Source organism: Gorilla gorilla, chromosome 1 (genome assembly GCF_029281585.2).
Source record: "Gorilla gorilla gorilla isolate KB3781 chromosome 1, NHGRI_mGorGor1-v2.1_pri, whole genome shotgun sequence".
Classification (NCBI taxonomy): domain Eukaryota; kingdom Metazoa; phylum Chordata; class Mammalia; order Primates; family Hominidae; genus Gorilla; species Gorilla gorilla.
In genome coordinates, this window is record NC_073224.2 from 96,620,166 (window position 1) to 96,900,979 (window position 280,814).

At 47.4% G+C, this 280,814-nt stretch overlaps 9 protein-coding genes, 2 long non-coding RNA genes and 1 pseudogene across 25 annotated transcripts; 7 read left to right on the top strand and 5 right to left on the bottom strand.

The window, feature by feature from the left end:
- Positions 1–3,150: 3,150 nt before the first annotated feature.
- Positions 3,151–15,421, bottom strand: CASQ1 (calsequestrin 1). The gene is made up of 11 exons (XM_004027704.4): positions 14,010–15,421; positions 12,140–12,224; positions 11,179–11,279; positions 9,918–10,029; positions 9,507–9,580; positions 9,017–9,147; positions 7,418–7,463; positions 6,296–6,350; positions 5,974–6,074; positions 5,106–5,180; positions 3,151–3,792 (listed from the first exon to the last, which is right to left on the bottom strand). Exons 1-11 carry the CDS (start codon positions 14,286–14,288, stop codon positions 3,661–3,663), a joined length of 1,191 nt encoding a protein of 396 aa, XP_004027753.1. The 5' UTR covers positions 14,289–15,421; the 3' UTR covers positions 3,151–3,660.
- A 2,819-nt stretch (positions 15,422–18,240) lies between these two features.
- ATP1A4 (ATPase Na+/K+ transporting subunit alpha 4) lies at positions 18,241–53,372 on the bottom strand. Its single transcript, XM_019025205.4, has 22 exons — positions 52,733–53,372; positions 51,696–51,755; positions 49,667–49,870; positions 48,757–48,870; positions 45,777–45,911; positions 45,387–45,504; positions 40,490–40,758; positions 38,188–38,386; positions 37,837–37,946; positions 37,501–37,635; positions 33,477–33,666; positions 33,160–33,332; positions 31,200–31,336; positions 30,656–30,806; positions 30,169–30,337; positions 28,670–28,824; positions 28,312–28,435; positions 27,240–27,385; positions 23,107–23,237; positions 22,889–22,990; positions 18,668–18,759; positions 18,241–18,364 (listed from the first exon to the last, which is right to left on the bottom strand). The coding sequence occupies exons 1-22, from the start codon at positions 52,877–52,879 to the stop codon at positions 18,336–18,338; spliced, it is 3,090 nt and encodes a 1,029-aa protein (XP_018880750.3). The 5' UTR covers positions 52,880–53,372; the 3' UTR covers positions 18,241–18,335.
- An 8,493-nt stretch (positions 53,373–61,865) lies between these two features.
- On the bottom strand, positions 61,866–89,180 carry ATP1A2 (ATPase Na+/K+ transporting subunit alpha 2). The gene is made up of 23 exons (XM_004027077.4): positions 89,006–89,180; positions 83,902–84,006; positions 83,661–83,720; positions 81,504–81,707; positions 80,864–80,977; positions 80,493–80,627; positions 79,669–79,786; positions 77,107–77,375; positions 76,077–76,275; positions 75,839–75,948; positions 75,527–75,661; positions 74,638–74,827; positions 74,332–74,507; positions 70,328–70,464; positions 69,655–69,805; positions 69,348–69,516; positions 68,957–69,111; positions 68,580–68,703; positions 68,235–68,380; positions 67,920–68,050; positions 65,225–65,326; positions 64,982–65,073; positions 61,866–63,675 (listed from the first exon to the last, which is right to left on the bottom strand). The coding sequence occupies exons 1-23, from the start codon at positions 89,015–89,017 to the stop codon at positions 63,647–63,649; spliced, it is 3,063 nt and encodes a 1,020-aa protein (XP_004027126.1). The 5' UTR covers positions 89,018–89,180; the 3' UTR covers positions 61,866–63,646.
- Positions 89,181–105,986: 16,806 nt separating this feature from the next.
- Positions 105,987–113,536, top strand: IGSF8 (immunoglobulin superfamily member 8). 4 transcript variants are annotated; one of them, XM_055363439.2, is made up of 8 exons: positions 105,988–106,039; positions 106,366–106,474; positions 109,637–110,014; positions 110,712–111,173; positions 111,552–111,959; positions 112,189–112,602; positions 112,944–113,074; positions 113,248–113,536. In XM_055363439.2, exons 2-7 carry the CDS (start codon positions 106,411–106,413, stop codon positions 113,057–113,059), a joined length of 1,842 nt encoding a protein of 613 aa, XP_055219414.1. In that variant the 5' UTR covers positions 105,988–106,039; positions 106,366–106,410; the 3' UTR covers positions 113,060–113,074; positions 113,248–113,536. The 4 variants fall into 4 exon arrangements, 3 of the variants coding, with proteins under 3 accessions (XP_055219414.1, XP_055219405.1, XP_055219424.1); XM_055363430.2 differs by having other exon boundaries at positions 105,989–106,039; positions 113,271–113,536; XM_055363449.2 differs by lacking the exon at positions 105,988–106,039 and adding an exon at positions 106,045–106,074 and having other exon boundaries at positions 113,271–113,536.
- Positions 111,074–123,408, bottom strand: KCNJ9 (potassium inwardly rectifying channel subfamily J member 9). Of its 7 annotated transcripts, none has more exons than XM_019025160.3 (7): positions 123,202–123,408; positions 121,984–122,080; positions 121,644–121,751; positions 119,999–120,962; positions 117,166–117,395; positions 112,761–112,833; positions 111,074–111,425 (listed from the first exon to the last, which is right to left on the bottom strand). In XM_019025160.3, the coding sequence occupies exons 4-7, from the start codon at positions 120,846–120,848 to the stop codon at positions 111,349–111,351; spliced, it is 1,230 nt and encodes a 409-aa protein (XP_018880705.3). In that variant the 5' UTR covers positions 120,849–120,962; positions 121,644–121,751; positions 121,984–122,080; positions 123,202–123,408; the 3' UTR covers positions 111,074–111,348. The 7 variants fall into 7 exon arrangements, with proteins under 7 accessions (XP_018880705.3, XP_018880706.3, XP_018880707.3 ...); XM_019025161.3 differs by lacking the exon at positions 123,202–123,408 and adding an exon at positions 122,916–123,177; XM_019025162.3 differs by lacking the exon at positions 121,984–122,080 and having other exon boundaries at positions 111,173–111,425.
- Positions 123,409–134,744: 11,336 nt separating this feature from the next.
- Positions 134,745–167,449, top strand: KCNJ10 (potassium inwardly rectifying channel subfamily J member 10). The gene is made up of 2 exons (XM_004027072.5): positions 134,745–134,905; positions 162,382–167,449. Exon 2 carries the CDS (start codon positions 162,382–162,384, stop codon positions 163,519–163,521), a length of 1,140 nt encoding a protein of 379 aa, XP_004027121.1. The 5' UTR covers positions 134,745–134,905; the 3' UTR covers positions 163,522–167,449.
- Positions 167,450–172,930: 5,481 nt separating this feature from the next.
- LOC129527114 (uncharacterized) lies at positions 172,931–208,165 on the top strand. Its single transcript, XR_008672047.2, has 3 exons — positions 172,931–173,013; positions 183,877–183,991; positions 207,366–208,165. It is a non-coding gene; the product is annotated as an uncharacterized lncRNA (long non-coding RNA).
- Positions 173,008–175,525, top strand: PIGM (phosphatidylinositol glycan anchor biosynthesis class M). Its single transcript, XM_004027071.5, has one exon. The coding sequence runs from the start codon at positions 173,187–173,189 to the stop codon at positions 174,456–174,458; it is 1,272 nt and encodes a 423-aa protein (XP_004027120.1). The 5' UTR covers positions 173,008–173,186; the 3' UTR covers positions 174,459–175,525.
- A 24,324-nt stretch (positions 208,166–232,489) lies between the features above and the next one.
- LOC115936351 (Fc receptor-like protein 6) lies at positions 232,490–234,561 on the top strand (annotated as a pseudogene).
- An 18,352-nt stretch (positions 234,562–252,913) lies between these two features.
- Positions 252,914–255,724, top strand: SLAMF9 (SLAM family member 9). The gene is given in 6 exon segments (XM_063693729.1): positions 252,914–253,072; positions 253,512–253,546; positions 253,548–253,641; positions 253,644–253,856; positions 254,631–254,903; positions 255,298–255,724. Coding segments are annotated over 6 exon segments (867 nt in total). The 5' UTR covers positions 252,914–253,026; the 3' UTR covers positions 255,504–255,724.
- Positions 255,725–258,181: 2,457 nt separating this feature from the next.
- LOC129527101 (uncharacterized) lies at positions 258,182–261,425 on the bottom strand. The gene is made up of 3 exons (XR_010129280.1): positions 261,203–261,425; positions 260,682–260,979; positions 258,182–258,617 (listed from the first exon to the last, which is right to left on the bottom strand). It is a non-coding gene; the product is annotated as an uncharacterized lncRNA (long non-coding RNA).
- A 12-nt stretch (positions 261,426–261,437) lies between these two features.
- IGSF9 (immunoglobulin superfamily member 9) lies at positions 261,438–280,145 on the top strand. Of its 6 annotated transcripts, none has more exons than XM_055363360.2 (22): positions 261,438–261,561; positions 263,521–263,752; positions 263,998–264,186; positions 269,316–269,468; positions 270,247–270,401; positions 270,639–270,756; positions 272,333–272,474; positions 272,585–272,730; positions 272,823–272,965; positions 274,504–274,644; positions 274,928–275,098; positions 275,228–275,344; positions 275,553–275,703; positions 275,893–276,016; positions 276,287–276,462; positions 276,715–276,965; positions 277,180–277,264; positions 277,341–277,517; positions 277,762–277,804; positions 278,137–278,997; positions 279,273–279,400; positions 279,634–280,145. In XM_055363360.2, the coding sequence occupies exons 2-22, from the start codon at positions 263,695–263,697 to the stop codon at positions 279,813–279,815; spliced, it is 3,711 nt and encodes a 1,236-aa protein (XP_055219335.1). In that variant the 5' UTR covers positions 261,438–261,561; positions 263,521–263,694; the 3' UTR covers positions 279,816–280,145. The 6 variants fall into 6 exon arrangements, with proteins under 6 accessions (XP_055219335.1, XP_055219340.1, XP_030867212.2 ...); XM_055363365.2 differs by having other exon boundaries at positions 272,871–272,965; XM_031011352.3 differs by lacking the exon at positions 274,928–275,098 and having other exon boundaries at positions 261,439–261,561.
- The last annotated feature ends 669 nt before the right edge of the window (positions 280,146–280,814 follow it).

The following is a 280,814-nucleotide window of genomic DNA, read 5'->3' on the forward strand; positions in this document are numbered from 1 at the left end:
AAAGCCTTTGGGGGCTGGATTCTCTTAGCTGCTGGCTTTAATATTTGTAAAAACTTCTTGCCTTGCCTTAAGGGTCGGGCGCAGTGGTAAATGACTGATCAGACTTATCCACATTGGGAGTGAGGGGTTGGGGCCACATGGGGACTTGAGGAGCCCTGGATCTTCTCTTTCCAGGATGATGCCTGCAGGCCCTCTTGCGTGCCTCTCACCTTTCCCAAACATGCCCCACTCCTGCCTTCCCCCTACCATGATGTAATTTTATTTTCTGGGGAGAAAAAGAGCAGCAGTGAGCTCAGCATGCAAATATAGACAACTTGCAAAGCCACTCTTAGCTCCGTCTCCTAGCTCTGCCCCTCTGCCCAGGCCCAATGTGGCAGCTCTCACTTCCCCTCTACCCCAGGGACTTTCCTCCCCCAGATTCTCAGCCAGACTGAAAAGAGGAAAGGAAGAATTGGAGAAGCATCTGTTTTCACCCCCATCTCTATAGCCTAAGGGGTCTTGCCTCAGCTCTGGGCAGGGTTTGGCCCTGGAAAGAAGTCTGACCCTGGGTAGGTCCTTCCTGCCAGGAACTCCAGCAGGCCCAGGTTGGGGGATTCCCCTCAGTGTTTGTGCCACTTCCAGGATCACCCATCTCGCCTCAGTTCCTACCTGGCAGAGACTCCTCCAGAAACCTCAAACGAGCCACTCCTTTCTTGGGTCTTCACCATTCCTAGAAGAGGCCCAAGTTCCTGCTGCTCTGGGTTTCATAGCATTTCTCTGCTGTTTCCTCTCCCCAGCATTCCCTGTCACACACTAATCATTTGCCTTTGTATATATCATGTTTGCTCTGTGTTGTAGGGACAAAACCTATTTCGTTGACCCATCTTTGAGACTCATGTAGTTTCTAAGTGAAAGGCTCAGGTCTGGAGGCAACAAGACACAGGGGCCTTGGGCTGCGTGCTAGTTCCACCCATTCCTTGGGCAAGTTATGCCTGAAAGCCTTAGTGTCCTCACTGGTCAGATCAGGGTGCCAATGTCTATTTCTGAGGGTTCTTCTGAGATTCAGAAATAGTAAGTCTCTAGGGACTGGCACAGATGGGTGCTTAAAAAATAGGAGCTATTATTTAGACCGGGGCCTTCCACTGACCTATGCTAGACAGTAAGCTCCACAATATTATTGTAAGACTAGCTTAGTGCCCATACTACTTATTAAACATTTATTAAATAGCTACAAGTTGGAATGAATACATAGTTTCTGCTTTCTACACCCCTGCCACATTCTCTAGGAACACTTCCTGGACTTGTCTGTGGAGAGTGAAAATATATCTAATCTCAGGTTTCATCTTTCCATACTTAGAAATCCTCTAAGTCTCTCAGCAACAACTTTACACCTGATCCATGAAAAATATAATGTTGGCTTGGCGTGGTGGCTCACGCCTGTAATCCCAGCACTTTGGGAGGCTGAGGCAGGTGGATCACCTGAGGTCAGGAGTTCAAGACTAGCCTGACCAACATGGTGAAACCCCGTCTCTACTAAAACTACAAAAAAGTTAGCTGAGTGTGGTGGTGGGCACCTGCAGTCCCAGTTACCTGGGAGGCTGAGATAGGAGAATCTCTTGAACCCGGGAGTCAGAGGTTGCAGTGAACCGAGATCTCACCACTGCACTCCAACCTGGCAACAGAGTGAGACTCCATCTCAAAAAAAAAAAAATATATATATATATATACACACACATATATATGCATATGTATATATATATAATGTTTATTATTTATGAGCATCATCTCAAAAATATATATATAATGTTTATTATTTATGGGCTTGTTTAGCTATTTGTATATATTATATATATAAAATGTTTATTGTTTATGGGCATCATCTCAAAACTATATATATATATGTTTATTATTTATGGGCTTATTTAGCTATTTGGCCCTCCCATCCCCAACTCCCTAAACTCCTTTTTGCTTACCCCAGCCTGGGCCTATTCTGGAAAGACTGTGGGTCCTTCTTGCCAAGACCTCCAGCAGGCCCAGGTCTGGGAGATCCCCATTGTATACAATATCTCCTCTCCATTCCCATGACCACCACTTGGGTCCATGTTCTCCCAACATCACTCCAATTATTATAACAGTCACTGATTATGTGTTGGGCTCCTTACCTCTGGCATCTCCATCATCTCCCCTCCCCATCCTGCTTATCGCTACCAGATTAAATTTTGCCCTGCCTCCTCGGCTGGCAGGATTCAATTCAAACAGCTCTACAACCCAGCCCCATTATGCTTACCCAACTTCATGGCCACAGCTTGATTTTTCTTCTTGTCTCTCTGGTCTCTGTGCCCCCAATATGACAAACATATCCTGCCAGTACTTGATGTTTTCCACTGACTGAAATGTCTCCTCCTCAGCTCCTTTGTCTCCAACCAAATCCCATTCTTCAATTTAAGGCCTAGTAAAGGCTTACTTCCTTTGTGAAGTCATCAAGCCCACTCTGATCTCTCTTCTGAGTCCATTCTGTTCTTTCCTTTGTTCTTCCTTTAGGAAACATTTATTAGGGACAACTTTTGAGTGTCAGACCCTGTGGACACAAAGAAAAAGCTTGGGTTCCTGCCTTCAAGGGGCTCACAGTTGAGTGGGGAAGACAGACACGTAAATGAAGAACAATAATAGACTGTGCTGAGTACTGGAATGGAAGTGCAGCAGGAACTCAGAAGAGGTCATCACTGGAGGGGCCACCTCTGGGAAGGCTTCACCAAGGAAGTATAATTGGAGCTCTGTCTTGATGTTCAAATAAGAGCTGCAGAGAGGGTGCTATCGAGCAGCACATAATCACTTAATTACATATTGCTTTGTATTCTTCTTCGATTGTTTAGTATGCTTGTCTTGACTTCTCCATGAGGCTAATCAGCTCAAGATCAGGGACAGGCCTAGCACTCTCTGTTCTCCCAGAGCCTAACAGTGGCCCTGGACAAACACCATGTGTTCAGAAAAGGCTTGTTGACTTGAAGCAGATAAACAATCCAGGCTTCTCTGGGAAGGCTGCCTGGAGGAACCCCAGTCCCCACTATAAGAGTCCCCCAGCTCATCCCTAGCAAGGCACCCACATCTGAATTCCCCATCAGTGGCCACCTCCTCCTGCCATAGGGGTGAGACTTCACCAAAATACACTTGTTCATGCTGCCCCAGATGTCTTTATTGAGGCCTCTCATTTGACCCAAATACATTAACAAGTGATTACTGAGATACAGTCCCAAACACAGTATTCTCCCTTCCTTCTGGCCAAGGACAGGACAGTCAGAAAGATACAGGATTAGAGAGAGTGGGGGAAAGCTGTGCATAGATGGAGGGAACAGAACAGAGATGGGGCCCATATATATGGCTAGAGGAGAATCACAAGAAAGAGTATGGAGAGTGACGGAAGAGACACATAATAGATACAAGTAAGTTATGGGATAAGAAACAGAAGTCAGATAAGAGAGAGCTGGCCTGGTGTCTAGGGAAAAGTAGCTCATTTGCTCATCAAATGAGGGGGATCAGGGTCTCAGCACTCAGCGTATAGACCCCGGTTAGCTCTATGGCAGAGAATAACCTAGTCTCCCTGGAGGAACTCAGGGAAGGACAAGGGAAGGCAGGAGAGAGCATGAAAAGACCAGTGGGGCTGAAAGATGGTTGCCATAGCAACTAGTCATCATCATCATCGTCATCATCCTCTGTGTTGATCTCGCCTTCCAGCACATCCTCCAGCCAGTCCTCCAGCTCCTCAGCAGAAGGCAGGTCCTCCTCATCGTCCATTTCCATCCATACGCTATCCGCCTAGGAGATGGCACAGGCAGGGGACAGAAGCTAAGTCCAACCCGGGTCTTAGGATCTGTCTTCCCACTCACTGGACTCTGTACATCCTTCCCTACATTCTCAGTCCCTTCCTTTCATCTGCCAAAGGCCACGGAAACTGTCCAGGTGAAGGTATGGGTTGGAATAGTGACAGGTGAGAGTGGGAAGAAAAGTTGGATTGGCAAATAGACCTTCTCCCTTTAATCTGTCTTCTGTGCTCTTGCCACACTGAACTTCCCTATTATGCCTTTGGTGCAAAACCACTGGTAGCTCTTCATGGCTTATAAGAATAAAGTTAGCAACTCTTTGGCATTCAGGACATTTCTTTCTTTCTTTCTTCTCTAAAAGAGACATGGTCTCACTCTATTGCCCGGGCTCAAGCGCAGAGGGGCAATCATGGCTCACTGCAGCCTTGAACACCTGGCCTCAAGTGATTCTCCCACATTGGCCTCCCAAAATGCTGGGATTACAGGCCTGAGCCACTACCCCGGCCCCAGGGCTTTTCATAACCTGCTTTTCTAGTACCATTCTCAGTGATCTCTAGACTTGCAACCATAAAAATCCACCTGCCTTTTCCGGGAACCTGATATTCATTTTCCTGTTTTTAACTTTTGATCTTGCTTTTTCCTCAGTTTGGAAATGACTTCCCTGAATCATCACTTGTTGAAATCGTATACATTGTAGAATCTCCATTTTGAATATCACTTTTTCTTAAACTTTTCTCTGATTCTGTCAAGCAGAAATCAATGTGATCCTGTGTCTTATTTGTATCGTTATTATAAAGTTTATCAGATCTGGCCTTGTAGTTAATGGAATACCTGCCTCTCTAATTAGTCTGAGAATTCTATGAAAGCAGAGACTGTGGCTCATTCAGTTCAACTTAGCAGTTTTGAAGCACCTACTGTGTGTGCATAAGAAGACTTCTGCCCTGAACAAGCTCAAAAATCTACTGGAAGAGACACACATAATACATAAATAGCCATTTAAATGTCATGTTCTCAATGGCTATTGAGCCCTGGGAGTGCCAGGGAGGGAATGATTTTAAATGGGAGATCTGGAAAGGCTTCACAGAGGAGAAAGAATTTGAACTGGGCCTTGAAGGATGAGCCACTGATTCCAACATGTGGGACAGGGCCACATTCAGATCCTAAGTCTCCCCCTCCATCCAGCCACTAGACTGGGCATGTCTGCGTCCTGTGAGAAGGGCCCAACTCCTAGTTAGCAGAGAGGAGGAGAGCTAGCTATGCTAGGAAGTAGAGTCGGGGGTCAACCCGGGATGAGGACAGGAAACTCACATCAGTAACATTGACGACTCCTATTTGTGGGGCTGACAAGTCGATGTCAAACGTCTTCTCCCAGTATGGGACCAGCTGTAGAGAGATCAAAATACAGCAACTTAATAGATACTAGGGAGCAGATGAATCCAGGAGGATGAGTGTGAGGGTCAGCCCAGGGATGGAGAGGGGACAGTGCGAACTGGCAGTGGATGGGGACAGGTCCACCTGTGAGGGCATCAAGGCAAGGGTAGAACTAAACAGCAAAAGAGGAGAAATCCTAAAGGGAGAGAATCGGGAGGGTCAGCCGGGCGCACTGGTCCCTCTTTTCTGAGGAAAACTGGATAGGAAACCCTGTTCTGATCCTGGATCAGATCCTTGTGTTCAAGGTCAAGTCACTTCTCTCTGGCCCTCAGATCTTACATTTCTAAAATAAGGCAAGTATACCTGGTAAGTGCCAATGTTTCTCACGTTTCTCTTTGTTCTTTCAGTTACTCATTCAACAGCGAGTGCTAGGTGTTGGGAATGTAGCTGAGAACAAAATCATCTGCTGAAACAGGGAATCTCTGTGCTATGATTCTATGAGTGTGTATACCCATGTGCAGGGCTATTGTGCCTCACAACATTGGTTTTCTTTAGGAGTCAGCCCTAGCACCTGAGCTACGCATCCAGCCTCTGCTCTGGGAATCTGTGTGATGTCCGTCCTGTTTCCCCTTGCTCAGGATGCCCTCCATGCCAACAGTGCCCTTAAGCATGCAACACGCATACCCTCCCAGGGCCCCCCAGCTAGGAGGTGGGGATGGGACCTCTGAAACAAAGCCCTCACTAAGAAGATGTCACAGTCCAAGGCCCCACCTTAAGATAGCAGTGCCTGAGCTGTGCCTCTTACCAGGGGGAAGTCGTCAGGGTCAATCCAGATGATGCTAAGATCTGGGTTTTCAGTGTTATCCTGGGCCACAGCCTTGAGAGTCTCTAAGAACTCGAAACCATCTTGGAGGGAACACAAGTGCAAGGTATGAGGTGTGTAGAGAGGAAAGGGACCCAGATGAAACAGGAGTGCAGAGCTACCTCCCTGCTCCCCAAGCTTCACATGTCTAGCCCTAGGCTGTTTGCAAACTCCCAGGAAAGCCTCCTAGTGAGGCCCATGCTCCAATAAACACACCCACCTCCCCCTGCCTTCCCTCCAGTCCAACCCGGTATTCCTCCCTCACCAGGATCAGCTTCCTCTGCGAAGGCCACAATGTGGATTCCATCCATGTCATCCTCCTGTCAGGGGGTAAGAAGGAGAACAGGGTTTTGGAGAAGACCTTACTATACTCCCTGAAGTTGAGGAGCCCAGAACAGATCCTAGATGTTCATTGAACCTCAATTTTGTGGAAGTCCAGCTTCAGGACCAGATATATTCTTTTGTTTTTTGGGGTTTGTTTTTTTTTTGTTTTTGAGACAGAGTTTCACTCTGTCCCCCAGGATAGAGTGCAATGGCACGATCTCGGCTCACTGCAACCTCCGCCTCCCGGGTTCAAGGGATTCTCCTGCCTCAGCCTCCTGAGTAGCTGGGATTACAGCCATGCGCCACCACACCTGGCTAATTTTGTATTTTTAGTACAACATTGTTTCACCTTGTTGATCGGGCTGGTCTCAAACTCCTGACCTCAGATGATCTGCCTGCCTCGGCCTCCCAAAGTGCTGGGATTACAGGCGTGAGCCACTGCGCCTGGCCAGATATATTCTTGTGATGGTGACCTTTTTCCAAGTGACACTCCTTTCAGCTCCAAGGCCCCACACTTCCTCTGATAATCCCTTTATCCCCAGGCTTGAGGCTCTTCCCTTGTCATCTTCTATTATGTCTGTCTCCCATTTCCTCACACATTCTTCAGCGTAGAAATCCTTCAGTTGCTGCTAGTGCACTGTTTTTTCTTTTTTCTTTTTTTTTGAGACGGAGTCTCACTCTGTCCCCCAGGCTGGTGTGCAGTGGCGGATCACTGCAAGCTCCGCCTCCTGGGTTCAAGCCATTCTCCTGCCTCAGCCTCCCAAGTAGCTGGGACTACAGGCGCCTGCCACCACACCCTGCTATTTTTTTTTTTTGTATTTTTAGTAGAGATGGGGTTTCACTGTGTTAGCCAGGATGGTCTCGATCTCCTGACCTCATGATCCACCCACCTTGGCCTCCCAAAGTGCTGGGATTACAGGCATGAGCCACCACACCCAGCCGGTCAGTGCACTGTTTTTTCTAAAAGTGGGCCTGAGGAGCAGTAGGGTGGGGTTTTTCTAGGACTTGAGTCTTCTCGCACCCATGCTTCCCTGAGGGCTTGACCCTGGCCAGGGGCACTCACCCAGGTCTCATACATACTCTCCGGCTTCAGTTTCCTCAGGGTTGATCTAGAAGAGACAGACAGAGTGTCATTACTCAGTGGGTTAGAAGGATGCCCCCTCCAGAGGGTCCTGTAGCAGAGGCTGCCTCTAGGTCAGGCCCAGGGCACAGACAGCTTGTAGCCTACAACAAAGCCATCTGGCAAGGCCTCACCTCTGGGCACCAGGCCCGGCTCATTGCATGGTTAAAGCGGTGGGAGAGGGGAGGGTGGGCAAAGGGACTGGAAGACAGACTGGGGGCGAAAGGCAAGAACTGGACATCAGGATATTCATTAATTTATTCATTCATTCACTCACTCACTATGATTGAGTGCCCGATATGTTCTAAGCACTATGCTAGGTGCTGGGTACATACAGTTGAACCAGGCAAGCATGTTCCTGCCTTGATGAAGGGAGCCAGTAGTATGGGAGAGAGTAAGTACTGTATATACTGCAAGGGAGCTTGCAGTGATCCACCACTGCACACTAGCCTGGGGGACAGAGTGATTGGATATTTCCAGCTGTGGACTACTATGAAGGAAGGGAATTATGTGTGAGTGCCCGGCAGGATTATTCAACTTCAGCACTATTGCCATTTGGAGCCAGATAATTCTTTGTAGTAGGGGGCTGTCCTGTGCACTGTAGAATGTTTAGCAGTATCCCTGGGCTCTAGCCACTAAATACTAGTAGCACTCTGCACAACCAAAAATGTGTCTAGACATTGCCAAACATCCTTTGGAGGGCAAAAAGCTATGCCCACCTTGCCACGCCTTTCCACCTTGTAGAGAACCATTGGTGTACGGTATTGTATTAGAAAGAACATGGGGCCAGGTGCAGTGGCTCATGCCTGTAATCCCAGCACTTTGGGAGACCGAGGCAGGCGCATCACTTGAGGTCAGGAGTTTGAGACCAGCCTGGCCAACATGGTGAAACCCCATCTCTACTAAAAATACAAAAATTAGCCAGGTGTGGTGGCGTGCCTGTAATTCCAGCTACCTGGGAGGCTGAGGCAGGAGAATCGCTTGAACCTGGGAGGCGGAGGCTGCAGTGAGCCAAGACGGCGCCACTGCGCTCCAGCCTAGGGGATAGAGTAAGACTCGGTCTCAGAAAAAAAAAAAAAAAAAAAAGAAGAAGAAGAAGAAGAAGAAAAGAACAAACATGGGACGCATCAGGGTTAAAATCAGGGTTAAAAGCTCTGACACTTATTACCTGTAGAACCTTTCACTGAGGTTAAAAGGACTTAATATAATCATGGAGATGGAAAGTACCTTGCAGTTCCTGCCCCACCACAGGCAGTCAACACTCATTTGTTGACAGAGATTATTTAAGTGTCAGTCAACCTCACACTGAATTATACACACTTATGAAAGACCCTCTCGGTGTAGGGTTCAGGGCTAAGTAGTGGGGTATAAAATATTGTGCAAAATTGTCAGTGTATCAGAGAGCACTGGTGCCCAAAGTGTATTCATCTCCAGGCAAGATTGGCTTCCCGGTTGGCTAAGCTTTCCCCAGCCCATCTCACACAGCGTGTTCTAGCCCAAGGAGGAGCCGACCCCGCTCAGAGGGTTGCCCTTGGTCCCCACCTCCTGTGCTCCTCCACGAAGCTGACAATCTCCTCTTCGCTATTGGGCTTGTCTGGGATGGTCACAGGCTCTTCCATGAAGGCCTCATAGAAATCAATCTCATTCAGCTTCAGGGTCAGCTTCTTTGCCACCTTTGGGAGAGGGGGTAGGAGGCGAGTGGAGCAGGAGACACAGGGTCATGTCGAGAATCAGTATAATGGGGGAACAAATATTAGGAAGGGAGTCAGAAAGCCGGGATCCTTGTCACTGCCACTGTGACACTTGACAAGTGTCTTAACTTCCCTGGGGTTGGGTTTAACATGAGAGGGGTGTTAGATCATCTAAAGCCCCTCTTCAGCTCTAAATCTATGGAGTGGGAGGAGCCGGGGGGTGGGGGTAGGGAGTGCCAGCACGTAGGAAGGGACCAGGTCAGCCATCGATTCTGGGAGAGGAAACTGGAGGACGGCTTCAGGACATGAGGCAGAACCAATACAGCTGCGGGGAGGAGAACCTTGCTGTCGAAGGTGGCGAAGAAGGGGATGTAGGGATGAAACTCCTCAGCTGCATCCTCGAAGGCTTTGTAATCTGGGGGGTGGAATGCAGAGTCAGTCTCTGGGGAAACCAGGGTCTGCCCGGGAATCATCCCCCACTACCGTCCCCAGTTCTTTGCAGGCAGGGTTCATTTTGAGACCCACCCCTTCTAGTTCTTCGAGAGTGAGGGGAAGGTGGAATACTGGAGGTGCTTGTCTGGGAACCCCCAGAGTACAGGGAGGTCAGAGCTGTTGATGGTGCTGACCACGGCCGGAGGAAGAGGTGGGAAGTGCAGAGGTAGAGGCTGAGACACTGGGTGATGTGGGGAGGTGGGAGGACAGGTGAGATGGGGATCCAGAGAGGGGCACAGTGGAGTCTGAGGGTTACCCACGCTCTGAGTCTTTGCTCTTGAAGTAGCCAATGAGTTTGATCTCATCCTCAATATTCTCAAACGCCTGCAGCTCTCGTTCACCTTCAATCAATTCCACAGGGTCCTCTAGGACCTGAAAGAGGAGGACATTGCAGGAAGAGAGTTTCTACCCTCAAGTAGAACCAGAAAGGGACCTAGGGAAAAGAAGGCTGGGGAACTGGAGGAGGGGGCTAGATGTTGACAGTGTGTGGGTGTGTGTGTGTGTGGGGGTTGCATGTGCATGTGTGTGTATAGTGTGTGATGTGTGCAGTGTGTGGTGTGCATGTGTGGTGTGTGTGTGCATGTGATATATATGTATGGTGGGTGTGTGGTATGTATATGATGTGTGTGTGATGTGTGTTGATGGTATGAGTGTGGTGTGCATGTGGTGCATATGTGTAGTGTTCGGTATGTAGGTGATGTGTGGCCTATTGTGTACATGTGTGGCATGTGTGTGATGTGTGTGAATGTGTGTGGTGTGTGTACATGTGTGGAGTGTGCATGTGGTGTGTGCATGTGTGTAGTGTGTGTGCATGTGTGGTGTGCAGGTATGTATGTGCATGTGGTGTGTGTGTGCGCATGTATGGTGTGTGTGCATGTGATATATCTGGTGGGTGTGTGGCATGTATATTTTGTGTGTGTGGTGTGTATGGATGGTGTGTGTGTGGTGTGTGTTGTGTGTGTGGTGTGCATGTGGTGCATATGCATAGTGTGTGGTATCTAGGTGATATGTGGCCTATTGTGTGCATGTGTGGCATATGTGTGATGTGTGTGCATGTGTGTAGTGTGTGTGTACATGTGTGGCGTGTGTGGTGTGTGCATTTGTGTGGCATGAATGTGGTGTGTGTGCATGTGTGGTGTGTGGTGTTGCGTATGTGCATGTGGTGTGTGATGTGTGTGGAGTGTGGTGTGCATGTGGTGTGTGTGTGCATGTGATATGTGTGTGATGGGTGTGTGGTATGTATATGATGTGTGTGTGGTGTGTGTAGTGTGTGTGGTGTGCATGTGGTGCCTATGTGTAATGTGTGGTGTGTAGGTGATTTGTGACCTATTGTGTGCATGTGCATGCATATGTGTGGTGTGTATGCAGGTGGTGTGTGTGTGTGTATGTATGGTGTGTGTGCGTGTGGTGTATGTGTGTGTGTGTGGTGTGTGTGTGCAATGTCAGGTTGGGGTTGGTAGGGACTAGGGGGCAGGCAGTGGAGTTTTCAAGCAAGGCCGTCAGGTCCAGGGGAGTCCTTACATCAAGCAGAAACTCCACGATGGTGTCAGCAGAAAACTCGCCATCGTACTCAATGACTTCATCTCCCTTGAATACATACATGCTGTCCACTTCAGTTAGGCCTAGGGAGTGAGCCGGGCGCAGGGGTGGGGTGGTGAGCCATGATCCCAGGCTTCCCACAGATTCAAGGTCCAAATCCTCGGCCACAGCCCATTTGATAATCACCGGGGCCCCACATGCTCCACCTCATGGGCCCGTTGCCCCACCCACCTCCTCTGACCCAGAGGCCGACAGGCCTGAGGTCTCTGCCCCTGGATTAAGCCTAGGGGGCTAGCGTGGCCCCAGAGCTTTCTAGGGAGTAGCTGGGGGATCAGGTAGGGTGAGGGGAGGGAATAGAGAGGTGTAGATTCTAGCAGTATTTCTCCTCTTCTCTGACCGCAACGACTAGAGATGAGTATTCATGCCACCCCCTCTGAGCACTCTAGTAGCTGGTTCCCAGTCAAGCTCTTTAATTGCTATTACTGACCAGATGACTTCATTATTACTGACCACCCCTCCCCCATTCATGTCCAGAATCCCGTCTCAAGCCTGTGCTGCCGCCTAGTGGCTGGCTGCTCTAACAACCATGGCTCTGGATGGGAGGGGTTGGAAGCGCAGTTTGCAGAGGTCTGGCCAGCCCCGCCTGTATTCCCTGACTCCCCTTCCCTCCAGCACCTAGCCATGTTTTAAGGTAAGTATAAAGAAGGCCTCCCCCACCTCTTTCTGGGATTTGAGCATGGAACTTCATAAGGAATAGAGAGGCAGAGTCTCCGAGCCATAACCCTCCCAACCTCATATTTTCTCACCCCCTCTTTTAGAATAGACATAAATCTGAGAGGTTCCCAAGCCCCTCGGATCCCAAGGACTGCCTGGCAGGTCCTCCGCCCTAAGCCTCCCCTTGTCTCAATGCCACTTTCCCCTCCCCTGCCCTTCGCTCTCTTACCTAGTTTCTTGGCCACAGCTGCATCCTTCTCAGAGTCTACCAGCCCGAAGCCAACACCCTTGTCTTCTAGGACTTGGGCTGCTAACTGGAGGGAAGGATTATGATTAAAATTAGCCCCTGGAATTTTTATTATCCCCTATTCTCCCTCTCATGCTTTCAAGTTGGGTCAGTTGAGGTGCGGGAGATATGAGTTGACCTTGACCCTTTGCTAAGATCCAGAATATCCCCCAAATTCCCTACCGCCACACAGTTCTGTTTTTGGCTCAACTTAGTTCATGAATATTGATTGCTCATTTGCAATGTGCTTATTATGTTGGACTTGAAGACACTGCACTCAATACTTCCCAGTGCCTAAGAGGTGCTGAGGAGTCTGGCTTCAGAGTGACTGAGGGCCCCTTCCCTCCTTCAGGGCTGAGTCCTGCATTCCATCCTGGTCAAGTCACACCTGGAGGTCCCTGTCCCTGGTCAAGGGCCAAGCTCAGTGTGGGGTTGATCTTGGAAGTCCCTGAGATTCTTCAGAGTGACTCCCAATCGGAAGAATTTTGGAGGGTGGGAGGGTAGTGGTGGGTCTGGTCATGTTGTTGAGGAGTGGGGAAGGCCAGAGAGCTGAGATAAGAGGTCACCATTTGTTACCCCCCAGAGGGAGAGAGACTGACAGCGACTGGACAGTTCTCCCCATCAGGGCCCAACTTTCCCCTTTCGCATTCTACTTCAGCCTGTCCTTAGGCTGTGGACAGTCACACCTGGAGGTCCCTGCCCCCATAAGCCTTCCAGCTTAGCGTTCAACCCTGATTTTCTCTGCTGTGGGCACAGCTTGCAGCTCTACCCCCACTCAGCACAGACTCAGGTACTGTGATTCTCAGAGGGGTGGGGAAGGGAGGCGGTTGGCAGGTGGATGGCCAGGGATACTGAGCACTCAGGATAAAAATACTCGGCTCATTAATCAGATGGCAGGTTCTAGCACCCAGCAGGGGTGCACAAAATGAGAGCCTGTGGTTCTGGTGTCTCACCCTGAAATGCTCCAAGCTCTGGACAAGCTGAGGCCTATCTGAATGCCAAGCCAGAGAAGGGGCCACAGGAGCTTGGACAAGAAAACTCACATCCCATTTCCTAAAGGTGTGTGTGTATGAACACATTCCCAAACATAGGTTTTTTTTCTTTTCTTATGATAACTTCTTTCTCCTTTGGGCCTGAAGTCATTTTGGAGGTGAGAAGACTTTTCCCACAAAAAGAAGATTGGGGAAGACATTCTGACACCTCCTGCAACCATAAGAATTTTCCAGTGAGGGCATCCAGCTTATCCAATGGAGACAAATGGGGAATTAGGGAGGGGGAAGGAAGAGAGAGGGGACTGGGAGTCCAATGGGAGGCATGATCTCTAGGAGATATTTAAACATGGCATGCAAGTATCATAACATTTACATTTACACTCAGTTTGGATCTCTTTGGGGTGCAGCCCCTGAAGTATGTGGAGAGGACGTGTTCTGGCTAAGCAGATGGGTGGGGTAGGGGAGTGCAATATACACTGCTGTTCTCCCCTGGCCCTCCAAGTACCTCCCTTTTTCACCCTCACTGTCCTAGCCAAACCTAAGTCAAATACTACCAGCCTCCTATAGCAGGGAGGAGAGCTCTTCCTGCAGCACCCCCGCTAAAGGTTTCCTGACGCTGATAGTACTTTTGGGTTCCTGAGACTCTGTTTCTCATTTGACTAAAGCCACATGCCACTTGCATCCTGTTGGTCAAGACAGGGGTCCTACCACACTGCCCCTCACCTCCAGATCCCATCCTCAAAGAGCTACATGGGTGTAGGATAGGGGATTCCGGAGAGGGGCTAGACATGCTCTGCAGGCCTGCAGTGCCCCCAACTCACCTCCAGGATCAGCTCCTCCATCTCAAATTGTCTTTGTGAGGCCTTGTCATCCTCGGGGGGTTCATGGTAGAGGAGTGCCAGCACCTCATACTTCTTGAACACATTCTTGTAGTTCTTTGCATTGACATTGATCACACGGTCCACACCATCGTACTCAGGGAAGTCCAGCCCTTCCTCCCCCTGTACCCCTGACTTGGGTGTCCCTAGCACCAGCAGCAACAGCAGTGCCAGCCACAGACCCGGCACAGCTCTGGGCACCATCCTGTCTGTAGCACTCATGGAGGTAGTGGGATCTGGGTTGGCTCTCCTGGTCCAGAAGAGGTTAGCTGGGGTAGGGAGGGGCCCCTGGGTCCCAGATTCTGAGTTAGGGGTTCAAGTGGGAGGGGGAATTGGGGGATGGCCCAGAGCAGTGGACCGAGGGCACTGCTGGGTCCTGGAGAAACTGCCGACAGAGCCAAGGGAAAAGGGTCAGGAGGAGGAATAGGAGCAGGGGGCGGGGAGGGAACCGGAGCTGCCCCCTGAAATTGGCACCCCTCAGTCCCCACCTGGTCCTGTCTAAATATGTCTCCATGGTTGGCAGGAGAGACGGATAACCTTCTGAGGCCAGGACAGCTCCATGCGGGCCGGAATCCTCCCACCTCCTACACTTCTACCCCAGGCTCCCAGGGGCTCCTTCCCTCCCCCTCCTCCAGTGTCCAGGGCACCTCAGCCCCAGTCCCCATGCTGGCCTAAGAGCTCATCGCCATATTAAGAAAGGAAGAGGAGAGATGCCGGAGCTAAAAATAAGACCAGATGAGTCGGAGGTAAATGAAGCTGGGGCTGGGGGAGGGGAGGTATAAGGGTAATTAGGGAGGGCCGAGGGTAGGGCAAGGGTAATTAGAAGTTAAATGCAGTGGAGAGGAGGAGCTAACTGGGTCAGAGGCTAAATTGATAATATAGGACAAAAAGGGGACAAATGTGGTATTGGCTCTATGTCCTAAAGCCTGGGAATCTTCTGTAGGTGAAGTCTGATTCTGATTCTTTGATACTATGTAGGAGAGTGGGGTGATAAAAGTGCAAGCCAGGCTGCAGGAAAGAGACCCCTCCACTTTCTTTTAAAGAACCAGGACCAAGGATGAGGTCATTCTCTGAATAAAAGATGGAGCCGCGTCCAAGACTGGCAACCTGGCTCAGCTCCAGCCAGTTTCCTTTGCTTCACTCAGCACTCCTAACTTGGGAATGCAGGGAAGGACAGGGCTGGCCCAGATCCTGTCCTGTAGAGATGTGGGTTTGGGGTTTCTCTGCCCATAAAGCCCACAATGAGAAGGGGACTGTCCTTTGGTTGCCACCTGTGTGTGCACTCCCTACCCTGATCCTATGGGACTCGGTTTTCTGGGGCACAGTGGGAAGGGAGGTTTTCCCAGGCTGCATGCTTCCAAGGAGAGTGAATAGCTACTATTTATTCCCATGTCTTTGACAAGACAAAGAGGATCAGGTATTGACACCAGGGCAAAAAAAAAATTAACATTAGGTAAGCATGAAGAGGTGAACCTTGTGCCCTGAACCAAGACTGATGATTAATTCTGTGCACCTGAGATCCAAAGCAGAGATGGGCGGGTAGGGGCTTAAACTTCTGGATCCAGTTTGGGGGTGAGGACAGAGTAGTGAGTTTAACTCTGGATACGTAGGAAGGAAGGATCCTCTTCATGGCCCTCCAGGGTTCTTACTATGCACAGGTAAACTGAGGCATGAGGGAGACCATAGAGGGTCAGATCAAAGTCACATGCTGCCACCGCACCCTGAGGTATCTCTGATTCTAGAGAGACAGTAGTGTTTTTTTTTGTTTTGTTTTGTTTTGCATCCAGGGAGGGGCATGTAATTATGTTAGCAGAATAACTTTTCCACATGTCTGTGTGGTGGACCTTACACAGCTGAACACAGAAGGCCACAGAAAATCTCAAAAGCATGGCAGGAGTGAGGCCAAGAGGGACAGCTGTCACTGTAGCAGGAGAGGTTGGAGCTAGCCTAAGCACAGCACATTGGAGCTGAAGAGACCTCAGAAGCCCATATCCTGGTCTCCCTGAAGAGTGGCTAACGTGGGAAAGCCCCAAGGCCAGAGCAAAGACAGCCAGGTGAGATGGGGAGGCCTGCCCAGAAGCAGATGATCTAGGTGATGTCCAGCCCCGATTTCTCACTTCTGCATTCCAGGGGAGGTGGGAGACACTGGGACAGAGACGCTGGAGCATAAAACTTGTTCCATCTTGAATCTGACCTTTTGTACCCCCAAGAGTGTGAGATGGGACTCTGGTGGCGAGTCTGTTCCATCTCCTGGTCCTTTCCTACAGCTACCGGACATTGCCATCCATCCCGTTCCCTCTCGTTGCCCTCTCTGGCTCCAGTCCCACCCTTCCCCTTTCCAGCGCCCGCCCCCACTGCTCTCTCTTGATGCTTCACTCTGTCTACTTTCTACTCAGTCTCCTTCCCTTCAGGCCCTTGGACTTGAGAAGCCTCAGCCACTGGTATCAAATGACCGTGAGTTGGGGCCTCTGTATTTTTAACCCACCAGACACCTGAAGCTCCTGCTACTGAAACCTGAGGAGCTGGCCCCTCTGTGCTCCTGCTTCCCACCTCACTCACATATACCCTGGCCCACTGATCTTCCAGGATCTGGTTCAGCCATGTCAGCAATTGGGGAAGGACCCCAGGCTGATATAGCACTGTTCCTAGGAGACCTTGTGATGGAAGAGGGAGGAGAAGAGGGAGAGAGGCTTCTGAGGAGGGGCCTGATGTAGGGAAAATGGTGGGCGATACTCATGATGGCCTTCTCTTTGCTAGCTCATGGCCTCTCATCCTCCAGACCCACCCCGGGTCCTTCCCCATCACTAGCCTATTTTTTTTGTTTGCTTTGTTTTGTTTTTGTGTATTTTTGGCCCAGCCCTCACTGAAAGACTAGTCTGAAAGTGATTAAGGGCCCACATTCTGAAAATGGACAGACCTTGGTTTCTTCTTGGGTAACATGGAGTGGGTGGTAGGGAAACATTTATGTGACTTTCTTGATGGTGTGTATATAAAACCCTCATCCCAGTGTTAGGTGTAGTGTGCAGACACCTAGTACATGTGTTTTGTTTTGGAAATAGCTGATGCTGTTCCCCTAGCTTTCTTTAGCATTTCTCTTCCACCCTGTACACATTTGGGAACAGCCAATGCTCTACTCTGAAAGAGGCCTGAGAATGAACTGACCCACATGGCACAGTGGAGGGGCTCACAGAGCAAAAGTGAATGAGCGGGTGAAGGGGAAGGAAGAAATGCTGAGACGAAGGTGGGCAGGAGAGAAAGGCCCTCCATGAGTTTTCACTCATCTGAGAATGCACCTGGGCCCAGGCACAGAGGCCAGGCTCTTGGGAAAGTCCATCACCCCGTGCAGAGCGGGGGCGGCTGCTTCACAGTAAAGGCCACAGGGATTCAGAAAGTCTTGTTATAGCCTCTATCTCAAGCCTCTATCTCAGGCTGAGGGTCAGAATGGGGTTGAGGAGCCCTGATGACAGAGGGTAGAGGGCAGGGACCACCAGTATGCCTGGAGACTGTCCCTCCTACCTGTCCCTTTCTCAGATGAGGGACAACACTCAGCACATGGCCATTCCCAAGTCATTTAACCTCTCTGGACTTCAGGCTTTTCACTGATGCAATCTGATCTCTTCTAGCACCACAGCGCTGTGGTCTGCAAGCTGGTCTCAGGAACTGCAAGGTGGGGTCAAATGACTCCACCCCACCTACCCGCTGTGCGGATGCTGTGGACCCTCTTCCCACGTGTGACTTAGCTGCTCCTCTCTCCCCCACCTTCCATTTCTCTGATCTCAGCTGGAATTTTGAGGCAGTCATTTGCCCTGTCCTTGCTGTCCAGTGGCTCGGAGAATGACTTTAAAGGGCAAAGATGCTTGATACTGATCCTATCCCAGCCTTGACTCTGGTCCTTAAAACACTTCCCCAGCCTGGTCATCATGAAGACCTGTGGAGGGAGCTTCACAGTAATCCCCACTCCCCCAAGATCAGATTTGACACATCCAGCTGGTGAGGGCTTTTCCAGACATTTACTGTCTAGACTGGCTACGGGATTCAGCAGGACCATGCCCCTCCCTGCGGGGCTCCAGCTAGATGCAGGCTGGGCTTCCCTTCAGCCCACCTCATCCTCTGCCCATGATTCCCTCAAGCCAGCCCAGGATTGCCCATCTTTCTCATCCAAGATAATTCATCCTAGTGTCTCAGATGTTGTGTCAAACTTATAATCTCTGGCCCCATCCCAGCTCTCACAACACCCCTGTGTCACATGAAGCTCTTCATCTGCTGAGTTTAGTAGTACGTCTCCCTCTCCAACCAGCCTGTGGAAGAGAAGAGGCCAGCGTGAACTGGGAGAAGGAATTAGAGGCATCCAGGGGAGACAGGCAGAAGGGAAAGCAGGGACAAGGTTGGAGGTGGGAGGTCTGGAACACAGGGCACTGAGGGTCAGATGGAGCAGAGGGGTGCAGCCAAGGGGTAGAGAGGTCTGGGCTCCAGGCGCAGTCAAGGCTGGCAGCGAGGAGGGGAGAAAGTCAGTGGTGGGTCTGGAGGGACTAGGTGGGATGGGAGAGCTAGTCAGGGGGCTGGTGACCAGTCAGTCAGAGCGGGGCCCAGGGGAGCCTCACCATCCGGGTGCTGACGGATGAGGAGTTTTCTGATTTCATCATAGATGAAGATGAGAATACTGTAGGGAAAGGCACAGAGCCACCAGGTTATCCTGTAGAGAGCAAGAGCCAGTCAGCATGGCAGGAGAGACAGATGCCAGAGGACAGGTGCAGAGAGCAATGCACAGGAATTGCACGTTTCATTGCTTGTGTCTACTGTGTGCCTGGGACTGTGCTGGGTGCTGGAGACAGTGCAGTTGAATAAGATTTGGTTGATCCCTTTTTTTTTTTTTTTTTTTTTTTTGCGACAGAGTCTTGTTCTGTTGCCCAGGCTGGAGTGCAATCTCGGCTCACTGCAACCTCTGCCTCCCGGATTTAAGCGATTCTCATGCCTTAGCCTCCTGAGTAGCTGAGATTACAGGTGTGCACCACCACGCCCAGCTAATTTTTTGCAATTTTTTTTTTTTTTTTTTTTTTTTTTTTTTTTTGAGACGGAGTCTCACTCTGTCACCAGGCTGGAGTGCAGTGGCTTGATCTCGGCTCACTGCAAGCTCCGCCTCCCAGGTTCACGCCATTCTTCTGCCTCAGCCTCCTGAGTAGCTGGGACTACAGGCGCCTTCCACCATGCCCGGTTAATTTTTGTATTTTTAGGAGAGATGGGGTTTCGCCATGTTGCCCAGGCCGGTCTTGAACTCTTGAGCTCAGGCAGTCCGCCCGCCTCAGCCTCCCAAAGTGCTAGGATTATAGGCTTGAGCCATCGTGCCCGGCCTGAGCCCTACCTTTGAGGAGGTCAAATCCTGTGGGATTAGTGATCGGGAGTGGAGAGGAGAGGCACGAGACAGAAACATAAAGAGCCAGTGATAGCCAGGCATGATGGCTCACACTTGTAATCCCAGCACTTTGGGAGGCCGAGGCAGACGGATCACGAGGTCAGGAGTTTGAGACCAGCCTGACCAACATGGTGAAACGCCGTCTCTACTAAAAATACAAAAATTAGCGGGGCATGGTGGCATGCGCCTGTAATCCCAGCTATTCAGGAGGCTGAGGCAGGAGAATTGCTTGAACCCGGGAGGCAGAGGTTGCAGTGAGCTGAGATCGCACCACTGCACTCCAGCCTGGGCGACAGAGCGAGACCAAGACTTCGTCAGGAAAAAAAAAAAAAAGCCAATGATAATATAATATGATCAATGTCATATTAGAAGTATATGCAATGTTCACAAGGTTCTCTACCAACTTTTGTGGAGCCGCTGAGGGAGACCCCTGTGCTCTCTGCATACTCTAGGGCTTGTGCCCACAAAGGGGAGGTTGTCTGAGCAGGAGGGGTCTATCTGAGACATTTAGCGTGGGGATACTTTGTCGGCGAATATATTGATGCTTCTGTATTACAAACATGGGGACATTGTTTTGTTTCTCAACCTCTTTTTATAATTAGACCAGGAAGATGGATTCTGGGGAGGGGTTGAATCAGGACAGCAGTTGTTCCCTTGGATGACAGAAGAAATGGCCTAGACCAGCACTGTCCAATAGAAATATAATGTGAGCCACATGTAAAATTTAATACTTTCTAGTAGCCACATTAACATAAGTAAAATGAAACAGATGAAATTAATTTTAATAATATTTTTATTTAACCCAATATATCAAAAACTGATATCAATATATCAGTTAAATATGTAATCAATATAAACATTATTTATTTTAATTACATTTAATGTTTTTTTTAGAGACAGGGACTCGCTCTGTCGTCCAGGCTGGAGTACAGTGGTACAATCATAACTCACTGCAGTCTTGAACTCCTGGGCTCAAGCAATCCTACTGCCTCAGCCTCCTGAGTAGCTGGGACCGTCAGTGTGCACCTCTACACCTGGCTAAGTTTTAAATTTTTTTATTGAGACGATGTCTCACTTTGTTGTACAGGCTGGTCTTGAACTCCTGGCCTTAAGCGATCCCCCCACCTTGGCCTCCCAAAGTGCTGTGATTGGAGCCACTACACCCCCGCCTCAATATTAGCATTATCAAGGCCGGGTGCAGTGGCTCCCGCCTGTAATCCCAGCACTTTGGGAGGCAGAGGCAGGCGGATCACAAGGTCAGGAGTTCGAGACCAGCCTGACCAACGTGATGAAACCCCGTCTCTACTAAAAATACAAAAATTAGCTGGGCGTGGTGACGCGTGCCTGTAATCCCAGCTACTCAGGAGACTGAGGCAGGAGAACTGCTTGAACCAGGGGGGCGGAGTTTGCAGTGAGCCGAGATTGCGTTACTGCACTCCAGCCTGGGCAACAGAGTGACACTCCATCTCAAAAAAAAAAAAAAAAAAAGCATTATCAATAAGATATTTTACATTCTTCTTCTCAACCTAAGTCTTGGAAATTCAGTGAATATTTTTCACTGACAGAATGTTTGAACTCAGATACAAAATTATTTTCAACAGTTGAAGGGGAATGTAGTCCAACCAAAATAATGAAGTTATAATATAGAAAAACATTGCTTTAGTTTTTGACTTTGATTAAAATTAAATAAAATTACAAATTTACTTCCCCAGTCTCCCTAGTCTCATATGTCAAACGCGCAATAGTTGTATATGGATAGTGGCCACTGTATTGGACAGTACAAGCCTAGGCCATGGCTCATTCCACACACACGCAAATATAAACATTTCTACACAAACAGCCACCCCACCCCTTCATTCAACAAACAATTGTTTTATGTACTCTGTGTCTGTGTTAGGTATTGGGGAAATAAAAATGATAACACGTTGGTCTCAAGTAGCTCTCAAGGAGCTCAGGGGAATCAGAGAAAAGAGGGTGAACACACACACACACACACAGAATACAGAATCGCAATATTAGATGCTAAGTTTTATGGTTAATGTGTACACAGAGTGTTTGAAAGCATAGATAATACCAACCACATTTGTTATTATGTCTATAATGGCATTAATAACAGCAAGAATAAAGCTACTAGTAACAAGGCATCTACCATGACCTAAGCATGCTTGGTGCTTTATGCCCATTTCTACGTGTAAATCTCACAACACTCTGCAAGGTCCATCCCTGGAGTGTATTATTGAGACTTTGCAGGTGTAGCTGAGGCTCAGAATGGTTCCATACTTGTCCAAGGCCACAGAATAATACATAGTAGAGTTGAGATTTCCACCTTGGATTGTGAGTGTCTAAGGCCAGTGCCAATGTCTCCTATTAAACATTAATTGAGTGCCTACATTGTATAAAGCATCGTGTAAAACATTACAAGGGATGGAAAGGTGAGCAGAGTACAGACATGCATAGAAATGTGTTGGAAGAAGGCCGGGTGTGGTGGCTCACGCCTGTAATCCCAGCACTTTGGGAGGCAGAGGCGGGTGGATCACCAGAGGTTGGGCGTTCGAGACCATCCTGGCCAACATGGTGAAACCATGTCTCTACTAAAAATACAAAAAATTGGCCCGGCATGGTGGCGGGTGCCTGTAATCCCAGCTACTTGGAAGGCTGAAGCAGGAGAATCGCTTGAACCCGGGAGGCAGAGGTTGCAGTAAGCCGAGAATGCGCCATTTCACTCCAGCCTGGGCAATAAGAGCAAAACTCCATCTCAAAATAAAAAATAAAATAAAATAAAGAAATGTGTTGGAAGAATACATACTAAACCCTTAACTGAGGCTACCTATGCAAGTTGGGTTGGGTAATGGGGATGGGAGTGGAATGGAACATTTGCTTTTTTCTCTGTACATTTTTAAATATAAATTTTTCCACATCAAGCATATACTAATGTTAATGCAAAGCAAAACAAAGCAAACCTGGAGTTGAACAAGACAAGGCACCAGACAATAAGAATTTCAGTAGGCACGATCACATACATATACATTAAAACATATTTGCATAAGTACAACAGAATTAGCTAAGCATAGATTAGGCTATTTTTATGGTTACTTCAGCTCCAAGCAATATGTATCCTTGGACAACTACAGCACACATCATCACGAAAAAGATTTCACTCTGTTAAACGCTGGTAAGTCTGCTAAATTTGTGTGTCTAGTGGGTTGTGATCATTTGGCACAGTCTCTAATATCTCCCTAAATAAGACCCACTTATCAGAGCACAGATGACTCTCCTTGTATCACTGAGTGTACATGTAGCTCCATGTATCCAGGCAGCTCCTGGCTCATGACAATCCTAGTGAAACACACCCTTCCTCTGTATGCTCCCCCGTGCCTGCACATCCCCTGCTTGCATCCCTTCCCTTACTCACTTGAGTGGGTACATTCGCAGGGCCACGTCCATGCCTGGAGTGTAGGACAGAAATGCAGCCAAGAGTGTCTCCTCCAGGATCCCAAATATTAAGACTTTGTTTCTGGGAAGAAACATTCATGGGTGTGGCGGGGAGGGAGAAGAAAAGGCAGGGGGAAATGGCATGTCCTGGTGTGTGGGGCTTGGGAGAGTGCTGGGGCTGTTTTGTGGGATGTTCACCTCATGCCCTGCTGGAAAAGTGAGTTGCGGCGAGTCTTGGAGATGATGAGATCCGCCCACTGCACAACCACTATGGTGACAAAAAAGGCCGTTTGGCATGTGAACTCCACAACTTTTCGTTGCTCATAGGTCTAGAGACAGCAGGGAGAGAGGAGACAGTGTCAGAAGGGGATTCTGTACACCCTAAGGCTTCTTTCCTCTCCCACCTTCCAGGACCCCTGGGCTGAGTCAGGTCCTGATTCTTTTTTTTTTTTTGTTTGTTTGAGACTAAGTCTCACTCTTGTTGCCCAGGCTGGAGTGCAATGGTGTGGTCTGTGCTTACTGCAACCTCCGCCTCCGGGGTTCAAGCAATTCTCCTGCCTCAGCCTCCCGAGTAGCTGGGACTACAGGCCCTTGCCACCACACCCAGCTAATTTTTGTGTATTTTTAGTAGAGATGGGGTTTCACCATGTTGGCCAGACTGGTCTCGAACTCCTGACCTCAGGCGATCTGACCGCCTCTGCCTCCCAAAGTGCTGGGAATACAGGCGTGAGTCACTGTGCCCGGCCAGGTCCTCACTCTTTAGACCCCACAGCACTTCACAGATGTCTCTGTTTTAGCGCTTTTCATGTTGTATCATGATTTGTTTATGTTTTCCTTGCCTGACTGAGAGCTTCTCAAGAACAAGCACTTGCCTTATTTAGCTTTATGTCCTCTCCCTGTGCTTAGTTCAGTGGATGGCATGTAGCATAGCTCAATAAATATGGATTGAATTAATAAGAAGGATAGGGTAAGAGAAGAAGGTGGAGTTAGAAAGGAAGGCAGGCTGGGCGTGTGGTGGCTTATGCCTGTAATCCCAGCACTTTGGGAAGCTGAGGCAGGCGGATCACGAGGTCAGGAGATCGAGACCATCCTGGCTAACACAGTGAAACCCTGTCTCTACTAAAAATACGAAAAAATTAGCCAGGCATGGTGGCGGGTGCCTGTAGTCCCACCTGCTGGGGAGGCTGAGGCAGGAGAATGGCATGAACCCAGGAGGCAGAGCTTGCAGTGAGCTGAGATCGCGCCACTGCACTCCAGCCTGGGCGACAGAGTGAGACTCCGTCTCAAAAAAAAAAAAAAAAAAAGGGAAGAAGGCAGAGTCAGGGGATATAGGTCAGAAAGAAAGGATGGTGGGGCCAGAGGACAATGTGAATACAGCGGGGAAAGAAATACCCCAAAGAGTGGTATCAGATAGGAGACATTCATTCATTCATTTGTTCTTTCATTCACACTTTACACTTAAGGAACTTAGAGTCTAGTGGGGAAAATAATTATGCTAACCATGTCAGCGCAATAGATAGGTTATAAGAGAGAGATTGCAGAGGGCTATGGGAACACAGAAGATGTGCATCTAAATTAGACTGGAGAGAAAAGCTTCTGTTTTCAAAACTAAAACAACATGTTTATAAATAACTCGTAGATCCAATAAATTTGAAAATATGTAGGACTGCACAATAATGAAATACTACATATCAAACCCCACGGGATGCGGTAAAGTTGTACTTGGAGAGGAATATAGAGCCTTAAACGATAGAACACAAAGGCTGGAAATTGATGGGCCGAGCATGGAACTTAGAATAAGACCAATCAGTCAGCTGCCATTACCTGCGTCACTCCCTATCATTTCTTGAAGATTTTAGCTTCTGACACTGTTAATCCACGATTACTTCTGTCCTTGTTTTTGGAGATTGAAATGTCCATGTTGATGATCCTTCCAGTGCCGTGGTCTCACAGTTCCTTGATCTCCTCCAATGATGTTGTCCTGCACTCCCCACCTGGGCTGCTTGCTCCCATCCTTAAACTCTAGATATTATCCTTTCCAATACCTATTATTTCTCTGTAATTTCAAGCATTTTTCTCTCTCTGACCAGCATTTTTATAATTCCATCTCACTCTAGTATTCTAGTTCCAACACTTCTTGGACCCCCTTGGGCTTACAATATTTTGATTAAATATATTATATATTTGGTTATTATCTGTCTTCCCATCCCTAACTAGAAATAAGCTCCATGAGAGCAATAACTTGATGATTTTTGTTCACTATCATATCCACAGGCCCTAGAACAGTACCTGGTACATAGAAGATGCTCAGTAAATATTGTCTGAATGAACAAATGAGTGAGGGAATCACTGGAATTAATGAAAGATATTTAGAAAGTAAGGAGCGATCCTTGCTTCTAGCAGTGCATCATGCACTTCCTGGGTGGGTGGCTCTATACTAGATTATCTGAAAATTACAGTCATAGAAGAGACACGGACACGCCTTTATAGAGTTTGTTGCTCAGGGCAACTGTTCTCAACACATTTTTGTGACACTTCAAGATGTCTTCAATGTGCAGGGGGGAATTCTTAACTTTTTACCTCAAATTACTTTTAATTACTTTTAATTTATCGTCAGTAAATTTATGTTATGTTGCATCTTGGCAGCAGGGAGGAAGTATCAAGATGGAAAACAGGGGCTTGAGCTGGGAGTTGAGATGTTGGCAGGGTACACAGCAATGAGAACTTTGGGTGTCACTGGATCCTGCAGCAGTGTTGATAGCTGGGAATATTGACATCTGATGGCCTTACAGCCTCAGCTAATGGAAGCCAACTGTATGTGAGGGGCACCTTCCCAACAATTCAGATTTGAACACAATTTGAGAAACCTGCAATTGGCTTGGTTTGGAGACATCATGGTGAAGTGGGAAAGTGCTGGGCAGGGATCAAGAGTCCAGAATTCAAGTCCAGCTCTTTTAGGGATTCACTGTGGGACTTTGAGCAAATTACAGAATCTTCCTAGATCAGGTTCCTCATCTATAGAATGATGAAAATTTACTGTGTCCTCTATGATGCTAAATTCTAGCAATAATTGCTGTCACATGTCACATGACCCACTGTCTTAGAAATTGGGACAGGAGTATCACAGATACCAAAAAAGCATACCTACTAAAATTCTTGAACACTTATTGTTGGGGAGAGGGCTTCAGTTTGAGCCTCATTCATCTTGGTTGTTAGAAAAGACAACTATAGAGAGGTATCCTCTAGGTTAAAAAGGTTTAGAATGATTAGGAAGGGATATATAAAGAAAATAGGTTTTCAGGGTTTTGTTTTTTTTTTCTTTGAGACGGAGTCTCGCTCTGTTGCCAGGCTGGAGTGCAGTGGTGCAATCTTGGCTCACTGCAATCTCCGCCTCCTGGGATCAAGCGATTCTCCTGCCTCAGCCTCCTGAGTAGCTGGGATTACAGGCACCCACGACCATACCCAGCTTATTTTTGTATTTTTAGTAGAGATGGGGTTTCACCATGTTGGCCAGGATGGTCTCGATCTCTTGACCTTGTAATCTGCCTGCCTCAGCCTCCCAAAGTGCTGGGATTACAGGCGTGAGTCACTGTGCCCAGCTGGTTTTCAAATTTTATATTTATTTATTTATTTATTTTTTGAGACAGAGTTTTACTCTTGTTGCCCAGGCTGGAGTGCAATGGCGTGATCTTGGCTCACTGCAAACTTTGCCCCCCGGGTTCAAGTGATTCTCCTGACTCAGCCTCCCGAGTGGTTGGGATTACAGGCATGTGCCACCACGCCCGGCTAATTTTGTATTTTTAGTAGAGACGGGATATCTCCATGTTGGCCAGGATGGTCTCAACACCCAACCTCAGGTGATCCACCCACTTCGGCCTCCCAAAGTGCTGGGATTACAGGCGTGAGCCACTGCACCCTGCCTCAAATTTTAAATCATATCATTTGAACTCTCATGGAGGGAGAGTATAAGAGGAGAGGACCCAGCATTTATTTCTGGGGCAATCATGGTTGAAACCTGGGAAAAGAGAAACCGGCTCAGAAAAGTTGATATGACAAAGACTCCAAGGAGCCAAAGGACCCAGACAGGCAGGGCTAGACAACAGACAGGAGGAGCCAACCAGAATGAGCCTATGCTAAACAGAAGAGGATTTGCTGTTGTGGCTGAAGACTGAGGGCAAGTGTGAGAAGGCTCATACAGGACTGAAGAAAAGGCATCAGCTCTGTTTGTGTGGTGCTTCCCTTCTTCCCTCTTAAAAAATTTGCTACACCCACTCTCCCCTGTCACTCTCACTCTTACTGGTCTCAGCTCCTACCTTATCCCTTCTACTCACCCACTGCTGTCCGTAGCTGTCCTCCAGGTCATTCAAGTATTTATCTTCCCAGTGGAGGCGGATGCCCAGCAGATCAACAGGCCTAAAACCATTCTCAGCCAGGATTACAAAGTAGGTAAAGAATCCAGCCAGAGCCTGGATCATCCCTGTGAATGACAGAGTTGCAGGACAGGGGAGCCTGGTTCAGAGAAGGGCCCCAAAAGGTAGGCCAGGGGAGGGCTGGGGGCTGGGACTTGCTTCTGGCTGGGCTGGTGTGTGTCTGAAGAGTAATGTGGAAGAATCTTGCCGTCAGCTGCCTAAGCCTGTCATCTCTCATCTCTGTGGGACTTTCCTTCAAGCCCTGACATTTGTTTCTAAACTCTGACCCAGAGTCAGCTTTGAATCACATAATCTTAAAACTAAAAAGGACTTTAGAGGCCACTGATTCCCTCTCCCAGTTTTTTTTTTTTTTTTTTTTTTGAGACAGGATCTTACTGTGTTCATCACTCACCCTTTTTTCTGAAATACCGTTGCACCTGGAAACTCAAGAACAAAGACTTCTAACGACTCTCAAATGTCTGTCAAGGCTGACCCCAACACAAATGATATCTCTGTCTACAGTCTTATTTTTCACTACTTTATAAAGACTAAGGGCTCTACCAACCTGGTTTATTCACTCTTCCTAACTGTGCCATATGAAATTCCCCACTCCTTTGGTCTCCCACACCTGACCATACACTTACTAGTCTAAGCCCCACTCTCCCACACCAAGTTTAAGTCCTATTTCCTGCATAAGGCCTCTCTGGCTATCCTCATAAAGGTGAGCCTGCTTGCTTTGTAATCCTGTAGCATGTTCTGTCTATACTCATTACTTGGCACTTGGAGATGCTATCATTTTATGTATGTTTGTTCCTTTCGTACTGGACTCTAAGTCAAGGGCAGATCAGAGATGAGTGGTTCTTTGTGTTTTCAGGGCCTAGGACAGTTTGTTGCTGAGAAAATATCTCCCTGACTTCCAAACTGAGATGGCTCACGTTGCCAGGCAGGGGAAACCACTCCCTGCTCCCTCCACCCCTCATTCCTCTGGGCGCACCAATCTGTCCGTAGGCCATGCCAATGAGACGGTGGTTCACCAGATTATCCGTCTTTGGGTTCCTTGGAAGCCTCTTCATGATGTCGCTTTCAGCTGACTCATAAGCCAAGGAGATGGCAGGGACCTGGAGGATGGAGGGTGGGGATGACAGGGGTCACAAAGTTCAGAAGGAAACCCAGCAGTAATTCAAGCTCTACCATTCTGTCTTGACGCAGCCTCAATCCATCTTGCAGGAGGTGCGAGAGAGCTGGGTCATAAGTGGGTTGTCATGAGTTTTAGTAAGATAGCTCCAGGCAGAAAGCAGGGAGCTTAGGAGGCAGAATTCTGGGAATCTCTTGCTTACCAGCTTGGCCCTTACCACGTCAGTGCCGAGATCAATGCAGAGGATGGTTATGGTTCCCAGAGGCAGGGGTATACCGAGGAGGATGAACATCAGGAAGGGTGTGATCTCGGGGATGTTGCTGGTCAGGGTGTACATGATGGATTTCTTCAGGTTGTCAAAAATCAGGCGGCCTGGGGAGGATGGTCAACCTCCTGTGAGAAGCCCTGGGAGAACACGCCTCCCTCAAACCATCTCCAGGACAGACAGGCCACCTCAAAGAAGTGTCACAGTCCAGGAAAGGGTCTGGAGGTCCTAGACCTCCAGGGTCCCAGTATTGTTTCTAAATTGTGTGCCTTTTAATCAGAGCCATGCCGTCTGTGTACTCTTTGTTCTTAGATTCACCCTAGCTAACGTTATCTGATCTCTGAAAATTAGCAGGGTTGGGCCTGGTTAATCCTGCGATGTTTGAGAATGTCAGTATAAAAACCTTTACAAGATTAAGGCTGAAATGGAAACAGCCAGGGCTTGGGACAGGCTTGTGTTCAAATCCCATCTTCTGCCATAGCTAGCTGTGACCTTGGGCACCCTCACCTCTGTGAGCTTCATTCCTCCTGCCTTGCAAGATTGATGCATCCGTCTTTGACTGCCTTTTCAAAGATCAAATCCCTCTCTGCACTCTCTGCTTGGTCTGTCCCATGGCACTTATCTTCTTTTAACATACTATATAATTTATTTATTTTATTGTTTGTCATCCCCACTAGAAATTAAGTTACATGAGGGCAGGGATTTGTGTCTTTGTTCTCCCTACTGTTGTATCCCCAGCATCAAGCATAGTGCCTCCCACATAGTCAGTGTTCAAATGAACTTATTGAATTGAGTGGATATAAAATACCAAGCAAAGTGTCAGGATTATACAAGGTTTCAATAAAATGGTAATCATGATTATCATGTGGATTGCCATATGTTTTAGTAAGATAGCTCCAGGCAGAAAGCAGGGAACCTGGAATGCAGAATTCTGGATCTCTCCTGTTCGCAGGAGGGCATTCTCTTCACAATTCTCTGGGGAAGAGGGTGTGTAATTGGGCTCATGCAGTCAATTCACGGGTCAAGCTCCAGCTGATCCTGATGTGTCACTATTATTTAGGCAACAGGTTCCTAGGGGACCCTCCTAAAGATTGCGGCGCATGGAATAGTCCCAGGGGTGTGGCTACATCTTGGAACTGGCTGTGGGACTACTTGAATTCCAGTGAGAGGACAATGAAGATATTATGTATACCAGAGTCTCAGTCTCCCTGATAGGAAAACAAAATGAATAAAGGGGACTTTTCTCCAATCTCATCAAAAGGGGTTGCAGATAGTGATGGTCTATGTACCAGCTGATCTAATTTGCAAAATTTTGTCTTACAGTGATTTTCTTCTGAGCCCGTACAGGCTCATGGAGGTTGGATGATGGGAAAACGGAAAGAGGGGATGTACACCAACCCCCACCTGAGTCCAAGGTTGAAGTCTCCACCCTGGGCACCCTGCCTCCTCACCCTCTTCCACCCCCGTGACGATGGAGGCAAAGTTGTCGTCCAGCAGGATCATGTCGGCTGCCTGCTTAGAGACATCAGAGCCAGAGATGCCCATGGCAATGCCAATGTCAGCCTTCTTGAGCGCAGGGGAGTCGTTCACCCCGTCACCTGTCACGGCCACAACGGCTCCCTGAGGAAGTCCAGACAGAGGGAGTGAACAATTTATTGCATCAGATCCAGAACTAGTCCCAAAGATCAGTACGCTTTCTGCATCCCTTGTTTCCTGATGCAATCATGCTTCATCTAGGGCTCCCGTCCTTCTCCCACTCCTCCTGAGATATTTAAACTTTCAGGGAGCCCCCAAAATGAAGGCCACCATGGAGGTTCCAGATGGGGTACTCTCTGGAGTCTCCTCTAGCCCAGCCCACATATTCCTCTGCTTGGTTTGGAACGGGGCTAAGCCACAGGAGTTCTGCTAGTTTCCTTGGGGCTCCTTTTTGTTCCTTACCAGCCTCTGACATCCCTCGACAATGATGAGCTTCTGCTGAGGGGAGGTCCGAGCAAACACGATCTCAGGGTGGTTCTGGAGGATCTGATCAAGCTGCTTGGACTGTATGTCCTTTAGTTCTGCACCATGCACCACAATGGCTTTGGCAGCACTGAGGGAAAATAATTTCAAAAGGCTAGTTTTGAGTATTGAGAATTCACCAGGGGTCTTGGTGCCAATCTTGACTATAGCTTCATTGCTTCTTCTTTCAACCTAGTCTCCTCACTTGTCCCTAGCCCTATATTGTCCCCAAATTGACACATCCTATTCCCTCCCCACACTTTTGCCAACCACTCCTCTCTTTACCTCTTTCTTCATCTTGCTTCCTTTGAAAACCCACTGACATATTCACTTTATTTTCCTATTATGTTTAACTTTGTAGTGTAAACCCCACACATCATACCTATTGAAGGAGACTCCAAGAACTTTAGTAAAGTGGCATCTGGGTGGGGCAGGCTGGGGATGGAGGGAACATGGCAGATCTTGAGTTCTTTAGTGATCTCACCTGGCATCGACCTTGCTGATAGGGATCTTAAGCCGGGCAGCAACTTCCTCTGCCGTCTCAGTGCCTTCTGAGATGATGCCCACACCCTTGGCAATGGCCTTAGCTGTAATGGGATGATCTCCTGTTACCATGATCACCTGGGTTGGGAAGGAGAGGGAAGAGGAGCAGAATCGTCTTCAGAGCCCGGATCCTTCATTTTTCTCCTCTAAGAACTGACAGACCACTGCTTTTTTCAACAAAGGTTTTAGTCGCTCATTCCCAAGAACTTGTGGTGTAGACCAAAAACCATGCTACTGTGATTTCAACCCTTGGGAGTGGGTCAAGACCATGAGACCATAAAACAGGACAATTTGGGTGCTAGATTTACCAGGAATAAGCCAGAGATTTGACTATATTCAGAATTTCATTTAATTGCTCCAGAAGCTATTCTGCTTCCTTAAGTGCAAAGACAGAAACACCTACACATAGAACAAGTGGTAATAAAGGAATGTCTGGAATAATCCATCTGCCTAGCAAAATTTCATCTAAGGCCCAGTGCATTGAAATTCTCACTCTACCTTTCTTCTTTCTGTGGCCTCACCCTGTGCCTTGGTTTCAGCTTGGTTTTGGATACCTGGTACCTAGTCCTGTCCCATTTCTATCCAAAGATGAATACCCAGGCTGCGTGCTTTCACAGCATTCCGTTCCTGCCATATTTCAGCACTTGCCACACTTCTCTGTATGGTGATTGCCTGTTTATCTCTCTTCCCCACTGAACTGAGAGCTCTGCAAGGGTGGCTTCCTTGTAAAGTTTCCTGCCCTAGCACGATGCCTAGCACATAGTAAGCCATCAACAAATAATTACTGAATGAAGGAATGGAGGAATGATCACTACCTGGAAACCACTGCCCAGGGTTCCCAAGTCCCTCCCAGCACACATGGCCCAGACTGACCCTGGACAAACTGCCAACAGTCACAGGTCTAACATAAAGCCAGTTCCAACAGAGAACACCTAGTTCTCCTTAAATACCTCCAATCCCCCAAGTCTAGGAGCCAGAATACACAGGTAATCCAGAATGTAAGGTATGAGCAGGGAAGGTGTCTATATCTAAGCTGTAAAGATGTATATGATGAGTCTTAGAATTTGACCTGGGAAACATGGGACACAGAACACCTCAGAATTTGAAGAATTCCATTGCTGCCATCCCATGAAGTTCAAGGCCCACCCTGACCAAAGAGGATTTTCTACCTCTGGGTTTGTTCTGAAGCTGAACTTTCACTCTTGCTCTGACCGATTTTTGGTTTCCAGTTTTTACACCTGGGCATATACCTCTTAGGGCAGCTGCTCACACCCATTGAAGATCCTTCAGCTCTCAATATCTCATTCTCACTATTGCCTGGTCCAGAGCCCCAGCCCTCCTAGCCTCACCCTTTTACCACCCATCTCGGCAGCACATTTACACGACATCTTCTAGCACTTTGCTATTCCTAGTGTGGTCTGCAGACCAGCAGCAACAGCATCGCCTGGGAGCTCGTTAAAAATGCAGTCTCTCAGGTTTCCATGGACCTTCTGAAGCCAGATCTGCATTTCAGAACAATCCCTGAGGGATCTGCACGCACGTTGGTCTGAGAAGCACTGGGCTGGACGCTGGTTCTCAAACTTCTCTGCTCATTGGAATCTCCAGGAAAGTTTTTAAAAATACTGTTGCCAGGATCCTATCCTGAGAGTTTCTAATTAGATCGGTCTGGGGTGTGTCCTAGACATCCGATTTTTAAAGCCTCCCTGGTGATTCTAATGTTCAATGCAAGTAGAATTCTAACTGGAGAGGAAACTTACTATTAAGTAAAAATCATAAGCCCAAGGAAACAGAAATCCGCTCAATTAAACTAAGATTGTTAAGGGTCTACTCTGCGCAAGGCCTTCTAGTAGATGCTTCAACTCGTGACAGGTGAGGGGCTCCTGGTCTGGGCAAGTATTTACCTTAATTCCTGCGCTGCGACACTTGCTCACAGCATCAGGCACTGCAGCTCGGGGAGGGTCAATCATGGATATGAGGCCCACAAAACAAAGGTTGTCCATGGGGAAATTTATTTCATCTGTGTTAAATGGGAATCCCTTGGAGAAGCTGCTAGGCAGATTCAAGAAGCAGAAGCCTGGAGAGAGACAGAGGGAGGGACCAGTAGTCATCCAGCACTCTACATTCCTATCTGCTTACCCCAACATCCTTGATTTCTCACCCCACGGATAATAACCATTTTGATGCCATTCTTTTAAAAACTTCTCCCAAAGCTCCTCACCTAGCACACGTTCCCCCAGACCTCCCAGTTCTAAATAGGCATTTTGGAAGGCTTCCTTTATTTCATCGTTCATTGAGTACTCCTGCCCATTCAGAAGAAAGGTAGAACAAAACTCCAAGATCCTCTCCGGAGCACCCTTCATCATCAGTACGTGGGTCTGGGAGCTGTCCTCCCGAAGGTGGATGGATATCTAGGGAGAGCAGAGGGAGCACTGATGGGACAGGAGGAGAGACCAAGGATCAGGGGCAAAAAGAAGGGGAAGGTTTCAAAGGTAAAAAAATGTGTTTCATACCCCCATTTCTTTTGTTCCCTCCCCTCCCCAGTCACATCTCGCCCCAGGTTGAGCCCAGCCCCTCCTCCTTTTTCCAGAAAACTGCAGCCTGGTATTATTTGCACAGGAATCTCTATTATCTTCTCAGCCTGAAGCTCCCTGGGGGCAGAACCAGGCACTCTCACTTTTCCCCTGCATCCTTGCCAACTGGAAGGCAAGAGAGCAGAAATAGTGGGGCTGGCAAAGAAAGAAAAGAGAGTAGACAGGAAAGAAAAAGAGTCTGAAGGCCAGGCGTAGTGGCTCATGCCTGTAATCCCAGCACTTTGGGAGGCCGAGGCGGGTGGATTGCTAGAGGTCAGGAGTTCAAGACTAGCCTGGCCAGCATGGCAAAACCCCGTCTCTACTAAAAATACAAAAATTAGCTGGGCATGGTGGCATGTGCCCGTAATCCCAGCCACTGGGGAGGCTAAGGCAGGAGAATCGCTGGAACCCTGGAAGCAGAGGTTGCAGTGAGCCAAGATTGCGCTATTGCACTCTAGCCTGGGTGACAGAGCCAGACGCTGTCTCAAAAAAAAAAAAAAAAAAAGAGTCCAAAGACCTGTGTTCTGGGGCTAGCAAAAATGCATTATGACCTCAGGTCAGTCCATTTAACTTTGCAAAATCTTAGTTCCTTCGACAAAACATAAAAGCCTCTGCCTTGCCTCCTTCATGGGGTTTTTTGTTGTGTTTTGTTTTTGTTTTTGAAGATGGAGTCTCACTCTGTCGCCCAGGCTGGAGTGCAGTGGTGTGATCTCAGCTCACTGCAACCTCTGCCTCTGGGTTCAAGTGATTCTCCTGCTTCAGCCTCCCGAGTAGCTGGGATTACAGGCACCGCCACTATGCCGGGCTGATTTTTTGCATTTTTAGCAGAGACGGGGGTTTTACCATGCTGGTCAGGCTGGTCTTGAACTCCTGACCTCAGGTGATCTACCAACCTTGGCCTCGGAAACTGCTGGGATTACAGGCACTGCCACTATGCCTGGCTGATTTTTTGCATTTTTAGCAGAGATGGGGGTTTCACCATGTTGGTCAGCCTGGTCTTGAATTCCTGACCTCAGGTGATCTGCCCACCTTGGCCTCCCAAACTGCTGGGATTACAGGCATGAGCCACCACACCTGGCCCTTCATTGGGTTTTTATAAGAGATAGTGTAGAAAATACTTTGAAAACTGGGAAGTACAATCCAAAAATAAGTTAGTCATTCTAGTCCCTGGGCCTCTGTCTCCTAAAAGCGTGAGAAGTCTCCTGAGAGGGGCTAGCTAGTGTGGTTGGGCATGGGAGTCCTTGTGGCTGTGGTGGGGGAGGGAAAGGGCATATTTATGAAATGAACCCGAGGGGACAACCCGCAGCAAGGAGAGAGAAATGTGGGTTTTGCATTTCCTCTTGATCTCTGATGTATGAAAAGGAGCTCTCCATGGGGTTCCTCTTGTGATGGACAGGAAATGCCCGCTAGGTCGCCTGTTGAGAACAAAATCGATGCATTGAAAGGAACAGCGGGAGTGCAGAGGAGGCCAGACTGTACTGCCCACAGGGTAAGCAGGGTGGGAAACCAGTGCACAAAACGTGGTTACAACTGTTCTGTTCGTTTGTTCAGTTACATTCAAAATATGCTTAAGCAATTAAGAGGAAGAACCGTAACTCACTTAAGCAGAAAGCTGGAAAAGGTTTAAAGAGCTCAGTTTTCTAAGTGCTCAGTAAAATGTGTTGAATAAGTGAAGGGCCCAGGAGGTGATGGCAAGACCTACTAGTAATCTCAGAGGTCACGGAAGAAAATCACATCTTGATAGAAAATTACATATAAAAGAGACAGAGGGAGAAGTCTGGAAATGCTGGAACAGAGCATCTTCTTCGTTTCATTTTTATCTCAGAGGGAAACAGACCAGGCTCTGCAAACCGCCAGCAGTCTGAGATGTCTCTTGCAAAGACTGGAGTCTCCACCTTTAGGGCAAGCTAAGGAAGGCAGCAAACTGAGGGCCTCCCAGAACAAGTGCCTGCCAGAGCTTGGCGGCCAGTGGGACAGCCTGTCACACTCGGTGAACCACTGAGGACAAGTCTGCCATTTGAGCCGCATGTTCAGTAGCTCTGAAGAGGCACCAACATAGTCATTTGAGAGAAAGTCACTATTTGTTGGATGCCCCAACAAATGTTGTGAATATGTTTTGCTTTTATTTTGAATCACATGGACGGAGAGGTACCTAATTCTTTCCAGTTAAAGGCTATGCTGCCGTCAAAGGCCCTGCCAAGCCACAGAATTCCTGTCAGACTAGTGAGGCCACTAAACATCAGAAAAAAATGGGAATAAGTTTGCCATTTGGGCCTAAGAGACCTATTTTATTACATTGACTAACAACCAGTTGAGACAGAAAAGGATAGATCTATTTAACCCTTACTTGCTCAGTTTTCAGTGTAAAACTATGAGTAATTCAGTTAAAAAAATTTATATAGAGGCCAGGCACGTTGGCTCACGCCTGTAATCCTAGCACTTTGGGAGGCTGAGGCGGGTGGATCACCTGAGTTCAGGAGTTCGAGACCAGCATAGCCAACATGGTAAAATCCCGTCTCTACTAAAAATACAAAAAATTAGCCGGGCGTGGTGGCACATGCCTGTAATCTCAGCTATTCTGGAGGCTGAGACAGGAGAATCCCTTGAACCCAGGAGGTGGAGGTTGCAGTGAGCCAAGATTGCGCCATTGCACTCCAGCCTGGGCAACAAGAGCAAAACTCTGTCTCAAAAAAAAAAAAAAAAAAAAGATACCAGCAGACTTGGGAGTCTCATTGTCATTTTCTCTGAGACATTTTACCCACACCTGAATGTCTGGCCTTTTCAGTAATGCAAGGAGTTGAAGAATCTACTTCCCTGAGCAAATCATGATTGCCCCGTGGAACTCAGCTTGAGCCTGGCAAAGCTCCAATTCTGATAATGTCACTGTTCCTGCATCCTACCATAACCCTCTCTTCAGTCTGCCCAGATTCTACTTTGGAGAGAAAGACTCTTTCCTGTCCTTTCATGGTCCCTCACTCAGCATTTCCCCTGCTCTTGTCCACTCCTCCCCGGAGAGTGGACCAAAATGTTCCTGGGAAATGAAAACCTTCACGAACACGAACACACGTAATTAGTTAAGGTTACATAGAAGTAGGGGAGGCCCTAATCTAATATGATTTGCATCCTTATAAGAAAAGAAGTTACAAGACACACAGGGGAGAGGGTCAGGCGCCAATGGAGGCAGAGACCCCTGATCGCCTACCCGCTGGCAGCCACTAGAACTGCAAGTCAAGTGTGGGGTGAAAGGAAATACTTGATGGCTAATGAAATAAAGTGTCTGCAAATGCAACCTAATTCTGCAGTGGCAAATCTCCTGGTAGACACAGAGGGGCCTCCTAACAGCTGCATGTGACTCTAACATGACTTTCACCAACCAGCTTCTGCTGTCTACAGACATTTCAGAGAGGATTTTATGACTCACTTTTTCCCCAAGTGGCAGAGCTCAGATCTCTGCATAGGACTGACTGATGCCTCTTCCTTTATCACCTGTTTCGCCTCTCTTTACCTGTTTGTCACGTTCTCTTGATGTGAGTCTTCTGTTAATTGGGATGCAGGTTCTGCTGAGCTCCTCTGCTGCTCCGAGGTGAAGTTGAAGGCAGAGGCAAAGCTCCCCTTGTCCCAGTGATAAGCCCATCCCCCACCACCATTCTCCTACCTTTGTGGGTTCTGTACCTGGTACTTGTTGGTAGAATTAAAGGGAATCTCTGCCACCTTGGGGTTTTTCTCTCTCATCTCCGCCACAGAGCTGTAAGACTGCTCGATGAACTTGAGGAGGGCTGACTCGGAAGCATCACCTGTTGTGGCCCTCTGCCAGGATGGGGTTTGTATAGTAAGCCCCAGGGGCATGCTACCTGGGCATGAGGCATACCTGTGGCAACATGGAGAGGGGACAAATGGGGAGGGCGGGTACCTGGGGGGGAAATTACTGAGCTCCAGGAGAGGATTTTTTGGGAGAGGTCAGGTTACACCCTGGACACTGAGGTACCCTCTTCCCCTTGGGCCTGACACCTTAGCAATGGGCAGGATCTCCTGATTAGCCTTAAAGTCAGCCCGGTTGCAGAGGCCAGCGATTCGGGCCAGGATAAACCAGGTATCAGAGCTCTTGGTAAATGTTTTTCCTAGGGAGAAAGAAAAGAAGAATTGTGAGCAGGGAATGAGAATTTTAAGCAAGCGGTTATTCACATCCTCTTTGGCACCCAGATACTTCACAGGAGCAGCGTTTCTTTTCCTTCACACCTCCCTCTTCTCCACTCCACTTTCAGGCTCCCTCCTGTCTGTCTGGACTCACCATTCTCTCTCAGCTCACTCATCACATCCCCCAAATCCCTCCACTCTTGTTCCACCAATACCACTAGTCACCAGTCTGTTCTTCAGTGGTGTCGGCCTCATACACGGTCATATCAAACCACATGTGGGCGACGGTCATGCGGTTCTGGGTGAGGGTGCCCGTCTTGTCTGAGCAGATGGTGGACGTGGAGCCCAGCGTCTCCACCGCCTCCAGGTTCTTCACCAGGCAGTTCTTCCGCGCCATGTGCTTGGCTGTGAGGGTCAGGCACACCTAAAGCCAAGAAGAGAGGAGAGAATACACATGGGAGATGGAATACTCACACCATTTTGCATTGTGGATATTTGATCATTTTTAATGCTATTTTAATTTTTTGTACTTATTTCCCTTTTGTTCCCACCTACTCTTTACACATTTCATTTCTGGCTGTGGTAAAGGAAATTAGGAAAGTGACTGTGGTTTGTGCTTTATGATAAGAGTTTCAAAAAAGAGTGTATTTTAAAAAAAATGTCTTTTTCTGTTTTTGTTTTTGAGACAGAGTCTCACTCTGTGTTACCCAGACTGGAGTGCAGAGTATGATCTTGGCTAACTGCAACCTCCATCCCCCAGGTTAAAGCAATTCTCCTGCCTCAGGCTCCCGAGTAGCTCAGACTACAGGCATGCACCACCATGTTCAGCTAATTTTTGTATTTTTAGTAGAGACAGGGTTTCACCATGTTGGCCAGGCTGGTCTCGAACTCCTGGGCTCAAGTGATCTGCGCGCCTTGGCCTCCCAAAGTGCTGGAATTATAGATGTGAGCCACCGTGCCTGGCCAAAAAAGAGTGTATTTCTTTACCAGGGTATCATAGACAGGGATCCTCTTTATTCCCCCCTGGAATATTCTGCTCCCTCAGGATCTTTGCATCTTTTCTATTCATCAATCTCTTTTTCGTTCAAGTTTAGGCCACACCTCTTTAAGTCCAATCTTTCCAGGGACCACATAGATAGCTAATCTTTTATGGTGGTATAAGATGCTAGGTATGGAGGGGGTGTTGAACCAATAGTTCTTTTTTTTTCTCGAGACGGAGTCTCATTCTGTGGCGTGATCTCTGCTGACTGCAAACTCTGTGTCCCGGGTTCAAGCCATTCTCCTGCCTCATCTTCCCAAGTAGCTGGGACTAGAGGCGCCAGCCACCATGCCCGTCTAATTTTTTTTTGTATTTTTAGTAGAGACGGGGTTTCACCGTGTTAGCCAGGACGGTCTCGATCTCCTGACCTCGTGATCCGCCCACCTTGGCCTCCCAAAGTGCTGGGATTACAGGTGTGAGCCACCGCGCCCGGCAGACCAATAGTTTAAACAAAGAATGTGGAGGAAGTAACAATAATATCACAGCATTGAAAAGGACTTGAAAAATCATTTAAACCAAAAGACTTTTGTTGATTGTGAAGGCAATGTAAGTCAAGTGTGAAGCAAGATTGTTTTAAAAGCTAATGAATTCTTAGGCTGTGGTTATCTAAGTATGGGCTTCTAATAACAGGATTAGGAGTTATAATTTATTTACATAATATCACTAGTCCCTACATTTTTGTGCTAGTCCAAACACACCCCAAGTATTATTGTCATTTCTCTTTTAAGAATATTGACAAACTAGAGCATACCCTCAACAGGTGATCTTCAAGACAGGTGGCCTACAGACCATGTCATAGGAAGAATGGCTAAGGGAAGAGGGATTATTTCACCTGCTACCACCAGAGTTTGAGGGGACATAATGGCTACCATCAAAAATCTAAAGGGCTAGTCTGTAGAAGAGAAAGAATTGACTTATTTTGTGTTTCTTCAGCTGGGAAACTTAGGACAAACAGGGATTTATAGTTCTGCTTAACACAGTGAAATTTAAATAGAGCAGGCCAACAATGAAATGAATTGAGACAGAAAGGGGTGGGCTTCCCAATTAATAGAAATAATAATCATCTCCCATGGGTTTTATAGAGGATATTCAGCATTGGTTGAAAGGTTGAATTTATATGATCTTTGAAGTCCTTTCCTGTAGGATTCTATAATTCCAAATTAATCTGCCTCCATAAACTGATGAATAAATTGAGGTCTGGAGATGTTAAGTGATTTAGCCAATACTAGAACTCACTCTCAGTGACTGATAATCCAATGCATTTTCCATTGAAACTTGCTTCCTCTCTCATTGAGGAAAGAGAAGACACCGAAATATATGGGCAGAAGGAGTCAGTATAATATTGAGAGCTAAATTATTCCTGATACCTATTTACATATCAGGAAGACCCTGCACTTGAAAGGTTCAACAACAAAAGAGATGCTAGTGATCCCTTTTCCCTGGGGTGGTTTGTCTGCCCTGAGGCCATTTTCCACCCTGTCTACTCACAGTGACCGTGGCCAACAGCCCCTCAGGCACATTGGCCACAATGATGCCAATGAGAAAAATGATAGCCTCCAGCCAGCCATAGCCCAAGAGAAGTGAGAGCACAAAAAAAGTGACACCAAGGAAGACGGCCACCACAGTGATCAGATGGATGAAGTGTTCGATCTCAGCAGCGATAGGTGTCTGGCCAGCCGCCAGGCCTGACGTCAGGGAGGCAATTCTGCCCATCACTGTGGAGTCTCCCGTAGCAATCACAATACCCCGGGCCGTTCCTGTGGATGAAGCAGGAGAGGGCAATGTGACGTTGTGATATGATAAGAAGTATAGATATTGGTCTCTGCCCCCACTTCCTGACATAGAGCTTCTAAAACCCTTAAAGATAGGGGTGCTAGGAGAATCTTTTGTTCTAATATTTGGTCTTTGACCCAGTTCTGGACACAGAGCTCCTGAGACCTTTGTAATTTCTTGAGTGATAGGAATGTCTGACACAGAACTCTTAAATGCCTTGGAGTTTCCTGGGTGATAGGAGTATCTTTGTTCTAATGAGGTGACTCTTGGTGGGTTCCTGGATAGCCACAGGATGGGGCTGGTGGCCAGGGCAGATAACCACGTGATTAGAGAGTTGGAACTTGCCGTTCATGGACTGACCTCTTTGGAGGGGAGGAGGGATGAAGGTTGAGTTGATCACCAATGGCCAATAATGTAATTGATTATACCTATGTAATGAAATCTCCATTAAAAACCTCAAAGGACCGGGTTTGGAAAGTGTCTATGTGTATGACCATGTGGAGGGTTACTGGAGGGCACCCTGGACAGGAGAGGGCACGGACGCTCCTCCATGCTCCTTCCCACGTGCCTTGTCCTGTGCGTCTCTTCCATATGACTGCTCATCTGTATCCTTGTAATATCCTTTATAATAATGGGTAAACCTAAGTAAGGTGTTTCCCTGAGTTCTGTGAGCCATCCTAGCAAATTAATCAAACCTGAGGAGGGAGTCGTGGGAACCCCAATTTATAGCCAGGCCATAACCTAGGACTTGCGATTGGGGTCTAGAGTTAGGGACTGTCTTGTGGGGCTGAGCCCTAACCTGTGGGATCTGATGCTATCTCCAGGTGGATTGTGTCAGAGTTGAATTGAATTATAGGACACCCAATCATCGTCCTTTGGAGAACTGGTTGTTGGTGGGGAGAACTGTCTACACATGTTGGACACAGAAGTGTTCTGTGTTCAGTGTGAGTGTAGAGAAAAAAAAAAGCTGTTTCTTTTTTTTTTTTCCATCAGAGATGGTCACCCAAGACATGCCAAGTCTGAATTGAGGAAGCTGTTTGGTTTGGCTCCCACAAAGAGGAAGCTGTCAATGGTCAAAAACAAAGTGGAGACTCAAGGCCCTCTGAGAGGTCATTATGTTCTGCTCTCCTCATATTTAGTTTATACAAATAAAGGTCTTCTAGTCTGAAAAATCTCTGAAGAGGTCTCACAGTTCTCCTGAAATACCCAATTTTATTGCCTAATTTCCTTCACTGTCAAGAAGGCCTTTATTATACTTAATCTGAGTATCTTCTATTGCCTATATAGTTCTTATCTTGCCCTCAGCAGCTGAGGAGTTTCTAGATCCCAGGAATAGTGGTTACCCTTCTGGTAGAGCCCTATGTTCCAACATCCCCTTATCCCCTAACACAGTGGTTCTCAACTGGAGGCAATCCCTACCCACCAACCCCCTTCCCTGGGGACATTTGGCAATGCTTGGAGACATTTATGGTGGTCACAACTGGGGTGGGAGAAGGCTCCTACTGGCATGCAGTGGGTAGAGGCCAGGGATGCTGTTAAACATCCTGCCACGCACAGGACAGCTCTCCTGTCCTGCACAACAAAGAATTATCCAGCCCCAAATGTGAGTGGTTGAGAAATCCTGCTGTAACCTGCACCCCCTCCCTGCTTTGCTGGCTGGAGCCAATCTGACCTCTGCTGGGTAGCACGGGCCATAACAGCTGGGCTTCTGTGCTTATGAGGTCCCTCTTTCCTCTCCACCAGCACTGCCCCAGTCAGAAGGGCAGCTTGGACATCATGTTTGGCTTTACACACACATGATGCAGGCCACTCACCTTGAAATGAGGGGCATGACAAAATTCTTTTCTTTAAGTAATTCTTTCTGCTTTACCATAATGACTGAAATTTCTACCATTAAAATCAGAGTCAGAATCACTTAGGCAACATATCACTGAAACTGCATTTATTTTAAAAGCAGAAAGACTCAGGGCTGGAAGTTCAGCTTTCTAAATTACTAGCTCTTTTCCTTGGGGCAAGTTACTTAAACGCTGAGAGTCAGGCTTCCTCATCTTTGAAATGGAAGGAAAGCACTTACTAAACTGTGAGGACTGAATATTTTTGAGTCTAGAAGAAGGTTAAGGCACATCATAGGCACTTGAAAATTAGTTTCTTTCTTCTCATCATTTAGATGAACTTAGGGTTTCCAGTAGGACCAATATAGACTCATACTTGTGACTTAGTAGGAGCATCTCTAATCTGGGAGCTCCCATGAACATTGCTGCACGTGGTGGTCTCCGCTTTCTAAGGTTGCCTTTAGCTGTATGAGTCTGAGAGCAGGGTCCTACTCAAGGAGCAGACAGGTCAGGTCAGTGTTTATGTGGAGGAGGAATCCTGAAAAGGTTCCCAGGCCGAGGCATTCTATAGATGGGCTTCAAACTGGTTGCCAAAGGCATATATTGGGTCCTATGGAATGAAGATGCTGAAATACTTGAGAGATGCTGAGGAGTTTCCTATTTTGGGTCGGGTGGAGGAGGGTGGGTAGTGTATGGTGTCACCTACATATATCTTGTGTCATGGTTTAGTCTAGTTCTTCTATTTTATTCCTTCTGCTATGGTTTCCTCACACTTGGAGAAACGGGATTTAATAATTAATCTCAGTGTGTCTAGAGATGGGGTTGGGTTGATGTCAACCTCAGGGAACACTGAGAAGGCCAAGCATCCAGCACCCCAGGCCAGACTGGCTTCTTCATACACCTTCCATATATTGCCAGAGAAATAGCTTGGGCTCCCTTGAAGATGCATGAGAACCCAAAGAGAAGTCTGTGCCACAGCCGTGTCAAGGTCTACGGTGATGAGACATGGGAGGCAAGGGTAAAGGTTAAAGTTATGCTACTAATTTGCAAATTTGTCTAAGGCAAAGGTTAAAAGTCTAGGGTAAAGGTTAAAGGGCAAATTGATCTAGGGTAAATGCTATCGGTATGTGAATTGCTGAGAAATTCCTCAACTGAAAGTCCTTCAGCCCAGCTCCTTCTACCTAGCTCCACCTTCTTGGCCACATGTTGGGTTTTTTTAGTCTCCTACAAAACCATTTTCTATCTAAACAGACCCTTGCTTCCCAGTCGAAATGCCACCATCCACTTTCCTCCATACCCTTTATCTGAACATATACTTAGCTGATGAAAACCCTACTTTGTAAGGGTAAATTTGGGCAAATTTTTTCCTAAAATCTAATAGTAGACATCTAGTGTTTTTGGGGAAAGCTTGCTAACTTGCTTCTGTCCAATCAATTTTAAAACATTTTTAATATATGTATTTTATTTTCTAGTTGGATTCTTTCTCATAGTCTATTCTGTCTTAACATTACACCTCTTCTTTAAGGTATTTTCAAATTAAATAGCAATCTTTCAGCACAGAGCAGGGTCTGTGGAAGGAGCATGAGATATGGAGACAGACCTACATTAGAATCCCTGACCCGCCTCCTTTCTATTGAGTTGTACTCTTGGATATGGTGCTTAATTTCTTTGAACCTTAGTCTGCTACGTGTAAAATAGGGATAATATCTGGTATTGTGCGCATGTGGGAATTAGAGATAATATTTATAATATTTAACAAATACTATGCATTCAAATAAAAAATATTTCTAGGCTGGGTATGGTGGCTCACGTCTGTAATCCCAGCACTTTGGGAGGCTGAGGAGGGCAGATCACTTGAGGTCAGTAGTTCGAGACCAGCCTGGCCAACATGGTGAAAACCCATCTCTACTAAAAATACACAAAATAACTGGGCGTGGTGGTGGGCACCTGCAATCCCAGCTACTCGGGAGGCTGAGGCAGGATAATTGCTTGAACTTGGGAGGCAGAGGTTGCAGTGAGCTGAGATCAAACCACTGCATTCCAGCCTGAGCAACAGAGAGAGACTCTGTTTCAAAAAAACACAAAACAAACAAAAGAACTATTTTTAGATAACCAAACATTTGTTCTTAAGCATGAATAATAGTTTTCAAGTGTGCTCCATGGAGTCTTCAGGCCTCCTTAAGGGGAAAGGGCAAAGGAGAGATTGACAGAATGATGTTCAGTCCCTTTTTATTACCACTTTGCCAGAACTGTCTCCCAGTTCAAGGATTCCTAGATTCTAGGAGCAAAAGCAAAGTTTAAGTGGGAAAGTCTAAGTGGCACCTCTGGTAATTCAAGTTTCCAATGCCAATATCTTCTCTTGGATAGAGAACTAGTTAGAAGTTAGGGCTTACCTTAAGAGAAGAATGACTTAGCAGGGCTGAACAATTTTCCTCCCCTCTGTGCCATTTTCAGCTTAAACAGCATAGTCCATTCACAAGCTAAAATAATAGCTAATAATTGTAGGTCACTTACAATGTATTAGGTCTTGTGCTGGGCATTTTACATATATTATCTCAATTCACACGAAAATCTACAGAGTAACGACTTTTACTGTCATCATTGTGCAAATGTGGAAATGATGACCTTGACCTTTCACCAGAGGTCATACAGCTCGTGATGGAGAAGCTCGACTGTTTACTGGCTCTTACCTACCCCGCTACCTTTAGAAGACAGTTATTAAAATCTTTATGTTTTGGTGCCTGCTTTTGAATCTATGCTACTTATGGTTCGATATTCACCTTCCACACAGTTGGTGGAAAAGAAGCAGATGTTTCGGGTCTCCAGAGGGTTCTCATGGGTGAAGTCAGGGGAGAGGCTCTGGGGTTCTGACTCCCCAGTCAAGGATGAGTTGTCCACCTGGGATGGGAGAGGGGACGCGTTGTAAGGTGAGCATAGGAAAAAAGGCAGATTTATTTACAAAAATAGTATGTCTTCATCTGGTCACCAACATCATCACTGACAGACTGAGAGAAACAAATTTACACATCTGTTGTCTCTAACATCAAATCTGCACTTGTAACTTCTCAAGATTCTGAGTAATAAGCTTATACTTTCTCTAACAGCCCAGGTGTCTACCCTGCCATGAGATCACGCTTGGGTCCCTCACATAGCTTTCGGCATCCCCTCACCTTACATCCTTGTGCAGAGATAAGCCGGAGGTCAGCAGGGACTCGGTCTCCACCCTTGATTTCCACCAGGTCTCCCAACACCACCTCTTGTACATTAATTTGCATCTTCTCTCCTCCTCGAATTACCAGAGCTTGCTATGGGAGGATAGTGCAGGATCATTTCCAAAACTTTTGGCTTTCCTCATCCCGCTCTTAGCCTAAAACCTTCTGTTACTGGTCTCCCTCCTCCTTACTCCCCTTTCTTACTGTCACCCACCACATCATTCTTGAAGGTGTCTTTGGCAGATTGCAAATTCCCATGATGCTGTTTGCAGGGCCCTTTGCAATGTGACTTTGACGCTCTTCCCATTAAGAGGTGGAGTCTATCTCTCTACCCCTAAACCTGGGCTTGACCATGTGACTTGCTTTGGCCCATAGAATGAATGTGATGGAAAGAGGAGCTTAAAAAGTGCTTTCAGGCCGGGACTGGTGGCTCACACCTGTAATCCCAGCACGCTGGGAGGCCGAAGTGGGAGGATTGCTTGAACCCAGGAGTTTAAGACCAGACTGGGCAACATAGGGAGACCCTGTCTCTACAAAAATTGAAAAAACAATTAGCCAGGTGTGGTGGCATGCACCTGTAGTCCCAGCTGTTTGGGAGGCTAAAGTTGGAGGATCGCTTGAGCCCAGAAGGTTAAGGCTGCAGTGAGCCGTGATCACGTCACTACACTTCAGTCTGAGTGACAGAGTGAGACCCTGTCTCAAAAAATTTAAAAAAAAGTGCTTTCATGCTGGGGCTTGCATTCCTGTTTCTGAGAATCCTCTGCCACCCTATGAACAAGCCCAAGCTAACCTCTCTGTAAAAAGAGAGATCACGAAGAAAAAGGCCCCAGCTGTCCCAGTCGTCTCAGCTAAGGGCCCAGACGTGTGAATGAGGTCATCTAAGACCATCCAGCCCCAGCTGAGGAACAACAGCACAGCCACAGAATTATGAGAAACAGGAGCTTGCTAGTTTAAGCCACTAAGTTTTAGGGTAGTTTGTTAGGTAGCAAAAGCTAACCGACCATCCCTAAACTCCTAGTCTCCAAAACTGCCCAAACACTTTGTCCCAAAACTCTTACCCAAGGAAGGAATTAAGTGATACCAAAAAGAGAAGGAAATCCTGGGCTATACTACTGGAACATGATCATATTATTGGGAAAATGTGGAGCCTATTCCTTTGCAAGTTTCCAGTCCTGTGCCTAGGAACCTCTGTTTACCGTCGTATTCTTTCCAGGTACCTTTAAAAAACATTTAACTTGAAAATAATTTTAAACTTTCAGAAAAGTTGCAAGAATAAAAATAGTACCAAGAACACCTATATAACCTTTATCCAGATTCACCTATTAACATTTCACCCCAGTTACTTTGTCATTTGTTTTCATCCTCTCTCTCTCTCTGTGTATACTCTTTTCCTGAACTACTTGAGGGTAAGTTACCTACATCATGATCTTTTATCTTAAAAACTTCATTGTGCATTTCCCAAGAATTAAGATATTATCTCAAACAACCACAATGTAGTTATCAATTTCAGTAAGTTTCACATTGATACTTTAATCTACTGTATTAATCTGTCAGTATTCCAGTTTTGCCAATTGACCCAATACATCCTTTAACGCATTATCTTTGGTGGAGCTGGAGGACATTGTCCTAAGCAAACTAACAGGAACAGAAAATCAAATACCTTATGTTCTCACTTATAACTGGAAGCTAAACACTGAGTACATATGGACACAAAGAAGGGGAACAACAGACACCAAGGCCTACTTGAGGGTGGAGGGTGGGAGGAGCGTGAGGACAGAAAACCTGCCTATCAGGTACTGTGCTTATTACCTGGGTGATGAAATAATTTGTACACCAAATCCCTGTGACACACAGTTTACTTATATAACAAACCTGCACATGTATCCCCGAATCTAAAATAAAAGCTCAAAATAAAAAGTAAAAATAAAGCATTACTTTCTCCTCTGGCACAGAATCAGATCTAGGGTTAGATATTGCATTTAGTTGCCATGTCCCTGTCTTTTTTTGAGACAGCGTCTGTCTCTGTCACCAGGCTGGAGTGCAATGGCATGCAATGTCTGCCTTCCGTGCTCAAGCAATCCTCCTACCTCAGCCTCCTGAGTAGCTGGCACTACAGGCATGCTCAGCTAATTTTTAAATTTTTTTGTAGAGATAAGGTCTCACTATACTACTCAGGCTCGTCTTGAACTCCTGGACTCAAGTAGTGCTCTTGCCTCGGTCCCCCAAACGGTTGGGATTACAGGTGGGAGCCACCACCCTCGGAATAGTTGTCATGCCTCTTTAGCCTCTTTTTATTATTATTATTATTTTTTGAGACAGGGTCTTGCCCAGGTTGGTCACAGTTCACTGCAGACTTAAATTCCTGGGTTCAAGTAATCCTCCCGTCTCAGCTGCCTGTGTAGCTTGGACTACAGATGTAGACCAGCTATTTGATTTTATTTTATTTTTGTAGAGATAGCATCTCAAACTCCTGGGTGATCCTGTTGCCTCAGCCTCCCAGAGTGCTGGGATTACAGGCGTGAGCCACTATGCCTGGTCTGTTTAATCTGGAACATCCCCACAGCTGTTCTTTGTCTCTGAGGTCATTGATATTTGAAGAATCCAGCCACCCCCCACCGCACCCCCCCCTCCCAGCCCCACCAACACTTGTCTCCTTAAAAAAATAGAATGTTCTTATTTGGGGTTTGTATGGCGTTTCTTCTTTAGATTCAGATTCTGCCTTCTAGATCAGAGCACTTCATAGGTGACGTTATGTCTTTCTCAGGGTTTCACAGCTTTTCCAGGTACTTTTAAGGACTGATATAGTACCTTGACCCCCTCATCACCAACCTCACTCAGCTCACTTATCATAGGATATAATTTTCCACGGGACTTCATCATTGTGTATTTGGCCACATCCTGCTCCTGCTCCCACTAGATCCTCCCACTCCAATCCTACCTGAGGCACCATGTTCTTAAAAGACTCCATGATCTTGGAGCTCTTGGCCTCCTGATAATAGGAGAAGCAGCCAGTGATGATGACCACGACGGACAGTACGATGCTCAGGTAGAGCTGAGGGTGGGGAAAGAAAGCGTTTATCAGTGGGACCTTGTCTTCTTCTTCATCCTCAGAAAATCAGTCTGCAAGGGGCACAGCAGTTTCACCAGGTGTAAGAGACCATAAGACTGAGTTGAGAGCAGAGGGGTAGAGAAGAATCTGAGGTGGGACCAGTACACTTGGCTTCCTGGGGAAGGAACCCTGAGCCATGGTGAGCCATCAGCAAAATTCCTGGTCAGAGAAGGCCTGTATCTTTCTCTCCAGGAAGGCTAATCTCTGGATGGAGGGGGTGGATTGTGAGGGAGGCTGGGAGGAAGGAGATGAGGTTAAAATTGTGGAGAAGAGAAAGGGACTGCAAAGTGCTTTGGGGATCAATTGGGAAGGTCGTCAAAGAACAGCAAGTTTTTCGGGGACATTGTGCACCTCAGGGAACTGGACCAGAAGCTTTTTAGATTAAAAGGTGAGAGGAACCAAGATGGAACTTAGAAAGTGGAGTATTAGGGATTTTGGTTTATTACATTAATGTACATTTATTACATTATTATGTAATGTACATTTATTACATTAATGTACATTTAATTACATTTTACAATTAATTACATTCATTACAATGCAATTAATCAATTACATTGTAATTAATTACAATCAATTACATTTATAATTAATGTACATTTATTACATTATTACATTAATGTAATAATGTAATTAGGGATTTGGGCCAGAGGACTTCAGGAGTGCTAGGCTGCTGAGCAAAAGAGTGTCTGGGGCTAAGCAGAGATAGGGCTGGCTAGTAGTAGCTGAAGAGACTCACGTTGTCTTTGGTAGGCTCCTCATTGAAATATATCTGGATGCTGTAGGCCACAAAGCAGAGAATGGCCCCAGTCCATAGTAGGAGGGAGAAGCCTCCGAACAGTTGCTTACAGAATTTGACCCATTCTGGAGTGGTGGGGGGTGGGGTAACAGTATTGGGTCCATCTCGAGTCAGGATTTCCTTTGCCCTTTGGTGGCTATGGCCCTGTGTAGAGAAGAAATAGGGTTGGATAGAGAGCTGTGAAAAGAGGAACAGCCATAGCAAAGGGGAACCTGACATTTGGAGCCCCAGAATGGGTCTAGAGACTAAAGACGCTTTCAGAAGGTCAGCCTGGAAGTTCTTCCTGGATAAGGTGAGGTTTCAAAATTTGCATTAGAGGAGGGATGTCATTTAGCATGCTTACATAGGAAGGCTTTTGTTTATGGATTGATTCACAAACCTTTTTGAACTTGAGAACCTATCTCGGGTCCTAGGTGCTGAGGATACCAACATGAATAAGAATGGTCCCTACCCTTAAGGTGCTCCAGTGGGGAGATAAATACATACAGATAATTATAATGTGCAGGGCCAATGTCATGATGAAATATAATACTTAATGTTGATAACATATTAACACCACGCTTTGACTCTCCAACTTAGAGGGAATAAGATCTAGTGTTTGGTAGCACAATAGGGCAACTATAGTTAATAATTTATTATGGATATCAAAATAATTAGAGGAGTGGATTTGGAATGTTCCCATGCAAAGAAATGATAAATGTTTGAGGTTATGGGTATCCTAAATACCCTGATTTGATCATTACACATTGTATGCTTATATCAGAATAATACATGTATACCATAAATATGTACATCTACATATCCATTTTTTTTTTTTGAGACAGAGTCTTGCTCTGTCACCCAGGCTGGAGTGCAGTGGCATGATCTCGGCTTACTGCAACCTCCATCTCCCAGGTTCAAGTGATTCTCCTGCATTCAAGTGATTCTCCTGCCTCAGCCTCCCAAGTAGCTGAGATTGCAGATGTGTGCCACTATGCCAGGATAATTTTTGTATTTTTAATACAGATGGGGTTTCACCATGTTGGCCAGGCTGGTCTCCAACTACTGACCTCAAGTGATCTGCCTGCCTTGGATTACAGGTGTGAGCCACGGCACCTGGCCCATACATTTTTAAAAAACATAAATAGAAAAGAATACCAACAAAAAACATGAATGCATAGATTCTCATTCCACTCTTGTGCACAAGCTTATGTGCTTTTTCCTGTTAATGAAAATGATAGTAGAACCTGCCAATCCCCACCAGCCACTCCCCAACCTCCGCCTGAAACACCCGAGGGGCCCCAAAACCCTTTCAGGGGGTCCACAAGGTCAATTTTCATAGTAATACTAAATCATTGTTTGCCTTTTTTTACTCTCATTTTCTTAAGAGTATATAGTGGAATTTTCTGAAGGCCAACTGGCATAACATCACAACACATTTTATACAGAAAATATTTGAGAATCCAGCTATCTTCTATTAAAAAGCAAGACATTGAAGAGGTTTGCAAAAATGTAAGATGCTACTAATTTTTTTGTTTTGAAAAATACAGTCATTTGTCAAAACATATTATATATGAATATATGATAACTTTATTTTTGTTATTTTTAAATGAATTGAGAAATACATTTTAAAACTCTCAATTTTAATTTCTAATATGGTAAATATAGACAGACTTAAGCCACATAAGCACAAGTTCTTTGCGGTCCTAGATAAATTCTAAGAGTGTAAAGGAGACCTAAGGATAAGACATTTGACCACACTGCCCTAAAGCATTCTTATTCTCTTATCTAGTCCTACACTCTCTTTGAGGGTAGTTACCATTTTCAGCTTTTTCCAGGTAGTGTCCATGGAACGTGGCCAGGCAGAGGGTGAGGGGTGGGAACATTGGACTTGAAGTTAGGGGGCTGGATTCCTAGTTCAGCTTTTGTCCTGGCAGCCTCACAGTCAGAGTTGGAGACTCTCTGCCTCCTCAGGGAGCTTCTTACTCACCTTTGTCAGGTCCACGGAGTACTTGGTGCTCAGCTCTTCCAAGGTTAATTTGTGATCATCCTGAGGGGACAGTAGAGGCATTGAGGGACAGGGGGTGGCCCAGGTCATTTCCAGGGAGAGGGGGAGAAACAGACTGGAGAATATTAGTCCAAACTGAGACTGCTCCATTTTGTAAGCTCCCTGCAATTTTTTTTTTTGAGATGGAGTCACTCTGTTGCCCAGGCTGGAGTACAGTGGTGCGATTTCGACTCACTGCAACCTCTGCCTCCCAACAGGTGTTTCTCCTGCCTCAGCCTCCCAAGCAGCTGGGATTACAGGGGCCCATCACCAGGCCCAGCTAATTTTTGTATTTTTAGAGGCGGGGTTTCACCATGTTGGCCAGGCTTGTCTCAAACTCCTGACCTCAGGTGATCTGCCTGCCTCAGCCTCCCAAAGTGCTGGGATTACAGGTGTGAGCCACCATGCCCGGCCTAGCTCCCCACTATTTTACAGGCCTTGGTCAAAGTGAAACATTTCACGGGGGTTCGGGCCAGAGAAACAGCCTGCCTAACCACCTGACCACAGGGCAGACGAAGACCCAATTAAAGACAAAGCCCCCACTAAAGAAACATCCCTATCACATCCTGCTGGGCAAAGGTCCAAGGAATACCATGATTATATTCTGTGGAAACAAGGGCCAAAAATCACCTCATCATGAGAACATCTTATCGATATCCTGCCAGGCAGCAGGCCATACAGCCCAGACTCCTCCCACCCATCCCTATAAGTACCCAGCCTGTAAGTGGCAGTGGACTGTGGAATTAAGCTGGTCCCCCACTTCCACAGGTGTCTGCAATATACCTGTGCTTGCTGTTGAGCTGCCCTGTCTCTCTGTGTGTATCTTTTTTTTTTTTTTAACCCTCTCCTTCCCTCCAAAGCCTAACAGAGAAGAGATGTGGCTCTGGCCTGTGTGTTTCATTCTCAAGGTAAGATGTTAAAGATAGGTGGAGGAGTGTTTTCAGAGGGCAGCTGTCAGCGCCCACTTTGGGTGGCCTCACCATGACCACTTCCTTCTTCAGTTCCTCCATATTGCTCTTCTGTTTTTCCCTCTTCACCATTTTTTTCTTGATAAGCCCTTTTTTAGGTCTTCGTCTTGGACTCTGGTCATGGGGAGCCACTGTCCCTTTCTTCCCCCAAAGCCCCATAGCTATCCCCAGAAAGAGCTACCCGAGCTCAACTGTGGGAAGAAAGCTGAGAGAGTGAGGGAAGGGGAAGGGAAGAGGGCGCGCGGGCAAGGGGGCCACGAGAAGAGAGTGGTGGGGAGAGAATGAGGGAGCAGAAAGAAAGAGGCAGGGAGGGAGGTGTTGGGTGGTGAAGGTGAGAGAGAGGAAGGGAAGTGAGAGAGGAGAGACTGAGCGGTCCTCGAGCCGTCCACTGGGAAGAGGAAGAGTCAGGAGTGAGGGAAGAGGGAGGAGAGGAGCCTAGGGTGGAAGGATAAAAAGGTAGAGGTGAGGAAATGCAGTGAGGGCGGGAAACAAGAGGTGAAGCGTAACCAGGTGCCTCAGTGATGAAGATGCCACAAGGCCCACAGGCAGGTGGGAAATGCAGTGAGAGTGAGGAGGCGGAGTGAGCTTCAAGGATCTGGGAACCCCCCAGTCCCAGGCCCTGTGGTTGCTGGGGCAATGACCCAGGTCTGGCATCACAAAGGCCTCCTGAAAGTTCTAACCAAGAATCCAGAAGTCTTGCCTTGGCGATGGTCCAGGTCTGCTGTCGCAAAGGCCTCATGAAGGTTTTAACCAAGAACCTAGAAGTCTCAGTCTTTGGGTTTGAGGACGATTGGAGCAGGCCCTGCTACAGAAAGAGTTTCAGTCTGAGGGCAGAACTAGAACAAAGTTCTTGTGTGGTCCTGCAGACTTTGGAGGCTTAGAGGTATCCCAAATAGATGACTCAAAAATAAAGTGGGTATTCAGCCAGGCGCGGTGGCTCACGCCTGTAATCCCAGCACTTTGGGAGGCTGAGATCGAGACCTTCCTGGCCAATATGGTGAAACCCCATCTCTACTAAAAATACAAAATTTAGCCAGGTGTGGTGGTGGGCACCTGTAATCCCAGCTGCTCGGGAGGCTGAGGCAGGAGAAACATCTGAATCCAGAAGGCAGAGGTTGCAGTGAATTGAGATTGCATCACTGCACTCCAGCCTCGGTGACAGAGTGACTCCATCTCAGACAAACAAACAAACAAACAAACAAACAAACAAACAAACAAACAAACAAAAAACCATAGCAGGGAGCTTACAAAATGGTGCAGTTGCAGTTTGGACTAATATTGTCCTGTCTGTTTTTGAGACTCCATCTCAAAAAAAAAAAAAGCAGGTACTCTGTGTGTGTTTTTTAGCAAGGCACACTTTTCCACTAACATTGGGTTTGATCTTTTAATTTTAGGAGATCAGCTAGCAGAATAGATCAGATCTTGGGCTCTGGAACCAGTCCTGGATTTCAATCCCAACTCCTCCACTTGTCAGCTATGTGGCTTTGAGCAAGTTACCTAACCTCTGTACCTCTCTTTTCTTATTTTTAAAAGAGGATACCTTCTACCTTAAGTGAGGTGCTCTACAAAAAGCACTATGTGACATATATAGTATGCACTCAATAGGTAGCTTGAATTCAATAGTAGTTTTATTTGTAGATTAATATGCAGCTCTTCTCAGTGAGAGTAAAAATATGCTTTTCCATGTGATAGCGTTGCATTTTCTCATTTTAAAATGATGTACTTACCTCTTCCATTGACCTTCTCTGGTGTCTCAGTAAGTGCTTTGACTATATTAACTGTATATATGTTTTGCATGTCCATAGGATTCTACCTCCTTCCAAGAATAATCTGAAGCATCTATACTTTTCTGTCAACCATTATATATATTTTTCAATTATGCACGTCACATAGATTTTCCCATTCTGTTGTTTGATATCTGTTTATTTACTTTTTGAGACAGGATCTCACTTTGTTGCCCAGGCTGGAGTGTAATGGTGCGATTATGGCTTACTCCAGCCTCAACCTCCCAGGTCCAAGTGATCCTCCCACCTCAGCCTCCCAAGTAGCTGGGACCACAGGCATGTGCCACCATGCCCAGCTAATTTTTTTTTATTTTATTTTGGTAAAGACGGAGTGCCCCTGTGTTGCCCAGGCTGGTCTCAAACTCCTGGGCTCAAGCAATCCTTGGCCTTGGCCTCCTAAAATGTTGGGATTACATAAGTGATCCACCAAGCCTGGCCTGATATTTATTTAATTGCATTTTGGTTGGGCATGCTTTTTAAAAATATGACTGTATCTGGAAACATTCATCTTGGTGCTGATGCAATCCTCCCTGAATATTCAGAAATAGAAATGCTCCCTTCCCAGCTGGGATAAATGATCGTCTATTTCTTTAACAGATTGGATTTTTCTTCTCTATTAAAAATGTATAAGATAAAAATTGAAAGCCCCACCTTCCCTCCCTCCAAACTCAGATTCTCCCCACTGCTGAAGTTACTGCTGGTAACAATGTGCTGCATGTCCTTCCAGTCTTTTTTCTATGTTTATACAAATAGATATCTAAAAGGAAGTATTTTTCAACTTTTAAACAATCATTCAACTCTCTACCAACCTGTCATGTACATAAAGCTTTTTTTTTTCAGTGCTGTGAGGCTTCCATATTCTGTATTGACCATGCTCTATTCAATCATTCCCATTACTGATGGATTTATGAGATATTTTCCATTTTTTTAACCATTAATAAAATTGCTAGAGTGTCATTCTTGCACATAGATATCATTAGGCCCTTGAGCTTCTATTTCTGTAGAATCAGTTCCTGTTGCTGAATCATAGAGTACACTCATTAACAATCTTAAAAGATTCTGCCAACTGGTCTTTAAAAGTGTTTATCTATCTGCATCCCAACAGGATGTAAGAATGTCTGCCCTCCACACCTTTGATTATGCTAGATGACCTTGATTTTTACTATTATAATCAGTGAACTTTGATATCTTGTAGTTTTAATTTGCATTTTTAAATTGTCAATGTGAGCATTTTCTCTTATGTTTACTGGCTTTCTGGTTTTCTTTCTTTCTTTCTTTCTTTCTTTCTTTCTTTCTTTCTTTCTTTCTTTCTCTCTTTCCTTTCTTCCTTTCTTTCTTTCTCTCTTTCTTTCTTTCTTTCTTTCGACAGGCTGGAGTGCAGCGGTGCAATCTCAGCTCACTGCAACCTCCACCACCTGTATTCAAGCGATTCTCGTGCCTCAGCCTTCTAAGTAGCTGAGACTACAGGCACACGCCACCATACCCAGCTGATTTTTTTGTATTTTTTAGTAGAGATGGGGTTTTGCCATGTTGGCCAGGCTGATCTTGAACTGCTGACCTTGGGCGATCCGCCCGCCTGGGCATCCCAAAGTGCTGGGATTACAGGCATGAGCCACCATGCCTGGTCTTGGACTTTATTTATTTATTTTGTAAATTGTCATTCTTACAATTTGCCCAATTTTCCATTGTTTTCTTTTTTATATTGATTTGTAGGAAACCCTTGTCATATATATTACAAATGTTTTCTCCCAGTCTTTGTGTTTAATGTAGATGAACATAAAATTCTTAAGAAGAAGGTTAGAATTAAAGTTAAAATTCCTATGTTTTTCTATGCATCATCTATGTGACAATAACACTTAGCTCAGTCTTGCAGATGGGCATTGCCCAAAAGCAACTTTATGGAGATACAATCAATTGAAATTATTTTTAGAAACCTCATTTTGTTCTAGAGATCTTAGCTCAAAAGTCCACCTCTTCGGAGAGGCCTTCTCTCATAGTTAAATCCAAAACAGCCCCTCCGGCGCCAGCCCTCTCTCTATCACTTTTGATCTTCACAACACTTCTCTCCCTCTGAAATTATCCTGCCTGTTAACTGTTGACTTGTCTGATTGACTTGTCTTGTTGACTTGTCTGGTTCTCCACGACCCTAGGGACCTTCCCTGTTTTTTTCACAGCTGTATACCTGGCTCCTAGGATAGTGCTTGGCACAGGGCAGCTGGTCCACAAATAGTCCCTGAATAGATGTTGAATGACTAATGAGTTTTCAGGTTTTATCTTAATGCTACAAGGTTTTGATAATTGCCACTTTGGTCTGAATTTTTTTTTTTTTTTTTTTTTTTTTTTTTTTGAGACGAAGTCTCACTCTGTTGCCCAAACTGGAGTGCAGTGGTGCAATCTCAGCTCACTGCAACCTCCACCTACCGGGTTCAAGCGATTCTCCTGCCTCAGCCTCCTGAGTAGCTGGGACTACGGACATGCGCCACCATGTTTGGCTAATTTTTGTATTTTTAGTAAAGACAGGGTTTCACTATGTTGGCCAGGCTGGTCTTGAACTCCTGACCTCGTGATCTGCCGACCTTGGCCTCCCAAAGTGCTGGGATTACAGGCGTGAGCCACTGCGCCCGGCCAGTGGTCTGATGTGTTTTAAAATCTGTTGGGGTAAATATGTTAGCATCAGTGATCTATTCATTCGCTTCATAATTACTTAGAAAAAACCTCTGAGATTCTTGCCTGATTACTCTTGCAGCTGAATGTCACAACCAATATGTCATGTTTTATAAAAATGCAGCGAGGATTTTAATTGATATTGAATTGACTCTTTCATAGTAACTTGTTTTTATCTTTACTACGTTCTGCCTTCCCAAATGGCAGTCAAGTTTAGCTTTCCATGAATTCATGTTTTTTTATTTTTCTCATTGTACTTTTAAATTTTCTTTAATAATTACTATATGCTGCACACAGTAAACCTTGAGTGTAATTTGTTTTCATTCTATTGTAAATAGAAGCTCTTTATGCTGTATTTTCTGTCTCCCTAATATTTAGGGATACATTTGATTCTTTGAAAACTGATACCCATGTACCCTGTAACTTTGAATTTATTGCTTCTAGGATTTTTTTTTTGTTATTGATGCTGTTGCTTTGTTTTGGCTGAATTTCTTGGATTTTTAGGGAGTTATGCTCGCTAAAAACAAAGTTTTATTTATTTAGAATTTTTATTTATTTATTTTTATTTTTTGAAACAGAGTCTTGCTCTGTTACCCAGGCTGGAGTGCAGTGGTCCAACCATGGCTCATTGCAGCTTCAACCTCTCAGACTCAAGCGATCCTCCTCCCTCAGCCTCCCAAGTGACTGGGACCATAGGCGTGGGCCACCACCCCAGGCTAATTTTTTTTTTTTTTTTTTAGTACAGATGACGTCTCACTATGTTGCCCAGGCTGGTCTCAAATTCCTGGGCTCAAGCAATCCTCCTGCGTCAGCTTCCCAAAGTGCTGGGATTGTAGACGTGAACCATAGCACCTGGCTTATTTAGAACTTTTTTTTTTTTTTTTTTTTTTGAGATGGAGTCTCTGTTGCCCAGGCTGGAGTGCTGTGGCACCATCTCGGTTCATTGCAACCTCTGCCTCCTGGATTCAAGTGATTCTCGAACCTCAGCATCTCAGGTAGCTGGGATTACAGGCACCCACCACCATGCCTGGCTAATTTTTTTTTGTATTTTTAGTAGAGACGGGGTTTCACCATGTTGGCCAGGCTGGTCTCAAACTCCTGACCTCAAGAGATCCGCCCACCTCGGCTTCCCAAAGTGCTGGGATTACAGACGTGAGCCACCGCGCCCGGCCTTTGTAGAACTTTTAAACACAAACTCCTTATCGAGGATTTCAAATGTTTTATTGCAATTATTTGTTATAGTTGCTGTTATTGGTTTTCTAGACTTACTACATCCTTTCCTCTCTTCTCTGAACATGATTACATTTTCTTTTTTTTTGAGACGGAGTTTCACTCTCGTACCCCAGACTGGAGGTGCAATGGCGGGATCTCAGCTCACTGCAACCTATGCCTTCCAGGTTCAAGTGATTCTCCTTCCTCAGCCACCCGAGTAGTTGGGATTACAGGCGCGCGTGCCACCACGCGCAAATTTTTGCATTTTTAGTAGAGACAAGGTTTCACTACGTTGGCCAGGCTGGTCTCAAACTCCTGACCTCAGGTGACCCACCTACCTCGGCCTCCCAAAGTGCTAGGATTACAGGCGTGAGCCACCGCCACTGGCCCATGATTATATTTTCTGATACACTTTTTCCTCCGACATTTTTATCAGTAATAGATACTGAATTTTACTGATAGCCTCCTCAACCTTTTTTGAAATGACTATTTCATCCTTTGTCTAGTTAATGTTAGTTGTTTGTAACATTTTCCTTGTAATATGCTATCCTTGCATTCCACCATTTGGGGTAGTCAATTTATTATCTATATTAAATATAAAATTTTAACAGAATAGTACTTATCTCATAAAATAGGCTGGGCAACACAAAACACAAAATAATTTTTTATATTCCAGCACATTTTAAATAATATAAGGAAATTCTTTGAGGAATTTGCAAAAAATCCTTCATTGAATTCACTGGAGCCAAGGATATTTTTGAAAGACTCACTTTGTATTAAATGTCTTCCTTTGATATTGATCTAACCACTTTCTTCCTATTTTTTGCTGCGTTCTTAGCGTTATGAATATTTAGTGACTATCTCTGATTATCTCCGATGCAGGATCACATTTCCTATTCTGTAGATAAAAAGAAAATGCCATGGAAAGACTTTCTGCCTGGGTCAAAAGTTGGCCTTAGCTTCTCAGATTACATTCAATAGTAAGATTCTTCTTTTTGCTAAAATCCTCTAGCAGACCATCAAATCTCTTTGGATCTTTTTCTTTCTTTCTTTTGTTTTCTTTTTTTTTTTTTTTTTTTCCTGAGATGAAGTCTTGCTCTGTCACCCAGGCTGGAGTATAGTGGCACAATCTCGGCTCACTGCAGCCTCTGCCTCCTGGGTTCAAGCCATTCTTCTGCTTCAGCCTCCTGAGTAGCCGGGATTACAGGTGTATACCCGGCTAATTTTTGTATTTTTAGTGGAAGACAGGGTTTCACCATGTTGGCCAGGATGGTCTCGAACTCCTGACCTCAAGTGATCCGCCCACCTTGGCTTCTCAAAGTGCTGGGATTACAGGTGTGAGCCACTGTGCCTGGCCTGGATCTTTTTCTTAACCCCCTACCGCATCTTTGAGATCATGTCTTCTCCCTTTCTCACGGATCTGCCTTGCCCCTGCTGCTCAAATGTTAATTGTCCACAAATTCCTGGCTCCCTTGGCAGCCTCCCCAGTTCACTGAGCCATTGGGCTAGTCAGGCTCTGTCCATGCACATAGGCTTTCTGTTCTTGCAGTTGCAGAACATGGCATGGTTAAGAGGGCAGGCCCTGGAGTCAGACTGGCCTAGGTTTGAATCCTGCTTCAGTTGCTTACTACCTTTGAAACTTTGAATAATAATTTAACTTTCTGAGCACCCGTTTTCTCATCTGTAAATTGGAGATAATAATAGTCTCCATCTTACTGAATTACTGTGAGGATCCTTTCAGTCATCCAACACATATTTATTAATTGTCTAATGTGTGTCAGATGTTTTAGGTGCTAAGGATAAAGGTGTTGAACAAAAGAAATAGAGTCCCTGTCTTCATGGAACTTATACTGGAGGAGTCAGACAAACAAAAGCATAAACAACAACAAAATACATGTATATCTTTCTAAATATTACATCTAGCTGTCTTTCTATCTAAATTTAAGGTAATAAGTATTTATGAGCAAAAACGAAGAGAACAGAGAAAGAGGTTCCAGGAAGTCATTTTATTTGAGGTCCTCTGTGAGGATCTTACTGATGTTTAAGGAGTGATCTGAATGAAGTGACAAAGCCAGGCATGTGAATAACTAGGGAAAAGTGTTCCTGGCAGAGGGGCCATCAAGAATAAAGGCCCTGTGGTGGGATGAACGGAGACTATACAAATAAAATTTTGGCATAGTTATGGCACAAAATGAGCTGTGATTAATGCTCTTATAATCACTACTAACTATAACTGTCATTAATGACACTGTTAAGAGTCATAATAAAGGGGCTGCAATATGGCTTGGGCAAGAATTGACTTCTGACCGTTATTCTGAAATCCTGGCATAGGTTGTAAGAGTTGGTGTCTTTCTCTCTCCCATTCCCAGGGCCCCCCTGGAGCAATGCACACCCACCCACCCACCCCTCCATCTCCAGCACACAAGCGTCCCCCCTACTGCCCATTACATTCTGCCCATGATGGTTTCTGATGTCTACTACTCAGGTGAATTTCAAGGATTGCATCCACTTTACCCCCACCCCTTAAAGAGAGCACCCAGGACAAAGCTCTGCATGAAGTACAGATTGTGAATTGGTGTTGACTCTTGGGCCCCTCAACCCACTATCTCCTTCCCCCATTCCATCAGATAGAGAATGGCCTGATTTTGGTCTGGAACAGAAAAAGCAGAAGAGCCCCTGAGGATCTTGTTCTTAATAGACTCACAGGCCCTTCCCTGTCCTGGACAAACTCTTGTGGCTCTTAGGGTGGGATCAGCATGAGGAAGGAGGCTCCTACTATAGTTTCTTGTAGGTTATTTTGCAACCTAACTTCTTCCCCTCTTGCTTTCTCCACGGACATCATCTGCTCCCAGACCATTTCCCTCCCATCCCTGACACTTGCTATCTCTTCGTTGCTTTCCCTACAAGCCGAGTTCTGCCACAGCACATATTTCAATATCACGATTTAGGAGGGAGGCAAGTATAAAGTGTAGAAATCTGAATTATGGAAGAGATTTCTTTTTTTTCATAAAGAAATGCCACTTTATTATTTTCAAGTACATAGGTAGTACCTCAAACTAATGTCTTACAAAAGGTCACCAATAAAGATCCTGTAGATGTTTCTTTAACAAATACATAAAGATTGATGATAATTAGCCCATGCACTCACTGCTTCTAAAAGGATATTTCTAAAGTGCCTGAAAATTATTGTTTTTGGTAGACTAAACATGCCACCCCTAGCAATATTGTTTATGCTCTTAATTTACTAAACAAATGCCATTTTTATTGATTGTGCAAAGATAAACTTTTGTCCACAGTTAGTAATCTCCAATTAATTGGATCCAAATTAATATGGTCTCCCACTTAGATTCCCAGGCCCAAGGCAATGACTCCCTTACTTCCTTGCTTCTGATAAAGCAAAATTCCAGTGCAATGAAATGACAGCCTTTGGGAGGTGGTTTATGGGTCTGACCCAATGCTTGTCTTTTGTGCTTCCTTCCTGTCTGCCTTAGGTCTTCCATTTTCCTCAGATGTCTCTCTCACTTGCATGACCTATCTAGGTCTCTCTCTACAGGACATTCCCAGTGCCTTCTAAGCCAGGCTTAGAGAATGGGCAAGGCTGCCTGCAGAGCAAAAGTGTTAGATAGGGAGTAAGGGAAAGAAAGCTATCTCCTGTAGGAACCTGAAACCAACTCTCCAGCCCAGGGAAAGTAGGCACAATGATCGTCGGTTTGAAGGGCATTTGCCTGGAGGGAACAGCCCTGCCACCTAAGACGTCAAAAGCAAATCTTTTTTTTTTTTTTTTGAGATGGAGTCTCACCCTTTCGCCCAGGCTGGAGTGTAATGGCACGATCTCAGCTCGCTGCAACCTCTTCCTCACAGGTTCAAGCAATTCTCCTGCCTCAGCCTCCTGAGTAGCTGAGATTACAGGCGTGTGCCACCATGACTGGCTAATTTTTTGTATTTTTACTAGAGACAGGGTTTCACCATGTTGGCCAGGCTCGCCTCGAACTCCTGACCTCGTGATCCGCCTGCCTCGGCCTCCCAAAGTGCTGGGATTACAGGCATGAGCCACCGCACCCAGCAAAAGCAAATCTCTTAGTATTTTTCCTCTTGTCCAAAGGTTCTGACCATGTTCATGACCTAAGCTTGTCCCTGGAAGCATACATGTCCCTGGGAGACAGGAAGGTTCTGGGAACTTCTCCACCCTGATTCTAGCCAATGGCCAGCGAACTCCTTTTCCAGGGTTGGCTTGGCAGTGCCGGGGAATGATGCAGGTTCATCGGGATGGGCATGAAAAGAAAGGGAATGGAAGGGGCTGGGAAAGAACTTGTGCCCATCCCTCTCAGAACAGCATGGAGCTCTGAGGACTTAGTATTACAGAAGGTGAAGTGTTATTAAGTACATGAGTGACATCCGGACCTTGTGGACTAAGAGGACCCCTAACCAAGGGTCAGCGGGGAACTCTGTGGCACACAAGTGTGGCATTTCTGGAAGCTCTTGATTGCCTTCTGGTCCTGCCTCTGCTGCTACCCTGATGAGATCTGAGTTTGTTCTGCTGGTGGGGTATTCTAAAAGGTGGGACATAGAGCTGGAGTCCACGACATCTATCTGGAGACTCATGTCAAATGTCCTGTCATTGGCACTACCTCACTTCCTTTGTTGTTTCCTTCCTCCAGCCAGCCCTACCTCCATCTCCCACCTGTCTGCCCAGCTCTCCCTGAAGGTCCCTTACCAGCCTCGACTGGGAGACAAGTCAGCCTTTTCCAGTCTCAGGCTCTTGCACTCACCAGAAGAACCTTTTGTGATTGCAAGGTCTGAAGGGGAAGCCGGGGATAGAGTCCTGCAGGAAGCGAACGGGGGTGGAAGTGGGAAATGGAGTGAGGCTGGGGTGATCTGAGAGGGCTTCCTTCTGGTTTAGATGGGTTCCTGCTTTTGGATGCTGATCTATTACAGTAGGAAGTGGGGTTGAAGGGATGGGAGTGGGGAGGGTGGGGTAACCCTTAATTCCTCAGAAAAAATAGACAACATAGTGGAGTGGGATGGAAAAGGATCTGGTGGGGGGAACTCTAATACATAGTGTCTAATCTGATTGTTCACAGTTAGGTCTATGGGGTCATCACCCCAATTTATATACCCCGCAACTTAGCCTGCTGAGTTGCCTCATTATCTCTCCCCAAATGTTGCCGCCCAATGCCACCCGTTATTTCCATCCCTCTCCATCACCATCCCCACAACACCTCCAGAGCTCCCCATCTTTCCATGCCTGGTTCTTCTTCCAATGGGGTCAGTAGTATGTCTCCTTCTCCACCCAGCCTGTTAGAGAGATTGGGAGTGGAGATTGCAGCATGAGCTTAAAACGAGGCAAGAGATCAATTTCCTAGGGGCTTGGGTCGCTGAAGCCAGGTGGAAGGAGAAGCCTGGTGAAGGGCACTGGGGGAAGTGGCTTAGGAAGGTGAAAGGAGGCCGGGTGCAGTGGCTCACGCCTGTAATCCCAGCACACTGGGAGGCCGAGGCAGGCGGAGATCAAGACTCCTGGCTAACCCAGTGAAACCCTGTCTGTACTAAAAATACAAAAAATTAGTTGGGCATGGTGGCACGCACCTGCAATCCCAGCTACTCTGGAGGCTGAGGCAAGAGAATTGCTTGAACCCAGGAGGCAGAGGTTGCAGTGAGCCGAGATCGTGCCACTGCACTGCACTCCTGGTTGGGCGACAGAGCGAGACTCCGTCTCAAAAAAACAAACAAAAAAAAAAGAAGGTGAAAGGGAGGAGAAGGAGGGCCAGTGAGCTGGGGCCATAGGTTAAAGGAAGGGAGGGTGAACCTGCCTTTAGGGGAGACTTGTATTTAGCACAGTGGAGGCTGGGGCAGAATAGGTCGGGGGTGAAAATGCAAACGCCCACAGGGCCTCTTCAGGTAACGAACGAGAGTCTAAGGGAGCAGCTGTCCCTTCTTGCTGTGCAGAGATGTGGACATGGGATTAACAGCTTTTCTGATCTTCAGGAGAAGTCGAATTCAGATCTTATGTGAAAGACCCTAAATTTTCTATATCGGACCAATTAATCCCCCCTCCTCCCCCCCCCCCCCCCCACAAAATATGGCACAGGTCAAACCAAACAGTATTCCTGGACAGTATTTGGTTTGTAAGCCATCATATTTTAACCTCTACTAAGTGATTAAAAAACGCTTGTAGGAAAACCAATAACTTGTCGGTTGATGAGTGGGGATCAGGAGGCCTGGGTTCCAGTACCAGTCCTGCTATTCTTTGCTTTATGACCCTGAACAGATTCACCTCTGAGCCTCCTCTATCTGTAAAATATGGACGTGGGACTAGGTGACCTGGAAAGGCCCTTCTAATTCTGATGTTCTGTGGTTTCAGGTGGAAGGTGGAGGGCCTCGGAGACCAACTGTGAGTTAGGCGGGGTTTAGAATCTGATGGGAAGAGGGCAGAGACAACAGGTTCGAAAGAGTCAGGGCTCCTGGGACCCAGGACCCCAGGATCTGAGGGTATTGAGGAACAGGAGCAGGAACCAGTAGTGGGAGTGGAGTCTGCGTGTGGTCCTGGAGGGAGGAGCTGGTGGTGGGGCTTGCACTTTGCTGGGGGGAATGTGGAGGGGCTTACCACCAGGATACCGCCGCAGGATGAGCTTTCGGACCTCATCATAGATGAAGATGAGGAGGCTGTAGGGGAAGGCGCAGAACCACCAGGTGACTCTGAAAGCAATGGAGGAGAGTGTCAGGAGCATCAGAGGTTGGCTTGGTGGCTGTCACATAAAGGAGCATTCAAACCGATCAGAACTTGGATCCTGGAGGGGGCTGAAGGCCCCCCGTATGACTACTCAGGCCGCCCGAAAGAGACACTCACTTGAGCGGGTACATGCGGAGGGCTACACCCATGCCTGGGCAGTAAGAGAGAAAGGCAGCCAACGCCGTCTCCTCCAGGAGCCCAAAAATCAGGATCTTGTTCCTGAAAGGCAAAGAAAGGAGGGTGGCAGGTGAAGGGGGATCAAGGAGGCAGAGATCCTGGGATACCCCTGGGGTGCAAGGGAAAGAGGAGAGAGAATTCTAAACGACATAGTCGCATGTCTTCTTCCAACAGCCTCTTCTCATGCTTTATGTAACCAAAGGAAGATGTTGTTTTTCTGCTTACTGAGTTTACGTCCGAATGTTGTCTATTGCACGTATATTCATTCATTAAATAATTGTTTCTAGGTGTTGGGTGACGTGTTCTGTACTGGAGACACGGTGGTCAACATGGGGCCTGTCTCATGATCTTGTTATGGCTCCAGGCACAGGGCCCGTGAAAGTGTCGTCTCCCCAGCAAGATGATTGAAAGCTCCTTCAGTGCAGGGCCCATGTATGTCTTCTACCGTCTCAGCATCTCCCACAGTTCCTGGTGGTGGTTTCATTATAGATATTTAATTCAGAGAATGTATAGGGGATCACTGCATAATAAGTGGTTAATATATGTTCACTTTATCAGAATTGAAAAGCAGGATAGAATAAGGAGGTTCTCAGGGCAGTTTCTGCAGTCAGACAGGTGGTGTCTATTCCCAGTTCTGCCATTGACTAGCTTTGGGTTGCAGGCAATGTTGAATTTCTCTGAGCCTCACGTTCCTTCTCTATCAAATGGAGATTTTACCTTTTTATCATAGGGTTGCTGGGAAAATTAAGGGAGATAACATGTGAAAAGCTCTGAAATGTTCTGTCACTGAAATGTTCAGTGACAGACATGGAAAATGTTCAGTCACATTATTACTCCACTTTTTTTTTGAGACAGAGTCTCACTCTGTTGCCCAGGCTGGACGATCACAGCTCACTGTAACCTCCACCTCTTGGGCTCAAGTAACCCTCTTGCCTCAGCCTCTCCAGTAGCTGGAATTACAGGTGTGTGCCACCACGCCCTGCTAATTTTTATATTTTTTGTAGAGATAGAGTTTCACCATGTGCCCAGGCTAGTACCAAACTCTTGGGCTCAATTGATTCTCCTGTCTCAGCCTCCCAAAGTGCTGGGATTACAGGTGTGAACCACTGTCCCCGGCTACTCCATCTTTTGTATTCTTACACAAGGTACCTCTTTTTGATTCAAGCCAGTGATTTCCAAATTTTCACTCACTAACGACCTCCTTATTTTCTTCTGTAAAGGCCACATTTAATTGTTTGTCTCTCAAGCTACGTTTGTGAATAAGTATTGAATACATTTCCCCATTTAAAATTAATTAGAACTATCCATGGCTTCCAAACAGAACTGTGAATCAGCATCCGATCACCACTTCATGATATGCGCTCTTGGCTTTTGCCTAAGAATGACACATTAGTAAGCCTGGTTGCCTTCTCATAGGTGAATGCTTTATTTTCATAAAGCTTTTCAAAATAAGGCAAATAGCATCTCTGAGGATCCCCAGTGGCCCAGGGACCTAAGGTGAGGCCTGTGGTGGTATTAGTACTACTCTTCCTCTGTACCCAGCCTGATTTTCATTTGCCATTTTTCCCATTTGCCTCTAAGATGGGCTGGATGCAGCCATTATGGCCATGTTCCCACCTTCGTGTGTCATCCCTGCAGTGCATAGCAAGTCCCAGGCCCCAGAACTATACCCAATTTCTTAGACTCTCTGCTCCTTGTTCTCTTCAAATTGCATTTTTTTTCCATTAGTATTTTTAGCTTACTGGAATCTCCTTCCTTCATGTTACCTTTATTTATCTAACAGGCTTTTCACTTTATTCTGCCTTGGGTCTTAAGTGTTATTAACTTCACTTTGGCATCTTCTCCCCACCCTCCCCAGCCCCAAACTAAGAAACTGTAACAAGCTCATGTGAGGAATTGTGGCCATTGTTTATGGTAGGAGAAAATAAAAGGAACCAGCATGAAACCGTCAGCGCTCAACCACCACCCATACTAGAATCACAGTCATTACTGAGTTCCAAACAGTGCCAGATGGTGTGAGCACAGAAATGTTGGGTAGTAGCCAGGGCTGGGTTTTAGAGACAGATCTGGTGAACCCTTACCATCTTGGTGACCTTGGGCACATCATTTAACCTGTTTGGGGCCTCTTATCCATGAAATGTAAACGGTAATACCCACCTCACAGAGCTATCGTGAGGCTAAACAATGTGTTAGGCACTTAGCACAGTGCCTGGCACGTTGGAACTCACACTGCAAGAAGCACTGAACCTGACCTTCGGCAGCATGTGGCCTCCAGAACCACAGTGCAAGTGCTATAAACTAGGCTGCCTGCGGAAGGCCAGGGGAGGGGTGGGCACAGAGGGCTGGACAAAGGATAGGAGCAGGTGGCACTCAAGTAGGAGATGGGGGAAAGAAGGGAGGGAGAGAGGGAGAGAAGAAAGGTGGAGAGAGACAATAACAAAATGCAAAATTAGGAGCCTGAAGCATGGCTTCTCTCTTCTATATGAAACCTATCTATGGATATACAGATGGAAGATTAAAATCTGATGCGCTCCTTACAGCTCTGGTCCAGGGCTGAGTTGGAAGCTTGGCCTGTGTAGGTTGGTGAGTGTGCCCAGAGCCTGGGTGGGTAGGTGCCATGGGGGTGGGCACTCACTTCATGCCCTGCTGGAAGACTGAGTTGCGGCGGGTCTTGCAGATGATGAGGTCAGCCCACTGCACCACCACGATGCTGGCAAAGAATGCCGTGTGGCACGTGAACTCCACCACCTTCCGCTGCTCATAGGTCTGGAGGGAGGGTGGGCAGAGACAGATGAGAGTGTCGGAGGAAAGGGTAGGACCAGAGGTAGCATGGTTTCTCCTGATCCACCCCTAGCCCCAGTCCCAGTTGGCCACCACTGGCCACTCCTGCCAGGCATTCAGCTTCCCATACCTTCATACATGTGCGCTGTGTTTACACAGCACCACTCACCCACTCCTGTCCATAGCTGTCCTCCAGATCATTCATGGTCCGGTCATCCCAGTCGAGGCGGATTCCCAGTAGCCGTGATGGCAGGAAACCGTTCTCTGCCAGGATCACAAAGTAGGTGAAGAAGCCACCCAGTGCCTGGATCATCCCTGTGGGTAGAGGGCCAAAGGCAGGGGCAGGGTCAGAGCAGGAAGCAGAAGGGGCACAGCCCCTCAGGGCCAGAGATGGAGGTCCCTGACCCTTGGGTAGCTGGCCTCTGTCCTGGAATTTTGCTTGGGGCTCATTCCTCTGAAAGCTGGGCAAAGAACCCTGTTGGGGTTCCCTCCCGAGGCCCAGGGCTTGGCGCACCGATCTGTCCATAGGCCATGCTGATGAGCCTCTCATTCACCAGCTTGTCTGTCTGGGAGTTTCGTGGCTGCCGCTTCATGATATCACTCTCAGCTGCCTCATAGGCCAAGGAGATGGCAGGGACCTGTGTGGGGTAGGAAATGGGGCAGGGAGGGCATTTGAAGGGATGTAGGAGATGACAGAAGCAATTGATCTTCGACAGTGATGATCTTTGACACAGTTAAAAAAGCATGTATTCAGACCCCATTGTCTTCCAGGCCTGTGCATGTCTCCTGTAACCCCCATAGCTGGGGCCACTGCCCCAGTGCACCTCTCCTCCCTGCCACTGTGCCATCACGATTGCCTTGCCTGTCCCCTCCTCCACCTCCTGCGCTCACCATATCTGTGCCCAGGTCAATGCAAAGGATGGTCACAGTGCCCAGAGGTAGGGGGATGTTGGCAATGATGAACAGCAGGAAGGGGGTGATCTCGGGGATGTTGCTGGTCAGGGTGTAGGCGATGGATTTCTTCAAGTTGTCAAAGATCAGGCGGCCTGTGGGGAGATTCTGAGGGCATCAGGGAGGTCAGAGGGACTCTTCCCCACCCCCAGCCCCTGAAGCATGGCTGCCTGTCTTCCCAAGAGAGGAAGATTTTGTGTTCAAGGGAAGCTAAAGTGGGCTGGGCTGCCTAGAGTTGTGGAATGATTCTTCAACTGGGGTAAAGGGACAGGGAACAGAGGTGCCGGCTTCAGTATCCTGCGAACCATCCCAGCCCATGCAGCCTCCTCACCCTCCTCCACCCCCGTGACGATGGAGGCAAAGTTGTCATCCAGCAGGATCATGTCGGCTGCCTGCTTAGAGACGTCAGAGCCAGAGATGCCCATGGCAATGCCAATGTCAGCCTTCTTCAATGCAGGGGAGTCGTTCACCCCGTCACCCGTCACGGCCACAATGGCTCCCTGGAGGGAAGACGGCCACACTTGAGGACGAAACCCCTTCCCAAGCCTGGCTCCTCGCCTCTCACTCCATGCTTGTCTTGGCCCTGTCCCTGCCTCCCCGGTCCCTGCCTGTCACCTGCCTCCCATGGCTGTGCTCACCTGCCTCTGACATCCCTCCACAATGATGAGCTTCTGCTGGGGAGACGTTCGAGCAAAGACGATCTCTGTGTGGTTCTTGAGGATCTCATCGAGCTGCTCCGATGTCATGTCCTTCAGGTCAGAGCCGTGCACCACGCACGCCTTGGCTTCTCTGGAGGGTGGGTGGGGACAGAGACAGCTGACCCCTGGCACCTGTACCAGCCCCTCCTGCCCCCTGCCTCTCTTCACCACCGCAGCCTGCAGGCTCCCTGCTGAGCCTGCTTCCCCTGTTGCTTCAGTTCTCCTCTCCTCAGTACTCACTTCCCCCATTTTTCTTTGAGGATGTGAGTCTAAATCCTCCATGGGATCATCACAGTTGTAAGTGCAGTTTGCTAGGCCCTGGGCTAGTTTCTTTACTCACATCCCACTCCTACAGCAATGGAGATGGCATCCTAATTTTGTGGTGAGAAAATGGAGGCTCAGGAAGGGAATGTGACATCTCCAAGGTTACATGGGTATTCAGTGGCACAGCCTGGAAACAAGCTCAGGGCTGAGGAACCAGTCACAATAGTGTCAGAGGTAAGGCCTATAAAGGTCCCAGAAATGCTATACAAATACTCCCAGGGGACACCCAAGCCTTCTGTGCAAGAGGACGTGTTGATTAGGGGGCAGGGGCTTCCTGCAGAGGCCTCACCTGGGGTTGACTTGACTCATGGGAATGTTGAGCCGGGCTGCAATGTCCTCCACAGTCTCGTTACCCTCTGATATGATGCCCACGCCTTTGGCAATGGCCTTGGCTGTGATAGGGTGATCCCCGGTTACCATGATCACCTAGTGGGAAGGAGAGGAGACAAAAGGAAAGTAGTATTAAGGGTTTATCCCCCTCCTGTTCCTCTCCCAAAGTAAGAGAAAGCTAGATAGCGAGATGTCTGGGGCTGGCAGATCCCAACCGAAATAAGGGCATGTGTGTGTGCGTCTGTGGGCAGGGGGGTGCCTGGGGTGGGGGGTGTGTGTGTGTGTGTATGTGTGTGTGTGTGGGGTGTGTGTATGTGTGTGTAGGATGTGTATGTGTGTGTGTGGGTGGGGATTGTGTGTGTGTGACGGGGTGGGGATTGTGTGTGTGTGTGAGAGGGAATGTGTGTGTGTGGGATGTGTGCGTGTGTGTGTATGTGGGGTGGGGATTTGTGTGTGTGTGCGTGTGTGTGAGATGTGTGTGGGGGCTGGGGATTGTGTGTGTCTATGTGTGTGGGGGGGATGTGTGTGTATGTGAGGTGGGGATTTGTGTGTGTCTGTGTGAATTTGAGTGGGTGGGTGAGGAGGAAAGATAATGGCAAGTTGAGTTATGTTCAGAGGGTTAGAGAGAGATAGTTTGCTTAAGTGCAGGAAAGTATCCATAACAGAGTAACAAGTTCATGAGGATCCCCTGCAAGAGAAGCCTCAAATCTTTAGGATTATTTAGGAGATATTTTAGGATTTTGGATTTCATGGGATTCAAGGCAGTCAGAGCTGGAAGGACCCTTTAACAACTCCTTTATTTTACACATGAGGAAACCAAGACTTAGAGAGGGGCTACAATTTGCTCAAATGCACAGGGGCCTGGATATAGGACATGAGGTTCTTAGTGTCAAATATTGATCACTGCAGCAATGTAATGGACAGAACAGGAATAAGATGGAGACAACACCCCTGCCTCCACCACCTTGAGCATCTGCCTCTGACATCCTTCCTGGTGAGCACGGTGGTCCCTACCTTCACCATAATGTTCATTGCTATTGTTGCAGAGTGAATGGAGTTGGGATGGGGAGGGTGGCTGGCATCCGATGGGCTAAGAGGCTATGAGGTGAGCAGAGTTGGGTTAGGATAGCATTTGCATGTGTGGGCTTGCAGGGCAAGTCCTATGGATACTGAAAAGGAAGCCTCCATGGTCCCCACTGCCTTATCTTCCACTCCCACCACTTCACTGAAACTGCCACCCAAAGGCCACATGGGCCTCTCAATTGAAAAATGAAAAGTGTCTTTGCCATCCTCATCCTACTTGACCCCTCTGAGGCATTTGGCACCATTGACCTCTTCTCCTTGAAACCCTGCCCTCCCCTGGCTTCCACATACTCCTCCATTCCTGTTTTCCCTCCACTCCTCTGCATGCTCTTTCCCAGCCTCTCAGGGTGGCAGCCTAGTAGGATGGAAGAAGCAGTGGCTTTGGAGTTGAATGAGGGGCTCAAGTTTAAACACCGACCTTCTCCAGCTACAGCACCTTAGGCAAGTGAAGCACTGAGGTCTCAGCACAATGCAGAGATGATTCCTGCCTTTCTAGGTGGTCATGAAGATTAAATGGCATTGGGTCCTACCACCCTCTCCCCTCCTCACTGGTTCCTCTTGTGCCTAAATGTTGGTTTGGTACAGGATTTCATTCTCCTCCCTTCACTTGACCTGTCTGCTCTTTCCGGGCAATATAATAAAACATACTATAAGCCTTTAGTTTGCACCCTTGTGCTAATGAGATTCAAATCTCCAGTCCCGGCCATCTTTCCTGAGCTCTAAACCATACTCCAATGTTCACTGGAACATCTGTCTTTCCTGGGGTATCTTACAGACTCTTTAAGCTTAAGGTCAACATTGAACTCCTTTTCTCTACTCCTGCCACCCCACCAAGCCTGCTACTGCTCCCTACCTTAGATGTTGTCCTCTCTATTCATCCTATCCCCTTCTCTGCTGTATCTTCCTCACCTTCCATATCCAGTTTGGTCACCAAGTTCTCAAAACATCTCTCAGATATGGCTATTCCTCTCCACTCCCTTTGTTTCTGCCCTAGTTCAGGTCATCATTCCTTGCCTGAACTATGGCAATGGCCTCTTAACCTGTCTCTCCCTGACTCCAGTTCTTCCCCAAATCCAGTCCCTCCTCAAACCAGGTAGTCTCCTAAAAGCTCAACCTCCCCTGTGACACTGGTGGCTCTCTGTGGCCTGCAGGATAAAGCCCAAGTCTGGCATTTAAGCCAAGTCCTTCCAACTGGCTCTGACCCAATGTTCCAGTCTCAACCCCCAGTGCTCCTTGCCACCTCTCCCCTGCCAACCCCTACACACGCCCCGTACAGTCTAGCCACGCCAGGGTACGCACTGTTCCCTGATCTTGACATGCCTTCCTCTCCCTCACTGCTTTGCAGAATACTCTTTGACCTCCAAAGCCCAGCTCAAACATCATTCCTTTTGTCAAACATCGTCCAGTTCTCTGAGGCAGAATTAATACTTCCCTGAGCTGACTTCCCATAGAGGTCCTCTGCCCAGGCCTCCGTGATGGTTCTGATCACAGAGAGAGGCACCTGGCCAAGCAGCAGGAGCTCAGGCTTTCCGGTCAAGCAGATCATGCTTCATAGTCCCAGTCCATCGCTTACTGGTGGTTTTATTTTGGGGAAAAGACTTACCCACTTGCAGTTTCCATTTGTTTTACTTTTTTTTTTTTTTTTTTGAGATGGAGTCTTGCTCTTGTCGCCTAGGCTGGAGTGCAGTGGCCTAATCTCGGCTCACTGCAACCTCTGCCTCCCGGGTTCAAGTGATTATCCTGCCTCAGCCTCCCAAGGAGCTGGGATTACAGGCACCTGCCACCATGCGTGGCTAATTTTTGTATTTTTTTTTCAGTAGAGACGGGGTTTCACCATGTTGGCCAGCCTGGTCTTGGACTCCTTACCTCAGGTGATCCACCAGCCTTGGACCCCCCAAAGTGCTGGGATTACAGGCGTGAGCCACTGTGCCCAGCCTTGTTTTACTTTTAACAGGGATAATGATGCCTGCCTTGGAGACAGAGTGGTTATGGGGTTCGGAAACCACATATACCCACAGAACCAAGTCTCCTGGTATGATAGTTAAGAAATAGCAGACTGCCTTCGTTCAAGTACCGGCTCTATGACTTACACTAGCTGTGTGGCCTTGGCATGTTACTTTGTGCGTCAGTTTCCCTGTTTGTAAAAAAGGAAAAATCCTAGTGCTTATTCACAGCGTTGTTGTGTAGATTAAATGAAATCATACAGGTTTAGTGCTTAGAATAGTGCCTGATTTATACGTGTCCTCCCTGGCACAGCTCATTGTCCCATCTGGATGTGTCATGTGACACAAATTGTTTACTATGTATCAGGCACTGTGCAAGGTGCTAGAGTTTGCACCTTGCACAGTGTCTGAAACATAGTAAACAATAAATATTTGTTGAATGAAGAACAAACATAGCACAGAGGAGGGAGTGGTCAGTGAGAAGCAATTGTAGTTGAACAAGAGAACCTTGAGTGGGAGGCATTCTGTGGGGTTATGGGCTGAGCCACTGGGAGCATACAAGAGCCTGCTAATCCCATCCTAAGTTGACAGAGAGGGTGGGCAGTAGTTGGGAAGGGTAGGACAACTAGGTCTCCAAGATAGGAGTGCCAGATTATGCTTCAAATCAGAATGGAAGGGTACACATGCAGATGGGACAAACAGCTGTGCCAGGGAGGGAGAGGAGGGGCATGGGACACTGGCCTTTCTGAGCAAAAGGGATAAGGGTGAGTGCCCCAAGGCAGGGGTGGGCCTTTCCTTGCAGATGGACAGCTTCTTCTCTGGGTCAGTGGGAAGGAGGCCACCATGGCCTGGGCCTTTCCAGGGCAGCAGCCACTTCAGCTCCTTGACCTCTGGCATGGGGGAGGCTAGGATGGAGGGGAGGAAGGGAGGCCAGTACCTTGATGCCTGCGCTTCGGCACTTGCCCACAGCATCTGGCACAGCAGCACGGGGAGGGTCAATCATAGACATGAGCCCCACAAAGCAAAGCTTCTCCGTGGGAAAGTTCAGCTCATCCGTGTCGAATTTGAAGCCCCGAGGAAACTTTCCAGATGGCAGATTCAGTTGACAGAATCCTAAAGGGGGGCAGAAGGGATCAGTGAGATCCGCAGAGTGGCTTCCTGGACGCCCCCACAGTCCCCCACCCCAGGGATGCCGCAGAGGCTTGGGAATCCCCTTCTGAGCCTCCTGTTTCTGGCCTCTCACCCAGCACACGCTCCCCAAGTCCCCCCAGCTCCATGTAGGCATTTTGAAAGGCATCTTGCATCTCCTTGTCGAGTGGGATCTCCTTGCCCTGCACCAGGATGGTGGAGCACCGGTCCAGAATGCGCTCTGGGGCCCCCTTCATCACCAGCACGTGGCTCTGGGGGCTGTCTTCTCGCTCGTGGATAGACAGCTGGAGAGACAACAGGTAGTTACAGAGAGGACCATACTTGTCTTGGTAGCGCGGCATAGAGCAACAGCTGGTAAGGAAACCACCTTAGAAAAGTAGCCCCAACCCATCAAAGATTGTCAACAAAGAGAATCTCCTTGTGCAGGGGGGTGTTTAGACCTCACAATTCCAACACTTGTAACCTGAGAGCCACCTCCGTAGGACAGTCTTTCATTCAACAAATATTTATTGAGGTCAGGTTAAGACAGGCACTGTGCTAGGAGCTGAACGGCTTCCTCCTCAGCATCCCCACCACCACCTGGCCTCAGGGGGCTTTACCTCTATGGATAATAAGGAATGCTGAGATTGCATTCTTGGCATTTAACAGGTGCCTAAAGGCTAAGGGGCACCATAAAGGAATTACAGTTATGGTTTCACTGACTGGGGTAGAAGAGTTGGAAGGCCAGGCCAGAGGATGTGGAGCTATGGGAAGAAGAGTTGAGAGAGTGACAGATTGTAGTAAGGGATGGAGTAAGGTTTGGGAGCTGGGGCTAGTTGCAATCAGACATGCAGTCATATGAGCTGTCCTGGGGGGCTTAGCAGGGGGAGGGAACATGACCCTCAGACACCCCCACTCCTCCTAGTGATGATTCCCCTTGGCTTTGTCCACCCTCACCCATTTATATCCCTCTCTCTTCCTCTGTCCTGGCAACCCAAGCAGACCTGGTACTTGTTGGTCGAGTTGAAAGGAATCTCTGCCACCTTGGGGTTTCTGTCTCTCATCTTCCTCACTGAGCCACAGGAGAGCTCGATGCACTTGAGCAGAGCTGACTCGGAGGCATCACCAGCTGTGTCCCGCTGCCAGAAGAGACAAGAATTCAGTGTCAGCATGGGAGGGAAGGGAGTGGAGGATCGGGTGAAGGGGGCACTGAAACCCCCAAGGCAGCTACATCATGCGAGAAGGAAAGCTGGGGCCAGCAAGAGGCCTTTGGAGACACCCCCAAAACATACCTGGTGTGTGTCCTGACCCCCTACCTTAGACACGGAGATGTTCTCCTGTCCTGCCTTGAAGACGGCACGGTTGCAGAGACCAGCAATTCGAGACAGGGCCGTCCACGTAGGGGATCGTTTGTCAAAAGTGGCCCCTGGGAGGAAATGAGGGAGAACCAGGAGCGTGGCTCCTTTAGAGCCTTTATCTCACCCACCCACCCCACCACGCCACTGCCCTCAGCGTCCTCTAATCCTATCCACCCCCTCTGGAGCACCCAATCACCAGACTGATCTTCGGTGGTGTCAGCCTCATGGATTTGGTTGTCGAACCACATGTGGGCGACGGTCATGCGGTTCTGGGTGAGGGTGCCCGTCTTGTCCGAGCAGATGGTGGACGTGGAGCCCAGCGTCTCCACCGCCTCCAGGTTCTTCACCAGGCAGTTCTTCCGTGCCATGCGCTTGGCTGTCAGGGTCAGGCACACCTGGTAGAGAAAGAGGAGAATAAAAAAGGTTAAGGCTGAAGCCGGAGATGGCCATAACCTTACCCTAGACCGTGGCTTCATTCCTCCTCCCCTGATTCTACTCCACTAACTTGAATGGGTGGGACTTAGCTGTAAATAATGAATGTTCAATTTTAGATGTGTTGAGATCATGAGTATCTGTTAAGATGAAATGCCCATTACGGGGTTTAAGACATTTGACTAGAGCTCCAGAGAGGGCCAGAGCAGAGCTGAGCATAGGGATGTCCGAGTCATCAACACAGAAGGGACACTGCAAACTGGGAGGAGATTGGCTCTTGCTCAGGGTGTAGGAAGAACAGACAGCTGAGGCCTGAGAATCAGTGTAGGGGTAGCAGGAAGGGACAGAGGAGAGGCGAACCAGGATAGTGACACATCACAGCAATCGACAAAAGAGAGAATGGTAGGAGGGTGGACAGCAGTATCTGTTTCAGCAGCAGAGTTAGGGAGGAGAACTGAGAAAAGGTCACTGGATTTGCTAGTTAGTGACTGGTGACCTTTGAGACAGCCTCTACAGGAGACTTGGCCGGAATGAGACCCAGACTGCTGGCAGATCGTGAGAAAAGGCAGCCGTGACAAGCTCCAAAAGACAAACTGAGTGCCTAAGAATAGCCCCACCTGAGATTTCTCAACTCATACCCTAAGCCATGTATTAAGTGATCTCTGAGTATCGCATCCAATATGTGACTCTAGGGGGAAAAAGTAGTGAGAAGCTACAAGCAACTGTGCCTCTATCACTTTGAGGAAAGAGTAGTGAGACCCTCCCCTGGTGGCACCTCAGCCTGACCCACTCACAGTGACAGTGGCCAGAAGCCCCTCAGGCACGTTGGCCACTATGATGCCGATGAGGAAGATGACTGCCTCCAGCCAGCTGTAGCCCAGGATGAGGGAGAGCACGAAGAAAGAGACCCCCAGGAATACAGCGACCCCTGTGATCAGCTGGATGAAGTGTTCAATCTCCATTGCTATGGGTGTCCGCCCAACCTCCAGGCCTGAGGCGAGAGTAGCTATGCGGCCCATCACCGTCCGGTCTCCTGTGGCAATCACAATGCCCCTGGCAGTGCCTGCAACATGGTGGGACATCAGGTTGGGTGCCTTGTGGCTCCCAGGGACTGCAGTCCCATCCTATTTCCTGAGCAAGGAAAACCATCACAGGATAGGTGAGCCAAAGCCGCAGATCTGGAGGCCACATTCAGTAGATTGTCCCCACTTGGCCTTCCTTTCCCTGGATAGATCGCCAATCCTTGAATCAATACAACAGCAAATTATTTTCTCTTGTACTCGAGCCTGGGGAGAAGCTTGCAAATAATCTCAAAGTTCAAATAGACGAGATTCAATAAATAAAAATTGCCTGTGGCATTTTGGTAAAATCATTCCCATACTTGATACCATCCAAAAGTATATTGTGAACACAAAGTAAAGCACTCATTATGGATTTTCCATTCAGTCTTCAGATTTTCTTTCTCAACATTAGGCATGAATCTCTATAGAGGAAGCCAGGCAATTGCTAACCCTTGTGTGACATTACAGGGGTCTTCCGGGAAGGAAGGGTGGTGTATTGAAAAAAGCATGCACATTGGAGCCAGCCAAATTTGGGTTTGAATCCTTATTTGAATTCCTATCTTGGTGCTGTTTTAATATTTAGATGAGATCGTTCTTTAATATACTTAGGCCAGTGCCTGGAACATAGCGGATGCTCAACAAATATCTCATTTATTTCCTTTCCTCTTTTCAAAGCCAGTTGCAGAGTAAGCAATAGGAATGTATTACTAGGCATTTCTGAATAAATCAATTGTGGGAAATGTAAATTTCAAAATCTCAGTACATTAAAAATTTAGGAAACTTGGCCAGGCTCGGTGGCTCATGCCTGTAATCCCAGCACTTTGGGAGGCTGAGGCAGGAGGATCACTTGAGCCCGGGAGTTTGAGGCCAGCCTGGGTAACATAGTGAGACCCCATCTCTAATATACATATATATATATATATTAGCTGGGTGTGGTATCACACGCCTGTAGTCCCAACTACTCTGGAGGCTGAGGTGGGAGATCGCTTGAGCCTGGGATGTCAAGGCTGCAGTGAGCTGTGATTGCACCACTGCACTCCAGTCTGGGTGACAAAGCAAGATCTTGTCTCAAAAGCAAAACAAAAAACAAACTTAGGAAATGTAATGTGTGGTGATTTTTATTTGTACAGTTGGCCCTCCATATTCACAGATTCCATGTCCATAGATTCAACCAACCTCAGATCGAAAATATTTGGAGCTAAATAAAAATAACAATACAACAATAATACAAATTTAAAAACAAAACAGTATAAAATTACATTGCACTCGGTATTATAAGTAATCTAGAGGTGATTTAAAGTATATGGGAGGATGTGCGCAGATTATATGCAAATATTATGCGATTTCATATCAGGGCCTTGAGCATCCTTAGATTTTGGTAAGGAAGGGGGTCCTGGAACCAATCCCTCATGGATTCCAAGCAGTGGAATTCCACCTTGTCGAGGAAGGGAAAAAAAAACCCAGAGAAACATAATACACTGAGGAGAAATGAGTAACGGATAGGGGAAGTGTGGATTGGGATATGAGGCCTCCTTTGCCCTATTTTCAGAGGCCACTGGTCTAGTGAGGCCTCTTTCTGTCTCTTCCCTCCTACTCCTTCTCTGATGCAGCCCTGACTCTGCTCACTGGCTTGACCACAGAGGGCACAGGTTTCAGTTGTGCTTGGACCCCTGTCATTAAGTGATGGCAGCTCTGGAAGTTCTTATTGACCTTTGTTTATCTCTAGAACCCAGAACAGGGACGGGGCAAACTGGGTAGTCTGTGCATGGTGAAACATGTCTTTTGGTGTAACAAAGGTTAGAAGCAGCCTGAAGTAGGCCCCAAGTGTTCACCTGGCCAGAATGCCTTCTTGGCCCTCCCAGACCCTGGGGCCCTGGCCAAAGCAAAGGTTATCAAAGGGGGCAGCTAGGCCCAGAACCACAAGGAATAGAAGCATCAATCAAATCCAAAGACTCCTAAGAATCCAGGTTGGTTCTGAGCGTATGTGCATCTGTGTGCGCGCATGCGTAAGGGGTTCTTAACCCAATACCTGAAAGCTTTGAAATCCACTCAGTCTTGGGGTGGACAGAACAGAGATCTCCCTGGGGAAGGGAAATACATTTCCCATGGAGTCAGGCTGCCCCCAGTCAATACCCTGCTCTCTGGAGGGTGTTTCCATAATATTCAGGGCCCCCTGACCCTTCAATTGCCCCACCAATGGCAGAGCTTTTGCCAGGTAAGTACTACCAGAGCCCTTCATCCTGACTGTGGATTCAGGATTCAGACTTTCCTACAGGGGGCAGCCTGGCTTCTCACCTTCAACACAGTTGGTGGAGAAGAAACAGATATTGCGGGTCTCCAGGGGGTTCTCATGGGTGAACTCGGGAGAGCGGGTCTGGGGCTCCGACTCTCCTGTTAAGGATGAGTTATCCACCTGAGGAGGAAGGAGTGCATAGTCATCAGACTGGCAGAGCCACTTGTATGCACACAGCTGTCTCCTGAACCACCTCCAACCACACTCAATCTTCATGACACGAGGAACAAAGTCACACTTGCCCTCATCACATATTTATGGCATTACTCATCTATTGCCCCTGCCCTGGTTTGGAATTCTGACTCCTCCTGACTTCTTATGTGACCTCGGGTTACTTGCTTAACCAACAGAGCCTCCATGTACTCAACTGTAAAATGGTGAATGTAAACAGAATCTCTGCCTTGCACAACCACAGGGGGAGACACTAACACTGTAGTTTATGAAAATGCACCTCCTGGGGTCATTCAGGATGCAACGTGTGTGGCCACATGCAGCAGCCCTGCATGATTACACCACTCTTTCAGAATTACATCAGATAGCACATCGAACATATATAAAGCAGCTGACACATAATTGGTATTCAATACACGATTGCTAAAAAGTGGACAACAAAGAAATACCTGGGGCATAGAGCATTCGTAACACACAGATGCAAGGAGGCACTGCACAAGCACCCCACACTGAGAGAAGGTTTAGCAGGGGCATAGGCATGGTGTTGACATTTGGACCTGGGTCTCTCCACCTTTAAACCTCACTGGGCCCCTCTCAGCTCTGCACACAGCCTTCTCCTTAGACTCAACTGCTTGCTCCGGTATGACCTCCTCACCTTACAGCCATGAGAAGAGATGATCCGGAGGTCAGCAGGGACGCGGTCTCCACCCTTCACCTCCACCAGGTCTCCCACCACCACTTCCTCTGCGTTGATCTGAATCTTCTCTCCCTCCCGGATCACAAGGGCTTGCTGTGGGGAGCCACAGGCAGCTCATGAAATGCTTGTCTCTGCCCCTGCCTTCTCCTGCTGGTCTCCCACACCGTCAAGCAGAAGGAGAAGCCCCATAAACAATTAGGTGCTGGCATGGAAAGCTGGAGGATCTTTTCTGTCCATCTCCATCTTAGAGCCTGGGAGCTGACAGAAGATGAGTTGGACTCTTGCCAAAACCTTACAGCCTAGCCCAGAGCCCAGCCCTGCCATCTTACCTGAGGTACCATGTTCTTGAAGGAATCCATGATCTTGGAGCTCTTGGCCTCCTGGTAGTAGGAGAAGCAGCCAGTGACAATGACCACAGCTGCCAGCACCACGCCCAGATATAGCTGGTAAGGAGAAAGAGTTTCAGGGACCTGACCTTCCCCCCAACCCTAAAGGGGCAGCTGCCACTTGGGATGAGCAGGCAGTGCCATCCAAGATGACAGCCCAGACCTTTGTCTGTGACTGAGAGTGATGATGGTAGGGGAAAGCCCTTCTCACTAACCACCCCCTTGAGCTGCCAACCTCAAGTCTGTTAAGACTAGAAATGGGAGGGAAAGTCTTAGGAAGTTCCCAGGGTTAGGACTTTGCTAGGGGATGAAGACCCAGGCACGCAGACAGGCTCACTTAAGCAGGGAGGAACAGGGAGAGATTGTTTCATTAATTAATGAGTATGTGAATGTGTATGCACTGTTGCGGGGGGAGTACTTTACAGATATGTATAGAAGCCTCACCCCTTTCCAGCCTAAGATGCAGGGGCATCTGTAGGACTGTTATGTGAGGGCCTTGTTCCCTGCCCACCCCCCATTGTGTTGGGGGTTCAGGGTTGGAGGACAGTCACGGGCTGTTCCCGGGTCAGGCGTGTGGGCTCACATTGTCGTTGGATGGTTCATCCTCCATGGCAGCCTGGATGCCGTAGGCCAGGAAGCAGAGGATAGCCCCAATCCACAGCAGGATGGAGAACCCCCCGAAAAGCTGACGGCAGAACTTGACCCACTCAGGGGTTGTGGGAGGTGGTGTGAGGGCGTTGGGCCCATCTCGAGCCAGAACGTCCTGAGCCCGCTGGTTGGTGAGGCCCTGAGGGAGCAAGGAGAGGCATAGGGGCACGCATCTGGAGCCAACCCAGCCCGTCACCATGCCCATCCCTTCAGCTCCCGGGCATGGGAAGAATGCCCAGATGGAAAGTCCCACCTGGTTGGAAGGGGTGGGGGACCATCAGGAGAGACCACATGGAGGAGGTGGCATTTGTGATGCAACTTGGAGGGCTTGAGGGCTGAGAAGGGTTTGACTGGGCTTGACCCCTAATTATATTGGATTGAGACAACACCTATGGTTAGGGCCATAACATCTCCCCTGGAGGCAGTCTGGATAAGCTCCCTGGAAAGACACCTCAACTGTTTTTCCCCATCTCTCTTCCTTCAGATTATTTTATCAAGGATTCTAGGAGAGTCCTAGATTTTTTTTTTAAGAGATGGATTCTTGCTATGTTGCCCAGGCTGGAGTGCAGTGGTGCAATTATAGCTCACTGAATCCTTGAACCCTGGGCTAAAGCAATCCTTCCACCTCAGCCTCCCAAGTAGCTGAGACTACAGGTGGGCACCTCCACACCCTGCTCAAGTCCTACATTATTGACCATCAGTGTCACACAACTTTGGCAATCACCTGTCACTTTCCGCAGAAAGCCTTGCCTGGCTCTATTCCCTCAGCCCCAGGCTGGTTCAGATGCTTCTTTCTGGTTCCCCATGGTGTTCTATACTTGATTCTAGAGCTGCACTCACCATATTGCATTGGAATCCTAGGATTGCATTTTTTCTGCTACTAGACTTTGAGCTCCTTTAAAGCAGGGACCATTTCTTTTTTTTTTTCATTCATTCATTCATTTAATAAATGTATATCCAGTGCCAGGCACAATTGTCACTCTGCGGATGCAGAGATGGACAAGACCAATGAAGTCCCTGCCCTTGAGGAGCTTATGATCTGGAGAGGTGACACACAATAAACAAATACATATTAGTGCCAGATAGAAAAGTGTTACTAAGGAAAATAAAGTAAGGTAAAGGAATAGGGGCATAGAATTTTAGAAAGAGCAGTCAGGGAAGGCCCATAAAGGAGATATACACCCACTAAATATTTGTCTGTTTGTTTGTTTCGAGATGGAGTCTCACTCTATCGCCCGGTCTGGAGTACAGTGGTATGATCTCGGCTCACTGAAACCTCCGCCTCCTGGGTTTAAGCTGTTCTCCTGCTTCAGCCTCTCGAGTACGTGGGATTACAGGCGCTCATCACTGTGCCCAGCTAATTTTTGTATTTTTAGTGGAGATGGGGTTTTGCTATGTTGCCCAGGCTGGTCTCAAACCACTGACCTTAAGTGATCTGCCTGCCTTGGCCTCCCAAAGTGGTAGAATTATAGGCATGAGCCACCACACCCAGCATTTTTTGATTAATGATTTTTAAACAAATTTTTAATTGAAGGGCTTAGCAATTGACTGTACCAGTTACTGTTCATGTGACCTTGGGAAGTTACTCTCCCTCTCTGAGTCTCCTTTGTTTAATAAACAGGTCTGCAATACCTATCTCAAAGGGTTGTTGTAAAGATTAGAGAAATGTATGTAATGCATCTATCACAATGTCACATATGTAGCAGGGGCCCAGCAAATCACTGTAACCACAGGAATGGGCTGTCAGCCCGTGTGCATCAGCTGTCAGCTCTGCGGAAGTCTGTGTGCAACTGAAGTTGCTTGGGGTATAGGGAAGGGCCCTCCCTGGAGACCCTCTGGGGCCTGGGTCATAGGGAGTCCTGGCTTCTAGGGTATACAGGGAGAGAGCTTTGGGCTAGGATACAGGGGATCCAAATTCTAGTTCTGGCTGTGCCACCAACTAGCTGCACGTACTTGGGCCAGTCCTTGTTTCTGGGCCTCAGTTTCCTCATCTGTAAAGAAGGCTGGATTAGAGTTTTAAGGCTCCTGCCACCTTGATGCTGCATGGTTTTCTTGCCTCTTTTGTTCCTTCCCTAGAAGCCCCTCCACTCACCTTGGACAGGTCCACTTGGTATTTGCGGCCCAGCTCATCCAAGGACAGCTTGTGGTCATCCTGGGGAAGGCAGGGTGAGTTACTTTGGGGAGGAGGTATCTAAGATGCATATGAGGGTACTGCAGGGCACAGGGGTGAGTTGAGCAGCATGGGGGACACGGAGTTTCTCTGAGTGCAATGGGCTGCAGGGACAGCTCTCCCAGCATGGGGCCCCTCCTCCATGGCCCAGCAGTTCCCTCACCATTGCCACCTCCTTCTTCAGCTCATCCAGTTCCTTCTCCTTCTGTTTCTTCTTGCCGCCCCCATTCTCTGCCGTGGTGGCGGCAGGTGAGTACTCACGGCCAGCCTGAGGGAGGAAGGGAGAGCTGGAGAGTCAGGGAAGAGAAGGGCTGGAGCCTCCATTCCCACCACTCAGCCAGGGAGCCTAGGCAGTGAGGGTGTGTGTTCAAAAGCAGCGGCTGCCTTGGGGGAGATAGGGGGGATGGAGGGTGAGGGACCCTAGGCCCTCAGTTTGTAGACTATCGGCAGAACCAGGGGCTCCCATGTGAGTTTCAGAGAAGGGTGAGGGGCTCAGGACTGAAAAGCACCACTTGAGTGGTTTACTGCTTGGGCTTCTGTTTGTTAAGATTTTGTTTGTTGAAAGAACCCTGCTGCTAAATACAAAACAAAACAAAAATTTTGAAAACCTGTATCCTACACTATTTGGGAAAATTCTGGAAGGGAGTGGACAGGGTTTTGTGGGGGGTTGTTGAGGGAGTAGAATCACTCTGTAGGAATGTCTTAGCCCAACACCATGGCAATTATACTTAGAGAGGGGTAGAAATACTCAGGAACTTGGAGGAGTAAGAGTCTTTGGGGAGCCAGGGGGTTAGGCAGGAACGTGTCCAGAGGAGAGCCAGGTCTGGTGGTGGAATGGTAGGGATGGAAAGAGCAGGCCTGATGGACTGAGAGGAGGCAGTAGCTGGAGAGTCAGGGCATGTCCAGGAAGTGGAGACATGGGGTGTGCTGGGAGCCCTCTCCATCCTGCTGGGCAGGCCTGCCCGTTACTAGACGGGAGGCAACTCATAGGACTGGAACCCCAAAGCACAATTGGGTAACATGGGAACTGAGCCCCATTTGTCCCAAAACATAAGAAATTGTATCTGAGAGTAAATCTAAAACTACATTTTATATAGTTTTTAAGTCTAGACATTCGTGGGTCATCTGGTGAATCAGATGGACTTTTTTTTTTTTCTTGAGACAGGGTCTCACTCTGTCACCCAGGATGGAATGCAGTGTGCAATTTCAGCTCACTGCACCCTCCGCTTCTAGGGCTCAAGCAATCCTCCCACCTCAGCCTCTCAAGTAGCTGGGGCCACAAGCATGCACCACCACGCTCAGCTAATTTAAAACAATTTTCTTTCTTTCTTTCTTTCTTTTTGTTTTTAGATATAAGGTCTCACTATATTGCCTGGGCTCAAGTGATCCTCCCACCTCGGCCTCCCAGAATGCTGGGATTATAGGTGTGAGCCACTGCGCCTGAGCAGATGGACATTTTAATTGTAGCCTTATGAGGCTCCTGATTTCCCTTCGACTCCAGGGCCTGTGGGCTCACCACTACCAGCCTTCCAGGGTCTCACAGGGAACTTTTTGGGGAGAGGGTGGGAAATCTTTCCTTCTAAGAGGAGGCCGTCTTGGGGTGATAGAATAGGATAGAGGCTGAAGAGGGCCTGGGTAGCCATAAAAAGTTCCCAAAAAGGTACCTTCTTACTTCCTCTTCTGCCCCAGTCTTCTCTCCTCCCACTTCCCTCAGGGAAGACAGTCCTTGTCATAGAGGGGCTGCTCAGTTTCCACCTGGTGCCTGTTTCTCCACTGCAAAGTCTGCACTAGGCTTTCAGGAATTAGCTTTCCCACACTATGATGTAACTTTTGTTTCCCATAAAGAGTGGATACCTGGGTAGGATCCACAGCCAAGGTCTTTGCCTTTTTTGTTTTTTGCAGGATAATGCAGTTTTGGGGGTTTTGTTTGCATTTTAAAAAATATACTTTTTTTGGAGCAATTTTCTGGTTCATAGCAAAATTGAGTGGGAAGTAGAGAAAGTTCTCATATATCTCCTGCCCCCACACATGCACAGCCTCACCCACTATCAACACCGTGCATCAGAGTGGTACATTTGCTGCAATCATGAACCTGCGTTGATACATCTTTATCATCCAAAGCCCATAGTTTAAGTTTGAGTTCACTCTTGGTGTACATTCTATGGGTTTGGGCAAATGTATACTGACGTGTATCTGCCCTTGTGGTATCATATGGAATAGCTTCACTGCCCTAAGTCTTTTGTGCTCCAGGGTAATGCCTTTTTTACTTATCAGAGTCAGGAGCAATCCCAGAAGTATGGCAGCTGCCTTGTTCATAAGAGGTCGCCAATTCAGCATCTTGAGAGGTAGAAGTCTGACCAGTACAATCAGAAGCAAGGGTAGGGGTGGGGGATGCAAGGAGAAGTCAACACTGTTGTTCCCAAGATACCAATGATTTAAAAAGATATGAGCTTTTGGAGGCTGTGTTGCTCAGAAGTGCTCTTCTTAGAAAAGGTGACCAGTAAAATCGTGGGTTTGTCTCCACCTGAAGCATCTATGAATCTGGTATAATTTTGGCCTCCTAAAGGCAGATCTTCTTGGGGAGACCGAGCAGCCCAATGGAAGGGGTGGGGAAAGGCTTGTGAGTGGTTCTGCCTCTGCCTTTCTCAGGTGACCTAAGAGGATTCAGTTAATTGAGTGGATTGAAACGCTTTAGATTCACTAACTGTCTGTGGTGGGACAGAGCTGAGAAAAGGATGAAATGCAATCAAGGGAACAGAGGCAAGAGATCAGGCTGGCTGAGCTTCAGTGTGACCCTCAGGAACTTCAGGGACAGAAGGGGGCCCGGGCATACATGGAGGAGCAGGGCTGGGTCTGTGGGCAGAAGAGCAGGGTGCAGAGGAATTTCTGTATATTCAGATGTGAAATAAATTTCATAAAAATTGGAATAAAATGCATGCTTTTTAAAAACTTGCTGGTCCATGCACTTTGGCATGCTGGATTGTGGCTGAGCTAAGCAGCTCCACGCAGTGCCTCCTTTTCCCAAGCTCCCGCCCTGCTCTGCAGCAGGCTTAGAGCTTGAGACACACTGCCCCTTCCCCCTCCTCCTGTCCTGGCAAAGATCTCAGGCTCTGCAGCCAGGAGCCTGCAGAGATTTGGGGCCAGCGGCTACCCAGGCAAGAAAGAAAGAGAGGAAGCAAGGACCCCCCCAACCTCCCTCCGCTCCTCCCTCCCCCAATCACAAGTCCCCCTCTCTGGGTCTTGAATGCTGAAGGAGAACAGAGAGTCCTTTTTGAGAAAGCCAGAGGCTGGGACAGAGTGGGGGCAGCTGGGAATCCGCCAACGCTCCCCCCATCTCAGCCTCTCCGTGGCAGCTGGAGCAGGCTGGGCTCCCTCCCACCAGTGTCGTCCCTTCCCCCAGCTCCCACGCTGCCCTTCACAGCCACTGGGTAATGGGGGGACAGTTAAGCCTGCCTCTGCAGTGGAGATGCAGGGGAGAAGGGATTGGAGGAAAAATCATCCCTAGAACAGGTTGTGGGTGTCAGATGCCTTCCCTCTTCAGGGGTCGTTGGTAGGTTGAACTCTAAGCTCCAGGCCCTAAATACCTCCACCTCACCCAGCCTCTTAGTTTAAACAGCCCAGATCTGCTCCTCATCTTGCTATTGCATCACCCACAGCAACTGAGGATGGTGATTAAGGGGAGTTTGGGGGTGCTAGGGGAAAAAGACAGACTGGAAAAGTCAAGGTCTCATCACTTCCCAAGCAAGACCTCCTGAGCTGGGTCTACCTTGCTCTAAGATGGAGCAGGGTAGGGGGCTACCTCCCCTCCTTCTCTCTTCACTTGGATGGGGGAAATGGAGGGCTTATCTGATCCTTTAACCCCTGCCTCTTCTCAGAGGTCCTGCATCTCAGCTGGGGATGCCCTTTCCATGGGGAGCCGGAGATGTCAAGATGCAGCTGAAGGTCCCAAGACAGTATATCTTCCTGCAGCTATGACCTCTTCCTCCGTGAAGCCCATACCTCACAGCTCCTAAGGGCAGGCTCACAGACTCTCAAGCACCCCCACACAGTGACATTTATGCTTGTGCAGGCTTGAAGGCTTGTACATTTACAAATTTGCCTGCTGAGACACAAACACAGGTACTCATCCATGAGTAACTGCAGGACTCCCTGCCTATGGAGAACACGTGGTCAAGGACACACACTCACACACACACAGACACAGACACACAGATACATGCATGCACTCCAATTCTATTTATGGCTCCAACCCTAGCTCAGGAACCCTGGTGTCCAGGCTCAGGATTTCCCAGCTGCTCAACTAGGTGCAATAACATGTCCTTGCCTGACTCCTCCTGGGCCCAGAAACACCCACGGCTCCCCCTAGGCACAGTCTTCCTCACACCCTCCCGTTCCGCAGCATGCCCTTTCCCTCTGTGTCCTCTTTTGCCAGTATTCCACAAAAGGAAAGCAGCCAGGCACAGCATGTAAAAGGATTGGGCCATTCTTCTCCATATGGGAATTTCATTTCCAAGAATTCAAAGCCCTCTCCCTGCCCGCCCCATTGTGGTTGTTAATCTTCCTCTTGATGTAGCCATTGCTGCAGAATGCCATGGACGGGTGGACTGGGGGGGTCACTGTCACCAGCCTCTGGGAAAGTCCTCAAAGCCCATGGCTTGGAACCCACGGACAATGCTGCTCGGGACATCCGGAGGGGTGCTGGGGCATCATTCTTCCTCCCCACACCCCGCCCAGCTGTCCTCGACACTCAGGGCCCCTGGAGCTGGTGTCCGGAACTACTTGGTGACTCTGGGAGCCGGATGCTCTACTGCCCCTCTCTAACCTCAAAATGGACCCCCAGCCTCTCATGCTAGGACTCCCAGAGGAATGGATATTTTCAGGAGGTGGCAAAGACAGGAGGACTCGCGGTGCCAAACCTCCTTTCAGCTGGGAGGTCGGGAGATGCAGCGAGAGGAGGGACTGCCGCAGGGAAGGGCTAGAGATGTGGGAGTGGGGTGGAGGGAGAGATGGAGGGGCGTGTGTGGTGGGCTGTGGGTCTAACTGTGGGCAGGGGGTTGGGGCGGGCAGAGGGGAGGAGAGCACTAGGGTATGTGACCGCCGTGGGATCTGTACACGCATTGGTAGTTGGGAGACTGTTAGTTCCAAGTTCCAAGTATCCCACTCAGCTCCTCTCTCCCGCTCCTTCCACATCCCATTCCCACTTCATCCTTCCTCAGCAGCCTCCCTCACCCTCTAGAGTGCAACCCCTGCTCTTTAGGGATACTCACCCCACGGCCCATCTTGGGGCAGAGTGGCTGAGGGACCTTAGCGGGAGAGGTCACCAGGAGGATCCCAAGCCCACACCAGCCCGTCTGGGACAGTCGGAGACCCTGGCAGACAGAGAAAGCCGAAGCAACAGGGTAGCTTTAAATAGGTCCTTCTCCCCCTCTCCCCCGCCTTCCCCTCCTCCGAAAGAAACGTTTGTTGAAACAGGATCCCTGAGGACTCCTCCCCTCCCGCCCCTTTAGCCACTGGCCCTAGACAGCCCGTTTGTCCCACGGCATGCCCCCCCTTGGCTCCTCTCAACCCCCTCTGGCCTGTGGCACTCACAACTGAGAGAGGCTGCAAGGGAAGGGTGCCTGGGTCCCAGGTTGGGGGGATATGCCCCCTAGGGTCTGGCTGAAGGGGAGCAGTTGACTCAGAATCCCAGGATGACAGAGACCATGTGGCCTAACTCTTTTCCAAGTGGGGAAACTGAGGCTCAGAGAGATTAAACAATTTGAATTGATAAGACAGAGCCAGAACTCAGGTCTCCCGAGTCTACATCCAATCTCCCAGAGAAAGAAAGAAACATAGACCACTCTGTTCCTTCTATTATAGAGGTTGCAGGCACACTGAAGCCCAGAAATAGAATTTGAACCGAAGGCTGACCTCTGCACTTGAGGCACCTGGAAGGGGGGCCCAGGAGGAGTCAAAGGTGGCTCGGGAGGCAGCGGGAAGTTTGGAGATGGAGGCAAGAGGGTGTCCCCAAACCCTGCCAGATGTAACCTCTCCAAAGTTTTGAAGGAGAATCAAGACTCTGGTAGGGAGGGGCAGGCCAGGGCTAGAGGGGAACGGTGGGACTCCTAGCAGGCACCTGATGACATCTCTGGGTTTTGTTTACCCCTCGTTTACTGTTTCATTGCTGTTGAAGAGCTCTAGACTGAATCTATGCCTGAGTAGAGTAGTGATAGGGAGAAGTCAAAAGAGAGGAAAATACAGAACCTCTAAGATGTGTGTGAAGGTCAATGTCATAGCAAATATCAGACATGTGAACGGGAAAGGAGAGCGACTGTTTCCTTCTTCCAGTGGGGAAGGGGAAGCAAAGCTGCAGCATGCAGGACTGAGGCTGGAGAAGAGGCATCTCTGCAGTGAAGTGGGGGAGACTGGAAATGTCTGAGGAGTGAGGATGCCCATCAGAGTCAGGAGCAATCCCAGAAATGCCTACGGCTTTGCCTGGGGCTGGAAAGGGTATCTTTAACCTTATACCAGCTAGAAACTGGGGACAACGAGATGACCCAGGACAGGACCAGCTGGTCTAGGGGTGTTGTTGCTGCTCATTTGATGAGAAATCCAAAGGATGAGGGGCACAGAGAGGAAGGGGAACCCAGAAGGGGCAGAGAGAAAAGAAAAAATTCTGCTCCCGCCTTCTACTGGGAACAGTCAGAGGACAGGATTCCCCTGGAGTACCCCTGTTTCTCTGGGCACAGAGATGGAGTGAGGGGAAGCCAGCAGAGTGGGGCAGGTCTAAGTGTCCTGAGTGCAAAGAAAGCAGAGAGGAAGGGAGGGAGGGAAGGGGGGCTTTGGCCAGAGGCCTAAGGTGCCTGCTGGCTGGGCTGGGTCCATCTCTGGCCCCAGAGGGAACTCCCTGCAGAGGGATTATCAGCCTCTCCTCTAGCAAATCCACTCTCAGGGCACAAGGCTAACATCTGAATTCCCTAAATAACTGGCCCCCTCCGGGCCTGCAGTTGAGATTTTCCATTACAGGGACCTGGTAGGTCACATCTCACTTCCACGCTCCTTCCCTCTCTGGGTTACAGTCAGAAAGGGTGGGTAGGATGGGGCCAACAGGGCCTTCTCAGGGCCCCCTTCACCGAGCTCAGATTTGGTCTTGGGATAGAATGGGCAGAGGGAGGAAACAATGAAGGGAACAGATACCAGTTCAGCCCCTGTGTGTTAAGGAGAGAGTGAGAGGGGAGTAACGGGAAAGCCTGTGGTTAGACACCAGGAGAGACTGTCTAAAGCAAAGTCACTCCAGAGTGGCCCCGAGGCAGCTAGGGAGATCAACACTGGGGCAGCCTTGCCTGGGGGCTGTGGGAACAACATGATAAATTGGGGTTTAGGAAGCACCTGCTCCGTAGGTTCCTGGGTTAGAATTCCTGGGTAATCTTCTGCCCAGCCCTCTCCAGAACACAACCTGAGATAGAAGAGAAAACGTCAGTCCCCGAATCTGAAGGTGTGCAAACCTCAAGCACTCTAACAGTTTTCATCCCACCCCTCACCCCCGCTGGCACCTCCCAGTACTGCCCAGTCCTTCCAAAGGCCCTGGCTCTGGTCCCTGTGGCCAAACTCAATACCGGAAAGGATGTGCCCTTCCTCTGCCCCTACAGCCTGCTGGGGCTCCCTGCCATGCCCTGCATTTGGGCGAGAGCACAGCCCGAGGGGCACTGCTGCTCACATATTTAGGGCTCAGAGAAATCAAAGAGTGGGCAGGACACCCAGGGCCTATACTTCCACCATGCATCACTGACCACCCTCCCTGCCCAGTGAGAGCTGAGGCTCTGGAGTGGTCTACCTCCTTCTTGTCCATCACGAACCTCAGGCTCCAGGATATTAACAGGTGTAGACACCTGATCGTTTGATCCGGAGTGCCTGGGTTGGGCTACTGTTTCTTCAAACACAGTCAGTGGTACCAGTTTGGATCAAGGCCCTTGGAGTAAGAGGAGCAAAGGACAGAGAGAGAAAGACTTGAAAGCAGGAGGATGGAAGGCCAAGATGCCTGGGCTGGGGAGTGGGCTGAGAGAAAGTCACAGATCAGGAGGGGGATCCACCAAGGGCAAAGTGGGGATGGAGTGGTCCTGAATCAAATATTTGGTTGGTAAGAAGTGTGTGTGTGTGTGTGTGTGTGTGTGTGTGTGTGACAGAGAGAGAGAGACCAAGACAGTTGGAGAGAGACAGGAGTGTGTATGTGCCTGTGTACAGATGTGTGCTAGTTAATGACTGGGAGGACCTGAGCGTTGGGCCCTGTGTGAGGTATGAGACAGCACGGTGGTACCAAACCGCATTCCAAAGGAGGAGCTCCTCAGGGGAGAGGACAACACTCATTTGGATGTGTGGTCAATCTGCTATGAATCGGTTGTCTGTATGCAAGCATGAGTACAGAGGTGCGTGTGAGTCCGTGAGTGCGCATCGCTTCTCGGCCTTTTGGCTAAGATCAAGTGTGGAGTCCGTGTGTGCGTGCATGTGGGCCATTGGGGAGCTCATGTGAAGCTGGGTGTGGGTGTACGTGAGAGTCCATGGGAGAATGTGTGTGTGCACAGGGAGGGGGTGGGGACGCTGCTCAGCTGCAGATGGGCTTTCAAGGTCTCCAAGAAACAGTTTTGTTTCCTAAGTGACTGGCCTCCTGGGGCCTCCAGCCCAGACTTGAAGGTTGTTTCAAGATCATGAAAGAGAGAGAGGAGGAGGGAGAGTGGGAGGGAAGGAAGAGCTGGGAGGCTGTATCACCCCCATCATCCCTCCTCCCGCCCCGTCACCCCACTTCTCTCCCCCAGTCCTGATTTGGGCCCAGCTCTCCAGCCCTGCTCCTCCGGTCCTCCTCTCGGCTGCCAACCCCCCTCTGGGCATCTCTCCTTCTTCTCCTTCTTCCATTCCCTCTAACTCTCCTTTCTTTTTTTCTTTAGGGCCTGTGGTCTTGTCACTGCTATCAGGCTTCCGAGGTCTTCTGGGGGTGTGGGTGGAGTTTTTCTGCTTCCAAAGGGAACCCACCTTGGGGGATGAGATGAGGGGAGCCGGGAAGGCCTGGACTGGCCATGACAAGTGTCCAAGAAAGATGACTTCTCATTCTCCCTGCCTCTCCAGCCCTCTGTCCTCCCACTCCCTCAGGTTATAGTGACCTGTTAAAAGGTTGGGATCGGCCAGGTGGGGTGGTTTATGCCTGTAATCCCAGCACTTTAGGAGGCCGAGGTGGGCGGATCATGAAGTCAGGAGTTTGAGACCATCCTGGCCAACATGGTGAAACCCCGTCTCTACTGAAAATATAAAAATTAGCTGGGAGTGGTGGCACATGCCTGTAATCCCAGCTACTCGGGGAGCTGAGGCAGAAGAATCGCTTGAACCAGGGAGTCGGAGGTTGCAGTGAGCCGAGATCGTGCTAGTGCACTCCAGCCTGGTGACAGAGTGAGACTCTGTCTCAAAAATAAATAAATAAATAAATAAATATATAAATAAATATATAAATAAATAAAAAGGTTGGGCTCAGAGCCCCAGAGTGGCTGTCCAAGTCCTGCTGCTGTCTCAGTTTCCTCACTGGACTACAAGGATGGTGTTGAATTTTCTCCCCATCTCTCCTTTAACATCTGCTCCTCCGTTTTCTTTTTGGTCTTTCTTTAATTTTTATTTTATTTATTTTTTCTTTATCTGTTAAACCATTCCTTCAACATGGTCTTTCTTTTCAGTCTACTCAAAGTAGATTCTAAAAATCTCTGCTGGCTGGGCGCGGTGGCTCATGTCTGTTTTCCCAGCACTTTGGGAGGCTGAGGTGGGTAGATCACCTGAGTCCATGAGTTCAAGACCAGCCTGGGCAACATGGTGAAACCTGTCTCTAATAAAAATACAAAAAAATTAGCTGAGCGTGGTGGCATGCGCCTGTAGTCTTAGCTACTCAGAAGGCTGAAGTGGGAGAATCACCTGAGCCCAGGGAGGTTGAGAGGCTGCAGTGAGCCAAGATTGCACCACTGTACTCCAGCCTGGGCAATCGAAGTGAGACCCTGTCTCAAAAACAACAACAACAAACAACAACAACAACAAGAACAGCAACAAAAAACAATAAACAGACAAAAAAAATTCTTCTCTCTCCCTTAAAAAAAAAGGACAGATTCTCACTCTGTCACCCAGGCCGGAGTACAGCGGCATGATCAACTGCAGCCTCGACCTCCTGGGCTCAAGCCGTCATCCTGCCTCAGCCTCCAGAGTTGTGCATCTATTGGCACGTGCCACCACACCCAGCTGGTTCTGTCATTTTAATCTCTCCCCTAGAGTATTTTTATTATCCTCTTTATTGTTAAAACCACACTGTTTAGAATTTAGAAAATAGGATGCAAAAGCACCCAGAAGCATTTTCCCCAGTCTCTGCCTGTGCTGCATTCCCACCTCCTTTCGTCCTTACTTCTCTCTGGATTCAGATAGCTTCATGTTGTGTTCTGCCTGTGTCTTCCTCAAGTGGAAGTCCCAAGGGAGAAAAAGGAAAGGACCCATGGTGTAGCCCAGGGAACCCATGTCAACCCTTCCCAGGAGCATGAAGGCCTGGGCTATTCTGTGCCTCTGCTTTCCCTCCTGTCCTCTCACAGTCCCCACCATGGTCCAATGCAATGGACTCTTGCCTGAAAGTCAAGTCAGCTGAGGCTAGTCCTGCTGAAGCCACTAACCACCTGTGTGATGTTGGACAAGAGGCTTCTCTACTCTGACCTTGGCATCTTCATCTGAATGACAAGGAACGGGATGAGAAAATCTGTGAGTAATCCCAGCACTTTGGGAGGCATGAGGTCAGGAGATTGAGACCATCCTGGCTAATGCGTGAAACCCCATCTCTACTAAAAATACACAGGCACACAAAATTAGCTGGGCATGGTGGCGGGCACCTGTAGTCCCAGCTACTCAGGAGGCTGAGGCAGGAGAATGGCTTGATCCTGGGAGGTGCAGGTTGCAGTGAGCTGAGGTTGCGCCACTGCACTCCACCCTGGGTGACAGAGCGAGACTCTGTCTCAAAAAAAGAAAAAAAAAAAGAAAATCTCTGAGGTCCCTCTCCAGTTCTGATGATCCCCAAATTCCAGGCTATTTCTGCCTCAGCGCACAGCTCAGCTCAGGTAAACAGCAGGAGTTACCTGCAGGTTGTACCTGTGTGAGAACCATCAGCTGGAGTCCTGGGTTCAGAAGGAGATCCAAGAGGGTAGGTTGTCCTGTCTTGTTTGTGAGCATGGAGGCAGGTGCTCCCATTTTGTTTATTATGACTCATAGAAATGAATCGAATCCCTTTAACTCTTGGCATGGAAAAAAGGAAGGGCTCCGGTTTGAGCAAAGGCTACCCTGGGTTCTTACAGAGCACCACTGTGAGAAGTGGGACAGGGTCTGGGTGTCTTTGGGGGAGGAAGGCAGGGCTGGTGGTGAGACTGGGAAAACCTGACATCTCTTGGCTGGTATCTGATCAGCAAATACCAGGGGAGTCTGTTTGCAAAGATTCTTTGGGCTGGGAAAAGTGTGTTGAGGATATGGGGAGGACGGGGTTAATGGGCCCTGCTGAGTGTGAGGAGCAAGGGTCACAGCTGGACCCTCCAGGGTTCCTGTTAGCCTTTGATTCCATCTGGGCAGGGAGGGAGAGGCCCCCCAGCCCCCTGAGGCAGGTTTGCTTTGGCCAGAGATCTGAACCAACCACTGGCCCAGAGCACCCCGCCTCCCCGCTCCCCCTATCAAGAGGCAGCTGGCTTGGCCCCCAGCCTCCTTCTTCCCACCTCCTTCTTCCCTTACCAGGCCCCCTCCACTTGGCCCAGGATACAGCTCTGTTTATCTGCCTGTCCCCTGTGGCATTCTGTATGCTCAGAGAGTTCAGGATGCCCTGCAAACATCTGGCACACAGGGCCACTGCCTCCCTCCCACATAGCAGCCTCTCCTCGGAATTTCAGGGAGCTTGGCCTCCTCTGTGCCTCAGTGTCTCTGAAAGTCCAAGATTCTTTTACTTTTGTGCTCCCCTCTGGATGTTCTCACCACTGCCCCCTTGAGGAATGTGAGTGCCCTCTGGGTGACTTAATAAACAGAACATGTGCTTTTTGATGTTATTGCATCATTTAGACATTCAACAAGCATTTGTTGAGCACGTACTTTATGCTATATTCTGTGTAAGGTACTAGAAAGACAGTTACAATCAAGGCAAACAAGATCCCCACCCTCATTGTCCTTTTTCTCAGAATCTCATGCCATTTAGTCACTAAATCCCCCCATCCATTCTTGACCTTGTCCTCCCAAGCTCATAGTCCTCAGGGACTCCCCACTTCCATTTCCTCAAACTTTCCCCACTTCTTTACCTCTACTTTTGCTGAGTGAGGTTGAGTGGGCCTGGCTCTGCCTCCTGCCTAGATGATTCTCCCAACCCAATGACGCGGGAGCAAAGGCTGGGCAATGGCGTATTGGAAATCGTATTGGAAATCACTCTGGATTAGACTAGAGGGAGGGCAGATGCTTTCAGTGTGGGACTTGCTCTACAGTTAACCAGCTGTGTGCACTTGAATAAGTCCTTTACCTCTCGTCAATAAAGTAGTGGGTGGAGGGTTGGACTAGCTAAGGATTCTCACCCTTAGCTGCATGTTAACATCCCATGCCCAGGCCTCATCTTCAGGTACCATGTTTTTAATTGATCTAAGGTGGGGCTTAGGCATCAGTGTTTTGTTTTGTTTTTTGAGACTGAGTCTCACTCTGTCGCCCAGGCTGGAGTGCAATGGCACAATCTCAGCTCACTGCAACTTCCACCTCCCAGGTTCAAGCGATTCTCCTGCCTCAGCCTCCTGAGTAGCTGGGATTACAGGCATGCACCACCACACCTGGCTAATTTTTGTATTTTTAGTAGAGACGGGGTTTCACCACATTGGCCAGGCCGGTCTCGAACTCCTGACCTCGTGATCCACGCACTTTGGCCTCCCAAAGTGCTGGGATTACAGGCGTGAGCCACTGCGCCCAGCCGCATCAGTATTTTTTTTAACTCCCCAGATGAATCAACAGGCAGATTTGAGAACCACTGAACTATATTGTCCCTAAGATCTGTAGCTCATCATAGCTAACGGTTAGTGAGCACTTATTATAGATTGCATGTTTGTGTCTCCCCAGAATTTACAGATTGAACCTCTGATGTGATGGTATTAGGAGGTGGGGCACTTGGGAGATAATTAGGTCATGAGGGTGGGATTAGTGCTCTTTTAAGAGGAGGCATGAGAGAGCTTTCTTCTTCTCTCTGCTGGCCATCATGTGGGGTACACAGCAAGAAGGTGGCTATCTGCAAACCAGGAAGGGACCCCTCACCAGATACTGGATCTGCCAGCACCTGGATCTTGGACTTCCCAGTCTCCAGAACTAATGAAGACAGCATGTAGTACTTAACTTAGTCCTCACAACTCTATTTTACAGATGGGAAAACTGAGGCACATAGATCCTAAGCTTACCCAAGTAGGGGGGCTGCGGTTCAAACCTGGTTAGTTTGTTTCCAGAGCCTGCATATTTAACTTCCATGCTGTAAGGACCCACTGAAGCTTCTCCTTTGGGTTCTTGTCCCCAGGAGTAAATGACCAGAACTGTCTGGATGCAGTGGTGACAGTGAGGAGTGCTCCAGAAGATAAAGGGGAAGAAAAAGTGCCAACTCTTGTGCATCTGTGTTGAGCCAGGTATTGCTGGCTGCTGGTTGCTCACCATAGCGTTTAGAGGGTGGTGGGAGCCCAGAGAAGGGGGAGATGGTTCTCAGTTGGAAGAATCAAAAAGGTCTTCATGGAGGAGGTGGCATTCTAGTTGGGCCTGGACAGATAGGTAGGATCTGACTCAGAGAGATAAAGGAGAAGGAACAATGTGAGCACAGGCACAGACAGCAGAAGCACTCTGCACAAGGAAGGAATATGGGCGGTACTACTGGAAATAGATATTGGAGCCATTTCATGGAGGGCCTTGAATGCCACAGTAATTGCCACTCTAATTGCTAGTGTTTCCTAAAAAGGCTCTGATGATAAGAATCACCTGGGTGCTTGTTAAAACTATAAAAGAACAGGCACATTTCTTCAAGATTCTGATTCATGAGGGTGGGCGTGGAGAGTGGGAACCTGTATTCCTACCACCAAGCGAGTTTGAGAAATATTGCTATAAACAATATGGAGCCACTTAAAGTTTTTCAGCAGGGGAGTAATCTCATTGAAATTGCATTCTAGGAAGGCTCATTTGATGGCAGGGTGTGTGCCTGTACGTGGACGGGGTGTTGGGCTGGAAGGGAGAGACTGATGGGGGCTATAGGTGGTGAAGGTCTGGAGCAAGACAGAGAGGAGACAGGGATGGATGAAAAAGATGTTTGGGAGGTAGAATTTCAGTATTTGGCAGCTGATTGGACATCAGAGTAAGGAAGGAAGCAGTTGGAGATGGTGGGGGTGGTGAGGACGTTGGTGCAAAGTTAACTAAAATAAGGGTAGGGGAGAAAGGAGATTGGGAAATAAGCCGCAAGTTTGCATGCGGGCATATGAAGGTTGAGGTGCTCCAGGCAGGGCTTCAGATGAAGGCACTTGGTGGGTGATAGAAATGAGGACTGGAGCTTGGGAGAGGGCATGGGCCATGGGAATCCCCTGCATGGAGGGGAACACTGAGCCAGGAGAGCAGAGGAGATGGCCCAGGCAGGGGAGCTAGAGGACAGAGGTCTTTGGATCCTGGATAGTAACACCTATGGTAGAAGAAGAGGATCTGGAAGACGGCAAGGTAGGGAAGCCAGAGAGATGGAGAATTAGGCCGAGTAGAGGGGCCAGGAAGCTGAGAGAGGAACAAGTTTTAAGGGGCAGAAAACAAACAGTTTCAGATTTCAGATGCCAGGGGGAAAGGAAAGCTGGTCACTTTTTTTTTTTTTTGTCAACTCAGAGGTCACTGGTGTGTCCTTTGGGAAAACCATTTCCATGTCAGGTTGAGTTTGGAAATAAACCTGTGAAGGGTTGAGGAGTGTGGTGAGGAAGCTGAGGCAGGGCATAGGTTATCCTCTCCCAAGGGGATTGTGGGAGATGGAAGGGGAAAGAAGACTGGGTAAACTGAGACAGCAGATGGGGGAAGCAGTGAACAGTAGAGACCCATTTAGAAGCCTCCTCTCCTTTGCCACTGGTCCCACTCCGCCCGTGGGCCCTAGCTTTGATCATAATGGGGCACCATGACACACATGTTTTCATTTCACCTTCACAACAATCCTCAAAAAATAATGAGATCGGTACTCTAGTAATTCTCACTTTACAGATGATGACACTGAGGCTAGAGAAAGTGAGTAACGGGATTCAGGCTACACAGCTGGCAAATTCAGGTCTGTGCTGTCTGCTTCTGAAATCCCAGCCCCCAAGCTTTTTACTTAATTGAAAACACAGAAGCTTTATTTCTTACGCCTGAGCTCCTGATTGGTAACCTGGCTCATCCCCTGATTTCCAGGTTCGTTCTGGCCAGTCCCCTTTCCCCAGGGCTATCCAGTTCAGGAGCTGGGATCCTTCATGCCAGTGCTCAGGGCCTCAGTACCAGCTGGATTCCCCGTCACCCTGCCCTGCTGGCTGGTTGGACCTCTGCATCTTTGTTGTCTCCCAGCTCCTTCTGAGGACAATAATTTCTATGGTATAGATGCGGCCCACAACATGGCTGAAGGCTTGTGCTGTGGAGTCAGAATGCCCGGAGAAGAAATCCTAGGTCTACCACTAATTGGACACATTTTTTTTTTGAGACAGGGTCTTGCTATGTTGTCCAGGCTGGAGTGTAGTGGTGCAACTGTGGCTTACTGCAGCCTCACCTTCCTAGGCTCAAGCAAACCTCCTGCCTCAGCCTCTTGAGTAGCTGGGACTACAGTTGGTGCCCACCATGTCTGGCTAGTTGTTTGTTTTTTTGAAAAATTTTTAGTAGTGACAGGGTCTTGCTATGTTGCCCAGGCTGGTCTGGAACACCTAGGCTCAAGCAATCCTCCGGCCTTGGCCTCCCAAAGTGCTGGGATTACAGGTGTGAGCCACTGTGCCTGGCTTGGGCAAATTTTTTAGCTTCTCTGAACTTCAATTTTTTTTTAACAGCTCTAACTTATAGAGTCATTTTGAGAATTACAGTGCCCAGTGAAGGTTAGCAATTATTTTATGCCCTTGATTTCCAATGTCCTGGCCTTCAGACTGTGATTTCTTTTTCAGCTTGATCTGATCTCCAGCGTCCTTCCTGCCCTACAGGACAGAACTCAGCCCTTCCTAGGCTGCTTAGGAAGCCAGCCTGGTTGTTTCCTAAGGGGTGGAAGGTTCAGGTTCTGAAATAAGAGGAGGAACTTTCTATCAGCTGTAGATGGAAGTGACTAGTGTATGATGGACTCCAGAGGAACTAACAGTGTCCACTGTGGAGGTGACATGACCAAAAGAGAGGAAGGGCCCAGATTCCTTCTCTTGTCACTCGGCGTGTCCTCACTTCCTCAGTCACTCAGCAAATGTCTGTTGAGCTTCTACTCCTTACCAGGAAACTCTGTAGGCTTTGGGGAAGGGCAAAAAAGAGTTAACAGTGGCTTTGAGAAGCTCACAGCCAGGATGGAGAGGCAGATATAAACAAGCCCTGTAATTACAATGCAGAGTGGGAAACTCTACCAAGGAGCTGAGAACAGGGTGCAGTGGGAGCAAGGGGGTGGGTCGCGTTAGCATCAAAACTCTGGGCCCCCGCTCTCTCCCATGGCCAGCTCGGTCACCCCCACTGTTCCATCTGTTTCTTTGTTTTTGCAGAGTCTTTATTTCTGGCTTTGTTTTCCCTTCACTTTCCTAATAGAGAGCCTTTGGAAAAATTCCACCCTTGTTTCAGTTGGAACAGGGAAAAGGAGAATTGTCTACTCTTCAGCCAAAATAACCAAGGGGTGCCGGGTTCCTGGAGAGTCCAGGTGGACAAGCAGAGGAAGCAGGGACTGTCCAGAGGGAGCCAGGGGAGAGCCTGCAGAGCAGCAGGCATGGGGCAGGGAGAGGTGAAAACACAGGATGAGCTGTGCCTGGCTGGAAGGCCCAGGCGGCTGTGTGCCTCGAGTCCTCTTCCAGAGCTCTCTCTGCATCTCCTGTCCTCTGTTCTGATTGGAAGAGAGAGTTGAGACTTCTTCCACTTCAGAGAATCCTGTAAAGCCTTGTTACATTGCTCTTTCCCCACCCAGGTAGCTGTGAAGGGCTGGGACCCCAGAGTTAGAAGTGAGTCTTTGACATTATTCACAGCAGAGGGCTGTGTATGTGTGTGTCTGTGTGTGTGTGTGTGTGTGTGTGTGTGAAATCCCTCCTTTCCTCTCCCTCTTTCCCCATACCACCACACACACAACGCTCGTTGTTCCCTGGGCCTTCAATTCTGCATTTATCCATTCAACACATATTTATTGAACACTCACTATGTGCTGGAAGCTGGAGCTGTGTAGTGGAAAAAGTTATTTCAGAAGGTTGCATAAGCACCAGATATGCATGTGTGTGCCTGAATATATGCACATGTAAGTATGAATCAATGTGGGCAGGCTAGGGAAACAGGAGGAAGAAGGGAAGAAGAATGTTTGGGAAACTGAAGTTTGGGCATCAGGTAGCTTGCATTTGCATCTGGGTGCTACCATTTGCTAGCTGTGTGACCTCGGGTAAATTATATGAGCTTTCTGTGCTTCTGTCTCCCAGCTGTAAAATAGAGATACTCGTAGTATTCACCTCATGGGGTTGTTGTGAAAGCTGAATGAATGAATGTGCACAGAGTGTGTGCAACGGTGCCCAGCATGAAGTAGGTGCTCTGTAGGTATTAGCAATTGTTCCCTTCTAACCCCACTCAGAGCTGGGTGGAGACAAACTCGTAAATGACTGGCAGTCACCTGGTGCTACCTGCCTCCTGCCCCCTGAGGCTCATCTACAACACTCAGCCCACAAATCTCTGTCTAACCAAACCACTGCCATCTCCTGCCCTTGGCTGACCCCCACCCCACCCTAGGCTGCTCAGGGTAGAGAAGAAGTAATATCACACAGTGGGGGTTGCTTCAGTCCCACGCTACCCTCCAGACATATATCTGAGCTGTCAGTTCCCTCTTAGCAGACTGGGAATGGAGAAGTGGGATGGGTGAGCATCTGGGGTGGAGCCCAGGCTCCCAGCACCCACCCGATGGGATTGGGGAACAAAGAACTTGTCAGGAGGTCAGAAGGGAGACCGAGGGGATTCCAGCTCTGAGGAATCCATGTGTGGCATTTGAGTGTGGGTGGCAGCTGGCATGAATCCTTGGTTCAGAACTGGCAGGGCCCCCTCAGGAGTCAGGGCCAGGTCATGCCAAAGCCCCAGTGGCATTGCGGCTCTGCTATTCCTGAACAGCTGTGCTGCTCCCCTTGGCATAGGGTTCAAGAATGGGGGCAGGAGTGTGGGCCTAGCCAGGGAAAGAGGAGGGTTCAGAGAGTAGACACACACACACACACACACACACACACACACACTCACACACACAATCCACCATGAAGGTGCAGATGCCTGGCTCAGGGAGAAAAGAGGGGAGGGAGAGGGTGGAAAGCGAATGTGTGTGTGTGTGTCAGGGGGGAGATGGCTTTGTGGTTCTGTGAGTGTGTTTGGTGTTTGGGTGTGCATAATGTCTCTGTGTTTATCTTTGTGTGTGCACTTCTGTTTCAGTGTGTCTCTGAATGAGTTTGTTATCAGGGCGAGGGTAGGTTTCTGCGCTACTTCTGTCTCTGACTCTGCTTGAGCCTCTCAGCAACTCAGCAGAGAGAATTTTCCCTTCTGGGAGGGTGGGAAAATATAGCTCATCAGGGCAGTATGGGCCAATGCTTTATAAACACACATAAATCACAGGACATTCTTGTGTGTGATCCTTAGCTCCCCACAAAGCTAGGGTTGATACACATTTAAAAGAGAGAGAGCTGAGTCCTATGTGTATGCTTGTGCCATTTCTATATGTCTGACAGTCTGACGAGCATGTGTGCTTATGTATTTGATGTATTTGTCACTTTGTCCCCATGGCAGTATCTGTGTCTACAGCTTGGTATATACTCATGTGTGCTAAGCCCATATTTAACTGTGTCCCTAGTGACGTTTGTCTTTAAGCAGCAACATAACAGGAGTTAGAAGCACAGGCTCCACAGTGAGGCGATCCGTTTCGAATCCCTGTGTGGACAGTAACTAATCCATTAACCTTGGACAAGTTTCTTAACTTTTCTATGCCTCAGTTTTCTCACAGGGATAATAATAGCACATGAGGATAAATGAGATCACATTTAGTGCCTGACACAGGTCAGCATATGTGAATGGTCCTGTCTTTGAACGTGCTCCTCTCTGAGAGCTGTCTGCTTGGTTGTGACTGCAGTGTGTCACATCTCAGCTGGATTATAAACTGCTTTTGGGCAGAGCGTGGGTCTCAATTATCTTTAACAATACTCATGACACCTCAGTGTCACCTTGGTGTCTTGTGTATATGTCATCTTGAGGTGAAATGAGACCTGTTTCATGTGAAACAGGACGGGTGTCGGATGCAGGCCCACGCCTGGGGTAGTACATGGAGGGCAGGTGGGAAGCTGGTGATGGCAGTGACAACACAGCCCAGCCGGGCATCAGGGTCCCTCATGGTCACTACTGCATACCTGCCAGGTCTCTCTGCAAACCCATGCTCCCTCCTCCTTCGTGTCTCAATCTGGCCTGGAAACTCACTGAAGGGCTTCCTTCCTCCTTTCTCTGCTCACCCCACCCTAGGGCACCAGCCTAGGTGCTGGGAGGCCTGTGTGTGTTTTTAATGGATGAGATGAGTGCCCTCCAATCTACACCATGCATCGCTGTTTTGCAGCTTGTGTGTGTTTGCGCATGGCTCTGTGGGGGTGTGTTTCTGGGAGCCGTCTTTCTGTCTGATCCCCGCTCCATTACAGTGGGGACATGTGTCTGTGTGTGTGACGTGCCTCGTGCCTGGGGTTTGTTCTCCTCCCCCAGCTTTCCCAGTTACATAAGCAGCTGAGGGGTCCGTCAGGCCTGGGCTGTGGGCTCCCTCTGCTGGCCGCCTCTGGAACCCGCAGTCTGGGGAGGGGCCTGCTGAAGACACTGTTCTCTCCTTGGGCCTTATCCCCTCTGGAGGGAGACACCAACCCAGTTCTCAACGCCAACCTGCCCCCAGCTCCTTCCCAGCCCCAGGCCACAGGGTAAGAGAGGATACCTCGCCTCCCTGAAGACCCCTCTCATCATGCTCATACTGGGGGTTGGTTATGACTTGTTTATGAAATGTATCCCTAACATATAGAACTATGTTCCCTGAGGGCAGGGGAGCAGGCCCGCCTTGTTTACCATGGCATCTCCAGTGCCCAGTACAAGGCCTGGCCCAATCAATATTTGTTGAATGACTGAGTTTACAGGGTGGAGAGGCTTGGGAGGAGGGACAGTGAGGTGTAGGAAGATTTGGGGCTTTGGGGACAGACAAGCCTGGGCTGAAGTCACCCCTAAGCCACTTAAAAACTGTGTGGCCTTGGGCAAGGTACTTAACCTGCCTAACCTCAAGTTTCTCTTCTGTTAAATGACACCACCTTGCAAAATATGCTATAAGGACTAGGACTAATATCCAAAAGGGCCTTCTTGTGTAGGCATTTCATAAATGACATCTATCATTATTACAATTGGTAACATCTTTCATCCCTCAAGCATCATGAAGGCATTAAATCCACTTGATAATTAAATCCATTATAAAGGGAGAGACGTGTTCTTCCAAAAGCTTCCCCTATGAGTTTCAGTTTTCACATAGCTCGATATGCCTGTGGATGGATTTAGATGATGAGGTTCTGGAGCAACCTTCTGGATATTTCAAAGTGGGAATAAACAGGCACCCTATTGCCCTGTTCATGGGCCAGTGCTGGCAGTCCTGGGAAGTGAGGGCTGGACCTCTGATTGCCCTTCAAGGCCTCAGTTTCTCTGGCTTCTCCAGGGTTCCTCAATGTGGCTTCTACTGGCAACCCCATGAGCATCTTCTCAGAGTCAGGCACTGTGCCACACTTGAGGAATACAATGTCAAGGAAGGTCTGGTCTGGCCTGTGCCACTTACCCTCTCTGGGCCTCAGTTTCCTCTTCTGTAAAGGGGGGGGGTGAGTGAGTGGGAGGGAAGGGGGATGAGAGGGGAGAGGGAGGATGTTGGAGGGTAGAGGGTGGTAAATGGGCTCTGGGGTCACCTCCCACTGACAGCCACTCTGACAGCCTTGGCTTTGCAAACCTGGCCATCTCTTCTCCCCATTCTGGTCTCATCCTTCCTGCCCCTGCCTACTTCCCATCTTTACAGTTCAGGAAGAGACAGAGCACCTGGGAAGGGTGCCTCCTCCATTCTCCCACCTCCAGGGCAAGCCCCACTCTTCCTAGAACAATGTTCATCTCTTCCCACTGTCCTGAACATAGAGACTCCTTCACCTAAATGCCAGGTCTAAACTAGGTCTAAACTAAGCCTCTTAGGAAGCAGTTCAAATAATAATTCAAAACCTAAAACAAAATAATCCTTCTTTATCTCCCATTTCGTGTTAGTTTCCTGTGCCAAACACTTTATGTACATTACCTATCATCACAATAACCCTTCGGGTGATGTGATCAACCTCAATTCAATTTGCAGAGGAGAAAACTGAAGTTGAAGAAGGTTAAACAACTGGGCTAGGATCACCCAACCCAGAAATGACGTCACATGGACGGCCCCCTCTCCTAATCCATTTTTCTTTTGGTTTTGCCCTCTGAGGGGGTGAAAAACAGGTCTCCAGTGACCTTCTGGATCCTGGAAGCGCCCTTCAGCTCAAACCCTTCGCATTCAGGAACTCCTGGCTTCCGCCAACCCCTACTTCAGCAGGGTTTGCAGCGAGGACTATGGCTCAGAGCAAATAACTGAATTCTAAATGCGTGGTCACAGTCACCTCGCCAATCCCAGGGACCCTGCACCCAACTCTCCAGGAAAGGCTGGCAGGTGCGGGGTGGAATGCGCTCTGTGCGAGGGTGGGTGGGAATTTCGATGCGCAGAGGTGCAGCTAGCTCACTCCTGCGGGGACCTCGGGCGGAGCCAGGGCCAGGGGCGGGGCGAGGCCGGGGTCCAGGGCGGAGCCAGGATTGGAGGCTGACGTTAGCCCTGCGGGGACGGGGAAGGGGTGCGGCTTGGGATTGGGGCGGGGCCGGGGCCCGGGGAGGAGCCAGGATTGGAGTCCGACTGTAGTCCTGGTGGGGCGGGGCGGGGGAGGGGCCGGAACTGGGGCTGGGCCGAGGCCCGGGGCGGATCCAGGGCTGGAGTCTTGGCGGGGCGGGGCGGGGCGGGGCGGGGCCGGGGCGGGGCTGGGACTCGATGCGACGCAAAAGTGAGTTTCGAGGGGCGGGGCGGGGCCGGGGCCAGGTGCGGAGCAAAGGCCGGAGTCTGGCGGGGGTGGGGCGGGCAGGGCGAAGACTGGGTCCGGGGCGGGGCGGGCCTAGACGGGGCGGGGGAAGGGGCGGTGCCGGGGCGGGCCGGGGCGGGCCGGGGCGAGAATGGTTTCAGAACTGCCGAGGGCTGGAGGGAAAGCAGCGGGAGGGGCGGAGGGAGGGGATTCGGCAGCTCCAGTTCAGCTCGCTCCGCGCACCCACGCCTCGCTGCCCCGCTTCCTGCCCTCAACCTGGGCATGCGCCCCCCACCCTTCCGGCCCCCCAGAACCCGCGCCATCCCCCGGAGCCTCCCCAGAGCTGGCCGCGCAGGATGGGCGCCCTCAGGCCCACGCTGCTGCCGCCTTCGCTGCCGCTGCTGCTGCTGCTAATGCTAGGTAAGCCAGGCCCCCGTTCCGGTTCCCGGCCCTTCCGGGCAGGTGCCTGCCATCCAGCACCCCCCTAGCATTTCGGGGCTCCTCACATCCTCCTCTGTCAGGGGTACCTCCAGCCTCCCCGGGGTCGGCGGCCAGCTGCGCTTTGTGGCTGTCCGCCGAGCCAGTCTTGGGAAGAGTGCAGGCTCCCCAGCTCTAAGCCAGGGACTGGGGCGTAGAGAGGACCCACTAAGGTGCTGCCCCAGGCACTGCTCGGCCTCCCGGGGCAGGCCCCACATCTCAGCTAGCATACCCACGTCCTGGGGTCGCTGCACCAAATGCTGCGACTCCTTTCTGCCCCACACTCAGCTCCAGGCCTGGCCTTGGGTGCCCGCCCTACGAGGGCAGTGCCTGCCCAGCTTCATAATTGCCCCAGAGTTGGCTGGAGGCCCAGAGGCCAGTTCTGCCCACGATCTTTGAAGTAAGTCTCTCCCAGTTGCGCTCCACGCACTTCATCAACTGGGGGCAGTTCCCTCTCTCACCCCCATCTCCACCCTGGGTTGGGTCCCTCTTTGCCCTTCTTCCTGTCTCCCAAATGGCACTTGGCTCTGCAGCCACCCATCAGTTTTCACACCGCTTAGTTCCAGCTTCCTTGCCTCAGGAGAAACCAGGTTCCATGGAGACTGATCCTGGGATCTCCAAGCACCTTGTGCCTGCTGTGGTGGGTGTTCATGGTGGGGTGTTCTGGGCCAATCTTGCATGGATGCATGGGGATAATGACAGTGGAATTGTTTTTGGCCTGAACTGGAGGGCTCCCTGTAGGAGGTGGTCTGGGGAAGAGTATGGCGTGGAGACAGTGAAACTGCCAGTACAGATGTTGATGAGGCTGAAGCCCTTGAAATGAGAGTGAAGCGTGGGGGTGGGGATGGTGACTTCAGAGCTGCTGTCGTCAAGGCAGAGGCTGAAGGTAGCCCCAGCTGCCTGTTTCTAGACCAGAACTCCACAGTGGCACCAAGCAAAGCCTTCCCCTGCTGCAGGTCCCTGGGCCCTGCAGGGTTAGGATGAGTCCTCTCCCTGGTCCCTGGGCAGGTGGCAGGAGGATGTACAGACAGGAAGGCGCTGTGGGGCCTGGGTTGCCTAGCACTTGGTGTGTTTTCCCCAGTGGGCAGCATGGAGCAGGGAGGAGCCCAGGGAGGTGGGGAAGTGCTGGCCTGTGTTTGAAAAAGGAGCACGCAGAGGTCTGAGCACCCACTGCCTGTGGGCACTTACATTCATTTCACAAATGAGGAAAATGAAGTAACTTGCCCCAGAGAGCACATTTAGTGAGTGTTGGGGCTAGGATTTGAACGCAGATCTGATTCCAAAGCAGGCCTCTTTGCTGTCCCTTTCCTTGCTGCGACTGATACAGAGGAGGGGAGAGAGAGCTGTGTGGCAACTGATTTCCTAAGGCTGTGGAGGTGACTTTCCCATGGGCATCTCCAAGCATCAGCAGTTGTGGAGCCAGGAAAATGGGAGGGGGCCTTCTGAGCAGTCTGCCCCGAGGCAGTCAGGGAAGGTGTCAGCTTGGCTGTCTCCACCGTCACCCTGATTATGAAACTTGCCTGGCCTGGGGCAGGGCTCTCCTGAGTCACATACGCACTCACACATGGTCAGAGCTGGAGCTCTTAGTTCTCCTCCAGTGTGGAAACTGAGGCCTAGGACAGAAAAAGACTGGATCCCAGTCCACACTGCTGGGCATGGGGATGGTGCTGGAATCCCACTTCCTGACTGGCAGCTGTGCCCTTAACAACAGACCATGAGTTCTCCCTGTGACCCAGCCAGAGGATGAAGGAAGGGGCTAGGAGCCCAGAAGCAGGGGTGGGGAAGTTCAGAGGAGCCGTTCTAGAGAAGCTGGAGGGTAGAGTTTGACCACAGACTCCTGGGCATTTTCCTCTAGCTCCTGCAGAAAGTCCATGGTATCCCCCTGGGAGGCCTAAAAGTGACACTCTGGTTGGTGAGGTCAGTCCCTTCAGGCCTGGCCTTGGAGTTTCCCCATCTTCCTCTCTGGTTTTGCCCCTCTGGAGGAGTGTGTAGAAGCCATCTAGGGACAGCATGATCTTGGCTAACATATTATACTTTTCCTGCCTTACCTTTCTCATCTGTAAAATGGGGAGAGGTGGGGAGGGGTGGCCTAGCCCTCTTTACATTGAGGTTCTGTGATCTTATCTAGTGGGAGCTATGGAAGGAGAGAAGGGAGGAGCTAAGCCCTCTAAGTCTGCCAGGAGTATCTGCTGGGGTAGGGTTGGGCATAGGGGTGGAGTAGGGTGAAGAAGAGAGGTTTGGCCTTTCTGAAGGGAGAGAGATGAGAAGGGGCAGCTGGGGATTTAGTGCCTCCCTACAGAAAGAGAGCCATATATGTAAATGAATGCATACCATGTGCAAATGAAGGCTTTTGTTAAGGAACTGGGGCAGGCACCTTCTGTATCTACTGGGCTAGCCCGGAAGGTTGGCAGGCACTGGAGGAGGGGATCTTCTGTCCCCAATGGCCGGGGCAGAGCCTGGATCTTGCCCCAGAAGCCCCAGCTGCCTGGGCAGCCCTGTGGGGTGAGAGAAGCAGTGAGCTCATGGCACAGCTGGATGGGGGAGGGCATTGTGTGGTGAGAACTGACTGGGCCTGTGCCCTTTCCAGCTAGGGTCACTGGCTCCATTGTCTCGCCCAGGTGACACAGCTGAGCCAACTAGCACTTCTGAGCAAGACTGCCAGCTCCCCTCAAGCAAAGGAGAGGGACATGTAGTCTCAAAGTCCCCTAGCCAGAAGGCTCCCCTTGCCAGGTGCTGAGGAAGGAATGGCAGACATGGAGGTGGGTGAGTGGCAGGGACAGATCAAGGTTCAGTTGGAACCAAGGCCTGGTTAGGTCAGGAATCAGATGTACTCCTTTCTGCCTTCAGGTGCTCTGCTTCTAGTCCGCCAGAAATGGGATGTATCTGGGTGCCAAGGCAATCCTGGGCCCATGCCACCTCCTTGAGACCCAGGTGTCTTATATCACAGCATCCCTTTCCTATTCTCAGAACAGGGTCCAAGCTGTGGACAAGCTTCCCCAGCTCTCCTTTCCTTTTGTGGGCAGAGATCAAGAATGGTGCTTGTGGTGGCAGAGGGCATGGAATGAGGAACCAGGCATCTCCAACTCCTTCTGCCTTTCCCTACAGGAATGGGATGCTGGGCCCGGGAGGTGCTGGTCCCCGAGGGGCCCTTGTACCGCGTGGCTGGCACAGCTGTCTCCATCTCCTGCAATGTGACCGGCTATGAGGGCCCTGCCCAGCAGAACTTCGAGTGGTTCCTGTATAGGCCTGAGGCCCCAGATACTGCACTGGGCATTGTCAGTACCAAGGATACCCAGTTCTCCTATGCTGTCTTCAAGTCCCGAGTGGTGGCGGGTGAGGTGCAGGTGCAGCGCCTACAGGGTGATGCCGTGGTGCTCAAGATTGCCCGCCTGCAGGCCCAGGATGCCGGCATTTATGAGTGCCACACCCCCTCCACTGATACCCGCTACCTGGGCAGCTACAGCGGCAAGGTGGAGCTGAGAGGTACTGGGCCCTGGGACGGGGTGGAGCCACACACCCTCTCAAGGCAGAAAGTCAAGGCCACAAGTGACCTATCTAACTGCCCCTTAGGTTTTGTAGCCAAGGAACTTGAGGCCCAAAGAGGTTAAGTGATTTGCACAAAGTCGCCCAATAACTCAGTGGCTGATGTGGGACTCAAACCCAGAGTTCCTCACCCAGGCCAGTGCTCATCTTATCATATTAAAACCCCTCCTGGGAGAAGAAGTGTCCTGAAGTTGTCCAGTCCACTTTCCATTCCCAAGAACGAAGAAGACTGTTGGGTTGAATAGCCTCTACTCCTGGACAGTACAGGACCCAGATCTGGGAAAGAGAGTAGAGTTAGGGAAGGAGTTAGACCATGTGACATTCTCACTCTCTTAAGTTTCTTTGTCTTCTGAGAAGAAAGAGCCGCTTTTCTCAGTATTTCAAACAGAGGTCAGTCTCAAACATAAGGGTGAGTAGGCGATGGGCTGGTTCTATGAAATTCAACAAGTATTTATTGAGTGCCTGTGCTGTGCCCAGTACTGCCCTTGGCACCACTGAGTTACAGAAGAAATAATACAACATGCGATCTTTGCCCTCTGGGAGCTCACAGTTTATTTAGGGAGATAGGCTATACACAGGAAACAGTAACAAAGGCTGCCATCTCCCAGCCCTCCCTCACTCCAGCTGTTCTCTCCAGTTCTTCCAGATGTCCTCCAGGTGTCTGCTGCCCCCCCAGGGCCCCGAGGCCGCCAGGCCCCAACCTCACCCCCACGCCTGACGGTGCATGAGGGGCAGGAGCTGGCACTGGGCTGCCTGGCGAGGACAAGCACACAGAAGCACACACACCTGGCAGTGTCCTTTGGGCGATCTGTGCCCGAGGCACCAGTTGGGCGGTCAACTCTGCAGGAAGTGGTGGGAATCCGGTCAGACTTGGCCGTGGAGGCTGGAGCTCCCTATGCTGAGCGATTGGCTGCAGGGGAGCTTCGTCTGGGCAAGGAAGGGACCGATCGGTACCGCATGGTAGTAGGGGGTGCCCAGGCAGGGGACGCAGGCACCTACCACTGCACTGCCGCTGAGTGGATTCAGGATCCTGATGGCAGCTGGGCCCAGATCGCAGAGAAAAGGGCCGTCCTGGCCCATGTGGATGTGCAGACGCTGTGTAAGTGCCACTTATACATCCCACTGTGGGAGCTGGGAGGGACAGTATCCTGGTGGGCACTGTGGCCACAGGGGGTACCAGATAGCCATCATCTGACTCCAAGGAACTCATCTTCCACAGAGTGAGCAGCCTTGTTAGCATTTCTCTCCCCCGGCCCTTGATGGGTTTTCTCTGCTCAGAAATTGGGTATAGAGATAGGAGGCCCATGCTGAGGGGTGAGATTCAAGCCCCTAAGTAGAAAGATGGTCATACCTAGTGAGGGGGAGACAGGAGGTTTTGAAGTTGCTGCTGTCAAGTAGGAAACAGGAAGTTGGGGAATCAGGTGCCTCTGTGTCCCCTCCTGCCTCCATGACACCTCTTCCCCTACCTGTGTTTCAGCCAGCCAGCTGGCAGTGACAGTGGGGCCTGGTGAACGTCGGATCGGCCCAGGGGAGCCCTTGGAACTGCTGTGCAATGTGTCAGGGGCACTTCCCCCAGCAGGCCGTCATGCTGCATACTCTGTAGGTTGGGAGATGGCACCTGCGGGGGCACCTGGGCCCGGCCGCCTGGTAGCCCAGCTGGACACAGAGGGTGTGGGCAGCCTGGGCCCTGGCTATGAGGGCCGACACATTGCCATGGAGAAGGTGGCATCCAGAACATACCGGCTACGGCTAGAGGCTGCCAGGCCTGGTGATGCGGGCACCTACCGCTGCCTCGCCAAAGCCTATGTTCGAGGGTCTGGGACCCGGCTTCGTGAAGCAGCCAGTGCCCGTTCCCGGCCTCTCCCTGTACACGTGCGGGAGGAAGGTGAGAGGGGGCTGGGCCCTGGACAGGGTTCGAGGATTGTCAACCCGTTTTCCTTCTGTTTCCATGACCCCCTCCCTCTCCATCAGCTGTTTGCAGGCCACAGCCTCACGCTCCTCTTCTACCAATATTGTGGGAATACCCTGAGTTTCCTGGGGCGGTGCTTGGCAGCAGCCCTAACCCCATGCTCCCTGGCCCTGCACCCTCTGACCCCATGTCCTTTGTTCTGCAGGTGTGGTGCTGGAGGCTGTGGCATGGCTAGCAGGAGGCACAGTGTACCGCGGGGAGACTGCCTCCCTGCTGTGCAATATCTCTGTGCGGGGTGGCCCCCCAGGACTGCGGCTGGCCGCCAGCTGGTGGGTGGAGCGACCAGAGGATGGAGAGCTCAGCTCTGTCCCTGCCCAGCTGGTGGGTGGCGTAGGCCAGGATGGTGTGGCAGAGCTGGGAGTCCGGCCTGGAGGAGGCCCTGTCAGCGTAGAGCTGGTGGGGCCCCGAAGCCATCGGCTGAGACTACACAGCTTGGGGCCCGAGGATGAAGGCGTGTACCACTGTGCCCCCAGCGCCTGGGTGCAGCATGCCGACTACAGCTGGTACCAGGCGGGAAGTGCCCGCTCAGGGCCTGTTACAGTCTACCCCTACATGCATGGTGAGTGACACCCCCTCCACCCTCCTCACTCTGCCTTCCTCCTGGCCTCTGCCACTGGCCTTCCCTTCCCATCTTCTGACCCTCCTGCTACTATCTCTCCTCCACATTATGTCACATGAAGTCTCAAAAAATCCAGCTTCCAGCCCTGCAGTGCCCACCTGCACGGGGTCCTCTGTGGTTGATGCTGACTTGCATGCTGAGGGGCCAGGCTGTGGGCAGGGATGGGGGTGTCTGTGAATGGAGAACGTGGGTTCAGAGAACTTGATGGGGAAAGCGCAGAGGCAAGTGTATTGGTGGAGGATGATGGCATCCTCTCTGAACAGTCATCCTCTCTCCCCCAGCCCTGGACACCCTATTTGTGCCTCTGCTGGTGGGTACAGGGGTGGCCCTAGTCACTGGTGCCACTGTCCTTGGTACCATCACTTGCTGCTTCATGAAGAGGCTTCGAAAACGGTGATCCCTTACTCCCCAGGTGAGGGAAAAGAACCCCCCAACCTTGTTTTCACTGGGCTTCCCACCCCCAAGTCCTGAACCAAGCTGCTCCCTTCCAGGCCCCACCTGGAGGAGTAGGCAGCTCAGATCCACAGGGCCCTGTTAAGGGGTGGAGGCCGCGAGGGAGCCCCACTCAGGGCTCTCTGTCCTTAGCCCACACCGGGCACCCTTTTCAGGTCTTGCAGGTGTCGACTGTCTTCCGGCCCAGCTCCAAGCCCTCCTCTGGTTGCCTGGACACCCTCTCCCTCTGTCCACTCTTCCTTTAATTTATTTGACCTCCCACTACCCAGAATGGGAGACGTGCCTCCCCTTCCCCACTCCTTCCCTCCCAAGCCCCTCCCTCTGGCCTTCTGTTCTTGATCTCTTAGGGATCCTATAGGGAGGCCATTTCCTGTCCTGGAATTAGTTTTTCTAAAATGTGAATAAACTTGTTTTATAAAAAGTAGGCTTGGCTGTGTCTTCCCTACCATGAGACTGTAAAACGCTCAGGGTGCATAGTAGGGAGGTGGTTGGGGATTGACAACCTATTCTGGACGACCCAGGCCTCTCTTCCCACCACAAACACCATCTGGCCTCCATGGGCCATGCCACCCACCCCAGGAGGGGACACCTGGGTTCCATCTGCTGCCTGAACTGTCAGGGCTGAGACAACTCCTGATTGGACTCCTACTTGGGGAGGGAAGCATAGAAAAGGAGGGTAGGTTTCAGCTGCCTGTGGTCACCCCCCCACCAGCTTCTCGCATGTTAAAGGGCATGGGCCTCCAGGGGCAGTGCCTTTTCTGAGCTCCCCAGACTTTCCCCCACTCTTCGCACGTCTCATTCTCCTGGTCAGGCTAGTCTTGGACCTGACTCCTCCCACTAGGCCCTGGGGCTGAAATTGTTGTTCCTTCTGACCCATAGCAGCAGAATAGAAGCCTCAGAACACAACTGATACTCAGGCTGGGACAACAGGCAGTCAGGGGAGGGCCTGTGTGTCCACAGAGCCATTGCACCCGCATGTACTCACTGTACCTGCATATACCCACTACCCGCATATACCCACTACACCTGCATATACCCGCTTCACCTGCCTGTACCCACCCTGGGGTCTCCTCCCTCCCACCCTTCAGCTTCACCCCTCCTCCAGTGCCCCAGGAGTTTCATGAATTTTCTTGCCTAAGGATTCTCTGATCCTAAAATTCTTACCTGCACGGCACCTTAAGAGGCATCTGGCAGGCCTCCTTCAGTTGTTATTTAAACATTTATTGAGCATTACGAGTTTGCTAAGTGTCATTTTTACAGATGAGGAAACTGAGGCCCAGATATGCGATTTGCCCAGAGTCATAGAGCTAATTAGCAAGTGTCAGGAGTAGGACCTAGGTCTCCTGACTTGTTGCACTGTACAGTGGTGCCCTGAGTGGTGACAGTGGCGAGGAGAGGTGTGGCAGGGTCTCAGTGACTTCAGCAGGCAGGAGGGGCCTTTCCAGACTGAGTTTCTCTGCTTGTTCAGCTGCAATGGGTTGGCTCCTGTGTGAGTGCGTGTGTGTGGATACCAAGTAGCCCACCCCCTCTTGTCCAGACCCCCCTGTTTTACTGAAACCCAAATGAATCCCCATTCTCCATCCCAACATCTGTTCTTAGGGGACCAGTCAATGCCAGGCTTCAGGAATCTCATCTTTGATGACAGGACCCCAGTGGCCCTGTGACCTGAGGCAAAGATATCCGTGTTTTGACTGAAAGGAAGGGACTGGGACTTGGGTCCTCTCTGAGTGAACCCAAGCTGTCTGGGCTCCTTCCATGGCCCCCTTTCTTGCTTCCAGAGGACCCATAGGGCCCTGGCTGTGCCCATAGGACCCTGGCTGTGCTCCATAGGACCCTAGCTGCCCAGCCTGGAACAGAGAAGACTGGAGTGCTTTCCCCAGGGGGCTTATGAAAGGGCAGGAGTGGGATGTGGCCAGGGCCAAGGGAGGAGGTCCTTGCTGGGCCAGTGCTGCTGTGTGGGAGACAGGCGCTGTCCCAGGGCAGGCTCTCTTGGGCCTATGCTTTTCTCCAGGCCAGCTTCAGGTCCCTTCCACCCCTCTGCCTCTCTCAACTTGCAGTTGTTCTCCCTCATTATCCAAGAAGCTGCCGCTGGTGACTGGGATGTGATCAGCAAGCAGGTGGAGGTGGGGTGAGAATATGCGTCTTTGGGACCCCCTGGCCCAATTGGGCTGACAGCAGGCTGCAGACACATCCAGATGTTCTAACTCCTATCGCTTCTCTCAGATTTTCTCCCACATTCAATCCTGCCTCCAGTCCTACAAGGGGTTCTGTCCTTCGCCCCTAAAACTCTTCCTGCTCCACCTCCCCCCGACCTCCCCAGGAGCCCCCTCAAGTCCTTCTGATGGCTTCATCTCTCTGTCGGGCCTGCTCAGCTTCCAGACACCCCCTCCACTTGTCACTGCCCTGTTTCCATTGATGGTTGAGTTTCTGGGCCCAAAGTTAAACTCTTCAGCCTGGGCTTCGGGTCCCTTTCCCACACATAAAACCCCACCCTTCACATTTCTCTGTCTGCTCCTGTGAGGATCCTCAGCTTCTTCTCAGCTTCTCTTCATCTTCCTCTCAGCTACTCCTCAGTTTCTATGCCCCATGTCCTGAAACGACTTCCGAGTATTCACTTAGAGCACAGGTTCTCAAAGTGTGGTCCCCAGGCCAGCAACAGCAGCATGACCTGGGGACTTCTTAGGAATGCATAGTTTTGGTCCCCACCTCCTGGGTCAGAAACCCTTGGAGTGGAGCCCAAAAATCTGCCGTTTTAACAAGCCCTCCAGGTGATTCCAACGCACACTGGAGATTTCTAACTCCTGACTTACATATTCCCTATGCCGTACACCGGCCCCAGCCTTCTGATCACCCACACTCCCCCACTCTCCATGGGACTGCACAGGTTGTCAGTTTGAATTATCCCTCATTCAGTCACCACAGGTAGATTCCTCTGTTTTCCCAGGTGCCCCTTATTTTGAGGACAGGAACCAGGTTTTTGAATGTCCACTCCACATGGCACCCAATCAGTGATGTGAATGACTGTGCCCCAAGGACACACTGCTTTCCTAGGGGCTCCCTGTTTCCCAGCTGTAGTGAACCCACTTTCTAGATCTCTCTCCTGGCCCTTCCTCCCCAGAACCTCTCTCTCTCTCTTCCTGCCTGTGCCTGATACCTGTAAGATCTCACTCCACTGTAAGAAAATAGCTATCCCTGGTTTTCCTTTCCCAGGCCCCTCTCCAGGCCCCAGTTCAGGCACCTCCCCGCTCTGCCTGCTTCCCTGAACTTGCGGACTAAGGTCATTCACACCTTGCTGAGCCCCTTGCACGCCTTCATCCTGGTGAGGGTGGAGCTAGGAGGGCACCCTCCTCACGTGCCCATCTTGGTCCGGCTCCTTTCTCCTTCGCTTCAGCTTGGCCTACCGTGTCATTAGACAGTTGTGCCATATGTGGGGAGGCTGGCAGAAGAGGTGATTGGGGACTGCAATCCATCCTATACTCTGCTCCCCAAGCCATGCACCCTGGTTTGGGGCTGTATCTGTCTGGAGGAAAAGGGTTCCTTTTTAGAATTTGCACAGGGGTGTTCTACAGGTTAGTGGCAGCCCTGAGTGGACCAATTGTCTACTGGTCCATCTATGTATCTGTCAGCTGTCTTTATCTGCTACCATCTTCCCATTCAACCCCCAAAAGTCCATCATTCTGTCCATCCATCCACTCATGAACAAATGTGAAGGTCAAACACAGACTGGCATTTTCACCCGGCCCCACCCTCCATTTCCCTGAAATCAGGACCCCTCCCTTCCATACTGGTTTCTAGACTTGAGGTTCTGGGGGACGGGGACTTTCCAACTTTAGCACATTTCCAGGGGCTTTGCCTTCCTCCTCCTCCTCCTCCACCACCTCCGATATGCAGTTCCCCATGTATCTGTGTCTGGCCCCCGGTCTGCCACAGGGGTCTGGAGGAAGCTGGTCACACCTTGGACTCACTCTCTGGGGGTGGCAGGCAGCCATTCTGCTCCTTGTCAGCCCCAGCTTCCCCACCCGCCCCCTCCCCCGCCCCCTCCTCCTCCACCTTCTCATCCAGCCGGCTGGGGATGGACCAGTAGAGATGGGCATCAAGGCGGGCGGCAGCCTCTGCCAGCTCTCGAGCACTGCACGAAGGTGTGGGCACCTCAAAAGTCTCGTGAAAGCTGGCATAGTCCACCTCGTAGAAGCCGTCCTCCAGAGTCAGCACTGACGTGAAGCGGTGGCCCCACAGCACCTCGTCTACCAGGTAGGAGCTCCGAGCTTGGCATGTCATTCCTGGGAGGAGGGGCACCAGTCAGGGGGAATCTCAGCTCCAGGCTTCCCTCTCCTCTTCTCATTCCACAACCCTACTCCCAGCACCCTCCCTTCTATTCCTTCCTAAGGGCTCCCACCTCCCTTTGATCCAGTCCATTTCCCCCCCTCCCTAGCTCCTGTTCTTACCCAGCTCCCTCGTGTCTTCTCCATTTGCCCCAACTCCTCTTAATGTCCAGCTCTTTTTTCCCCTCCTGTCATTTGGTGATGCCAACCAAAAAAAGCTTAACCTTGAAACTAACCTTAGGGATCCTCTAGTCCAACTTCTCACTCCATACAGGGCTCCCCAAAGGAGCATTTCTAACAATGGGCATCTAGCTTATACTTGATTACCTCCCAGGATTGATAGCTCACCACTTCATAAAGGGCCCACTCCTTTGTATGATAGCTCTAATAGTTGGGTTGTTCTTTATACAGAGCTAAAACCTGTCCCCTGGGATTTCCAACTCTTGGCTTCATTCCCCTCCCACTTCACAGTCCTCTGAGTATCTGAAAACAGGAGTCTCAGATTCCCTCATGTTTTCTCTCTTGACTTAACATCCCTGGCTTCCTCCACAATTCCTCATTTGACCTGGTTTTCCAGAATTCTACTTTTTTGATTACAAGCCAGAATGGCCAAGGAGGGCCCTTTAAGCATTTTGAGTATAGTAAATTTTCCAACTGTGGCCTGCTCCGTGCATAAGAGAGGGCGCACCATCTCTCTCTTCTGGCCATGATGCTTTCACTAATAAGGCCCAGGATAACATTACATAATCATTTTGGAGGCTGCATCACATTGCTACGACATCAAGACCGTAGCCAACTAAAACTCCCAGTTCTTTTTTCACCAGTGCTCTTCCATGCTGTGCTTACATAAGTGATTTTTTTAAAGCCTAAATGTAGAATTTTATATTTATTCATTTTAAATGTCATCTTGCTGGGTTTTGGCTCATTATTCTTGCTTTTCAAAAACGTTTTGAATCCTGACTGTCTCACCCAAAATATTACCATCCTTTCCAGCTTTATCTCCCTAGAAAAACAGACAGATTCCTATCCTCATCTCCTCTGTCCTGGTCCTCCCTGCCCGGGGCTTGTGTCCTATCTTCCTGTTGGGCTGGTGCACCCCTCAGGGCAGGTCATTCTCCTTTCTGCCACAGGGTCTTGCCCCCAACCCATATCCATCTCGGAACAAGGGGAAACAGAAGAGTGAACATTAGCTAACCGGAGAGTGGCTGTCAACTCGGAAAGCCTGGCACTGAGACATTGGTATTCCTCGGTGAAGTTGGAATAGAAAGTATCCAGTGAGAGAGAGGAGAAAGAGGCATAAGGGACACTGGGGAGAGAAGGGCTTCGAGGAGGAGAGGGCAGGGCTGGGGGTACAAAGAGAAAAGAGGGCCGGGCAGCAACTTCCCTGGAGGGTGAGGGGCCTGCCTGAGATACTGGCAAAAAAGGAGTGACAGCTGGAGAGAGAGGAAAGGGAACGGGGTGAGTGGGGGAAGGGGAAAGAGTCGGGGTGAAGCAGGAATGGGAACAGTGATGGGGAGCTGGGGTTGGGGTGTGAAGCGGAGTCTCAGCCTAAAGGGGCCAGGGAAAGGATCTGAAGGCACCTGCTTGTCAGCGAAGCCGGCAGGGAGCATCAGCAGCTCTGGCGTCAGAGGAGGGACTGCGGCGCCCCCTAGTGGGCCTTTGGTCCTCCACCCGCAGTTTCCTCATCCTCATCTATCCTCTAGATCTCAAGTCCTAAGTGACCTCCTTTACGACTCCTGTAACACTGGTCTTTTTTCACCTGCTCCCAAAGCCTTCACTGTGTAGGTCTGGGTTGGACTTATTGACATCACAGATGAGTTGCCAGTTCCTTTTGGAAAAGGGCTAGAAAAGGTAACATCATCTATATCCCTTGTCAGTGGAAATGGATGAATTGGGAAACCGAGGCAGAAGTGAGACTAGGTATTAAACTCCCCTCAAGATCTGGCCTAGAAATAACTCAGGCAATGGAAAACCTTCACCGTCAAATTCCAGGGGCCTGAACCTGGCTGCAGTGAGAAAACCCCTGAATCTAACCCCTCCTTCCAACTCGGGACCACTAAACATTGAAGCCACATTGCCTGTGTCCAATCCAGGCATGGCCACTTACTGGCTTAGGAAAGTGGACAACTTCCTTAATTTCTCATTGGAGCAATCTCATCTCTAAAAAGTGAGCACAATAACAAGAAGTCACCTTCAGAGGGTTCTTGTTAGGATTAAATCGACTCAGAGGTAGAAAGTGCTTTGGAACTGCGCATGACAGGGTGAATACTGGGCGAGCACTAGCTATTATTACTGTCCCTATTCCAAGTGACACATTCCTCTGGGCCCAGGGCCCCACGCCAGTGCCATTTCGGAGAATTCCTCCAAGCTTTCTCTTGGCCTTCTGCGGCGTTGCTCGGTTCCACTCCCGCCTCCGACCCCTGTCTCACCTCACTCTCTTATCCTCCACCAGCCCCTCCATCCATCCTCCCCAGCTCCCCTGGCCCCTCGTCTCGCCCCTGCCTTCCTCGGTCCCGCCCACCCTCTGCCAGCCCCGCTCCCCTCCCCAGGCCTGCTCGCACCCGTGGCTTCCACCATGCCCTCGAGGATAACGACGATCTCGAAGTCGTCCCTCTCGAGGGCACGGCGCGACGCCTCCCAGAAGGGGCTGGCGGCGTCGATCTCGTGGCTGATAACCAGTGGCGAGACGAGGAAGAGGCGGTCGTCTCCCGTGTCGAAGCCCACGCTGAGGTCGGTCTGGTGCAGCGGGATGAACTCGCCCTCCAGCGTCTGGCGCGAGCGGATGAGCTTGGCGCGGATGGAGGCTTCCACTATGTGTGAGGAGCGCAAGTCGCCCACGCGGAACATGAGGCAGAGGCGCCCGTCGCGCAGCGACACCACGGCGTGCGAGGAGAAGACGAGCGTGGCTGCGCGCTTGTTGGGCTGCGAGATCTTGACGAACATGCAGCCCACCATGAAGGCGTTCACCATGGAGCCCAGGATGGCCTGCAGCAGCAGCAGCACGATGCCCTCGGGGCACTGGTCGGTGATGACGCGGTGCCCGTAGCCGATGGTGGTCTCCGTCTCGATGGAGAAGAGGAAGGCAGCCACGAAGCCGTTAAGGTTGTTGACGCACGGCGTCCACGCGGTGTCCTCCAGGTGCTCCAGGTCGCCGCGGCCGTAGGCGATCAGCCACCAGATGGCGCCGAAGAAGAGCCAGGTGAGCGCGTAGGCCAGGACGAAGAACAACAGGCTGAGGCGCCACTGCAGGTCCACCAGCGTGGTGAACAGGTCCGTCAGGTAGCGGTATGTCTCGCGCACGTTGCCCTGCTGCACGTTGCACCGGCCATCCTTCTCCACGTAGCGCTGGCGGCCGCGGCGCCGCGGCGGCTCCTCCTGCCCGGGCGAGAAGGCCGCGTTCTCCTGCGCCATGGCGGCCGGGTCAGGGCGAGTGCTGCGGACGCCTGGAGTGCGGCGGGAGCCCGAGCTGCTGCCACCTGCCGCGCGTCGCTGGGCGCCTAGGCGGCGTCGGGGGTCCTGGAGGGGCTTAATAAAGGTTTGCCGAATGAGTGGCCCCTCGGAAGATGGGGAGGCACGGGGCATCAGGGCCAGCACCGAGCCCTGGGGGGCCCTGGGCGAGTCCCTTCGTGTTTCCTGGCCTCTATTTCTGGGAATAACACATTCAGCCCTAACTGTCCCCCAGGCTCAGAAAGTTGTGAGGGTCAAATGGAATAATGTACCTGAACTGGATAGAACTGTGCAAGTTCCACGATGATTTTCAGGGGAAGGAGGTACCAGATATTTTGGTGCCATCACCTCCAGCTGGGGTGTGCAGCACCTCAGGGGCAGCCCCGGGGCAAAAGACCCAGGCCCAGATCCCCCTAGTGATTTCCTGAAATCAACAGACTGGGGGCTTTTTGGGGAGGGGGGCAGGCGGGTAATGGAGCCCTCCCTGCCCTAAGGACTTCCACCATCCCTTCCCCAGCTGTAGCCAGTGCAGCCACCAATGGCTCTCCTTGCAGGCTGTTTTGAAGTTCACCCCAAGACTGATACACAGTCTTTCTCATTCTTCCCTCCTTGGACCTCACTCACTCCACTCCACTCCCTCCCCTCAACATGCTTACAAACGAGAAAGAAATGAAAGCTGTGGAAAGTCAGTGGAAACCCTCCAGTGCACAAGGGTGGAACATTAGGAAATTCCCACTAGAAATCCTCCCTGAGACCTACCCACGATCACTGCTGCTCTTGGGCCAGCCTCATTTCCCTTGGGTTTTTTCTCCTAGTGGAGACAGCCTGCAAATGGGGAGGGGAACTGGAAGATCCCAACACAGAAGCCTGGGAAAGGAAGCCCAGAGTTATAAAGAGTTAGGCTCGTATCCCTCTGGGATCCTATTCTTCATGAGAGACATGGAATCAGATCAAGTGAAGCACTAAGCACCCACATTTATTTCCCCACTCCCTCTAGTTATATTTTCCCCCAGCCTCTTACTTCCCATGGACTATCCTAACACCAGCCCCGCCCCCACCTGCCATATGCCCCAAAGCCCACATTCCAAGCGAAGCCCACCTGATTTTTCTTCACATGCTTGCCTCTGAGGAGCTCTCTGAGCTGCAATCTGCTCTGAAAGAGGTCCAGAGCCCTTCCCCAAAGCACCCAGTGTCCTCTAGGAGATATGGACCATACAGGGAAAGGTTTAGAATAGGATTTGGGACTCTTCCACCTTCCCTTCTCTTTCCTGGGAATGATCCTCTCCTCCCACTCCACGGAAACGTGGGCTGGCTAGTGGGTGGGGGATGGAGGAGTGTGCCATAGGAACCACAGATGGCCTGGATGGTTGACCAGGTCCTGGGGAGAAACTGCCTGGGTATGTGACTCTAAACCTAGCACTCCAGCATCTTATGTTCTGGGGTGAGGTGCTCTGCAGTCAGCACTCTGGAGAGGGGGTGTGTGTGTGTGTGTGTGTGTGTGTGTGTGTGTGTGTGTGTCTTGGGGTAGAGAAGGTAGGAAGAGAAATCAAAATGAAATGGCTTTGAGCTTAGGGGCACCCCCTGCATTTATTGTCCATGGAGTCAGGGGACACAGGGTCCAAGAGCCCCATGGCAATGGAAGATTAGGGTCTCCCCTGCCCCCAACAATGGGCTTCCTTTTCCTTCCCTGAAGCTCAGATGTCCTCAGGAAGAGTAAGCATTGACTGGCTCAGAGACCCCAGGTCATGCAGAAAACGACCCTGCTCCCATTATCCTAGCTTTAGTCCCAGGTGGGCTTCCAGATGTTCTCTCAGGGTCTTAGGTAATCTGACCCCCAGTCGGCTTGCTTAGACAGATCTCTCTGCCCAGGGATGGGGAAGGAACCCCAATGTCAGATCACCCCCAGAACTCTCTCACTCTCCATTGCCCCAGGGATCTAGGTAAACCTTATTTTGAATGTGTCCCACATCCTGTCTTCCTGAGTGGGGGACTGCACTTTTTTCAGGGGAAGGAAAAGTGTGAAATTGTTACCTCTGTCTCAAGATCAAGGACTTGATTTCTCCATCTTCCCTCCAAGAATTTCAGTTCCTCCAACCTACTCCTCATTTCTTGTGCATGCTATGACCCCTTTGCAGAAGATTGCAATACCACTTTTCCTGGGCCCCTCTTCCTCCCTCTAGAGAGCTGGGGAGTAAGGGGGCTCATTTTTTGGAAGGAGAGACCTGGTGAAAACTCCCCCAAGAACCAGCTCCTCCCAAACCCCCACTTGCCTTGGAAATAGGGGCCCAAACCCCAAGTCCCCCGCAACTCAACTCACAGCACGTGGAGAGGAGAGTAGCCGGCAGCAGAGACCCCTGGGGGGTGGCGTCCATGCCCCTGACACCGCCCCCCCCACGGGCCCCCTGAAGGGTGGGAGCCGCAGACACCGCTGTTTCTCCTAAATGTAGCGGCAGCTCTGACTAGGACTTGCTATCTGTGTCATCCCTACTTCCCAGGCTCCCCTGCTCCTCTCTTGTTTCCACGGCAACCAGTCTGGCGACAGCTCCAGAGCATCCCCCTCCCCTCCCCAGTCCTGGGTACCACTAGGGGTTGATCCAAACCACACGCCATAGCTATTTTTAGCCAAAGTCCCTCCTCCTGGACAACTCAGAGCTTGGCTCCTCACCCCCTCATAGGAAAAAAAAAAAGAAGAAGAAAGAAAAACAAAGCTGGCACGCTAGCTCTTTCCTAAGAAGCTCCTTCCTGGGGGAAAATACAAGCCCTCATGTATTTGAGAATAAGGTGCTAGGTTCCCTGGGTTTCAGAGGGCCATCTGGTAGCTGACAGCTCACCACCTTCAACATGGGTCTCTGCGTGCAGGTGCTGCTCTCAGGTCAGGCCGACCATCACGGTCTAGTTTTGGAGAGGCCATGGATCCAGAAGGCGGTAGCTAGAAGGAAAATAGATCTACTAAAGGAAGGGAGGCAGGGTCAGGGGTTCTAATTATTGCCACTGATTTGCACTGTGACCCCTAGGAGTCACTTCACTTCCCTGAGCCACAGTTATTCCATCTGTACCAGGGTGTGGACAAGAGCAAATATCCCCTTTCTGCCTGCTTCACAGAGTCAGCAGATCAAATGAAGAAAAAACAAACAAACAAAAAAACCACGAAGGGCTTTGAAATGTGTTTTATTCATAGCAAAAACCCTAGAAACAACCCAAATGTCCACCAGAGAGAAAAGCCTAGGTTAGGTCTTACTAAGTATTCACTCAGCAAACTTCTGCGGAGCCCAAGTGCCAGGCAGTGTGTTAGATGGGGTGGTTACAGAATGAGTAAGTCCCTGCCCACAAGGAGCTCATTAACCCATGAGGGATAAAGACACACAAACACACAGTGGCTGCTGCTACTAATTCACTGAACGTCGGATATGAACGAGACACATGCCTCATTTCATCCCCATGGCAACTCTATAAGACAGGTATTATTTTTCCCAGTTATAGATGAGGAAACTAAAACGGAGACATGTTAAGTAATTTATCGAATGTCACAGAGTTGGGCAGAGACAGGAGTCAAACTCCCACATCTGTATCACCTCATGCTTTTTAAATTGTTTTAAAAGAAGACTTCTTAAAGGGTAGTTTTAGATTCAGAGCAAAATTGAGAGGAAAGTTATAGAGATTTTCCGTATGCCCCCTGTCCCCACACATCCACCAGAATGGCACATTTGTTACAAGTGATGAAACTACATTGACATCATAATCACCCAAAGTCCATAGCTGACATTAGGGTTCACTTTTGGTGTTGTACACTCTGTGGGTTTGGACAAATATATAATGATGTGTATCCACCATTATAGTCTCATTGCTGTAAAAGTCCTCTATGCTCTGCCTAGTCAATCCCTCTTCCCTAACCCCTGGCAACAACTGTTCTTTTTCCTGTTTCCATAATTTTCCTTTTCCAGAATGTCATGCAGTTGGAATTGTACAATATGTAGCCATTTCAAATTGGCTTCTTTCACTTAGTAATGTAAATTTAAGGTTCCTCCATGTCTTTTCATGGCTTTGTAGTTCATTTCTTTTTGGCACTGAATAATATTCCATTTCAGGATGGCCATGGTTTATTTATCTATTTACCTACTGAAGGACATCTTGGTTGCTTTCAAGATTTGGCCATGATGAATACAGCTGCTATAAACATCCATCGGCAGATTTTCATGTGGACGTAAGTTTTCATCTCCTTTGGGTAGATACCAAGGAGCATGATTCCTGGATCGTATGGTAAGAGTATGTTTAGTTTTTTAGGAAACTGCCACACTTTCTTCCAATGTAGCTGTACCATTTTGCATTCCCATCAGCCACGAATTCCTGTTCCTGTTGTTCCACATTCCTGCCAGCATTTGGTGTTGTCAGCCTTAGCCTAGTGTTCTTTTCACAAAGTTATACTGCCTCAATAATGTAATATCTGTGGAATATTAATATCATGGGTTACTGTAAAGCCATAATAATTGCTGTGTTTAAATATGTGAATGTGTATATAACACACTGTTACATAAAAAAGCAGAACCTAAAAATATTCTTATAAATTGATCATGACTATATTGAAATAGCTTCAGGAACACTGATAAAAATCAGAACAAAATTTGGAGAAACAGAAATATCTTATTGTTTATTTTTCCCCAGGGAAATAATGAAGAGAAGAAAGTGGTTTACAAACGCAAAGTGTTGTTGCTGTTGTTATCAGTATTATTATATCCCAGATATGGATCTATTCTTATTCAGATCCTTTAAATTTGGATCAAGAAAATATGAGCTAGAGGAGCAGGAAGACATAGAGATGGACACGGAGGGCTAGAAGCTCCTGGAATGACCTGGCAAGGTGGGAAATTCGGTACTGGATAATATAAGCTCAGGAGACAATGACTTGGGTTCAAATCCCACCTCTGTCCACTACTAGCTGGGTGAACCTGAGCAATTATTTAACCCGTTAAACCTCAGATTCTTCATCTAAAAAAAAGAAAACCATATTATTCATCTCTTAGAGGGTTGTCATGAAGACTACATAAGGCAATGCCTGACACATTGTTAGTACTCAGCAAATGCTAGCTACTGTCTTCCTCTTCCTCTTCCTCCTCCTCATTGTCTTCTTCATGGTCATCATCATTGTCACCATCATCACCATCATCTCAGGGATGTCCTGAAAGCCCCGCCCTGCCTGTGCCACCTTCCTCTGTTCTGGCACCACCCTGTGAGGCCTGCAGGGGGCGCCCCCGGTATACTGCCCTCTCCTCAGCTCTCTTGCTGGTGATTGTTGTTGTTCCAAGTGGAAATATCGAGTTTTCAGCCCGAGATTGGCATCAAGAGTGCTGTTAAAGCCCCAGTCAACATCCCCGTCTCCTGGGCCTGGTCCTGTCACCCGAGCTTTGGGACTGCTAGCCTGCCCTTCTCTGTCCTGCCAAGCAGCTGCTCACATTGGTTCCACTGTGCCAGGAGCTCAGAGAGAAGAAACCAAACTCCTGGGCAAGAACACATTTGCATAGAGCTGTCCCTATTTGCTGGAGGGGGCATCACTGGCAGGGCCCTCCACAAGGCAATTTCAGCCAGCCCCTCGCCTCAGTCCAGGTGCCCCTGAACCTAGCCTTGCTGACAAGGAAGAAGACTACCACTCCCTCACCTGATTCACTCATCCTGCAGGTCCTAGACTTTACCTGTTATCTAGCCTCAGTTCCTTATTTATCACTGAGCTGAACAGAGGCAGGAGAAAAAATGTTTTCCCAGGCACCAGGACACAAAAGCATAGACAAGATTCTAGCTTTTGGCTTGGCATGGTGGTTCGAACCTATAATCCCAGCACTTTGGGAGGCTGAGGTGCACGGATTGCTTGAACCCAGGAGATGGAGACCAGCCTGGGCAACATGGCGAAACCCTGTCTCTACAAAAAATACAAAATTAGATGGGTGTAGTGGTATGTGCATGTGGTCCCAGCCACCTTGGAGGTTGAGGTGGGAGGATCACCTGAGCCTGGGAGCTCAAGGCTGTAGTGAGCCGTGATTGCGCCACTGCACTCCAGCCTGGACAACAGACTGAGACCTTGTCTCAAAAACAAACAAACAAACAAACAAACAAAAAAAGGAACTGTGGTGCAAAATAGGAAAAGAGCTTAAAAAGAGCCTACTGTGGCCTGTCACTTGGAGAACAGGGAACAGGTGATACTTTTGGGAGAAAATAAAAGGTTCCCTTCCTCCAGCAGACACAGCTCTGAGCTGGGTGCAGGAATTGGCAAGCTGAATGCAGTTCAGTCCTCAACTTGCCCCATCAGCAGGTGCCTTTGTGGCAGCCCTGAGATCAGCCAAACTGGGGAGGCTTCCCTGGACAAGATCATGAGACATCTTGTGCAAAATCTGGCAAGTGGAAGAGGAAGCATGATGGGGAAGACAGCAGACAGTTGAGGATATGAGTTTAGTGGAGCAGGGAGGCCAATCTGGTTGATTGCAAAAATCTGTATAAATTCAAGGGGGATGGGGCTCTAGAAAACTCAGAGCAGAGGAAAGATATGGTTGAAGGAGTAGATGTGGCAAATGACTGAAGCTGAAGATTAGAGTGAAATGGGGAGAAGCAGAGCACAGCTCCAGGCCAGACGGAGGCAATTTCAGCCAGCCCCTCGCCTCAGGCTGGGTTCCTGAGGCTGAGGAGCTTGCTGCCTTTCTGGCTACTTTCAGCAGAGCAGGAGGATCAGAAGCCTTCTCACACAGAGTTCTATCTTGCTTTATAGGACTGGGTAGAGATAGGCTAAGATTTAAAAGTTATATGACAGTTAGAGGTGGTACAGGATTAGCCCTTACTTTACAGGTAGGAATAGGTCCCAAGAACATAGTCAGGACTAAGACTCAGGCCACCCGACTCGAGGTTCCTCATGTTTCTTTATTCCCAGTTGCCTCCCTCCTATCACAGTGCATTGGATGTTAATGGAATTTCTATCAATTGGACCCAACTGGAAAGGTACTAGAAGTCCCTAGTTAGAGAAATTTGTTTTTTTCTTTTTTCCTTTTTTTTTTTTTCTTTTTGAGACAGAGTTCCGCTCTGTTGCCCAGGCTGGAGTGCAGTGGCGCGATCTCCGCTCACTGCAACCCCCACCGCCCGGATTCAAGTGATTCTCTTGCCTCACCCTCCTGAGTAGCTGAGATTACAGGCACACACCACTATGCCTGGCTAATTTTTTTTTTTTTTTTTGTATTTTCAGTAGAGATGGGGTTTCACCATGTTGGCCAGGCTGGTCTTGAACTCCTGACCTTAGGTGATCCACCCGCCTTGGCTTCCCAAAGTGCTGGGATTACAGGCATGAGCCACCGTGCCTGGCCATGTTTTTCTTTTTTAAAGGAAAGAATTCTTTAGTAGGTAACTAAGTATTCCCTAAATTATGTCTTATAAATGTGGGTTTGTGTATATTGCATTTATTTAAAGGGGGTGATCTACTCACATAATGATTCATTAGTGACTAGGGGAATGTAGCTCAGTCCTTCTCTTGGATTTCTCCTCTGCGGCCTGAGTCATTCAGCTATGAGATGCTCCACTACTAATGGAATTTGTTCAGCACTGTGGGATGTGAGCACCAAAACGCCACTTGGAATCCTGAATCCTGTGGTGAGCCATGTCAGTGTCTCTGTTCTTTCTAGCCACTTCCCCTGACTTGTTAAATACTGACTATTTTGAGTCTCTATCATGCCTCCCAACCCAAAGCTTTCCTGATTCCCTCTGTCCACATCTGCTTTGCCCAGCACAAGCCCCTCAGACTGCTGCCCACTTGTGGATTCTTTCTAAAACAGGTGACACGCCCCAACTCTCCTCCTCCTCTGCTCTGAGGTAGCCTCTGCCCCGTTATAAATGAAGTAAAAGTAGAGATGAGGCCAAAGCTGGAAGCAGTGAGTCTGAAAGGAGAAATGGAGGAGAATAAGGAAGACGCAAGTTGGGAAACTGAAAGAAGAGAGAGCGGTCCTCAAAAAGAGAAGGTTCCTCTGTCATGTTTCATGGTGGACATTGGATGTTGTAATTCTGGGGAATTTTTCATACCAACATGTACTCAGGGGTCATAGCCTCTGGTTGGCAAGATTGCGTTTAAACCGTGCAAATTCCCTCTGGCGTTATTCTGAGACAAGCTTTGGGGTCAAATATATGTGGATTCAAATCCCAAAACACTTTCCAGCTATGTTAGCATAGGCAAACCACTTAACTCCTCAGAACTTCAGTTTCCCCATCTTCTGATCTATCTGATGTAGTAAACACTCACAAATATTAGTGTCCTATGCCCCTTATTACTGATTCCCTACTGGGCTCCTACAGACTGTCCTAGGACTTCTCTTTTGCAAACAAATTTAAAAATGAAAACCTGACATTTGATATGTACAAAAGAATATAGATGGTGGACATATGTCTATATGTTATAAAGCATAATTTAAGAACAAAAACTCAATTTAAATCACTCTTTTAAATTCAGAACATTACAGTGCTGTTGAAGCTACCTGTGTACTTTTCCACAAGCTCCCACCCCTGCTGTTCAAGGACTTATAAAGTCTTTCTAACTGCCCAGTCCCACCCGACTCTATCCTCACTCTGATTGTTATTAGAGGACACTTCTGTAGATCACTTGTAGTTTTTTAGTCTGATTGACCAGAAGTAACACAGAATTAAGGAAGTCATGAGCACTTCCAGCCTCAGAGAGGAAGATGCCAAGTTCAGTCTGGGGGCCTGTCACGTTTTTTATCTTCTTCTTTTTTTTTTTCTAGGTCTTCTGTGGTGAAGACCTCCTTCACTGTGACCTGTAAGCACGAGGCACCTGTTTGGGGTTTTAAAACAAGGGCACAGGGACCGACATGATGAAAACAGGTTGCCTCTTCCTTTGAGACTGGAGAGAAAGGTGAAGGATGGGTCAGGTCCTGATCTTTCTGATTCAGGTAGTGGTCATAGGAATGAAAAAGGACATTGCAAACAGATGAAAGAAAGGGAGACTTGACAGCATTTGTTGGCTTAATTGACATGTCCAGGAATGGGCCCAAGGCAAGGGTGAAGAGTAAAGGTCACTTGTAGTTTTTTATTCTAATTGACCAGGAGTAACACAGAACTAAGGAAGTCACAAGCACTTCCACCTTTGGGGAGGAAGGTACTGAGTTCAGTTTGGGGCCTGTCAAGTCAAGATGGAAATCCCCTGCAAGGAACTAGAAATATGGAGCTCCAAAGAGAGTGTAGGATTGAAGATAGAGATTTGGGCATCACTCAGGGACAATCGTTGGAGCTATGTAAATGACAAAGGCTCAAGGGGCAAGACACAGAAAGAGAACATAAGGCTGAACCTTGAGTGTTAAAAGAAGTAGCTGTAGCCTTGGGTGTATAGGGGCAGTGGAAGAAGATAAGGCTGGAATGGCACCAGGTCCAGGTTATAATAGGCCTTCTCTTCCAGGGAAAGGAACTTGGACTTTACTTAAAGATAGTTGGCAGTTACTGAAGGTTTTAAAACTTGGAAGTGGTACGGTCAGATGTGTGTTTCAGAGAGATGTACTTTACTGGTGCTTAATTACTTTCAAATAAAGAAATTCATAACCCAAAGAATTATTAGAGTGGAGGAAGACTGGAGGTAGGAAGAGTAGTTAGAAGGCTGCTGCAGTAGCCCTGGTGTATTAGGCCATTCTTGCATTGTTATAATGAAATACCTGAGATAGGCCATGGTGGCTCAAGCCTGTAATCCAGCATTTTGGGAGGCTGAGGTGGGAGGACTGCTTGAGCTCACAAGTTCAAGACCATCCTGATCTACATAGCGATTCTTCTTCTCTACTGGAAGTTAAAAAAAAAAAAATAGCTGGGTGTAATGGTGAACACCTGTAGTTCCAGCTACGTTTGAGGTTGAGGCAGGAAGACTGCTTCAGCACAGGAGTTCAGGGTTGCAGTGAGCTGTGATCACACCACTGCACTCCAGCCTGGGGGACAGAGTGAAACCCTGTCTCAAAAAAAAAAAAAAGATTAAAAATTAAAAAAAAACAACCCAGAGAGTGGGTAATTTATAAAGAAAAGAGGTTTAATTGGCACACAGTTCTGCAGGATTTACAGGAAGCATGGTGCTGACATCTGCTCAGCTTCTCAGGAGACCTCAGGAAGCTTTTACTTACGGTGGAAGGCAAAGCAGGAGCAGGCACATCACATGGCAAAAGCAGGAGCAAGAGAGAATTGATGATGGGGGATGTTGCCATATACTTTTAAACAACCAGATCTCACGAGAACTCACTATCATGAAGGTAGCACCAAGCCACTGAGGGACCTGCCCCCATGATCAAAACACCTCCCACCAGGCCCATGTCCAGCATTGGGCATTACAATCCAGCATGAAATTTGAGCAGGATCAAAGATCCAAACAATTATTACCTGGTGAGAGGTAATGGTGTCCTAGACTACAGCAATGATAGTGGAATAGAGAGGAAGGAGACAATATTGAGGCTATTTAGAATACAGATGCATTGATTCAATAAGGGAGATGAGGTGAGGAAGACTGAAGAATCTAGGATGGCTGCCATGTTTCTGGTTGGGTGATGATAGTGTATCTACCACGGTAGAGAATAAATGGAGAGGAGCACTCTTGTGAGCAAGGTGACATGTTCTACTTTAAATATGTTGAGTTTGAAATGGATATCCGGGTGGGCCGGACATATTGACACATGGGTGGTAGTTGAAGCTAAATGGATGGATAACATTTTTGGAAAAATAATAAGTGCACAATAAATGTCTGTTAATGATCCATAAATCATTACAGTCCCTTTGCTTTCTCTTCTGTGGTGTTCTTCATGTTTATTTTGGAGTTCCACCAGAGCCTCCAAGCTAAGCTTGTCCAACCCACCGCCTGTGGGCTGCATGCAGCCCAGGACAGCTTTGAATGAGGCCCAACACAAATTTGTAAACTTTCTTAAAACATTATGAGGGTTTTTTTTGTGATCTTTTTTTTTTAAAGCTCATCAGCTACTGTTAGTGTTAGTGTATTTTATGTGTGGCCCAAGACAATTCTTCTTCCAATGTGGCCCAGGGAAACCGAAAAATTGGACACCCCTGCCTAAGTCCTCTCTGTCTGTGAATGTCAAGACTGTGGCCCCCTTAAGGATCTTTTGGATGTCCTATTTTTTGAAACTTAAAGTTCTTATACCAGTCTTGCAGGCTGGCCCTCAGACCACCTCACCACAGCCCCTCATCCATATTGACTTAGGAAGAGAGGGCATTCGGAGTGTGAAGAAGAAAAACTGGAAGACTGTTTCTTTTTCTTTTTATTTTGTGTTTTGTTTTGTTTTGTTTTTGGAGACAGAGTCTAGCTCTGTCCCCCAGGCTGGAGTGCAGTGGCGTGATCTCGGCTCACTGCAACTTCTGCCTCCCAGGTTCAAGCGATTCACATGCCTCAGTCTCCCAAGTAGCTGGGATTACAGGCGCGTGCCACCACGCCCGGCTAATTTTTGTATTTTTAGTAGAGATGGGTTTTTGCCATGTTGGCCAGGCTGGTCTCAAACTCCTGACCTCAGGTGATCCACCCACCTTGGCCTCCCAAAGTGCTGGGATTACAGGCATGAGCCACCTGGCCTGGCCTGTTTCTAGTACATTGTCTGGTTTCTATTTCTCTCCTCTCTATGAGTAGAGTTCTCAAAAGTGTAACCTATACTTGCTGACAGTTTCTCACTTTCTAGTGGTAACTTGTAATCTGGTTCCCACCTTGCTCACTCTTCTGAAATTGCTCTCAAATGTCACTAGAGACTTTGTCACTGCCAAACCCAATGCCTCTTCTCTCTGTACCTGTTGGCACTGTTAGAACCTCCTCCTTAACAGTCTCTCTTTCCTTAGCTCCATGACATCTCACTTTCTTTGTCTCCTTCCTGCCTGTCTGGTGGATTCTCTTTCACTCTTTGGGGGTCCTTCTTCTTCCCATCCCCTAAACATAGGTGTTCCTCACTCTCTGTGCCAGGCTCTCATTTCTCTGTGCAGTCTTTGTTGGGATCTACCCTGTTCTCATAGCTTCAACTCACACTGCCCTGGCAGCAATGACCTCCTTTCTCTCTCTGGTTCTGACCCCTCTCCACAGCTTCCAGCTCTGAACTCATCACTTCCTCTTCCCCCACCTCAGTCTCCTCACCAGGTGTGATCCCCCCCAGGCTCCCCTATGCCTGTGAATGACCTCGCAGTTCTGATCACCTGACTTGAGACTCTAGTATGATCTCTGAAGCTTCCCTCTTTTGCTCAACATGTCAAGTTGGCTTCAAACTTTTTATCATTTTCTTTTGATTTTTCTGTACTCCAATTCATTTTCTGTGTTCCACTTTTCACCATTGCCACGCTGATTTGGGCTCTCATCTCTTCATGCTTATATTATTGCAATTATTTTCTATCGTCTACTTGCGTACTATATCCCCTTGGTTCAAACTATTTTGTCACCTCCAGATTAATTTTCCTAAAATGCCACAGCTTTCTCCTACTCCATCCTTCCCAAGAACCTTCAATTGCTCTCCGTAGCCTACAGAAACTCTGGCCTGACCACAAATCAGCACAAGTCTGTGTTTCTTCCGGATGTTCCCCTTAACACAAACACTGCCTATGGTGCCTAACCTTTAGTCCCGTCCTTCCAGCTTCTCCAATGAGGCTATTTGAATGGACATTTACTTATCTTATGGCTTTTAGCGGTTAAACTAAGCTACATTCCTAGTTTCTTTCCTTTTTTTACCTGAATTTATAGCAATTCAATATGGTAACACTGGTTATTGATTAGCAGTAAAATGTTTATGATGATCAGAAATGAGGAAATAATTATATTCTCCTTTAATAAATGCTGGGGGTGGGGGTGAATTAAAACCTCTCAACACATAGATTCAGAAAATGAAAGAAATCTTTGGTGATGAAAGGGTTGAGAACCATCACCCTGCACTCTAATCTAGTAAATGGGACAGTTTGATGCTGTTTCCCAAGTGAACTTGTATTTTCACGTCTCCCCAGGACTCTGCTATGTTGTTCCCTCTGCCTTAAATGCAACAGAGTCCTGGGGACCATCTCTCAGCACCTGAATCTTCTGCTTCCTTTGGGACCCTGATCAGATGTTACCTCTTTCCTCCCACATCTGCTAGGAGCCCTCTGAATAGAATGACCTCTCGCTTTTACAGCCTTCAGTACCTCCCGCACTTCTCTGCGGGTTCCGGCCTTATCTTTCCTTACAGAGAAAGCCGCTGCAGGTGGGCACCGTGTGCTGCGCGTCTCTCACCCAGCACCGCACCTGGGACTTAGGAGACGGTGAACAACACGGGAATTGTGCCCAAAGATACAGTCCTGTGGCCCAGGGAGCCCAGGCCGACTCCGCCCCAATCTCACTTCCAGGCGCCGCCTTCGGCGCTGCCTGCAGGGCCACTGGGCCGGTCCTGAATTCATTTCCACTTCATTAACTCGGTCCCAGTCCCGCCCCCCGGCTCCAGCTCTCGTAACCCATCGCTGACACGACCGCCTCCCTTTTCTTCCTTCTCCCTTCCCCTGTCACCCTGCCAGCTCAGCTCCTATCATTTCGCATATCGTCTCTTCATCTCTCTTTCTCCCCGGGTCTGTCTGGGTCTCTGTCTTTGGATATTTCTCTCTGCGCCTGCAGCTGTCTGGGTCTCCGCTTCCTTGCCCCGCACGCCCCGCCCCCTGCCCAAGACCCTCCAATCCCGGCGGCTCGAGCCTGGCGCTCCACTCTCCCATTGGTCCGTCCGGAGCCCCCCGCCCCCGCCTGCCCGGCCCCCCTCCGGGCCCCTCCATTCACACAAAGTTTGGCTCCGGCGCTGCGGAGGGAGGGGGCGGCCCGGCCCGGCCCAGCTCTGCCCCCGGCCGGCCCGACCCCGGCCCCGGTCCCCGGACAAGCCCTTATCTGATCCCAGCTCCGGGTTTAAGAGTCCTGGCCCGGCCCGTCGCACAGCTCTGCTCCTAACTCCTGCCCGCCCCGTCCGTCCATCTGTCCCGCTGCCCCGCTGCCCCGCGGCCCATCCAAGGGGCCACTCCACCTCGGACCCAAGGTAAGACCCTGGCCCTGATGAAGGAGTTCTGCCGCCCCGGCCGGGTCCTGTCCCCCTAACTCTCCAGAGACATCGGGGTCCCAGATACTCAGTCCCTACCCTGCCTGGCCTCAGCGGTACCACCGTCTTGTTCCCCTGCCTCCCGCCTTGGGCAGTCCCAAATGGAGCCTCCTGGGAAGGGATCCCCACGAGGGAACTAGCCAGGCTGGTCACCTCAGCCCTTTCATCTAAGGAAGGGGCTTTCCCGATGCCCCCTCCCACTGGGCAGACCAGCAGTTGCATCCCTGCTCCTCTAGTTAATACAGTGACAACCACACATAACCAGGCACCCCATACACAGGCACAACAGACAGTGCGCCCTCCTCCCCATATGGACAGGTTACTCCCATCCCCAGCCCCTCCCCCACTCCCCATACAGTGACAATCACATAGTGACACCCATGATCGCTAGTTCCCACATGGGGAGAAAAACAGATACTGGCAGCTTAAACCGGGGAGCCACCAAAGCCTGGTGTGCTCCAGACCCCTGCCCACCCAATCTCTTCCTTCTATTCTGAGTGGCTCCCATTTTAAGACATCCCTCCTCATTGCCCCTCACCCTCACCCCAGCTGTTTCACACTGAGATTTCCAGAAGGAAAGGAGCAGGGCCACTTCTGCTAGAGTGAGAAGGGCAGATTGGGTTCTATAAACTCACCCTCCAGACGGAGACGCCCCTTCCCATTCCATCCCTCCTCTCATCAGAACTAACCCAGGGCACTTGTGTCAGGGAACAGATGAAGGATGGAACTTCCTGATTTGGGGGAGGAGAGCTGAACCCAGGAGTGGGTAGAAGGACAACACTGGGAAAAAATGAGAGTGGGTTCTGGTGTCTTGAAGTTTAATTCCAGTGAGTGCCCCAGGCAGGGTGAGGCAGATGGGGAAGTGGAGATGGTGAAGAAGCTGGTGCAGATTTGGACCCCAAAGAGGCCAGTGCTTAAAGCCTGCTTCTGTTGCTTACCAATACAAATTCTGACTAAAGATGTCTGGCCAGTCTGCTCTTGCTGTGGTGTTTGAAATTTTTTTCTCCCCACTGGGACTGCTTTAGGCTGTCTGGGTGGGAGGGAGATAATGACGGGAGATTTAGGGCCCCCATGTGAGAGATGGCCTTGTTTAAGGGTGCTGAGGAGGGCCTGGAGTGGTTGTCATGAAATTAGCCCCAGGAGGGGTGGGCAGCCACCAGTGAGTTCAATTTAGTTTCATCCTGAAACTCTCTCCCTAATCTCCAAGGATTTTTGAACATATTCCTGGCATGATGGTGGGTACCATCCTGTGCCAAGTGGTAGGGCTTGTAAATTTCTTTGGGGGTAGACTGGGTATAGGGGACCAAGTTTGGAAGGAATCAGGCATCCTGACTCATAGCTGGTTCTTCAGAGGAAGAAACGAGGGAGGAGGGGGATGGAAGGCATCATGCAAGGGAGAGGGTCCAGGGCTGGATTGCGGAGGCAATAGGCACGGCCCAGGCAGTGCCAACTCCTTTCCCTGCTGCCTTCCCCCAGTCCTTTGGTGGTGGTGGCAAGGGAGGAAGGGAGGGAGAGGGTGTTGGGGGGTGATCTGGGCCGGTCCAGCCTCCCAAAGCCCTTGCCAACCTGGGTCCTGAAAGGAGCTGCTGTTTTCTGAGCCATCCCCCCACCCCCCACTCAGAGCCTGAGCAGCCAAGTTGTCTCAGCGGATATCAAATGGCAATGACTCCACCGATGGAGGGTGGGTGGGGAGTGGGAGTGGCAGGGGTAGCAGGGTTATGGTTCCAGCCTCTCTGTGGCTCTAATGCAGAACCCCTCTGCTATCCCTTACCCTGAGGAAAAAATAAATCCATCTCCCCCAACATCTGACCCACATCCAGTCTATGGGTGCATATGTTTGTGTGAGGGGATTAATGATCTGCCCGCTGGTATCCCCTACCTCCTCCGTGTGCCCCATTGAACCACATTCTAGCTCCCTCCCACCTGCATCACTGTGCATAAGCTCATTTACAGCTCCAGCTTGGTTGGCTTGAGCTACAAGGAAGTGACTGGCAGAGGACCCGGGGACCTTCCTTCCCTTGACCTTCCTTGGGACCAGAGAGGCTGGGACACTTGGATCACGGTGGGCTCAGATGAAGTCCTCTGGAGTCATTCTGTGATTGGTGGGATAGGGGGTTTAAAGCTCTAGGGGGTGGGTCATGCAGAAAGATCTGTTTCCTCAAAGGATACTCCTGAGCCTCCTGGTAAAACTCTTGGTTTCTGCACACAAGATGGAAAGATAGGCCGAGCCTCCTGGCATTGGTGGGGAGGAAAAGAGACACTGGGCAATGGAGTCCCTAAGCTTTCCAGCCACAGGTTATTTAGGACGGAAGAAAAAAACCTCCACTCTCCCTCCCCTCCTCGGCCTACATTCTTCTCTTGCCTGACTGGTCAGTGCTACTGTCCAGGCTGAGGCCAAGCTGTCCAGGATAGCAGTGGGGCCCTGGAAGGGGGCAGAGAAGGAATCAGCCAAGGCACATCGTTGAGATGAAACTACAGAAAGATTGGAGAGGAAAGGGAGATTTAACATCTAAGTGTTTTAGCACCCAATGGTGGGTGGTTGGCTGGGCAGCTCCTGGGAATGAGAGTTTGCCATGTCACCTCGGTCTCTCCAGCAGGCTGAGTTCAATGCTTTTCTTCCCTCATTTGAGTTTAGCCTACATGTTTGCCACCATTCTTTAGGGAGAGAGTGCATCTGGTGGCCCCTCTTCCTCCCCTCCCCCATCAGAACCTTGAAAGGGCAAAGAGAAAGGGATTGTGGGAAATGCCCTCCCGTGGGTGTTTGCCAGCTTGGAGCCTGGATTTGAGGTGGTGGGGGAAGGGAGGGGCTGGCTCTGGAATGTGAGAGAGAAGTAAGAACAGAACTTTGTGGCATGGAGAAGGAGGTTGGAGAAGCAGGAGCTAGAAGAGGACTGAATCAGACCTCAAGCCTCCAACAAGGTGCAGCACAGAAAGGGTATACATGGCCATTGTGCAACTTTCCCGATGGCACAACACCTGGGGAAAGGATTGTGGCTGCAGCTAGAAGGACTTAGGTTAGATCTCAGGAAGCACATCCCAGAAAAGGAAAGACATTTGAAATGGAGACTGGGAAGGAAAGAGAGACCACTTTCTGGACCAAAAAAACCAACCAAAACAAAACAAAAACCACCAACCAAATCCTCAAACACAGAAGCCCATCCTTAAAGCTTCCGAGAGAAGTGATGGAGCTCAGAGTGCAGGGATTATTGTGACAACTGTCAGGGGCCTCCCCTGGGTGGCTGCTGCACCTCTCTCTTGCTGTTCCAGGGCTACTTTCTGCTCTGAGAGACAGCAGGCACTATGGTTAAGAGCATGGCCTTGGAGTCCGACTTTGTGGGATTCAGTCCTGGTTTACCACTTAGTAGCTAAGGAAGTCTCATCCTCACAATAGGGCTCATAACTGCTGTGAGGATGCACAGTGACTATTGTAAAGGGCTTGGAATGGTCCTTAGTCTGTAAAAAGTGGAGTTGTGGGCCATTGCTTTTCTCCCACCACTCTAATGTTTTCTACTGTGTCATCTTTCCTGGTTCCTGGGCTTTGTCCCAGCCCTTCTTTGTGGGTTTTGCTTTGTTTTGTTTTGAGATTCTGTCCTAGGTTTTTTCTTCCCACCCTTCTGGAGTTTGGGAAGGTAGAAGAATTATCAAGCAGTTTAAGATGCATTTCCTCCCTTGATTCCAATAGGCTGGGCATCACTTGAGGTGGGGTCTCCACACCCACAGCCCCTGCTTTCCACAAGTTTTTACCAAGCAGATGTCCTGTCTTCAGATTCAATAAATGAGAACTGAGTGGTTGAGCTTTCACCAAATAGTCTCTTTCCCCATTCTCAGCAACTTCTCTTTCAGCCAAAGACTTCTGTCAGAGACCTCTTCTGTCGGTCAAGACAACCCCCACATCTCATTCCTGCTCCCATGGTCCTGCCTATCGCTCTTTTATTCTTCATCCTGCCTCTCCCTCTCCCGGCCCAGGTTTGCCCCCACAACTTCTCTCAGGTTTATATGCCCTCCTCTTCTTGTGTCTCCTGATTGGCTTGTTCATCCCATCAGCCTGGATGCCCACAGCAGCCTCCTTAATGACCTCCCTGACTCCAGCCCCCTGTCTCCTCGACTCCTTCCCCGTTACCCTATAATGAAATTATCACTGGAATTGTCATCATGAAGCATCAGTTTTATCTTGCCCTTTCTCTACCCAGACACATCTGTTGGCATTGGATAAAAACTTCCCAATCACAGTCTTCAAGAGACTTTATGCCTCTCTCCCATCCCCTCCAGCCCCATATCTTGTGGAACTGCACTCTTCAGACCCTGATCCTGGGGAGCATATCCCAGGCAGTCTCTGAGCCATGCTCCTCCCCACACTCTGGACCCTCACAAAGGCCATTCCAAGTCTCACCCCTCCCGCAGACCTCTATTCTCCTGTTTCCCTCTCTGCTCTGCCATCTTGCTTGTTACTTGCATCTGCAACTTGGTCCAGGGTTTTCCATGCATGGCGATGTTGGAGGAGACTTGTCTCCCTCATTAGCCGGGGGTTTCCTCTAGGGTAAGGCCTGTACCTCTGTCAGATTGGCAAAGGCATCTCTTCTCTCTCTGGACCCTCTGGCACCCAGCAAAGGGCCTGCCTCCTAAGACACAGAGTAGCTACTGTCCAGTTTGACTCTAGATAGGAAACATTTCTGATCGCTTATTCTTGGGGGAGGAGCCTGACTTTGGAGGTTTATGTGAGCATCCTGCAGCAGGGTGTGTATAGGATCCTATTATCTAATTCTATAGGAGACCTCAAGAGAAACCCCTCTCCTACTAACGACCCCATCCTGTAGACATGGCTTCACCCTAAGATTACAAGCCCTAGAACCCCCAATTTATAGTCTTCTAAGCATTGTTGCTCCACCCACCCCCCCAACACAAATGCAGGTATGTAGGCCCCAGAGAGCCTTTCTCCCCTCACCAGGGCAGTCTGACTCCAGCCTGAGGCTGGGCTTGTCAGCAGCATCGTCTGGAATGAAAAAGGGGGATAAAGGTCAGAGTCTAGTCTGAGGCAGCCCCATTGTCCTGAGCATACCTCTGAGCAGGGGCTTGCAAGGTGGCAGACATGTGAGGTCACCTCCCAAGTGGGGTATAGGTCTGACCTCTTAGCACTGCATTCTCCCTGGACCAGCCTCCTCAGCTCCACTTCTGATCCCAGTTCCAATTGGTAGAGCCAGGCACACTCCTTCTCCACGTGTTTAAACCTCCTGGTTGACCCTGTGATAAAAAAGATATGGGCAACTGGTAAGAGGAGAGGGTGAGTGTATTAGAGTCTAGAGAACTGGTTTTTAAACTTTTTGACCTCAGGACCACTTTACATTCTAAAAAGTTACTGAAGACTCCAAAGAGCTTTGGTTTGTGTGGGTTCTATCTATGAATATTTACTGTGTTAGAAATGAACACTGGGACACATGAAATAATTATTAATTTTTGCATGTTAACAAAATGACGTATTTTTAATGAAAAACAGCTGTATTAAAGTAAACAAACAAAAAGTTAATAAGAAGAGTGACATTGTCTTATATTTTCACAAGTCTTTTTAAACATCTGGCTTAATCAAAGACAGTTGCTTTCTCATCTGCTTCTGCATTTAGTGTGTTGCAATATCATAGGTCATGTACCTTCTGGAAAACTCTGCTGAACACTGTGAAATAATGAAAGTGAAAAGGGCAAATAATGTATTGTTAGCATTATTATGAAGATAGGTTTGACTTTGTAGAGCCTCCGAAAGGGTCTCAGGAACCCTCCGAAAGGGTCCAGGGACCATACTTTGAGAACCGCTAGTCTAGAGGAACCTTAGAAGACAGTTTCAAAAACCTGGGCCAATTTGAATATCCTCGTTGATTTCCTTCAGCTGCCATGGTCTTTTGAATGTTCTCACCAGGGAGGTAGTATGGGGTAGTGGTTCATCATGTAAGTTCTGCCTCTGTTCTACTACTCACTAGCTATGTGGCCATGGGAAAATTATTAATATCTCTGTGCTTCAGTTTTCTCATCTATAAAATGGGACTTTAAAAAGCACCCACATTTAGAGTTGTTGAGAATTAAATGACATAATAGGAAAGGGCTCAGTGTAGTGCTCAATGATGTGAGCTCTCATTAAATTCCGGAGCCTTGCCCCTGAATCCACTGCGCATTGTCCCGAAGGCAGGGAGCTGCAGAGGAGATCCATCCAATGCTACACATAGGAGCTCGGCCCAGAGAGGGAAAGTGACCTGTGCAAGTTCCCAGAGAGAGTTGACAGGGTTGTTGGGCCCTGAACCCAGGAGTTCTAAGGCCTAGCTCCATCTCTGCTCTCCCCGCCAGAATTTTTTTGTGGAGAGTGGAGGAGCAAGGTCCTAAGACGGGGAAGGAAGCAGACTTTACCTTTCTTTTCCCCAGCAATCTCAGGTGAGCCCAGGGCCAGGGCAGTACAGTGGGAAGCCTTGAGGGCAGACAGCAGGGAGAACTTCCGACACTGACAGCAACTGAAAAGAGGAGAAAGAAAGCTAGGAAGACATTCTCAAGCCCAGAGATTGTTCTGTCTTGCCTTGTGGGGAGCAGTTCTGCAAAGTGTCCCTGGCCTTCTCTTCCTGGGGCTTGTAGGAAGTCTGTGATTGGGCGACCCTGCTTCTCATGAGGTGCTCAGTCCCGCTCACTGCCCTCCTCCAGCTCTCCCACCACCCAAGGCCCAGGAGCCCCTCCCCAGATCACGCCTTCTGGCCCTGCCCTTTGTGCTGAGGCACCACAAGGCACAACATGGTGCCTTGGAAAAGCCAGTTGGTGGTGCCGAGGGCATTAATGAGGATAGGGGTGCCTGCTGGGGTTCCCTGAGCAGGAGAAGGGAAGCTTCTCCTCACAGATTGTAGAACAGGAGGAGGCAGATGGGGAGTTAGACATATACTGGGAAGAGCTAGTCCTGGCTCATTGGCCCTTCAGTCAAATTCCCCTGAGCTGGGCTTCCAGCTCCACCTTCACTAGTTCAGGTTGAATTCCCTGGAAGAGCACAGGTGGCAGGTGACTCTTGTCCCTAACCCCTGCTTCCCCTGTAGTAGCTTCTTCAGCCTCCAGAACCAGAGCAGGTGGAGATCTCAAAGAAGGTGGCACCCCAAGGAAGTAGAACCCCAAAGACCCCAAACCCTGAGCACATGCCCTTCCTGCTGGGGTTGGAGAACTTGCTATGTATTACTCCGTTTTTCTTCTCCTGCCCACAAAATTCCTTTGCATAGATGGTAAAACTGAGGCAAAACATGGGAGGACTTAGACTGCCCACCCACTTCTTTCTAGAGCCCAGCCTGGGACCAAGGGGCTTGGCATCCCGCAGCCCCTCCCGCTCCACTCCTACCAGTCCCCGTGGCTTTTTCCATTTGGAAAGTCCTTTCTGGCGAGTGGCAGGTTTGGAGGCCCTAGTCTAGTCTCCTCCCCTGTCTCCTGGGCAGTGCCCCCAGGGGAGCCCCTGTGGGCCAAGATCTCCTTAGTCTCAGTCCTGGGCCCCCCTCACCCTCTACCAGCAGTCCCCCAGCTCCCGCCTCTCGGCTGTGGGACAGGGAGAGGGCTGAGGGGCTGGCTCTGCATACTAATGTCCTGCCCATTGTCAAAGCCCCTTTGTGCCAGGGAGCTCCATTGAGGCGGCTCCGGGGCAGGCACAATGGGGGCTCTGTCCCCTAGTTCCCCCAAACAGTCACCTGCTTTCAGAGCCTTCCCCACCACCCCCCCTTCGCCCCAGTGTCCGGAGGGCCCAGAGAGCACGGGGGAGTGGGCCCTGGGCCAGGGGGGATGGGCAGGAGGTGACCCCCCCCACTCTCTGGGCAGGCTGGGAGATGGGCATTTGACAGGGCAGGCTGCAGAGGGCACACAGAGGGGAGAGGCCCTAGGCTCACAGGGGCAGGGGCAGTCTGTGGAGGAGTTGGAATGCAGGTTCTCTGAGGCCTGAGAAGGGGAAGGGGCACTCAGAGCCTGCCCACTTCTCGGTTCCGTATGCCCAGCCTGGGCCTGTGGCTGCCACCTCTCCTCCTCCCACTACAGGACTCCCCGGGGCTCATATATGCAGAGACACACAGGCATACACTCATCTATGCGGCCCCACACACGGCTCCCAACACACACCCAAACGGATGTGCCCAGACACAACACACTGACCCCAGCACACAGATTGCACGTCCACACCACCACCTCCTGGCATATGCACCTGCACACCCACCCTCCCTCCACCCCACCCCCCTTTCCCTTTTGCACCCCCTCCACGGCCGCAGGCATCTCAGCACCATGTCCCTCCCCCCATGCCCTTGCTGCCCTCTGCTGCTCTGACACTGGTTATAACAAGTTTGCACTTGTTGTGACCTTAAGAATGTGGCCCTGGGGCTGAGAATGTCCCGCTGCCCCAGACTGCACCTGCTTATACGTTAACCATGGACACAGCCTCTTGCTGCACTCTAAGCAATGCTCCCATTCCTGCCTCAACCATGGAAGCAGTTAGGTGGGCCAGGCCCCCCACCCCAGAGCTGAGTCAAGTACCCTGGACTGAGCTCTATGTGAATAACGAAAGCCCCACCTGGCCTCGCTGGCACAGGTCCAGTGTGTCCGTCTTTGCATTTGCCCAGGGCACATAGATATTTCCTAGCCCTTCTTGGCCCTGGGAGGTAGATGGAACAGTTATCATTTTCCCAGCAAGGCTCTGAGAGGTAAGATGATGGTGTCCAGGCAGCTGGTGGCAAGGCTGGGACTAGAATGGAGGTCTCTCACCGCTAGTTTTTTTGTGTTTTTTCCCCCCACTATTTGTCTCTTGGTTTCACTCAGATGACCCCACCCCCAACCCTATCTACAATTCCAACAGAGCTGTCTTTTAGCCACCTTTTTTTGGGAAGGAGTGGGGGCATGGTGAGGGGAAGGGGTGGGGAGAAGAACGGGTCTAGGAGCCTTAAGTGGGCTTCTGGGTCTAGAAAGAACCTCCGAAGGTCACTTTGACCCTTGCACTACCCCTAGGCAGAGTGAGCCTACCTCCTTTCACTTCCCACCCTCCTACCGGCCCCACTCCTGCTACGAACTCTGGATCACTGGAAAGTAACCCCACAGCCTTCTTAGCTAGGGTTTGGAGTTGGGGATCTCTATCAATTATAAGTCCTTCATGCTGCCTAGCACTGGCCTTTCCAGTTATTATCCTACGTCTGCACGAGGATCTGTAGGCTGTATCTATGGCTCGCCTGCTATTCTGGTCCAGAGCATCTTCTAGCAGTTGGGAGCAGATGCCCTAAAAAGGGAAGAGAGGAAGGCCCATTGGGATCCCAGAGACTTGAGGGCTGACTGCACAGTGGTGTGCTGGGGCCTGGGAGGGTGGATGGGGTTGCAGAAACTCTGTTAGATAGAGAACTAAGCTGATATTGGTTTGCTCATCAGCAAACATTATTGAGTGCTAATCTCCATGATGTTTCCTCCCATCAAAATTGCATGGGAGAACCTCAGGGCCCTTCTACTCCTTCTCCTTTCCCCTTTTCTAAAATGCTTCCCCTCTGGCTACTGGATTCTCCTTAAGCCACCTCATCCATCTGTCTTCCTTCATGCAGGAACACACCTCCCCCAGCCCTTATACTCTGGTGTGATTCTTTTGCTCCAAATGTTCCCTACTGGAGAAGGAGAACTGCTCAATGTATGTAACTTCAGCTTTCCCTGCTGTGCTCGGGCAGTTAGTTACTATAGGAGACAGAGGATAGTGAGACACTCACCTCTGAATCTAGTTCTGTATCTAGTAAGTGTCCTCATGCCATCCCTACCCCATCCTCCTTCTTAAGGGAGGAATGTGGATAAGGAATAAGTAAAAAGTTGAGAGGGGGCAGAGAGATTGCCTCCCAGAGTCATGGTGAGCTCCCTAGACTCCTCTGAGTGAGGGTCAGAGGCTGCTCTTCATGCAGGGAACAGGAGCCCCAAGAAGGAAAGGGAGCTGAGAGGACACCTGTTAGGGAAAGAGGCTCAATTTTCCGAATATGAATGACAGGTACAGAGTACCTCTGCGTCTCCAGCTCCATTAAGGGTACAAATAGGAAGAAATTGCTCAGATAGCAACAGGTAAATTTTGACTTAACTGGAAGAATTCCCTGGGCATAAGGGGAGGGACAGAAAGAGGTGGAGAACTCATTGCCTTGATGAGAAGGAAAAGTCCCCCTTTAGTCACCTACTGAACAAAGCTTGAGTGGCATGGAAGATAGTTCCAATGACTCTCAGAGCCCCTATGGGGTTTCCAGCGGCCTCAAAGGAATCCCTTGATCATTTCCACAGACCCCAGTAAGAGCATTGCTGAATGTCTCCTCCTCGTGGACCTCACTATTTGCTGCTTATTCTAACTCTTCTTGTTGGGCCAGCTTCTGCAGGGGTGAGGGAGACCCTGAGACCTACTAGGTGGGAGGCCCAGATTGAAGATAATGGGCTGTGGCTGTGGTTGGCTGGGGAAGAGTTTCTGTGGATAATGCTCCAAGGTTGGCTCCACAGAAACTGGCACTTTTGGACCCCAGGGTGAGGAAAAGGATCTTGTAGGAAGAGATAAGTTGAGATGAAGAAGAAGACCAGGGTTGTTGCTCTGATTCTGATGTAAAATAACATGAGCTACCAGCTAGCAGTGTGATCTTGGGAAAGTTACCCCCCTCTTCTAGGCCTTGGCTTCCTCTTTAGTAAAGTGTGGGTATTAAACGTGATGACCATAGAGGGCTTCCCAGCATGAATACTCTGTGACACAGTCCAGTAGCAAGTTGAGAAGCCCAGACTTTAAGCAGATTTAAGCAGGCCTGGGTTCAACTTGCAGTGCACCCCTTACGAGTAGTCCTCCTGGGCAAGTTAGTTAACCCATGTAAGTCTAGTTTCCACCTGTTCATCTGAGGGCAATGCTATTGCCCCCCTAGGGAGGCTAGGATGAAGCACGGCATGGAGTGCCCAGCACAATGCCTGGCGCACCGTAAAGCCTGAGGTAGGAAGTTCATGGTACTGTGGGAACACAGGGGGATAGCAGCCCATGTTGTGGGTTGGGGCATCCAGAAAGGCTTTCCAGAGAAAGTGACATCTAAGCTGAGGCCTGAAGGAGGAGAAGAAATTAAGCAAAGTGGGAAAGGAAGAGTGTTCCATGGGAGAGACCCCATTATTTACTGAGAAAAGCTTGGTCTGTTCAAGAACCGAGAGGTTTTGTGTGGCTGGGGACATGATGCATGCGTGAAGTGGGTGGGTACAGATAGAGAACACTGATGCTAGGGAGGTCAGCAGAGACCAGGTCATAAAGGACTCTGTTCCACCAGTAATTCTAGGCACTTCAGAGATAGGGTCCCTCCACTTCCTCTCCTCTTCTTCCTACTTTTCATTCATCCTTTCTCCCAAGACTAATTTCTCTTGTCCTTGGTCACACGAGCACAAGGAAGCATTGGGCTCCCCTAGGACGACATGGCCAGTGCAGGGAGAAGCTTTAAGTTCAGAGTTGTCTGCCTCTGGACAAGTTTTGACTTAGGCCTGAAGTTTTCTGCCTCTGTCCTTTCTCACCACTAGAGAGAGATGTGCCTTCCACAGAAGACTCTGGATTTTATCACTGAGGCACTCCTACTAAGCACTCCCACAGTGGGCCTCAGTTTCCCCATCTGCCCCTCTCATTGTAGAGAGTAGGGAGAGTGTTGACAGGGTGGGGCTGAGCACAGCCTGCAGAGAAGAGCTAGGGAAACTGACTCAGTGCCCCCAAGTGTCCAAACGTTGAAACTTCAATGGGAAGCTCAGAGGAAGGACTTCCGAAGGATGAAGCGGGTGGCACATGGAAAAGGGGGCCTGAAGGAGGAAAAGTGATGTAGAACATCAATCCTACAGGCTCTTTAAAGTCAAGAAATACCAGGCACTGAGAAGGACACAAAGATGAACAAAATACGGATTAAGAAGCAGTCCGGAAAAGGTTCTCTGTTTGGGAAGATGGGGATGGTCCTTCCTGGAAGGCATGGAGCTGATGAAACAGCCTCTACAGGAGTTGGCCCTGGGGGTGCTCTCACAATGGGGAGTAGCTCTTCTGCCTCCCCTACCCGCCACTACCTCTTGGGCCCTCCACCCCCTAGGTCCAAGCCTCCCCTCATTTCCAGCCAACACCACTTCAAGTTCAAAGACAGGAAAGTGTACAGAGAAGGGCCCTTCAGCTGGGATCTGGTCAGCCTCCGCCGCCCTTCTCTCAGGTGGAGAACCCTGTCTTGGCCCTGGGACTCCAAGGAATAGGTCTCATCATACCCTCCCTAGTTTCTCAAACTCTTCTGGTAGATCAGGTGACAACTCATTAGCCTTCAGCCCAAGAACATTATCTCCAGGGCCCTGGCCATCCTAGGCCTTGAGAAGGCTGCCAGCTGCCTGATACTCCTGAGGCTGGGGGCAGACAAGAGGGTGAGAGGCTGAGGGATAGTAATTAAGGAACTTGGCTCTACTCAGCAGTCTTCAGCACACACTTGCCCACCTCTTGGCAGGCCGAGAGGGTTTTGGAGGAATTATAGAGAGGTGGGATAAAGAATAGTGGGTTGGAAGTCCCCTTCAATTCTGGGGCTAGAGTAAATCTTACCCCACAACTCACCTGGAGAAAGGAGATCGAAGGGATGGTGTAACTTGAGCATCATCCAGGCCACTGGGGTGTGGAGAGGCAACGTGAGGGAAAAGCCCACAGGATTTGGAGACATGGGGTCTGGCTTTGCTATTAAATAAATGTCAGCAAGTGACTTTATGTCTCTGAACCTTAGTTTCTCTAATTCAGTAATATTTTTCATTCATCTGCAAAGTAGGATAATAACATCTTTATTTGCATAAGGGCCTTACAGATTTCATATACTTTAAATCTTGTAATCCTGACCACATAGTGGAAGGTTTTATTGCCTCCTTAGATGAGGAAGCTGAGCTCTAGAGAGATTAAGAGATTGAGTGAAGTTCCCCTAGCTAGTAAGTGACACAGACAGGATGGCAAATAGCGGGAAAGGAGAATACATAGGGACCTTTGTGACTCAGACATGCCAGGATAAGAAATAGGTTTCATTTGTTGGGCTAACTCCATTTGATTGAAAATGACTCTCTGTATCACCATATTGAGGATGATTCTGAGGCTCAGTCAGATAAAAAGCACTGTGATGAATTAGTGTTATCTGCTAAGGGGTGGTGGGGTGATGAGTGATGGCTCACATGCTGTATAGTTGACATTCCTAGCCCAGAATCACCCAGAGATTCTAATTCCTCCTTCTTTACTAACCAATTAGGTTAAATTTAAAGGTAACAGCTTACAAAGGTGACTAAAATACAGTCTGTGCCTTCAAAGAGCTCACAATCTCTAGAGGAGAACAAAGGATGATGTGGCAAATGTCCCGGGAACATAGAGGGAGAGTAACTATTTCTACCTGGGAGGTGGGGAAGGCTCCACAGTGGAGAGAGCACTGGGGAAGGGCCTTGAAGGAGGAAGGGGATTTGAAAGGGAAGACAGCAGTCTGGAGGGGAGTCTTGGAGCAGGCAGAGGATGTTCTAGGTAGAGCGAGCTGCCCGAGCAAAGACATGGAGACAGACAAGTGGAGCACAGGCTATGTTTCACGTGGCTAGAATATGGGCTGCACAGGGAAAATATTCTAGGGGAGGCTGTGAACAGTAAGGTGGAGTCAGACATTGAAGGATTTTGCCAAGAAGTTTGAATTTTATCACGAAAGCTGTGGGAACTTTTTGAAGATTTTAAAGCCAAGTGATGGGGTCAGAATGTGTGCACTGAGGCAGCCGAGGACCGAGATGAGCACAGTGAGCCTGGGTGCAAGAGAACCAGGAGACCATTGCAACACCTCAAGTGAATGAACTAGGGCAGCCTCAATGGACATGAAGAGGAGTCATGAAGGCAGAAATGATGGACCTAGTTACCAATCAGATGAGGGGGAAGAGAGAAAGCAGGGGTAATTCTAAGGCTTGGGCACCTAGTGGAGGGTAATTCTGTGAACAAGAAGGAAAACACAAAAGAGACTCTTCTGAGGAGACAGGACGCTGAGTCTGAACATGTTAAAACTGGAATGCTCCAGGTAGCGGGAGCCTGTAAGTACTTGGACACCCAGGGCAGAGGTGACGTGGAATCCACGGAACGGGGGAAACAGTTGAGGAAGATGGAGTACAGTGGTCAAGGATGAGAGTCAAGAGTGGATGGATTCCTGAGAAACACCAACAGTTAAGGTGCAGAGGAGAGATTACAGCAAGAGAGATGATCCAAAGTAAACACAGAGGTAGAGAGAGAACCCTGAGAACATGGTGTCCGAGAGTAACAGTGAGACTGTGCACACGTGTAGTGTTCACAACCCATGCAGTGTTCTCACACATATGATCACATGGAACTCTCCCGTCACCTCTGTATTATTATGCCCCTTTTGCAGATAAGGGAAATAGAAACTCATGCATTTAAGTGATTTGCCCCAAATCACAAAACCTAGAAATGGCAGAGCTACTTAATGGCTAATCAAGGTGGATAAAAATCAGTGGATTCCCACCACACCTCAATAAAAGCCAAAAGAGAGTGTTAAGAACAGACCGGTCAGTCATCAGTCTCAAGTGTAGCAGAGACTGCTGGGGTCAAGGGCTGAGAAGACACCCTTGGATTTAATGACGGGAAGGTCAGCTGTGACATTGGAGAGAGCTTCCTGCTTCCTGTTGCTTTAACTGCCCCCTGCCCCCCCTAGATTGGCTGTGTGGGGCAAATGGAGTAATTCTGAATTTATACAAGTGTTTTGTAGACTTCAAAACCCCATATTACAGAGGTGATTGTTACTGTTATTTTTACTGTTATTAGGTATTGTTAGATTGAACCCTTTGATATTGCCAATAGGGAACCCATGTATTAAATGGATGATTTCATAGAATTCAACCTAATAGTAAAAGGAGTGAGCTGGAGTGGGGGAAGGGGCTGTGAGGTTATGAGACAGGCAACTGCGCAAGCAAGGGCGGCCCCAAGGGACTGGGGAGCCCCACCCCCTGATGGTTGGGGAGGTCAGTCTTCCGCATGGGGTGGAGAGTGGTAAATCGCTGGTGAAGCTTGAAATTTGCAGGAGTTCCCTTTCACCTCCACCACTTCCACACTCCCCATCTGCAACCTGGCCAGCCCCCTCTGCAGAGACTAGGGGTGGGGATACACTCTCGTGAGGGGCTCTGACTGAAAAAATACTTCTGGTACCTAAACTAGGTTGATCCCCTCAACCAGTGTCTTTGGAGATAAGTTGGGGATGGATTCTTCCTATGGGGAATCTCGGGGCCTAGGCCAGGTGATGACTGATTGGAGATCCAGGCAGAGCTGACACAGGAAGGAGGGTCCTGAACAGACTTCTTGTTTATCACCTTGACTCTCCCTAACCTAGCTCGGATCCTCTTGAGATTTTCCCTAGTGTCCTTGGGAACCTTTTCAGCATCTCATGTCTTAGCGGTAACAACAGGAATAACAATAGCAACAAGAGTTATTTCTATAGATGCCATTGCTTCCAGCTGACTCTTAGCACTGATACTAATTCTTCTGGCTGTTCAGTTAAGATGAGGAGGGATGGGTTAACATCTCCCAGTAGATGTTCTTCTGAGGTGAGCACCCAGATGGGGCCAGGCTGGGAGGCTACTGGGATTGCTGGAGCTGGGGCTGAGGAGACAGTGGTATAGCCTCTGTCCTCAGTTGAACCCTGCCTAGTGCCAAGCTCCTCACAAAGGACCAGCTCCTGTTGAGCCTTGCTGGCCCAGACAATGATTAGCAGCAGATACTGGGATGGGGTGATGACTCAGGAGGGCGTGCAATAGGGGTAGTGTGAAAGGTTGAGAGGGCAGGTGCATCAGAAAGGCAGCACCCACTTGTCACAGGAACCAGGAAGTCCTCCTCCCTCTCCAGCCAGCGAAACAGGGGGTCCCCAAGATGCCATCCTGTGGGCAGTTCTCTACAGAGCATTGTTCTTTTCTTGCAGGGGACAGAAGGCACCGCTTGGGGATTGAGGTGGAGGAAGGGGCAGTGGTCCTAGTCAGCTCACATTGACAGGCAGGGGTGGTGTCTGGCCAGAGAACATCTGATGTGGCCCCATCTTTTGTCCCTCCCTCTCTTGACTGGAAAACACACAGGCAGGTCAGAAGGGCCATGCAGAGGTTACAGACTCCCAGGAAATGCTTTGAAGGCTTTTATCCTTTCTTTTGATCAGACTATGAGAACTTTCCAAACGTTGACACAAGAGAAGAAAAGCCTATTCTTCCATGGGCCAGGGCCTCGATGTCAGGCTGGGGCTAGAGGATGGGAGGGAAAGGGGGAAGGAGACCAGGGAGTGGGAGACAGAGGCAACAGTGATTCAGCTGGAGAGTCAGGCCCCGGGACACACACACACACACTGCCCTCTTTTTCCCCACCTCAAGATTTGTGTGCATCTGGCTCCATTTCTATTTGTTTATTTTCCTTGGGGCAAGACAGGAGGCGGATTAATGAATAAAGACATCAAGTTTGAAAAGAACCCCAAATCCAGCTCCATTCTTCTTCCAACCTTGAGGGCTTACATAACCATGCAGTGCCTTTCTTCCTGCCCTTCCTCTCTTACCCCTCTCCTTCCTTTTCTCTTCCCCAACCCTCATTAAGAACACTTGGAAGCCCAGAAGTGCTTCTTTTTCATCCCAATGCAACTGATCTCCTTCTGGAGGACTCTAAGGTCGCTATTCAAGTTGGAACTGGTATCCAAAAAAAGATAATATGGTTGGTGAGAGGAGGCTGAGTAGCTGTTTGCTGTCTCCACCGAGGCCGGGGGGAGGAGTGGGACCAGACTGCTGTGGAGGCAACTTGGGCTGGACATAGAGATTTACAGCAGGAAGTGACCCTAATCATCCTCTAACGTAGCACCTCCCAGACTGACCTTGCAATGTGTCCTGAAAGGCAGAGGAGAGGGAATTTGTGCCCTAGAATCTACAGGGATGAGCTGTAAGTGGCCACACACTGGACATCCTTGAAATCTCTTTTTGTCTCAAGCCATTCAAAATGTTTATTCTACTTCATTGTACAATGTTGGCATAATATTAAAATAACACTTTCCCTCAAAATCTGAGCAAAATTGATAACTTCAGGAAATATAATAAATGTAGTCCTGTGGTTTGAGTGCCTCCTGACACACTAGTGTATGCCCTAGTTTGAGAAGTGTGAAACTAATACCAACCCCTATTCCACAATGAAGGAAATACAGATCCGAGAGGCTGAGAGGCTTGACTGAGGTCACAGCTAGTCAGTGGCAGAGTTGAGATCGGCACCCAAGTCTCTTACTTGCCAGTCCAGTGCATGTTCCACCAAGCAGTGCTGTCTCTTAGTTCTGAGTGGCTTTTACACATCCTTGAGCCTAATTCTCTATCTTCAGAATACTGGGCATGGACAGATACCTAGCTCAACTGTCTAAGATAAGTATGGGTGTGGAGACCAGCCTAATCTCAGGTGCTGAGACATAGTGCTCAAAACTCCTCTACTGCATACAGGGCTCTCCCAACATGGAAGAGGAAGGAGAAGGATAGGACAGGAAGGGAAGGAAGAAAAGTACTGCAAGGATTATGTAAGCCCTCAAGGTTGGAAGAAGAACAGAGCTGGATCTGGGGTTCTTGAGCATGATGGACAGATAGTAGGACACAGAGCAAGCTGAGTCCCTATTTCTATCCACCTATTCATTTGTCTTTACCAAACAGTGATTGGTTCAGAAAGACCTTCAAACCTAAGATAATTGGATTAGTTAATAGCTATAGTAGGCACTGTTCTTATTTTCCAGGAATCTGCCTCCCTTTCCGATCTCATTTCCAGATCCCTCAATCAAAAGGCTCTTTTCTACAGGGAAGAAGTAGGGAGAAGAATAGGAGGCTTTTGGGCTTAGAATATCTCTATTAATATGGACACATAGGCTGTGTGATACAGAAGAAGAATAGAAGGATAAAGTGTGGTAAAGAATTTGAAGGCGAGAGTTATGATTAGATGGATAGCATACTATTACCAGGATGAGATACAGGAAGCTGGAGAAACCATAAGGAAAAGAAGGGACAGCCAGAGAGATGTGTAGGCAATACAAAGGCAAAGAGGGAGGTGAGAAGGAGGATGGGGTCAGGGAGACATTTTAGTGACAGCCAGGATGAAAAGAGAGGACAAGCAGAGAAGCACCTTTGATAGAGATGAGAAGACCGTTGGGAGGAGAGTCCACATGAAGGAAGTGGGGAGAATAAAGACAAATAATGGAAAACTAGGAGAAACAATGGGATCAAGCAGCCATGAAGGAAGGGCGTCGCCTCCAACACTTGGATACATCCTGGGCATCACTGCTGGTGATTTTTTCATACCTGTCTGGCTCCTGCTAACCTCCACTGTGCTTAAGGTGTCATCTCTGCTTGCTGAGTGTTGAGTTTGCTCAGTGAAGACAAATAAACTATAGTATTAATTTGAAGTAATGGTGGAAAGGACTTTGGAATCCAGCCAGGAAGAGGCATAAATTTCAGCTCTGCTACCAATAAATTGTGTCACCTGGGCTCTCTGAACCTCAATTTCCTCAGCAGTAATTATGAAGATAATAAGATTTGTTTTACAGATGAAACAGTAAAACATCTTTTTACAGTAAAAAGATGAAATATGAAGTGCTGGTCTAGAGTAGGCATTCAATACGTGATAGTTCCCCTCCATCTCTCCTTCCATGTCCCTGAACCAAACATTTGCAAGAGGAAATACTCCACAGTCAAAAAACAGAAATCATCTAGTGGCTCTAAGAAAGAATGACCAGCAGGCTAGGCCAGACACCGTAGCTCATGCCTGTAATCCCAGCACTTTGGGAGGCTGAGGCAGGTGGATCATGACGTAAAGAAATCGAGACCATCCTGGCCAACATGGTGGCCAGCTGGCCAGCTGGGCATGGTGGCTCATGCCTGTAATTCCAGCTACTCGGGAGGCTGAGGCAGAAGAATCGCTTGAGCCCGGGAGGTGGAGGTTGCAGTGAGCTGAGATTGCATCACTGCACTCCAGCCTGGAGACAGAGTGAGACTCCACAAAAAAAGAAAAGAAGAGAAAAGAAAAGACCAGACCAGCAGGCTAGAGCACCATGGAGGAAGCCAAGGCTCTGTACCTGACCCTTGCAGGAGCTGCAGGGCCTGACCCTGGCCCTGCAGCTGGCCATGAAGGAATCCACAGGGGCTGGCCACAAAGCAGGAGGGTGTTGAGGGGTCACAGCACATCACTGTTTTCCCAGTGTGTCCTATTAAGATCTTTCATGTGCTCCCAACGCTTCAACCAAAATGAATGGATCCTTATTTCCTATTTCCTGGGTGGCCCTGGATTTCCTCATCTTTCCCAACCCTGTTCCCTTGCACTAGATGTCAGTTTTCCCTTCACAAGCTCTTCTTGTACTTCACTGATGCCTTTTCCATGGCACTTATCACTTCCTGCCTGTTTTATAGTTTTCTCCTTTGTTAAATTGCAAGGTCTTCACAGAAAGAATCTACATCTGATCCATCTCCATAATTCCATTGTCTTGTTTAGAATTTGGCACCCAGTAGTTGCTGGAAAAAAAAATGTTTACTGAGGCTGGGCATGATGACTCATGCTTGTAATCTCTGCATTTAGGGAGGCTGAGGTGGGAGGATGGCTTGAGCCCAGGAGTTTGAGACAAGCCTGGGCAACATAGTGGGATCCCATCTCTACAAAAAAAAAAAAATTAGCTGGGTGTGGTGGTGTGCACCTGTAGTCCCAGGTACTCAGGAGGATGAGGTAGTAGAATCACTTGAGCCCAGGAGGTCGAGGCTGCAGTGAGCCATGATCACACCACTGCACTCCAGCCTGTGTGACAGAGTGAGACCCAGTTTCAATAACAATAACAAAGTGTTTATTGTATAAATGAACAAAAACACAGCTCAAACTGAATGTGGTGGGCAACATTAATACAGATGAAAACATTTGGTTTGTTTGCATACCTATTAGTGTTGGTAATTAGTTATCTCGGGTTTCCATGTGTACAAGGAAAAAAGAAAACATCATTAAAAAATCAAGAGAAGATACAAACAAGAAGGGGGAATGAGAAAGCCCCAGAGTGAGAAGTGCTGGACCAGAGTGAAGTTCCATCCATTCTACCTAGGACAAGAACTTCCACATCTCCCTGGCCCTGTGATGATGGATGGAGTCAGTTAGATTGGCCCCTATGGCTGGAGTGGGTTAGGAGTCCCCTCCTACTTTTAATTCAATCATAAAATACTTCTTGAGCACTTACTATGTGTCACACATTGTGCTAATCTTTAGGATAACATATATATATATATATAAAATGCTGGATCCTTCTTTCAATGACCTTATTTGTAGTAGAATACAAATGATACACCATGTACTAAGAGCGGTGCCATTACGGGTATAGTTGGATATAGATATACATATATGGAAACTCAGAAAAGGGAGGCATTACTTAAGGTTGTAGGAATCAGAGAAGGCTTCATGGAAGAGGGGTTATTTGAACTGGACTCTGAAAGATAAGACTTGGATAGGTAAAGACAAGGAGGAAGGGGAGCCCAGGAAGAGAGAAGTGCAGGATCATGGAAGGCAGGAAAGCATGGGTGTGCACAACAGGGAGCAGGGAGTGGTTGGTTTGCTTGCAATATGCAGTGTGCCATAGCAGAAAAGTGGTCGGAGATAAGGCTAGAAAGCAGGTTCAGAAGCAGACTGTGGAAGGCCTTACATGCCAGCCTGGGTTTGGCCTGTCTTTGATAGATAATGGGGAGACATTAAAATGTTTTGAGCTAGAGAAAGAACTAAGACAATTATAGTAAAATGAAAAGTGGATGGATTCGGGAGACGGGACCTGGGCATGAATCTAATTCCACAGTTTACTGAGTTACACCATCTCTCTGAGCCTCAGTTTCCTCATTCATAAAACAAGGATTATAATCTTAATATTTCATAGGAATGCCATGAGAATAAAATGTGAAAGTGCTTTCTAAAGTACTGGATAAATGTTCATTGATTCCTGATCAGAGGTGTATTTGAGGAAGAGAAACCCAGGAGCAATGTAGGATGGATTTGAGGAGAGAAAGAACAGAGACACGAGATGAGTAGGAGGCTGATGCAGTGATTCAGCCACAAGGCATTAGGACCTGAAAAAAGACAATGGAATGAAGGGGAGGAGGCACAAATAATAAATCCACAGCACATGGCTTTAGATAAATGTTGAGTTGAGGCAAGAAGAGAGTTTGAGATGATCCTGGCTTTGAGTGTGGGTAATGGGTAGGATGATGGTCCCTTTAACTATTTTAGGAACCAAAATAGAGCAGCAAGTAGGAGAAGAAAGGATTTTACAATTGGAAGTGAATGCATTTAGTATTCATATCCCAAAGCTCCTTTCAGTCAACTTGCTCTTGCAACAGAGAAACAGACAAAGCACTTTCCCTGTGGGTGCAGCTTTTCCCCTCCCCCTGCACCTGCTGCCCCTGGGAGGGGGTGGAAGTATCTTTTCTAGTCACCTAATTTAGCATAATCAACTCCAATGCTCTGTAGCAATTTACAAAGCTCATTCTCTCCCCAGCCCCCTGCAAATGGAACAGTTGGCCCAGAAGAGAGCAGGGACTGATATCTTGGGCTTTTATTTTCTTACCTTCTGAAAACAGGGTGTAGGCATCTGCAGCATTAGCAAAGCCTGTGTAAACCTGGGTCCCCTCGCACTCTGAAGTGGCTCCTCCTGAAGGTCTGTGTGAACTAGGTGTTTCCTGTGAGGCAGATAAAAACTGCAGCCCTCAGGGGGGCCTTGGCCCGTCCAGATCAGGCTTTCAGTCATTCCCTTACTCTTTCTTAACAAACTATACTAGGCACTGGGGAAACAGATGAAAGGCAGAGTCAGTAGTCTTAAATTAGGAGCACAAAGATGGTAAACAATGATAAACAAACCATCTCGAAGCACTATAATGCTTCAAAATAGGAATATGTACAAGAGGGCCAGGTGCAGTGGCTCACACCTGTAATCCCAGCACTTTGGGAGGCCAAGGTGGGCAGATCACTTAAGTCCAGGAGTTTGAGACCAGCCTGGGCAACAGGATGAAACCCCGTCTCTACTAAAAGTACAAAAATTAGCTGGGCATGGTGGCACATGCCTATAGTGCCAGCTACTTAGGAGGATGAGGTGGGAGGACTGCTTGAGTCCAGGAGGCAGAGGTTGTAGCGAGCTGAGATTGCACCACTGCACTCCTGCACTTCAGCCTGGGTAACAGAGTGAGATCCCATCTGGGGGTGGGGGTGGGGTGGGGGAAAGAGAATATGTACAAGAGCAAGCATAGTAAAGTAAACCCATTCTGGGCAGGGATGGGAGGGACAGAGAAGATGAATTGTTTTTTTGAGAGTCAGGGAAGGCGTCAAAGGGAGTAACTAACAGTTGAGTCGAGTTCTGAAAGATAAGGAGATCATCAGGTAGGCACGGAGCAGGGCAGTGCAGAAGCAGGTCCAAAGGTAGAAAGGATTGGGTAGTGAGGCTCTGCGCTGGAGTTCAGGGGGCCTGTGAAAGATTGTCAAGGGTAAAGTCAGAAGTAGGCAGAGACCAAATCATGAATGGTGTGCTGAGAGGCTACAGAGAAAACAGATAAAGCACTTTCCCTGCTGGTGCAGCTTTTCTCTTTCCCCTGTACCTGCTGTCCCTGGGAGGAGGTTGAAGCACCCTTTCTAGTCAGAAGTGTATTTGAGGAAGAGAAACCCAGGAGCAAAGTAGCAAAAAGCAAAGGGGAGCCACAGATCAAGTTATTGAGAGTCACAAGAACAACAGTGTCCTTACTCAAGAAAGGCCCTGATAAATCCATGTATTATCCTGGAGAATAAATGACTCTCAAGTAGAACAAATGACTCTCAAGTAAAATAAATGAGTGCACAGGCAAAAAAAGACAGCTTCAGGAAGAACTTCCGGGGGTAGCAGTAAGTGGGAGTGGTACTTGCTGAGGGAACGTGCTGATCATCACTGTAGCTATGACTGGCTTTGTTTTAGGGAAAGGATCACTAGTTCAGTTCTTAGAGGAGAAAGAAGGTGAATATCTCTGTTTCTGTCTCTTTCGCCACTCAGGCTGGTCTTCAGAATTCTGTCTCTGGTATTTGGCTGGCTGGGACTGTTTTGGGGGAAATAGCACCCTCTAGAGGAAAGAGTATGTTTTATTTTGCGGGGGTGCCCCGGGGTGGTGGGGTGCGCAACAGATGATTTCCAGAGCTTTGGCTCGATTCCTTCCCCAGGGGCCTGGCCAGCTTGGGGGTGGAGTGTAGCTGATTGTTTATCCGCTTCTGACTCTGGCCACCGCAGAGAACAAAGCTGCCTGGCTGTGGGAGGTGGCACAACAGCTGGGAGCAGCAGATAACAGCTGGAGGTGGCAAATATAAAGGCTGGCAACCACAGGCACTACAGCTGGAGGTGGCAATCACAACAGCCAGAGGCAACAAAGAGGCTAGCAGTGGCCGAAATCTCCAGTACCCTTGAGTCTAGAGCCTTAACCCTGGGATGTGTGGTCTTACATACAGCGTACTGTAGTGGCACCTGCTGAGAGCATGAGGTCCAAGAGAATGAACCTGGGGCACACAAAAGCAGTTGCTAAAATTAAAAAGTTCTGGACCAGGAGCTGGGAGACCTGGATTCTCATTCCAACTTTACCACTAATCTACTTGGGGCAAAGCTCTCTGAACCTTAGCTTCTATGGTGTCTTTCTTACCTACCTCATGGTGTGAAGATCAAACTACATATTTTATAAATTTTAAAGTGAGAAGGAATTATAGACTAATATTTTGGGAATGATAAGCAAGGCTTTTCTTGGGCCCTAAGAGCTTCCATTCTCCAAGATATGTAGAATCTCCCCTCAACATAAACAAAGCTAGGACTTCAGTTAAGGATCCCTGAAAGTCACCATAGAAAGTGCAGGGGTAGAAGTGGGGTGGAGAAGGCAGACATCCTGACCCACCATGGGTATAGACAGAATCTTCAAGACAGTCTTTCAATCTCCCATCCAAAGCTTTTATCTCCGCCATAGGATCTCTGCAAAGTGCTTGTCCAAAGTGCCTTCCTGATTGTTACAATGCTCTTTATAATATCAACTTGCAATCTTTATCCCTGCAGTATGAACTCCCTGATTGTTCCTCTTGGAGCTCAAAGGACAAGTCCAAGCCTTTGATCACGTGATAGTCCTTCAAACCAAATATTTGCACACATTCATTATATCTTTCTGATTGCCTCTTCTCCTGAATCAACTTCCCTATTTCCTTCAATCATTTCTCATGTGTTCTGGTTCTGAATCCTCTCATATCCTGAGTGTTCCTTGATGCTGGATACTGCAGGTGTGGGATGAACAGAGCAGAGTAGAATCAACGACTTTTTTGTTCTAGGGACTTCAGTTCAACTGAAGGAGCTTAAGATTAGTTTGCTTTTTTGGCAATCAAAACACATGAATAACTCATATTGGATTATTTTCTGCTAATATGTTTAATTTTTTTATATTGTACTGCTTTGCTAAATCACATCTTCTCAATCCAGAACTTGCTCAGGTAATTTTTGGACCCAAGTACATAATCCAGCACTTAACATTTTTGTTAGACTTGGCCTACTTATTTGACTCCTTTTGGATCCTAATTCTGCCCCAGCTCTTGCATTTGCTATCTGTCCCAGCTTTCTGTCAGGCACACAATTGATGGCCATAGCATTCTATAGTTTTGAATGAAGTTCATGTTAAGAAAATTGAATAGGGCAAGGCCAAAGATGAAGCTCTCTGGTGTATCAATAGAAAATGAATTCCAGGCTATCATGGTCCCCTCACCAGTACCACTGATTTTTAAAGTCACCGAATTAGATTAGCATTCTCTTCATTTTTCTTTATCTTATCCCCAGGTCATAATGAGAGATCTTGTCAAAAATCTCCTGAAGTTTAGGTACACGTTCTCTGTTGCACTTCTTCGATTTGTCAATTTAGTAGCCTTATCATAAAAGAAAATCAGGTTATTATTATTTTTGAGACAGGGTCTCATTCTGTTGCCCAGGCTGCAGTGCAGTGGCATGATTATAGCTCTCTGCAGCCTCCAACTCCTGAGCTCAAGTGATCCTCCTGCCTCAGCCTCCAAGTAGCTGGGAGTACAGGTGTGTGCTACCATATCCAGCTAATTTTTAAAAATTTTTGCTGATATGGGTTCTTGCTGTTTCCCAGGATGGTTTTGAACTTCTGATCTCAAGTGATCCTCCTGCCTCAGCCTCCCAAAGTGCTGGGATACACGTATGAGCCACCACACTCAGCCAAAATTAGGCTATTTTGATGTGACTTGTTCTTAGTAAATCCACACTGGATCCTATTGATAACTTCCTTTCCCCCATCCTGCCTAAGTACTCGTAATCTTAATATTCCATTCTAGAATCTTGCCTAGGATCAATATCTTACCTGTTTGTAGTTTGTGAAAGGTACTTCATTTTTCTTTTTGAAAATTAAAACTATGTTCATTCATCTCTAATTTTACAGCACTTCTTCTGTTCTCTAATATTCCTCAAAATCTTATAGGAGTTTACATCTTTTTTTTTCAAGAGTTTGAGGATCAAATGAGAAGGTATTCTAATGTGTGAATTCTAAAATGGTATATAGATACAGGCAGTATGGTTGTTATGTTATTATTACTACTACTGAGTACTAAATAGGGCTTTGTTTAGGCTTGAAATACAAATTCTTCAAACTTCAGAGTTGCAGAGCTTCCTTTTTGTTCCAAAGCAGCCAAGGATATAGGGGAGTGAATGACATCCAGGTCTGGTTGAACAGTCTTGCATGAACGGAAGTTCCAAATGGCCTGTGACACAGGGCTGGTAAATTGGGCATCCTTGTTGCCTCTGAACATTCTCAGGGTTCTCATCCATAGGTGATCTCCAATTCAGTGCCTACCTGGTTGGGCATATGGTCAGGCCCAAAAGATTTGAAGTTTTCCAGGGGCAAGGCCATGGGGAAAATAGAGATGGGGGGTGGGGTGGGCAGTGTGAAGAATCATAAAATGCAATGGTTCAGACTTTTTCGAATGGAGAATGTAATGAGCCTCTCCAAGAAGGGCTAAACTCCCCAGAGATCACCCTGCTCCACAGAAGATCTGGCTATCAGATCCAGGGTCCAAGGGCTCAAGTGATTAAAATTCTTTCTGTGCTGGAAAAGTACAAGTTACTGCTTGGGCAAGGGTGCCAGGCACCTTGTATTAAGTGAATTGTCTCCTATTTCAGTGGCTTGCCCCACTTTCTGCTATCAGAACAAATAGCAATCCTGAATTTGAGCCTGTGCAGACATAGCTGCTAGTTAATATACACCCCTAGCTCTTCTACTTCATTCCGTCGAAACAATTTTGCCACCCACAATCTGGCATTTCTGCCAGTCCTTCAGAAAATGTCCCAGTGCTGCCAGGAAGTTTCAACATGTTTCTCCTCCACCACTGCTTATTTCTTTTTGTTCAAGTCCCATCTGTACTCTTCCTAACATTGCCCTAGACTCTAACTCAGATCAAATTTCCCCAGATGATGCAAACAGATGATGATGATGATGATAAAAAATGAAATGGTCTGGGTGCTTAGGGAGCATCTTGAAGGGTAAAAGAATGGGTAATTTCTGCTATTCTCTGAACCAGATGAGTATCTTAGTATCACCAGTGGGTAGTGGCTTGGGGGTAGAGCAGAGAATGAAGAAATTAAGGTTGTGTGTGTGTGTGTGTGTGTGTGTGTGTTAAGGGGGATTGGCCTGGAAGGATTTCAACAGGATAGCTTGTCTTGCTTCACAGCCATTCTTAAGGGTGGGGACGGATCCTATTTCAAAATTAGAGCTCTTCGGAGGACTGGTTTTGTGGTGAAGGCTCTCATTAGTCTCACCCTCACCTTCAAGGAACTGTGAAGCTACTACTCTTTCTTTTCTGCCTCTCTTCCGCTAAGAATTACAAATATCAGACTGTGTTGCAATTATTTGCTTACTAAATAGGCATCTTTCTCACTAGGCTGTGAGTTCTTGGAGAGCAGAATGATGTCATTTTATTTTATTTACTTTATTTTTTTTTTTGAGACGGAGTCTCGCTGTGTCACCCAGGCTGGAGTGCAGTGGCGCGATGTCGGCTCACTGCAACCTCTGTCTCCCGGGTTCAAGCGATTCTCCTGCCTCAGCCTCCTGAGTAGCTGGGACTACAGGTGCATGCCACCATGCCCAGCTAATTTTTGTATTTTTAGTAGAGACAGGGTTTTGCCATGTTGGCCAGGCTGGTCTTGAACTCCTGACCTCAGGCGATCCACCCGCCTCGGCCCCTGCACAGTGCCTGGCACATAGCAAGTGCTCAATAAATATTTGGTAAGACAAGAACACATAAGCGACACTCAAATGAATGTTAATTCCTCCCTCCCATGGGGTGAGGGTTAGGAGTCAGCTGGATTTCTATGATAACCTCCATTATGCTGTCTTGCTCCCTCCAGATGACGTCAGTTGCCAAGGTGTATTACAGTCAGACCACTCAGACAGAAAGCCGGCCCCTAATGGGCCCAGGGATACGACGGCGGAGAGTCCTGACAAAAGATGGTCGCAGCAACGTGAGAATGGAGCACATTGCCGACAAGCGCTTCCTCTACCTCAAGGACCTGTGGACAACCTTCATTGACATGCAGTGGCGCTACAAGCTTCTGCTCTTCTCTGCGACCTTTGCAGGCACATGGTTCCTCTTTGGCGTGGTGTGGTATCTGGTAGCTGTGGCACATGGGGACCTGCTGGAGCTGGACCCCCCGGCCAACCACACCCCCTGTGTGGTACAGGTGCACACACTCACTGGAGCCTTCCTCTTCTCCCTTGAATCCCAAACCACCATTGGCTATGGCTTCCGCTACATCAGTGAGGAATGTCCACTGGCCATTGTGCTTCTTATTGCCCAGCTGGTGCTCACCACCATCCTGGAAATCTTCATCACAGGTACCTTCCTGGCGAAGATTGCCCGGCCCAAGAAGCGGGCTGAGACCATTCGTTTCAGCCAGCATGCAGTTGTGGCCTCCCACAATGGCAAGCCCTGCCTCATGATCCGAGTTGCCAATATGCGCAAGAGCCTCCTCATTGGCTGCCAGGTGACAGGAAAACTGCTTCAGACCCACCAAACCAAGGAGGGGGAGAACATCCGGCTCAACCAGGTCAATGTGACTTTCCAAGTAGACACAGCCTCTGACAGCCCCTTCCTTATTCTACCCCTTACCTTCTATCATGTGGTAGATGAGACCAGTCCCTTGAAAGATCTCCCTCTTCGCAGTGGTGAGGGTGACTTTGAGCTGGTGCTGATCCTAAGTGGGACAGTGGAGTCCACCAGTGCCACCTGTCAGGTGCGCACTTCCTACCTGCCAGAGGAGATCCTTTGGGGCTACGAGTTCACACCTGCCATCTCACTGTCAGCCAGTGGTAAATACATAGCTGACTTTAGCCTTTTTGACCAAGTTGTGAAAGTGGCCTCTCCTAGTGGCCTCCGTGACAGCACTGTACGCTACGGAGACCCTGAAAAGCTCAAGTTGGAGGAGTCATTAAGGGAGCAAGCTGAGAAGGAGGGCAGTGCCCTTAGTGTGCGCATCAGCAATGTCTGATGACCTGTTCCCACTCCCCCATTCCTCTGGTCTCTTTTCCTCTCTTCCAATGCCCTGGTAAGGAATACTACCCGGGTTTACTGGAGATCCCCTGAAGCACCCATCCTCCACTCCCTCTTCTTTAACCCAGTGGCCTGTTGGTAGCTTAGGCCAACTGGAGTCCAGGTTCGCCTCCCACTGTCCCCTTTCCACTTCCCCAGCTTCTGCCCCAATACACATACCTCCCTTAAGCCAGGATGGGGGAAAGAGTGGGATTAGGCTGAAGTGGCTTAGAAGGCCTCAGCCATGCTTGGATACTCACATTAGGAGGACCATGTGGTTGGAAGGATAGACTGCCCCCCACCTCCCACCACCACCATGAAGTTTGGTGACTTGAGGCTGGAGCTCCCTCTGTTACCTTTCCATCTAGCAAGTTCCCAAAGGCAAGACTCTCTCTGATGGTCACTTTGTGGTCTGTGCTTTCAGAAATACAGGAATCTGATATCAACATATCCTAGGGTTTCTACCAATCTCTGTTAAAAGAAGCCAGGGTTTGCCACCGTGAAGCTTGATTTCTGCTGGTGACTTCTGACCATAAGCTAGAACCATGGTCGCCACTGTTTTCCCTCTGTAGTTTCTCAAGTGAACACTCTCAGGATACCCAGTTCCCTCATAGCCTCTGTTCTCAGAGAATTGGAGTTGGCCCAAGAAACATAAACATATAACCACCCATATCTATCCTGGATTCTGAACTCTTCAATTTGGAGTGACTAACACAAGTTGTTATCTAAACCTTTAAACCTATCTTCCAGGCAGCCCAGAGAAGATCTGTTTCCCTGTGTCCTGTGAATGGAAGGACCCAAGCCAATATGTTCCTTTGAAAAGAGTCCAGTACCCAGGCCCCATGGAAAGGTCTGAAAATAATATTCCAGATTACACTGTACCTGGCTTCTCTTCTTCCTTTCCTGCTCAGCCTAGATCCTTCTTCCTTAACCCCAACTCTTTGGGAGAAGGGAGGGAAAATGCAAGGGCCTTCCTCTCTTAACACGGATGCTCAAGTAAAACTAGATTCACAGGGCACAGATTCCCCAGAAAGTTAACACAATCCCACCATGAGGGATGGGTAAATTCTCAGATTTCCAAACTGCTGTACAGAGCCTCTGAGAATTGGTGATGCTTTGTTAAGGTTTGGGCAGGAGCAGAACTCTGTGGCTGGCAGCCACTATTCTCAGTTACACCTCCCAGTGCCCTTCTGAAAAGTGCCAGCTATTTCATTAGGCAATGCTGGAAGGAAATGAAATTATACCCTCTGATCAAATAACCATGGCTTCCCTCAGCCATTCCTGAGACTTGGTATAAAATGAAGAAAATCAGTGTCATCTCTACTCTCCTCTGCCATGAGGCCATTTTCAGACAAGTTAAAAAGCAGACTTTAAGAGATCAAACTCAGCCTATTCCTTGTTCCCTGGTGGGGTCTGTGGTAAGGGTCAGGGAAAGGCATATAGGCACCAAAGCTTTATCCAAAGCCCCAAATCCCTAGAGTGCTTTCTGGTCTCACTTTGGTACCAAGGAAGCCCCACATAGTGGTACTGCATAGTCCCACTATAAGTCAAGTTGCAGTTTATTTAAGGTGGTCTCAGCCAATTGTTACAAGCTACAGAATATATACATGCATCTATGTACAGAGCCTTGCAGAGAAACAAAATTTTGAGGCTAGACCCATGATCACCACCAACTACAATTGCACAAGGTCTTGTTATATTGATCTCTCCTCGAACTCAACTAACTATATCTTGAAAACAAAGACCCTTCGGTGTCCATCTACTGTAAACCCCACCATTACCTTCTAGTTGGCATAAAAACAAGAACCACAAAAACTTGAAAAATCTGAAACGGAGAACAGAAGGCCAAGAGCCAGCTTCTGCGTTCTCAACTTTATTCAACACTAGACTTACCTGATTTCTTTCAGTGTGTAGGGACAAGATGTACTGCTGTGTGTGTGTGTGTGTGCGTGTGTGTGTGTGTGTGTGTGTGTCTATACCGTCTTATCCATTGGCAAGTTAACCTCCATCTGGTTTATTTGGCCATGCTATGCTTTCTTCCCATTCCCCTGCTGTCTATTCTAAGCCCCCAGACTCAAGCCTCTAGACTCTTGGATGAAAAAGTGAGAAGAAAACATTTTCTGACCTACCCTTTTGGAATCTCCTCCATTATTACCCAGGCTTTGCTTTAAGTTGCACTTTAAATCACACTGTCCTATTAATGAGATCTGGCATCTTCTCCCACAAGCCCCCTACAGGGAACAACTACCCCCTACCTTAATTCTAAATGGTTCTTTAGACTATAGTCTGTCTCCTCTGAGCTGAAATCCTCTTTTAGGCAATAGGCCGAGCTTTAGAAGCAGCCAGGTCTGGTGAGAAATGGGCCCCCATACCAACTGTGGACTTGGAATATCAGCAGAGTAGTAGGCACAGTTGTAAAAAGGGGAGATTTCGGTAGGCACAGGTGTAAAAAGGGGAGATTTCAGAAGATGGGCAAAACAACTGATGGGGGAAGATACCTGGGGTGTGAAGATGAGAAAGAAATGATGCTGAGGGACCTAGTGAAATCAATGAAACTCTTGAGTCTTGCTTAGGCTCGCAAACAAGAAGTGGGGAGGCTTGGGAAATTAGGATATGACATATATGAAAGGTTTATCTAAGAAGAAAGAAACAGAGATAATATATATATAGAAAGATGTATATAGATGTATATATGCCCAAATATATTGAATGTACAGAAAGGAAATATTCAGAGACTTTAGCATTGGGGGCAGATATCTTGGCCTGGTTATGGGGTAGGACACCCAGATTTTCAGACTTATAATCAGTGGTCCTGGTTTCAACATGGAAGTGAGATAGCTGATGAAGGATTTCAAGTCTGGAAATGGGAAAGGGAGGGGTAGAAGTTCCTTTTCAGAAATAAAGAGGCATTCATGAAGGCTTTTGTTGAATCCTATGCTACTGATAGGACCAGGAAGAGAGGAACTCGGAGGACAATAGGGAGCGGAAGTCTTGGAAAATCTACCACTTACACTGTGTGCCCCCATCCCCAGCAGCGTCCTGCCACTGTAGCGCCTTTTTAAAATAAATAAAATAAAATAAAATAAAATAAAGCACCATTTTGTTTCCCTTTCATGAAGTACACTGTATTTCCATCTTCCACAGGGGTGGGAGCTGCTATTGCTCTAGCCCCTGAAATCAAACTCAGGAGCTGAACACTTTGGTGTATGGGAGGCACTAATGGGAAGCCTCAACCCTGGAATCCAAATGCCAGGACTAATAGCTGTTAGGCTGAAGATCTCCCAAGGTCAAGGCCCAGCCTTTTGTGTGGCTGCAAGCAGCCCAAAGAGAAAGCCATGGATTCCAGAAGAGTTCCAATCCTGGCATTTGGGCATGGAGGGTGATGTTTTGGTTTTGATGCTTCTGAATGAAAATGAGGAGTGGGGTTACCAGCTGCTCTAGGGGATGGTGAGGTTCCATGAGAAGCTTCCGAAATCTCTGCAATGTGCTTCACCCCATTATTCCCCCAACCCCTGTCAGCCTAATAAAATCATCCAGTAGTTTCCCTATAAGGTCTGAGCAGAGAAAGGAAGCCAGTTATACTATTGCTACAAGTCCAGGACACTGTGCCCTCCCCATGGCTGCTGCCCTGGTCCTTTATTCTTGCTAGCTAACCTAGTTCACTCGTACAGTAATACACTACCTTTGCTGGAAAGTTAGCATGGGTCTCCAGGCTCAGTAATGGCCAACTCTACTGATGCAGAAGTATTTAGGGATGTTTTTTCCATTCATTGCACTAAAGACTAAACCAGGTCAAATTTATCTAGGAAAAAAAAGGTTTGTAAGATTTGTTTTGTTTTTGTCTGTTAAAAATAAGCTACTAAATAAAATGGATGACTCTTTGGTTGTCACTCTAGCTTCTTTTAGAAAGCTAAACCAAGACTGTCAAGGTCTGAACTCATAGACCTACCTACCCACGAGTGTGGAGGGTTGAATTCGGCTGTGCTGGAAGAACTTCTGACTGCATGGCCAAGCCCCTTCTGTTTTCCTCTCATGCTTTAGCGAGTTCCTTTCACATTCGGTTTTCATGGGACAACACTGAAAAAAACATTAAGACCCAGGAGTATGAAAATTGGCTCAGCTTAATCCATAAAAGTCAAGTTGCTTTGGATCCTGGGCATTGTCCCTTTTGGCCAGTGATCACAAGCCCAATTTCCCTTCCATGCTACCATGTAGTCTTGTTGCCAGTTTTCCTTATATATCCTCAAGGTTCTTTGTAAGCTTATTCCTTTAATCACCAGGCATTTCTTCCCTCAAATCTCAAATAAATGGATTTCTCTTCTACCCTTGTTTGTCAGTAGCCTGAGAAAGGTCTGGTTGTTAATATCCAGCCCTGAATTTTCTCTGATGAGAGGCAAAAGACCCTATGATCACTGACTCTTGTTCCCCAGAAGTGGAAGGAGAGAGAGAGGAGGAGGGAGAAAATTGGGTCTCTTACCATGATCAATAAATACTTAAGTACAACATTTAGGAAATACTAGGAATGAATCCTAAGACATATGAGACATATAAGATATAGGACATGTATTGTTCCTAAAAGGCCTAAATGGTTGAAGAAACCTATAAACTTGTTAGAAAACAGAAATAAAACAAGTAGCATATAACAAATATAATGAAAAGCAATAGCAGGTACCATGTACTAATGCCAGATATAACATTAGCAGAATGTTCCAAAAAGAGTGAGATCTCTGTGGGAAACATTTCACAGGGACAGGAACTAGGCAAGGGATGGTATCAATCTAACATGTTTGGTTAGAATACATTAAGATTCAAGAAAAATCAGCAAACGCTGAGTCCCTATTATGTGGAAGGTATCATTCAGCTGACAAAGAAATATAAGACATGATGCATGAATCAAGGGATGTACAATCATGGCACTTTCCACCTGCTATTCCTTCTGTGGAACTCTCCCCACTGCCTGCCAACTTCCAATTTTCTTGTTTTTTTTTTTTTTTTTTTTGAGACGGAGTCTTGCTCTGTTGCCCAGACTGGAGTGCAGTAGCACGATCTCAGCTTACTGCAACCTCCACCTCTCGGGTTCAAGCAACTCTCCTGCCTCAGCCTCCTGAGTAGCTGGGACTCCAGGCACACGCCAACACGCATGGCTAACTTTTGTAATTTTAGTAGAGACAGGGTTTCACCATATTGGTAAGGCTGGTCTCGAACCCCTGACCTCAGGTGATTCACCCATCTCAGCCTCCCAAAGTGCTGGGATTACAGGCGTGAGCCACTGTGCCTGGCCAACCTTCTTAACTCTTACACTATGCCCATCTGAGATCAAATAAATCCCCTTAAAAGCTAGAGCACTTACCACAGCTGCATTTGTATATTACTTGTCAATTTATTTGACTAATGTCTGTGTAGCTTACTAGACTTCAAGTGTCACATGAATGGGATTCATGTCAAGTGTTTGGTCACGAGTACAGCCCAGCACCTCATACAGTGCCTGACATGTATGATGTTTGATAAATTAGCAGGAGGGAAAGAAAGCAAAGAGAGAAAGAAATGGCCTAAAGTATGCAGTGGAGCTTGTATATCTTGTTAAATAACTATAAAAGAGTTAGATAACGAGCATGACATAATTACTATTAAAAAAGAGAACAGACAATAAACATCACTGTTTTGAGGAGGGAGAGACTATTTCACTTGTTAAGGTCTAGGAAGAGTTTACAGAGGAGTTGAGAGTTGGGTTCAACATTGAAAAACCAAATAGCATTTAAGTAAGTAAAGAGAAACAGGTCTCTTTGTAGGAAGTACAGCATGAAGAAAGTATCATGAGAAGAAAGCACAAGGCATATTTTGGGAACAGTAAACCTAAAACAGAGGCTTTATAGGTGAATAGGATGGAAAGCTAAGGTAAAGCCAGAAAATAGGGGGACTGAATATCAGGCTAAAGTGTTCATTATTTTTTTCTTTAGGCAGTCAGGAACCACTGAAGATGTTTGATGGAGGAAAGAATCTAAGTAAAGTATTATTAATTAATATCAATCTGGTAGTAGAATTGAGACATAAGACATTAAATCAGTTAAGAGATTTTTAAAGCTTGAGGGAAAGGCAATTGTCACAGATCCTGGTATAGTATAGTATAGGTGTTCACTACATATTATTTGAGTTGTTGAAGGTCTGAACTAAGGTGCAGGATGCTGGGCATGGAAAGAATTAGAAATAGATTCCAAAGAAATGACAAAGCAAGACATATGAACAAAATCTAGTGAAAAAGAAAGTGATTAAAGTAATCAAGGTTCTAGCAGGAAACAGATGGTATACTCAAAGGGCCAGTGGACATGTTTTAATGAAGAAATTATTTGCAAAGGTATGGGCAAGTTTAATAAATCAACAAGATATGGTGATGTACCCAGGCACTCGCAAAGTAGGACACCTTTACCAGCCTTAAACCTGAAGGGACAGTTACTGGAACCATGAGACTTGTACCCCAAGGAGAGAGCTATAGCTTCAACAGGAGCCATGGCTTTAGGTGAGGAATTCCAGACACTGCCAAAGATCTGCTAGTGCCTCCCACTGGTCTATTCTAATGGGAAGCCAGAGAACAAGGGAGATTGAGTGATGCTACCCATACAGCCTAACCTCTTGGAACACAGAACAGGGCAAAAAAGATGAATAGTGGATATGGAAGGGTAATGAGAGTATATGCAGCATAGTGAACAAGGACAAGGTTCCTGCTACGGAAACTAAAGTTGAGCGATCCATGTTTGTGCTTTCCTTAGTCATTGGCTCTAAAAGGATAGAAATCTAGGAGCAGATAGTGAAAGGGGGAATTAAGAAGGATTGTAAGTAACAGTCCGAGAGGTAATGAACAGTTGAGCATTTGAAAAAAATGTAACTCTTTCAGAAAGAGGTGAGAAGATACAATCCCTAAACCCAATGCAAAAAGTTCAATATGGGGTCCTCAGACCCTGTGATGTATCTCTTCCACCCAGAAATAGTAACTAAAGTTGGACCTCTCTGTCCAATTTGTTTTAGAGACTCCAGTCTCTTCTTCGTTCCCACAACTACTATCTACATCTCACTCCTTTGACTTCAGTGACATGCTTAGTTTTTTTTTATTTTATTTTTTTATTAGTTGTTTCCTTATCTGCCTAAATTTGGTGCCTCCCATCTCTCTACTAGGACAGCCATGTAGGGACAGATTGACTGAAACCTTTCTGCTATACTACTGAAACCAATCCAGCCACAAGGACCCTTACTTAGTTAATCCTCAGACACCTACCTCCCATATTTTCTATCTTAGGGAACTAAGCCTCACTTATCTATTATTTGCAGAAGAAAAGAATAAATCAGAGGTAGAAAGAGTCACAGTGAGAGAGAATATCCAGAATATCCAGATGAGAGATCAATAAGAGAAAACATAGGAAAATTAGAATTTGTGATCAACATTTTATTGGCAAGTCAGCCACATAATGATTAAGATATTCTAGGTCAGACAGACTGGGTTTTGAGTTCTAGCACTGCCACTAGTTAGCTATGTGACTTGGGAAAATTACTTAATCTCCATAAGCCTTGGTTTTCTTCATTTGTAAAGGTGGGAATATCTACCTTACATGAAAAGTACTTAGCATAATGCCTGGTACACTGCAAATGAGTCCTCAACAAATCCAGCTATTATAAATAATAGTAATCATCATCATCATTATATGAGTGGTGATGTGCTGCCACTATATATATGGCTAATATACTGCAAAAAAAATGGTTAGAATTATCAATCTAAGGCATGTAATGATACCAAGGCATATAAAAGGACATAGAGCTATCACAATATGAATATGGAATATATAAGATTAACACAGTTCATCTCCAAGGGATAAATGTGAAGTGTAGGATGGATGAGCAGCAGGTAGTCCTGGGAGCTGCATGTTCAGACTGCATGAAGTCACCTCCTCTTCTTATTCTAGTCTAGAAGACTTCCCCTAGGAAGCAGGCTCATTCTATAAAATCCAATTAGTCAGTATTTACTAAACATTTACCATGTGCCTAAGACTATAATAAATTACACATAATTGAAAAAAATTAAGGATAAGATATAATTTCTACCCCCAAGAACCCTATAATCTCTTGTGAGGGCTATGAATACAATCTAAAATAAAGTATCAAATTCTACAATGCGGACTATGTAAGTGCACTAAGTAACCACGGAAAGGGAAGAGCTAATGGGTTACAGTCCTTGGTAAGAAATTCATGGAAGTAGGGTTGGAGTGGGGTGGGGGGAGCAGGGGACCTCGACATACATAAAGGATATTTAAAAGGGAAAATAACTGGGAGTTGGGAGCAATCCAAAGATGCCACTCTAGAAATATTCTGGTAGGAGGAACCTCTAAAATCAATTCAACTTTACTGAATGGCTACTAGTACTGTGTTAGATGTTGAGTTAGAGAAAAGAACAAGATAATCTCTGATATCGAAGAACTGAAAGTGTCCTGATGGAAAACTAGGAGAGCAAAACAAACAAAAACAGTTATTACAAAGCAGTGTGACAAACGCTGTAACAAAGGAATGACCAGGGACTTCTGGAGCACTGGGAGAACTTTTAGTAGCATGGCAGGGTCTTCTGTGTGAGTGATTTTCTGGAACTTAGATCCCGTCCGCCCCAGTCTACCTATCCTCGGACAGGGGAGGGGACTGGCATCTAAGTCATTCATTCTGCGTGATGAGGAAGTGAGTGGGAGCTGGGAGCTAACACTTGCACTGTTGCCTGAAGGGTTGAGTAGGTATTTGCCAGAGTGATTGGAGAGCGGATGGCAACTTTGACAGAAGAAATAGCAAACACAGAGATACTGAGGCATAAGGGGCTGACAAGTTAAGGAATTTTGTGACGCTTTCCTGTCTTCTTTCCCATCACCTTCACTCAGGGTTGCCGGAAAAAATACAAGCTGCCCACTTAAATCTGAATCTCTGATTACCAACTAGTAATTTAAAAATATAAGTATGCCTCCAATATTGCATGGGCCATACACACTCAGCACCCTTCAACTCATCCTGTCCTGTCCGGGGGCCCACAAATCCCCGGTGAATACCGGCGAGCTAGTGGAGTAAAGCATGAGAAGGCTTATCTTCCTTTCACTCCTACATTTTTCACTCTCGGATCTCCAGCCCAGGACTGAGGGATGTAGCGCGCAGCCCGCAGCTCGCTACGCGTCGGAGGGTTTTCCTCTGAGGACTGGAAATTGGGCGCGGGAAGAGGGCGGGGGGCGGCGGGCTGTCACTTACAAAGAAATCTCACTCCACTCCATAAAATCCTCAAGCCAGTGCCGGATTTCCCGGCAAGCGGACGTCTCCCTTCCCAGGGACCGGAAATCCCGCCTCCGCTGGAAGAGGAAGCGGAAGCGAGACCGTCCATCCAGAGGAAGGCAAGTTTTTGGCTCCGGTGGCTGAGAAGACCGCGCGGGGCTGGAGACAGGTAGCAGTACGGGGGCGGGGCTTCATGCCGGATGTGATAGTCGGCAGTCGTTTCGGTTGGCAGCCTGGCGGGTGGGAGATGCGGCAGCCACCTGCTGCAAGGAACCGAAGGGAAGGTTAGAGGTACGAAGGCAGTTTGGAGCTGGGGCTAAGCAGCTGTCGCACAGTCAGATCATGGGCTCCACCAAGCACTGGGGCGAATGGCTCCTGAACTTGAAGGTGGCTCCAGCCGGCGTCTTTGGTGTGGCCTTTCTAGCCAGAGTCGCCCTGGTTTTCTATGGCGTCTTCCAGGACCGGACCCTGCACGTGAGGTATACGGACATCGACTACCAGGTCTTCACCGACGCCGCGCGCTTCGTCACGGAGGGGCGCTCGCCTTACCTGAGAGCCACGTACCGTTACACCCCGCTGCTGGGTTGGCTCCTCACTCCCAACATCTACCTCAGCGAGCTCTTTGGAAAGTTTCTGTTCATCAGCTGCGACCTCCTCACCGCTTTCCTCTTATACCGTCTGCTGCTGCTGAAGGGGCTGGGGCGCCGCCAGGCTTGTGGCTACTGTGTCTTTTGGCTTCTTAACCCCCTGCCTATGGCAGTATCCAGCCGCGGTAATGCGGACTCGATTGTCGCCTCCCTGGTCCTGATGGTCCTCTACTTGATAAAGAAAAGACTCGTCGCGTGTGCAGCTGTATTCTATGGTTTCGCGGTGCATATGAAGATATATCCGGTGACTTACATCCTTCCCATAACCCTCCACCTGCTTCCAGATCGCGACAATGACAAAAGCCTCCGTCAATTCCGGTATACTTTCCAGGCTCGTTTGTACGAGCTCCTGAAGAGGCTGTGTAATCGGGCCGTGCTGCTGTTTGTAGCAGTTGCTGGACTCACGTTTTCTGCCCTGAGCTTTGGTTTTTACTATGAGTACGGCTGGGAATTTTTGGAACACACCTACTTTTATCACCTGACTAGGCGGGATATCCGTCACAACTTTTCTCCGTACTTCTACATGCTGTATTTGACTGCAGAGAGCAAGTGGAGTTTTTCCCTGGGAATTGCTGCATTCCTGCCACAGCTCATCTTGCTTTCAGCTGTGTCTTTCGCCTATTACAGAAACCTCGTTTTTTGTTGTTTTCTTCATACGTCCATTTTTGTGACTTTTAACAAAGTCTGCACCTCCCAGTACTTTCTTTGGTACCTCTGCTTACTGCCTCTTGTGATGCCACTAATAAGAATGCCTTGGAAAAGAGCTGTAGTTCTCCTAATGTTATGGTTTATAGGGCAGGCCATGTGGCTGGCTCCTGCCTATGTTCTAGAGTTTGAAGGAAAGAACACCTTTCTGTTTATTTGGTTAGCTGGTTTGTTCTTTCTTCTTATCAATTGTTCCATCCTGATTCAAATTATTTCCCATTACAAAGAAGAACCCCTGACAGAGAGAATCAAATATGACTAGTGTATGTTCCACACCCTCTGCTACTGTGTTACATTCTGATTGTCTTGTATGGACCAGAAGAGAGCTTTGGGACATTTTTTCTGAACATTCTAAGCATTCTAGTGAAAGTTCCCATGTTCCAACAGAACTTAAAAGCAATGTTTGCCTTATATATAAAAGGGACACAATAATTGAGGTCCACCTTCTAGGAAATCCTAGGACTCGTTTATTTGGGACATGGTGGGAATAAAGGTCACATATTGGAAAATGGAAAGGCTGATGAAACTATCAGATACTAAAACATTCTTAAAATAGAGGAATATAGTTAGAGACATCAGGTTTAAGCCAGTATTTGTTCCTGTTTTACAATGCTTCTGTCTTAAGCTGTGTCTTAACTTTTAACCCCCATCTTTTCTTTCTAAAGCTTTCCTGACAGCTGTGAAAATCCAAAAAATATTCTTACACTGGGTATGGTGGCCCTTGCCTGTAATCTCAGCACTTTGGGAGGCTGAGGTGGGAGGGTCGCTTGAGTTCAGGAGTTCTAGACCCACCTGGGGCAAGATGGTGAGACCTAGTCTCAAAAAAAAAAAAAAAAATTAGCCACGCATTGTGGTGCACCCCTGTAGTCATAGCTGCATGGGAGGCTGAGGTGGGAGAATTGCTTGAGCCCAGAGCAAGACCCTGTCTGAAGAAAAAAAAAAAAGGAAAGGACAACTTTTTAGATATAAAAGTATTAAATAATACTAAGATGCTTAGTATTATTTTAGAGAGTTTTAAACTTCTATATTAAATGTGGGGTCTTACAAGATAATCCAAAGACTTTGGGAGGCCAAGGCGGGCAGATCACGAGGTCAGGAGATTGAGACCATCCTGGCTAACACGGTGAAACCCCTCTCTACTAAAAATACAAAAAATTAGCCGGGCGTGGTGGGCGCCTGTAGTCCCAGCTACTCCTCGGGAGGCTGAGGCAGGAGAATGGCGTGAACCCCGGAGGTGGAGCCTGTAGTGAGCCGAGATGGCACCACTGCGCTCCAGCCTGGGCGACAGAGCAAGACTCCATATCAAAAAAAAAAAAAAAAAAAAGATAATCCAAAGAATTTAAATTGTAATCATGTTTCATGTATTTGTTTTATTACTTACTTTTATAGCACTTAGTCCCAGTGGTATTAGACTGCTATTTGGTTTCATACAAAAAGGATTAAATTTAAATTCATTCATGTTTAGACTTGAGTTATTACATTTTTAAAACTATCATCTTGCCTTTAATGTTTGAGGTCCTACACAAACTATTAGTACATTTCAGTATCATCTTACCCCTTTGTTTTTAAGTTTTTGATTGCTAAAGCAAGACTTTTTTCTTCTAGAATTTAAGTCAATCAAGTGTTATCTATGTTGTAAAAATGGATAATAGTAGATTTTAGGTGATAAAACAACTTGTTAGTAAGACATTTCCTAGCTTAAAAAAAAAATCAAAAATTCCATGATAGAAATGCAGACCTGTTAGAGAAACTCCTGAAAAGCATAAGAAGCATCCCAGAAAGCCATGGGTTTTCTAGACCAGAGAATTTAGAGGGAGATTGTGGAAATGAGGCTTAGGTGGGCAGATCGTTTCCCTTATCACTGTAATATTTCTGGGGGAAAATGCTTTCTGAGTTGTTTAAGCAAGCATCCTTACATTTTTTTTTTTTTTTAATTAGACAGCCTGTCTAGGCTTGGGATTCCCTAATACTACAGTAGCAGTATATGAATATGATTTTGTGATTGTGTTTTTTAAAATATAAGTAATTTGATGAACTGTTCTTTTGCAGTCAGAAAACACTCACAAAAAGACAAAAAAAGTTCCACAGTATTATATTTCATGTCAGTTCAGGCCTAAAATCCTTTGCAAATAAGATGTCTATAGGCTGGTCACAATTAACAATGTTATTATTGGCAGCACTTCTTGGATGGATACCTTTTGGGACCTTTCATTAGAAAGAGGGAAAGAATGGGGTGGTTTTGTATGGGCTCCTGTTTGGGGTAAAAATAGCAGAGTCAGTTGCTGAGGACAATGACCTTCCTTATAACATTTAGTTTCATACCCATATTAGGTCTTGTCTTGAGGACCCTTTATATGTGCTTGTTTACTAGTGGCCTTCCAGCCATAGCATTCTTACCTTTTTTTCCTATTCTAAGAATTAAAAAAAAAAATTATAGAGCCAGCAAGGGAGGAGGCAGGAAACAGAAATCGAATTTCATCATTCCAATATAATTGTCCCTTTTTTTGTATTTCTGACTTGGTTTTATAATTATATTTACTTACTAATTATTATTTTTTAACATTCTTTATTGTGGCTTACTCTTCATACTTAGAATTGAAATTGTTGGACATCACATGTATATTCACATTATAAATACATCATTCTTCCACTGTTAGGCCTTTAGATTGCTTCCAGTTTTTAATATTCTAAATAAGACTTTCAACATTTTCTGTGTTTTAGCTCATTCTCTTAGGACATTCTTAGAAGTTAGAAACATTTCTGCTGGGATCGTTGGAGGGAACTTCAAACTTTGGAATCTTTCCTGCAAGAAATTCTTTACCAAAGAAAGACAGGTGTTTCTTAAAGGGATGCAAAAGATATTTTGCACTTTGTATGTTCCAAAACATTTAGTAAGTTAACTAAAAAAATGAGTTAATTTGGTTTCTTGGGGGATTTTAATTTTTTAATTTGTTTTCTGGTTATGTAAAAAAAAGTTTTTTTTTTTGCTTCTTATCACAATCCTTTTGTTTCCTTTTTAATCCTTTAATAACACCTTCAAATTTTATAAGACTTTGGCTTATTTCCTATATAATTCTTTTTTTCTTATACCACCCCTTAAGATTGATATGTTCATTTACAGGTAAGCATTAATTATTAGATAAAGAGGGATGATTCTCAAGATTGTGTGTGTTCTGAACAGAGGGAACTACATGACATTTTCTTCTGTAATTGCCTTTGTAACGTCTTTAGAATGTGGTTCCTAAATATTCCTGGATACATTCTCTTGATAGGCCCATTGGAAAGGCGAATACTCCCACCCACTGCTTTGTTCCTTCCTGGCAAAAGAATGCCTAAAACCACTGATTTTAGTTACTGACTTCTCACCATCTGGACTCTTACAAGATGTTTCAGAAGTTGTGTAGAACTTGTCTTTCAGTTGACTTGTGGCTGAATTTACTGTTACTTCTCTAATATCAGTTGTTTTCTGCATTACCACCCTCTCCCCTAACCATCTGTACTATGAATAGAAAAGGAAAAAGATGGAAAATTATACCTAGGATTGTCCCTAAATGCAACCTCTTGGTTCCCCCCACCCCTCATGTTTTATTATAAACTATTTTAAGAGCTGGGCATGGTGGTTCATGCCTATAATCCCAATGCTTTGGGAAGCTGAGGCAGGAGGATCACTTGAGGACAGGAGTTTGAGACCAGCCTGGACAACATAGTGAGACCCCCATCTGTACAAAAAAAAAAAAGTGCTACTTGGGAAGCTGAGGTGGGAGGACCACTTGAGCCCAGGAATTCGAGGAGGTTATAGTGAGCTATGATTGTGCCACTGCACTCCAGCCTGGGTGACAGAGCAACACCTTGCCTCTAAAACAAAAAACTCCAACTATTTTATTTTTTTATTTTTCTGAGACAAGATGTTGTTTTGTCACCCAGGCTGGAGTGCAGTAGTATAAACATGGCTCACTGCAGCCGAACTCCCAGGCTCAAGTGATCCTTCCTCCTCAGCCTCCCAAGTAGCTGGGACCACAGGTATTTGCCACCATGCCTGGCTAATCTTTATTTTTTGTAGAGACGAGGTCTTGCTATGTTGCAAGAGGGAGATCAATTAAGTAATCTTCCCTCATTGGCTTCCCAAAGTGTTGGGATTCCAGGCGTGAGCCACTGCACCCAGCCTGACCTAACTATTTTAGACACTACTCATATTGCCATCATCTAAATTCAACAACAATTTGCCATATTTGCTTTATGTATATGTATAATTATATATTTATATAATGTTTTGAACCATGTGAAGTTGCAAACATCATTGAACTTCACCACTAAATATATCAGCATGCATCTCCTAAAAATAAGGTATTTTCTTACAAAACCACAATTCTTTTATCTATTATGATTTAACATTCTGTCATTTTCAAATTTCTTCAGGTGTTTTTTGTTACATCCTAAAGAACAGACATTCTTGGATCTCAAAGATTCCAAGGAAGGAAAGAACATGGTGGATAATCCATAATTAAGAAGCTTGAATCTTTTCCTAGTCTTAAAAACAAAGTGAGAACTAAAGGGGTTTACCTTCCATCAAAGTTGAACAAATTAATTATTTTGTGTGTCATACTTTCTCTCTCTCTCCCTAAAAACATGGGGGTGGTAATCTCTTTGTTTTATCTGGTAGGTTTTCCAGATAAAAGATTATACAGGTTTGGAATCTTAATATCCAACCCCCAACTCCAAGCCCTGCCCCAACAACAACAGCTAATTATTTTACATCTTGATGATGGTAAATTTTTCATGATTAACCAATTTTGGGCACCTATTCCGCCATATATGGTTTTTTTAAATTTTCACAGCAACACTTCAAAGTTGATATTCATATTCTAAATTTATAGATGAACAAAGAGGCTCAAAGATTAAACAACTTGCTAATAAGTGATTTTTACCCATGCTTTTTCCATTATATTATGTTTTGGATTTTTCCAGAGTACCCAAACCCAGCAGATGCATACTGCTCCAAAATAAATGGAACTCAATACTGGCTCTGTCAAGTGTCTCTTGCCAATCAATTGTCCTTCTAATCTTTTGAGGGGCAGTTCTCTCAGTTGTACCAAGTCACTGTCATCCCCAAACTTTTCTCTTCAACGATTCCAGGCCTTTAACAACTCCCCTCCACCTCCAAACCCTCTCTCACCAAATTGTGTAATTTCTTTGTTTACTGCTGGCTTCATCATGCACTTTTCCTTCATAGCCTGTTTTAAGAAGTTGATTTGCTGAACTGCTTTTTAGCCAAGCTATTTGTAAATCAAGCTACACAAAGTATGCGGCCATAATTTCCAAAAGGCAAATGATCATTGTTCAATTGCTGTTGCTCTGCAGTGTGCATTCATGCAGCTAAAAATTGTCCTGCATTGATAGTATGGCATCAGAGAATAGATCACTTAGGTTCAAATCCCAGTGCATGATCCTGAGCAAGATTATCATATCTAGATACATTAGTTTTTATCTGTGAAATGGGAATGATAGCACAATCTTCATAGAATTGTTGGCAAGGATTAAGTGAGTTGATATGCCCAAAGTGTGCATGCTGGCATAGAACAAGTCACTGTTTACAAGCCTTTAAAGAAGGAGCTGTTCTGGCACTGTAAACTTGAACCTTTTTTCCCCAAATCTAATGGATATAGGCAAGGAAATTGTATTTATATAAAATAAATGTTTGAGTACCTTTGATCATAAACTTTATTCTCATCTTGACCTGTTCCTTTGAAAAGATAATAAATACTGATATGTGAAAAATGTATGGACAGATTATTCAGATGTCCGGTTGAGGCTTTACAGTTTTGTATATTTCTGTCAGACATTAAGCTGACTCTAAGCAGTGGAGGTTTGGTTTATGCCCCTAAATTACACAGCACTTCTTTTCTCCATTGTATCGAGGGGTCATTCAGGGGTTGCTGTTCTGGAGATGGAAGCACATGTCTCCTGCCTGGGTCAGAAGCGTCACAATAGCAGAAGCATTTATTCAGCACTGGCCTAGGAGAACCATTCATTTAGTCAAAACAAGCATTTATATTCATTATCCTGAACAAAAAACAGACTAAATGAGAACATTTCTAGCTGCTCAGGCACTCTGCTAATTGCTATGTCTGCTAGACAAAGTGAAATGACACTTACAGTGACTATTTAAAAATAATTTGGAGCAAGAATATTTGAAGCTCAGTTCTTTTTACAAAGGAAATGTATAACCTTTGCTCTTCATTTTTTTTGGCAGTTATTTATAGATCCAGGCCCTGTGTCAAGTTCTGTAATAGATGAATAGACAGTTTATGCTCTTGGAGAGTTAACAGTAAAAACAGAAACAGAAACATACCCCACTGATAAAGTGTTATATAACACCCCATTAAGTTCCACAATGATGTGATTTATGAAATGGAGGGGCAGTAGGGCAAGGTAGAGGATATTTTTATTTGTATGTTACAGATAAGAAAACTGAACTCAGAAACAAGTGACTTTCCAAGGCCAAATAGCTGGTTAATGGCAGGATTGGGGTGGGACCCCAGATCTTCTGATTCTAATCTTTTTTTTTTGCAAGTCCTTTTTAGTGCTATACAATGACAGGTGATTACAGTGGAAAACCTCACTTATTTAGCAAATGTCATTCACTTAGCAAACTACTTAGCAAAATGCCATGAGTATCTTCTGTGTGCCAGTCATTGTTCTAGGCATCGTAGATGCAGTGAGTGAGAGAGGGAGGCAAAGACCCTATCTTTATGGATCTTACATTTTCATGGGGAGGCAAAGAATAAGCAAGTACAGGATTGTGATGATGATATATCATAAAGAAAAATAAGACAAGCTAAGGAAGTAGTGATGGCAGTGCGGAGAGTGGAGTAGGTGCTTCTTTAGATGAACTGGTTAGGAAGATATTGTGATGAGAGGGCACTTGAACAAAGACCTGGGAAGTGAAGGCATGACCTTCATGCAACCATGGTGCAGGGAGGTAAGGGAAGAGCATTTCACTCAGCATCTCTCCCTGCTGAGTGAAAGCAGTGCGGAGGTCCTGAGTTAGGAATGAGCTTGGCAGGTTTAAAGAACAGTAAGGTAAGTATTACTAATTGGAGTGAGCAAGGAGCAACCAGAATCTAATTCACATTATCCAGCAGAACGACATGAATGCTAGTTGAAAAATACAGTTAACATTAGCATTTTTACTGGCTTATAATGCAATAACTTTGAGCCCAACCTATTTTTTTTCTCTGACTTCTGAGCACATGTTAATATGTAAGGAAGATGAAACATATATGTAAACAACTTATATTTTAGTAATGATACAAAATACTTTCACAAATTTTGTGATGTGGGAATTTTTTAAAATTCCATTTTCACAGATGAGACCCCTAAAGCTCAGAGTATATGCACTTTGCCCAAGGTCAGAGTTAGTATGTGAGGCAGGACTAGACCCTAGATCTTCTGGAGCTAAATGTACTACTCATTTCTCTGTACTACCCTTATCATTTAGCTATGGTGAACAGAAGATGAACCACTGGATTCTAGAAAGCAGGGAGTTCAGGAAAAACGTTGTCCAACCAATGATTCATTCATCTAGTAAATACTTAGGAGCCTACTTTGTGCCAGGCACTCAGCTAGCCTGGGGGTATAAGGATGGTTAAGACTAGAGTCCTGCCTTTAAGGAACTCACCAGTGCCATAGGAGACTGGTGGAAAGAGGATTATAACTCAGTTATAAATCAGTGGCTAGAGTAAAATACACCTAAAGTAGTTCACTAATACATTAACTGGACAAAACTAGTGCAGAACCTGATATATACTAGGTACTGAGATGTTTGTTATCTTACCTGTTTTTCTTTAACATTGGTAAGTACTGGGGGCTTTCTTTGAAACTTTCCTGCTTAAAATCAGTCAGTGATTGACAGGCTCCTTTGCACAGTGTGAATGGCAGGGGCTGTGAAAAAGAAGATAAAACAGTTTCTCAGTGCCTGTCATTTCTAAATGCCATCAGTATCCACCTAATTTTCTAAGCTAGAATCTTATAATCACCTCATATTCCTTCTTCTCCTTCACTTGTTACCCGCCCCACATCTAATCAGTCACTAAATTCTGTCAGTTCTACCTTTTAATGACCCTGGAGCCTGCTGGCATCTTGCCATTGTCATTTCCAGTACTGCATTTGAGGCCCTCATTATCTCCCATCTGGAATCGATAGCTCCTGACTGGTCTTGTTGCTTTTCATCTCTCTCGCCCTTCATTCCACCTCTCATTTATCCTCCCCAGTGCTGCGAGAGTGTGCTTTCCAAAGCAGATCTGATCCTGCCACCATTCTGAAAAAAAGCATCCTGGGGGACTATGTGTCCTGCAGAAAGACGTCCAAATTCCTTAGCATCCTCCATCTTGCACCAATTTCCCCTACTCAGCCTCACTCTAGCCTACTGGATAATGCAGTTTCCCGAAGTTACCACACTATTAAGCCTTTGTCCATGCTGGGTTTGTGTGTGTGTGTGTGTGTGTGTGTGTGTGTGTGTGTGTGTGTGTGTGTGTGTTGAGACAGAGTCTCACTCTGTCGCCCAGGATGGAGTGCAGTGGCATACACTCGGCTCACTACAACCTCTGCCTCCCAGGCTCAAGTTGATTCTCATGCCTCAGCCTCCTAAGTAGCTGAGATTACAGGCACGTGGCACCATGCCCAGCTAATTTTTTTGTATTTTTAGTAGAGATGGGGGTTTCGCGATGTTGGCCAGGCTGGTCTTGAGCTCCTGACCTCAAGTGATCTGCCTGCCTTGGCATCCCAAAATGCTGGGATTACAGGCATGAGCCACTGCGCCCAGCCTGCCTATGCTGTTTTTTCTGCCTAGTGTGCATACTTCTCTCCTGGCCTTCAGATGACCTGTCACTCGTTTTTCAGGACCCAACTCATAGGACACTTCCTCTTTCAAGAGGAATGCCAGATGAGCTTTTGGAGAGAGAAGGTTAGCCATTAAGGGGGAAAAAAAGAAAGATAGGGCCAGAGTTGTAACATTTGGTAAATAATCTCTATTAATGGACTTGATATGTTATGGTTATTTGTGCATTTGTCTCTTTCTCTCAGATTTACTGTTTTGTGTTTATATCCTTAGTATACAGCATAAGTGCTCAATAAATGTTTGTTAAATAAGTGAAGTAGGTATGGGGAGGGAACAACTGTTTATTGAGCACCTATTGTAAGCCTATATGCTTTTCACACATCATCTCATTTAAACCTCAAAACAATTTTTTTGATTTAAGTATTATTTGCTAATAAGAAACAGTCGCAGAGGACATAAATACTTACCTCTCTCCCCACCCACAAAGGTTATGGGTTTGTGAGGAATGGAACTAAAGTTGGAACCTAGGTCTGTCTGACTCCAAAACTTTCCTCTCTTGTGTGATTCTCAGACAGGGACAATTTTGTCCCCCCTTTCTGGGGACATTCGGCAATGTCTGGAGATATTCTTGGTTATTATAATGGGGATGTTACTGGTATCTAGTGGGTACAGGTCAGGTGTGCTGCTAGGCATCTTCCAATGCACAGAAAAGCCCCACGACAAAGAATTATCTGGCCCTGAATGCCAGTAGTGCCAAGGTTCAGTGTCTTCATCTGTTTGAGCTGCTGTAATAAAATAGCATAGACTGGATAGTTTATAAATAACAGAAATTCATTTCTCACAGTTCTGGAGGCCAGGAAGTCCAAGATCAAGGTGCCAGCAGATTTGATGTCTGGTGGGGGATACTTCCTGGTTCATAGATAGCCATCTTCTGTTTTTGTCTTCACATGATGGAACAGGTAAGAAAACTCACCAGTCTCTTTTGTAAGGGCGCTAATCCCCTTCAGGAAGACTCTACCCTCATGACCTAGTCACTTCCCAAGGTCTCCACCTTCTAATACCACTACCTTGGGGGTTAGTTTTATTTCCTTTCCTTCCCTTTCCCTTTCCTTTTCTCTTTAAAGCAGTTGTTAACATTTAATGAACCTCCTTTTATATGACTTCAAGCCACCAGGAGAAAGCTCCCCCCACTGAATCTTCTCCTGAGCTCTTCTGCTGAAGAATTTGGCCTTCACGATGGCAGGCTGGTTTGGGAACTTTTCCCTTCCCAGAACTCTGTAGTAGCCCGATGGCACCACATCAGTGATGGGAGCTGTTCCAGGCTTGTTTTTAGCAGCATTCACCTGTGTCTGCTTCCTGACCAAAGCCCACAATTTGTCAAGGTTGACAGCTGGGTAGAAGCTCAGGTTCCTCTTCAGGTGGTAATGCCTCATACCAACTTTCCTAAAGTAACCTGGGTGACATTTGCTGAAGTCGATCCTGTGGTGATGCATGCCGCCAGCATTGCCACGGCCACCTGGGTGCTTTCAGTGCTTGCTGATGCGGCAGAGGCTGTGGCTCACCTGGCTCCAAAATTTCTGGGTCCTGTGGTGACTACGTTTCCTCAGTCTGGATGGCTGTGTGGAAAAAGAAGCTTAGTGGTAAGGCCTAAGGAAGAAGGAGCAGGGGCGATGCTTGCCAGCCTGAGATGGGCCTGTAGGCCTGTGGGCCAAGGACCTGCCATCTGGAGCATTTGGCAAAGTTGAGGGGCCCATGTGTCTTCGAGACCCGAATCTCAGGCTGAACAGGGCCCTGCCCTGGACCCACCTGAGCTGCACTGCCCTGCTGACGGTCAGGTGCGGCCTGGAGGTCCCGATCAAGGTTGAGGGTGGGTGGCTGAGGGCAATGGGAGTAGAGCTTAGGGTCCCTGCTAACAAGGAAGTGGAGGCAAGAAAAGGATCCTAGTTTTCAACATTTGAAATTTTGGAGGACACAGACATTCAGTCTATTACATTGAGGAATCCTGCTCTATTCCATGTTGACTCTAATGAAAAGCAATTCATCAGACAAAATAAATGCATCCATGACTCCATGGGGAGTCAGATTGGGCTTAAGAGAAGTCCTAGGGGCTTGGGGCCATTCATGAGCCACTGGCATTGGGAGGATAGAAAGACTATTCTGTGTAGTCCCTGACCTGCCTTTGATCCTATGGTTCTTTCTCTACTGCATCCACCCGGTCCTTCTGTCTCTTCTCCACCTTTCCTTTTCTTCAGTAGACTCTAATTTAGCTTGGGGAAGGCAACCCAGAAAGCTCCAACATTTTCTAACCTCTTTTCTAATTAGAAGATAGAGTTAGCATATAAGAAGCTGCAAGTTTCAACTTGACAATATCTCTAGAACTGAGAACAAGGCCAAAAATGTCACCCTCTGAAATTGACAGTAAAATAGATGAGATTATTCACTGTAATAATCTTCCCAGAAAACAACTCACATAAGAAATTCTTGGTAAGTGTGCTGCTAAGCCTTGGCTGTTTCCTAATCTCAGCCAGGGTCCAAGAATGCCTCCCTGTAAAGAAAAGCATTTAAAATGTAACTTGTGCATTAAACTAGTAATCTAGGAAATTATAAAGTGTTTGCCCTGGGGAAGTGTTCTAATGGGGGACACTTTTAATGGGTCTTAAGTGTAACTGCCTATAATTGTTGGGGATGCTTTGTGTTTTTGTTTTTCTATCTCTCAACATAACAAATATTAGGAGAGAGGAACCAGGTTTATTTTACTGGTGTCTGGCAGCAAAGGCATGGATGAGTCACTGCTAGTGAAGGGTAGGAATTAGTGGTGTGTGTGTATGGGGGTGGCGGATGGTCACAGAAGTCTTTTCCTTGGTAAAGTGGTTTTAATCAGAAGCCCATAAACCTTGGTTGTGTGCAAAATGTGTGTGTATTTGTGTGCATTTTTTCTGTAAAATGTGTCTGTAGCATTCAAAGGGTTCTCTGACCTCCAAAAAGTAAAACCCCTGCCTTGGTGATTAGAACATAGCTACTAGGGACAATGAAATAGAAGATAACCCAGGAAAGGCAAGGGAAGTGAGTGCCTCATAGGAGAGAAAGGGTTCATTCTGAGCTCACATTTATTGATTGTGCATGCAGAAGGCCTCTTTACATACATAAATAAGGTTCCTAATTTTATAACAAATATTGGGAGCCCAGCATGCAGTGGAAGGATGAACTGTGAGAAAACATCAGGGCAGAACAAATCCAGCCTGGTGGATGCTGGAGAAAAGTACAAAGGGTGATGAGAGGACTTGGAAAGAATGCAGTGTGGGGAGAGAAAGGGGGAGAGAGAGAGAGAGAGAATATGTGTGTGTGCACGTGCATGCATGTGCACGCTTGAATATGAGGTGGGGAAGATGAATATTAAGTTGTTCTACATATGTCAATATCCATGCTGAGTTTAGATTCCACAGATGCCCTGGGGTAGCCAATACTAAGAGAATGGTTCTGTAAAGCTGAGTTCTAGGAAGCCAACCAGACAATTAAGAAGGGGTTCTTCTTAACGTTCTTTTCAATTTTAAGTTACAGAAACCAACTTTAGCTAAAGGACTTAAAGGATACTGGACAATCCATAAATCCCTAGGAAAGAACTGAACAAGGAAGTCTGGGGAGGCAAGAGATTGGACAGTTTGGGGACTTCCACAGCAGGTGACCAACTCCAGTGACCTCGTTTCCAGATCTCTATATTTGGGTTTTAAATTAACAAGAGAGGGGTTAGCTGTTGGGACTTGTCCCAGAGAAGGGGAAATCATGAGCCAAGGAATCACCTTGGTTGTTGACCAAAGTCATTATCATATTGGTTTAGAGCAGGTGTCCTATCTTGAAAAGTGTGCGAGACTAGTACCCAAGTCTTCTGATTGCCACTTACACGCAGCATGCTCTCAAGGCACATTCACAATTTCTTAACATTTTAAAAACTAATTAATAAGGTTTGGGTGGGAATAGAGTGGGGGACTTTCAGGCAAAGGGAACAAAAAGTGCAGTGGCCTTCAGGTAGGATGATCTTGGCATCCCAGAAATAGAAAAGGCTCTTGTGGCTAGAGAATTATCTGCAAGGAGTAAAGAGTAGCAGAAGGGCATTCAGAGGCTTGATTGCATCATGGTGAGAAGTTCAGAGGTTTTTTTTTTTTGTTTGCTTGTTTATTTTCCTATGTGCAGCCGAAAGCCACTGAAGAGATTTAAGCAGATATGAATTACATTTTTTGAAAAACACTCCAGCTGCTCAATGGAGAATGGATTCTGTGAAGGCTTGAATAAGAGTGACAGTACTAGAGATGGTAAGAAGTGGGTTGATTCAGCATGCATTTTTGTATCTTGGAGAGAGAACTGGCAGAACTTGTTGACGGATTTGGTGTCAGGGAAAAGAAAAGGGAAAACCAAAGTGGGTGCTAGGCTTTTGGCTTGGGCAACTAGATGGATGGTAATGTTCTTCACTGAATTATGAAGACTGATGGAAGGAGTAGTTTTAGGGAGGAAGACAGTTTGGAATCGATCGTGTCAAGTGTGAGATGTCAGCAGTCTTAGTGAGGAAGTCAGAGGGACAGTCAGATATACATTTGGGAATCACCAGATTGTAAATGTTGCTTAAAGACAAGGGCCTGGGTGAGATTGCTTGGGGGGCCTAAGACCAAGCTCTGGGCACTGTAATATTAGATAATCTAGCTGGGCAGCAATGGGCAAAGGAAACTGGGGAGAAGTCAGTTAAGTCAGAGAAATGCTGTATTATTTTTAAAGTGTGGAATTTTTTTTTTATTTTTTTTGAGACAGAGTCTCACTCTGTTGCCCAGGTTGGAGTGGAGTGCAGTGATACCATTATGGCTAACTTCAGCCTTGACCTCCTGGGCTCAAGCGATCCTCCTGCCTCAGCCTCCCAAGTGGTTAAGACCACAGGTGCATGCTGCCATGCCTGTCTAATTTTTGTTTTTTGATTTTTTGTAGAGAGGAGGTCTCACTTTGTTGCCCAAGCTGGTTTCAAACTCCTAGGCTCAAGCTATCCTCCTGCTTCAGCCTCCCAAAGTGTTAGGATTACAGGTGTGAGCCACTACACCCGGCCAAAGTTTGGGCTCTTAATTTATAGTTCTTTATAGATGTTTGTAATTTCTCTATATGATAGTTTATTTTGGACACTTGTGTTGTTTATGAATCTATTCTCATATTAGTCTAGTAAATGTTACACACTTTGCAGCTCTAGATTTTTCCTTGCTTAAATTGTTGGCAAAATCTCTCTAGTTTTATCTTTCTGTGTGTTTGAGGGGCTGGGAGCTATCCCCTGTTAACTGGGCATAGAAGGAAGGCCAAGTCTGCCATTAAGTCTCTTTTTGAGCCTGTATATATTTGTATAAGGTCCATTAACTATATTAAGTGGTCATAGATAAACCAGATACTTATAGGCAACTCTAATAAACTACATGCAGCTTTGTAGATTATTTGCAATAAAATTTTAATTTTAACAATCCTTTAATTGTTAAATTAAAGCCTGCCTAAGCTCTCTTCTAGTATTTTGCATATGTCTGGGGTGGATCTCTTTATTGGCTTTTGGCGTATGGGTTTGGTTAAAGCAGTCCAAGCAAAACATAAGTAGAAAGGTAGGCTTACTGATTATATATGGTATATATATTTACACACACACACACACACACACACACAGAGAAACAGCCATAAGAACTATGTCCAGCTCTTTCTAATATAGCTAAGTAACTGTAACAGTCAGTTAGTCCACCTGAGGACCCCAGCTTTATTTTTTAAGTAAAAATAAAAATCTTACTTGTTATCAAAACAATATGTTCCTTATAGTAAAACAGAAGCAAAATTTTTAAATAGGAAATTTGGAACACAATAATCATAACTCCACGATCCAGGGATAACCACTGTTAATATCTAAGGTTGTATTCTTCCAGATCATTGTATATGTACTGTAGAGTTTGGAGTCATATTATTCATTTTAATTTAAAATAAACTTTAAAAAAACTTAGCAATGTATTGTGACTATCTTTCTTTCTTTCTTTTCTTTTTCTTTTTCTTTTTTTCTTTTTTTTTTTCTGGAGACAGGATCTTATTCTGTCACCCAGGCTGGAGTGTAGTGGCACAATCATAGCTCACTGCAGCCTCAACCTCCTGGGCTCAGGTGTTCCTCCCACCTCAGCGTGTCAGGCAGCTGGGATTACAGGTGTGCACCACCATACCCAGCTAAATTTTGTTTTTGTTTTTGTTTTTTTGTTTTTTGTTTTTTTTGAGAGATGGCATTTCACCATGTTGCCAAGGGGGGTCTCACACTCCTGGGCTCAAGTAATCTGCCTGTCTCAGCCTCCCAAAGTGCTGGGATTACAGGAGTGAGCCACTGCACCCAGTCCCTATCTTTCCTTCCTTCCTCCCTCCCTCCTTCCCTCCCTCTCTCTCTCTTTCTTTCTTTTGACAGAGTCTCACTCTGTCACTTAGGCTGGAGTGCAGTGGCCCAATTTCTGCTCACTGGAACCTCCACCTCCCAGGTTCAAGTGATTCTCCTGCCTCAGCCCCCTGAGTAGCTGAGATCACAGGCGTACACCACCGTGCCTGGCTAATTTTTGTATTTTTAGTGGAGATGGGGTTTCACCATCTCAAACTCCTGGCCTCAAGTGATCCACCTGCCTTGGCATCCCAAAGTGCTGGGATTATAGGCGTGAGCCAACGTGCCCAGCTGGGCCCCTATCTTTTAATAATAATAAATATTCTTCAAGATTTTCTACAGACTTTAAATGACCGCCAAGAATTTCACAGTATGAATGTACGGATTTAGCTATTTATCAGTGTTCGCATTGTTTCTGTTTTTTGTTTTTGTTTTTGTTTTTGTGTTCGTGTTCTGCTAGTGTATGAATAATGCCATCCTGGCTGGCTGTGGTGGCTCACGCTTGTAATCCCAGCGCTTTGGGAGGCTGAGACAAGAGGATTGCTTGAGGTCAGAAGTTTGAGACCAGCCTGGGAAAACATAACGGATACCTTGTCTCTATTAAAAAACAAAAATTAGCCAGGCATGCTGGTGTGTACCTGTAGTCGCAGCTACCTGGGAGACTGAGCCTGGGAGATAAGGCTGCAGTGAGCTATGATTGTACCACTGCACTCCAGCCTGGGTGACAGAGTGAGACAATGCTTCAAAAAAAAAATGATATCCTTGCAATTAAATCCTTGTATACAGTATATTCCTATTTCCTTAGTCTAAACTTTGAGAAGTAGACTTGCTGAGTCAAAGAGTTCTGACACATATTGCCAAATTTTTCTACAGGCTGAATTAATGTCTACTTCTACCAAAAATAAATGCCTTTGTTAACACTGGGTCTCAAAAACAATTTCAAAAATGTTTGTCAAATCAATAGGGAAAATGGTATCTCATCAGTGGTTTAATTTGTATTTATTTGATTACTTGTGAGGTTGAATGTTTTTGTCTTACACTTGTTAGCTATTGGCATTTCTAATTTAATGACTTGCTTTTCTATATCCTGTACTCAATATTCTCTGAAGATGCTTGTTATTGATTTGTAGGACCGGTATCTCTATAAATGGATATTGAGTCTATGTGTTTTAAATATTTTTTCTAGTCTGCCATTGGCCTTTTATTTTTTGATCTGAAATGGTTAAAAAATATATGTAATTTAGGCCAGTTTTTCTTTTTATGATTTCTCTGTTGCTATTTTTATAATGTTGTTATTGTAGACATTATTTTTTGATACATATTTGTACGTATTTATAGGGTACAAGTGCTATTTTGATACATGCATGGAATGTGTAGTGATCGAGTCAGGGCATTTAGGATATTCACCACCTCAAACATTTATCATTTCTTTGTGTTGGGAACATTTCAAGTCCTCTCTCCCAGCTATTTTGAAATATACAAGGTATTGTTGTTAACTATAGTCACCCCACTCTGCTATCAAACTTTACAGCTTTTTCCTTTCATCTAAGTGTTTGTTTTTACTCATTAATCAACCTCTTTTCATCCCCCCCATCCACACACATACCCTTCCCACCCTCTGGTATCTATCATTCTACTCTCTAACTCCCTGCGATCAAATTTTTTAGCTCTCACATATGAGTGATTTGTCTTTCTGTGCTTGTTTTATTTCACTAGACATAATGACCTCTAGTTCCATCCATGTTGCTGCAAATAATAGGATTTCATCCCCTTTTTTATGGCCAAATAGTATTCCATTGTGTATATGTACATTTTCTTTATCCATTTTCCCCTTGATGGACACAGTTTGCTTCCATATCTATGCTATTGTGAATAGTCCTACATTAAATATAGGAGTGCAGATACCCCTTTGATACACTGATTTCCTTTCCTTTGGATAAATACCCAGTAGTGGAATTGCTGGATTGCATGGCAAGTCTACTTTAAGTTTTTTGAGAAATCTTCATACTCTTATCGGTAGTAACTATGCTAATTTACGTTCCCGCCAACAGTGTATAACAGTTCCCCTTCTCCACATCCTTGTCAGCATTTGTTTTTTTCCCCTGATAATAGCTATTCCAACTGGGATAAGGTGATATCTCATTGTGATTTTGACTTGCATTTCCCTGATTAGTGGTGTTAAACATTTTAAAAATATACTTATTGTGTATTTGTATGTCTCCTTTTGAGAAATGTCTATTCCGATTCTTTGCCCACTTTTAATATAATTATTTGTGTTTTTTTGGTATTGAGTTGAGTTTCTTGTATATTTTAGATATTAGTCCCTTGTCAAATGAATAGTTTGCAAATATTTTCTTTTGTTATTTTTAAGAAAGCATTTCCCAACTTGAAATTATATAAATACTTACCTATATATATTTTTTCTACTGCTTGTTTAGTTCCATTTTTTGCTTTAAATCATTACCCTGTAGACTTTATTTGGTATAATACAAGAAGTAGAAATTTAATTTAATTTATTTCAAATGATTCACTATTCAAAGATTAATCAATTTTTTATACCATTTCACATTACTTCTGCTATATTTGCAGATTAATTATAAAGGAAAGCACTGATCAAAAGTTGCACACTGGAGGCCCATGGCAATATCCAGCCTATGAATATATTTAGTTCAGAATATTTTTGAATTAGTTATCTGCATCTAAAAATCAGAAAGTTTTATACAAGAATCTGTTTTTACAAATTCTCCTTAAAAATCAGAATATCTGGCAACTCTAGACTCACAGTCTCCCTTGACAAAAATGTGCAGGAGCTGGGAGGCAATTGCTTCCTATCATCAGGAAAGGTCCCCACCAGTGTACGTTATTCATTTTTGTTGTCTGCCTGATCCCTGAAGGCATTTCAGGATGCTATTAAGTTTTGTATATTTATTTTGCAATTGGACACATTACACGAATTCTCTAATTAGTACTAACTGTTTTGTGGCTAATTTTCTTGGGGTTTCAAGTAATTATATCATCATGCAAAAAATTATAATTTTATCTTCTCTTTCCAAAATATATACTTTCTAATTCTTTCTTCTCGCCTTATTACAGTTGCCTAAAAATTTCTCACATTTTGAATAATGGTTATGACTGTTAATTTTAACTTTAATTTTTAACATGAGGAGATTGAGAGATGCCTAAATGGCTGGTTTGTTTCTGGGTGTGTCTGTTTCCAGGAGAGATTGGTGGGTGAGTCAGTGGACTGAGAGAAGAAGACTTGCCCTCGATGGGGGCAGGCATTGTCCAACTGGTTGGGGGCCTGGTTGGAACAAACAGGAGAAAGACAGCAGATTCTCTGTCTCTGCTGTCTTTCCTCTGGAGTGGGAGGCTTTTCCTCCTCTTGCCCTTGGACATCAGGCTCCAGGTTCTTTGGCTTTTGGACTCTGGGACTTGCACCAGTGACCTCCCAGGGCTCTCAGGCCTTTGGCCCCAGACTGGGGGCTGCACGGTCAGCTTCCCTGGTTCTAAGTTCCCTGGTTCTCTTTAGCTTACAGGTGGCTGGTCGTGGGACTTTGCCTCTGTGGTCATGTGAGCAGCCAATTCCCTCATAAATCCCCTCTGTATCCTACTGGCTCTGTTTCTCTGAAGAACCTTGACTAACACAAGGCTCATAATAGCAGGCATCTTTATACGGTACCTAACTTTAATGGGAATGCCCCTTGTGCTTGACTTTTAGGTATGAAGTAAGCATTTTTTTATTGTGTCAAGGAAATATACTTTTTATAGTTCTCTGATGTTTTGATTTTGTATTAATATCAGTAATATATGTGGAATTTCATCAGACCAAATAACTCTTCAATATCTATTGATATTATCCTGTGACTTCTCTAAATTTAATACATTATAATAAGAGATTTTTCTAAGGGTTTATATGCTTCACATAGTTTAAGCCATGTATGTATTTTTATTATGAATCCTACCAATGTCTAACACTACTTAATAAACCCTAATAATATACTTCTTAATCTAATTTGCCTTTAAAAGGCAATTAGGAATTTTTATCTGTTTTCATAAATGAGATTTGTCTATTGTAATTGTTCTTTCTCTTTTTGGTGCTTTGTCATTTTTTTTCTTATTAGAAAATTTATTTTCAACACAACTAAAGCAGCAGCTGAAGTTTTTTTTTCTTAAAATGTACTTCATTTAATATTTCTACTGCTGACCATACTTAATTCTTTAATTGCATTAACTGGTATTTTTAAAAATTCTCTAAAAAAGTTAATTTTTTGTTTATGTATTGTGATGGTTAATTTTATGCGTCAACCTGACTTGGCTAATGGATGCCCAGATAGCTGGTAAAACATTTCTGGGTGTGTCTGTGAGGTTATTTTCAGAAGAGAGTAGCATTTGAATCAGTAGACTGAGTAAAGAAGACCACTCCACCAGTGTGAGCAGGTGTCATCCAATCTGTTGAGGGTCTGAATGGAACAAGAAGGTGGAAGAAGGGTGAATTTGTTCTCTCTTCTTTTTTCTTAATTTATTTTTTATCTTAAAATTTTTTTCCCACCCAGCTGCACACAGATGTTCTCTCTTCTTGAGCTGGGATATCCAACTTCTGCCCTCAGACATCAGCTCTCCTGATTCTCTGGAGTTTGGGCCTGGACTGGAACTATACCGCTGGCTCTTCTGAGCCTCCAGCTTACGGGACTCAAGAAGATTGAGGGACTTTTCAGCCTTCATAATCCCATGAGCCAATCCCTCATAATAAATCTCTTTCTGTATATCTCTCTCTATATATACCTTTTTGGTTCTATGTCTCTGGAGATCCCTGATTAATACATATTATTTTCTTTTCTACTTTTTTTTTCCAATTTTAATGTGAAGCATATTATAAATACAGAATAGTGTATAACATGCATTTGTACAGTTTAAAGGATAATAATAAAATAAATACCCATATAGTCATCACTTAGCTTAAGACATAGAACATCGTCAATGCCTAGAAATTGTTTTCCAATTGCATTTTTCTTCTTCCTCAAACAAAACCATTATCCTGAGTTTTGAGTTAAAATATCCTTGCTGTTTGCTGATAGTTTCACTTCTTAGATATGTATCCTTTAACAACATGTTGTTTAGTTTGGCTGTTTTTAGTCTTCACATATGCAGCTGATCCTTGATTTATGATGGGATTACGTCCTGATAAACCCAAACCTAATGTAAGTTAAAAATCAGATGGGTTTATCAGGAGTGTACTGAAGGCATATTGCTTTTGCACCATGGTAAAGTCAAAACAATGTAAGTCAGGGACCATCTATATAGAATCATATGGCATGATTGCCCAATGATACCCTTTTTTGCCCAATATTATGTGTATATGAGCCATCCATGCTGACGTATGCAGCTGAGGCACACTTATTTACACTGCTGTATATATTCCTTACACACATGTATTATCTCGTCTGCCTTTGACATTTTTGCATTTAAGGTTGCTGAGGAGAAATCTGCTATTTCTCAGTGTAAATAGCCTGTTCCGTTTTGTTTTCAGCCTGGATGGTTACAGGCCTTTTTTCTTTATCTTTGACAGTCAATGTTTGCTAGAATAAATCCAGATAAATATTATTTTATTAAGTTTGTCTGGCACTCCTCATATTGGCCCCATTATTTCTATATGTGGTCATTTTTCTCCATTTTCTCATCCTTACAATGGAAGGCTTATGCCTGTCCAGCATGGGAATGGGTAAGTGTTCTCTCAGAGATTATGCATCCCTGTGAAAGCCTTTCAGTCTTGGCACAGGAAATAAGTTTATATTTTCTTGACCTTAACCACCTTAGAAGTGTCATGGTGTATGAGAAGTAAGAAGAGAGGTGGCCATAGGTAGGCAGCCTCATCTCTGGCTGAAGGGCTCTTCCTGGGATTGTCACAGCAGCTGAAGCCCACCGGGGCAGGCAGCAGTACCCCTCCAGCCAGCATGGCGGCCCTCCCCAAGAGCAAACCTCATCAGAACCTCTGCTCCATTCTCCATGCCTTCTGTGCTGTGAACAAGTCTTGAGCATCCCTGGGACCAACCGGCCCTCCTTGAGAGCTCCAGCACCTGTTTCCTTCTCAAGGTGGTGGTGGAGTTTGAATTTGACACTGCCCTCAACAAAATGACAGTCTTATGATCGTCACTCATCTCTGGTCCTGTCACACCAAGGAGTGGAGTGTTTGTCCTCTTCTTTTGCGTAGGTCATTTCAGCTGCAAGTTATGAAGGGAGAGTGTTAAATGCATTGACTCAGATTGTCATGCTGAATTGGAAACACTGGCTATTCCACTTGTATTGACTCTCAAGTTGAAAAGTGGGCCTTTTGTGCATTCAGCATGCCTCCCAGAGCCTAGCAAGGAGGGTAGAGATGGATAGGCAGCTTCTTTTTTCCAATCCATACTTGAGAAAATTTCAGCTGCATCAGCAGGTTACAAGGGAAACTACCTGAATGCCACCTGGGATTTATAGCCACCTGGGGGATAAGCATTTGTTTCTAATGTGGAATAAGATAATCTTTTCCTCCTAGCCTCTGGACAATAGAAAGGGAGTCTGACCATTTGCCAAACACATTGTGGAAGGGGAAAGTACATAGAACTGGAGATTGGACAATGTCCTTAATACTCTTCCTTTACAGAAATTCTGTGACTAGTGTTCTATTTGACTAGAGATGGAGGGCTCCATCTCTCTAATCTTGAAGTCCTGAGATATGTGCCTGCTTGTTCAATGTCACCTAAGGCTTTTTAGTCAGTGTTGAAGGATGGGGCTGTCTTATGATCACACAGATATGTTTTATTGTCTTAAGGGCCTGACAATCAGGGATACCTTCTAGTTAAATTCCTCTTTAAGGGCCTGAAGTCTCCTTAGTACTCAGCATGCAGTTCAGATGTTTCCCTTTCTCCTGGGAAACAAATAGGATTCTCAAATTGTGACTTTGTTAATTGTTCTTAAGCAAGTTGCATTAAAATTTATATGCACCTTTCCAAGAGAAGATAAATTACACATATTAAAAGAAGGAGAAGAAAAGACACAGTGATTATGAAATTCCTCAGAGAAAGGTTCTTTGTTCTTTGCGTGCCTCATAATGTATCTGTCAGAGCAGACCTGTCCATTCAGCAGGTCTAAGGTGGCAGTGAGTTATGATTGGGGGACTCAAGCTTATCATCCTCATTATTGGGAATATAATTGAAAGGTCAGATACTTCCCCTTTGAGAGTTATCCAGCTTTGCCCAGGGGCTTGGCTGTGGTCTGTGGGTCTTTAACTTGAGGACGGGGGAAGGTAGGGTAGGGAACGTGGTCTTAGATTTCTCAGATATTTGAAAATAACTTTATCTTCGGTCAAAATCTGGAAACTGTACACATTACAATCAAGTGTTTCTTGGACTTTCTAGGGTAGAGGAAAAAATGGGACAATGAAATAACTCTTTTATTCTTTTATGTCTGTTGGAGTCTTGAAACTCTCATCACTTTGCCCCGATATCATTCAGTTGGGCCCAACCTGAGCAGGAGAACATCTCTGATTTGATAACCTTCTAAAGTAGTGTACATATTGCATTTTGACCACAACAAGACAGATTATGCAGAGTGCTATGAGACAGAGACAGGCCTAAAGAACTTCACTTTCTTTTTCTTTTTTTTCTAACATAAAAGGCTGGGCAATATTCAGGCATTGCCCATGCCACTCCTGACCTTGTGCAATTGTCCAGAAAGTCCCTGAGCCCAGAGCTGGGTGCAGGCTGTGCCTACAGCCAAGTCCTTGGGGGTAACTGGTAGCCTGTGGGGTAGGGGTACTGTTATGACCTCCTTTTACAACTTTCGCAAGGGCAGGCAATCTGGATCAGTGGAGTTAGCTAATCATAACTTCCTCAGTTATTTTATAACTCTGTGCCGCAGTTTCCTCTTCTCTAAAATGATGATAAAAATAGATTGTACTTTTTAGGGATGTGAAAATTAAATGAGGTAAAACTGTTAGGAGAGTTTCAGGGCTAGAGTAAGTGCTTAATCAATCATTATTTATGACATTATTACCTTATTTGGATCATTGAGGAGTACATTTCTCCCTATTCTTGAAATGCTTAATAATCAAACACTTTGGTTTCTAAGTGAAGATGAGCTTTTAGTGGGAAATTTATAGATATCTTATGCCTCCCATTCTTGCCTATACAAAGCCTATATTCTTGGTTGGGACACCAAGAGCCTTATAAACTTTGCTTAAGCACAACAGAGAATATTCACAAAGTCTCTTAATCTCATCCAATTCCCGTGAGAAGGAACACTGTTACATAGTGATGACAGTGGATCTCAACTGCATCATGAATTCTTCCCAAGAGACTCCTGAAACATTTATTTTATGGTAAAGATGCCTTCCAGCAAGATTGACTATAAAAAGAATTTTCTCTCTCTCATTGACTTGTTTTATAAAATCAGAGATATGATCTCATGGAAGAAAATCTCCCAATTGATTTGACAAAAATGCTTAGTTAAGGAATGAGTAGATGATGTGTTTGTTTTATTCCACAACTAAATTGTAAGTTCTTAAAGGGAAGGGAGCTAGATTCCTATTTTTGTAAATTACAAAGATTCAGTACATCGGACTGACCTGGTGGCTCATGCCTGTAATCCCAGCTCCTTGGGAGGTCAAAGTGGGAAGATTGCTTGAACCCAGAAGTTTGAGGCTGCAATGAGCTGTGATCATGCCATTGCACTCCAGCCTGGGCGACAGAGAGAGACCCTGTCTCTAAAACAAAACAAAACTAAACAAGAATAGATTTAGTACAGGACCCTAAAATGTGCTGGGTACAGTAAATGTTGACGTGGGCTGACCAGGTCCGAATAGTAGAAACAGAATATTTTTGAAACTTTAGAAAGAAAATTCACGTATGAAAAGATAAAAATAGATGTGCCTAGATGTGGGAGTGAAGACAGTAGCCACACTCACTTGACTCTGCCTTTTCTAGAGGGCCCTGAGGGTGTCCTTTAGTGTTTTGAGGGCCTCTGAGAGGGCGTGACCCTGTTTGATTGAAGATGAGGCTCCTGAGACCAAGTGACTTAACCAAGCCTATACCAAGTTATTTATGGTAAAATCAGGACTAGGACTCAGACCTTTAACTGAACATGGAGATTCCAAGATCTCCCTTCTGCTTTCTCTGTATGAAAGGAATTTTTCTTATTTTGATTTATACCTGAGACTAGTATAATTCCACATCAACCAGCTCCTGTTACATTTCCTGTGAAAGGAAGTTGGATGCAATATCACAATTGACCAATAGATGTCACTATATGCCATATTATTGTGCATTTGGCCGCCTGCCTGAATTTTGCTTGAATTTCTTAATTGGGGTGGGGTCTGCGGACTTCTGGGAATCACTGGATCTGTTTGGGAGACACAAAAGAACTATGAGAATTTTAAAAATTGTATTTTAAGCTTGATAAAAGTTTTATCAAATCAAGAGTTATTCGACCTGCTATAAAGGCAAAACTCTTACTTGAAATCTTTTTTAATAGGAAAAAAGGGATGTTTTTCAAGTTGAGCTCCCTGGATGAGAAGTGGAGTTAGTGGGGCTGTGAGGAGCCCCTAACTTCTATTCAATTGGCAAAACCTCCCCTTCCACTTCATAGAGAGGAGTCTGAGGGATTGAAGGGCATGAGATTTCAAGTTCAACAGAACTGGGTCTGAGTTCTGGTTCGTTCATTAGCTGTGTGATCTTGAGTATGTTATTTAAACTCGTCTAGCCCCGCTTCCCTCAGCTGTAACATAATGACACTGATCATATGGTCTTGTAAGGATGAAATGAGACAATATGTGAAAACACAAAGATTAACTGTCATTATTAACTATGACCATTTCACTTTACGAAGGCATTTTTATAACTAAAAATGCTTGGAAAGTACTGACTAGTCCAAGTTTCCATTTTAAAAATGGGACTTAAGAGGCCGAGTTATTTGGTTCTCTGATTATGTTTTACAATTTCATAATACAAGTATTTATGTAAAACAAGACATGCCTGTTCTAAATCTTTTACAGGTGTGTCCCTCCCCACTTGGGGAAACGTGATGTGTCCCTATTCAAATTTATCAGACTGATGAAATACAAAACAACCCTTCACTTGGTAATTTAGCAGTCTAAATAATCCAGTTTATTTGAAACTTTTATCTTTATTTTTTTCTGTTTACAAAAGTATTCTAGAATAAGTGTGCAAAATTTCAGCAAATGATGTGTTTAAGTAATGATTTGATTGATGTAGTTAAAATATAATTTAATAATTAAATATGGATGTTTTCATAACTTTTCAACCACAGAGTTTTAATGTTTTGATTTAGTCGATTCATTTATTAGGCAAATATTTTCATTGCGAACATTCATATTCACCGAATACATGTATAGGCTGCTAAGTGAAGGCTTTAATGGAATGGGAATTCATGAATACTTGACCTTATGATGTCGGTTGCTCTGATAAATTGTTAGCTGAAAGAATAATTCAAAGTGTTGTGGGTCTATCCTCATTTATAATGTAAATTTAATTTTACCTTTCTATTGACATCCACCTGTACACTACAATTTAATTTCTGTTTCCCCAAATTCCTGAGGTTTCCACATAGTTTTTTAAGGAAATGCAATTTTATGATGATAGAATCCCATTGCAACTCCATATGCTGTAATGTCTAGGGTTGGAGAAACCTTTGGATCCAGGAACCAACAATTCAAGGACTGGTTTGATTAGACCAAGGTATTCTGGCTATTTTGAGGGTTGTCTGTGGTAGTCAGGGCAAAGCAGAGAGGCCACTGGAACCACGGGCCGCTAGTCTCTAAAAAGTGACTTGGGCTTCCTTGAAGGCCTCTACTGCTGCTGCCGACAGAGGGCGCAGGCAGGTTTGTGCATCTTCTGAGCAGGTGGGGTGCTGTGAGTTACATCTGGGCCAACTACCCATTCCATTCAGGAGGCACACCATCTGGGGCCATGATACTTACTGGAACCCATGAAAATGTTTTAATTTTAAGTTCTTTTGAAATACAAAGAAAAAATAAATATAAGAATAATGAATATAATAAGGAATCCAGCTTACATTACATTTTGCCTGGGAAACAGCCAGACCCCATCTCTACAAAAATAAAAATTAAAAATTAAAAAAAAATTAGCCAGGTGTGATGGCAGGCACCTGTAATCCCAGATACATGGGAGGCTGAGGCAGGAGAATTGCTTGAGCCTAGGAGTTCGAGGCTGCAGTGAGCTATGATGGCACCAATGCACTCCAGCCTGGGTGACAGAGCGAGATCCTGTCACAAAAAAAAAAAAAAAAAAAAAAAAGAAATTATGGAGGTGAGGCTCTCTAAGGCCAAAGTAGCTAAGGCCCATGAAAATTATAATGTGATCCTAAGCTACACTTCCAAAAAATTTGGAGTCCTAAGTTTACTGTAAGGGGAGAGGGGGACGAGGGAGAAAGTTGGAGGAAGAGGGAGTTGCTGAAGGCAAACTCGGCCTCGGGACTGGGACACATGATAACCCAGAGAGTAGGGTGAAGGTTTAGCTCACCTGGGCTCTGACTGACTATATGGGAGGTGACCTGGGAGTGTAGGAATTATTTTAAGTTACAAAACTGTTTGTACAAAGACCTTTCTGACCTCATAGCTGCCAAGCTCCTAGACTTTTACCTGCTTCCCAAATCTTCAAAAACAGGCCATTTTATTCGCCTCGCTTGCAGTCTGTAAAATGTCTTGCTGCCTATAAAATGTCATAGGTCTGGATTGGAAAACACAGGGTGGGCAGGCTGCATGATTCCTCCCCATCTAGGCCTAGGGAGAGCTATGTTTCAGGCTAAGTAGTAGTGCGGGTCGACTTTTCCCTCCTTGGAAAGTTACCATTGAAGGAACTCTGAGATTTCCAAGCAGGTATCTCCGCCTGAACATGAGGGGAGAAAAGAGATCACCCTCTGGAAAAAGAGCAGGCTTGCTGGTAACTCAGAGGACACTTTTCTGACAGGCAAGAGAAGAAAGCTAGGTTTCCAGTCTGTGGCTTCTCTCTCCAGTGACAGTGTGTTCTGGCACTCCCAGATATGATTGCCTGGTTGCTTAGGGATGGTGCCTGGACCCTTGGCCTGGGGTCTTTGAGGGCTTCCCTCTGGGAAGAGAGAGGGCAAGTGAAGCAGGCTAGAACACGGCCATCTGGTGGCACTGGGCAGTCAACCAGCATCCCCTGCCATCCAGTGAAACACCTGTGAGACTCATGGGGTGGGATGGGAAGATGGGGATGGGGAGGCTCTGCCCTCAAGAGCTTTGGTGCCATGCACCCATCCAGCCCCAGAGAGAGGGGCAGCAGTGGAGCAGGGGCAGAAGTCTAACAGTCACTTCTGACAGCTGGGGCCAACAGTGAGCCTGGGGAGACCTTGGCTGTGGAGGGGGGATGGAGGTGGCAGGTGTGCCTCTCAACGGAGGGAATAATGGGGATGCATGTGTACAGATACGGTCTGGCTTTTCTGGGGCCAACACCACTCCTACCTGCCTCTTGGCGAACAGGCTGCATCCATCATGTTAGTCTCTTAGGATTAGGTGGTGGCTTTGGTTATTTAACTCCTGGGGTGCCTCGTGCCCTGAGGACACCATGCTGATCTTGCTCTCTGGCTGGTGGGTGGGTCCCTTTACTGGCTGACTCTGAGGGGGCAGCAGGGGAGATGTTACTCTATCATTCCTATGCTGATTTATGGCTTCATCTTTTAGTCCTTATGGAGTCAGGTCAGGGGACACAAAGATGAGTAATATATGGTCTCTGCCTTCAAGGAGCTCAAAGTCTGTTGGGAGAGAAAAAAAAAAGAAAAAAGACTACTGGCACACAGTGACAAATGCTGGGCTAAGGCCTGCCCAGGAAGGGGACAGCTGCTGGGAGAGGTGTGTGCAGGGGCAGGGTGGGCCTCAAGACAGGGAAGGTGGGATTCCAAGGGAACACAGGAGTCAGCCAAGTGGGAAGTCAGGGAGGAACATGTAAAGTTCTGGTGCCATCAAAATCCAGAGGCACTCAGGACTGCCGGCCCTTGAAAAGGCAAGAGCTTAGGGGACAGGATGGGGAATGGAAAGAAAGAAGAATGGAGAGAGGCAGGGCTTCTGGTTATGACCAAGAGCCAGGCATCCCCCCACTAAAGGATTGGAGAGGAACTGCAAGATTTCCTCAGGGGAGAGACAAGACCAGACTTGAATTATACAAATATTGAGTCTGGGAGAGGTGGGGAGATGAGAGCTGGAAGCAAGGAGGCCTGTTAGAAGGCAATTACGAGTAGGAAATGATAAGAACCTAAGATCACTGGCAGTCAGTGCGGATTACAGGCTTGCGGCTCCCAGGTGCATGGTGGTGAGTGGGTGGTGGGGTGCAAGGATGGGAGGAGCCTCCCAACTCCTCCTGCTCTTGCGCCTCCAGCCCCAAATCGATGAGAGAGCTGGGCCAAGTCTTGTTCTAGGAAGGTGCCCCTGCTGGGTTCTGGTTGAGGCGATTTGCCCAGGGTGGAGCCTTTCACCTCTGCACAGGCTGCTCCTCCTTCCCTTCCCAGCACACTTCCCTTCCCTATGCCTTGTGGTCAACTCCTGCTTGTTCTTTAAGGTGCAGGTCAGGTGTTACCTCCTTCAGAGAGACTTTTGTGGCCTATTCCTGCCCCATACCTTGGGTCAGGAGCCTCATTGTTGTGGCATGTGGTTACTGTGCTTGCAGTAAAGGCCTCTGTCACCGTGCACTAAAAGGGCCCAATAACTTGCCGTCTTTTCCCACTACACTGAGCTCCATGAGTGCAAGGTTTATCCTGATGTATTATGTATTAAATGCATATTTACCAACAGCCTGCTTGGTAAGCCAGGAACAGAGCTAGGCATTTGGGATATAAGAGTGAGGGGAAAAACAGGCACTAATCATGCAACCATGAAATTTAGAGCCTATAAGCAAAGACTCATGCTATGATGAGGACGAACACAATGTTATAAGAGCCCCTAGTAGGTACCCATTAGGCAGGGTTCTCCAGAGAAACAGAACAAAGAGGATGTGTGAGTGTGTGTGTGTGTGTGTGTGTGTGTGTGTGTATACACATATGTAGATATAGGGAGAGAAATTTATGATAAGGAAATGGCTCTCATGACTATGGAGACTGGCAAGTCCAAATCTACAATATAGTTCTATTCTGAAGGCCAGCAGCCTGGAGACCCAGGAAAGCCAAGGTTCCAGCTCCAGTATGAAGGCAGTCTTTTGGAGAATTCCCTCTCGCTCAGGATAGCCAGTCTTTTTATTCGATTGAGGCCTTCAATTGATTGGATGAGATGCACCCACATTATGGAGGTCACCCTGCCTTACCCAAAGTGTATTGATTTAAATGCTAATCTCATCCAAAAACACCCTTCAAGCCTGGGTGCAGTGGCGCATGCCTGTAATCCCAGCATTTTGGGAGGCTGAGGTGGGCAGATTGCTTGAGCTCAGAAGTTCAAGACCAGTCTGACCAACATGGCAAAACCCCATCCTACAAAAAATAGAAAAAAAAGCCAAGAGTAGTGGTATATGCCTGTAGTCCGAGCTACTTGGGAGGCTAAGGTGGGAGGATCATTTGAGCCCAGAGGTCAAGGCTGCGGTCAGTCAAGATTATACCACTGCACACAAGCCAGGAAAGGGTGAGACCCTCTCTTAAAAAAAAAAATTAAAAAAATAAATACATGAAAACCAAAAACACCCTTCAAGTTGACACAAAAAATTAGCAATTGCAGTACTCGGGCCTAATCTAGGTGGTCAGGAAACCCTCCTTTGAGAGAGGAGCAATAATGCTGAGATCTGAAGAAGAGCCAAGGGCACATGGAGGAAGTGAGGGTGAGGGGGAAGAAGGGAGGCCATGTCAGGTGGAGAAAACAGCCTGTGCAAAGGTCCTGTGTCAGGAGGGAACACTGCATTCTGGGGGATCTGAAAGAAGGCCAATATAGCCTTCTATAATGTGGAGGCTTCCCTTCTATAATAAGGGAAAGAATAAGGGAGCTTGGTGTGAGATGATTCTGGATAGATGGGAAGATGGCAGATCCTGCAGGGTCTTGTAGACCACAGTAAGAGGTGTGGTCCATATCGCAAGAGCATTGGGAAGCTATGAAAATGTTGTTAATGAATAACGTGATCAAATTTGCATGATTGCATGTTGACGTTTCCTCTGGTGGCAATGAGAATCGGGTGTATATAGGCAAGAGTTGCCGTGGGGTGGCTGGTTGTATTATTCAGGATTCTCCAGAGAAACAGAGCCAATAGGACACATGTAGATGCATGAGAGGAGATTTATTATGAGAATTAGCTCGTGTGACTATAGAGGCCAAAAAATTCCATGATATGCTGTTTGCAAGCTGGAGAACCAGGTAAGCCAGTGGTGTAATTCAGTTCAAGTCCAGAGGCCTGAGAACCAGGAGAGCCGATGGTGTAACGGTCCAAGACCAAAAGTCTGAGAACTGGAGCTTGGGGTTGGGGATGGGGTGGGCAACTGCTGGTGTCAAGTCCTAGAGTCTAAAGGCCTGAGGACCAGGAGCTCCAGTTTCCAAAGGCAGCAGCAGATAGATGTCCCAGCCCAAGAAGAGAGAGTAAACTGTAGCACTCCCTTAAATTTTGTAAAGTGATGCCTCCTTCACCTTATCCTCATTCAGACCTTGGCCCAGAGAGTCCCAGAGCCAGAAAAATCTATGTCCAGTGTCCCAGATAGGAAGGCGTGCACCTCTCCCTAGCAAATGGAAGTTCCCCAGAAAGATTGGGGGAACACTGGGAACATGGGGCTGTCTGCAACGTCAGCATTTCTTCACATAAATGAAATGACTCCACATTCAAGGCCAGGAAAGAAGGAATATAGTGTATGCCCCACCTCATCTCTGTCACAGAGACCTGATGAACAGAAAAACCATGATATGAGCGTGCTTAGAAACCACAGTTATGCTACCAATATCTTTTAATAATGTTTGTTTAATAAAAACAAAGTGTTATTGTTATCATTATTAACTATTACACTCTATTTTCATATTTTTCTGTTTAGTAGGTAGATTTTTTTCTAACAGGCTTTGTAATCTCTTGGATTATGTTTTTCTTTAGCTATTAATGAAATTAATTTGGGTTCCTTGAACACAGCCATCATTTCACAAATGTTCTGCCTAGATGACAGAGAAAAGTCTGCCTAGAATGGAAAAAAAGTATTAATAATCCACAAAAGGAATAATCCGCATTATCATTTGGATTAATTGAGAATTGATTGGAATCATCTTGAGTCAGGTAACTTCGCTGAATTAGTAAAACTGGCATAAAACTCTTCCAGGGCGAAGAGCTTTATCAACAAAGTTAGTTGCTGTATCTGCCTATTCCTCTGGCCACTAGTTTCTCCTCCTTTGAAGGTAGGAAGGTTTCACATGATCATCATTTATGAATTGAATACTTTCCATGCAGAAGGTATTGCATATGAAATCAGCTTCTGGCTCTGAGTTATTTGCACTTTTTCTTCAGAGACAGGCAAGGTTGGTGGTGAGCTAGATTCATGAGCCCTTGGATTAGTATCCAGGTTGGCACACACTGTGCTGATGCTCTAGCTGGACCCTAACATTGACGAGGTCAGTGCTTAGACCATTCAAAAGTCTGCACACTTCTCCTATCACTGACATGTCCTCCACATTATTTTCTGTTCTTGGACTTTCTTCTTCTCAGTCACCCATCAATCCTGATTCCTCAGGCTTCAGCCTTTTTCATCCAGTTGGGCAGAGCTGCCAAGGATGTGTAGTTATATTCTATGGCTCTCCTCCTTAAGGGAATATTATGCTAAATGTTCCCTCCCCCACCGCCCTGTTCAAAGAGGAGGAGCACCCCAATGAGAACTTCATGGCATCTGTGAATTCTTCGTGCAGTATCTTCCATTGATTAATCAGACTTCCTAGTGTATTTCAGACTGATTCTCTTCTAAATTCACAATAAATTGATGACTTAACTAATTATATTTGCAAAGACTCTATTTCCAAAGAAAGACACATTCTGAGGTTCCATGCTGACATGAATTTTGGGGGTGATGCTATTCAACTTACTACACTCTGTAACCAGTGATGTACATCACTTACATATTTGATCTCAACCTAGGAGTCAATTGTCCCTTACATATTTTATGTAGACGAATGACTGACATAAATATTTTTGGAAAACTAAACATCAAGGTTGATAGATTTTATCAGATTTTATCTGTGGTTAAAATTCATGGGCCATGAATCTGGTCAAATATCTATGAGTTTGATTGAATACTCCTGAAAGGCAAACCACGGTATAAATCCAGGAAATACATAGTATAAATCCAGGATAGGCTTCATCCGTGTTTTGAACCTAAGTGTTAGTGTTGTGAATTATTTAATAGTTGCTTTTTATTTTCTCTTTGCCTGTCGACATCTTTAAAATATACATTTTAGGCTTTAATTATACCTATTTATAAATTTGCCTTTTCTTCTAAGTTGATTGATGAGAACTGAGGGCAAAGGAAGCTAAGACTAAGTGAATAGTATTTACATTTGAAAAATACAAAACGAAAGAATGATTTTTTGTTATTATATCTGATTACTTAAAAACATAATTTTTATAATAAAAATTGATGTGTACTCATTGTGGATGCTTTGAAAAAAAATAGCCCAAAGAGAAAATAAAATGCTCTTGTAGTCCCAGTCATCAGAATGAAGTGTTGTTAATATTTTCAAAGTATGCTTTTTCAGTCCTTTTTCTAATTGTATGCACATGTAAACATGAGGTGTGAAGAAAATGAGACCTATATTTGTACACATGTACTCACAGGATTGTAGCTGCTCCTGCCTTTAAGAGGATGGTAGAATTCATCTCAAGAAAGATTTTTAAAAATTATAAACATTCTTAATGGTCTTGATAAAGCATGAATGGTGAACACCTCTCCCTCTTTTTCAGGGCATGGAAAGAGGAGGTGGGACTAACAGAGCAGTGAATCACTCCACACAAAACAGCAGAACAGGAGGGAACTGAGTTATTTGTTGGCAGCTCAAGATACTGGAGAAGATGACGGGCCAGGAAGTCGAAAGAAGGTGAGAGGTTGAGGAGAGAAGAGGGGAGCTGGGGAGAAGCTCTGGCCACGTGGAAACCAGTAGAGCCTCCAGAAGACTGCAGCCAAGGAGGAATTCCTTGTGGCAAGGAATGTCTGATGTTGAATGTTAGATGGTTTTCTGCGCTGTGCTGGGATGATACAACCTGACTCAACTCTTCAGTTGATTGTTCCCTACTAACAGCACCCTGGGGTTAGTGTTGCTTTGGTTGAAAGGAAGCATGAAAAAGTTCTTCTATGATTTCATTTTTTTTAATCCAACTCTTTAATCCATTTAGAATTTATTTTGATATAAAGAATGAGGTGGAACATTAGCTTAATTTTTCTCCTGAAGGTTAGCCAATGATCTGACCATCTTTTAAATGATTTTAAATGCCACCTTGACATTATGTTAAATTATACTAAATGCTCAAGTATACTTTGGTCTATGCTTGTCTGGAAGAGACATTCCAATGTTCCCTCTGTCTTTTAGCTTTAGTAATAAACTTTCAAATTCATCTGGACTCATGGTTCTTCTAAATCATTACTATGTCTCCCAACTTCTTTTGCTGCTAGCTATGGCCGTTGATATAGAAGCAGGAATATTGTATGTAACTTTCAGGATGGTCCTGAATAAGAGGGGCCATGCTCCTTTTCACCCCTTTTCCTCCTTTCTGACAACTGTGATGTAAATAAAAAGAACTCTGGCAGCCATCTTGGACCATGACGTAGAAGTTGCTTGTTGAATGTTATCGCAAAATAGAAGTAGTCTTGGTCTCCCAAGAGCCCTTGATGACTTTCTGTCACCTGTAGATTGCTTATCTTTAGACTTATAATGAGAGAAAAATAAACTTTGGTGGGGCTCAGGACACACCACTCCAAAATATCACTGTAGGAGATCACAATATGCCATCCCAAAATATGCCTCTTTGCTATATTGGTCATTTTAAGTTGGTTATTTTTGAGAAACTGCAGACATAGGAGTAGCTCTGAAAAGTTGCCCTTTTGCAGGAGAAATTTACATCAATGAAGGAAACCTCAATTTTTAAGGGTGTTTTCCTCTCTGCACGAAGAAGAGAAGGAGGACTAAATCACTAGAGACTCTTATCAATGGAAAAGACATAGACTTAAATCCACATAACAAACCTCGTCCTCGTTTTGTGGCGCTTTTCCTGGCCATCTGCTCTTAACCTGGCTTTTACCCACACTCTTCTTTCTTTGTTTCAGAGAAAAATGACATTTACGCCTGAAGTTTACATGCTTTTTTTTTTTTGAGATCTACTCTAGAGATTTACTCATTTCTCTGGGTTTTCTTTTATGTATATATGAGGCATACATGTTAAGAAACTTCTATTTTTCTCTTGTTAATCTGTCTTTTGTTATAGGGGGGTCCCAGTTAAGAACTGTGAAGTGTAGAGAGAAAATTATTTTTTCTTCCCCTACAACTTCTATCTGATTTGAGTCCTTTTTATGTAGATTTTTTTTAGTGATCATTGCAGGTGAACCTAATCCTAAGTGATGGACTTTGTGTTAGGTTTCACTGCTGTATCTGCATATTCATCCAACAAGGTTATGCAATTTGACTTTAACATTGTAACACATCTTAATATGATACAATACAGGTACTTCTCTTTCTTCTTTTTCAATATTTTCTTGGCTATTCTCATCTGTTATTTTTCTTGTAGACCTTATTATAATTATGTTAATTTGTAAACAAAAAAAATCCCTTTTGGATTTTGATTGAAATTGCATTACACTTACAAATTAATATAAAAGCACTGGGCCGGGCGCAGTGGCTCATGCCTATAATCCCAGCACTTTGGGAGGCCAAGGCAGGCGGATCACGAGGTCAGGAGATCGAGACCATCCTGGCTAACACGGTGAAACCCCGTCTCTACTAAAAATACAAAAAATTAGCCAGGCGTGGTGGCGGGCGCCTGTAGTCCCAGCTAGCTACGCGGGAGGCTGAGGCAGGAGAATGGCGTGAACCCCGGGGGGCGGAGCCTGCAGTGAGCCGAGATCACGCCACTGCACTTCAGCCTGGGTGAAAGAGCAAGACTCCTTCTCAAAAAAAAAAAAAAAAAAAAAAAAAAAAAAAGCACTGAAATCTTTATAGTATTGAGTCTTTAGTATCCAGAAATAGGATATGTCTCTCTCAAACCTTTTTTATATTCCTCAAATAGGTTTATATTTTCTTTTATATGAGTTTTATATGATTTTTATACTTAATATTGGATATCTTTTTTATTGTTTATATTGCAAATTGAATTTATTCACATAAATTATTACTCTAAGATATAGTTGATTTTTGCAAATTCATATTAAGAGGGCAGAAAAAAATAGATTAAGAAAAATTCAGCTACTTCTGCCTCCTAGGGCAATGTCATAACTTATCTCTGGAGTCCATAGTCCTCCTATGTCTTAAGCAAATGCTTTAGTGGGCCTTTTTGGTTGAGAAAGTCACAGCCTGGTATTTGGTCTGGCAAGAGCAAAGAGACCCAGATGACTGTATCATAAAGTATTTTAAGTGGTTGCAGGCAGGCTGGGAGAGTGGGTGAGGGACCAAGAACAGGAAGGTGAGAAGAGTGTGAGGAATGTGTAGAGAGGGAGTAGAGGAAGAACTAGATAGAAGGTGGTGGAGATGCTAGTGTAGACTGGCACCTAAGGAGGGACACAGCTAATGAAAAAGAACCTGTATTGAGCAATGGAAAATGCATTTCTTGACAGGGATGACTTATATTCAGTGTTGTTGCCTCTGCTACTCTGCAATAAATATACTCTTTATTTTCCCAGTTGCTTTGGGGAAAAGCCTACTGTCTGTAAAGGGCTTGGATTAATGATGCTTTGGTGAATGAAGGAATGGGGCAGTGTTCAGCATGGGGCTAAGAGATGCAGGAAGAATAAAACTGTAATGAGAGGCAAGTGAAGAGCAAAGACCAAGAATCCATTGAAATTTAGAAGTTACAGCAAGAGGTAACAAGGAGAAGTATAAAATCCCCTGATAATCCTGCTCAATTGGAAAAATGCCAGGTTTTTTACGTGGGATGGAGGATCAAGCTATTCTGTTTGAATTAAAGAGAAAGGCAATTCAAGAAGGCTGAATGACTTGAAGATACTCTGGAGGCAGAAATCTAAGTTACAACTATACTTCATTACATTATGTTGTTACTAGTTTTATTTTTTGATTGCTATTGAGAATGAATATACAAATAGACCATGTTCAGACCACATATGACAGCAGAAATCTGACCCACAACTTTTGCAGCAACCAGCCCAGGAAGTCAGAGCAGGACCTCTGCAGCGGTCGGCCCAGATATCAGTACTTAGTCAATGATGGCCCGCTCCCTCAATTTTTGCCCCTGCTTCCAATTCAAGACCAACAAAAGAAAGCCAAATATGCTCTCCAATTGATCACACGGGATGCTTCTAGTTAGCCTACCTCCTGCTTTCCCACGCCAAAAATCTATCAGAGTGTCTTAGTTCTGGCTGCTTTATCAAAGTACCATACTGCATGGGTTATAAACAACAGAAATTTATTTCTCACAGTTTTGGAGGCAGGAAGTCTGAGATTAGGGTGCCAGCATGATTGAGTTCTGGTGAGGACCCTCTTTTGGGTTGCGGACTGCTGATATCTTGTTGTATCCTCACTTGGCAGAAAGAGGGTGAGAGAGGTCTCTGGCCTCTTATAAGGGAACCAGTCCTGTTCATGAGGGCTCCATCATCATGACCTGATTACTTCTTGATATGGTTTGGCTGTGTCACCACCCAAATCTCATCTGGAATTCCCACATGTTGTGGGAGGGACCAGGTAGGAGGTTATTGAATCATAGGGGCAGGTCCTTCCCGTGCTATTCTCGTGATGGTGAATAAGTCTCACAAGATCTGATGGTTTTTAAAAAGGGAATTTTCTCTGCACAAGCTCTCTTCTCTTGTCTGCCACCATGTGAGATGTGCCTTTCACCTTCTGCCATGATTCTGAGGCCTCCCCAGCCATGTGGAATTGTAAGGCCAATAAGCCTCTTTTTTTTTTTTTTTTTTTTTAAATTGTCCAGTCTCGGGTATGTCTTTATCAGCAGCATGAAAATGGACTAATATAGTAAATTGGTACCTGTAGAGTGGAGCACTGCTGAAAAGATACCCGAAAATGTGGAAGCAACTTTGGAACTGGGTAACAGGCAGAGGTTGGAACAGTTTGGAGGCTCAGAAGATGGGAAAATGTGGGAAAGTTTGGAATTCCGTAGAGACTTGCTGAATGGCTTTGGCCAAAATGCTAATAATGATACAGACAATGAAATCTAGGCTGAGGTGGTTTTACATGGAGATAAGGAACTTGCTGGGAACTGGAGCCAAGGTGACTCTTGTTATGCTTTAGCAAAGAGACTGGCTTAGCCTCCAAGCCTACATCTTTCTCCTGTGCTGGATGCTTCTTGCCTTGAACATTAGACTCCAAGTTCTTCAGCTTTGGGACTGGCTTTCCTGCTCCTCAGCTTGCAGACAGCCTATTGTGGGACCTTGTGATCGTGTGAGTTAATACTACTTAATAAACTCCATATATATATATATATATATATATATATATATATATATATATGAGTATAAAGGGATATATATCCTATTAGTTCTGTCCCTCTAGAGAACCCTGACTAATACACTTCTCAAAGTTTCCACCTCCAGATGCCATCACATTAGGATTAGGGGTGGGTTTCAATATATGATTTTTTTTGTGTGTGTGTATGTGTATGTGGCAGGGGGCCAAACATTCAGTACATTGCACAGAGCATATCTGAAATCTTCCCTTCCTTTTTCCCCTGCTCTAATGCTTTCCTACTCCCTGCCTGCCTGTGACTCTGCTCAGTGCAAGTGATGGTGGCTGACCACCCACTAAAAATAGCAAGCTCAGAATAAATAGCCTCTGCTTGTTTTCTTTGAGTGGCATTTGTTTATTTCTACAATATTCTTGGGTTTTAAAGATAGGCAATTATGTCAACTGCAACTAAGACTTTCCTCCTTTCTTTCTTTTATTTGAAATGGGGGTCTCACTTTGTCACCCAGGCTGAAGTGCAGTGGCACAATTATGGCTCACTGCAGCCTCAGTCTCTGGGGCTCAAGTGATCCTCCTGCCTCAGCCTTCTAAGTAACTGGGACTACAGGCATGCACCACCATGCCCAGCTAATTTAAATTGTTTTTTTTTTTTTTTTTTGTAGAGACAAGGTCTCACTTCATTGCCCAGGCTGGTATCAAACTCCAGGGCTCAAGCAGTTCTCCCGTCTTAGCCTCTCAAAGTGCTGGGATTACAGGCATGAGCCACTGCACCTAGCCAAGACCTTCCTCTTTTCTGATAGCTGTACACTTATTACATTTCTGATTCTGATAGCTGTACATTTATATTTCTATTATATTATGATAGCTGCATATTTGTATTTCTATTATATTATGATAGCTGTAAATTTCTCTGCAATGAAACAGAAATGTACATCTATCAAAAATAGAAATTTACAGCTATCATAACATATAATAGTGACAACGGCAACCATCTTTACTGTACTTTTTATTGATAGTGTCTCTACAGTTTTTCTTTTAAATATAATATTGCCTATTGATTTGAGATGAGTATTTCTTCTCCCATTAAATAAGTATATTTTCATTCTAGTTTATTTAGTTTTCTTTTTTAATATCAAAAAAAGTATGTTTTTAGTGTCTATTGAGTTAATCTTTTTCTTCTTATGGGTAATATTATATTAATAGTTATTCTAATTTTGGTACTTGCATTCTTATAAAAATAAACCTACTTGATCACAGTGCATTATTCTTTTATCACACTGGTGCATTTAATTGGATAATATTTTATTCAGGATTTTTGCATCTATATTCATAAGTCAGGTTGCCCTGTAATTTTCTCTTTTTGGTGCTATTTTAGTCATATTTCTGACTTGAAATCTATTTCATCTACTGTTAATATTGTAGAGTCTAGTTTTTTTTTGGATAGCATTAACAACTGGCTGTTGGTTTGAAATATATATTTTTTGTCATATTAAGGAGCTATCTACCTAGACCTATTTACCTAGATCTATCTTTGGAGGATGCAATTATTTGCCAATGTTTTCCAATATATTCCATGTTTGTTAGTCTTTTCAGACCTACATTCTCTCGAGTTAGTTTTGATTACTTATATATTTTCCATAAATTTACCATTTTATTAAGATTTTCAAATAAGTTAGTATAGAGTTTTATATAGAAATATTTTAAAATTTTAATCTATAGGCATGGTTATAATCTTTAGTTTTAATCTGAGGCTATAATGTGTCATTCCTAATATGGCCCATTTTTGTTTTCTTTCTTCCCCCTCCATAGGTGTAGGATATTTTCTTTCTTTCTTTCTTTTCTTTCTTTTTTTTCTTTTGAGATGGAGTTTCACTCTTGTTGCCCAGGCTGGAGTTCAGTGGTGTGATCTCCGCTCACTGCAACCTCTGCCTCCCGGGTTCAAGTGATTCTCCTGCCTCAGCCTCCTGAGTAGCTGGGATTACAGGCATGCGCTACCACGCCCAGCTAATTTTATATTTTTAGTAGAGATGGGGTTTTTTCATGTTGGTCAGGCTGGTCTCAAACTCCTGACCTCAGGTGATCCACCCGCCTCTGCCTCCCAAAGTGCTGGGATTACAGGCATGAGCCACCGCGTCCGGCTGATTTTTTTTTTTTTTAATGTTTATTCAGTATATGGCTTGGGTTTCCCTCTGAGAAAAGGATTTGAGTTCAAGTTGTTTTTTGGTTGGTGCAGGAAAATCCTGGTGGGGAGCAGGGAGGAGACACAGGGGTAGAAATGTGGCCCATAGAGGAGGAATTATCCAGCCAGCTGCCTCTGTAGGCACTGGGACGTGGTGGGAATATCTGGGGAGTAAAAGCATGCCTCAGAGGGGTTCCACTCCTGAGGTGGCAGAGGGGAGTTATTTATATACAACTCCTGACAGTCACCAGTTGAAGGTTACTGTGTGTGGCGGTGGGTGGTGTCAGGGTGTTAATTCCCTGGCACTTATAGCCTGTCTCAGGCACAGGCAGAAAGGCTTCTTACAGTCTCAGAAAAGGCTGGTAGGCAAAGGAATGCAGACACTGACATTGGAATTCTTTTGGAAGACACTGAAGTGATGTGGCTCTGAGCATATGGGAGAAGCATGACAGCTTCTGCTATGTACACCTGCTGGGGCTGATTGATCAATTCTGTTCCTTCACAGGTTTCTCATGAGTTTCATCTCTTAACTTTATTACTTTATTCTGTTTCTAAAGCTTAATTTAACATCCCTCTTTTTGACATCTTGAGTTATATGCTTACTTCATATATTCTCATTCTTTCTTATTTGATAATTAAAGCAATTCAGGTTAGTTATGGGGAATCATTGAGAAACCACTTGTAAAAGTGCTTAGCACAGTGTCTGGCACACAGTAATTGCTCAACAAATGTTCATCACCATTTTCCTCAAACCCTTTGAAGTCACTTCTGTTAAAAGATAAACTTTAGAGAAATTAACATTAGCAGAGCTTAACTGGGCAAATAATGACTTGTGAATCGGGCAGCTTCCCAAACTAGAATAGGATCAGAGTGACTATGGCGCTGCTGTGTGGTGGAACAATATTTACGAACAGAAAAAGAAAAGTGACTTACAGGAAACAGAAGTGAGGCACAGAAACAGCTGGATTGGTTACAGCTCAGGCATTTGGCTTATTTGAACACAGTTTGAATGGTTGGCAGCCTGTGATTGGCCCAAACTTGATTGGCACAAAAGTAAGCTACAGTCTGTTTATACATCCAGGTAGGTTACAGTTCACGATGTACTGAGAAGCCTTTAGACCAAACTTAAAAATAAGTAAGTCTGCAGCTTTAGGCTAAAACTTGATTTTACACTTCTGATTACAGATGTGGATGTCTTCTCTTGATGTTGATATGTGGTATTTTCATTATCATTATTGCCCAAGAGTTCTGTAAATTGCAGTTTTGGTTTCCTGTTTGATCCATGGATTATTTTGAAGAGTGTTTTCAAACCAAGTAGTTGGACGATTTTTGTTTACACATTTTTTCAATTTCTAGTTTTACTGTATTGTGGTATGCAATGTTGTCATGAAATTTCTGGGCTTGAAATTTATTTAAGGTTTTTAGTGGTTTAATATGTAATCAATTTTAAAAAATTGTTCCATAGACCCTGAAAAAGATTTTTTTTGTTTTTTTTTTCAATATTTACAAAGTGGATCCCAGCAATGACTTTTTTCTGACATTCTACATCTTTTGTTTGTTTACTTGATCTGTTAAGAACTGATGAAATCTCCACAGCAATTGTGTTTTGGTCATTTTCCTCTTATTCAGAAACTAAAGATTTATGACAAACATATCTTCATTGCAGATCTTGATTTTTACTACTTATCCTTTATTTTAATAGTTTAGGACTTTAATTCTTTTTGTATACTATATCTTTTTCTATCTTTTTATTTTTTTATTTTTATTTATTTATTTTTGTTTTAGATGTGCCTCTTGTGGACAGTATATGGTTAGATCAAATATGACGATCTTTGTCATTTCATAGAAAAATATAACTTATTTAGATATACTGTGACAACCAATATGTTTGACTTTCTGATGAACTTGTCTGGATTCATTGGAATATATAATAGGAAAAAAAATTTGTTCTTTGTCCTTGGCGCAAAGCTCCTGAAACCTTTGAAATTTCCTGAGCGATAGGAGCATCTTTTGTTATTCATTATGCACCCCTTTCAGCAATCTGTGTTTGTGCTAATGAGGTGACTCTTGGCAGGCTCCCCTAGATCACTTTAAGATGGGAGCTAGTTCTGATCAAGTTCTGATAAAGCTCAGAAGTTTCAGCTCCACCCCCTCCTCATATGGGGAAGGGAGAGGGGCTGGAGATTGAATTTAGTCACCAATGACCAATGATTCCATCAATCATCCCTATGTAATAAAAGCTCCATAAAAACCTTTGAACAATGAGGTTCTGAGTTGGTGAACACATTCACATACTGGGAGGATGGTGTATCCCAACTCCATGGGGACAGAAGCCCTGTGCTCCGGACCCTCCCGGACCTCACCCTCTGGGCCTGTTCCTTTGGCTCTTCATTTGTATCCTTTATAATAAATCAGTAAATGTAAGTAAAGTGGCCCCTGAGTTCTATGAGTCATTCTAGCAAATTATTGAACCCTGGCAAGGGGTGGGGTGTGGGAAGCCTGACGTTGTAGCCAAGTCAGATGCAAATGTGGGTAGCCTGGGGATCTGATGCTTGTGACTGGCATCAGAAGTGAGGGCAATCCTATGGGACTGTGCCCTTAAGCCTGTGGAGTCTGCCCGCCACTGAGTCTCAGAGTTGAACTGAATTATAGGATACTCAGTTGTTGTAGGAGAATTGGATAATAGGTTGGTGTAGGAAAAAAACACACACTTGGCAAAGATGAAAATCTGTTTTTAGTGTGTGTGTTTGCTAATATTTTAAAAAATATATTTGCTAGTTAGACTATAGGGATTGGACCAGACCAGTTCAGAGATGATTCATGTTGCTTGGGAACAAGGCCGTTGATAGCTGCTGCTGCTTTTTGTTTGCAGTAGCTTCTCATGCCCTGGCCCTTCTGCCTGTTTCTCATGAAGGCTGCTGTGCTGCAGAGCCTGTCCAGACCATCCCATGTGGCCTGCCCCTGTGTCCAGCACTTGTCTCTCAGAGTCTCACTGTGTTGCCCAGGTTGGTCCTTCCTGGGATCAAGGGATCCTCCTGCCTCAGGCTCCCAAATTTCTGGGATTACAGGCATGAACCACTGTGCCTGGTGTATTCCTACAGTATTGTAAAATAACATAGTCCACAGAAATCATGCCCCATACTGCACTGAAAGAACACCTAGAATTTTCTTTTGCCTAATTCCAAGTCTCGGGTCATTTTAGTGACACAATTTTGCTGTTTTTCGCTCATTATGAATTATTCTTTCTGGGGTGGATGGAGATAGAAGATCTGGCTTGAGTCCTTTTGTTGCCATGTTTTACACAGAGGGCCCAAAGAAGCATTCGTATTCTTTTGCAGCTACCTCCTGAAAGAGGATTTTCATTTCTCTTGTCAATGGACTATGGGCAAGTTCAATATGGTCTTGGCTAAACTAGATGTCTTAAAGTGTAAAAGAAGCTTCTCCAAAATTTATCACAAATGTCTTGTTAATTTAAAAATGCAAGCACAAAATCTCAAATAAAGAATTACATTATATGCTTGTTTAACTTAAGCAAACCCAACTATGTATTGAGCAAGGGAACACTTTACTATTATTATTATTAATATTATTATTTTTTTTTGAGATGGAGTCTCTATTGCCCAGGCTGGAGTGCAGTGGCACAATGTTGGCTCACTGCAACCTCTGCCTCCCAGGTTCAAGTGACTTTCCTGCCTCAGCCTCCCAAGTAGCTGGGATTACAGGCATGCACCACCACATCTGGCTAATTTTAGTATTTTTAGTAGAGATGGGGTTTCACCATGTTGGCCAGGCTGGTCTCAAACTCCTGACCTCAAGTGGGAGGTCCACCTTGGCCTCCCAAAGTGCTGGGATTACAGGCATGTGCCAGTGTGCCCGGTGAGCAAGAGAACACTTTAAATAGTAAGAGAATCTCCACCTGCTATTCCATTCAATGAATATACACCACAGAATGTGAGTGAGAAGGAGAGGCAAATCTGCTTTGCCTAAATCTCAGTTATCTTGTGTGATATCTTAGTATGCTGAGTGTGATTCTAATGTTTAAAAACACTTGTAGTTTTGAACCACATGGTCCCTAAATGAAAGCCACCTTCTTTGATTGGTACTGTAAGTCCCAATCTGGAAGAAAAAACCTGGCTGTGTTGGGCTGTTGGTGTCAGCTCTTCTGGGATTTTCATGGGTACTTGGAACAGTGTTTAGTTTGCCTCATATGAAGTCTTTAGATGTTGTATTAGTTTCTATTGCTGCATAGCAGATCACCAACACATCAAGCAGCTCCCAACAATGCACACATTTATCAACTTGGCTTCTGTGGGTCAGGAGTCTAGGTGTGGTCTACGTGAGTCCTCTGCTCAGAGTCTCATGAGACTGCAGTCGAGGCTTCAGCTGGACTGAAACTTCAGCCAAAGTTTTCATCTGGAGGCTCTGCTGGGGGAAAATCTGCTTCCTACCTCACTCAGGTTGTTGGCCAAATTTATTTTATTGTGGTGGTATGGCTGAGAGCCTGGGGTTTTGCTTGCTGTCAGCTGGAGGCTTCCTCTGGTCTTGGGGGCCATTCTCAGTTCTTTGCCATGGAGGCTTCCTCAGAATGGCTGCTACTTCAGCAAGGAGAATCTCTTCAATCTCAGGGAGGGCCGGGGTTCCTCTTTCAAGGTCTTTCACCTGATTAAGTCAGGCTCGTTCCGGATCACCTCCCTTTTTGTTAACTCAAACTCAACTGCTTTGGGACCTTAACTCCATCTGCAAAGTCCTTTCACCTTTGCCACATTCTATGGGTAGACCCACGTCAACACATCTCACCTCCACTCAAAAGGAAGAGATTATACAGGCCATGGACACCAGAGACAGGAGTCATGAGAGTCACCCTAAGGGCTGTCTGCCATGGACCTCAACCCCAGAAAGTACTCAGGGCCCAGTCAGAAAAACAGCAACCACACTAGGTATTTTAACAGGAAATGTTTAATATAGGAAATTAAATAGTTATTGGTGGACTAAAAAAAAGCAAAACAAGACAATAGTGATATAACAACGAAAAAAGGGCAGTTAACAATCTCTCCCTCCCACCCCACTGGCTAGGGCAATAAAGGGTTAATGAAGTCAGGGTTATCAGGACCTCCAAACTTGGAGAAAAGTCCTTAGCCACTGAGTTAAGTCCCCCTCTGACTGATTCTGTTTTTCACGGAGGGGCCCTGCAGAGCTCAGGTCTCTGTAGAGTGGGTGCTGCCTCGCTCACACGGTCCTTCTGAGGAGGTGTCATGAGGCTTGTTTTGAGGGCGCTAAAAGAAGCTGGTGACTGGGACAACCTGCTGCTAGGATGAAGGACCATTCCTGGGCCTATTGCCAGGAGTAGCCAGCTGATAGGAAGGACAGTTCTTCCTTCTCTTGCCTTCCAGTCTCTCTCCAACATCCCTGTCAGCAGAACCCGACAGCGAGCAAGCTGGCAATGGAGAAATATGCTTACCAGAGTCCTGGATCCAGCATCACAAAACAAGTGCAAAAGGGTAGATTTAGATCCTAGAGACAACAGCTTAATAACCAGCATTTAGTAACCACCTTCCTTAGACAAGGCTGCTGAAACTTAGGTCCAGCGGAAAACCCTGGACTTCACTTTCTGGTCTAACACTGGTCATGCTTGGATTTTAGGGAATCAATGAATAAGACCTTTTTTCTTTCTGGCCTGGTTCTGAATCAAAGTTCTTGATAAAGAGAATTAGAGGGAACTTAACTCGGTGGTTAAAGACTTTTCTCCAAGTTCACAGGTCCTGATAACTGTGATCTCATCTCCTTATTCTCAGTAGTCAAGAAGATGGTAATAAAACTATCAGCTTTATTACTAACAGAATCTGATGTCAGGCATGCACCCACATGTGCTTGCCTTGCTAACAGCCCCTGATGTAAACTTATTGCCAAAGTGCAGGCCTCCCCTGTGGGTTCTGGGTGGAAGCATCCAGGCCCCTGAGATCAGATAAGTATGCACCTCCCAGGTGGCCAGCAGATTCTAAGGAGAGACAAAGACACATCTGAATGAAGCCCACCCTTGGGGAGGAGTGCCTAGAACTGAGAGAGTTTGGTGGGAGTAGGGGGTTTCCCTGGTGGAGGTTCTTCCATTAGGGAGTGGGAGGAGTGGGGAATGAGTTTTCCCAAATTGGTATACTTGAAAACATATTTGATTGCAACCTGGCTCTGGTTAGAAATGTTATAAGAACAGATTTTTTAAAAATTAGAGGTACTTTCAAAAAAGTGATAAAATACACATAACAGAATTTACCATTTACAATGTACATTTTTAAGTGTACATTTCAGTGGCATTGAGTACATTCACATTGTTGTGCAACCATCACCACCATCCATCTCCAGAACTCTTTTTATCTTGCCCTTTAAACTCTGTACCCATCAAAAAATTGGTCCCCAGTGACCCCTTGCCCAGCTCCTGGCAACCTTAACCTACTTTCTGTCTTTGTGAAATTGACTAGTCGCGGTACCTCATATAAATGGAGTGATACAATATTTATCCTTTTGTGTCTGGCTTTTTCGCTTAGCATTAGGTCTTCAAGGTCCATCTGTGTTGTAGCATTTATCAGAATTTCTTTCCCTTTTAAGGCTGAATAATATTCAATTGTATGTATATACCACATCCTGTTTATCCATCTGTCGAAGGACACTGGGTTGTGTCTACCTTTTGGCTATTTTGAATAATGCTGCTATGAACATGGGTGTACAAATATCTGTCTGTGTCCCTGATTTCAATTCTCTCGGGTATATACTCAATAATGAAATTGCTGGATCTTATGGTAATTCTATTTTTAATTAGAAACACAGTTTTTAGTGGACATTGTGAGGAACATCAAGAGGCAGAGGCCGAGAACCTGTGAAATGCACATCACCCAGCCTAGAGGCCTCTTAGGTAGAAATTGCACACTTGTCCCTGAGGGCAGCAGCTGTTCTTCTGCCTCTGCTGCATCTTCAGGTCTACAAAGTGGAGAATGGGCTGAACCCACATCTCCTTTACTTTCAGGCACTGGGTGGAGAGCTCCACTCTCAAGAATAACGGCAGTGGCCAAAGTCCCTTTCAGTCCCCATAGACCCGGGCTTGTGGCTGAGATACCTGAGTAAGATTCTGGAGCCCTTGAAGCTTGCCTAGCTTTGTTATTGTTGCCATCCTTTGTCATCAGTATCACTGCAGTGATTGGCAGTGGAGCCTTTCACAAGGAGGCAGACCATGTGTGTGGTATTTACGGACTATCAGGAGAAGGGAGTTGGGAGGTTTCTTCTGGTTTAGGGCCACACTTGGACAGAAAGTGAATGGGCAGGGCCAGAGAAGGAAAGAAAGCAAGCTCAGTTCCTGATGGCTCCTGAGGCTCAACAGCTATAAATCCTGTGCACGGTCACCAGACAGAGTTAAATTTCCTGTTCCAAAGAGGCACCCAAGTGATAGAAGTTCAAGCACCATGGCAAACTGTTGGATAAACATTTTGGAGCAGATGGTAGGGATAGCCCAAGGGTGGCTAAGGAATAGCCACCGCATGGAGTGTACAGGTGCCCACTGAGGCACTGTGTGGGGGTGTGGTGCTCTGAACTCATTGGACATTTAAAAGAGAAAGGAGCGATTACTTCCTTCTGTCCTGGTGCAGGGTCCTGTGTTGTCTCTGAGGCCAACTGAATTCACTCTCTTGGTTTAGTTGTACCTGTCAGTCCAGAATTAATGGTGTGCTCGGGGATGTTCCTCAGTGAGCATTGTAGAAATTCAGAGCCCAGGGAGCAGATGAGTACCGGGGTGACTGTAAAGAAGTCAGTGTATGACACCACTTTCCCTAAATGTGTAGGGCTTGCTTCTAGACTGTTCTATTCAGCAATGGGTCAGAGACTCAAAAGACCACTGTCTGAAAGAAATATAATGTGAGCAACATACAGAATTTTAAAGTTTCCAGTAGCTACACTAAAAAAAAAGGTGAAATTTAATTTTAATATATTTTATTTAATTGGATGTGTTAAAATGTTATTTCAACAAATAATTAATATTAAGATTACTGAGCTATTTTACATTCTTTGTTTTGTACTCAGTATCTGAATTTTGGTGTGTTATTTTACACATACAGCATACCTCAATTCGGAAAAGCCACACCTGTGTTGAATGGTCACATGCGGCTTGTGGCTACCATATTGGACAGTGCAGCTCTAAGAGATCCAAGGGTATAATAGCAAGCATTTATTGAACAATTACTATTACATGTATTGAATCATTTAATAACAAGCAACACTCCAAGGCAGCTGCTATTTACTGAAGAATACAAGTGTATTCTTTGGTTTTTGGCCCTTTCCTCTGTCTTTAGGAAGCCGATAGCATAGTGTCTTCTGTCTCCAACTCTGCTTTCCTCTCTGCTTCTGTCATCATGGGGCTGCATCCTGCTTTTCTCTTAGAAGGACTCTTGTGATTACATCAAGCCTACTCTGATAATCCAGGATAATCTCCCAATCTCAAGAGCCTTAATTTAATCACATCTACAAAGTCTCTTTTGCCATATAATAAAACATGGACAGGTTCCAGGGATTAGAATGTGGACATCCTGGGGGGCCATTATTCAGCCTGCAACAGAGGGTGACTTTATTTTCACAAGCATGTAAGGAAAACTCTGAGCTGAGACTGCAGTTTCTCTACTTCTTCCTTACATCATCTGTGTAACTCGGCTCATGCTGCTCTAGAAGAGACCATCTCCCCTGCTCCATCATATCTGCAGCCCTGGCTGCTGCAGGGAAAGGCACTGCCTTTCTTCTCCAGGTGTCTTTTGTTCTTCTCCCGCCCTGGCCCCTTGCTGCCATGCAGGACTCTGCTGGGAGTGACGTGGGTCTCTTTCCCTGAGAGAGCTGAAGATCTGCAAGGAGACCTTCTCCCTGCCTTTTGCTTTGCATTTTGAAGGGAGGGAGGAGACTAGCCAGAACCATTGACCAGGGGAAGCACTCTTATCCTCTTAGAAAGGACCTTAGAGATCATCTATCCCCTCCACCCCATCCCTGCCTTGCCACGAGGATTAATTGCTCTCTAAGTGCCTTGGCCAATGTTGACTTTCAGCCTAAGCTTGACCTCTCAAGCAAGTTGTTTCCTTCCTAACAATAGTATTTCAAGTGAATTCATTAAAACTTTTTAGTTGCAAGTAATAGAAACTAACTTAAATTAACTCAAGCAAAAAACAAACAAACAAAACAAAACAAAACAAAACAAAAACAAAAAACAAACCAAGGAGTGGTCAGAAGTCCACTCCTCGGGGGAATTTGATCTCTTGCTTTTCTTGGAAACTTGAGGACCCTTTTCCTAGGAAAGGGGGACTTTCCCTGTCCCCCTCTGACTTCCAGCACATAATCAGTGATTGTGACTCCAGTCCAGGGCCACTCAATACCCACTTATCATATGTGCTGCATTCCAACCAACAGATGAAGAGGCACAGATGGATGCCTCTTTCATCTGGTGAACTCACAGAAGTACTGTGATGAACCTCCACAGTAGAAGAAAAGAAAAAGGATGAAAGACACATGTTGCTAATTGGCCTTAAACCTCCTCTGATGGGAACAAGAGGCAGAAGATGGTCATGAGGGTAAGTTGATAAGAGAGGAGCCTAACCAGGGTTCTAATGAATGGCCAAGATATTGGGATATAAGCTAGAAACTCTAATGTTGTTATGTTTCTTTTTTTCTTTTTTTATTTTTTTGAGACGGAGTCTCACTCTGTCACCAGGCTGGAGTGCAGTGGTGCAATCTCGGCTCACTGCAACCTCTGCCTCCTGGGTTCAAGCGGTTCTCCTGCCTCAGCCTCCCAAGTAGTTGGGACTACAGGCACGTGCCACCACACCCAGCTAATTTTTGTATTTTTAGTAGAAACGGGGTTTCACCATGTTGTCCAGGATGGTCTCCATCTCTTGACCTCGTGATCTGCCCACCTCAGCCTCCCAGAGTGCTGGGATTACAGGCGTGAGCCACCACGCCCGGCCATGTCGTTATGTTTCCTACACACATGTGTGTATGCATATGTACCCATATAGACATACTTAACATTACACGATGTACTATGCTAGTGTTGGAGATACAGAAATGACTTTATGCCTACCCTAAAGGCTTCCCTAAAAGACAAAGAATTGTGGGACAGTTTGATAAATGTCATAAGAGATATTAGTAAGTGCTAAAAATAGCACAAAGAGAGGCATGATTTCCTCTGCTTGGGTGTGTCCAGGAAACCTCTATCGAGAAGGGAACATTTGCATGGATCTTAATAGGAATTTAAAGATCACTGGGAGAAGTGTGTGTGTATTAGTGAGTGAGTGTGCGGCAGGAAGGGGTGATGAGAATGGAGAAAGATGTTCCAAAAAGGAGGAGTTATATGGCCACAGGCCTTGATGTGAAGTGGCATTGACATTTAGAAGAGTGTAGATAGTTCCATGTGGCTGTCAAGATGGGGCCTTGGGTAGGGAATAAGAGAGTGGACAGTTGAGCACAGGCTGAGTCTCAGGAGACATAAGCTTCTAATTTATCTTGTAAGTAAACAGACATCTTGGAAAGAATGGAGGCAGAGCATGACAAGATCAGATCTGGACTTTAGAAAGGAGGAGGACTCTAACAGTGTGGAGGATGAATTGAAGGAAGGACAACTAGGGGCAGCCAGATTTGTTAAGAGAAGCAGAGGCCAAGACAAGATTAGACCTGCAGAGGCATTGTGGGAAACACCAAACCTGTGAAGGATGAAGAGCGGGCAGCAGGAGTGGTCAGGAGAGACTTCAGACTGTAGTGCAGGTCAGACACCTGGGAAAGGAGAGCAGGCTGGGAAGAGGATTGGGTAGGATGATCCTCAAACTGCGGTGCAGCTCCAGGTTGTCCCCGCCAGACTTAGTGTCCCAGAACAGAGCTCGCCTCTTAGCGAGGCCTCACATCAGGCACAGTGGCCTGTTTCTAGCCCTGTTTCTGGCACCCTCTGTGCTCAGTCATTGGCTGGGAGCAGCATGGGGCAGTGTGAACACCCAACACATCCAAAATATAGCGAAAGGAGGCTGGAGGCTTCTTGCACCGGGTTCTCTTGGAGGGAGACCTGAGCACACTCCCTGCCAGCACAGAGATGCCTGCAGCAGCACAGTCTGCTCTAAGGCCAGTCACGGGAGAACGGAAAGCAGACGGAAAAGAGGAGCTTGCCTTGTTTGCCAGCACCCCCTGGTCTAGGAAGGCTGTTTCCCCTCTGGCTTGTGAGGTTGCTGCCCTTGCTGCTTTCTTGGTTGGGGCCAGAAGTTGTCCTCCACTTTTCTTGAGGACATCACAGGCTTGGCAGATGCAGGAGTCAGCTCAGGCTGCTGTAACACATGGCACAGACGAGGTGGCTTAAACAACAGAAGTTAATTTCCTCATATATCTGGAGGCTGGAAGTCTAAAGTCAAAGGTCAGCAGGGTTGGTTTCTTCTGAGGCCTCCCTCCTTGGTTTGTAGATGGCTGTCTTCTCCTTGTGTCTCCACACAGTCTTCCCTCTATGTGCATCTGTGTCCTGGTTTCCTTTTCTTATAAGGACACCAATCAGAATGGATTAGGGCCCACCGTAATGGCCTTATTTTAAATTGATTACTCTTTAAAATACCCTGTCTCCAAATACAATCACATTCCGAGATACGGGGGTCAGGGCTGCAACATAGGAGTTTTGGGGGCCACAATTCAGCCCATCACAGAAGGTAAAAGATATGCTGCCTCCACTGCCTCTCACACATTGAGAGCCCTGGTCCCTTAGTGTATGCAGGCTTCTCCTTCCTGTGAGTTCTGCTTCTGCGTGTGACACAAAGAAAGTCAGGTGGGTCCAAGAGATGCCAACATGCAGAGAGTGATGGAAGAGAGCATGGAAAGCATTAGAGAGTGAACAGTAGTAAGGCTGGGCACGGTGGCTTACGCCTGTAATCCCAGCACTTTGGGAGGCTGAGGCGGGTGGATCATCTGAGGTTGGGAGTTCGAGACTAGCCTGACCAACATGGAGAAACCCCATCTCTACTAACAATATAAAATTAGCCAGGCGTGGTGGCACATGCCTGTAATCCCAGCTACTCAGGAGGCTGAGGCAGGAGAATCACTTGAACCTGGGAGGCAGAGGTTGCGGTGAACTGAGATCGCACCATTGCATTCCAGCCTGGGCAACAAGATTGAAACTCCATCTGAAAAAAAAAATAGAGTGAACAGTAAGCATTAAATAGGGCTGAGCTCTGACATGAGGTGAAATTAAACCCACTTTAGCCCTTGCTCCTCAGGGATCTCTGTTGCCCATCAGTGAAGGAAGTGGGCGGGCACTTGGGCAGTGAGGTTGGGTGTCTTTCTACCACCAGTCACTTTCAGCCATGAGGTAAAGGAATGAAAGGTACAAGGCTGGTGGAGGGCGTTGGGGGATGTGGCAGAGGGGAAGAGGCTGGGAAGAGGGGTCTCAGGAGGATGGGCACCAAGCCAGAGGAGAAGGCGAGTCCCCCTGACAGGAGCAGGACCAAGTGCACAGCCAACCATGGGGAGGTGCCTGCAGCCCAGAAGTCCCTCTTGGGAGTGTGTTCAGAATCATTGTTCTGTTGGCTGGAGAGGGATGAACCCTCCACAGCAGAAGAAAAGGAAAAGGATGGAAGACACACGTTGCTGATTGGCCTTAAACTTCCTTTGCCTTGGTTTTGCTCAGAGCATCCCAATCTTCTCCCCCACCATAATTTTCCTCTAACTCCCCATGCCGATTCTGTGCTCCATCCAGACCTCACCACCCAAAGTTTCCTAAAACGTCCTGTGATTTTCAATCTCTGAGCCAGTTCCTTCATGTACAGTTTATTAATTTATGGCTGCCTCCAAATCCCTTCTCAATGCTATTGGTGAGACCTCCAACAGGATGGGCTATCTCCCTTCTTTGAACTCTCACAGCAACCTGACACTTTGCTTTGTGTCTCCATACATGTTTTGTCCTGCATGGCTAGACTGTCTGGGGACAGAACTGTTTTATGCAACTCTATGTCTTCAGTTTTACTTACCACAGTGTCTTACATATAGTAGAATTAAATACATCTTTGTTGAGTTGAATTAAAGTAAAAAAAAAAAAAGATTGCCTTACGTTATTTTCTCTAGGTAATTCATGGTAAAGAGTCTCATGAAGATCTCTTCCAGTCAAGAAAATATTTTTTTGTCTACCATACTTTGACTTTTAACTATTGCCTTTTGAAGCTCAGATTGATTTAAAGCACTTGGCTTAAGTGCTAAAGCTTGCACATTTGCCAACATGAGCTCATAGTTTCATCTAAGCCTGCTTACCCAAGGAGATTTACATTTTTTCTGAACATTTATAAACATCTTAGACCAGTTTCTAAACAGAGATATGATGTGATTTCTTCTTATTTTCCTACCAGAGTTTGCAATTAAAAGAACTTGGGGAACATAGTGGCAACCAAAAAGACATCAGCGGAATTTCATGTGTGTTGGGGTGGTGTCCTAGAGAGAGGTGATTAAGAAGGGCTTTCCCAAAACAACTCAAACCGTACCACCTAGGTAGCCTTATACTGCTCCTGCTTTGTAACCATTATTACAACCTTTCCTTACCTCCACCACTTTTGCAGGGTTTTCTGCTCATGCTAAGTGATCCACACATTCAGAAAACTGAACATCACCAAATAGAAGTTAAAATGAAACAATGCCAACAGCATTGACGAGACACATTTAATAACATACAAAGCTAATTTAGTGCCTCATAAAGAATAAGGATAAATGGATCCCTATGCCCTCAAACCAAAAACAATCTTTATTTTCACATAGTTGAATTAAGTATTTCTGGGGCCAGTGTGGGGGAAAGATGGTATGGAATGGGAGAATCCCTCCTTCCTGCAAGAGGAGAAAGCCAGGGACTACTCTGTCTCTATTTTTACAAGGAAATTCTTCCTTTGTTTCTAGTAACCAAACTCAGAGGCACTGATGTTGGGCTGGAACAAGGACTTTCTGGTGGGGAGGGCAGCTGGACTGCATAGACTTGAGGTTCCATTTTTGAGGTTCACCTTGCCTTGGGGTCTGTCCTTGGTTACCACCACTGATGTTTACCATGCTGGACTTTGGAGAACTTTGCTTCCACTTCAGCACACCTTGGTACCTTCAGTCAAGCTTTTATTAAAGACTAGGGAAAACAAAAGGGCAATTTAAATAAGAAAAGAGTGCCAGGAATCTGTCTTATAAGATACAGTTTATGCATCCTCATCTGTCTCCCTTCTTAGTTGCTGGCCTCTCTGGATGCCATCTTAGCATCTGTGACCCAGGTGGCTACATTTGTCCGTCTACCTACCTTGAGTTAGAGCCAGGTTCTGGAGATATTAGGAAATCTTCCTATGTGCCTGAGACCCACCTCGTCAGATCTGGAGTCCTGTCTAAAGCCACCTTTTTCCTAACAACCCCAAAGTCAAGGTCTCCTTTATGAAGTTCCCCTCCCCTGCCCCGCTCTCCCACTCCTAAATCTTGTCCTGCCTGCTTCTTCTTGGAGGACGAGGTGGTTGTCACTGAGGTGTCACCTGGCCCTTTTGTCTTGTTCCTCCTGAAGTGGGGAGGGGTATGACATGGGCTCACTCTGTGGAGACCCTGAAGCCAGGATGGCCAGGATGCAGTGCAGAAATGTTCCTATGGAACTTAATAGGAACTATGACCTGGTGGGGTGGGGCAGTGGTGGGGGCTGGCAGTTTTCAAATCTGTGTAGGAAGAGGGAGGAAGAAAGGCCACAGATCCTCCTGTATGCACCAGTCCCACTTCTAACCACTCTTTCTGTCAGGAGGTCCTTATTATCTAATCTCACCCCCTCGCTTTTCCCCATGGCAGGTCCCTGTGATGGAAAGTTTGGCGAGCCTTTGATCTCATGTTCCTGCATGTCTCCATGAGTACGCCTATGTTCATGTCCCATTCTGACCACTTGGGCTGTTTGGAAATGTCTGTCTGAGGGGACAGCTGTCTGGCTGAGGTGTAGATGGCTGGCTCCATCTTACTGAGCTCAGGCTTCTGTGCCTGTCTGCACAGGGCTGTGGTCTGGGTCTAGGCAAGAAAGCCTCAGGGTCCTTTCCCTCCCCAGTTCCTGGTGGCAAACATCTATGCCTGGTCACGTTCCGCTTTTCTTTGGTCATTTTCTTCCATTTACACCAGGCTTCTCTACTGAGTGAAGTCCTAGCCCTACCAGCAGTAGCTGAAGGATGCTGTCACTGGCCCTATAGAGAGCTAACCCTGCAGGGACATGACTAATCTTTTCTATAACTGGGGAGATGGCATGGGAGGAGGGTAGAAAAGAGACAAGAACCAATTTCTAGCAGAAAACTCTTCTTTTTCTCCTGAAGTAAAGACTACATCTGCTAACCTCACATCTTCCAGTACTACCTGGGAACTCAGACTGTAACTACAAGGATATCAACTCAGCCATTCTTTGTCTCTCTCTAATCTTCTGCCTTCAACAAAAATGCAGGACTAGGGAAAGCAAAAAGGAAACTTAAAAAAGAAAAGAGTGCCAGGAATTTGTCTTATAAGATATGGTTTATCCTTCCTCATCTGCCGTTCTTCTTAATTCCTGACCTGTCTGGATGTCATCTTAGCATCTGTGACCCAGGTAGCTATACTTGTCCATCTACCTACCTTAAGGTAGAGCCAGGCTGTGGTGAGATTAGGAAATCTTCCCGGTCATGTTGTTCATCTTTTCACCTACTCTCCCCCTAGCTACAATCTTCTTTTCTTTCTTTCTCTTTCTTTCTTTTTCTTTCTTTCTTTCTCTTTCTTTCTTTCTTTCTTTCTTTCTTTCTTTCTTTCTTTCTTTCTTTCTTTCTTTCTTTCCTTCTTTCTTTCTTTCTTTCCTTTCTTTCTTTCTTTTTCTTTCTTTCTTTCTCTCTTTCTCTTTCCTTCTTTTCTTTCTTTCTTTCTCTTTCTTTCCTTCCTTCCTTCTTTCCTTCCTTCCTTCCTTCCTTCCTTCCTTCCTTCCTTCCTTCCTTCCTTTCTTCTTTCTTTCTCTTTTTTTTTAGAGAGATGGGGGTCTCAATATGTTGTCCAGGCTGGACTCAAACTGCTGGGCTCAAGGAATCTGAATAGTTAGGACTACAGGTGCTGGGCTCTGGATTCTTGATACTGTCTTCTACTCTTTACCTCCTCCCAACCATTCCCATTGTATACTGAGAAACCCAGTTCCTTAGAATCTTCAGTTGCAAGGAATGGATCCATTCTCAGGTAACTTCAAGAAAGAGAGGTTTATTGAAAGCTCTATGGGGAAATAAAGAAGATTGGAATATTTTATTTAATCTAGCTTTTTAATTGAAACATATATGTGAATATAGTAAATGCATTAAATTTTTTAAAAAAGAAGAAAGAAGCACATTGTGAAAATTGTTTCTCCCTCACCCTAGCCCATGAGTTGGTTACCCAGTCTTCCCTTACATTCTAAACATTTTATATGCATACGCAAGCATACATATGTGTGTGAATATGTATGCATGTTTCTTTTTATATACAAATGGAGGTGCACTGTACACATGGCTTCACATGTTGCTTTTAGTGTTTTTCACTAACACTTTATCTTGGGCTCATTCCATACAGGTATTTATGGATCTACCTTGTTCTTTCTCATGGCTACATTATATTTCATTATATGGTTGGACCATAATTTATTTAACAAATTCCTTATTAATAATCATCTTAGTTGTTTTTGCCCTTGTGCTATTTTAAGCCATATATATTATATAGATATTCTTTATATATAAAAAGCAACAGGTTAAAAACAACTTACACACACACACACACACACACACACACACTACAATCTATACTCCTTCCTTGAGTTCTGGAGTGCTCCATCCACACAGCTGGCTTCAAGCACCACCAAATGTAAATGACTCCCAAGTCTCTATCTCCAGCCCAGAACAGATCCTGAAGTTACATATAGACTTTAACTGAGGGATAGCTCCACCTGGCCATGCCAAGAACATCTCATCTGAAGATGGACATATTTTAACTTACATTTTCCTACAGATCAGCGTCTTGTCCTCAATTTCCTGTTATCCTGAATTCCTCCCTCTCTTTTGCCCCTCACCCTCATCAAATCTTCAAGTCTGTATCATCAAGTCTTATAGATTCTACCTCCTTAGTGTCACTCGGATCTATGCCCTCCTTTTCACCTCACTGCCATTGTTTCAGCTGACACCTCTCTCTCTCTTGCCCAGGCAATTGCAATAGGCTCAGTCTTTTTCTCACCCTGTTCTGATCATTCTTTACTTGGCAGCCATCAGATCTCGAATGCAAGTTTGATTCAGTTACTCCCAATTTCAAATCCCTCCTTTCCTTTCCCACTGCTCTGGTGTAGTTTGAGTTCGTCTGATTACTGCCTCCCCAGGCTTACTTCTTAGCACACCCTCTTCACAGCCTGCCTCTCCAGCCATGCCACACTCCACCAGTTCCCAGACTACTCCTGGCTGTGTCCTTGCTCATGTGGCTACATCTTGAAACAGCCTCTCCCTACATCTCCCTTATACTGAATACTTATCTTGCAAGATGAGGTCAAGGCAATCTCACCTCTTTGGGTGTCCTCCCCAGGTAGAACTAAGCAGTTCCTCTCTGTGCCCCCTCTGTCACACTTTATCTCTTTTTTTGCTTTCTACACTGTGAACTAGCATATACCCAAGGGCCTGGCATGTAGAGGTACTCAATAAATGATTGATGAATGAATAAGTCAATGAATGAATAACGAATAAATCCTGCTTCTCTGCCTTCCATTGAATCAGTACCTTTGTTAAAGAGATGAGATCTCTGACATACATATGAGTACTGAGACTCCCAGGGAGTTATCTATGTTACTGCTTGGGGAAGGAGTTCAGACCACACTTGGAAACCCAAGTGCTCTGTGGTTGGTGGTAATAGAGAAACCAGGTTTGAACACCCGGGCCTATGCTCAGGGACCTTGTGAGCCTCATAAGTTCCAGGAGTGATGGAAGGTGCCTATGGTCCAGGAAGAGGCTGATTACACCTGTGTTCTTCTTGCTCATAATGGGAATGAGAAGGGAACTCTTCCATGAGCCCCATTTCTGCCATTCTTCATCATGATCCTCAGGCCTGACTCCCAGCCATGGCTGTTGGCTCTTGAGGCTACCTGACCTATGGGAGATTCCATACCTGGGGAGAGACCCTTGTCCTGCCCAATCAGGACAGAGAACGTAAGTTCAGGATGAGAACAGACAGGACGGGGCCTTTGCATGGCTGGGGTGGAAACTGAAGCCCCTGCTGGGGATCGGTATTGGTGTGGGGCATCGATGGAGTCTGGACCTCTGGGAGCCTTTAAGGAAGAAGGTAGGAGCGAGCCAGATCAGGCTCCTTCAATCCCTGGATTCTCACACTTCCGGACCTGGAGCTGTCACTGGAGGTGGGGACTATTGGGTCAGCCTGGACTGGGGCAGCATGTGAAGTGTGAAGAAATTGGAATCTGTTCAGGAGGAATAAGATAGCTACATAATTGGGATGATTCCAGCTGGAACCAAACATGTCAATGGGGAAGAAAACCCAATATATGGTAGGATCAGGGAGAGAGAAAAAGGGAGAAGAAAAGGGAAAGGATAGAGGCAGATGGGAAGAGAAGAGGAAGGAGAGAAGGAAAGGGAGGAGAGGGAGTAAAAGGAAGTCCAGGTCCTGCCCTTCTCTGGTCAGCATGAAGGACTGGAGACAGTGACACTGCGCCGGTACCATCCAAGGGCCTCCATCCCCAGCAGAGGCCTTAGGCTGGAGGACAGAGGGAGAGAAGTGACTGATGGGACCTGCAGCTCCAGGGCTGCCCTGTTCCTCTGTCTTGCAGCCTGGCTGTACCTCCAAGCCTGGCCAAACCCTGTGTTTGAAGGAGATGCCCTGACTCTGCAATGTCAGGGATGGAAGAATACACCACTGTCTCAGGTGAAGTTCTACAGAGATGGAAAATTCCTTCATTTCTCTAAGGAAAACCAGACTCTGTCCATGAGAGGAGCAACAATGCAGAGCCGTGGCCAGTACAGCTGCACTGGGCAGGTGATGTATATTCCGCAGACATTCACACAGACTTCAGAGACTGCCATGGTTCAAGTCCAAGGTGAGTCACCAGCTTGGGAGTTTGTGGGGCAGGAGGTGCCTCTCAGGGGTCCCGTCTGTAGAGGTCAGTAGCTCTCTGGACAGGACCCCTGTCTCTGGCTGCCCCTCATGCTGGGCCAATGTGTGGGGCTCTGAGGTTTCCCAAGATGTTGTCTCAATACCCCCCTCTCCCCACCATGGGGGACACATGTAGCCAGGGGAAGGAGCGGGGAGATTCCTGGGAGTGGGGCACTGGGAAGACCCTGGACCAGTCCAGGCTCACCCTTCCCCTCTGTGGACTAGAGGACCTCGAAGGCCCCCTCTGCCTCTGACTTCCAAGATTCCAGAAGGGTCTGGCTATGTGGGAGTCATTTCAGAGCTTGTGGGTGAGGACAAGAGGACAGGTCTTGGTGATGAAACTGCCTCCCATTGGGGTTCCCGGGCTGCAGCCTGGGATGAGTAGAAGCTCAGGCCTCAGCCTCCCGGGGCTTTATCATCCAGGATTCCCCTCCTGAGTCCTGCGCCTGCATCTCCCCAGAGCGGTTCCCACCTCCAGTATTGAGTGTCCCCCCCCTCTCCTGAGCCCTAAGAGGGAAGCCTGGTTACCCTGAGATGTCAAACAAAGCTGCACCCCCTGAGGTCAGCCTTGAGGCTCCTTTTCTCCTTCCACAAGGATGGCCACACCTTGCAGGACAGGGGCCCCCACCCAGAACTCTGCATCTCAGGAGTCAAGGAGGGAGACTCTGGGCTTTACTGGTGTGAGGTGGCCCCTGAGGGTGGCCAGGTCCAGAAGCAGAGCTCCTAGCTGGAGGTCACAATGCAGGGTAAATGAGCGAGGGAGTGGCGATGCCCCCAGGGGTCTGGGCATCATGCAGTGGGATCTCCTGGGAGGAGAGGAGTTGTGGGAAGTGTCCCCAAGAGAGGAGGGAGCCAGGGTCTTGGGTGGTCAGGCTGAGCTTCCCATCCCATGTGTGTCCCAGCTCCTGTGTCCCATCCTGTGCTCACTCTGCACCATGGTCCTGCTGACCCTGCTGTGGAAGATGTGGTACAGCCCCTCTGTGAGGCCCAGAGGGGCTCCCCTCCAATCCTGTACTTGTTCTACCTCAATAGAGAGATCTTGGGTGTCTGTCCTGGGGATCACTCGGCTCCCCATGGTGGAGCTGTTTCCCTCTTGTTCCCAGTGAAGTCAGAGCAGGATGCTGGGATCCCATCCTGCAAGGCTGAGAACAGCATTTCCAGGGAGAGGAGTGAGCCCAAAAGCTTTCCCTTGTTGGTGCATCTTGTCCTTTAACTGGGTTCTGAGCCCTGGGGGCTAGGCTAATGGTTCAGTCATCACTGCACCCTCAGCAGCCTGGCATGGAGTGAGGGGAGCTTGGAGGAGACAGATGTGTGGAGGCAGAGGAATCTCAAGCGTTAGGAAAACAAGGGCAACAGGGCCCAAGCAGTGAGATGTGTCTCCTTTTCACAACCACAGAAGTTGTGGATCCTTCCAGAGAACTGGTTTCCTGTGGTCTCACCAAAACTGAGCTGCCTTCTAGCTCTTGGCCTAAGACATAGGCAACTTCTCTCCTGCAGTGAGGCTGTAGGGTGTGTGTGAGGAGCGAGGCGGGGGCCAGAGCTAGAGGCACACACAGGGCACGAACAGAGAGGTGGAAGGAGCTGGAGTCTCATGTGCATGTGGGCTTTGGAGACCTACAGGAGCCCAGAATCCTCAGCTTGGCCCTCATGACTCTCCAAGCTCTCTAGGCACCCTCCCCCCAGGGTTGTCTACGTCTCCTGCTTCCCGTTTGCTGCTGGGGTGAGCCATTGACATGGGTCTGTATGCTGTTCTGCAGAGGGAGCTCCGTGGCCTTACAGACAAGTTTTTTTTGTTTTGTTTTTTGGTGGCGGGGGTAAGGGGGCAATCATAGGCCTCTGAGTTCCCCAGGACTCCTCAGAGTGCCAGGGGAGAAACAATAGCTGTTTTGTCCAGGTGCGGCCTAAAGATTCACGAAAGTAGCTCTAAGGGCCTGGGTGTCAACTGTGACCCTGACCCTGCGTCCTTCCCAAATGGTCCTGCAAAGCTGCCAGGACTCCCACTTTCTACTGCACGTCCTAACCTTCTATGCCTGGGAATCTTACCCAATAAAATGAGGTGATAGAACGAGTCCAAGTCAGCCTTGATGTGCTTGAGCATCTCTGCACCTTCCTTGGTCTCAGAGGTCACTATGTGATATCTCTCTTCACCTCACTAAGAGCTGGGTGGCACCCTTAACTCCCCTTCTCCAACCCAGGGTACCAGCTCATAAAGGGGCTCAACGGCTATGAGCACAGAGGGTCCCTGCTAGAATCCTTCACCCTGGACTTCTCCCTGAGGGACCTTGTTCTCCAGCAGTGTCATTGTCAGTGCAGGGCAGGACTGAGGAGTCCGGTTTGATTGGTTGGTTTGTTCCTTCCTTCCTTCCTTCTCGTTCGCTTGTTCTAAAGATGAATTTTCGTTGCCTAGCGAAGAATCAGCCTTTCCCAAAGAGAGGTCTGGCCTTTGCCCTCCGCTGTGGGCTGCCGATCTCTAGGCCCTGGAATGCCATGCCTGATAAGAGTGTCTTTGTTTGTCTAGGGACCTTGGCCATCAGACAGTTCAACAGTGTGATTTATGATGAGGGATTTATGCCAAGCACTATCATTTCTACCTCCAGAGGGACTGGAGAACAAAGGTGTCAGCCTGACCTTTGGAAGGGCCGGTGACTGACAGTCAGCCACGTGGGCAGCGTGTGATTTAGTCCTAGTAAAAACTCCGAGGCTTGGGCGAGTTTTCCTGGTTGGAAATATTGTGTGTGTATTGTTACACACTGATGCCAGAAGAGTACCTTGTCCTAACCCCATGGGAAAGGACGTACTTAGTACTTCCCTGGACTCTGTGTGCTTCTTTCCTAGGCTGATTTTAATATGTGTCCTTCCTCTACAATAAGACATAACCATGAATATAACAGCTTTCATTGTATTCTGTGAATCCTTCTAGCAAATTATTAAAACTGAGGGTAGTTTTTGGAACTCGTTGAACTTGCAGTTGGTATCAGAAGTGAGGGCTGTCCTGTGTAGACTGTATTCTTTCTGACTGTACACTTGGCTAAACTCTCACACATGTCTTAGAAAATGTACACACTGTCGCAAGATAAAATACTAGTTAGGAAGATGAGGTTAGAAGAAAATAGGGTAGGAAAATAAGTTGCAGCAAGGAACAAGCTCAGTATCCAAACTATGCTTTAGTGTTCTATCCATGGCTATGGGAGGGCTACAAATGCAGCTTTCTGCTTTCCACCAGCAACTCCAAGAGGACAATAAAGTCTAATGTAAAATCACAGGGCTGCTCAGAGAAATGGCCCTGCTGTTCCTACCACTGGGAGGCATTTTTTCTCAAGAAAACACTGTGCGATGATAATGAACAGCATCTTTAGCCTTATCTTTTCCATAGCCCCTCTGAATATTCCTGCTTTATAACACTCTTTGACACAGGCCACGGTCATTGATTGCAACAAAGCATTTCAGGGGAGCAAGTCTGCATTATCCTCATATGAGGTGGCTTGGGTTTTATCTTTCTAATCATTCAGCTAAACCCAGGTTAGTGATTCTCAATGGAGGCAGAAAGCCCAACTTTGAGGACCTCTGCCAGAGTGAGCCATGATTACATATAGGAGCATATGGCATGCTTTCGTGGTTTTAAGGCTGTACAAAAGGTGATAAATACTATTTTATTTATTTATTTATCTATTTATATATTTATTGAGAAGTATCTTGCTCTGTCACCCACACTGGAGTGCAGAGGTGCGATCATGGCTCACTGCAGTCTCCACTCCCCCTTCACCCCCGGGCTCAAGCGATCCTCCCACCTCAGCCTCCTGAGTAGCTGGGACTACAGAAGTGCACCAGTGCACCACCATGCCTAGCTGATTTTGTATTTTCGGTAGAGACAGTGTTTTGCCATGTTACCTAGGTGAGTCTTGAACTCCTGGGCTCAAACGATCTGCCTGCCTCGGGCTCCCAAAGTGCTGGGATTACAGGCATGAGCCACTGCACCCGGCTAATAAACACTATTTTAAAGGATTTTGAGTGGGGTGTAGGAACGTGTTTTTAAGGAAAATATTCCTCTCCCCTGTCCAGGAAATATTTTCATAAGCCCAATATGTAACTAGGTGAAAATCCAGCTATTCTACCTGAAATGGAGATGAAAGTCCAGGAATTACACCTGCCAATGCTGCCCCATTGTTTTGCCCATCTGCAATCCCCGAGCAGAGGGGCTCCCTAGAACCCTTAAGCCTCCAAGGCATTGCCTTGGGGTTTAAGCAAAGTGCTGAGATGTTTAGCAAAGTTTAGTAAAGCAAAGTTTAAGCTTCTAGATTCCAGCTTCTAGAAGAATAGTTTATTTTTTATCATATTGAGTTTCTTGTAATATTTCCATTGAGGAAAGGTTGCATGGATTTTTTTTTAAGTTCAGCAGCCACTGTTCTAGAGGAAGGACTTAGCTGCATAGCCTTTGGGTAATACCTCATCAGGTGAGCTTGGGAAAGTAAAGAGTTAGGGACTATACCCCTTCCCCCCTTATCCATCTCCCCAGGCAGCTATCCACAGTCAGCAAAATTGGCTATCCCTAGTGCTAGAAATTGTCCATCATAGAAAACTTCTCTCCACCTCTTCTTCCTCCATCCAGAGAGTTGTTGGAGTGGTTGCTCCTTGACCCTCCACTTCTCCTTCTGTTTCCCATTTCCTCTTCTAGTAGTTTGAGGGGGAATCCCCAAGCTCCTCCCTACCTCTTCTTCTTCTTCTTTTTTTTGAGATGGAGTCTTGCTTAGTCACTCAGGCTGGAGTCCAGTGGCACGATCTCAGCTCACTGCAACCTCTACATCCTGGGTTCAAGTGGTTCTCCTGCCTCAGCCTCCCGAGTACAGGCGCCTGCCACTACACCTGGCTGATTTTTGTTTTTTTTAGTAGAAACGAGGTTTCACCATGTTGGCCAGGCTGGTTTCGAACTCCTGACCTCAGGTGATCCACCTGCCTCGGCCTCCCAAAGTATTGAGATTACAGGCGTGAGCCACCGTGCCCGGGCCTTCCCTACTTCTTAACCATTTCCATAGACTAGAAGAAAATGTCTCCATTGTTGGTGTGCTGCTACCAGGCTTCTTTCCTCTCAGAGAAGAAACCTCTCAGACATAGGAAATCCTGCCTCAGAATCCAATGACTCAAACTCCGAGCCACCTTCAATGTTCAAGGTCAGAATCCCAGACAGTCCCTCTCTCCCCTACAAAGAAGGATTTGACCAAGAGAGAAGAGTACCATGGGTGCCACAAAACCATTGTAACTGGCAGGGTATTTGGGGAACTTGATAGGGAAGAGAGACGATTTTGCATGTGATAATGGAAAATATTTAATGGGAAAGAGAGGAGTGAGTAGCCCTGAGAAAAGAGAAAATGAGATTGCCTTCTGAGTCTCAAAGTGCTAAGTAAATACTTGGTACATCAGAGATGAGGCATGCACGTTATCCCTAAAGAATTACAAAAATGAGATGGGGTGGTGTGAACAGTTCTCAAAAGAGTAAGTATGAGAGAACGTACCTCAACACAATAAAATCCATATACAACAAGCCCACAGCTGATATTATACTCAATGGAGAAAAGTTGAAAGCTTTTCTTCAAATATCAGAACCACAACAAGGATGCCCACTTCCACTACTCGTTTTCAACGTAGTTCTCGAAGTCCTAGCCATAGCAATTATTCAAGAGAAAGAAATAAAAGCCATCTTAATAGGAAAGGAAGAAGTGAAATTGTCTTCATTTGCTGATGAAATGATCTTATATATATAAAAAACTCTAAAAATCAAAAACCCTTAGAACTGATAAACAAATTCCATAAAGTTGCAGGATACAAAATCAACATATAAAAATTAGTGGCATTTCTGTATGTTAATAACAAGCTATCCAAAAAGAAAATTAAGAACGATCCCATTTACAATAGCAACAAAAGATAAAATAAAATAGTTAGATGTAAATTTAACTAAGGAGGTGAAAGACTTATATACTGAAAACTATAAAACACTAATGAAAGAAATGGATGAAAACACACATAAACGGCAAGATATTCCATGTTCATGGATTGGAAAAGTTAATACTGTTGTAATGTCCATATTAACCCAAAACAATCTACAGATTCAAGGCAATCTCTATTAAAATTCCAATGTCACTCTTCACGAAATAGAAAAAAAATCCTTAAGTTCGTAGTGAACAACAAAAGACCACAAATGGCCAAAACAATTTTGAACAAAAATAACAAAGCTGGAGGCATCACATGACCTGACTTTAAAGTATATTATAAGGAAATTGTAATCAAATACTGGCATAAAAACAGATCCATCAACCAATGGAACAGAAATAAACCAATGCATTTATAGTTGATTGATTTTTGACAAAGGTTCCAAAAGCCTACAATGAGGAAAGGACAATCTATTCAATAAATGGTGTGGGAAAACTGGTTATCCACATTCAGAAGAATGAAATTAGATCTTTATCTTACACCATGCATAAAAATCAACTCAAGGGAGGGCTAGCATTAGGAGAAATGACTAATGTAAGACAAGTTGATGGGTGCAGCAAACCAACATGGCACATGTATACCTGTGTAACAAACCTGCACATTGTACACATGTACCCTAGAAGTAAAAGTATAATAAAAAAAAACTCAAAACGGGAAATACTTTAATGTAAGACTTGACACTATAAAACTACTAGAAGAAAGCATAAGGGGAAACCCTCGTTACATTGGTTTGGACAAGAATTTTTTGGATTTGACTCTGACACCTCAGGTAACAAAAGCAAAAATAAACAAATGGGATTGCATAAAACTAAAAAGTTTATGCATAGCAAAACAAAAACAAAAACAAACAAAAAAAACAAAAACAACAAAGTGAACAGACCCACAGAATGGGAAAAAATATTTTCAAACTATACATCTGATAAGGAGTTAAAATCCAAAATATATAAGGAATCCAAACAACTCATTAGCAAGAAAACAAGTAACTTGATTAAAAAATGGGCAAATGACTAGAACAGACACTTCTCAAAAGAAGGCATACAAATGGCTAACAGGTTCATTAAAAAATGCTCAGGATCAGTAATCACTAAGTAAATGCAAATTAAAACCACAATGAGGTATCACCTCACACCTGTTAGAATGGCTTTTATCAAAATGATAAAAGATAACATGTGTTGAAGACACAGAAAAAAGGGAACACTTGTACACTGTTAGTAGGAGTGTAAATTAGTACAGCTGTTATGGAAAATAGTATGGAGGTTCCTCAAAAAACTAAAAATGTAACTTCCATATGATCCAACTATCCCACTTCTGAGAATATATCCAAAGGAATTAAAATGGCTGTGTTGAAAGGATATCCCTTTAACATGAACTCCCATGTTTATTGTAGCATTATGTACAATAGCTAAGATGTGGACTCAATCTAAATGTTCATCAGTGGATAAATAGATAAAGAAAATGAGGTGTATACACACAATGGACTACTAATCCGCCTTTAAAAAGAATGAAATTCTGTCATTTTGGACAACACAAATGAATCTAGAGGATACTATGCTAAGTGAAATAAGCCAGGCACAGAAAGATAAATACTGCATGATCTCATTTAGATGTGGAATATAAAAAAAGTTGAATTCGTAGAAGAATAATGGATCCCAGAGGCAGTGGGCAGAGGAGGAGTGAAGGAATGGGGAATTACTGGTCTGAGGGTACAAAGTTTCAGCTAAACAAGAGGAATAAGTTTTGAGATCTACTGCACAGCAGGATGACTGTAATCAATAATAATATGTTGTATATTTCAAAATAACTAAAAGTGTAATTTCAAATATATCACCACAAAAATATCAAGGAAGTGAAGTGATGGATATGTTAATTAGCTTGATTTAGTCACTCAGAATTATAGACATATATAAAAACATCACATTGTACTATATAAATGTAATATAATTATGATTTGTTAATTAAGCATAATTTATATCTTTTTAAAAAGAAACATTTTAATGTGGGGCTAAGGAAAGTGAATAGCCCTGGAAAAGGAGAAAATGAGATTGGCTTCTGAGTTCCAAAGTATTAAGACAATACTTAGTGGATCAAAGATGAGGTATGCAAATTATCCCTAATGACACAAATAATCAAATGAAGGTACATACCTTATTAGAAAAATGAGATGGGTGGTGTGGGCCCATTGCAAAAGGAGAGTCATAGAAGTACACACCCTGACAGTGCCTATTCAAGTTCTGTCTGGGGACTCTGTCAGCCAGATGCAGTATCCAGGCAACCTCACAGAAGGACCCTCGCTGGAGATGGACACCATAGATTGTCATCAGAGTGTTGAATCTTAGCTCATCTCTTTTCGTCTAGCACCATGTTCCCTAGGCAGCCTTCCGTTGACAACTCCCCAAACTGACTGTGTACAGGGAGGGAATGTCAGAGCGATGGAGCTGCAACTGGCCTATTTGATCAGAACACTCTAACCAAAGGCTTCTTGCCCCCATCCCTTGGTGTTCCTTTATCCTGCCTTGTTTTTCCTCACGGTACTTTATAAAGTGTTCTGATCAGACGGTACAGATCTGTTTGTTGCGTATTGCTTTCCCCCAACCTTGACTCTGACAATAATGTAAGCTTCAAGTTTTCCTGTTCACTGCTGTGTCCCACACCTAGAACAGTGCCTGGCATTTAATTGAAGCTTGATAAATAATTGTAGGATGAATGGCTAATTTTATATGTCAGTTTGATGACATCTCTGATAAAATGAGGCAGCATTCTAGATTCTGATCAACTCTGGGACATTGATGAGTTAGAGTTTGAGCCTGTATTGTGAAAAGTGCTGAATTAACTAAGAAAAATGGCATCATGTGCAGACCCGTCTGGGTGGCCCAGGGCTTCCCTCAAGCCACTCCCCTCTGTTTCCTTTGTGCTTTCTTTGTGTGCCTCCAGTCTCAAATACAAATTAAAAACAGCAAAGGAATACAAATACAAATTATTGATGATGACAATAATAATAGCACTGAGGGCTTTCTATATGCCAGGTATAGTTTTGTTACTTCTCAAATTTGTTTAATCAAGTAAAATCCTGCCAACAAGACACCGGGAGACCCGAGTTTTGGCCCCAGGTTTGCCGTTAAACTGTGACCTTGAGGAAGTCTCTCCACCACTCCGAACCTCTGGTTTTTGTTTGTTGTTTGTTTGCTTTTTAGTTTTTAATTTGTGAAATAAAGGGTTGGACAAGATCCGTAGATTCTAAACTTTTTTCTTTTAGCAAGAGCACCCCATTTTCAAACAAGTTCTGCATCAGAACTCCCTGTGTGAAAAGATAAAAGCAGGCTCTCTGTGGTTGAAGCTCCCTGGCTTTGCACCTGCTTCCCTGCAGCAGTCCTTGAGACAGCTCCTCAGAAAGCCCAGGAGAACAGATTAAAAGCTCCTGGAGCCCCTCTCATGTTCTCCAAAGGCCAGACCAAGAATGAAGCAGAGTGTTGTTTCATGGCTTTACTTAGGGGGAAAGAAACCCTTTGTGATTGGAAACAAAAGATATCACTGGCTGGGGAACTTCCTCTCTGCTCCAACAGAATAGAAGAGCAGGTGAAGTGTAGTGATTCCCAAACTTTAGCTTAGAGTAGAATCACCGGGGGACCTTGATAAGCAGGTGGAATCACAAGCCACACTCTGCTTTCTCCCATCATGACTCAGTGGGTCCAAATCAGCGTTTCTGTCTTTTTTGTTTGTTTGTTTGTTTTTTGAGACAGAATCTTGCATTGTCACCTAGGCTGGAGTGTAGTGGTGTGATCTCTGCTCACTGCAACCTCTGCCTCCCAGGTTCAAGCGATTCTTCTGCCTCAGCCTCATGAGTAGCTGGGATTACAGGCACTCGCCACCTTGCCCAGCTAATTTTTTGTATATTTAGTAGAGATGGGATTTGACTATGTTGGCCAGGCTGGTCTTGAACTCCTGACCTCGTGACCTGCCCGCCTCGGCCTCCCAAAGTGCTGGGATTACAGGTGTGAGCCACTGCACCTGGCCCGAATAAGCATTTTAACTAGCTCTCGGCTTGATTATGATGCAGGTGGTATGAAACCTACATTTTGAGAGCAATAAGCATCAGGGAGTCACAGGACATGCAATCAAGAAGAACATGAGCTGAGTCCATTTTAGGAAAGAAGGGCAGACACATTGTACTTAAGAGGTAAGTTGAGGAAAGGGTATGTATGTGCATGAACCAATCTGAGATGTGTGAAGCCTGAGAGACAAGGAATGGGTTGCCCTTGCAGTGTGGTTAAGGGGATCAGCCCAGCGTGTTCCATCTCTTCATATGTAACAGGCTGATCTGGTGAACAGGTGGCTGGCATGGAAAACACCGAGCTGGGTTGTACCTCCCAACAGCAATGCTTGCTGTCTCTTTAGACTGTGGGCTGATTGGTGCTGCCAGCTAACGTTCTTGAATAAACCTATTCACGTGTCTTATGTTAGAGACTTCCTGTGTATTCTCTTCAATAATCACAGACCCTGGCCAATTACCAAGGGGCCCCAGGTCTTCCTAATGCCAAAGCTCACTGTCTTTATGCTTAACCAACCTTCAGTAATAACCATGACTCACATTCATTGAGGCCTCACCATGTGCCAACTCCATGACGAATGCTTTCTGCCATTAGTTCATCTGATTTTCACCACCACCCTATAAAGCGGGTATTGTGAGTATTCCATTCTGCAGACGAAGGAACCCAAGTAGTTTGGTTCCAGAGGCATGCTCTTCAACACTGCCCACCCACCATCTCCTTCTAAATCTTTAGGGCAATTTGTTGACTGAAACATGTAAGGGCAGCCTTGAACTCTTAAAGTTTAGCTGTTTCAGTATGATTCCTTTAGTAAGATTTTGCTTCTGCTCTAGGGTAACCATAACTTATCCTCCAAACTAGAGCACTTTCTGAGAGTGAAAGGGGGCACTATTAATAATTAGAGCAGGATAACAGGCTTACATGAGGACCTTCCTAAGAAACCTTAACACACAGTTACCTCACCTGCTTCAAACTGTGTCCATTCTCTTGAAATGCCTGCCTTTCACGTAAACCTTCAGTTTTAGCAGATAACTTTGACTCCACTTCAGAGAAAATCGAAACCACTGTGCAGGCCTTCCCTTAACTGCTTGTCACATACAAACCTATCTGCATCTCTGCCCATTTTCTTCTCATTATAGCCGAGGCCCATCTTGTAATCGAAGGTCAGTTCCTTTCCCTTGGCTCTGAATCTCAGTTCCCTCCTGTCTTCTGGGTGTGTGTGGGGTGGGGTGGGGTCAGGGAGAGGCCTTGTTCCATTATCATCACCTTTTCCCCAAATCTTCAACCCCTATTCCTACTGGCTCTGCTCGTCAGCATTTAAATATGTTCAAATCTCCGCCGCCGACCTCGGCCTCCCAAAGTGCTGGGACTATAGGCGTGAACCGCCGCGCCGGGCCAAAGGTAAACTTCTTGAGTGCATAACTTATAAACTCAGTAGGTCTATACACCCCCAGTGAGCTGCCTGCAGTCCATCTTTGTAGCCTCATCTCCACTCTTAAAACGAAATCATTGGCAATAAAATTATCCCTCTACCCCATGTTTTCCCTTTGCCTCCCATCCTCTGTTTCCCCTTGCCATCAAAGGTAAACTTTTTTTTTTTTTTTTTTTTTTTTGAGATAGAGTCTTGCTCTGTCCCCAGGCTGGGGTACAGTGGCGCTATCTTGGCTGACTGAAACCTCTAGCTCCTGGGTTCAAGCAATTCTCCTGCCTCAGCCTCCCAGGTACCTGGGATTATAGGCATGTGCCACCACGCTGGGCTAGTTTTTGTATTCTTAGTAGAGACGGGGGTTTCACCATGTTGGCTGGGCTGGTCTCGAACTCTTGACCTTGTGATCTGCCCGCCTCCGCCTCCCAAAGTGCTGGGATTATAGGCATGAGCCGCCACGCCCGGCCAAAGGTAAACTTCTTGAGTGCATAACTTATAAACTCAGCAGGTCTATACGCCCCCAGTGAGCGGCCTGCAGTCCGTCTTTGTAGCCTCATCTCCACTCTTCTCTGCCTCCATCTCTCGGCCCTGCCTGTGTGGGCTTCTTCTGTACTTCAGTGTGCCCAGCTCTTTCCCCCACCCCAAGGATCCTGCACAGGCTGCTCCCTCTGCGAGGAACACTCTTTTCTCCTTTGTTTCACAATGACTCCTTTGGGTGCACTTCAACAATTTGCAGACTCTTACAGTTCTCTCCATCCACCTTCATGGTTCAATTGAATAATCACCTTTTTAACACTGACACTTAAAAAACAAAAAGAAAAGAAAGGAAAAAGAAACCATATATCAAGTGCACAGGCTGGCCTCAGAATAGGATAGAAGACACATGCAGATCTCAACACGCATTGCCTCGGGAGGGAGGTGATTTATTTGGAACTTACTTGTTAATGGCTCCTCCAGTACCATGGCTCTGCCGTGTGGGTCCCCAGCTCTCCAGATCCAAAGGGAAGCTGAGGAGAAAGTTTGAGCAAAGGTTTGGCCTTTTATTATCTTTCCTCCATTCTCTCCACCACAGCAGGACCAGCTTTTCACTGCAACCTCTTTCCCAAGGCTGTTACATCAGAATTGGGGTGTGGGTCTGATTTCTCATTGGCTTAATTGCTCCTAAAGGTCCAGGAAGAAGAGAGAGAAAGTCTAAACATTACTGGTGCAACTACTTTATTATATATAATAATGTCATAGTTTGGTCTCTCTCCAAAGCACACCCTTAGATAAAAACTTGGGTGGAGGACGTCTTTCTGGGAGATAATCCAAGAAGAAAGAATGAGGAAAATGAGACAAGGAAGGGAGGAAAGCCAAAGAAAAAGGTGTGTTAATAGTTGATTACCGTTGTGGACAACTGGGGCCCAATCCCTCTGAGGAACCAGGGAGAACATGCCTCAGAATTGCTCATGGAATAGGGCAGGGAGGCTGGAACATTTATCCACGTTTACCCACCAACGTGGCACTCCCTTAGCTGCACCCACCCAACCTGCATACTTCCCAGTTGCTTGGCTGAGTGGCCTTCCACTGTCATAGGGAAAGCCTGGAAGTGGCTGGGGGCAGTGACTCATGCCTGTAATCCCAGCACTTTGGGAGGCCAAGGCGGGTGGATCACAAGGTCGGGAGTTCAAGACTAGCCTGGCCAACATGGTGAAACCCCGTCTCTACAAAAATTAGCCGGGCGTAGTAGCACGCGTCTGTAATCCCAGCTACTCGGGAGGCTGAGGTGGAAGAATTGCTTGAACCTGGGAGGTGGAGGTTGCAGTGAGCCGAGATGGTACCACTGCACTGAAGCCTTGGCAACAGATCGAAACTCCGTCTCAAAAAAAAAAAAAAAAAAAAAAAAAAAAAAAAGATCATCAGACAAAGCCTGGAAGCAGAAAAACAGACTGCCCAGGTGAAAACTTTATGGGGCACTCCATCATGAAACTGTCCACACAGCAGTGTAGATGCAACCATAAAAAATGATGAATTTATGTCCTTTGTAGGGACATGGATGAAGCTGGAAACCATCATTCTCAGCAAACTATTGCAAGGACAAAAAACCAAACACCGCCTGTTCTCGCTCATAGGTGGGAACTGAACAATGAGAACACTTGGACACAGGAAGGGGAACATCACACACCGGGGACTGTTGTGGAGTGGGGGGAGGGGGGAGGGATAGCATTAGGAGATATACCTAATGCTAAATGACGAGTTAATGGGTGCAGCACACCAACACGACACATGTATACATATGTAACAAACCTGCACGTTGTGCACATGTACCCTAGAACTTAAAGTATAATTTAAAAAAAAATATATATATATATATATATATAAAGAAGTCAGGTGGATAAACAGGCTGTGCTACAGGGAACCCTAAGTGTCTGCTACAAGCAAGATGTTAGAATGGGTCTCTTCCTGCCTTAGTTACGCTACGCTAAGCTGACAGTGTGATGGGTATCAGGAGATCAAAGGCAATGTGAGGGAGATCTGCCCTTGAGGAACGTACAATGGGAGTCAAGGAGAACTGGTGTCACTGCCTTTGGCACCCCCTCATCTATGGATGGAGGGCTGAGAAAGGGAGATCAAGAAAGAGACTTCTTTGGAAAGAACTTTACTGTGAGTCCACACCTCTTCCCCAAGGTATAGTGATGTCACCTCTGACCACAAGCCAAGTAAAGAAGACTTCAAGGGGAGGGCTTAGGGAGCTTTGGAATGTGGCCCTGCAGGTGAGAGTCAGAGGCGACAGGCACCTATGACAGGTCTGGGAGAGTTAAAACCGGTAATGGGCTCCCACGAGAGAGCCAGGAGTATGGTGCCATGTTGTAGATCCTAGGATCTGCCGGGGCAAGGAATGTTTGTCATGGGTAGCTAAGGGCCACCCATGAGACACAGCCTGCTTGGTTGTCCTGGGTGCTGTACAATAGGGGCATTTGGACAGGCCTCTGGGGAGGAGGAGATGAGATGTGTGGCCAGATGTCCAGGGGCTGAGGAAAGAGTTGCAAAGGACCACCTAGAATAGAGAGGCATCCACCTCCTGGTCAGGGGTAAGAGAGAGGGAACCAGGGGTAAGAGAGAAACTTAACCAGCAAAACTTCCCTTAACAAAAAATAGTTCATCTTAGCCATCTGTGAGGCCCACAGAGTGCAAAGCCACTCAGCTAGGTAAGAAAAGTTTTAACACCTCCCCACCCTCCCCATCCTCCTGGAGTGAGGAACCTGAGTTGCGGGAGGAGAGTTGAGGGGAAGGAGGAGAACAGATTCAGAGAGGCAAGCTGAGCATAGTAGAGAGCAGAGACTGCTCCCTCCCCGACTGCCAGCCTCTAGCCTGGACGACCTAAGCCAGGGTAAGGGAGATTAGTTGATAATAAGGTAAGTTTGGAATTTTGAATATTACATGGCACAGGAAGTACTCATTTCTAAACCGAGACCAGTACTCATTTCTGGACTGAGACCGAGGCCAGAGTTCACATCTGAGGCAGAGAAGACTACCCCACTGAATAAGATTAAAAGGGCAGTGAGAGAAAAAAATTGAAGTTCTATTTGAATCACAATCCATAAGCAAGAATGAAGATTACACTTGGTTAGGCACTGTGGCTCACACTTGTAATCCCAGCACTTTGGGTAGCTGAGGCAGGAGGATCCCCTGAGTCCAGGAGTTTAAGACCAGCTTGGGCAACATAGCCACATCCCATCTCTATAAAAAAAAAATTAAAAAACTTAGCTGGGCATGGTGGTGCTCACCTGTAGTCCCAGCTAGCTGGGAGGCTGAGAAGGGAAGATCACTTGAGCCCGGGTTGAGGCTGCAGTGAGCCATGATTGCACCACTGCACTACAGCCTGGGTGACAGAGCAAGACCCTGTCTCTTAATAAAAAAAAAAAAAAAGTAAAGAAACGAAAATTAGACTTGACAATCATGCTCTCAGAAGTGACTTTCTCCACACTGGACTCGAAGAGCTCAGTGGGGTGGAAATTATTTTCCTCTCCTCAATAGGCATCATGGACTGTTTATGCCTACTTATGGAGACAGGTTTAATAAATCTGAACAGTTACCTTCTGGCTATCAGCATACTCACTGTAGCAGCCTCGGCTCACCCTTCAAGAGTAAACACATTTTTGGCTGCAAGAAGTGCAGTTAACCGACAGGCTCGAGCTGCAGCACCTTCGGGATCTACGCTGTTCCCGGCAGCCCCAGCCCATGGCTGTGCATAGCAAGAGTCCTGGCACCGGGACATTCTTGCACAGCTAGAGTCCCAGTGCCTGGACATGCCTGCCCACCACGGGCCTTCTCTAACGGGCAGTCGGTGCCAGAGCTCCCTGCTAAGTCCGCTGAGACTGTGAGACCTGCGTCAAGGTCTGAGGCCCTTCTGGCTCCACCCTGCTTCCTTCTCCATTTATCTTTTCCGGGCCTTTCCCCACATTAAAACTCTTAATCTCTGAACTCCAGCTTCTGCTTCTCAGAGAATCTAACTGATATTCTCACCCTTTAAGCTCTGAGCATTATACTCATGACCCTGTTTTCTTTTCTTTTCTTTCCTTGCTTTTATTTTTTATTTCTATTTTTTAATTCACAAAAATTTATACCTATTTATGGTGTACAACATGTTTTAAAATATGAATATGTTGTGAAATGGCTAAATCGAGCTAATTAACGTAAGTGTTGTCTTATACAACTATCTTTTTTTGTGGTAAGAACACTGAAAATATACTGTCTTAGCAATTTTTTTTTTTAGATGGAGTCTCGCTCTGTCGCCAGGCTGGGGTGCAGTGGCACAATCTTGGCTGACTGCAACCTCTGCCTCCCAGGTTCAAGCAATTCTCCTGCCTCAGCCTCCTGAGTAGCTGGGACTACAGGCGCCCGCCACCACACCTGGCTAATTTTTGTATTTTTAGTAGAAGCAGGGTTTCACCATGTTGGCCAGGATTGTCTTGATCTCTTGACCTTGTGATCCACCCGCTTTGGCCTCCCAAAGTGCTGGGATTATAGGTGTGAGCCACTGTGCCTGGCCTGTCTTAGCAATTTTTGAGAATACAATACATTGCTATTAACTATAGTCACCATATGGTATGATAGATCTCTTGAACTTATTCCTCCTATCTGACTGACTTTTGAAATCTTTCCACCAATATTTCTCCAATCCCCACCCCTCCCACAGCTTCTGGTAACCACCACTCTACTCTCTACTTGTAGTTCAATCTTTTTTTTTTTTTTTTTGTCTTTTTTTTTTTTTGAGACAGAGTCTCGCTCTGTCTCCCAGGCTGGAGTGCAGTGGCACGATCTCGGCTCACTGCAACCTCCGCCTCCCGGGTTCACGCCATTCTCCTGCCTCAGCCTCCCGAGTAGCTGGGACTACAGGCACCTGCCACCATGCCCGGCCAAGGTTTTTGTGTTTTTTAGTAGAGATGGGGTTTCACCATGTTAGCCAGGATGGTCTTGATCTCCTGACCTTGTGATCCGCCCGCCTCGGCCTCCCAAAGTGCTGGGATTACAGGTGTGAGCCACCACGCCTGGCCTAGTTCAACCTTTTTATACATTCCACATTAAGTGAACTTATGTGGTATTTGTCTTTCTGTGTCTGGCTTATTTCACTAAACATAATGTCCTCCAGGTTCATCCATGTTGTTGTAAATGGTAGCATTTCCTTCTTTTTGTTGTTGTTGTTGTTTTGTTTTGTTTTGCTTTGCTCCCTCTCAACTTACCACCCCCTACTCAGCTTTCCTCACTCCAGGAAGATGGGGAGGTGTCAAAACTCTTCTTACCTAGCTGAGTGGCTTTGCACTCAGTGGGCCTGGAGGATGGCTAGGATGCACTATTTTCTGTTAAGGGCAGTATTGCTGGTTAAGTTTTGCTGGTTCCCTCTCTCTTACCCCTGGCTGGGAGTAGATGCATCTCTATTCTGGGTGGTCTCTGCTGGAGTGCAGTGGCATGATCATAGCTCACTGCACCCTCAAGCTCCCGGGCTCAACAATCCTCCCACCTCAGCCTCACAAATAGCAAGGATTACAGGCGTGCATCACCATGCCCTGATCATGTTTAAAATTTTTTTTTGTAGACATGGGGTCTTTCTATGTTGCTTAGGCTGGTCTAAAATTCCTGGCCTCAAGGGATCTTCCTGCCTTGGCCTCCCAAAGCACTAGGATCATAGGCATGAGCTCCCTTGCCCAGCCTCCTTCTTTGTTTAAGGATGGATAGTATTCCATTGTGTATATATCTACAATTTCTTTACACATTCATCCATTGATAGACACTTAGGTTGATTCCATATGTTGGCTCTAGTGAATAGTGCTGCAATAAGCGTGGAGTGCAGATACCTCATTAACATACTGATTTCATTTTCTTTGGATATATACCCAACAGTGGGATTGCTGGATCTAATTTTATTTGTTAAACAGATTTATTACATAAAAACATTTTATACTCAGACTGAAATCTGGTTCACCTTTAAGAAAAAATTCTAATCCCTCAGGTTTTATACTCATAAATTGAAATTTAAGAACTATTCACTTCATTATCTTCTTCACTAAGCAGATTCTACCAATCTTTGAAGAACTAAGGTCTCATCTTAAATATCTCTCCTCGATAGCTTTTCCCCAACCCTCCTGACTCCAACTTTGCCAAATCGCCTTATAGGCTCCTTCAATTATTCCTTTGGTAAGATTCATCAAACTTGTAGTTACTTGTCCAATGTCAATTGTTAGCATATGAGCTCCATGAAGTCACAATCTAAAATTCTTGGTCACTGTTAATTCCCCAGCACTTAAGACAGTGTATGGACCATAGAAGCTACTCAATAAACATTTAACAGATTTCTGAATTTGCTAACCTAAAACTATGAAATGTTGGCACAAGACCAAAGCTGAATACATCTTCCTCTATTGTTCCCTTGGTCTTGAGACACCACTCTTCACAGCACAGACTCATAAAATTGATTATTAGAAGAAACTTAAAGATTATCCAGTCTGAGAATCCATCTGATGGCAGAGATGTTGCAGATAATCCAAGCAAGTGATTGTTCTCTTAGCTTGAATACTAGGGACAGAAGCTACTTTCTAAGGCAGCCCATTGCATCCAGAACAGCTTTGACTGCCAGGAAGCTATTTAATAACCCTGATCCTCTGCAGTCTCTTCTTGAATCTGAATTCATATAGGTTGATCAACATTGTATTCTCACAAAACGATTTAAAGTCTTTTCATAATATGAACAACATAGATCAACTCTCTGGTCAAACTACTTTTTTTTTCTTCTTTCTTTTTTTTTTTTTTGAGACAGAGTCTTGCTCTGTCACCCAGGCTGGAGTGCAGTGGCACAATCTTGGCTCTCTGCAACCTCCACCTCCTGGGTTCAAGTGATTCTCTTGCCTCAGCCTCCTGAGTAGCTGGGATACAGGGGCACGCCACCATGCCCAGCTAATTTTTGTATTTTTAGTAGAGACGGGGTTTTACCATGTTGGCCAGGCTGGTCTCAAACTCCTGACCTCAGGCGATCTGCCTGCCTTGGCCCCCCAAAGTGCTGGGATTACAGATGTGAGCCATTGCACCCGGCCAAACTGCTTTCTTAAAGAGGATCAAATCAAATGTTTTTCCCCTGCAAATAGCCTCTCAGGTGGGAACATAACTAGCTTTAAATAAAAAGGCTTAATCATTCATCCATTGTAAAGCTATCAATTGAGTGCAGACACATGTCTAGTATGGGGCCAGCAATAGTGGGACATACACAGGAAATGAAAGATGAAGTCTGTCTGGGGAGATATAGATGTTTAGAACATCAAATGATCACAGCAACATAGGAATTACCCAGAGAGAGCTAGGGCAGAATATCCTGGGAGCCAAATAACAGGATAGGGAATGTTCTAAGAGTTCGGGGCATGCAGTACGTGCGGGCACCTGGGGCGGGTAGGAAGTCTTGAAAGACTTCATTTAGGAAGTGGGATTTGGGCTGAGTTTGGCGGATGGCATCATGAGTCAGTGAGTAAACTGTCGTGACAATCAGGATCTGAAAGAGAACTAAGAGAGCCATGATTCATAGGGAGGGGCTTAGTGAGGACAGAGGACATCAGAGGGCTGTAGTCAGGGAAAAATTATTTCCCTTTTCTCAGGACCATCAGTCAGGCTCTCTGTGTCTAGGAGCCTCCTAATGCAGTCTTCTGCACAGTCCTGGGGACTGACTGACTGAATCACACCTCTGGGGCTGGGGGCTGCTGACATGTGTGCCTTTCCTTGGCTGCTTCTTCTCCTGCTGCTCCAGGAGGGTGAGTGAGGCTGCCAGCTCCTGCACAGGAATGTCCCCTTCCACCTCTGTTCCCCTGCCCCACTGGGTCTGGGCCAGTAAGACTCTTTCTTAGGGGTTGAATGTGTCAGCTCTTCTGGAGTTACAAGGAGTAGGGTGTGTGGCTTCAGGGCAGGACCGAGAGACACCTGGGGATATGGAAGAAAGAGCAATCCCAAGATGGCAAAGGAGAAGGTAAAACTTGGAGGGTGAAGGGACAGATGGAAGCAAACTCCTGTTAGGTGCTTAACTCAGGGAAAGGGGAAATCTGGAGCCAGAAGCAGCAGCTGGAGAACAGGATTTAGTGTGAGAGTCATAGAAGCTGCCCAGCTGAGATTACGCTACTCTGGCAGCTCCACTGCCAGGTTCAGCAGCCCAGAGACAGCAGCTGGGTTGTTTGCTTCTCTTTTCTTCCTGCATAGGCAGCCAAAGGAGACTCTGGAGATGGTGTGGATCCTGAGGAAGTGGTTGCCATCCTTCAGGAGTCCATCAGCCTCCCCCTGGAAATACCACCCAATGAAGAGGTTGAGAACATCATCTGGTCCTCTCACAAAGTCTTGCCACTGTGGTGCCAGGGAAAGAGGGACATCCAGCTACCATCATGGTGACCAATCCACACTACCAGGGCCGAGTGAGCTTCCTGGACCCCAGCTATTCCCTGCATATCAGCAATCTGAGCTGGGAGGATTTAGGGCTTTACCAAGCTCAAGTCAACCTGAGAACATCCCAGATCTCTACCATGCAGCAGTACAATCTACGTGTCTACCGTGAGTTTAGGCTGGGAACCATAAAGCTGGTTTTGGGGGCTCTTCTGAGCTTCTCACACCATGGAGTGGGGGTCTCAGGACTCAGGGTTATGGTTTGAGGGGCTAGAACTGGAGGCAGACTGTCTCCAATCTAGATACTGGGATTGAGTGTGCCCAATCCACCTGTTGTATCTGAACCGCAGCAACAGGTGGAGTGACCTGGAGCAAGGAGGCTGTGCGATGCAGTGGCAGGGATCAGGGGCTTCATGTACAGACCCTGTAGAGGGCTTTTCTCTTCCAGTGAAATTGTGTCCCGGGGATGAACACCACCTACATTCTTGAGCCTTTTATTTCCCTGTGGGATGAGGGCTACTAATGAGTATCTTCTCTTTACTTGAACCCACATTTCTTCTTAGTGTCTGTCACACTGCATGTACCTTGAAGCTTGAAGAGACACTGATTAAAATGTAAATGCCCCTGAGAGGGGTGATAATATTTTATGGGATCAAGGAGACAGAATGGGGTTTGGAGGAAGGTAGAGCACAAAAGTAAGAGAGAGAATACGTAAAGGGGAGGTGGAAGATGCCAAAGGCAGCTCTGTCTTCCTTGACAGTTGCCTTGGGGACCTTGAAACCACAGGTTTTATGGTGGTTGGGTTTGTTTGCTTTTGCCTATTTGTTGTTTAGGTGCAGGGGCTGTCAAGGGGTAGCATTAGTACCCCAGGTTTGAGGAGCTTAGGAAAACAGACCCAATCCCTGATTGTTTAGAGGGTCTTTGTGTTTCCCCTTCATCTAGGACGGCTGTCAGAGCCCCAGATCACTGTGAATTTTGAGAGTTCTGGGGAAGGTGCCTGCAGTATGTCCCTGGTGTGCTCTGTGGAGAAGGCAGGCATGGATATGACCTACAGCTGGCTCTTCCGGGGGGACAGCGCTTATACATTCCATGAAGGCCCTGTCCTCAGCACATCCTGGAGGCCGGGGGACAGTGCCCTCTCCTACACCTGCAGAGCCAACAACCCCATCAGCAACGTCAGTTCTCGCCCCATCCCTGATGGGCCCTTCTGTGCAGGTACCAGAACCCCTGAGACACCCCCTGAGCTCATGAAAGATAGTGCCTAGAGGCACCATCTCCCTCCCCCAGCTCTTCCCAAGAGAGCCCAGGGAATTCAGAAGCTAACCCCCTCCCATGGAGGCTTGACACCTGGATTGGAGAGGAGACCCTCCTTTTTCTAGTGCCCCCAACTTCCAAAGGTCTTTTCTTTTCTCTTGCTTGGCTTCAGAATGATTCCTAGATCTCAGTTCCTGAGCTTCTGTGCATTGAATATATTTCCAGAGACACTTGCAAGGGGACTTCAACTGATTGTGAACTTGAGACCCCTGCATGAAATTTGGGTAGGAGTCTGCCCAAATCTTAACCCCAACCCTACCTCTGATGGGTCCTTTCCTCCTTTCTTCCACCCCAGATCCTAACTATGCTTCTGAGAAGCCTTCAACAGCCTTCTGCCTCCTGGCCAAGGGATTGCTTGTCTTCTTGCTCTTGGTAATTCTGGCCATGGGACTCTGGATCATCCGAGTCCAGAAAAGACACAAAATGCCAAGGATGAAGAAACTCATGAGAAACAGAATGAAATTGAGGAAGGAGGCAAAGCCTGGCTCCAGCCCTGCCTGACTGCTCCTTGGGAACCCCAGTCCTGAGCTTGGTTTCTTCCCAGCACCCAGAGAATCCTTCCTCAGCTCTCTTCTTTCCAGGGGAAGGAGGTGCTCAGGGGTGGGTATCCAGAGAGCCATACTTCTGAGGGAAGACTGGCTGGCAATAAAGTCAAATTAAGTGACCACAACTCTGCAGGAGCTGTGTTGGGTCCTTCCGTCCTCACTGGGTGGCTCTGGCAAAACCCACTCTGCTGTCTTTCCCCCAACTCCCAGTGCCTTCCCCCAAGTCCACGTGCTTTTTCAGGCCCTCCTTTGGGGAGAGAAGTGGGTCTAAAGGGCCCCCTCACAGGGAAGTTTTGGTATGCTGTCACTCACCACCTATCCCATTTTCCACCAACATGCTTGCTATTTGTTCATCAAATAAGAAATGTGAGAGATTTCTTTGAACCTAACTGAACCTGTGACTTGAGAATTTCAGGCATTTTGAATCCTGCATAAAAGTGGCCTTATTCCTGTTAAGATTCTTCTTTTCCCTTACCCCACTCTCATCCTGGCAGATACATTTGCTTAACAACTCCATCCATCCCAGACTAGTCTAGAAGCTCTCCTAAATAGGGAGGTAGGAAGGACCTCGTTCAGATCTACCCTGGGTCTGAGTTGAGCCTGCAACCTCTCCGTCATCTCCCTGATGCCAGTTGCTCTGGGCCTCTGGCGCCTACCCCATAGGGATGCTGGACTATTAGCCAAGATCGTGGAGCCTTGACTTCTGCTTGTGATTAGTATTACTGTCCTGCCTGTGTCCCTGCCTATAGATTTTCATGTCTTAGGCCTTCTCTTTGGAGTCTTGTCCTGGGTTAATGCCCATCCCCAACTCCCTGGCAAAGGCCCTTAAGTTTTATGTTCTTGCTGTTTCCCTAGACCAATGATCAGCCTCCCAGGCCTAATGTGTCCCTGCCCAAGTCTCTATTATTCCCTCCAAATCAGATCTTGTGGATGTTACTTACGCAGCTGCCATGGGGCAGGGGGTTAGGGGGAAGCGAGGACTGGGGAGAGAATTAGAAAACACCCAATTGACAGGACAGGTGTACGCAGTGGGTGAATTGCAGGAAGTGGTGAAGGCTGTGATGTATGGCGGGGAGCCTAGGTGACATTTTGGAGCTCTGGGCTTTGATCTGCTACTCGCCTCTGGCCTGTGACCCTGTGTTCAGCAAACTTCCATTGAGCCACAGCCTCTTTCTCCAAGAAGTGCACACTGGAAGAGAGAAGCAGGCAGAGAGGCAGCTTGGAGCTCCTACAGAGACACAGGCAAGCGACTTGGTGCCATAGAGACAGGGTGGGTTGGGGGCCCTGGGGAGTTTCAGAAGAGGTGTCTGAAGGGTGGGGAGAGGACCGCATGGCAGGAGGCATGCCTAACATTGCTGTGGGTCTCTTCTTCCTCTTTGTTTTTGAGGGGGAGGATGCTGATCTCCAAAGTATCTTCCAAAAAAGGAACAAGAAGTGTGTGCAGGGGTCAGTGGAATGCATTCAACTGGGCAACCAATGAGACCAAGGATACCTTCCTTTTAGGAAAGTAGGACACATGGGCTGGCACAGGACCACCCAGGAGGAGGGCCTTGAAAGTGGCATGGGGCAGGGCTGGAAGCCAAGAGTAGGGGGTCTCCCTAGGTATTTGTGCAGGAGATGGAGCCCCTTGGGGCTTGGGAAGGAGGTAGTAAGGTTGGTAAACCAGCCCCAAGAGCTCCTAGTGCTGGTAAACTGGTCCCCTCTACTTTCTGAGGGCCCGAACCCTTGTCCCTCTGGAAGGCAGTCCCTTCTTGAGGCTGGTTCTCTGGGCCTCCCTTAGGCCCTGAGCAGTCTTGCTTCCAAAAAAGGCCAGCAGCCCCCAATCCCTTCAATTCCTTTTATATCTTTCCTAGGAGGCACCACTGCAGGGATGGGGACTGACTGGAAAGGCCACCTTGAGTCCATCTTGCACATAAAGAGGCAGCTCATTTCTCATGTTATTGCAGGATTGAATTCATAGAAAGTAAACAAAAGGATGAATAAATAAAGGAATGAATGTATGATAGGCCCAGGGATTTCCCTGGAAGTTGGCAAAGTTCCTTCTTCTTACAGCCGATCTCTGAGCAGAGAAGGGTTGAGGCCTCAAAAGAGGCCGAGCTTCTGGAAGAGGAAGGATGAGATCTTAAAGAAAGTTGAATATAAACTCAGAGAGGCACAAGCCTCTACCTCTGCAATATGCCAGGAACTTGGCAAGCACTGGGGAGGCACAAGAGACACCTCTGCCTTCAAGGAATGTTTTGTGGAGTGTGTAAAGATAAAATAACAAGGTGAGAAAAGGGCTGGGGTGAAGGTGAGGGCGTGGTGGGAAAAGTCACGGAATGTGTCCTGAAGGGAACAGATCAACAGAAATTTGACCTGTGGTCAGCAGTGAGTCTGGAAAGGAGAAAAGGGCATTCTATCGAGACAGAAGCTAAGTGCTAAGACACTGGTATGTGAAAGAGCACAGTAGTTCTAAGGCCTGCAAAGTCATGCACACTGCGATAAAGGGATAAGTGAGAAACCAGGCTGGAAAAGTAAGCAGGGCCTTTCTGAAGCGGGAATTCAAAGACAAACAGGACAATATCCACACCCTTGTGGGGCTAAGTGTTTCATTGGGATAGAAGATAGGCACACAAAAAGTTAAATGACAATATATGAGAAACCACACTTCTTTACTGATCTGGTAATAAGACTGCTGCTTACAGGCATGTGGTCAACAGAGTCCCTGGATGACAATCTTTTCTTTTCTTTTTTAACTCAGATATAATTTAATATATGCCTGATTAACAACATCCATATTATTGATTATTAAAGCCACCCTTTCTATTCTAGAATATGGGATAGTTATGTGGTGCTTAATTGGTACAAGCAATGTTAACACATCAAATGTGGTCACTACTAAAAGTCCATGTGTTCCACCTTTCAGGGTTCATTTGATATCAAGTAATTCTCTGCTTATCTACAGACAATGAGAAACTTTGCTGATTAGGATCACCTGTGCTTAACGGTGCCAAGCAGACATCTCTGAGGTCACACCATCTTCTTTGTGCAGGGCTATGGAGCAGCTCAGGTCCTTTCTTCCCAAGGCCTGCTGAAATATTAGGTATACACCAGGAAGACAGAACCAATAGAATAGATAGATACAGATATAGAAATATGAGATGGGATTTATTAGGGGAATTGGCTTACATGATGGTGGAGGCCAAGTCCTACAACATGCACAAAGAAGGCCCTGGGATGGCAAAAGTGTGGCTCAGTCCAACTCCAAAAGCCTCACAACCAGGGAGGCCAATGGTATAACTCACAGTCCCAAGTCTGGAGAGCCTGGAGTTTTGATGTTCAAAGGCAAGAGGAGGAGAATACCCCAGCTCTGAGAGACAGAGAGAGAAAAGAAGAAGAAGAAGAAGGAGAAGGAGGAGGAGGAGGAAAAGCAGCAGCAGAGGAGGAGGAGGAGAAGGAGGAGGAGGAAAGAGGAAAGAAGAAAGAAGAAAGCAGGAGAAGGAGAAGAAGGAAGAAGAGGAGGAGGAGGAGGAGGAGGGTGAGAGACAGAATATTTTCTGATATCCTTGTCAGCAACTTGAAAATATGGGGGCTGCCTGATACTTAGGTTAGGTGGAATCCTCGTTGGTTGAATAAGCTTTCCCAGAGAGTAATGACTATGAATCAAGGACAACCTAGAGGAAAGTCTTTTGTTTTGAACCTCAGGGACTATTTTTAAATCAGCTTTCACTCCTGGCACAGTGAGGGAACAAGTTATAGGGCTAGGTTCCTTTTCTTAACAAAAAATCTCCAATATACGTATAAATCAGACAAAAAATGGCAATAACAATAAAACTCACAAAATAAGTTTCCAGAAAAAAAAGGCCATATCATAAACTTTTAAAAATTGAAAACCATTTTAATTGTCATTTAACAAAAAGTTATTTTAATGTCTAAATGAGATTAGTTTATCCTCAAGAAACCACTGGAGACAGCAGTTTAGATCAAAGGTGTGGCCAATTCTAACAGGGGGGAGGGAGATCCTTCCCAATGATTGGTAAAGATCCAAAGACTAAAAAACACTTGGCTCGGCCTCGCAGTGGCTCACACCTGTAATCCCAGCATTTTGGGAGGCCGAGGTGGGTGGATCATGAGGTCAGGAGTTCAAGACCAGCCTGGTCAAGATGGTGAAACCCCATCTCTACTAAAAATACAAAAATTAGCCAGGCATGGTGGTGGCCGCCTGTAATCACAGCTGCTTGGGAGGCTGAAGCAGGAGAATCGCTTGAACCCGGGAGGTGGAGGTTGCAGTGAGCTGAGATTGCACCACTGCACTCCAGCCTGGGCGATAGAGACTCTGTCAAAACAAACAAACAAACAAAAAACCCGCTTCACTCTTTTACCATTTCTTCTAGCCTTGCTTCCATGCTGCATTCATTAACATGTTTCCATTATAGTCTTATCAATAGATCAGGGTATTATGTTGAAATGCGTTGTTGAAAAGCTGCTACTTTGGGACTATTTGCAGGAGGGATGGTGGGAGAGACTGGCCCATTGCTCCTGCCTCTTCTCTTCCATCTCAGTCACCCAAAAGCACTAAAACTTTTACACCTGGAAGAACTGTCCAGCAGGCAGAGCTTACTAAGGATGGAATGGGTACAACAGTAGTGCTGAGCTTTCTGGCCCAGGATGTAATGAGATAGGGGCTTGGATGACTACATGGAGAAATGATGTGCCAGGGATTCTGGGGCCAAGCAGTGCTTAGGCCCATCCCGGAGGGTCTCTCATGATGCTGCAGCAGTGATTCTGTGAGTCTGATGCCTGGTGCACTCAGTTTGAGTCTTAGTACTTCGGATTGGGATGAGATCAGCACGTTGCTTTCATGGAAGGCTTCCAAGGGAGCCAACTGAATGGGAAGGACCTGGACAGGCAATGTTGCTTAAGCCGACCCTGCATCCCTACAGCATCACCAGGCTGAGGAGGTGGAATCTCTGAGGGGCAAGATATGCAAGATATCTTTGTGTCTGAGGGCGAAGTCTCCAAGGGAGTGGGTTTGATGAAGTTTGGGTTGGGTCTCAATCCAGCTCTGCCATAACCTAGTTGGGAAAGCTTGGGCCAAGTTACTTCATCTCCCTGAGCCTCAGTTTTCTCATTAGTCAAAGGGAGCTCTACTTACTTCGCAGGGTTTCTGTGAAGGTTACAGAAGAGTTATAAATCATCTAGTCCAGGGTCTGGCACCCTGCATGGGTCCAGTAAGTGATCTTGTATTTCATTCCTCCCTTTCAATCTCCCGTGTCAGGATATCTGTCGTTTCTCCCCTCTGGGCCTGTTTCTCTGGGTCGTTGGTGCCAGAGCTGCCTTGGGAGCTGACTTGGCAACCCCACGCTCAGAGCACAGCCTTCCTCAGCTGCACACGGTGGGAGGCGCCTGGGCAAGATTTGGGAGCTCGCCAATGCAGACAGGTATTTCCAGTCCTGCTAGAGAAGCAATGGGTGGAGGTAGAAATGGGGATGGGGGAGGAGATCGGATGAGCCCGGGACCTGGGTGGATCCCCTGGGAGGAGGGCGGGGAGTCATGCTCCCCGCCTGGTGCTCCTATCCCCAGGCTCAGATTTCAACCCTCGCTGCCGCCTCTGTGGCGCGCCCGTTCCGGGAGCGGAGAGGGTCGCCCGTAGGTTCCGAAAGAAGGACGGCGTACCAGTAGCCTGGCAAGGGGCCAGCTCCCGCAGCCCTGGAGCGCGAGCCGGACCCTGCTGCCCCTCTTGCTGGCGGCGGGAAGCGGCCCACCGGCCTTTCCACGCTTGGCTGTGCAGAGGTCCACGAGGGGGCGACCTGAGCCCACGTGCAGCCGAGCTCTTCCCTCCTGAAACTACAACTCCCAGGCCGCTCAGGGGTCCCGCCCGCCTCGCCGTGTCTCTGGCGGCTCCAATTGGCCGCCGCGGGAGGGGGATTGGCGGTCTCCAGGGCGACGGGGGGCGCTCGGGGCATCCGAGGCGGGGAGGCGGGTCCGCCCCCTATTGTGTAGCGGCGAGAGTGGAGCCGAGCGGTGCGGAGCAGGTGAGGGAGGGGGCGTACTGGAGGTATAGAAGTGGGGGTGCTGGCGGGGGCATGGAGAGTAGTGCGGAGTTATGGGGGACAGGAGAAAGCGGGGAGTTCTAGAGAGAAGTGGAATTCGTTGGGGGAGTAGAACTAGGGGAGTTCTGGGGAGTGAAGTGGAATTCTTGGCGGGTGGGTGGGAGTTCCCGGAGAACTGCAGGAGTTCTGGAGGCAATGTGGGGGAGTTCTTGGTGGGTTCTAAGGGAAAGGAGGAGTTCCAGGGGACCAGAGAATGCGAGGGAGAAAGGAATTGTTGGGGGTGGGGTATCAGAATTGTATTGTGGGCTGATGCAGGAGAATCCCAGGGAGGGGAATTCTCGGGAGGAGAGGATGGGGAGAAGTGGCTGGGGGGTGGGGAGACCAGAAGGGAGTTCTTTATAGTGCAGGAGACCTGCTGCAATTGGAGATCAGGTGCGAGAAGCTGGAATTGTGGGGGGACTGTGCGTAGTAGCGATAACTGGGAAGGGAGTAATGGGAGGATGAGGGAGTGGTGTGTGGGGAGACTAGAAGGGTGAGGAAATAGTGGAGGCCGGGGGAGTTGGAAAGATATTAGGAGACTGGGAGGAATTCTAGGGATGCCTAGTTACTCAGAGTCTCGGAAAACAACCAGGAGAGAACTAGGGGGTTCCTATATACTTGGAAAAAGGTTTTTCAGGGAAGTGTGGGAGAGCTGCCTGGAGGCAGTGGGAAACAGGGGGCTTGGTTGCTAGTGAATTGCCAGAAGTTAGACATACAGGATCATTAAGCAGAGGCAAGGATCAGACTCTGTGGAGGATGTTTTATAGTCTGTCCTGAACTTTGCGGCCAAGAGTGGGTTGGAGGACTCAGAGCAGAGTCCACTTGGCAGTGCCAGGCCCTGGCATGGACCCTCTGGCTCTCTGAGACTGCCCTAGGATCTGTGGGGCTATCAGAAGCTCCTACCCTCCATGCCCCAGGGTTAATTTTGTACACTTCAGGGACTCACAGGCTTTTTTTTGGACCATGCCTCTGGGGTTGGGGAAGAAAGAGCTTGACAAACCCTGGCACCCTGAAGATATTGGAGGGGAGTGAGTGGGAGGGATTTGGGTGAGGTCCTTGGGTGGTGGTGCCTGGCAGGGGGAGGGCTGCTTGGCAGTATCGTGAGGAAGTGGCGCCAGCTGCCAGCCCCGGGACCTGTCCAGACCTGGAGGATGCTGCCTGGATCCCCCATACTGGCAGGTGGGGGAGGCAGCTCCTCCTCTCCCAAGTGCCTGACTCACTCACTGCCAAAGCAGTGTAGGGAGACTGAATAGAGAAAGGCCTCGGGTCCTCAGCTTCCAGAGTTTTTCATACAGGCTGGGGAAATGGGACAAGGGATTGTATCAGGGTGTCCTGGGGACCACTTTCTGAGGCTTAAGGGCCCTGGATTTGCCCTTGACTGGCTCTCTGCCCCTGAGCAGAGATCCTCAGGGCCCTTATTTGTCACAGAGGGGTGAAGGCGACAGCACTGGTTCCATCTTGCTGCTATACCTTGTGAGCATCAAGAGTAAGGAAAGAAGCGAGAGCAGGCTAGGCCATGAGAGTCTTGATCTACCATACTTCCTTCAAAAATATTTTTCCAATCATATAAGGAACCCCAGTTCTCTTCTGGCTTAGTTTTTCAAGACCCTCAGAATGCAGGCGTCCCCAGAATCCTTCCACATTTCCTAAGACCTTCCCAACTCTCCCAGCCTCCCCCATTTCCTCATCTTTCCAGTATCTGCATTCAGCACTCACCATTCTCCCAGTACTCCTACCCCTGCTCTTACTCCCCAGGGCTTCAAGATCCCCCCCTTCCTCCTACCCCTCACTTAACTACACTCCTCCCTCCTTTCTCTTCCCAGTGCCTTTCTCTAATGGTGGGGTTTCTTCTGGGCTCCAGTATTGGCCAACTCTGCATGTTGCCTTGCACTTTGCATTTAGATCTGGTGGTTCTCCGGAGAGCAGCTTCCTCGGGTATTACATGAGCCAAGCCCTCACTGTACAGAAGAGTGAGAGCTGAAACCTGTTCCCTGAACTGATCAGAAGGACATCCCTTGGCCCCTCCATCTGGGCTCCTGTGGATAGGAGGGGCTGGGTGAGCAGGCCAGCTGGGCTATGGTGTGGTGCCTTGGCCTGGCCGTCCTCAGCCTGGTCATCAGCCAGGGGGCTGACGGTAAGCTGGGCTCTTGGGTTCAAGAATGCCCTGTTAGCCTTGGAGTGGGTATGGGGGTGTTCCTCAAGGGTTCCTCTTTGAGCATGTGAGGGCAGGGGAGGAATAGGGCTGGTTCTGGAGAAGCTGAACTGGGGGTTTCTCCAGTCACCCAAAGTCCTAAGGTGCCTACAGAGATACTGATGGCACTTCCCCTCCCAGCACTGACCCTGGCCCCCCGTTGTGCCCTCATGCCACCCATCATGCAGGTCGAGGGAAGCCTGAGGTGGTATCGGTGGTGGGCCGGGCTGGGGAGAGTGTGGTGCTGGGCTGTGACCTGCTGCCCCCGGCCGGCCGGCCCCCCCTGCATGTCATCGAGTGGCTGCGCTTTGGATTCCTGCTTCCCATCTTCATCCAGTTCGGCCTCTACTCTCCCCGAATTGACCCTGATTACGTGGGTAAGAGTTCTCCTCAGGTGGGAGGTAGGGTGGTATCAGCAAGAAAGGTGGGCTGGGTAGAGTCGCACAAGGCCTCCTATGAACTGCTTTGTCCCTGCCCTGATCTCATCTCCAGCTCTGCTGCCTTAACTCTGCTTAATAAGCATGGCTGTGCTCCCAAGCAGTGTTAATTCATTGAAAGATTCATTCATTTACACACACACACACACTCACACTCTTATAGCTGTGCTATTTAGGACTCCACGTGGTCTGTTCCAAAGGAGATCCTGCAGCCCTATTCCAAATATCCATTCTAATTCTGTAACTGCTTTTTCTACATCTCATCATGAAACCTCCCAGACTTCATCCTGATCTGTAGTCTCCCCTCTTGGCCCTACCTTGGTCCTGGCTCTATTATCTGCTCACTCCTCTGCCCTCTCCCCCTTCCTCATCGTCTTAAATGCTAGTTCAGGGGTTCAAGTCTTCTAGGGAGTGGGCTGATGGGGCAGCAGGGTAGGTGCGGCTGTGACCTCTCTGCTTTTCCAGGGACACTCAGCCTACTTCTGAGTAGAGAAGCACAGGTGTACAGAGAGGGTGGCTGGGGAGGGCCCAGGATCCCCAAAGGTCAGTGACTGGATGGGGCTGGCCTGGGTTGCTGCTTTAGGTGGCACCTGTTGGGACTTAAAATCGTGTGTAGCCTCCCTGGACGCCTTCTGCTGCACCCCAGCTGGCTCCCTAGAATGGCTACAATGGCTCTGCTTCCTCCTAATCCCGGATGGAGCCTTAATCTAAGCGGTTTAGTGCCAGGTCTCAGAGGGCAGTGTGCAGGAGGCCCTAAGGACGGGTCTGGGCTATGGGGCGAGAGAGAGTCTTGTTGCCTCCTCTTCAGAGGGGAGACCCAGGAAAGGCCACCTGGGAGGATGTTGATGGGGAGACCCCCACTTTTTCCCTCTTTAGTTTGAATCCTGAGGGAAACCCCAGGATTGGCTGAGCCTTGCCACAGGGCGGGCTGAGCAGAGAGGGGAGGAGGTGCAGGCAGGTGATGCAGAAGGGAAGTTTCTTTTCAAACTGGGGGCAGTTATTGGCAAACAGCCTGGTGGGAGTGTATGTGTCTACACAAGCCCTGTGGGAATGGATGAAAGCGGGCCCCAATTAGCACCAGTGGAGAAAAAAACGGCTGTGCCCACCAGCCCTCCCTCCCTGCCTCCGCCTGCCCAGGCCTGGGAGGGGTCTCGGGCTGCCGGGCTGAGGCTGGACAGATTCATAATGTTGCCTGACTGAGGGCAAGGCAAGGGGAGGTGGAAGAGGGAGGGGCTTTTCCTGGGACTCCACCAGGGAGACTTGAAGCTCTTCCTTCTCTCCAGCTTGTGTCCTGCCTTGAGGTCCCTCAGGCCTGAAGCCACTGGATGGTTAGCAACTTTGTCTACCTGTGGGTCTTCTGTCTGTGCTGTTGCTTGAGCTAGAGGGGCTGTGATCAGTAGCCTCTGGGACTTACTGTCTACTCCTATCCTTTGTTCACACCCCTACCTCCGTCTGGAGCTCTTGGTCAGGCCAGAGCTGGCTGAGGGAGTTGGGACCTGAGGGAGGCCCCTGAGCCCATTAACCCTTTTACTGCCTCACAGTGTGGAAGGGGCCTCTCAGCCTTTGTGTAGGGGACTCAGAACTGCAGTTGCTAAGCAACAGGAGGTAGAGGTTGCTAAGGACAATGCTCTTCTGTCATAAACCCTCTGGGCAGTGAAGGGGAGATGGGTTGGGGACTGTTGTGGGGCTGGTGGCCTAGAAAGTGTGCGGAACCCTGAGAGAGACTGTTGGATTAGGGACCACACAGAAGGGAAGGCTTCCCATCTTTGAGGACTCTAGAAGCATCTAGTAGAGGAGACTGGATTTATCAACGATGCCATGGAGTGAAAGCAATATAAAACAAGCTAGGACTAAAGAGTAGGATTCAGTTAGCTGCTGTGTGTAAAGCACCCCAGCCTGTGCCCGCGCAGTGCCTGTGTGGTGTGAACCCATGACCAGGCCTCCAGAGGGAAGGAAGGTTAGGCTTAGTGGACACCAGCTTTCCTAAGGTGGGTCTTAGACCAACTCATTAAAATGGCAGGATGGGCTTTTGTGCTGTATTTCTTGGGATTTTCAAGATGCCCCACACAGCAGAAGGGATGTGCATTTTTTTCTCTGCCCTGAGTTGTTTGATAAAAATCAGTGACCTCGTTCTCCACTTAGAACTCCCCTGCTTGCTCTAGTCACCTCCCCTCACCACCTTTTATTCTTAACCCTCTGCCCAGTCACAGCTTCCCAGAAACCTTCCTTACTCCTCTTGCTTCATAGTGCAATGTCTGGGCACAGTTAGCACCATTTTTTGAACTTCTTGTGGATGTGTGGACGTGAACTTGCCCATTTAGGTGACTGTGGGTTCCCTGCCTTCCGAGAGCTTAAGAGAGCAGAGACTGTGTCTCCTGATTTCTTCACACACCGCTGCATATGGGAAGATCTGAAGTCAACAGGCTTTAGCCCTGCAGGTGGAGGGAGGCCTCCAGGAGGTGGGCCCAGGACTCTCAGGAGGACTCAGGGCTGCCCTGCTGGCGATCTTCCTGTTCTGTAACACTACAGGTCTAGCAGTCCAACTGTCACAGAAAAGCTAGGACATGCAGTATGCTTCTTTGGATATTCTGAGTAACATTTGGACTGTTACCCATTGGCTACCAGCATCTCCCAAGTGGGAATACATAGATTACCCCCAGTGCCCTGAACAGCACTCGGTCCTAACACCCGTGTCCATGGAAAGCACGCTGTGTCTGGAGAAAGAAGCCTGGCTTTGTCACTTACTAGCCATGTGATTTTGGAAAGAAACTTAACATTAATTCCTTCAGCTACAATGGAATTCTTGGGAGGATTAAATATGGTGACAACGCCTAATATTAGATGGCCTGTATTCCACACTCAATCTTCCTTCCCTCTTCTTCCTTCTTTGTAGAGCTATAATGAAAAGTATCATGTGGGACACAGAAGAGGTTGCAGTCTGGGGTCTGCAGGGCTCAGCGGCCAGGCAGATTAGCTTTCTTGAGGAATCCTGACAGTGGGTGGAAGGGTATGATTATGTTAAATATTTACCCGCTAGGCCTCGTCTTATCTCCCGGGTGGGGATTTCAACACCTAGCCCTTTAAGCAGGTCCACCCATGCTAGAGAATCCACACCCTGGAACTCATTCTAAGTAGAAAAAGACTCTTGCCTAAGATCACAAAGCCTGCCTCAACTTGATCCTTCTCTTCTTTCTGAAATAGATTTTCTTATTTCTGAAATAGATCACTCTAGAGGTAGAATGGAAGCAAACTGGAGGGGCTGAGCACATTCACAGCTTCAGAATTTCTAGTATTAGGAAGAGCTGGGGTGGACACTAGCAAAGGGACTTGGAGCTGCATTTGCATACAACATAAGATTAAGAAAATGCAGCCAGGCACAGTGACTCACAGCTTAATCCCAGCACTTTGGGAGGCTGAGGCAGGAGGATCCCTTGAGGCCACGAGTTTGAAACCAGCCTGGGCAACATAGCAAGACCCCTCTCTTCAAAAATTAAACAATTAGCCAGGCATGGTGACACGTGCTTGTACTACTAGCTACTTGAGAGGCTGAGGCAGGAGGATCGATTGAGCCCAGGAGTTCGAGGCTGCAGTGAGCTACAATCAAACCACTGTACTCCAGCCTGGGCAACAGAGTAAGACCCTGTCTCTAAAAAAAAAGAAAGCTCCATTTGTTCGTAGCAGAGGTCAAGGTGGGGATGAGCAATGTGATGTAGAGGGGAGGAGGCTGAAGGCAGGGAGACTGGCAAGTAGGCTGTTGGAGAAACCCAGGTGAGACATGCCACAGGTGTAAAGGTGAGGACGGCAGAGAAGGGGAAATGTTTAGGAGGTAGGATTTGAAAAACCTAATGAGCAAGTAGATATGGGAGGTAATCGAGGAATCTAGGAGATGCCAGGTTCCTGATAAGGTGACTTGGTGTGTGGTGGTGCTGTACACTGATGCAGGGAGAGAAAAGGAAGATGACGTGTGATCAGTTTAGGGACAGGGTCAGGACTTGAGTGCAGCTTTCTGATTTCAAATCTAGAGCTCATTTATTTGTTCAACAACTTTTATTTGAGCATCCACTGATGCCAGGCACCATGCTACATGCCTTCCCTACATTATTTCTCTCCTCCACCCCACCCCAATTTTGTTTCTTTCTCTTCTTTTTACAGATGAGGAAACTGAAATTGAGAGAGGTTAAGTAACTTGCCCAAAAGAGTACACAGTCGAGCTGGACTCATGCGTAGGTCTATCTGGCTCCCAAGTGTGTGCTTGTATCACGAGGCTACACTGCCAGGGACCCATGAAGCTGTCTGGGGTGCACAGTTGCGTCCAGGGAGGGTGCTGAGGGCTTGGGTAGGCACCCTCAGTCTGAGCCTGGCAGTGTGGTGTGGATGCTGACTAAGAGTGGGATTGAGGTGTCTGGTTGTGCTGTGGTTGTGTGGCTTTGTGGAACTGTGTGTGATCAGCCAGCTGGGACTGGAGTGCCCCGGGGCATGGAGAGGATAGGGCGAGGAGGCTGCTGACTTTGCTGCTTGCTGGGCTGGACTCTGGCCACCCTAAGGCGCTTAGGCTGCTGATAATAGCCCTGAGGGATTAGGGGCTTTGGCAGGCGGGGTCTGGGTTCCCCCTGCTAGGGCCTCAAACACTGCTGAGGTTTTCAGGGAAACAATCCTCTATCAGGAGTACTCCCAGGAGCTCACACCTTCCCCTACATAAAGAGCCCAGAGGTGGACAGATCCTGTAAGAGTCCAGAGGAGACTACATGCTGGCTCTTCACTTCCTTCCCCAACAGTCCTAGACACCGAGTGCAGTTCAGGGGAAGGTTTTGTCCACCTGCTGTCCCCCCTAGGTTTCTCTTTGTCTAGACAGGGTCCCAGCTGTCGAATGGCAAGAGCGGTCAGAGGGGCCGAATGGAGGGACCTGTCCTGAATGACCCCAACCTCATCTGCCTCTCTCTGGACCCCACACTCAGAGTAACTGGGAGAGACTGAGCCTGTTCTTACCTCTAAGAATTACCAGTGTGACCAGGGGATTGGGGCTTCCATGGGGTTCCTTCAGCACCCTTGATTCAGGGCTCCTCCCCCAGGACGAGTCCGGCTGCAGAAGGGGGCCTCTCTCCAGATTGAGGGTCTCCGGGTGGAAGACCAGGGCTGGTACGAGTGCCGCGTGTTCTTCCTGGACCAGCACATCCCTGAAGACGATTTTGCTAACGGCTCCTGGGTGCATCTGACGGTCAATTGTATGAAGCTGGGGGGCAGGTGGTGGAGAAGGATGGGGAGGAGGAGGATGGGGATCTCTGGCTGGTGGGAGAAAGGGGAAGAGGGAGTTCTATTTCCATCCCACAAACAGCTCTGATGCCCCACCCTTCCTGAGAGCCCTTGTTTGCTCACTTAGTAGTTGCATCTCACCCCTCCCCCACACTCCTGCCCTTTTCAGTTCTTCAAATATAAATTCAATCAGCCTTCTAGGCTCGGTGTCAGGAACTCCCTCTTTCTCTTCCCTCCTGCTTCCCTGGCCAGGGAAGTGGGTGGGAGAGAGGGGGCTCTTGGGCCCTGAGTGAAACACAGCTCACATATATATAGCACTTTGTGTTTTCAAAATACCTTTTCACCCAAGCCCTTATTATTTCTCTCTCACTCCTAAGTAGGAAGGAGGTCGTAATCATTCCCATTGCATAGGTGAGGCTGAGTCATGCCACTGATTAGTGGCAGAGCAGAGTCTAGGACCCAGGCCTCCTCACTCCCAGAACAATGCTCCTCCTGAGGGGACTTGGCTCTCCCCCAGGCTCTGGACATCCAACCTGGGTTCAGCCCCAGGCCAGTGTGTGGGGGTGGGTTGACAGAATCCTCATTTGGCCTGGGTGCAGCAGACAGGGTGGCCCTGGGCTGAGGATTCCTATGAGGCAGGGCTGGTGGGTGGGCAGCAGGCTGGACCCCTGAGTGGTCTCCCTGGCCCTTGGACACTGCTTTTTGGGCTGACAGCCCCACTGGGGCCCCTGATGCCTGTCTCCCTTGCAGCGCCCCCTCAATTCCAGGAGACACCTCCTGCTGTGTTGGAAGTGCAGGAACTGGAGCCTGTGACCCTGCGTTGTGTGGCCCGTGGCAGCCCCCTGCCTCGTGTGACGTGGAAGCTCCGAGGAAAGGACCTTGGCCAGGGCCAGGGCCAGGTGCAAGTGAGTCCTGGGGGTGGACAGAGTGAGCCATATAGAGTGTGAAGGGAAGGTGGGGGCCTGGCAGTGAGGCCAGAGGACAGAGGAGGCAAAGGCCAGGCTGGAGGATGGGCCAGAAGAAGGGCTTGGCATTGTTTGCCCCGAGCCTGGGGTGCTGCCTCCCTCTGCTGGCCAAACTCGGAAGTGCAGGATCTGAGGCTGGCAGGGGAAAGGACTCTTCCTCACCCACTCCTTCCCTAGGTGCAGAACGGGACGCTGCGGATCCGCCGGGTAGAGCGAGGCAGCTCTGGGGTCTACACCTGCCAAGCCTCCAGCACTGAGGGCAGCGCCACCCACGCCACCCAGCTGCTAGTGCTAGGTGCTCTCTGGCGGGAGGGCTGGGGTCCAGGGTTACCTATGCAAGGGGGCTGTGACCTGTGGCTGAATTGGTTCACAGCAAGATAGGAGGGAGATTTGTGCCTGAGGGCAGGGCCCGTGGAAGCTAAGGGGGCTCCCAATGCAGGCTGTTGCTCTGAAACCAGCACCTTAATTTTAAAAGGCTCAGTAAGCAGACAAAGCGATCTTAGTGCCCAGTAGTGTGTTATAGTAGAAAGGACATGGGTGCCTGTGTTAGGCTGTGAGCCAGCTAACTCCTTGAGTCCCAGTTTCTTTATCTTTATAAAGAGACTCATCTCTACCTCTCAGGTGTGTTACAAGAATTTACTTAGGTGCAGCTGAGCCCAGTCACTGGCACATGGTAATTCCTGGCCAAGATCCTTCCTTTAGAAGGGAAACTGAGAAGCAGAAGGCCTGGACTGTGCCTTCATAGAGCCTATTATCTTTGTGGGGAAGTGAGACTAATTGGGGAAACAGGGAAGTGTTGCTGTCCGTGGTACTGTAAGAAAGGCAGTGCCGGGTAATGGTTAAAGGTGTCGTCTGTGGCATCAGGAAGCCTAATATGAATGTTGCCTCTCCTTTTGTCCTTGGGCAATCACCTCACAATCTCTCTGCCTCTGAGCCTTCACTTCTTCATCTAGAAAATGGAGACAATTCCCACCACAAAGCTTTTGGTGAGGATTAAATGAGGTCATGCAGGTAAAGTGCTTAGCACTCAGTGTCCCGCATGCAGTCAGTGCTCTGTTGTGTCAGCTCGCATCATGACCTCTTCTTACTGACTGCTCATGCGGTACCGGCCCAGAGAGGGGAAGGAGTAGTGGAACTGTAGTAGCTAGAGGTGCTTTTGCAGGAGGTATGTGGCGTGGCCAGGCCCTTGGGAGGGGCATTCCAGACCGGGGGTGCAGGGAGCAAAGGCATGGAGATGGGGGACAGCCAGCTGCCCATACTGACCTGAAAGAGTTCATGAGGTCTGACATATGGAAAGATGGCTGGCCATGTAGGGAGGGTTTGGATCGGAGGGGTCCACAGGGCTGGGTTTGAGCTTAGTGTAGTAGGAGCCAGGTGTTGTTGCAGGTTCCTGAGCAGAAGCATTCTGTGGCTCAAGGGGCTGTTTCTGTATGAATGGCCATTAGAGTGGCAGCTGCAGGGGAGCCTGGAGTCAGGGGCTGCTGCAGCATCTTGAGGTGAGGTATTGGGCACCTGGGTTAGGGCCAGAGACAGAGAAGTAATTCAAGAGGTGACAAGCAGGGATACAAATGGTAAATGAGCAGAGTTAAACTGACTCCCCCAAACACACACACCATTCCTAGACAGTGGAACTGCATGAATGGAGTTGCTCTTGATGGAACAGAGAGAATTTGGAAAGAAGAATGGGTCTCAGGGAGAGGATGAATTCTTGTTACATACAGGCGGAAGCTTCTGTTTCCATTCCCCAAAGCCCTGTAACAATGAGCCCTAGGATTCCAGAGGGCAGAGCTGGGAAGAGTTGTACAGGTGACCTCAGGGTTCTGGGAAGACTGTGGGCTGAGGCCACCTTCCTCCCCTTGTGCATCCCACAGGACCCCCAGTCATCGTGGTGCCCCCCAAGAACAGCACAGTCAATGCCTCCCAGGATGTTTCCTTGGCCTGCCACGCTGAGGCATACCCCGCTAACCTCACCTACAGCTGGTTCCAGGACAACATCAATGTCTTCCACATTAGGTGGGGTCACCCTCATTAGGAGGGTGGAGGTGGGGAATTCACAAACAGTCTCTGAAGAGCCGCTTGGCTGGGCAAAGCCTGGACCCCTCCTCACACGTGCCACATTGCAGCCGCCTGCAGCCCCGGGTGCGGATCCTGGTGGACGGGAGCCTGCGGCTGCAGGCCACCCAGCCTGATGATGCCGGCCGCTACACCTGTGTGCCCAGCAATGGCCTCCTGCATCCACCCTCAGCCTCTGCGTACCTCACTGTGCTCTGTAAGCCTGACCCCAGCTTCTCCCTCAGCCTGCTCCCTTCCCCTGGGCCAGGCCAAGCCCCTCTCCCCCAACTTGCCACTACTTTCCCCCAGACCCAGCCCAGGTGACAGCTATGCCTCCTGAGACACCCCTGCCCATAGGCATGCCGGGGGTGATCCGCTGCCCGGTTCGTGCCAACCCCCCACTGCTCTTTGTCAGCTGGACCAAGGATGGAAAGGCCCTGCAGCTGGACAAGGTACAGGCTTGGGGCAGGGGAAGGAGGGTCTTAGCTTGGTGTTATTCTGCTCAGGACAGCAGGGTGGAGTTAGCTCAGTTTAATTCAGTTCAGTGACTGGGGACACACATCTTTTGTGAATTTAATTTGTGTTATAAGACATGTTGCATAGGAAACTACTTAAAACCCCTGAGGAAAAATTTCCATGGTTTAAAGTGGTGGTTTTGTGTCTTCTTTGGGGAAAGAAGAGAGATGATCTCTGGGGAAAATGATGGCAAAGAGTCAAGAAGCAGAACTGAAGGTTCTTTTGTGTGATGACTGGGAAATTGTGTGTCCCGGGGGAACACACACTTCTTACCAGGTGCTGTGTGGGGTAGTGGGTTGAGGGCAGGGGCAAGGAGGCATCCATCCTTAAAGTGGGCACCATCTGGGCAGAGGACAGCAACACTGTCTGGAAGGCCAGGGATGGAGCTCATGCCTTCCTCTTAGGGTGGTTGAGGATAGACCAGCAACAGATTCTGGGACTTTGGTGATGGGCCTCAAAGAGGACATAGTCATTCCCTTGCAGAAACCAGGGTCAAGAGGCAGGAAGTAGTATAGTACGTTTATGGAATCATGGATCGTCCAATTGGGTGGGAGCTGGAGTGCCTTCAGGGACATGAATGGTGCAGAGAAAGCTGGAAAGACAGGTTAGCATCAAAAGGAAGAACTGGATGCCAAGTTACTATTGCCTCATTCCAAGGCAATTGGGATCTTTTGTCTGCAGAGCCTATAAATTGTTTGAGGCCTAGTATTGCATCTTTTCATCATAGTGTACCTGGGGCTTCTACAACAATAGTACTCAGCATATCTTTGTTGAATATTTAAGAAAAAAGTCTACAGGCAGTTGGAGCCACTGGAATTTGTTGAGCATTGGTGTGATAGCATCAGAGCTGTGATCAGGGGTTGAGCTTGTCCAGTGGAATGTAGCAGGAGATACTGGACATAGGAAGAGGGGTTCTGAAGCTGCTGAAATGGCCCAGGTGAGAGTTGTGGAGTCTGATTTACAGAGGACATGAAGATGAATGGGCTCTTGCTCTGACAAAAGGGACTTCCCAGGATGACTGGCTTAGTGAGTATTTCACTAGGGGGAGTGAGGGAACATGAGGAGGCAGACTTCAGCAAGAAGGATGGTGGGCCCTTTAATAGAGAAATAGGAGCTGGTTTTGGGTGGAAGACTCTGAACTTAGTTGTGGAGTGCTGGGAAGAGAGCCAGGTGAAGTCCCAGCAGGCAGGAAGCCCCATGCGGCCCAACTACAGGGGTGGCCATTCACAGTGTATTTTCTGTGAGTGGCACCCCCTGGAGTTGTGCAGTCACAGCCTCACACTATTGGGAGGGGTCCCTCTGCAGGAAGGAAATGAAGCACTGGAAATCAGAGAGGGGTCAGGCCTAGACATGGAGCTGCTGGAGTCCTCTGCACAGCTGTGGGTTTCTCGTCCTACCCCCTCTCTTGTACTGCCATCCCGGGCTTGTCTCTGCTGAGCTCCTCTCTCTAGCTGTCATCTTCTCTTCCTTCCAGTTCCCTGGCTGGTCCCAGGGCACAGAAGGCTCACTGATCATTGCCCTGGGGAACGAGGATGCCCTGGGAGAATACTCCTGCACCCCCTACAACAGTCTTGGTACCGCCGGGCCCTCTCCTATGACCCGCGTGCTGCTCAAGGTTAGGCCGGGGATGGGCGGGGGCCTGTGGTGACAGTGGGTCAGATGGCTGGAGATGGTGCTAAGGCCAGGCTGATGGGGGTGGGGTGGGGCAGACACATGGGGAGGGGTTTCCAAGTTTGTTTCCCATGGTGGCCACGGCAGCAGCCGCCTGATACCATCCCAGAGGTTTCTGCAGAGGTGGTGCTCGGGAGGTGGGACATCAGTCACACACATCCAGAAGTAAGATATCCTGTTTGCCCCAACTCTCACTAACCTTGACCGTGCTGCCTCCCTCTCTGGAGCTCTGGGAGGAAGAATGTTCTGCAGAGGTTCGTACATCTCTGAGAGTCCTGCCTAAGCCTGCCAGCCCTTACTACACCACCATTTTCCTCCAGCCCCTACCCACTGGGGAACAGAAACAGAGCCAGAGAGGAATTGAGAGATGGAGAGAGAATGAGGTGGAGACAGGCTTGGTGAGTGTTTAGCTAGGGGGAGTGAGGGAGAGTGAGGTGAGACATGGCATGACAGGGAGCACAGAGAGGGGGAGTAGCCAGCCTTAGATGTAAGAGAGGGCCCCTCCCAATGCCAGATCTGGCTTGCAGGCTCCCCCAGCTTTTATAGAGCGGCCCAAGAAAGAATATTTCCAAGAAGTAGGGCGGGAGCTGCTCATCCCCTGCTCCGCCCAAGGGGACCCTCCTCCTGTTGTCTCTTGGACCAAGGTAAGGCTCCTGAGCCCGCTCTGCCTGTACCCGCGCCCACTACACCCCTGCCTCTCGTGCCCCAGCCATTTTGTGGGAGGGAGGGTGTGGGAAGGAGAAGGCTGTCAGAGGCGGGGTGGGGAGGAACTGGAGCTGCCTGGAGAGATGAGGGGCGCCCTTGGTGAGGGGTGGCTGCGTGTGTCCTCAGGGCTCACCAGTGGTTCTGTAGGTGGGCCGGGGGCTGCAAGGCCAGGCCCAGGTGGACAGCAACAGCAGCCTCATCCTGCGACCATTGACCAAGGAGGCCCACGGGCACTGGGAATGCAGTGCCAGCAATGCTGTGGCCCGAGTGGCCACCTCCACGAACGTCTACGTGCTGGGTTAGTGGCTGGAGAGAGGGCCAGGGGCTGGGAGAAACTACTTGGGAATCGTTTTTGGAGGCCCAGAAAGAGGATCATGGGTGTGGGACCCCTGGGATGATGATGGGTGACGGTCAGGCCCTGGGGCCCCTGCTACTCTCTACACTCCCTCAGGCCCTGACCACCATCCCTCCATTCCCCCCTGCCCAGGCACTAGCCCTCATGTTGTCACCAATGTGTCCGTTGTGGCTTTGCCCAAGGGTGCCAATGTCTCCTGGGAGCCTGGCTTTGATGGTGGTTATCTGCAGAGATTCAGTGTCTGGTACACCCCACTGTGAGTGACCTGCTCCTGCCATTTCTCTGCGCCAATCTTGCCTCCTTTCCTCTCCTCCTTGAACCTATCTGGCCTTCTGCCCTTTCTTCTGTCCCTCTATCCCTCACCAGTCCTGGCTCTGCTTCCCTGTTTCCAGACTCTGAGGCATTCAGGGCCAAGGTCCTGAGACCTTGGATGGTTGAGCAGAGGGGAGGTGGTTAGATCTCTGGACCCCAGATCTTCTGGTCTTCCTAGCTCACAAGGTGCCCCCCATGTCCTCATGTCTCCCAGGGCCAAGCGTCCTGACCGAATGCACCATGACTGGATGTCCTTGGCAGTGCCTGTGGGGGCTGCTCACCTCCTAGTGCCAGGGCTGCAGCCCCACACCCAGTACCAGTTCAGCGTGCTAGCTCAGAACAAGCTGGGGAGTGGTCCCTTCAGCGAAATCGTCTTGTCTGCTCCTGAAGGTGAGAAGCTTCTCGTCCCAGAACAGCAGAGACAAGGATGGGGAAGGGCTGCTGGGAGAGCTGGGATATGGGAGGCCCTGGGTGGGAAGGGGCAGAGGTGCTGGCCAGCTTGGGGTCCAGAGGGGTGTGTGGAAGATGATTTGAGCTTGTCTTCAGGGGTTCTGGGAGAAGAGTTGGGCACTGGGAGTCGTGGAAGGCCAGGGGAGGGGCGCTGGGAATCCTTGCTCTGACCTGCCTTTCTGTCCCATGCAGGGCTTCCTACCACGCCAGCTGCACCCAGGCTTCCCCCAACAGAGATACCGCCTCCCCTGTCCCCTCCGCGGGGTCTGGTGGCAGTGAGGACACCCCGGGGGGTACTCCTGCATTGGGATCCCCCAGAGCTGGTCCCTAAGAGACTGGATGGCTACGTCTTGGAAGGCCGGCAAGGCTCCCAGGGATGGGAGGTGCTGGACCCGGCTGTGGCAGGCACAGAAACAGAGCTGCTGGTGCCAGGCCTCATCAAGGTATGTGCGAAAGGCGATAACAGAGAGAGGCCTCCTAGGGGCTCTCCTGCGTCCTTCTCCATTCCCCAAACCCTATCTTCTCATCTTGATTTGAGCTCTTCACCTCTGCGTCCTACCTCACCCTTCCGTCCCACGTGCACGGTCTTTCCGCGCGCCGCTGGGTTGGGCGGTGCTGGGCCCTGACCTCCCTCCTGGTACCCCATCCCCATCGCAGGATGTTCTCTACGAGTTCCGCCTCGTGGCCTTCGCGGGCAGCTTCGTCAGCGACCCCAGCAACACGGCCAACGTCTCCACTTCCGGTGAGCACCTGGCGTGAGGGAGGAGCCCCAGGGCTGCTCCGAGTCCACTGACCCTCCCTCGTGGACCCCTACCTAGGTCTGGAGGTCTACCCTTCGCGCACGCAGCTGCCGGGCCTCCTGCCCCAGCCCGTGCTGGCCGGTGTGGTGGGCGGAGTCTGCTTTCTGGGCGTGGCCGTCCTTGTGAGCATCCTGGCCGCCTGCCTCATGAACCGGCGCAGGGCTGCCCGCCGCCGCCGCAAGCGCCTCCGCCAAGGTAAGCCCCTCCACCCTCAGCCCTGCTACTGCGCACTTGGGCCTAGCCTCCTTAAGCCCCTCCTACCTGGGGGAAAAGCCCTCGCTCCTGTGTGATCCAGGTGCATTCTCTTAGTCCTGCATCTGGTCCTGCCTACGCTTTTCCCAGCCGGATGGGGTTGGGCGCCTGGTGTTGGGTGAGAGAGTCTCCGCCTAGAGGGCCTTGATTTTTGCCTGTGTCACCTACTATTCTCGTGCCCTTCCAGATCCACCTCTTATCTTCTCTCCGACCGGGAAGTCAGCTGCACCGTAAGTGCCTCCACCTCCTTGGCTTTCTTCTGCCTTTCCATTGTACGTGCCAGTATCTTCTGCTTCCTTTTTTGCATCTTTACCAGGGGGATGTTGGGTGTTGGGGAGGAACAAAAGTGGGACAGGGTAAGAAGGGGTGTGCAGTGGCCCCAGCCTGAGGCCGGTCCAGTATGGCCTGTGCCTTCCCTCCACCCCTCCATCTTGTTGGTCCTTTCCTCACTTGTTCTCCCTAGCTCTGCTCTGTTGTTCACCAAACCTCTCAAGGCCTGACGCTGGCTCCTGGGAGGGGGACCTGCCCCTACCACAGACCCTGATCTCCTGTCCTTCCCCAGCTCTGCTCTGGGCTCAGGCAGTCCTGACAGCGTGGCGAAGCTGAAGCTCCAGGGATCCCCAGTCCCCAGCCTGCGCCAGAGTCTGCTCTGGGGGGATCCTGCCGGAACTCCCAGCCCCCACCCAGATCCTCCATCTAGCCGGGGACCCTTACCTCTGGAGCCCATTTGCCGGGGCCCAGACGGGCGCTTTGTGATGGGGCCCACTGTGGCGGCCCCCCAGGAAAGGTCAGGCCGGGAGCAGGCAGAACCTCGGACTCCAGCCCAGCGTCTGGCCCGGTCCTTTGACTGTAGCAGCAGCAGCCCCAGTGGGGCACCCCAGCCCCTCTGCATTGAAGACATCAGCCCTGTGGCACCCCCTCCAGCAGCCCCACCCAGTCCCTTGCCAGGTCCCGGACCCCTGCTCCAGTACCTGAGCCTGCCCTTCTTCCGAGAGATGAATGTGGATGGGGACTGGCCCCCTCTTGAGGAGCCCAGCCCTACTGCACCCCCAGATTACATGGATACCCGGCGCTGTCCCACTTCATCTTTCCTTCGTTCTCCAGACACCCCTCCTGTGTCCCCCAGGGAATCACTTCCTGGGGCTGTGGTAGGGGCTGGGGCCACTGCAGAGCCCCCTTACACAGCCCTGGCTGACTGGACACTGAGGGAGCGGCTGCTGCCAGGCCTTCTCCCTGCTGCCCCTCGAGGCAGCCTCACCAGCCAGAGCAGCGGGCGAGGCAGTGCTTCGTTCCTGCGGCCCCCCTCCACAGCCCCCTCTGCAGGAGGCAGCTACCTCAGCCCTGCTCCAGGAGACACCAGCAGCTGGGCCAGTGGCCCTGAGAGATGGCCCCGAAGGGAGCATGTGGTGACAGTCAGCAAGAGGTGAGAGCAGTCCTTGCCCATCCCTGCCTCCGCCTCAGTCCCACCCCATACCTCTCACCCCTTTCCCAATACCCTGCACCTTCACTGCTCCACTCCCACCCTGGGAATGGGAAAACTTGTCTCCTTTTAGAAGCTTTTGCTGAGGTCCAGGGATTTTTCAGGGGAAACCCATGACCTAACGTGAGTTTGCGGTCGCTGAATTCAGACTTTTCTGAACAGCCTCTATTCCTCCACCCACACCATATGTTTGCCTTTTTTTTTTTTTTTTTTCACAGGAGGAACACATCTGTGGATGAGAACTATGAGTGGGACTCAGAATTCCCTGGGGACATGGAATTGCTGGAGACTTTGCACCTAGGCTTGGCCAGCTCCCGGCTCAGACCTGAAGCTGAGCCAGAGCTAGGTGTGTGAGCCCCCCGGAAAGGCAGGCATCTTGGCCATACTGTCCCACATCCCCCCGCCACCTTAGGACCCATCTATTCCCAGTCAGGCCCTGCCTCCCAGGCTCCTCTGCTCTAGACTGTGCCTTGCCCCCTTGGGCCATCTGTACTGGAAGGGCCTAGCGAGCTTCACATCTGAGCTCTTCACCCAGTGAACCTCAGGGCTTCTTCTCATTGTCCTGCCCGCCTCTTGCAGGTGTGAAGACTCCAGAGGAGGGCTGCCTCCTGAACACTGCCCATGTTACTGGCCCTGAGGCCCGCTGTGCTGCCCTTCGGGAGGAATTCCTGGCCTTCCGCCGCCGCCGAGATGCTACTAGGGCTCGGCTACCAGCCTATCGACAGCCAGTCCCCCACCCCGAACAGGCCACTCTGCTGTGAACATCCCTAATGTGAGGCTGTGAAAAGGCATATGGACCTGCAAAGGAGGCCCCCAATCAGACAGACCTAGTTTCAAACGAGGGCACTGCCCCTGCCTGCCCCTTTGGTGCCCAGGCACAGACCCTGATAGTGGGTTTGGGTCACCTTGGTATGGAATGTATGTGCTGACCCCCTAGGTGAGTCTGGGGATTGGAACAGGGATCTTAGGTCTGCCTCTCTCTCTCTCTCTCTCTCTCTCTCTCTCTCTCTCTCTCTCTCTCTCTCCGTGTGTGTGTGTGTGTGTGTGTGTGTGAAGTTTTTTACAGGTGAATAAACAAAGTTTGAAAGATGTTTCTGTGTGTTATCTGTCTTTGAGAGAGTGCCAGGAAAATACCTGGACCCTTAAAGAAGAGGAGAATCTTCTTGAATAAATGGAGGTGCATTCAGCATTCATTCAAGAAACATTTATTGAGTGCTTACTGAGGCCAGCTACTAAAGGCCAGCCGTTGAAGTAGATACTGAGAAAATACAAAGCTCTTGAAGCATGCCTTTGCCCTTGAGGAGTTCTTTCTAGTCAGTGAGGCAGACAAGTAAAGAAATAGTTACCGTATGATGTGATAAGTTCCGTGATAAAGCTATGTGTTGGTTATTGTAGCACAAAGGAAGATGTTGCATTCAAGGCCACATTTAGTGAACGCTAATATCGTGTGCTGGGACAAATGCCACATATTGGGGGGGAGTCCTCAGGACCCTCACAGATAGATGGTGGTAATACTAATAATAGTATTCACTATGTGCCAGGCACTGCTCTAAGCCCTATAGGTGGACTGTTTAGTTCTCTACAATTCTATGAATTAGGTAGTACTATTAGCTCTGTTCTATAGACCAGGGAACTCAAGCATAGAATGCACAACAGTCACACAGCAGGTAAAGGGTAGAGCAGGTGGGGAGCCAGTCAAGGAAGGGAAACTATCCTAGGCAGAGGAATAGCCTTTGTAAAGGCACAGAGGAGTGAGAATG

Bases quoted from the DNA above. Each gene is read 5' to 3' on its own strand.
- KCNJ9 (XM_019025160.3), bottom strand. From the start codon at position 120,848: ATGGCGCAGGAGAACGCGGCCTTCTCGCCCGGGCAGGAGGAGCCGCCG. The intron at 117,396-119,998 runs GTGCGAGCAGGC...CCCTCCTCCCAG, and splicing joins GGGCATGGTGGAAGCCACGG to GAATGACATGCCAAGCTCGG. The intron at 111,426-112,760 runs GTGGGCACTGCA...CCCCCTCACTAG, and splicing joins CCACAGAGGACCCCGTGCAG to GTATGACCATCTTTCTACTT.
- PIGM (XM_004027071.5), top strand. From the start codon at position 173,187: ATGGGCTCCACCAAGCACTGGGGCGAATGGCTCCTGAACTTGAAGGTG.
- KCNJ10 (XM_004027072.5), top strand. From the start codon at position 162,382: ATGACGTCAGTTGCCAAGGTGTATTACAGTCAGACCACTCAGACAGAA.
- ATP1A4 (XM_019025205.4), bottom strand. From the start codon at position 52,879: ATGGGGCTTTGGGGGAAGAAAGGGACAGTGGCTCCCCATGACCAGAGT. The intron at 28,436-28,669 runs GTAAGGGCCAAG...TCCATCCTCCAG, and splicing joins TTGATCTCGGCACTGACGTG to GTCCCTGCCATCTCCTTGGC. The intron at 18,365-18,667 runs GTGAGGCTCCCC...TCTCTTCCACAG, and splicing joins CATCCGTCAGCACCCGGATG to GCTGGTTGGAGAGGGAGACG.
- IGSF9 (XM_055363360.2), top strand. From the start codon at position 263,695: ATGGTGTGGTGCCTTGGCCTGGCCGTCCTCAGCCTGGTCATCAGCCAG. The intron at 269,469-270,246 runs GTATGAAGCTGG...TCTCCCTTGCAG, and splicing joins GGTGCATCTGACGGTCAATT to CGCCCCCTCAATTCCAGGAG. The intron at 275,704-275,892 runs GTTAGTGGCTGG...CCCCCTGCCCAG, and splicing joins CACGAACGTCTACGTGCTGG to GCACTAGCCCTCATGTTGTC.
- CASQ1 (XM_004027704.4), bottom strand. From the start codon at position 14,288: ATGAGTGCTACAGACAGGATGGTGCCCAGAGCTGTGCCGGGTCTGTGG. The intron at 9,581-9,917 runs GTGGGTAACCCT...TCCACCCCCCAG, and splicing joins CAAGAGCAAAGACTCAGAGC to ATTACAAAGCCTTCGAGGAT. The intron at 5,181-5,973 runs GTAAGAGGCACA...ATCTCTCTACAG, and splicing joins ACCCTGACGACTTCCCCCTG to CTGGTCCCATACTGGGAGAA.
- ATP1A2 (XM_004027077.4), bottom strand. The intron at 83,721-83,901 runs GTGAGGGAACTG...TGCCTTCCCCAG, and splicing joins TGAAGAAGGAGGTGGCAATG to GATGACCACAAGCTGTCCTT. The intron at 75,662-75,838 runs GTAGGGGGTCAG...CTCTTCTGGCAG, and splicing joins AGAACATCTCCGTGTCTAAG to CGGGACACAGCTGGTGATGC.
- IGSF8 (XM_055363439.2), top strand. From the start codon at position 106,411: ATGGGCGCCCTCAGGCCCACGCTGCTGCCGCCTTCGCTGCCGCTGCTG. The intron at 106,475-109,636 runs GTAAGCCAGGCC...CTTTCCCTACAG, and splicing joins GCTGCTGCTGCTAATGCTAG to GAATGGGATGCTGGGCCCGG. The intron at 111,960-112,188 runs GTGAGAGGGGGC...TTTGTTCTGCAG, and splicing joins TGTACACGTGCGGGAGGAAG to GTGTGGTGCTGGAGGCTGTG.